Source organism: Bufo gargarizans, chromosome 10, assembly GCF_014858855.1.
Source record: "Bufo gargarizans isolate SCDJY-AF-19 chromosome 10, ASM1485885v1, whole genome shotgun sequence".
Lineage (NCBI taxonomy): Eukaryota > Metazoa > Chordata > Amphibia > Anura > Bufonidae > Bufo > Bufo gargarizans.
The window spans coordinates 76,629,287-76,917,644 of record NC_058089.1 but is presented as its reverse complement, the minus strand read 5'-3'; the positions used below and the strand labels follow the sequence as shown (position 1 = coordinate 76,917,644).

The window sequence follows — 288,358 nt, the reverse complement described above, 5'->3', positions numbered from 1 at the left end:
GGCAAAAGGGGGTTCATGTCACTCAGCAATAGAACAAAGGATTTTGAGAGATTTAGGCCCCTGTCACCCAGGCACAGCAGGGGTTCATTCACGGCAAAAGGGGTTATTGTCACCCAGCAATAGAACAGAGGATTTTGAGAGATTTAGGCCCCTGTCACCCAGGCACAGCAGGGGTTCATTCACGGCAAAAGTGGGTTCATGTCACCCAGCAATACAACAGAGGATTTTGAGAGATTTAGGCCCCAGTCACCCTGCACAGCAGGGGTTCATTCATGGCAAAAGGGGTTCATGTCACCCAGCAATAGAACAGAGGATTTTAAGAGATTTAGGCCCCAGTCACCCTGCACAGCAGGGGTTCATTCACGGCAAAAGGGGGTTAATACACCCAGCAATACAAAAATATTGGGACAAATAAAAATAAAAATAAAACAAAGAATCATTGTACTTGACTTGAGTACAAGAATGTATGTTTGATGGTGGTATAAATGTCTATTCTGCACAAGGTACAGACAAGTCTTGAGGGATCCAAGCCTGGTTCATTTTAATCAACGTGAGCTTGTCCACGTTGGCTGTGGACAGTCGGCTACGTCTGTCTGTAATGACGCCTCCTGCCGTGCTAAATACACGTTCAGAGAGTACACTGGCTGCAGTGCAGGCCAGCACCTCCAAGACATACAGGGCAAGCTCTGGCCATGTGGACAATTTGGAGACCCAGAAGTTGAATGGGGCATAACCATCAGTCAGTACGTGTAGGCGTGTGCACAGGTACTGTTCCACCATGTTGTTCAAATGCTGCCTCCTGCTAACAAGCTCCATATCAGCCGGTTGTTGCGGCGAGGTGACAAAGCTTTTCCACATGTCGGCCATGCTAACCCTGCCTTCTGAGGTGCTGGCGCTGACACAGCTGCGTTGGCAACCTCTTCCTCCTCCCCTGCCTTTGCCTTGTGCTTCCACTTGCCCCCCGGCGTCAGTCGGGAATGCTCTCCGGAGCGCGTCTACAGCGTGCGCCTTTAGTCGCACATCTTCCGATCGCGCTCCAGTGAGGGAATTAAGGACGGCACATTGTCTTTGTAATGGGGATCCAGCAGGGTGGCCACCCAGTAGTCAGCACACGTTAAAATGTGGGCAACTCTGCAGTCTTTGCGCAGGCACTGCAGCATGTAGTCGCTCATCTGTGCCAGGCTGCCCAGAGGTAAGGACAAGCTGTCCTCTGTGGGAGGCGTATCGTCTGCGTCCTCCGTATCCCCCCAGCCATGCACCAGTGATGAGCCCGAGCTGCGTTGGATACCACCCCACTGTGAACATGCTTCATCCCCATCCTCATCCTCCTCCTCCTTGTCCTCCAGTAGTGGGCCCTGGCTGGCCAAGTTTGTACCTGGCCTCTGCTGTTTGGTGGAGCAAACTCCACTCGAAGCAGCGCAACAGGCACAGAAGTCTCGCATAGAGGCCCAGTCATTGGTGGTGAAGTGGTGCTGTTCCGCAGTGCGACTCACCCGCTGCAGCTGAAGCTCTACTATGGCTTGCTGCTGCTCGCACAGTCTCTCCAGCATTTTCAAGGTGGAGTTCCACCTGGTGGGCACGTCGCATATGAGGCGGTGAGCGGGAAGGCCGAAGTTACGCTGTAGAGCAGACAGCCGAGCGGCGGCTGAATGTGAACGCCGGAAGCGTGCACAGACTGCCCGCACTTTATGCAGCAGCTCAGACATGTCGGGGTAGTTGTGAATGAATTTCTGCACCACCAAATTCAACACATGTGTAACATCTCAGAGTATGTCACTAAACTCTGTCTCCCTGCTACAACATGTCAGGTGTAAATGTATTGTCATCTTGTGTAATTTAACTGTGCATTTTCATCATGATATGTATTTTCCAGGCCTGTGTGATATATTATCCTGTCTGTTCCCTGTCCGCCAGCAGGTGGCAGCAATATGTTTAGCAGTCCATAGCCAGTTTAGTATACCTAGCCTGGAATATTCCATTCCAGTCTAGCCTCCCCTGTGTGAGCAGAAGTGGGATGTTCCCATGTCCTGTCTCATGAGGAGAAGAAGGAAGTTAGTTAGTGTACCAGCCACCCCTGCTGGGGGTAGGTTGTGTTGGTAGGAGCTTCCAGTTACAGGGTTCCCAACCTAGATCCTTGGCCTCAGCCGAGGCTGGATCCTATCTTCCCAGCCTGAGTCATCTACCTCAGCTGGTGAAAAGAAAGCAACAATCTCCAGAACTACAGATCTCCAGGACATCATTCCCTGCGAGCAGTCCTGTGAGTACACATCCAGAGTCCAGGAGAAGCCAAATTCCTCCTCAGCTAGTCAGGCCCAAACCAAGCAGAAGACAGACCGAGCAGAAGGTAAATACCTGCCAGATTCTCTAGGCACATGACAAGAAGCAAAATAGATATAAATTCCTGCCACATATTGCCAATACCTCCTGGGACCCCCAAGACTATTGCTGTAACTCATATGGATATCTGTTGCCATTAAAGGGAGTCTGTCACCTCCATATGGCCATATACAGTGCTTACATGGCTCTGTAGCACACCTATACAGGAATGTAACGGTACCTTTGTCTTTGTCTTTAGACTTGCACCAGCAGGAAAAAACAAAGTTTAATTAATATGCAAATGAGCACTCGCAAGTGCCCAGGGGCAGCGTTCATTGTATAGGTGCCCAGGCTGCTCTGCCTTCTTTTCACTTTACTCCTCCCCAGTCTCTGCCTTTGCCCGCCCTCCAAGTCTCTTGCCTCATCGATAGGTCCGGACTTGGAGGGCGGGAAAAGGAAGAGGCTGGGGAGGAGTAAAGTGAAAAGAAGGTAGAGCAGCCTAGGCACCTACACAATGAACGCCGCCCCTGGGCACTTGTGAGTGCTCATTTGCATATGAATTAAACTTTGTTTTTCCTGCTGGTGCACGTCTAAAGACACAGACAAAGGTACCATTACAATCCTGTATAGGTGTGCTACAGAGCCATTTAAGCACTATATATGGCCATATGGAGGTGACAGACTCCCTTTAATTAAAGACAAGTTGGATTATATCTCCTGTCTGGATCTCCATCATTTCTCAATCACTCCTACTGACCACACTGAATTTTATTGCAAGTGCGCCAGGATCCAGGAGTCCAGCCGTACCAAGGTAGGAGACACCGTTGACACTACCAAATTTGCTATACAGAGACATTATCCCCCTCTGGTATTCCTTACCTGGTAAGTGAGTTATAACATCTTAAAGGGCCCTGCTACAGTACCTGCGCAAGCTGCAATTGGCGTCACAAACTACTCAAAACTTTTAATATTGCGCCAGTAGCACTTAGTCACTTACTGCACATGCCAGGCAAGGGATGTGCGTCAAACTGGCTAGTCCCAGAGCTGCAACGAGATTTCGCCCATTATCGCACACCACCAGGCCGGGCTTGAGGCCCACTGGCAGCAACCACTCGTCGGTCTGTTGTTCTATACCCCGCCACAACTCCTGCGCGGTGTAGGGCCTGTCCCCCAAACACATCAGTTTTAGAATGGCCTTTTGACGTTTACCCCTGGCTGTGTTGAAGTTGGGGGTGAAGGTCTGTCGCTGACAGGATGAGGAGGTAGTAGAAGAGGAGGAGGAAGCCGAGTAGGAAGAGGAGGCAACAGGAGGCAAAGAATGATGCCCTGACAGCTCTTCGTCTGGGGCCCAGCCGGCACTACATTTACCCAATGTGCAGTTAGGGAGATATAGCATCCCTAGCCATGCTTACTGGTCCACGTATCTGTGGTTAGGTGAATCTTGCCACAGATGGCGTTGCGCAGTGCACACTTGATTTTATCCGATACTTGGTTGAGCAGGGAGGGCACAGCTCTCCTGGAGAAGTAGTGGCGGCTGGGAATGATGTACTGTGGGACAGCAAGCGACATGAGCTGTTTGAAGCTGTCCGTCTCCACCAGCCTGAATGACAGCATTTCAAAGGCCATCAGTTTAGAAATGCTGGCATTCAGGGCAAGGGATTGAGGGTGGCTAGGTGGGAATTTACCCTTTCTCTCAAAGGTTTGTGAGATGGAGAGCTGAACGCTTCCATGTGACATGGTGGAGATGCTTGGTGACGGAGGTGGTGTTGTTGGTGGCACATCCTCTGTTTGCTGGGCGGCAGGTGCCAACGCTCCTCCAGAGGCGGAGGAAGAGGCCGAGTCAGCAGCAGAAGAGGGAGCAGGAGGGGCCTGAGCCCTTTCTTGGTTTTGAAGGTGCTTACTCCACTGCAGCCCGTGTCTCGCATGTAGCTGCCTGGTCATGCAGGTTGTGCTAAGGTTTAGAACGTTAATGCCTCGCTTCAGGCTCTGATGGCACAGCGTGCAAACCAGTCAGCACATTGTGTGAAGAAGTGCCATGCGAGGGAACTCCTTGAAGCTGCCTTTGGTGTGCTCGGTCCCTGTTGACGGTGGCCAGTAGCAGGCGAACTGTTTTGGCGACTGCTGCTCTGCTTTTGCACCCTGCTCCCGCTTTTGCTACACTGTTGGCTCGGTCTCACCACTGCCTCTTCCTCCGAACTCTGAAAGTCAGTGGCATGACCTTCATTCCATGTGGGGTCTAGGACCTCATCATCCCCTGCATCATCTTCCACCCAGTCTTCCTCCCTGACCTCCTTTTCGGTCTGCACACTGCAGAAAGACGCAGCAGTTGGCACCTGTGTTTCGTCATCATCAGAGACATGCTGAGGTGGTATTCCCATGTCCTCATCAGGAAACATAAGTGGTTGTGCGTCAGTGCATTCTATGTCTTCCACCCCTGGGGAAGGGCTAGGTGGATGCCCTTGGGAAACCCTGCCAGCAGAGTCTTCAAACAGCATAAGAGACGGCTCAGACAGATTCTCCGATATGCACGGGGGTGATGTGACAGACTGATGGCATGGGTTTCAGACGCCACCTGTGCGATTTCGGCAGAAGACTGGGTGGGAGATAATGTGAACGTGCTGGATCCACTGTCGGCCACCCAATTGACAAGTGCCTGTACTTGCTCAGGCCTTACCATCCTTAGAACGGCATTAGGCCTGACCAAATATCGCTGTAGATTCTGGCAGCTACTGGGACCTGAGGTAGTAGGTTCAGTAGGACGTGTAGCTGTGGCAGAACGGCCACGTCCTCTCCCTGCACCAGAGGCTCCACCAACACCACCACCGTGACCATGACCGCGTCCCTTATTAGATGTTTGCGCCATAGTTAGCATTCACAAAGCAAAGTAAAAATTGGTTAAGTATGTTAAAAATAATTAACCGCCAATATAAACCCTGATGTAGGGTATTGCACTCAATTTATTTATTTTTTTACTCTATATGACAGCGGTATTTGTGGCCTAAATGTGACTGTGTTCAATGTACTTTAAATCCAAAATGAGCAGTATATGAACACACGGTTTATTTAAACCGCAGTAAACAAATGGCCGTATTTGTGGCCTAAATGTGACTGTCACCTATGCACGTGTAATCAAAGATGACCAGTATATGAACACACGGTTTATTTCAACCGCAGTTAACGAATGTCCGTATTTGTTGCCTAAATGTGACTGTATTCTATGTACGTTAAATTCAAAATGAGCAGTATATGAACACACGGTTTATTTCAACCGCAGTAAACGAATGGCCGTATTTGTGTCACCTATGCACGTGTAATCAAAGATGACCAGTATATGAACACACGGTTTATTTCAACCACAGTAAACTAATGGCCGTATTTGTGGCCAAAATGTGACTGTGTTCTATGTACGTTAAATTCAAAATGAGCAGTATATGAACACATGGTTTATTTCAACCGCAGTAAACGAATGGCCGTATTTGTGTCACCTATGCACGTGTAATCAAAGATGACCAGTATATGAAAAAAATATTATTTTTTTTAAACGCAGTAACCTAATGGCCATATTTGTGGCCTAAATGTGACAGTCACTTATGCACGTGTAATCAAAGATGACCAGTATATGAAAAAAAAATATTTTTTTAAGCACAGTCAGCAAAAAAGCTGTATTTCTGGACTAGCAGACATGCAGATAGATAGTGCTGCACCAGCATGTATGCATAAAATGCCTGCCGATTAGGTATTCATAGTGACAAACTGAAGTAAAAAAAAAAATGCATTTTCAACAGAAGTTGGCTCAGTGCAGGCTTAAAAAAACTGTGCACTACACCCACAAAACACATTGGATTGAGATCGCTGAGTTATAAGGCAGTTCTTCTTAGTATTTATCCCTGATCTGTCCCTGACAGCAGCAGCATCCTCTCCCTACACTAAAAATAGCAGAGTGACGTGCAGTGCTACGTGACTCAGCCTTATATAGAGGCTGGGTCACATGCTGCACTGGCCAATCACAGCCATGCCAATAGTAGGCATGGCTGTGATGGCTTCTAAGAGCACACAGTTAAACGCTTGTTGATTGGCTGCTTTGCAGCCTTTCAAAAAGCGCCATAAAAATCGCTGAACACCGAACACGAACCCGAACTTTTACGTAAATGTTCGGGTTCGGTTCCGGGTCAAAAAAAGCTAAAGTTCGGTACGAACCCGAACTTTACAGTTTGGGTTCGCTTAACTCTACTTGTGACAGTTTACCTTGGATAAATCACCCAATATCCAGCACTCAGCTGTAAACGGAAGTACTATCCTCAATTTTTGATTGATGAACTTATGAATTATACCCCAATAGGCTTTTTAGTCTGGACACAACCAAAACATATGAAAAAAATCTGTTATCTGCAAATCACACCATGGACAATTCACAGACTCTCGTAATCCACATTTATTAAGCCATATCGGCGTGATATACACTCTGTGTAGAATATTAAACGGTACTAATATATGATTTAAATTATATGATACTAATCTTAAGTCACCCAAAATATTTCCCCAATTCTCTACCGAGAACATTGGGCAGTCAGTTTCCCAAGCCCTTTGGCCCGGAGAAACAACCTCATTGAATAGTGCCTTTACTAATAATTTATAAAAGTGTGAAATATTCCAGTTCAAACCTAAATTCCTTATCAACTCATTCAAAAGTGAAGAAATATCTATCTCTAGCAATGGAGATTCTTTTACATTAGCAATTGCTGAACGTATCTGAAAATACCTAAACCAACTTAAATTATTCCCTATTTGTGCTAAACAAGAGAGTATCTCTCCATTTCTCACCACCTGTGAAACATACACAATATAACTTTTTTGCCAAAACTTATCCCCCGCTAATTTATCAAGATCCTGTAAATAAAAATTCTTCCAAAGAGGATACGGGGGTGTATGCCATCCGGTCCTGGCGATTTGTCTATTTTAATCATTCAAAATAGAACCCTTAATCCCCAACCATCTTCTAATGGTGGTCCAAGATCTAGAAAATAACTTTCCAATCTCTCTATACTCTTGTTCGACATTAATTAATCGCCCAACAGACTTAAAGGGACACTGACAGGCCCAATAAGCATATTTAGGTATATATATCACAGTACAGGTCTTATAAAGTGTATTAAAATCATCTAAGTATCCCCCTGTCCACCTTATAAATACAGAAAACTGAAGTTTTATAACCTGCTTGAAGCGTCTTCAATCTGCCCAAGGGGCGGCATTTCATCCCCACTTGCGCCCAGCCAGCCACCCCCAACTGCCGTTTTGAAGCGCCGCCCAGCTCATCAATATTCACTTCGCTGGGCGGCTACTACTGTCCCCGACGTCACAAGATCCGGCGCATGCCCAATACAATCCTATGGGCATCGGCCTCCGTCTCATCTTCAGCGCATGAGACGGAGGCCGATACCCATAGGATTGTATTGGGCATGCGCCGGATCTTGTCAAGTCGGGGACAGTAGTAGCCGCCCAGCGAAGTGAATATTGATGAGCTGGGCGGCGCTTCAAAACGGCAGTTGGGGGAAGCTGGCTGGGCGCAAGTGAAGATGAAACACCGCCCCTTGGGCAGATTGAAGACGCTTCAAGCAGGTTATAAAACTTCAGTTTTCTGTATTTATAAGGTGGACAGGGGGGATACTTAGATGATTTTAATACACTTTATAAGACCTGTATTGTGATATATATACCTAAATATGCTTATTGGGCCTGTCAGTGTCCCTTTAATATATTATCATATGGAGACCGTTTCACCAGCATCTTACACAGAGCACTTTTCTTCCATTGAGAGAATAACCATAGCTGTCTAGCTGTAAAATAGCCTTTGAAGTAGGGGAGATTAAACCCTCCCTGCTCCAACGGCTTATAAAAATAGATCAACTTTAACCTCACTCGCTTTCTTCCCCAAAGTAATTTGTTAAAGGAAACTTGTCATGTGGGTATTTGATTATAAAATAACTCGTTATACACAATCATTAAAGGGGTTATCCTATCTTAGACAATGGGAGCATATTGCTAGGATATGCCCCCATTGTCTGATAGGTGCGGGTCCCACCTCTGGGACCCGCACCTACAAGAAGAACGGAGCAGAGAAAGTTGAGGAGGGCGCACTGCTGGCTTGGCTATTTCCATTGGCCCCGTAGAAATGAATGGGAGCGGTGGCCACACATGCGCTCCCATTCACTTCAATGGGAGAGGCGGGGAGCTGCACCTGGTGGTGGACGGACCCCAGGAAACCCGCGGTCCTCCAGCCACAATTCTCCCTGGCTCCGTTCTCCTTGTAAGTGCGGATCCCAGAGGTGAGACCCACACCTATCAGATATCAGACAATGGGGGCATATCCTAGCAATATGCCCCCATTGTCTAAGATGGGATAACCCCTTTAACTATTAAAAAGTACCTTAGATTTATTTACTTACTGGTGTGATAGATGGTTAGCCTCATAATATACACACAAAGATGCCATGTGCCGCATGCTAATGAGCTGATTTGAGTCCAGCGTGACGTCTAACTTTGATATGAGTCCAGCGTTTTTTCTATTCAGTGCTGTAGCCACTCCCCTATTCACTTGTTCAGAAGCTCAACAAGCTGATCAGTGTAATGACGTACATTCATAGCTGTAAGTAAACTGGGCATTCGTCGGCTCATCCTCACTTCCAGTGGACCAGGACAAGCAGGAGTTATTTAGCGGATAGAGTGTACGTCTCGAATAAGTGTTCTCCTGCTTGACTTGTACTGTGCAGTGGGCGGGCAGCAGCCAGCCTCACTTTTCACACAGACTCTCCCCGCTGCCCCACACTTTATTTGGTTTTACATTTAGAACATTACACTGATCAGACAGAGTGCATGCTCAGGATTTGAGATGAGAATGTGTGGCCAGAAATAAAATAAAAAAAGAGCTATAGATTATAAAAGGGGCGTGGTTTATTACATCATTCATTTATTTTAATAATTGGAGGGAAAATTTAATAACAGGGAATGCAAAGGTACCATATTACTAAGGTAAAAAAAAAGTGGGCGGAATATACTATTGAAATTAGTAATTATAATAAGGGGCTAGTTTGTTCATGGGGTGATAAACACATGACAGGTTCCCTTTAATCATCCTCTCAATGAGTCTGAAAATCAATCCAAATCAATCCAAAATTGGGGAGTTTGAGGATATAAAGAAGTTGGGGTAAGATCACCATCTTAAACAAAGATATCAGCTCTAGAAAGGGGTAATAGTATCCATATTGTAATTTTTTATCTCAGTTTACTTATCAACAGAGTCAGGTTGAGATAAGTAAAGTCATCGATCCTGGGCGATATCATCATACCCAGATATTCAAATGAGTCAACAACTTTTAACATCCCCAGAATCCCTTGGCTAACATATTCAAATCTATCTAATAACATAAGGGTAGTTTTTGATCAATTAATATGTATTCCAGAGACTTTCCCAAAGGAGTTAACTTTACGAATAATTCTTGGGAGAGTTATATTGGTGTGGTTTATAAAAAAATAACAAATCATCCACATACAGAAAGATCTGATCCTCTAAACCCAATACTCCAAACCCCTCAATCGTTGTATCTTGCCTAACCATAAGAGCCAGGGGTTCCATATAAATGTCGAACAATAATGGAGAAAGAGGACAACCTTGGCGAGTACCTCTAGTCAAAATAAAACTGGAGGTCAGACTACCGTTGAGATTCAGTCTGGCAGTAGGGGAATTGTACAAAAGCCTAACCATAACCTCACCGTACTTGCGATAAAAGTAGGGGGGAAATAGCAGTGCGTCTTATGGGACGAATGCTGCATTCTGCCGAATTTTCAATGATAGGCCACACCGCGATGCGGTGGGTGTATCAGCTGAGAGGGAGGAGGGGCTGGGGGCCGGCATCTGCTTTTATAATGACAGCGGGGCCTGTGCAGTGACACGGGCCCTGCTCACTGTTTATAATCGTATCTGTAATTGTTAATTGTTATGAATATAACAGGTAATCAGCGCCTGTACACTTACAAGCGCTTGGTAGCAGAGAGGAGGGAGGAGGCAGGCCAGGAGGATGGGCGCTAGCAGCGTGAGTCACTACGTCACGCGCCTGCACCGCCCACTTTATGAATGAAGCAGCCGGCGTGGGCGCATGACGTAGTGACTCACGCTGCCAGCTCCCGTCCTCCAGACCTGCCTCCTCTCTGCTACTGAGCACTTTTACACTATACAGGAGCTGATTACCCGATTATATACATAACAATTAACAATTACAGAAACAATTATATACAGTGAGCGGGGCCCGTGTAGTAGAATACAGTCACTGCACGGGCCCCGCTGTCATTATAAAAGCAGATGCGACCCCCACCCCCTGTATTGGGGGTCATTCACACTACAGGGACACTGTTATGGAGGGAATCTGTGGATGACACATGGCATAAGATGCTATATATGTGTCATTCACAGATCCCCCCCATAACAGTGCCATCCAGAGATCCCCCATAACAGCGCCATCCAGAGATCCCCCATAACAGTGTCACCCACAGATCCCCCATAACAGTGCCATCCAGAGATCCCCCATAACAGCGCCATCCAGAGATCCCCCATAACAGTGTCACCCACAGATCCCCATAACAGTGTCACCCACAGATCCCCCATAACAGTGTCACCCACAGATCCCCCATAACAGTGTCACCCACAGATCCCCCATAACAGTGTCACCCACAGATCCCCCATAACAGTGTCACCCACAGATCCCCCATAACAGTGTCACCCACAGATCCCCCATAACAGTGTCACCCACAGATACCCCATAACAGTGCGCCATCCACAGATCCCCCATAATAGTGTCATCCATAGACCACCATTAGTTCAAAACCCACCAAAAGCACACCTTTTGGTTCAATTTTTTTTTTCATAGTTACCTCCTCAAAAACCTAGGTGCCTCTTATGGCCCGGCGCGTCTTATAGGGTGAAAAATACGGTATATAATTCTGAAAAGTGCTTTTGGAATGCCCCCCTATATTTTATTCGGCTCTTCAGTAATTATGCCCTCGGGTAAATGAATACTGAGTATTTATTTTTTCTGGTTCTTATTAGATATCACTTTAGCCAGCAATTTTCCTGGATGACTGAATTCACTAAATTGTTTTTGTCCCCTAAAAAAAAACGCCTCTGCTGGGCCTTTTCCAGGAGGAAATCAGAATACTCCTGGCTTGCATTCTGCATTATCCTTCTATTCTCTGTTTTATTCCTGGAGAACTGATTCATCCCACATAACGCAGCTGCCTTCAAGGCCCTCTCTTTCTTCCTATACTCCCTTCTTAAATTGGTGATATTACTAACAAGTAGACCCCTCACAAAAGCCTTAAAGGCATCCGACACCAGTTGGATTTTAACAGATTTATAATTAATATCCCAGAAGTATATCATCTCCTGTTTCATCCAGTCATGATTGTCTATTAGGGACAACCAGTAAGGATTTAATCTAAAAGGGGATGCTACCTCTTCTACAGAGCTTAATAGATACTGGCACATGATGCGAGAGTGACCTGGCTTCATATTTCATATATTTAATATGTTTAAAATATTTTTCATTAATTAAGGCCATTTCAATCCTGGACATGAAATTCCCAGATTTTGAAACACGGGAATAAGCTCTCCTCCCCATCCATAAAAACCCCAGACATCTACAAAACCCAACTCTTGACAGAATCATGCTAATGGGGATCCCTGATATGATACAGTAATATCTCCACACATAGAAGTCCGGTCTATCTTGGGATTAATAACAGAATTAAAGTCCCCATTCACTAAAGTAAGACAATCCAGGCGTTGCTCCATAAATGTTAATAAACAATTAACTAAATGAAAAGAAAAAGGAAGAGGAATATAAATAAAAGCCAGAATACATAGTCTTCCAGAAAGTTTCCCATAAAGAAAAACATATCTCCCATATTTATCAATTGATGATGCCTCGCAGACAAAATCAATTGTTTTGCGTATAAACACTGTCACTTCTCTAGAGCAGCTTGTAAAAGTGGAATCATATGCCAGCGATACCCATCCCCTACTGATTCGCACCGTTGTCTCTTCAGTAAAATGGGTTGCTAATAGACAGACAACCTCTGGGTCAAACACTGCCTGTCTTTTTAACTTGTCCCCAACTCCCAGTACATTCCAGGTCAAAATTCTTATAGTCATATAATCATTTAGACAGATTCTAAAATAAACCCACTTAAAATCCAATCCCTCCCATTATCCATCCTAAGAGACACATCGCTATCCCTCACAAAACCTAATCCTGCCCCCCAAACCCCATTATCCGCCACTATCAAGAAGCAGACCTTTCTGCTCAGACCATCCCTCCTCCTCCCCACGAGCTCTGTCACATAAAGACAAAAAAGCAAGAAAAATACAACACTACTCAAACATTGCTCAGATCTAGCCAATCAGAAACAAGAGCCGGAGTATCAAAAAAACGAGTTGCTCCATTAAATATTATCCGTAGTTTAGCTGGATACAAAAAGGAATACTTAATGTATTTGGCCTGAAAACTGCGTCTCTTTTCTTGAATCTCTTTCGAGAAGTCCGTAAAGAAGGACAGTTTACTGCCATTGTATATAATGAGAGGACACTACGTGGCCCTCTTTAAGATCATGTCTCTGTCCCGGGAAACAAGAATCTTTGCCAGAAATACCCGAGGCTGCATTCCAGGAGTTGGTTTGGATCCGATGGGCCCTCACTACTAAAAATAAAGATGAGAAATGTTCCTTTCCAAAATTTTCAAGGATCAGAGACTGTGTCATTCCAACAGGATTATGTGTTCCTCTGCGACCTCAGGAAGCCCCAGGATTCTCACGTTCGATCGTCTTGACCTGTCTTCCAGTTCCACAGCTTTTTTTTTTTGTAGATCATTATATTCCGTTCTTAACATGGCGATTTCAGATTTTAATATTTTCCCTTCATGCTCCAAAAAGCCAACGGTCTTTTCTATGGCGGTGACTCTGTCCCGTATCTTTGTTACATCGTCTCTAATTAAAGACACATCGGACTGGACTGCCCCCAGCTGCATTGCAATATCACTTTCCCGTATTTTTTTTACCATGGCTAGACTCCACTCTAATGGAGAGAGCTCCCCATTAGAAGTATCCATTTCCTTCACCCTCTCCCCATCTCCACTCTGAGCATGATCATCCACTGCCTCCTCCGATCTTAAATAGTAATGAGCGGCATAGGCAATATTCGTTTTCTCGATATTTTGTGAATTTTTTGGCACTATTGATGCGCATATTTTTTGCGCAATACATGCAACTTGACATTTTATCAGGTCTGAGTAGATATTACTGAATGGTGCACTAAGTATTGTTGTGACATCACAGCACTGTGTCTGTAGCGTGTATGTATGGACAGCAGAGAAACAGTAATTCCTATCACACTACCCAACACCCTGCACTGGAACCAGCTACATTATATCACTATCTAACCTACACTGACTACCTCCCACTGTCTGTAATATATAATATATATATATATATATATATATATATATATATATATATATATGAGCTAACTAACCATGTAATGTAATTGGATAAGGAATAGGATCCAGATGAAAGCACAGAGCACAGCAATGTCACTGCTGTCTCTCTCAGAACTGAAGGTTCTTATATAGTAAGGGGTAGGCAACTTTCCTGTTGGTTGCTAGGGATGTTGCTAAGCTCAGACAAAGACATTGCAGCCTTCTCATTGGCCCACAAGCAAGAAGGGAGGTTACTGAGGAAAAAAAAACTAGAATATTTGTGATTAAGAATATATAGCACTATATTCTACATCTTCTCGAATTTTCGAAGTGCCAATATTCGCAATATAAATTTGTTATTAGAATATTCGCGATCAACACTAATCTTAAACCAGAAGTATTTTTTTTTTGCATTAAATCCTGCTTCCAGTTCATGTATTTATATTTGGTGATTTTAAAAACGGGTAAATTTTTACAGCCTCTGCAGATCTCCTGTTTTTGACTCCTGTTTTGCGTAGGACCCATGTTTTTCTTTCTTTTTCTTTTTTTTTTTTGCCTTTCTTCTCTCCTTTTCCTTTCTGTTTTATTCCCCTTTTTTCTTTCTCTCTTTTTTCTCTCGTTCTTTTCCTTTTTTTCTTCCATTTTCTTCCTTTATTTTTTTCTTCTTTTTCTCTCTCCTTCCTCCTTTTCTTTTTTCCTTTTTTCTCTTCTTTTTCCTTCTTTTCTTCCCTTTTCCCCTCCTTCTCTCCTCTTTTTTCCCCTGCTTTTCTCTTTCTTCCTTTCCCTCCCATTATTTTTCTTTCTTTCTCCTCTTCTCTTTTTTCTTTCCTTTCCCCCTTTACATTATCACAAAATAATAAAAAAAAAAAAAAAAAAAGAGAAAGCACCAGGAGACAAAAGGCAACAAAGGAGGAAAAATCCACTATAAGTAGATCTCACCACAATTGCAAAAGTTCCAGGAAAACAAGGGAGGCTTGAGGTCCAAGCAAGGTTAATTTTAAACCTGAAGAGTCCAATCTCAGGGGAAGCAAAGGATCCTTGATGGCCAGCGAACACATGTGGGCTGCCATCTTGACTCACAAGTCCGGCGATTCACAGGTAAGCCCTTACATGTGCCTGTGCCGGGAGTCTGAAACAAATGCGGTCACCGGGAGCTGGCAGTTCCGAGAGCAGTCCGATGAAGGCCCCCGGCAGCTGTTCTCAGAACTGCCTGCTCCCGGTGACCGCATTTGATTTCAGACCGGCTCTCGGCACAGGCACAGGTATGGGCTTACCTGTGCATCGCCAGGCTTGTGAGTCAAGATGGTAGCCCGCATGTGTTCGCTGGCGAACACTGCGAACTGGCCATCACTGATGGATTCAAACACATAGAGTAGAGAAGCGCAGACGCTGAGAGCAGCAAGGCATAGAAACCAGGCATCCCACCAGGTCCCTCCAAGCCCCAAGCATCCACACACACAGCACGAGGCTGCCTCCCAACAGAGAGAAGCAAACCACAGGGTCCAGTACACAGGTCAGAGCGCAGTTCACTTCAAACACAGAGGCGGTAGGAGATAGAGTGAAGCACAAGCAGCAGGGGGGAGTGGAGCAAGGAGGCCAAAAGAAGCAGGCATCAGTAGGTAATACTTGCTCCTTCTCAGATTTTGAGCCCACTGGGAGAAATCTCAGGCTTCAGGCACATAGCAATGCGGATGGGAGCGCTTGTGTGAGCAGTATCAGGATCACAGAGGCAGAGATGAGGAGGAGGGCACGACGTAGCGCTCTCACGTCATCACATCAATCCGTAAATCTGATCAAGCTTCTATTCTAGTGTAAAGCACAGTGAGGGGAAAGGCTAGAAAGAAGAATAGTTGTGTAGAATAGGGAAAAGCAGGGAAAGCTTTCAGCCAGGGAGTGAGGAGCTGAGGATAGGTGTGCTAGGCAGTGCCTTTTAGATGCAGTTACTGCCTTATAACACAGCTGCAGCTTCTGCAGAACCTCTACTGGAGCCATCTGTAAAGGACATTTCTGTTTTTCCTCATTTGAACATAAAGACAGCAGTTTTTCTTTCAAACGTGAAGCACCTTTGTAGTTTACCTGTTGATGTTTGGCTGTTGCCACTTTTATATAGGTAAAACTATAAGGTGTTTATTTAAGAGGGCGAGAGAACATTTTAATTCCATAAAATCTGGGAAAGGCTGTCCAAGACTTATTGAGCATATAAGGAAGGCACATGGAGGTAGTTTAGAAACCCTGACTTTTGCAGGCTTAAGGCTAGGTCTACACGACGACTGTCAAGATGGATTTTTCTGCGACTGTCGCGTCGCAGTCGCAACATGTCGCATGTTGCAGTGCGACACCATAGACTGCCATTATAAAAATTGTTGCGCGACATTGGTGCAACAAAATGTCGCGCGACAACTGTTGCGCCCTGTCGCGCGACAAATGTCGTCGTTTAGACCTAGCCAAAAACTGGTGCCTAATCCACCTCAGGGCGGTGATAGACACCGCCTATTACAAAAAGAGGCTAGGTGGATAATGCGCATTGAAGCATTAGGTCAGCTTTGCCTGAATGACAGAAATGATCTTAGGCTGGGTTCACACCTGAGCGTATGCGATATGAGCTTTTTACAGGTGTTTTTATCAGGCGTTTTTGAGGCGTTTTTGAGGCGTATTTTGGGGAGTTTTTGTATTTTGGAAACGCGCGTAGTACGCGCAGTTGTGTGATTAACCACAGAGGCATCCAATGAAAAACTGCCACAATATGCCCCAAAGAAGCTCCTGTACTTCTTGGGGCGTAGGGCGTTTTACAGCGCGTTCGTACACGCTGTAAAACACTCAGGTGAGAACCATGCCCATAGGGAAACATTGGTTTTTGCCTGTTGAGCGTTTTACAGCGCGTAGGAACGCGCTGTAAAACGCTCAGGTGTGAACCTAGCCTTAAGGTATTCTTGTAAAATGTGACTGTCTTTGTTGTTTTGTAATGTTCGCAATGTTGTTTTTAACTCACCTGTACTTTTGTATGTTAGCGTCTGGCGTATCTATGGCAACTCATTGCGAAATGCTTAAAGTACAGCACGTAATGACGTGCTGACGTAGTGGCCTAAGGAAGCAGAGTTTGCGCAAAACGCCCGTCGCTACTGCTATATGCGTGATTTAGGCTGACCGCCCCTAGCCGTGTGTATTGTCTTACATGATTCTTCAATAAAGCATGAAGTAAGAAGTCCACAGTGGTGAGTGCCGCTTGTTTTACTTTCTTCAACGTAGAACTGCACACACAGGTATGTTTGGAATCCTTTTGCAATCTTTTGGGGGCAATGTTGTTATATTGGTGTTGGTGTGGGGTGCAAAAATAGCAATACAAGTGTACAACGCGTTTTTTACAATCCAGAGGGTACCGTTTTAAACCTCTGATTGAAAACACCTGAAATATTAGGCTGAAATCTTTTACAGGGCATCTCCAGACAGTTCAAGTGTTGGTGTGGGATGCAAAAATAGCAATACAACTGTACAATGCATGTTTTACAATCCAGAGGGTACCATTTTAAATCTGTGAGTGAAAACACCTGAAATAGTAACATAGTACATAAGGCCGAAAAAAGACATTTGTCCATCCAGTTCGGCCTGTCATCCTGCAAGTTGATCCAGAGGAAGGCAAAAAAAAAACCTGTGAGGAAGAAGCCAATTTTCCCCACTTTAGGGGAATAAAAAAATTCCTTCCTGACTCCAATCAGAATAACTCCCTGAATCAACGACCCCTCTCTAGTAGCTATAGCCTGATATTATTAAGCTCCAGAAATACATCCAGGCCCCTCTTGAATTCCTTTATTGTACTCACCATCACCACCCCCTCAGACAGAGAGTTCCATAGTCTCACTGCTCTTACCGTAAAGAATCCTCTTCTATGTTTGTGTACAAACCTTCTTTCCTCCAGACACAGAGGATGTCCCCTCGTCACAGTCACAGTCCTGGGGATAAATAGATGATGGGATAGATCTCTGTACTGACCCCTGATATGTTTATACATATTAATTAGATCTCCCCTCAGTGGTCTTTTTTATAAAGTGAATAACCCTAATTTTTATAATCTTTCAGGGTACTGTAGTTGCCCCATTCCAGTTATCACTTTACTTGCCCTCCTCTGGACCTTCTCCAGCTCTGCTATGTCTGCCTTGTTTACAGGAGCGAAGAACTGTACACAGTACTCCATGTGTGGTCTGACTAGCGATTTGTAAAGTGGTAGGACTATGTTCTTATCACGGGCATCTATGCCTCTTCTGATGCAACCCATTATCTTATTGGCCTTGGCAGCAGCTGCCCGACACTGGTTTTTGCAGCTTAGTTTGCTGTTTATTAAAATTCATAGATCCTTTTCAATGACAGTGTTACCAAGTGTTTTATCATTTAGTATGTACAGTTGACTTGCATTATTCCTTCCCATGTGCATAACTTTACATTTGTCAGTGTTAAACCTACAAGATCATTAATAAATATATTGAAGAGAATAGGGCCCAATACTGACCCCTGAGGTACCCCACTAGTGACAGTGACCCAATCTGAGTGTGTACTGTTAATAACCACCCTCTGTTTTCTATCATTGAGCCAGTTACTTACCCACATACAGACGTTTTCTCCCAGTCCGAGCATTCTCATTTTATATACTAACCTTTTATGTGGTACAGTGTCAAATGCTTTGGAGAAGTCCAGATATACGACATCCATTGATTCGCCGCTGTCAAGTCTAGAACTTACCTCCTCATAGAAACTGATTAAATTAGTTTGGCATGACCGATCCCTCACGAAGCCATGCTGATATGGCGTTATTTGCTTATTTCCGTTAAGATGCTCTAACATAGCATCTCTCAGAAAACCTTCAAACAGTTTACCCACAACAGATGTTAAACTTACCGGCCTATAGTTTCCAGGCTCTGTTTTTGGACCCTTTTTGAATATTGGCACCACATTTGCCATGCGCCAATCCTGTGGGACATTCTCTGTCAGTATAGAGTCTGCAAATATCAGAAATAAGGGTCTGGCTATTACCTTACTTAATTCCCTTAGGATACGGAGGTGTATGCCATCCAGTCCTGGCTATTTTAATCTTTTTAAGTCGCTAATGTACTTCTTCCTGGGTCAGACAGGACACTTTTAATGGAGAATTTATTTTTACATTCTGCATGACATTCCTCAGTGAATAGATGGGAGAAAAAAATATTTAACAGCTTTGCTTTCTCCTCGTCACTCTCTGAGACTCCCCCCTCATTACTCTTTAAAGGGCCGACACCTTCAGATTTGTACTTTTTAACATTTATATAACTGAAGAACATTTTAGGGTTAGTTTTACTCTCTTTGGCAATTAATCTCTCGGTCTCTAGTTTGGCCGCTTTTATTTGTTTTTTACATGTTCTATTTTTTTTCCTTATAGTTTTTCAGTGCTTCTGTGCTACTCTCCTGTTTTAGTGATTTATATTCTTTTTGTCATTTATTGCTTTCTTTACAGTTCTATTTATCCACATTGGTTTATTTTTGTTCCTTAACCTTTTATTCCCATACGGTATGTACCTCTCACAATGAGATTTTAGGATGTTTTTAAAGATATCCCATTTTGTGGCTGTATTTTTATTTTTGAGGACTTTGTCCCAGTTAGTTAGGCCTATGACCTCTCTTAGTTGGCTAAATTTAGCTTTTTTGAAGTTTGGTATTTTTGTTCCTCCCTGTAGAAACGCTCTTTTGAATGATAATTGGAAGGTTATTACTTTATGGTCACTATTTCCCAGGTGTCCACCAACCTGCACGTCTGTTGTTCTGACAGGCCTATTGGTTAATACTAAGTCCAGTATAGCCGTCCCTCTAGTTGGGTCCTGAACCAGTTGGGAGAGGTAATGGTCTTTGATTATTGCCAAGAACCTATTTCCCTTATGAGATATACAAGTTTCAGTTTCCCAGTCTATATCTGGGTAGTTGAAGTCCCCCATAATAACCACCTCATTATGATTTGCCGCCTTGTCTATCTCGTTTAGTAGCAGATTTTCTGTGGACTCTGGTATATTAGGTGGTTTATAGTAAACTCCTATTAGTAATTTATTGTTGTTTTTAGCTCCATGTATCTCTACCCACAGTGACTCCACATGTTCATGGCCCTCACTTATATCTTCACGGATTGTGGGCTTTAGACAAGACTTTACATAAAAGGCAAATTCCCCCCCCCCCCCCCCCCCCCCCCTCTGGTTTTGACAATCCTTTCTAAAAAGACTGTAACCTTGTACATTAACTGCCCAGTTATAGCTTAACTGCCCAGTCATAGCTATCATCCAGCCATGTCTCAGTTATTCCCACTATGTAATTGTCCTCCTCACACATCACTAATTCCAGCTCCCCAGTTTTATTAGTCAGGCTTCTGGCATTAGTATACATTTGAGAGGTTTATGTATATTTTTTACCCTACACCTTTCCTTCTGAACTGTTCTAGTACCTCCTTCCATTCCTCCCCCAGTCCCACTACCTTGCACTCTATCTCTATCTGCACTATCTTCCCCTCCTATAGTGTAATTCCACCCTCCCCCAGTCCCTAGTTTAAACACTCTTCCAACCTTCTAATCATCTTTGTCCCCAGCACAGCTGCCCCTTTCCCATTGAGGTGCAACCCGTCCCTACGATAGAGCCTGTAGCAGATAGAGAAGTCGGCCCAGTTCTCCAGGAACCCAAACCCTTCCTACACCAGTTCTTGAGCCACTTGTTAAACTCCCTAATCTCCCACTGCCTTTCTTGTGTGGCTCATGGTACAGGCAGTATTTTGGAAAATACTACCTTTGAGGTCCTTGCCCTAAGCTTTTGACCTAAATCCCTGAAATAATTTTTAAGGACTCTCTACCTACCTCTAACTTTGTCATTGGTTCCGATATGGACCATGACCTCTGGATCTACTCCAGCCCCTCCCAGTAATCTGTCAATCCGATCCACAATGTGTCAAACTCTAGCGCCAGGAAGACAGCACACTGTTCGGCGATCACAGTCTTTGTGACAGATTTCCCTATCTGTTCCCCTAATAATGGAGTCTCCCACTACCAGCACCTGTCTGGCCTGCCCTTCTCTCCTGGTTGCCCGCTTACTGGAGTTTACATTCCCCTGACTGGCAGAGGAAGTGTCCGGCTGCAGCAGTGCCGTCCCTGGACTGACATCCCCGTCATATGCCAAACATGCAAACTTGTTGGGGTGTGTCAGATCAGGGCTAGCCTCCCTGGCACTCTTCCCTCTACCCCGCTTTCTAACTGTTACCCAGCTAGCTACCTCACTTTCCTCACGCTCCTCTCTGTCACCCTCCCCCTCATCTACCTCAAAGAGTGGTTGCTCGGTGAGAAACCAAACTCTTTTGCAAATTGTCAATGCCTCTCAGTGTTGCAACTTGCCCGTTTAGAGACTCGATTTGCGATTCCAAACGGTTTAATTTGCTCACATCTTGAACAAAGATATACACCCTTGAACGGCTGTTTAAGGACTGCATACATCATGCAAGATGTGCACTGGACTGCGTTGTCAATTGTGCAACACATACTAAATGGGGATTACAACAGTAAAAAAGTAAAACAGTAAATATGATTTAGAATTAGACTCCTTTTTTTTAACTCTTTTTTTTTTACTCCACTTAATAAAAAGCCCACTTAGTAGAGCAAGCCTCAGGAAGAGCAATCTCTAGAGAGTCTAGTGGTTCAATGTATAGCACTTGGTTGCCCAGGTTCCTCCCCTTAATCAAGCAGAGAAAAAACTGGGTGTTGCCATTTAAACCCATTTATTTTTAAATGCAGAGAAAAAGCAGAGCAAGCAGAGAAAAAAGCTGAATGGCAGTACTATTCAAAACAATCAAGAGGAGAAAGCGCTGCCGGCACTGCTACACCTGACCAGTATGCAGGGTTGCAAGGAGGACACAAGTAATGCGATTCAGCAAATGGATACGGTGGTGCTCTGCTGAGATAGACACAATGGTGTATTCAGGAGAGATAGGAGAAGGAGACAGCGGCACTCACCAATTCCAAGATAAAAGGTCCAGTTTATTAGGCTTCTATAAAATAGGGTACAGGCAGGTCTGTGCACATAAGTCAAATGGAGGTACGGCTACAGCTGTTTCACGCTAAGAGCGCTTCATCAGCGCTTCAACAGTTCAAGTGTTGGTGTGGATTGCAAACATAGCAATATAAGTGTACAACATGATTTTTACAATCCAGTGGGCACCTGAAATAGTAGTCCAAAATACGGTACAGGGCATCTCCAGACAATTGAAGTGGTGTGAGGTGTAATAATAGCAATACAAGTGTACAATGCATGCTTTATAATCCAGAGGGTACTGTTTTATATCTCTGAGTGAAAACACCTGATTTAGTAGTCCGAAATCTGGGACAGGGCATCTCCAGACAATTGAAGTGTTGGTGTGGCTTTACAAAAATAGCAACACAAGTGTACAACACGTGTTTTCTATGAGTGAAAACACCTGAAACAGTAGTCTGAAATATTTTACAGCCCATTTACAGACAATTAAAGTGTTGGTGTGGGGTGTACAAATAGCAATATAAGTCTACAACGAATGTTTCATAATCCAAGTTGTGAAAAAACTAAAATACTAGCCTGATATCTGTGACAGAGCATATCCAGGCAGTTCAAGTATTGGTATGGGGTTACAAATTAGCTACAAGTACAACACATTTTAGTATTCAGAGGGTGCTGTTTTAAATTTCTAAGTGAAAACATCTAAAAGAGTAGGCCGAAATCTAGTACAAAAATAGCAAATGTAAAACATGTTTTCCAATCCAGAGGGTGCCATTTTAAATCTGTGAGTGAAAACACCAAAATAGCAGGCAAACATGTTTTACAGTGCATCTTTAGACAGTTTAAGTGTTCGATTTAAACAAAACAGGAAATATAAATGATTATGCAGCGGCCTATAGCCAGGTGTCTGGGGTATTCCTTGCTCCTTAGGGAGGTTACTACAAAATATGTCACTCTTATAGAGCAAGTAGTCGTGCCAGTTGTAGTTAAGCAATGAGGACATGGAGTCCCCTTTGTAGGTTGTAGTGTTGGTACCCAATTGTAGGATTGCCAGAATGGTGTAGAGTGACCTACAATCTCTCTGAAGGTGTTGTATGCACGTGTCACTGTGCACCTACCTGGATATCCTTGGATCCCAGACGTGGTGTAGTCCGAAGCAAGTGCAAAAGGGGGTTATTGAACTTGGGTGATAAATAGGTAGAATAAATGTCCAGACTTTGTATTAACATAAAACACAACTTTACTTGGCATTAAAAATAATCCAAACAGTTTCCAAACAGTTGTCACAGTGGGGAGTGGGGGAAACCCCCACCGTATAATTAGAGCTGTTACTAAGCCCGAAAACAGGGATAGGGAGCAGGTCACCTCCTACAGCCCTAATCCTGACCCTGATCCTGATCTCCTGACCGTATGAGAGCCCCCTAAAGGTGGTAGGGCTCATACACTCGAACCTGGATCCTACTGACCCTAACAGTCCCTTGCATAGGGGTCAGGGTTAGGAGACAACAGGTGTCTCCAGCGGTCTCCAGAGTCTCCAGCGACCTAGTAACAGAAGGGCAAAGATTGAATCAGCAGCAACTCAATCGCAGGTAAGCACCTGGAGAAACAACAGCACACCAGAACATCAAACACTTACCTGCCGCAGCAAAGATGGAAAAACACCAAAATAACCTGGACCCCCATGCAGACACCGATGCAAGGTGGCTCCAGGCAAGGCTGCAAATATATTTTAGGTTCACCCCTCTGGGAAACCAATGGGACCCCCTTTCGGAGGTAACAACAGACAGGGGAAAATATCAATCATTCATGCAGATCACAACACCAAACCGACCTGACATGGAACACCAGACATGACAATCAACTAAACCCCAACATAAACCACAACCACAGGCTTACAACACTTTATAAGAAGAACCAGAGGCCACACCCAGCTCCACCAAGCACACATCTTAACCCCGAACACACCAGGATGGGAAGGGACACACAACTTAAAAGGGAAGTGTCAAAACATGCAAAACAACATGTTGCCACCATCAAAAAGCATGCATGGCAAAAGTGTCATGGTCCACTACACCAGACCATGACACCGCCATGACACTGGTATCTTGGTCATCAGCAGGTATTGGCTCAACTTTGGCAGGCAAATATTTCTGTAGCAATCTCGGCTCTGCAATGCTGTAGCTTTTTCAGCCTGCTATGCTAGCTGGGTAAAACAGGAACTTTCCTCTTCTGCCTGAACTTATCTTTTGGTAGTCTGTCTCTTACTTTCGCTTACTGTCTCTTACTTTATCTTTAGTCCTAGGAACTTCTTGCTGGCTCCAAGCATACTTAGCTTGGCTTGTAGGCAATGCGAGCCAAGGATGGGACAAGCAACCATGTGGAACCTTACAGGCAGGGCCTTCAGGCCCAGCAGAGCAGGTAGTGCACTGCTGGCCGACACACAACCTTCCCCTGGAAGGGTAAGCTAGACTGACCTCTAACTAACTCCTCCCTATCTAGAGAGGGCTGGAAAGAAAAGAAAAAAAAAGGTTCCTCTCCAGGGAAACTAGCTCTGTACCAATTGCCTCCATCTGCCGGTGAACCAGGCACATTAGACTTAAACAGTTACAAAATAAGGAAGTACATACACACATTGCAGGAAATGACAGTTAATATATATGAGATGACACTTGATGCACCAACCAAGATAGTGGGGGTATAAAAGATGTGGTAATGCCACTCTGGGGTATTACAATTATTGCAGCAATACCCAGGCAGGTATCTACTTCTGAGTGCTAACATGAAATTGAGCATCAGCCTCAAATTGTCCATTTCCATGAATTTCATTTTCACACGGTTGCAATATATTTTTTTTAGATTGTTCAATTTAATTAACCAGCATATATATATATACACGTGATTGCTATAGCAATACCCAGGCTAGGGCAACAATCTACATGTGAGTGTTAAAGTGAAACTGAGTGTCAAGCCTCAATCGTCCATTTCCTTGAATTGCATTTCCACCCAGTTACAATTTAATTTGTTTTTGGGATTGTTCAATTTAATTAACCAGCATATATACATGATTACTGTAGCAAAACACAGGGTTGGGCAGCAATCTGCCTGTGAGTGTTAACATGAAATTGAGCATTAGGCTTTAATTGTCCGTTTCTGTGAATTCTATTTCCACATGGTTGGAATTTAATATTTTTGGGAGGGGTTCAATTTTAATTCAATTAAACCAACATATAGGTGATAAGTAGAGATGAGCAAATTTTTAAAAAATTTGATTCACCGGTTTGCTGAATTTGGGGGGGAAAAAATTTGGTTTAATCCAAATTCATTTGCTGTGAATTACGTTAAGAAATTGCTATTTCCTGGCTGTAGAGAGCCTTTATAGTGATGTAGAACACTGTGTCTTGCAGTAACAGGCATACAGAGTTTGCTTTGGTAGTGAAATAATACTGTGAGTCATTATAACATTTAGATGACAGGCGTCGCTCTTAGAATCACTGCACACTTCACTTATTTGGGCAGTCATGGTGCCAAAACTGACCAAATAACTCAAGTATGAACTCTCCTTTTACAATGTCGTCAGCTGATTCCACATTGGACCCTGGGCAAGAATTTACTTGGGCCCCCTGGATCCCACCTTCCCACACTCTAGCATGCAATCACGTCCTCCACTACAACACACACAAAAAAAAATCCACACACCTCGAGTAGTAAACTTTAATAATGATGATTAGAGGTGTTCCTTGGCAGTAATGTAAATACTGCTTTTTTTTCTGAAAAGCAAGTGTTTACATTAAAAAGCTTGCAGAGACATGCTATAGACACCAGAACTACTACATTTAGCTGTTGTGGTTCTGGTGACTATAGTGTCCCTTAATATAGAGAAGAAGAAAAAAAAATGCACAAAAGTATCAAATAAAATGGCTGCATAATTATTCAAAAAAATAACAAAAGCACAACTTCTGACACAAATATATAGTATTTTGCAGATTACTTTATATTTTTTTACAATGTGCAGATAGTACTGTACTACTAACCCCTCATCCACCTGTACATACAGGGTAATACAGCGCCACATACCTCTTACATACAGTGGCGTCTCTTTGATGTAGATGTTCTCTTTCCTCATCTTCTCCTTTCAGACCTTCAGACCAGAACACCATTTTTCAGCCATTTCTCATCTCTGCAGTTTGACAAACAAAATCTTAGTTTACTACTTTTCCATCATCCTCCCATCTTCTGGACAAATCATCCTTACACTCCCAATACTGTGCCGCTATGCTCCCCAATACTATACTGCAGAAACAGATAAACACCCTGATAATAGTAGTACCATGCAGATAGTGCCCTTCAATAATTATTGGTGCACAGTGCCTTAAAATAACTGCTCCCAGCAAACAGTGCCCCTTACAGTAATTGTGGTAAGCTGATACTCTGCCAAGATGCCCCCACAGTAATAATGCTCCCAAAAGTCCCACCAATAGGAATAATTATTTGCAAGAGCACACATGGGACATGTCCCCACTGTGCCCCAGAATAATAAATGCTCCCATAGTTCCCATGCTAGTAATCATGTTCCCCATAGACCCCCAGTAGTAATAAAGCCCATCATAATGCCCCCAGTAGTAATAATGTGGCAGTGCAAAAAATACCCCCTTTTAATGCCCCCAGTTTAGCTAAAGTGCCCCTATAATGTGCCAGTATAGAATACCACTATATAGTGCCCCCAGTAAATGCCCATATAGTGCTCCTCCCCCTTCTTCCTAGTGCCCCCTTAATGTACCAGTATAAAATGCCCCATATATAGTGCCCCAGTAGATGCCCTCAGTGTCCCCCATAAGTTGCAAGTAGAAAATACCCCTTCTTAGTGCCCACCATAGATGAGCCCATAGTACCCACCATATAGCTTGCAGCATTCTCAAGTGCAGGATTTATAAGTGCATCTGAGATATGTAAGATTTGTTTGTTCAAAATCTTACCCCTCTTTAAAATGGCACACCTGGTTCTGTGCAGGAATTGTTGTGCTTTTATTTCATGTTCCACTCTTCGGAGGTTTAGATGCTGTCTGATCTGTAGACAGCTCTCCATAATGCAGAAGGAAATTGCATTTTTGAAATCTGGGATTTGTAAATTAGCTATTAAACTAACTCAGGCTGGGAATGTTGCAATGCCACTGCCACAGAGGCCCCCTAGAAATGGAAGATGGTTTAATGCAGGTTCTGGTAAACTGAGAGTTGTTGATAGAAGACATATCCCACAGTCTGTGGCTCTCCATAATTCATTTGCAGCACTTTCAGACCGCAAGAGCAAATGGAGGATGGCTCAGGCAGAGTGGGTGAGGAACAATCATCTCCTATGCCTAAAGTATGCAAGACTGCAGCCAAAGACGAAAAGGATAAGGTAAAGACTGAGAGTAAGCAGCTGTTGGTGGGCGATTCTATCATAAGAGGTGGGAAGTTTGAGGAAAATGGTTTTGTGAGATGCCTCCCTGGTGCTACCACTAGTAGGGATAGATGATGTATCCTTAATATTGTTAGGCAAGCATGATCTGGCTTGCAATGAGGTTTCAAAGGTGAAGGAAGCTTTTCACACACTTAATAATGATATTAAGGTTGCATCAACTGTTTCATTCTCTGCAGTTTTGCCTGTGCATAACCTTCAGCATGACAGGAAGATGCGCATTAAGGAATTCAATGTATGGCTTGGTGAATGGCACCTGAACCAAGGGTTTGGCTTTGTGTCTCATGTTAGCTCTCGTTGGAATGGAAAAGAACTGTACAAGAAAGATGGTTTGCATCTTTCTCTCAAGGGAACGAATGTCCTCAGTGAACAGTTCACAGTATTTGCTAAGGAGCATTTAAACTAGGAAAGGGGGGCAAAAGAGTGATAATCCAGCAGTCTGACTGCCCCCCAGAACAATGCCAGAAGATGCCAGTAGCACGTAGGTTAATAAATGACAAGCTCAGAGTCTTGTCTACAAATGCTCGCAGTTTAGGGAATAAGATCAATGAACTTGAGTCTATAATGTCATCTGAGAATATAGATTTAGTGGCTGTTACTGAGACATGGTTCAATGAGAGTAAAGACTGGGATATAACAATACTAGGGTTCTCTCTCTATCGGAAAGACAGAGAAGACAAGAAAGGGGGAGGGGTGGCCCTGTATGTGAAAGATAGCATAAAATATAATTTAATACAAGTAAGCAAGACCAATTTAGAGTCAGTTTGGGTTACCTTGCATAAGGTATCTGGTGTAGGTGTGATATATAGACCACCTAGCCAAGTCAAAGAATTAGATGATCTACTAGCTGAGAAAATAGCTAAAATGACATTGAAAGGGGAAGTTATCTTTATTGGAGACTTTAATCTTCCTGATGTAAACTGGAAAACCAAAATGGCTAGTTCTGCCAGGAGTACAGATATTCTAAATTCCCTACTGAGATCATCTCTACAACAAGTAGTTGAGGAGCCAACCCGGAAGGAGGCCATTTTAGATTTAGTATTCACAAATGGGAATTTGGTATCTAATATTACTGTAGGGGAAAGCTTGGAATCTAGTGATCAGTCAGTCAGTCAGTGTGGTTTACTTTAAGAACAATGACTAAGTCATACCACACAAAAACAAAAGTTTAAGATTTTAGAAAAACTGACTTTTCTAAAATGAGATTAGTGGTATATGAGTCCCTATCAGATTGGAACAGTTTCAATGGCGTCCAAGAGAAATGGGACTACTTAAAAATGGCACTATTAAAGGCAACAGATAATTGCATTAGGCTTATCAGTAAAAGCAAAAAAAGGAAGAGACCACTGTGGTACTCAGCAGAAGTGGCCAGAATCATTAAAAACAAAAAGATAGCATTTAGTAATAAAAAAAAAAGAGGATGACAGGCAAATTTATAAGATTAGGCAGACAGAGGCCAAACAAGTTGTAAGAGCTTCTAAAGCATAGGCAGAAGAGAAATTAGCTCAGTCAGTGAAAAAAGGCGATAAGACATTCTTCAGATACATAAATGAAAAAAAGAAACTAAAACAAGGAATTAACAAATTAAAAACTAAAGAAGGAAGGTGTATAGAAGAAGATAAATAACTAGCTGACTGCCTCAATGAATACTTCTGTTCAGTTTTTACAAAGGAAAATGAAGGAAAAGGACCTCCGTTAGGAAGGAAGACTAATGAATCTTTTGATGCATGTGTCTTTACGAGGAAGAGGTTCTAAGTCAGCTGTCTAAAATTAATACATTTAAGTCACAGGGGCATGATGGGATACACCCAAAGCTATTAAAAGAGCTTAGCGGTAAACTAGCAAAACCATTAACAGATTTATTTAACCAATCACTGGTAACAGGAGTCGTCCCAGAAGATTGGAAATCAGAAAATGTTGTGCCCATTCACAAGAAAGGTAGTAGGGAGGAATCGGGCAACTATAGGCCAGTAAGCCTGACATCAATAGTGGGGAAATTAATGGAAACCATACTTAAGGAGAGGATTGTGGAACATCTAAAATCCCATGGATTGAAAGATGTAAAACAGCATGGGTTTACTTTAGGGAGATCATGTCAAACTAATCTTATTGATTTTTTTGATTGGGTGACTAAAATAATAGATGGCAGAGGTGCAGTAGACATCGCTTATCTAGAGTTTAGTAAGGCTTTTGATACTGTCCCACATAGAAGGCTTATCAATAAATTGCAGTCTTTGTGCTTGGACCCCCATATTGTTGAATGGATTAGGCAGTGGCTAAGGGACAGACAATAGAGGGTTATAGTCAATGGAGTATATTCAGACCATGGTCTTGTTACAAGTGGGGTACCTCAGGGATCTGTTCTGGGACCCATATTGTTTAATATCTTTATCAGCGAAATTGCAGAAGGCCTCGATGGTAAGGTGTCTTTTTGCTGATGACACAAAGATTTGTAACAGGGTTGATGTTCCTGGAGGGATACACCGAATAGAAAAAGATTTAGGAAAACTAGAGGAATAGTCAAAAACCTGGCAACTAAAATTTAATGTTGATAAGTGCAAGATAATGCACCTGGGGCGTAAAAACCCAAAAGCAGAATATAAAATCAGTGATACAGTCCTAACCTCAGTATCTGAGGAAAGGGATTTAGGAGTCATTATTTCAGAAGACTTAAAGGTAGGCAGACATTGTCATAGAGCAGCAGGAAATGCTAGCAGAATGTTTGGGTGTATAGGGAGAGGCATTACCAGTAGAAAGAGGGAGGTGCTTATGCCGCTTTACAGAGCACTAGTGAGACCTCATTTGGAGTATTGTGCGCAGTACTGGAGACAATATCTCCAGAAGTACAATACAGACCAAAAGTTTGAACACACCTTCTCACTCAAAGAGTTTTCTTTATTTTCATGACTATGAAAATTGTAGATTCACACTGAAGGCATCAAAACTATGAATTAACACATGTGAAATTATATACATAATAAAAAAGTGTGAAACTACTGAAAATATTTCATATTCTAGGTTCTTTAAAGTAGCCACCTTTTGCTTTGATTACTGCTTTGCACACTCTTGGCATTCTCTTGTTGAGCTTCAAGAGGTAGTCACCTGAAATGGTTTTCACTTCACAGGTGTGCCCTGTCAGGTTTAATAAGTGGGATTTCTTGCCTTATAGATGGAATTGGGACCATCAGTTGCGTTGTGGAGAAGTCAGGTGGATACACAGCTGATAGTCCTACTGAATAGACTGTTAGAATTTGTATTATGGCAAGAAAAACGAGTGGCCATCATTACTTTAAGAAATGAAGGTCAGTCAGTCCGAAAAATTGGGAAAACTTTGAAAGTGTCCCCAAGTGCAGTCACAAAAAACATCAAGCGCTACAAAGAAACTGGCTCACATGCGGACCGCCCCAGGAAAGGAAGACCAAGAGTCACCTCTGCTGAGGAGGATAAGTTCATCCGAGTCACCAGCCTCAGAAATCGCAGGTTAACAGCAGCTCAGATTAGAGACCAGGTCAATGCCACACAGAGTTCAGCAGCAGACACATCTCTAGAACAACTGTTAAGAGGAGACTGTGTGAATCTGTTAGGAAACCACTGCTAAAGACAGGCAACAAGCAGAAGAGACTTGTTTGGGCTAAAGAACACAAGGAATGTACATTAGACCAGTGGAAATCTGTGCTTTGGTCTGATGAGTCCAAATTTGAGATCTTTGGTTCCCACCACCGTGTCTTTGTGTGACGCAGAAAAGGTGAACGGATGGACTGTACATGCCTGGTTCCCACCGTGAAGCATGGAGGAGGAGGTGTGATGGTGTGGGGGTGCTTTGCTGGTGACACTGTTGGGGATTTATTCAAAATTGAAGGCATACTGAACCAGCATAGCTACCACAGCATCTTGCAGCTTCATGCTATTCCATCCGGTTTGCGTTTAGTTGGACCATCATTTATTTTTCAACAGAACAATGACCGCAAACACACCTCCAGGCTGTATAAGGGCTATTGGACCATGAAGGAGAGTGATGGGGTGCTTCACCAGATGACCTGGCCTCCACAGTCACCGGACCTGAACCCAATCGAGATGGTTTGGGGTGAGCTGGACCGCAGAGTGAAGGCAAAAGGGTCAACAAGTGCTAAGCATCTCTGGGAACTCCTTCAAGACTGTTGGATGACCATTTCAGGTGACTACCTCTTGAAGCTCATCAAGATAATGCCAAGAGTGTGCAAAGCAGTAATCAAAGCAAAAGGTGGCTACTCTGAAGAACCTAGAATATGACATATTTTCTGTTGTTTCAATACTTTTTTGTTATGTATATAATTCCACATGTGTTAATTCATAGTTTTGATGCCTTCAGTGTGAATCTACAATTTTCATAGTCCTGAAAATAAAGAAAACTCTTTGGATGAGAAGGTGTGTCCAAACTTTTGGTCTGTACTGTATATTGATACTTTGGAGAGAGTACAGAGAAGAGCTACTAAACTAGTACATGGATTGCAGGATAAAACTTACCAGGAAAGATTAAAGGACCTTAACATGTATAGCTTGGAAGAAAGACGAGACAGAGGGGATATAGTAACATAGTACATAAGGCCGAAAAAAGACATTTGTCCATCCAGTTCGGCCTGTCATCCTGCAAGTTTATCCAGAGGAAGGCAAAAAAAAAAAAAACAACTGTGAGGTAGAAGCCAATTTTTCTCACTTTAGGGGAATAAAAATTCCTTCCCGACTCCAATCAGGCAATCAGAATAAATCCCTGGATCAACGATCTCTCTCTAGTAGCTATAGCCTGTAATATGATAGAAACTTTTAAATACATAAAGGGAATCAACAAGGTAAAAGAGGAGAGAATATTTAAAAGAAAAACTGCTACAAGAGGACATTGTTTTAAATTAGAAGTGCAGCGGTTTAAAAGTAATATCAGGAAGTATGACTTTACTGAGAGAGTAGTGGATGCATGGAATAGCCTTCCTGCAGAAGTGGTAGCTGCAAATACAGTGAAGGAGTTTAAGCATGCATGGGATAGATATAAGGCCACCCTTCATATAAGATAGGGCCTGGGGCTATTCATAGTATTCAGTATATTGGGCAGATTAGATGGGCCAAATGGTTCTTATCTGCCAACACAGTCTATGTTTCTATGTTTCATAATGTGCACCAGTATAAAATGCCCCTATACAGATCCCCCCATATAAAATACCCATTCTTTGTAGCCTCAGTAGAAGCCCCCATAGTGTTCTTATCCCACTTCCCCCATATAAAATACCCCTTCTTTATGGCCTCAGTAGATGCCCCCATAGTGCCACCCAATAATGTGCCAGTAAGAAGTGTCCCCATAGATCCCCCCCACAGTGCCCCCAATAATGTGCCAGTAATATGTGCCCCCGTAGATGCCCCTCAATAATGTGCTAGTAACAAGTGCCCGCATAGATGCCCCAATCAAGTGCCAGTAACAAGTACCCCCATAGATGCTCCACAATCATGTGCCAGTAACAAGTGGCCCATAGATGCCCCACAATCATGTGCCAGTAACAAGTACCCCCATAGATGCCCCCCAAGCATGTGCCAGTAACAGGTACCCCCATAGATGCTCCACAATCATGTGCCAGTAACAAGTGGCCCATAGATGCCCCACAATCATGTGCCAGTAACAAATGCCCCCATAGATGCCCCCAATCATGTGCCAGTAACAAGTACCCCCATAGATGCCCCCAATCATGTGCCAGTAACAAGTACCCCCATAGATGCCCCCAATTATGCGCCAGTAACAAGTGCGCCCATAGATGCCTCATGTGCCAATAGCAAGTGCCCCCATAGCTGCCCCCCAACCATGTGCCAATTACAAGTGCCCCCATAGATTCCCCCCAATCATGTGTCAGTAACAAGTACACCCCTAGATGCCCCCCAATCATGTGCCAGTTACAGGTGACCCCATAGATGCCCCAAATCATGTGCTAGTAACAAGTGCCCCTATAGATGCCCCCAATCATGTGTCAGTAGCAATTGCTCCCATACACGCCCCCCAATCAAGTACCAGTAGTAAGGGGCCCCCATAGATGCCCCTCATCATGTGCCAGCAACAAGTGCCTCCATAAATGCCCCCAATCATGTGCCAGTAACAAGTGCCCCATAGATGCACCCCAATCATGTGCCAGTAAGTAGTACCATTTAAAAAAAGAAAGACTTCTACTTACCTCCATCAGGCTGACAGTGTGTCCTGTCCTGCGCTGTATGGCTCAGGCACGCCTAGTGCCTGCAGCCTATCATAGGAATGGGGAAGGAAGACGCCTCTCCCTCCCCTGCCCCGCCGCAGCACATCTATCTGTATCGCTGTCCTGAGGACTGCGATACAGATGACTATGGAGATGAGTGCTTCCACAATGAAAGCGATCATCTCCCTGTGCCCTGCCACCACCCCACTTGTCACCAGGGCTGCGCTGCCTGGGTCCATCGCCTCACTTTGCCTAATTGGCGTTGCGGCCCTGCTAGCACCCCCTAGAATTTTGTGCCTGTGTCAACGTCCCCCCACGCCATGCCACTGGCCAGCGGAGCTCAAGAGACAGCTGCCTTGGGCCCCTTAGGAGCAACTGGGCCTGGGCAGCTGTCCCTTTTGCCCCATGTTAAAGATGGCCCTGCATAGATGTCTACAGAACCTGTTCTATTAAACGCTTATACAAGTAGAGCCCCCCTGGCAGAGTGGAGAGGGTTTCAGCAGTAAGTTTGTTTTGACATCACTGATTAATTTGCCCTTCCTCTGATCCGTCAGAACAATAACCAGCGAAAAATTGATCCTTTCTGTGGTCAGCATTTGCTCAATAATCCAACAGTATTGCTAATGCCAAAAAAGACATGAGTGGATCTAAAACAGAGATGACACGTGAATGGAATATTTGCATGTCTTCTATGTTTTGTACCCACTCCTGCTTTTGGCTACCAAAGCATAAGCCAATTTGATGGGACCATACAGGCTACACAGACAGGACCTATTGTGTGTCTCATTTTTCCTTCCTTCTGACAGATCAGAAGAAAGGTCAAATAAATGATAATGTTAGCCAGGCCGAAAGCCAAAATAGTGGACCAGTCATGAAGGGAGGGTGGGAACAGCATAAGAAGTCCACAGATTTGACCTATAAGATAGTGGTGAGACGGAAGCAGCATGAGGAGACCACAGAGTGACCCAATGACAGAGTCTGCAGGTGGCAGCAGCATCAGGAGCCCACAGAGTGGCACAACAACAAGAGATTGTGGAGGTGGCAGCAGCATGAGGAGGCCACAGAGTGGCATGACAAGAGATTGTGGAGGTGGTAGCTGTATGGAGAGGCCACTTCGGCTCTGCATGATTTAATAATACATGTTCTCCGGCACAAAATGCTTGGCAAATTGATTGTCTGGGAATTTCCATTGAAGATTTGGATAATATATTGGTGAATTTAAGTTTAGTTTTTTATTAATTTTAATCAAGTTTTGGTTCCATTTAATAAATTTAATATAAAAAATTAGTGTTGCCTAAGACAGGAGAAATTCAGCCTCTCAACGATGAGAGATTGTTGAGGTGGCAGCAGTATGAGGAGCCCACAGAGTGGCACGATGACAAGAGATTGTAGAGGTGGCAGCAGCATAAGGAGGCCAGGGTAGCACAACAACGAGAGATTGTGGAGGTGGCAGCAGCATGAGGAAGCCATAGAGTAGCATGACGAGAGATTGTGGAGGTGGCAGCAGCATGAGGAGGCCACAGAGCGGCACGACAACGAAAGATTGTGGAGGTGGCAGCAGCATGAGGAGGCCACAGAGCAGCACGATGACGAGAGATTGTGGAGGTGGCAGCAGCATTAGGAGGCCACAGAGCAGCACGATGACGAGAGATTGTGGAGGTGGCAGCAGCATTAGGAGGCCACAGAATGGCACAACGACACAAGATTGTGGAGGTGGCAGCAGCATGAGGCCACAAAGTAGACGACGAGAGATTGTGGAGGTGGCAGCAGCATGCGGAGGCCACTTCGGCCCTGCACGATTTTATAATACACGATCTCCGGCACAAAAGACTTGACAAATTGATTGTCCGGAATTTTCATTGAAGATTGGGATAATATATAGGCAAATTTAAGTTTCGTTTCTTAGAATTTTAATCTTTTGGTTCCATTGAATAATAAATATTTAATAAATTTAATCAAAAAAATTAAGTGTTGCCTAAGACAGGAGAGAATCGGCCAGTCTTCTGGTTATTCGACGACGTGGTTGCGATGGAGAAAGCATTCCGAAAAACAATATCTCTCCATCTGAAGACAAATCCTGTCAAGATTGATGTAAGTGCGGTATCGGCTGCTCATCGAGCCAGATACTTCTGGGGGAACCTGCATGGCTTGAACAGGACTCTAGTAGCTACAGACAATGAGAAGACAAAGCTTCAAGATTGCTTGGAGCCCGGAAAAGTCGGGAAGTCAATCAAGATTCAAACGATAACTTCCAGCCCCTGGTCTCTTCGTCAGGGAAAACATCATGAGTTCCCAGTCATCATGGATGGGAAGGAGGGCATTCTTTGGTGCACAGAGATGGAGAGGGTCTTCGTATTTCCCCTGCACTATGCGGACGTCCCAGAAATAAACCGCTTCTCCTGACAGAAGCTCCTGGGAAGATCATGGAGCGTTTCAGTCATCTGACATCTATTCGCCCCACTGAAAGATTATTTTGAAAGTGTGTAGAAGCCACACTGGGCCCACACGCTGCATATTTATCAAGGAGACACCGGATTTTATAATATTACATTATTATATAAAGAAAAAATAAATAAAAAATGAAGCCCCTTCGTCACTCGGCTCCCAAGTGCGATCGGCTACATCATCATCATCATCATCATTGAGTACTGTCTGCACGTCACTGATGTCCTCCTCAACTATCTCTGGGTCAGGAGCCTCACCGCTTGCAAAACCAGCTACCACGCCACTCTCCTCATCACTACTTGCCCGCCTAGTGGAGGAAAGGACATAGGCAGGTTGAGGACAGTTGAGGGCACAGGGCCTGCTCCCGGGCCATGCCAACTAAGGGTTGTGTCTGAAAAACCCACTGACTCTTGGCTGGGTATGTCTGATTTCACTTGGGATGAAGTGGATGACTGAGTTAACCAATCAAGCATCACTGGGTTGCTTGTCAAGACACGACCGCTAGATGACACCGGGAGCTCAGGCCTCTAGCTGCGACTCCTGATGCCACGCCCTCTTACTCTGCTGCGACCTCTGCCTGCTCCAGAAACATGCCTCTGCCACTCCTCTGTGCATGGATTGGCACTTCTCTGTCTAACATACTTTTAGCTGAACTAAATAAATGAAAAGCAAATTAAAAACACGCCGAAAAGTGACAAATATATTTTTCTTTTTGTACTGAAACAGGCCGCTAAACGCTTTCACCACAAATAACTGCAACAGTGAAGTGTGAATATATTTATCTTTTTGTACTGAAATAGACCACTAAACGCTTTCAATGCATATAACTGCAGAAGTAAATTGAGGATATATTTATCTTTTTGTACTGAAATAGGCCACTAAACTCTTTCACCACAAATAACTGCAACAGTGAAGTGCATATATATATATATATATTGTTTTTTTTATAGATTTTTTTGTACTGAAATAGGCCATTAAATGCTTTCCACACATATAGTTGCAAGAAAAAGTATGTGAACCCTTTGGAATGATATGGATTTCTGCACATATTGGTCATAAAATGTGATCTGATCTTCATCTAAGTCACAACAATAGACAATCACAGTCTGCTTAAACTAATAAAACACAAATAATTAAATTTTACCATGTTTTTATTGAACACACCATGTAAACATTCACAGTGCAGGTGGGAAAAGTATGTGAACCCCTAGACTAATATCTCCAAGAGCTAATTGGAATGCGGTGTCAGCTAACTGGAGTCCAATAAATGAGATGAGATTGGAGGTGTTGGTTACAGCTGCCCTATAAAAAACACACACACACACTAGTTCTGGGTTTGCTTTTCACAAAAAGCATTGCCTGATGTGAATGATGCCTCGCACAAAAGAGCTCTCAGAAGACATACGATTAAGAATTGTTGACTTGCATAAAAGTATCTCCAAAAGCCTTGCTGTTCATCATTCCACGGTAAGACAAATTGTCTATAAATGGAGAAAGTTCAGCACTGCTGCTACTCTCCCTAGGAGTGTTCATCCTGTAAAGATGACTGCAAGAGCACAGCGCAGACTGCTCAATGACGGGAAGGAGAATCCTAGAGTGTCAGCTAAAGACTTACAAAAGTCTCTGGCATATGCTAACATCCCTGTTAGCGAATCTACGATACGTAAAACACTAAACAAGAATGGATTTCATGGGAGGATACCAGAGGAAGCTACTGCTGTCCAAAAAAACATTGCTGCATGTTTACAGTTTGCACAAGAGCACCTGGATGTTCCATAGTAGTACTGGCAAAATATTCTGTGGACAGATGAAACCAAAGTTGAGTTGTTTGGAAGAAACACACAACACTATGTGTGGAGAAAAAAAGAGGCACAGCACACCAACATCAACACCTCATCCCAACTGTTAAGTATGGTGGTGGGGGCATCATGGTTTGGGGCTGCTTTGCTGCATCAGGGCCTGGACGGATTGCTATCATCGAAGAAAAAATTTATTCCCAAGTTTATCAAGACATTTTGCAGGAGTACCTAAGGCCATCTGTCCACCAGCTGAAGCTCAACAGAAGATGGGTGTTGCAACAGGACAACGACCCAAAGCATAGAAGTAAATCAACAACAGAATAGCTTAAACAGAAGAAAATATGCCTTCTGGAGTGGCCCAGTCAGAGTCCTGACCTCCACTAGATTGAGATGCTGTGGCATGACCTCAAGAAAGCAGATCACACCAGACATCCCAAGAATATTGCTGAACTGAAACAGTTCTGTAAAGAGGAATGGTCAAGAATTTCTCCTGACCGTTGTGCACGTCTGATCTGCAACTACAGGAAATGTTTGGTTGAAGTTATTGCTGCCAAAGGAGGTTCAACCAGTTATTAAAGCCAAGGGTTCACATTTTTTCTACCTGCACTGTGAATGTTTACATGGTGTTTTCAATAAAAACATGGTAACATTAAATTATTTGTGTGTTATTAGTTTAAGCAGACTGTGATTGTCTATTGTTGCGACTTAGATGAAGATCAGATCACATTATGACCAATTTGTGCAAAAATCCATATCATTCCAAAGGGTTCACATACTTTTTGTTGAAACTGTACAACTGCAGAAGTGAACTGAGAATATATTTTTTTGTGTACTGAAATAGGCCACTAAACACTTTTACTGCAAATAACTGCAACAGTGAACTGCGTATATATTTTTCTTTTTGTATTGAAATACGTCACTAAACGCTTTCACCACAAATAACTGCAGAAGTGAACTGCGTACATATTTTTCTTTTTGCAATGAAATACGCCACTAAACTCTTACCACATATAGCTGCAGAATTTAACTGAGAATGTATTTTTCTTTTTGCAATGAAATATGCCACTAAACGCTTTCACCACATATAGCTGCAGAATTGAACTGCATACATATTTTTCTACTGAAATACACCACTAAACCCTTTAACCACATATAGCTGCAGAAGTGAACTGAGAATATATTTTTCTTTTTGTACTGTATATGTATATATTATATATATATATATATATATATATATATACACACACACACACACACACACCCCAGTAAATTAACCTCATAAACCACAAATTAAATGCAATATAAAAGTTAATATTGTAATAGGGGGAATGTAAGAGACATCATGATGTTAGTGGTGTAAAATGATGATTTTGCATGAAAGACTCCTTTTAACCCCTTAGTGACCACCCATATGCCTTTTTATGGCGGTCACTAAGGGGCCTTTGGCTGGGCCGCCGCGTTTTTACGGCAGCCGAGTCTAAGTGCTGCACGGCTCCCCCGTGCAGCGGGGAGCGCGGACCCGGCTCTCACATGAGAGCCGGGGCGCTGCTCTAACAGTCCTGACCAGCAGAAGTGCCGATCCGGGCTGTTTAACCCTTTACATGCTGGGCACAATGGCGCCCGCTGCATGTAAAGTGGTTACAGAGGGAGCAGACTCCCTCTGTCTCCCATCAGCACCTCGAAAATGCGATTGCGGGGTGCTGATGTGTTGGGAAGCTTACCTTGCTTCCGATACGGGCCCCGAGCCTGTCTGCAGTTATCTCCAGCAGGCTGTGCCTCTCTGGCACAGCCTGCTGGTCAATCTTTGAATAGCATTGCTATTGAAATGTAATGCATTATAGAGATAATGCATTACATTTTAAAAGCAATCAAAATACTGTATATTATAGTCCTCTTGTGGGACTTTTAAGTAGTAAAAATAAAATAGAAAAAAATACACATTTATTAAATAAAAAAAATCCATAAAATTTAAAAATATGCTTTTTTTCCATTGAAAATACGCTTTTCAATGAAAAAAATTGCAAAAAGAAAATATCCCCCATATGTTTGGTATTTCCGCATCCGTAAAGACCCGGACTACATAAATATTACATAAATTATCCCCTATCGAGAACACCGAAAAAAAAAAAGACAGAATTTCAAATTTATTCTTTCTTCACAGAAAAAAACGTAATAAGCGATCAAAAAGCGGCATTTACTCCAAAATGATACCAATGAAAAATACAAGTTGTCCCTCATAAATCAAGCCCTCACACAACTCCATATAAAAAAAAAAAAAAAAGTTATAGGTCTTGTGAAGTGGCAATGCAAAATCATTTTTTGGGTTAATAAAAGGGGTTTTATTGGAAAAAAAAGTTGTAAAACTTAAAAAAATTATAAGTATTTAGTATCACTGTAATCGTACTGACCCAGAGAATAAATATATTATGTTATTTGTACCGAAAAATGAACGCCGTAAAATTTATTATGTAAAAACGCAGTGGCAGTATTGATATTTTTACCCATCTCCCTCCAAGAAAGAGTTAATAAAAGTTAATCAGAAAGTTATATGTACCCCAAAATGGTGCCATTAAAAACTACAACTTGTCCCGTAAAAAACAAGCCCTCATAAAGCTATCTAGACGGAAAAATAAAAAAGTTATAGCTCTTGGAACGAGACCATGAAAAAAGGAAGAAAAACGCTTGGTCATAAAGGCCCAAACAGGCTTGGTCACTAAGGGGTTACCTACTGAATATACCAAGATAAACTCTGCCTAAGGCTTCATGCATACAACCGTTTTCCGTGATTTTCTGCGGACCCATTGACTTTCAATTGGTCCGTTGAAAACTCGTAGAATGCACCGTTGTTCATCCGCGGCCGTGATCCATGTTTCCTGTCCGTCAAAAAAATATGACCTGTAGGGATGAGCGAACTCGAACTGTATAGTTCGGGTTCGTACCGAATTTTGGGGTGTCCGTGACACGGACCCGAACCCGGACATTTTCGTAAAAGTCCGGGTTCGGGTTCGGTGTTCGTCGCTTTCTTCGCGCTTTTGTGACGCTTTCTTGGCGCTTTTTGAAAGGCTGCAAAGCAGCCAATCAACAAGCGTCATACTACTTGCCCCAAGAGGCCATCACAGCCATGCCTACTATTGGCATGGCTGTGATTGGCCAGAGCACCATGTGACCCAGCCTCTATTTAAGCTGGAGTCACATAGCGCCGCCCGTCACTCTGCTCTGATTAGCGTAGGGAGAGGTTGCGGCTGCGACAGTAGGGCGAGATTAGGCAGATTAACTCCTCCAAAGGACTTGATTAACTGATCGATCTGCAGCTGTGGATCATTGAGCTGCTGATCCTCAATTGCTCACTGTTTTTAGGCTGCACAGACCGTTTGTCAGTCTCATTTTTCTGGGGTGATCGGCGGCCATTTTGTGTCTTGTGGTGCGCCAGCACAAGCTGCGACCAAGTGCATTTAACCCTCAATGGTGTGGTTGTTTTTTGGCTAAAGCCTACATCAGGGTGAAGCTGTCACACCAAGTGCATTTAACCAGCAATAGTCTGTTCATTTTTTGGCCATATACAAAATCAGGGGCAAGCTGCGCCTGTCACCAAGTGCATTTAACCCTCAATGGTGTGGTTGTTTTTTGGCTAAAGCCTACATCAGGGTGAAGCTGTCACACCAAGTGCATTTAACCAGCAATAGTCTGTTCATTTTTTGGCCATATACAAAATCAGGGGCAAGCTGCGCCCGTCACCAAGTGCATTTAACCCTCAATGGTGTGGTTGTTTTTTGGCTAAAGCCTACATCAGGGTGAAGCTGTCACACCAAGTGCATTTAACCAGCAATAGTCTGTTCATTTTTTGGCCATATACAAAATCAGGGGCAAGCTGCGCCTGTCACCAAGTGCATTTAACCCTCAATGGTGTGGTTGTTTTTTGGCTAAAGCCTACATCAGGGTGAAGCTGTCACACCAAGTGCATTTAACCAGCAATAGTCTGTTCATTTTTTGGCCATATCCCAGTCTAATTCTGTCACTAAATCCATACCGGTCACCCAGCGCCTAAATACTAGGCCTCAAATTTATATCCAGCTAAATCTGTCCCTAGTGCTGTAGCTGGGCGAGTTATTTAGTGTCCGTTCAAGCACATTTCTTGTTCTGGGTTGAAATACAATTCCCAATTTAGCAATTTCATAATTTAGTGGTTCCTGCTATATCAGAGCTATTTGAAATCTATCCCAAAAAGGGTATATAATATTGAAGGTGCACATTGGGTCATTCAGAATAACTTCACACACACCCGCTACTGTGTATTTCCAAGTCTAATTCTGTCACTAAACCCATACCTGTCACCCAGCGCCTAAATACTAGGCCTCAAATTTAAATCCCTCTAAATCTCTCGTTACCCACCGCTGTACTGTTGTTGCTGGGCAAGATATTTAGTGTCCGTCAAAGCACATTTTTTGTTCTGGGTTGAAGTACAATTCCCAATTTAGCAATTTCATAATTTAGTGGTTTCTGCTATATCAGAGCTATTTGAAATCTATCCCTAAAAGGGTATATAATATTGAAGGTGCACATAGGGTCATTCAGAATAACTTCACACACACGCTTCTGTGCATTTCCAAGTCTAATTCTGTCACTAAATCCATACCGGTGACCCAGCGCCTAAATACTAGGCCTCAAATTTAAATCCCTCTAAATCTCTCGTTACCCACCACTGTACTGTTGTTGCTGGGCAAGATATTTAGTGTCCGTCAAAGCACATTTTTTGTTCTGGGTTGAAGTACAATTCCCAATTTAGCAATTTCATAATTTAGTGGTTTCTGCTATATCAGAGCTATTTGAAATCTATCCCTAAAAGGGTATATAATATTGAAGGTGCACATAGGGTCATTCAGAATAACTTCACACACACGCTTCTGTGCATTTCCAAGTCTAATTCTGTCACTAAATCCATACCGGTGACCCAGCGCCTAAATACTAGGCCTCAAATTTAAATCCCTCTAAATCTCTCGTTACCCACCGCTGTACTGTTGTTGCTGGGCAAGATATTTAGTGTCCGTCAAAGCACATTTTTTGTTCTGGGTTGAAGTACAATTCCCAATTTAGCAATTTCATAATTTAGTGGTTTCTGCTATATCAGAGCTATTTGAAATCTATCCCTAAAAGGGTATATAATATTGAAGGTGCACATAGGGTCATTCAGAATAACTTCACACACACGCTTCTGTGCATTTCCAAGTCTAATTCTGTCACTAAATCCATACCGGTGACCCAGCGCCTAAATACTAGGCCTCAAATTTAAATCCCTCTAAATCTCTCGTTACCCACCGCTGTACTGTTGTTGCTGGGCAAGATATTTAGTGTCCGTCAAAGCACATTTTTTGTTCTGGGTTGAAGTACAATTCCCAATTTAGCAATTTCATAATTTAGTGGTTCCTGCTATATCAGAGCTATTTGAAATCTATCCCAAAAAGGGTATATAATATTGAAGGTGCACATTGGGTCATTCAGAATAACTTCACACACACCCGCTACTGTGTATTTCCAAGTCTAATTCTGTCACTAAACCCATACCTGTCACCCAGCGCCTAAATACTAGGCCTCAAATTTAAATCCCTCTAAATCTCTCGTTACCCACCGCTGTACTGTTGTTGCTGGGCAAGATATTTAGTGTCCGTCAAAGCACATTTTTTGTTCTGGGTTGAAGTACAATTCCCAATTTAGCAATTTCATAATTTAGTGGTTTCTGCTATATCAGAGCTATTTGAAATCTATCCCTAAAAGGGTATATAATATTGAAGGTGCACATAGGGTCATTCAGAATAACTTCACACACACGCTTCTGTGCATTTCCAAGTCTAATTCTGTCACTAAATCCATACCGGTGACCCAGCGCCTAAATACTAGGCCTCAAATTTAAATCCCTCTAAATCTCTCGTTACCCACCGCTGTACTGTTGTTGCTGGGCAAGATATTTAGTGTCCGTCAAAGCACATTTTTTGTTCTGGGTTGAAGTACAATTCCCAATTTAGCAATTTCATAATTTAGTGGTTTCTGCTATATCAGAGCTATTTGAAATCTATCCCTAAAAGGGTATATAATATTGAAGGTGCACATAGGGTCATTCAGAATAACTTCACACACACGCTTCTGTGCATTTCCAAGTCTAATTCTGTCACTAAATCCATACCGGTGACCCAGCGCCTAAATACTAGGCCTCAAATTTAAATCCCTCTAAATCTCTCGTTACCCACCACTGTACTGTTGTTGCTGGGCAAGATATTTAGTGTCCGTCAAAGCACATTTTTTGTTCTGGGTTGAAGTACAATTCCCAATTTAGCAATTTCATAATTTAGTGGTTCCTGCTATATCAGAGCTATTTGAAATCTATCCCAAAAAGGGTATATAATATTGAAGGTGCACATTGGGTCATTCAGAATAACTTCACACACACCCGCTACTGTGTATTTCCAAGTCTAATTCTGTCACTAAACCCATACCTGTCACCCAGCGCCTAAATACTAGGCCTCAAATTTAAATCCCTCTAAATCTCTCGTTACCGCTGTACTGTTGTAGCTGGGAAAGTTATTTAGTGCCCGTCAAAGCACATTTTTTGTTCTGGGTTGAAGTACAATTCCCAATTTAGCAATTTCATAATTTAGTGGTTTCTGCTATATCAGAGCTATTTGAAATCTATCCCTAAAAGGGTATATAATATTGAAGGTGCACATAGGGTCATTCAGAATAACTTCACACACACGCTTCTGTGCATTTCCAAGTCTAATTCTGTCACTAAATCCATACCGGTGACCCAGCGCCTAAATACTAGGCCTCAAATTTAAATCCCTCTAAATCTCTCGTTACCCACCGCTGTACTGTTGTTGCTGGGCAAGATATTTAGTGTCCGTCAAAGCACATTTTTTGTTCTGGGTTGAAGTACAATTCCCAATTTAGCAATTTCATAATTTAGTGGTTCCTGCTATATCAGAGCTATTTGAAATCTATCCCAAAAAGGGTATATAATATTGAAGGTGCACATTGGGTCATTCAGAATAACTTCACACCCGCTACTGTGTATTTCCAAGTCTAATTCTGTCACTAAACCCATACCTGTCACCCAGCGCCTAAATACTAGGCCTCAAATTTAAATCCCTCTAAATCTCTCGTTACCGCTGTACTGTTGTAGCTGGGAAAGTTATTTAGTGCCCGTCAAAGCACATTTTTTGTTCTGGGTTGAAGTACAATTCCCAATTTAGCAATTTCATAATTTAGTGGTTCCTGCTATATCAGAGCTATTTGAAATCTATCCCTAAAAGGGTATATAATATTGAAGGTGCACATAGGGTCATTCAGAATAACTTCACACACACGCTTCTGTGCATTTCCAAGTCTAATTCTGTCACTAAATCCATACCGGTCACCCAGCGCCTAAATACTAGGCCTCAAATTTATATCCCGCTGAATTTGAATACAATACATTGGGCCAAATAATATATTTGTTGTTGTGGTGAACCATAACAATGAGAAAAACATCTAGTAAGGGACGCGGACGTGGACATGGTCGTGGTGGTGTTAGTGGACCCTCTGGTGCTGGGAGAGGACGTGGCCGTTCTGCCACATCCACACGTCCTAGTGTACCAACTACCTCAGGTCCCAGTAGCCGCCAGAATTTACAGCGATATATGGTGGGGCCCAATGCCGTTCTAAGGATGGTAAGGCCTGAGCAGGTACAGGCATTAGTCAATTGGGTGGCCGACAGTGGATCCAGCACGTTCACATTATCTCCCACCCAGTCTTCTGCAGAAAGCGCACAGATGGCGCCTGAAAACCAACCCCATCAGTCTGTCACATCACCCCCATGCATACCAGGGAAACTGTCTCAGCCTCAAGTTATGCAGCAGTCTCTTATGCTGTTTGAAGACTCCGCTGGCAGGGTTTCCCAAGGGCATCCACCTAGCCCTTCCCCAGCGGTGAAAGACATAGAATGCACTGACGCACAACCACTTATGTTTCCTGATGATGAGGACATGGGAATACCACCTCAGCATGTCTCTGATGATGACGAAACACAGGTGCCAACTGCTGCGTCTTTCTGCAGTGTGCAGACTGAACAGGAGGTCAGGGATCAAGACTGGGTGGAAGACGATGCAGGGGACGATGAGGTCCTAGACCCCACATGGAATGAAGGTCGTGCCACTGACTTTCACAGTTCGGAGGAAGAGGCAGTGGTGAGACCGAGCCAACAGCGTAGCAAAAGAGGGAGCAGTGGGCAAAAGCAGAACACCCGCCGCCAAGAGACTCCGCCTGCTACTGACCGCCGCCATCTGGGACCGAGCACCCCAAAGGCAGCTTCAAGGAGTTCCCTGGCATGGCACTTCTTCAAACAATGTGCTGACGACAAGACCCGAGTGGTTTGCACGCTGTGCCATCAGAGCCTGAAGCGAGGCATTAACGTTCTGAACCTGAGCACAACCTGCATGACCAGGCACCTGCATGCAAAGCATGAACTGCAGTGGAGTAAACACCTTAAAACCAAGGAAGTCACTCAGGCTCCCCCTGCTACCTCTTCTGCTGCTGCCGCCTCGGCCTATTCTGCTGCTGCCGCCTCGGCCTCTTCCTCCGCCTCTGGAGGAACGTTGGCACCTGCCGCCCAGCAAACAGGGGATGTACCACCAACACCACCACCACCACCTCCGTCACCAAGCGTCTCAACCATGTCACACGCCAGCGTTCAGCTCTCCATCTCACAAACATTTGATAGAAAGCGTAAATTCCCACCTAGCCACCCTCGATCCCTGGCCCTGAATGCCAGCATTTCTAAACTACTGGCCTATGAAATGCTGTCATTTAGGCTGGTGGACACAGACAGCTTCAAACAGCTCATGTCGCTTGCTGTCCCACAGTATGTTGTTCCCAGCCGGCACTACTTCTCCAAGAGAGCCGTGCCTTCCCTGCACAACCAAGTATCCGATAAAATCAAGTGTGCACTGCGCAACGCCATCTGTAGCAAGGTCCACCTAACCACAGATACGTGGACCAGTAAGCACGGCCAGGGACGCTATATCTCCCTAACTGCACACTGGGTAAATGTAGTGGCAGCTGGGCCCCAGGCGGAGAGCTGTTTGGCGCACGTCCTGCCGCCGCCAAGGATCGCAGGGCAACATTCTTTGCCTCCTGTTGCCACCTCCTCCTTCTCGGCTTCCTCCTCCTCTTCTTCCACCTGCTCATCCAGTCAGCCACACACCTTCACCACCAACTTCAGCACAGCCCGGGGTAAACGTCAGCAGGCCATTCTGAAACTCATATGTTTGGGGGACAGGCCCCACACCGCACAGGAGTTGTGGCGGGGTATTGAACAACAGACCGACGAGTGGTTGCTGCCGGTGAGCCTCAAGCCCGGCCTGGTGGTGTGTGATAATGGGCGAAATCTCGTTGCAGCTCTGGGACTAGCCAATTTGACGCACATCCCTTGCTTGGCGCATGTGCTGAATTTGGTGGTGCAGAAGTTCATTCACAACTACCCCGACATGTCAGAGCTGCTGCATAAAGTGCGGGCCGTCTGTTCGCGCTTCCGGCGTTCACATCCTGCCGCTGCTCGCCTGTCTGCGCTACAGCGTAACTTCGGCCTTCCCGCTCACCGCCTCATATGCGACGTGCCCACCAGGTGGAACTCCACCTTGCACATGCTGGACAGACTGTGCGAGCAGCAGCAGGCCATAGTGGAGTTTCAGCTGCAGCACGCACGGGTCAGTCGCACTACAGAACAGCACCACTTCACCACCAATGACTGGGCCTCCATGCGAGACCTGTGTGCCCTGTTGCGCTGTTTCGAGTACTCCACCAACATGGCCAGTGGCGATGACACCGTTATCAGCGTTACAATACCACTTCTATGTCTCCTTGAGAAAACACTTAGGGCGATGATGGAACAGGAGGTGGCCCAGGAGGAGGAGGATGAGGAAGAGGGGTCATTTTTAGCACTTTCAGGCCAGTCTCTTCGAAGTGACTCAGAGGGAGGTTTTTTGCAACAGCAGAGGCCAGGTACAAATGTGGCCAGCCAGGGCCCACTACTGGAGGACGAGGAGGACGAGGATGAGGAGGAGGTGGAGGAGGATGAGGATGAAGCATGGTCACAGCGGGGTGGCACCCAACGCAGCTCGGGTCCATCACTGGTGCGTGGCTGGGGGGAAAGGCAGGACGATGACGATACGCCTCCCACAGAGGACAGCTTGTCCTTACCCCTGGGCAGCCTGGCACACATGAGCGACTACATGCTGCAGTGCCTGCGCAACGACAGCAGAGTTGCCCACATTTTAACCTGTGCGGACTACTGGGTTGCCACCCTGCTGGATCCACGCTACAAAGACAATGTGCCCACCTTACTTCCTGCACTGGAGCGTGATAGGAAGATGCGCGAGTACAAGCGCACGTTGGTAGACGCGCTACTGAGAGCATTCCCAAATGTCACAGGGGAACAAGTGGAAGCCCAAGGCCAAGGCAGAGGAGGAGCAAGAGGTCGCCAAGGCAGCTGTGTCACGGCCAGCTCCTCTGAGGGCAGGGTTAGCATGGCAGAGATGTGGAAAACTTTTGTCAACACGCCACAGCTAACTGCACCACCACCTGATACGCAACGTGTTAGCAGGAGGCAACATTTCACTAACATGGTGGAACAGTACGTGTGCACACCCCTCCACGTACTGACTGATGGTTCGGCCCCATTCAACTTCTGGGTCTCTAAATTGTCCACGTGGCCAGAGCTAGCCTTTTATGCCTTGGAGGTGCTGGCCTGCCCGGCAGCCAGCGTTTTGTCTGAACGTGTATTCAGCACGGCAGGGGGCGTCATTACAGACAAACGCAGCCGCCTGTCTACAGCCAATGTGGACAAGCTGACGTTCATAAAAATGAACCAGGCATGGATCCCACAGGACCTGTCCGTCCCTTGTCCAGATTAGACATTAACTACCTCCCCATAACCATATATTATTGGACTCCAGGGCACTTCCTCATTCAATCCTATTTTTATTTTCATTTTACCATTATATTGCGATGCTACCCAAAGTTGAATGAACCTCTCCTCTGCCTGTGTGCTAGGCCTAAATATATGCCAATGGACTGTTGCAGTGGTGGCTGACATGAAGCCTGATTCTCTGCTATGACATGCAGACTAATTCTCTGCTGACATGAAGCCAGATTGTCTGTTACGGGACCTCTCTCCTCTGCCTGGGTGCTGGGCCTAAATTTATGACAATGGACTGTTGCAGTGGTGGCTGACGTGAAGCCTGATTCTCTGCTATGACATGCAGACTGATTCTCTGCTGACATGAAGCCAGATCGTCTGTTACGGGACCTCTCTGCTCTGCCTGTGTGCTAGGCCTAAATATATGCCAATGGACTGTTGCAGTGGTGGGTGACGTGAAGCCTCATTCTCTGCTATGACATGCAGACTGATTCTCTGCTGACATGAAGCCAGATTGTCTGTTACGGGACCTCTCTGCTCTGCCTGTGTGCTAGGCCTAAATATATGCCAATGGACTGTTGCAGTGGTGGGTGACGTGAAGCCTCATTCTCTGCTATGACATGCAGACTGATTCTCTGCTGTCATGAAGCCAGATTGTCTGTTACGGGACCTCTCTGCTCTGCCTGTGTGCTAGGCCTAAATATATGCCAATGGACTGTTGCAGTGGTGGGTGACGTGAAGCCTCATTCTCTGCTATGACATGCAGACTGATTCTCTGCTGACATGAAGCCAGATTGTCTGTTACGGGACCTCTCTGCTCTGCCTGTGTGCTAGGCCTAAATATATGCCAATGGACTGTTGCAGTGGTGGGTGACGTGAAGCCTCATTCTCTGCTATGACATGCAGACTGATTCTCTGCTGTCATGAAGCCAGATTGTCTGTTACGGGACCTCTCTGCTCTGCCTGTGTGCTAGGCCTAAATATATGCCAATGGACTGTTGCAGTGGTGGGTGACGTGAAGCCTCATTCTCTGCTATGACATGCAGACTAATTCTCTGCTGACATGAAGACAGATTCTCTGTTACGGGACCTCTCTCCTCTGCCTGTGTGTGTGCTGGGCCTAAATATATGCCAATGGACTGTTGCAGTGGTGGCTGACGTGAAGCCTCATTCTCTGCTATGACATGCAGACTGATTCTCTGCTGACATGAAGCCAGATTCTCTGTTACGGGACCTCTCTCCTCTGCCTGTGTGTGTGCTGGGCCTAAATATATGCCAATGGACTGTTGCAGTGGTGGCTGACGTGAAGCCTCATTCTCTGCTATGACATGCAGACTGATTCTCTGCTGACATGAAGCCAGATTCTCTGTTACGGGACCTCTCTCCTCTGCCTGTGTGTGTGCTGGGCCTAAATATATGCCAATGGACTGTTGCAGTGGTGGCTGACGTGAAGCCTCATTCTCTGCTATGACATGCAGACTGATTCTCTGCTGACATGAAGCCAGATTCTCTGTTACGGGACCTCTCTCCTCTGCCTGTGTGTGTGCTGGGCCTAAATATATGCCAATGGACTGTTGCAGTGGTGGCTGACGTGAAGCCTCATTCTCTGCTATGACATGCAGACTAATTCTCTGCTGACATGAAGACAGATTCTCTGTTACGGGACCTCCCTCCTCTGCCTGGGTGCTGGGCCTAAATATATGCCAATGGACTGTTGCAGTGGTGGCTGACGTGAAGCCTCATTCTCTGCTATGACATGCAGACTGATTCTCTGCTGACATGAAGACAGATTCTCTGTTACGGGACCTCTCTCCTCTGCCTGTGTGCTAGGCCTAAATATATGCCAATGGACTGTTGCAGTGGTGGGTGACGTGAAGCCTCATTCTCTGCTATGACATGCAGACTGATTCTCTGCTGTCATGAAGCCAGATTGTCTGTTACGGGACCTCTCTGCTCTGCCTGTGTGCTAGGCCTAAATATATGCCAATGGACTGTTGCAGTGGTGGGTGACGTGAAGCCTCATTCTCTGCTATGACATGCAGACTAATTCTCTGCTGACATGAAGACAGATTCTCTGTTACGGGACCTCTCTCCTCTGCCTGTGTGTGTGCTGGGCCTAAATATATGCCAATGGACTGTTGCAGTGGTGGCTGACGTGAAGCCTCATTCTCTGCTATGACATGCAGACTGATTCTCTGCTGACATGAAGCCAGATTCTCTGTTACGGGACCTCTCTCCTCTGCCTGTGTGCTAGGCCTAAATATATGCCAATGGACTGTTGCAGTGGTGGCTGACGTGAAGCCTCATTCTCTGCTATGACATGCAGACTAATTCTCTGCTGACATGAAGACAGATTCTCTGTTACGGGACCTCTCTCCTCTGCCTGGGTGCCGGGGCCTAAATATCTGAGAATGGACTGTTCCAGTGGTGGGTGACGGGAAGCCAGATTCTCTGCTATGGAACCTCTCTCCAATTGATTTTGGTTAATTTTTATTTATTTAATTTTTATTTTAATTAATTTCCCTATCCACATTTGTTTGCAGGGGATTTACCTACATGTTGCTGCCTTTTGCAGCCCTCTAGCCCTTTCCTGGGCTGTTTTACAGCCGTTTTAGTGCCGAAAAGTTCGGGTCCCCATTGACTTCAATGGGGTTCGGGTTCGGGACGAAGTTCGGATCGGGTTCGGATCCCGAACCCGAACATTTCCGGGATGTTCGGCCGAACTTCTCGAACCCGAACATCCAGGTGTTCGCTCAACTCTAATGACCTGTCCTATTTTTTTGACGGACAACGGTTCACGGACCCATTCAAGTCAATGGGTCCGTGAAAGAACACGGATGCACACAAGATTGGCATCCGCGTCCCTGATCCGTGGCCGTAGGTTGCTTTCATACAGACGGATCCGAAGATCCGTCTGCATAAAAGCTTTCAGTGCTGAGTTTTCCCTTAGTGAAAACTCAGATCCGACAGTATATTCTAACACAGAGGCGTTCCCATAGTGATGGGGACGCTTCTAGTTAGAATATACTATGAACTGTGTACATGACTGCCCCCTGCTGCCTGGCAGCACCTGATCTCTTACAGGGGGCTGTGATCCGCACAATTAACCCCCCAGGTGACGCACCTCAGGGGTTTATTGTGCGTATCATAGCCCCCTGTAAGAGATCAGGGGCTGCCAGGCAGCAGGGGGCAGACCCCCCTCCCTCCCCAGTTTTAATTTCATTGGTGGCCAGTGTGGCCCCCTCCCTCTATTGTATTAACTCATTGGTGGCCAGTGTGCGGCCTCCCCCCGCCGCCCCCTCCCTCCCTCTATTGTATTAACTCATTGGTTTCCCCCCGGCCCCCCCTCCCTCTATTGTATTAACTCATTGGTGGCCAGTGTGCAGCCTCCCCCCGGCCCCCCTCTATTGTATTAACTCATTGGTGGCCAGTGTGCAGCCTCCCCCCGCCCCCCCCCTCCCTCCCTCTATTGTATTAACTCATTGGTGGCCAGTGTGCGGCCTCCCCTCGGCCCCCCTTCCCTCCCTCTATTGTATTAACTCATTGGTGGCCAGTGTGCGGCCTCCCCCTGCCCCCCCGATCATTGGTGGCAGCGGAGAGTTACGATTGGAGTCCCAGTTTAATCGCTGGGGTTCCGATCGGTAACCATGGCAACCAGGATGCTACTGCAGTCCTGGTTGCCATGGTTACTTAGCAATATTAGAAGCAATATTATTAAGCAATGCGCCGCACAGACCTGTCACTTACCAGTAGAAGGAGCTCCCGGCCGGTCACAGACAGCGCAGCAGGTAAGTATGATGCTTCTAATATTGCTAAGTAACCATGGCAACCAGGACTGCAGTAGCGTTCTGGTTGCTATTGTTACCAATCGGAGCCCCAGCAATTAAACTGGAAACTCTCAAAAGGGAAACTCTCAAAGATGTGCCCTGCTGGAGCCTAAAAAAAGTTATTTCCTATCGTTTTGATGTATACAAATGTGTAGCACTCCACGTTTTTGTATCCTGCAGAGTCTATTTAAAAAAATGCATGCATTAAGAGAATAACTGGGCACAGTACAGGGAATGACTAGGGGCACTGCATAGGGTGTGGTAAGAGGGCACAATGCAAGCTATAAGGGGGCACAGTACGGGGTGAGGAGCCCAGTACAGGATGGGGGGGAACAGTCACATGACCCTGTAACATTAGGTCCTTATAGTGATTGCGGTTCATACGCCACCATAATGAGAGGCAGAGGAGTGAGACAAGGGTGTGATTATGTGGCTAGAGATAAAATATATAACTGTCGGCCAGTACAGGCCCAAAAAAATTTGACAATTTGCATTCACCTGACAGCAAAGAACTTGGATTCTGTGGCAGGAGGTACATTAGGCGGTCACAGGATAAACATGTAACTGTCGGCTAGTACAGGCCCCAAAAATTAGGCATTCCACAGACATAAAAGGCATTTTATGCCGCTGTATTTACCTAAGACAGGGACCATGATTTGTTCTGGGTGGTGTCGGATACTTGTGATCTGTTATGAGGAAATTCAATCAAACGTGGTCGACTCGTCACATGTGTTGAATTCCTCAGAGATCCATGCCTCGTTAATTTTTTTAAATGTGAGCTAGGCGAGTGTGATTATCGGTCACGATCCCCCCTGCTGCGTTGAACGTCCTTTCGGACAGGACACTGGATGAGGGGCAAGCCAACAGTTCCATGGCAAAATGTGCCAGCTCTGGCCACAGGTCAAGCCTGCACACCCAGTAGTTCAGGGGTTTATCGCTTCCCAGAGTGTCCACATCGGACGTTAACTCGATGTAGTCGGACACCTGTCGGTCTAGGCGTTCCCTGAGGCTGGATCCGGAGGACGCTGTCGATGGGTTGGTTGCAAGAATGATCTCATATCCAAAGTCACCAACACATCTTCAAACCACCCTCTTCTTGCATGTGCGGAAGGATTGGTACCTGAAACTGTTTGTCTGTGAGTAGAAATTCCTCTGCCAGGGCCCGCAAAAGCAGAATGTAGCATTTCTCAAAGCAAGGCCTGGAAGTGCTGCATTCTGACAGCCCTCTGTGATGGTGGTAACTAGAGTTGAGCGGACACCTGGATGTTCGGGTTCGACTGAACTTTACAAAAACGATTGAGTTCGGGACCCGAACTTGACCCTGAACCCCATTGAAGTCAATGGGGACCCAAACTTTGGAGCACTAAAATGGCTAAAAAAAAAAAAAAGTCATGGAAAGGGCTAGAGGGCTGCAAAAGACAGAAAAATGTGGTTAAGAGCATGGCAAATCTTCTGCAAACAAATGTGGATAGGAAAATGACTTCAAATAACATAAAATCCGTAAAAATAAAAAATAATAATCTTGATCTAAGAGGAGGAGGTCCATATGGAGTAGAGGGTTGAGGAGGTGGTGGATGTGGCTGTGTAGGTGGAACCGGCAGTGGAGGAGGTAGCAAACAGTTTTTTTTTGTTTAAATTTGGGTAGACCCCAAAACATTGGGAAATATAACAAATAAAACAAAGAGAAAGTGCGCTGGAATACAACAATGACTGGGTGAGGCCGGTATACATGTCTATTCTGCACAAGGTAAGGACAGTGGGATCCCTGCTTGGTTCATTTTAATGGACGTGAGCTGCGGCTGCGCTTGTCTATGACAACCCCCTCTTGCCATGCTAAACACACGTTCAGATAATACACTGGCTGCAGGGCAGGCCAGTACCTCCAAGGCATAAAGGGCAAGCTCAGGCCATGTTCCCAATTTGGAGGCCCAGTAGTTGAAGGGGGCAGACCCATCAGTCAGTACGTGTAGGCGTGTGCACAGATACTGCTCCACCATGTTGCTGAAATGCTGCCTCCTGCTAAGACGTTCCATATCAGTTGGTGGCGCTGGTTGTTGTGGAGTGCTGACAAAGCTTTTCCACATTTCGGCCATGCTAACCCTGCCTTCTGAGGTACTGGCGGTGCCCCAGCTGCGTTGGCGACCTCTTCCTCCACCTCTGCCTTAGTCTTGTGCTTCTACTGTGCCCCCGCTGTCAGGTGGGAATGCCATCAGCAGCGCGTCTACCAGAGTGCGCTTGTACTCGTGCATCTTCCGATCATGCTCCAGTGATGGAAGTAAGGACGGTACATTGTCCTTGTAATGGGGATCCAGCAGCGTGGCCACCCAGTAATCAGCATAAGTTAGAATGTGGCCAACTCGGCGGTCGTTGCGCAGACACTGCAGCATGTAATCACTCATTTGTGCCAGGCTGCTTAGAGGCAACAACAAGCTGTCCTCTGTCGGACATGTATCACCTGTGTCCTTTGTATCTCCCCAGCCACGCTCCAGTGATGCCCATGAGCTGGTTTGGGTGCCCTGCTGTGAACACGGTTCCTCCTCCTCATCCTTCACCTAGTCATCCTCCAGAACTGTGCCCTAGCTGGACAATTGTGTACCTGGCGTATGTTGGTGCAGGAACCCACCCTCGGAGCCACTTGTGAATGACTGGCCTGAAACCCTTGTAAATGATCCCTCTTCCTCCTCCTCCTGTGCCACATCCTCTTCCATCATCGCACGAAGCGTTTTTTCAAGGAGGCATAGAAGTGGGAAAGTAAAGCTTAGAACGGTGTCATTGGCACTGGCCATGTTGGTGGATTACTCGAAACAGCCCAACAAGGCACACAGGTCTCGCATGGAGGCCCACTCATTGGTGGTGAAGTGGTGCTGTTCCGCAGAGCGACACACCTGTGCGTGCTGCAGATGAAACTCCACTATCGCCTGCTGCTGCTCGCACAGTCTGGCCAGCATGTGCAAGGTGGAGTTCCACCTTGTGGGCACGTCGCATATGAGGCGGTGAGCGGGAAGGCCGAAGTTACGCTGCAGCACTGACAGGCAAACAGCAGCATGGTGAGAACGCCGAAAGCGAGCACAGACGGCCCGCACTTTCTGCAGCAGCTCTGACATATTGGGGTAATTTTTCAGGGATTTCTGCACCACCAAGTTCAGCACATGCACCAGGCAAGGGATGTGCTTCAAACCGGCTAAGCCCAGAGCTGGTACAAGATTTCGCCCATTATCGCATAGCACCAGGCCGGGCTTGAGGCTCACTGGCACCAACCACTCATCGGTCTGTTGTTCCATGCCCGTCCACAGCTCCTCCAGATAAGTTTTAAAACTGCCTGCTGTCGTTTACCCCTGGCTGTGCTGAAGTTGGTTGTGAAGGTGTTACGCTGACCGGATGAAAAGGCGGTAGAGGATGAGGAAGCAGAGTAGGAGGAGGAAGCAATAGGAGGCAAAGAGAAATGCCCTGCAATTCTTGATGGTGGAAGGACATGCGCCAAACTGCTATCCACCTCAGGCCCAGCCGCCACTGCATTTACCCAGTGTGATGTTAGGGAGATATAGCGTCCCTGATTGTGCTTACTGGTCCACGTATCCGTAGTTAGGTGGACCTTGCCACAGATGGCGTTGCGCAGTGCACACCTGATTTTGTCCCCCACTTGGTTGTGCAGTGAAGGAATGGCTCGCCTGGAAAAGTAGTGGTGGCTGGGCACAATGTACTGTGGGACAGCCACCGCCATCAGATTTCTAAAACTGTCTGTGTCCACCAGACGGAATGACAACATTTAAAAGGCCAGGAATTTGGAAATGCTGGCATTCAGGGCCAGGGATCACGGGTGGGTAGGGGGTACTTCCTCTTTCGCTCCAGTGTTTGGGAGATAGACAGCTGAACGCTTCCATGGGACATTGTGGAGATGCTTGGTGACCGAGGTGGTGGCAATGCTGGCAGATCCTCTGTTTGCGGGGTGGCAGGTGCCACTGTCACTCCAGAGATGAAGAGGCCGAGACTGCAGCAGAAGAGGAAGCAGGAGGAGCCAGAGACCTTTCTTGGTTTTTGAGGTGTCTACTCGTGCTTTGCACTTAGATGCCTGGTCATGCAGGTTGTGCTCAGGTTTAGAACGTTTATGCCTCACTTCAGGTTTTGATTGCACAGAGTGCAAACCACTCATGTCTTGTCGTCAGCACATTGTCTGAAGAACTGCTACGCCAAGGAACTCCTTGGAGCTGGCTTTGGTTTGCTCGATCCCTTGGTGCAGTGGGCAGTAGCAGGCATAATGTCTGGGGGACAGCCAATCCGCTTTTGCACCCTGCTCCCTCTTTTGCTGTGCTGGTGGCTCTGTGCGACCACCGTCTCTTCCTCCGAACTACACAGGTCACTTGCATGACCTTGATTCCATGTGGGGTTGAGGACCTCATCGTCCTCCACATCATCTCCCATCCAGTATTCACCCCTGCCCTCCTTGTCGGTCTGCACACTGCAGAAATCCACAGCAGTTGGCACCTGTGTTTCATCATCATCCGAGACGTGCTGCGGTGGTCCTCCCATGTACTCATCCTGAAACATAAGTGGTTGGGGATCTCTTCCACTTCTGGGGCAGGGCTATGTGGATGTCCCTGGGAAACCCTGCTAGCAGAGTCATCAAAAAGCAGAAACTGCTGCATGACTTGGGGCTCAGACTTCTTGGCTGATTTGCAAGGGGGTGAGGTGAAAGACTGATGGCCATTGGTTGCAGGTGCCAACTCTGATCTTTCAGCAAGTGACTGGGTGGAGACAATGTGAAGGAACTGGAGGCACTGACAACCACCCATTCTACTATTGCCTGCACTTGTTCTGCCCTCACCATTCATAGAGTGGCATTCGGGCCTACAAAATAAAGCTGAAGGTTCTGTCGCCTACTCGCACCTGAGGAAAGTGTTTCACTTGTGCATGTAGCTGGCACAAATCAACCACGTCTTCTCCCTGCAACAGGAGCTCCACCAACACCAGCAGCACCACGACCAGGGCCACGTCCCTTATTTGACGCTCTCCTCATTCTTTGCGTTCACCCACCAAGCTAACAGATTGTTTATGTCAGAAGATAATGTAACTACCAATAGTCAACAAATAAGTTCACTGACAGTAAGACAGTGTCGGTGTTATAAAGAAGAAACATTTCTTGAGGTCACACAACAGTGTGACAGACAAATTTTATACAATTACTTCACGGTCACCAAAAATGTGAATTTTTCAACCAACAATGTAACAGCAGTATTGACTGGTTGTATTAGACTGTCAGAAATGCAGCGCAGGCTGAAAATGTACTCTCTAGCACAAAATAGGTGTTTTTATAAAACCACAATATAACAGCAGTATTCAACGGTTGTATTGGACTTTCAGAAATGCAGCAATGGCAGCAAATGTAGTATCAAGTACAAAAAGGGTGTTTTTTTCAAACTACAATATAACAGCGGTATTTAACGGTTGTATTGGACTGTCAGAAATGCAGCAAAGGCCGCAAATGTAGCATGTAGCACAAAAAGGGGGTTTGTTTCAAACCACTATATAAAACAGTAGTATTTAACGGTTGTATTGGACCGTCAGAAATGCAGCAAACGCTGCAAATGTACTATCTAGCACAAAAAGGGTGTTTTTTTCAAACCACAATATAACAGTAGTATTTAACGGTTGTATTTCACTATCATATTTGCAGTGCAGGCCGCAAAGGTACTTTTTAGCAAATCTTTTTAGCAGAATCTAACAGATGGATTTACTGAATTGATTACACTCACATATGCAGCACTGGGGTACTTTTCAGAAAAGAATTTGAATATGTCACCCCCTGGGTCCTTGAACTCAGACGGATTACCTATATTATTTTCCCTTCCCCTGGCACATATGCAGTGCAGGTGCACTTAAAAAATGGGTATATGTTGCTCACTGAACTAATAGAACATAATAAGGTTATTGGGGAAGTTCCCTCGGGTCCTCCCCACCCTATTTCACACGTAACTACCAACCTCCCCCCACCCCATCATCCCTCCAATAAAGACACTGAGGCAGATATTGGAATAAAAAGGCCACAGCAGCCTTTTATTAATACAAACATAACATCAAAAACATGTACATCATGAACCCGACGAAGGAGGTCCTGAAAGCCCTAGCTTCACTTTAAAACAAGTGCACCAAAACACCCGGGTAAATACAACTTGCCTCCAGCCGCACCACACCAGCTCGGAGACCCCCGAGTGCTGTATCCCCCTTAAACCGACCGATTACCAAAACCTGGGAGTCCAGCCCCACCAATTGAGGCCCTCCCATCCACAAAACACCAAGTCCTAGCCCAGCTTCCAGGACCTCCTACCGCCACAACTACTTCAAGCTTGCGCGCCCCTCCACACCACCAAAGCCCGTTCAATCCCTCCTTGAAGACCCAGGGCCCATAAATCAATGCCCACCGCATTAAGGTAAACCCCGTCTGCTCTCCAAAAAGCCCCCTCGCCAGACTCCAAGTCAAAATGCTGAACCACCACCGAACCATTACGGGCAACAAATTTCCCGACCGACCAATTCACCTTTATACAAGCCTTGTTGATCCGCTCCACAGACCGCGCTTCCCGCCAACTCCTCCTCGGGACAATATCCGACCACACCACCCCCAGCCCCGGAAACAAGGCCCACAATCTCAGCAAATCAAATTTTATGTCTCTTATCAGTTCTCTCACCGGCTTCACTCCCAAATCGTTACCACCCGCATGAACCACTAGGACATCCGGGGGGCGATCCAGCTGAACAAAGCGATGCACCTCCCTCAAAACCCCTCCCTACAACATACCTCGATAGCCCATCCACCGGATGGCCGCAACATCCCTGCTAACCCCCAGCTGCCGCCCGTTAGGCCTGACGTCTGTATGCAACGCCCCCCAGAAAACAAAGGAATGGCCGATAATCCACACCAGCGCCGGTGAACAACCTAAAATACAAAAGAAACAAGCAACATAAGAAAACAAGACCAACTCCACAACCCGTTAAACCTCCCCAAGACGCACGTATAAGCGGAACCTACTAGACTCCCAGCCCAATCCTCTGAATGACCGTATCACTCATACCCCTCCGTGCCCCTATCCTGAACGAGTGACCCGTGTAGCGCCTCGGATCCACCCCAAGACTCTGCAAACACCTCTTCAACACGGCCAGAAACTGATACCGAGACAAAAATGATCCATCCTCGTGCCGAAGCAACGGGGCGCCCACCTCCCGCAAGCCCGCACAATACTCCCACAAGCAGACCACTGGGCACATAGCACAGCCCGGGACCGGAAACAAACAAACACAATGGCCCCGCCCCTCTTGATCCGTTTTCGACGCCCTCAACCGAATCAACACCCGATCCGGAAACACATCCACATCTTCATCCCGCAACCCCCCAGCACAGCGAACACTCCCACTCACCAGTTCCCCCAACCGAAAAGCCCCGAAAAAGGCCAGCGAATACGCTGCCTTAAACAAACAAATCTTACTCCCCGAGCTACAGACCAACTCAACCTGCACCCCCAGTTTCAGCAACAAATAAAATGTCACCGGCCGATGCCGATCCTCTAACCGCCAACCCCTCCGCCAGCCCCTCAAAACCTGTCGAACCACAAAAGCCTTGGTAACGTCCTCTAACCCCCGCACCCGGAAATCAAACGCCAGACCCGCCATGCACCTGTTAACCCTGACAAACGACCAACCCTCCTCCTTCTTCCACCCCAAGAACAGCACCAGAGGCATCTCCCCAGCATCCACCCCCACCATGCCACTCCATCTCACCCAAGCAACCCAAGAGGCCTCATACGCCGCCCACGTCCCAGCCGACAGGGACGCCCTGAACAGCCTGCTCACCGTACCTCCAAGATCTCCCACAACAACCTTGGGCACTCCATCCCGTCGACCTCTGCGTCCGGCGCCAACTGCCGAAAACGATCCCACTGCGAACGCCAACCGCCTGCAAAATATATGCCCCATGGGCATAATACAACACGCAAAATTCAACTTCCCCAACAATGACTGAAAATCCCTCAAATGAATCTTAACTAACCGGCTCGCCCCGGCCACATCCGCACGCAAATCCACCAACTTATCCTCAGGAAGCCTACACTCCATGGCCACCATATCCAACACAATACCCAAAAAACTGAGTTCCGTCGTGGGCCCCACCGTCTTACCTTCCGCTAACGGAACCCCAAAAGTCGCAAACACCGATTGCAACATAGCAAGCAATACTGAACAAACCCGGGAATCAGCCGGACCTAAACACAAAAAAAATCATCCAAGTAATGGATGACCGACGTACTACCCGCAACCTCCTTTACCACCCACTCCAAAAAACAACTAAACGTCTCAAAATACGCGCAGGACAGGGAACAACCCATAGGCAAACACCTGTCCACATAAAAACCCCCGTCCCAAAAACACCCCAACAAATGCAGGCTATCTGGATGCACCGGATGCAGCCGAAACGCCGCCTCGATATCCGCTTTAGCCAACAGGGTTCCCGGACCCAAACGCCGAACCCACACTGCATCAAACGAGGTATAAACCACCGAACATAATTCGGGGTCAATGCCCTCATTGACCGACGCACCCTTCGGGTATGATAGATGATGGATCAACCGAAACTTGTTCGGCTCCTTCTTAGGAACCACCCCCAAAGGTGAGACCCGAAAATTATGCAAAGGCGGACCCGAAAATGGGCCAGCCATCCTCCCCAACCCCACCTCCTTAGCCAATTTTTCCGCCACCACCCCCGGATGTTCCCCCGCCGAGCGCAAATTCTTCCCCACAAAGGGGGCCGGCCCCGGATCCGACGGAATCCTAAACCCAGAACTAAAACAGTCAAACAATAACTGCTCCGCAACCCGATTCGGGTACCTATCTAGAAACGGCAACATCTTTTCCACCCGTACCGGCGTCCGGCCCTTTTCCACCAATTCCCCCCCCTGCTGCCTTCCGCCCCTGAAACACCGAGACGCTCCATGCCCCCCACTGCAGTTAGTGCACTCGTGCTTGAACTTGCACTTATCAAACTTACAGGTTCCCTTATTAAAGAGGAAACACAATCCCTTTGCCACCGCTGTTGACAAACCCGACGTGCCAGCCCCAGAACCCCCGTCCCCTCGAAAGGACTGCCCCTGCCACCCCAGCGCCGTCACCCGCATGCACAACCCGATATCCTTATGGTCCCACCGCATAGTCAGCGGACCGCTCTCCTCTGCCTATATTGTTCGTCATACCGAAGCCAGCCCACACCCCCATAGACCCGATACGCCTCCCCAATCGCATCCATGTAGCAAAACAGCGCGGAGCCACACTCCGGCGCCTTCTCCCCAATCACGCTAGCCAGTATCGCGAACGCCTGCAACCAATTAGAGAATGTGCGCAGAATCAGACGATACCGCCGCTTCTCATCCTCTTCTTTTCCCGTCCTCGCGACGCTCCCTATCCAGGTTAAACCTCTCCAGCGGCAACAATGAAAAAATGTCAATATACTCCCCTTTCCAAATCCTCTCTCTCACATCCTGCTTCAAATGGGCCCCCAAGGGGCCCTCAAAACAGACGTATACCTCCCCTTGCGCCGCATCATCAACCTTGCGCCTCTTCTCCTCTCCCCCCGCCTGCGTCTGCACCGAAACCGCCTCACTCTCCCGACCCGTCACACCAGGAACCCCAGCACCAACCCCGGCCGGCCCCGAAGAAGCCTCAGGCCCCCCCCCCCATGCCAGCAACGGAGATACCCCCGCCCCCCCCAAACCAGCCACCCATCCCGCCACACTACCCAGAAACTGCCTAAGGCCCCCAATCAATTCCCCCAACCCCTACACCCCCTTGCACACTAGCTAATGCCTGCAATGAAGTCCCCACGATCCTACCTGGCTGCCCGGGCGCTGTGGATCCCGCAGCCGTTGATCCAGAATCCTCCTGATCCATCCTCTGCAACGAGACGTCATCAACGGGCACCACCATGGAACCGGAACCCCGCACCCCAGCCTCCATGCTGCTAGGTGCGCCAGAAGATGGCGATGATGATGCAGACGGCTCCTCCTCACGCCTGCGCTCCGCTGGGCCCGCTTCATCCAACTCTGTGTCCCAAGGCCTGGGCCTCCTGCGACCTGCCACCACGCACCCAGCCTTGTTTCCAGCACATGGACCGCTCCCCCGTCACGCAGTCCTCCCAGGGGAGGGGGGGGGGATCCTGCAGGCCCTGGTCCGGATCCCACGTCGCTAGCAGGAGAAGGCAGGGTGGTGGAAACCCTGCCCTGCACAGGGCTCCGCCGTACAGCGGGATTTCTCCCGCACCGGGAGGATGCTGCTAGGGGTCTGCCGAGTCCCTCCTGGCGCGGAGGGTCCCTTGAGGGACTCCCAATCCGGCACCGAGCCAGTGGGTTATCGCTCGGGCTAAGGCGCGCCGGCGGCCATACCCGCCGCGGCCGTCCGCCCTCTGGCTGTGCCCGCCGCCTCCCCACTCAGCAGGCTGGATACCTGCGCTTTGAGCCACTCCCGGCCCCGCTCCTCTGCCACCGCCCGCAACCGCTGCAAAATCGCCTCCATCGCCTGGTAAGAGCGCTCTCAGCCCCGGCTTTCTCCAGCCTGTTCATACTAAAGATGGCGCCAGATAGCCCTTGGCGCCACCCTTATAAACCTCCAGCTCCTCCCCTTCCCCTAACCGCTACCTCCCTCCAGTTAACCCCTTCCTCACTTCACTATCCCTCACCTACTTACCCTGCGCCCCCTCGCTCCCCAAAAACCTTTCATGGCAGCCTCCCTTAAAGGCTGTCGCCCCCCAGTACAGCTGCACTGGATTAAATTATTGTCCCTGGCACAGATGCAGTGCTAGTGCACTGAACTTGCACAAAATGGCCCCCAATGCCCACCTAACTAACAGATGGATAAAACTTATTTTTCTGTGTCACTGGTCACAGGGCAGGGTACAAAAATGTTGCATTGCACCCACAAAAAAAAAAAAAAGCTGTAGATCGCAGAGTTAACAATTTCTGATATCAGATTATTTCCTATCTCTCCCTCACAGCAGCAGCATCCTATCCCTACACTAGTAAGAGCAGAGTGACGTGCGGCGCTAGGTGAATCCAGCTTAAATAGAGGCTGGGTCACATGCTGCACTGACCAATCACAGCCATGCCATTAGTAGGCATGGCTGTGATGGCTTCTAAAGGCACACAAGTTAAACGCTTGTTAATTGGCTGCCCTGCAGCCTTTAAAAAAGTGCCATTAAATCACCGAACACCGAACTCCAACCGGAACTTGTTCAGGTTCGGGGTCAAAAAATCGTAAAGTTCGGTACGAACCCGAACCGCTCAACCTTAGTGGTCACATTTCCACCATTTTGTGTTTGTACCGGGGGTCTAAGTACGTTGCCACACAGTACTGGTCCTTTCTCTTTATGTTTTTTATACGGGCCCCTATTTGCACTAAACTGGAAGTGGTGGAGTGGCCTGGCTCCTGCTCATCATCCAGGATAATGTAGTCCTCGTTCTCCTCCCCCCAGCCATGGACAACACCAGGGATCCCAGAAACGTTTAAAGCATGCTCTTCTTGCTCCTCCTCCGCCCCAGCACCATCCTCCTCTGACTCCTCTTCAGACTCCTGTTGTTGACTTGTCTCAGATGGAGTAGCCCCCCCTGGGAATTCATCCAGCATTGCGACTTCCTCATCCCCCAGGGTATTTGGCAATGAATCGCTGCACGACTAAGTTCAGGACATGTGCCATGCACGGCACGGTGTGTCATTTTGCCCTGTTTCAGTGCGCTGAGCAGATTGGTACCGTTCTCGCACACCACTTTACCAACTGTCAAATTGAGCGGGGTTAGCCACTGATCGGCCTGTGACCGCAAAGTTGAAAGGAGTGCAGGGACGGTGTGGCTCTTGGCTTCCAGGCACAACAGACGCATTCTTCAAATAGTGTTTTTCACTCTGTGTAGATGCGGTAAAGCAGCAAAACCGCAAATAAATGCTGCACTACCTAAATGCACTATATAGAAAGTATATTATTGGTATATAGCACCCCTGCTTCAATCAATTTTTTTAGGGGGCAACTGGTAAATCACACCAGTAGAAATAATTTCTTCAAATAGTGTTTTTCACACCTATCGATAGCACACCTATACCAGTCCTTAAAAATACTTTTGTGGCCCTATTAGCTAGCGATTTGTGTCCCAACAGTCCCTGCTCCACACAGCAACCTCTCCCTACACAGGCAAAAGTCTGAATGTAAAATGGCGGCCAGAACTTATTTATAAGGTAGGGGGTATGTCTATGTGCTGAAACAAGTTCTCCACAATGTAATAGAATATGGCAGGTGCGAATATTGCCATATGTTTGCCCATTCGGCGAACAACGTACGAGCAAAGTTCGCCGCGAAACGACCGCAAGGCAATCTCTATTGACCGTAACAACTAAATTAACAGTGAGGGAGGGCGGTCTGGCAGCATATCTTCAAAATGCGGCTTGGCAGACAGAATAACACTTCGAAGCCACAAAAATGATATACCCAACATAACACTATCCAATAACCCCTTATCTAATTTCCGAACTGTTGCGTGGTTTCCCTAAACGTCAATAACCCAGCCACAATACCCTATAGGACACCTTCCTAACAAATCCTCTGTTGCCTCATCCTACCTTGTAACTTAGGCTAGTTTTACCCATCTGTAACAATGGTTTTGGCATTTTATATAACTCCAAAATTAGGTAAATACACCATGTGGATAATCATAATCGCACGCAGATCCCTCCATATAGGAATTTCTGGATCTTTACCTTTGTTATGAATTATGAGTTGTTTGTCAAAATTCTTAATATTCTGTGATTGCAGGGGTTCCTGTTGCATCGGTCAGACACCAAAGAGCCAAAAAGGATCTTCTGAATGTGGTGGATGTCTCCACAGATTAGGAAGATTTAGCGGAGCAGTCAGATGGAGAGCAGGCCGGAACCAGCAAGAATGTAGCGGCCCCTCCACCACCTGATGTGGGCGAAATGTTGGAGGAACAGTCAGAACAGCTCAGGCCCTCCCAGCCACGGGATTCCCTTCCACCACCTCCAGAAGAGGAGGTCGACACCCCCCCCCCCCCCCCCACCAGGAGGGTAAATATGTGCACACATCAATATAATTTGGTATGCATAACATATTCACAAACATCCCACGATCCCCCCACAACCCTGCATCTACGGACTCAACTGCAATGCACTATACCAAAAACGGCCACTAGATGGGAGCATATGACCAAAATATAGAATATAATATGAATTAAACTATATAGATTTTAACAGCACAGTTATGTTCTCCTTCATACTCTACCAAGGTTCCTCTTTTGCTCTTCACAGACTTCCCAATTGCCACCGCCTGAATTAGCTCCCCAGTACTCCTGTGTACTCTCATATATTACTGTATATCCTATATTTTTGTGTACATGTTATTATTTGCGTTTTGTGCAATTTGATGTACCGTATTTTTCGCCCTATAAAAACGCACTTGTGGGAGGGGCCAGTGTCATGCAAATGTGGTGGGGCCGGTACGGTCACTGAATTCCGGCCCCGCCGCTCACTCACTGCTTTATTGACTAAACCTTTTATATTAACCAGCTACCGACCTCCTAACGCAGGATTGTGTCCTGCGGGCGGTCGGTATGTTCCTCCTTGACGCGCCGGCGCGCCATCTCGCGAGACGCGAGATTTCCTGAGAACACGCGTACACAGGAGAGCGCGTTCACAGGATCGGAAGGTAAACCAGTTCATCTACAGCCTGCCAGCGGCGATCATTCCCTGGCAGGCTGTAGATGCGATTTGTTTAACCCTTGAAAGGTATATCAGACGCTGTTTTGTTAACAGCGTCTGATATACCTGCTACCTCGTCCTCTGGTGGTCCCTTTTGCTTGGATCGACCACCAGAGGACACAGGCAGCTATGTAATAAGTAGCACCAAGCACCACACTACACTACACTCCCCCCTGTCACTTATTAACCCCTGATCACCCCCCTGTCATTGATCACCCCCCTGTAAGGCTCCATTCAGACATCCGTAAAAGGAATTTGGGCCCCTTTGCGTACCTAGGCTGCAAAAAAAGCGTCACACGTGTAGTATCGCCGTACTCAGGAGAAGTAGGGCAATGTGTTTTGGGGTGTATTTTTACATATACCCATGCTGGGTGAGATAAATATCTCTGTAAAAGACAACTTTTCCCATTTTTTTTTATACAAAGTTGTCATTTTACAGAGATATTTCTCTCACCCAGCATGGGTATATGTAAAAATACACCACAATTGCCCTACTTCTCCTGAGTACAGCGATACCACATGTGTGACACTTTTTTGCAGCCTAGGTGCGTAAAGGGGCCGAAAGTCCAACGAGTACCTTTAGGCTTTACAGGGTTGCCCACAATTTAGCCCCACCCAAAATGCCAGAACAGTAAACACACCCCACAAATGACCCCATTTCGGAAAGTAGACACCCCAAGGTAATTGCTGAGGGGCATATTGAGTCCATGAAAGATTGAACTTTTTGTCACAAGTTAGCAGAAAGGGAGATTTTGTGAGAAAAAAACAAACAAAAAAATATCAATTTCCACTAACTTGTGCCAAAAAGAAAAAAACTTCTATGAACTCGCCATGCCCCTCACGGAATACCTTGGGGTGTCTTTTTTCCAAAATGGGGTCACATGTGGGGTATTTTAGGGGCCCTAAAGCGTGAGAAGAAGTCTGGAATCCAAATGCCTAAAAATGCCCTCCTAAAAGGTACTCATTGGAATTTGGGCCCCACCTAGGCTGCAAAAAACTGTCACGAATGTGGTATCGCCGTACTCAGGAGAAGTAGGGCAATGTGTTTTGGGGTTTATTTTTACATATACCCATGCTGGGTGAGAGAAATATCTCTGTAAAATGACAACTTTGTATAAAAAAAATTGAAAAAGTTGTTTTTTAAAGAGATATTTATCTCACACAGTATGGGTATATGTAAAAAGAGACCCCAAAACACATTTCCCTACTTCTCCTGAGTACGGCGATACCACATGTGTGACTCTTTTTTGCAGCGTAGGTATGCAAAGGGACCCAAATTCCAATGAGTATCTTTATGATTTCACAGGGCATTTTTTACGCATTTGGATTCCAAACTACTTCTCACGCTTTAGGTCCCCTAAAATGCCAGGGCAGTATAAATACCGCACAAGTGACCCCAATTTGGAAAGAAGACACCCCAAGGTATTCCGTGAGGGGTATGGTGAGTTCATGTAAAATTTTATTTTTTGTCACAAGTTAGTGGAATATGAGACTTTGTAAGAAAAAGAAATAAATAAATAATTTTCCGCTAACTTGTGACAAAAAATTAAAACTTCCATGAACTCACTATGCCCATCAGCGAATACCTTAGGGTGTCTTCTTTCCGAAATGGGGTCATTTGTTGTTTCTACTGTCTGGGCATTGTAGAACCTCAGGAAACATGACAGGTGCTCAGAAAGTCAAAGTGCGTAAATTCGCATTTTTGCACCATAGTTTGTAAACGCTATAACTTTTACCCAAACTAATAAATATACACTTATTGCATTTTTTTTATCAAAGACATGTAGAACAATAAATTTTGAGAAAAATTGATATAAAAATGTAGTTTTAATTGAAAAATTTTACAACTGAAAAATTTCATTTTTTTGCAAAAACTTTGGTCAGTTTTGATTAATATCAAAAAATGTCAGCAGCAATGAAATACCACCAAATGAAAGCTCTATTAGTGAGAAGAAAAGGAGGTAAAATGACATCAGTGAGTTCCGGCCGGCCGCCCACCCTGCTCTGCCTGCTACAGGACATTTAGTAAGTAGTACAGACGCGGCCGGGGATCGGAACTTAAATTAAGGTTATTAATATAAAAGTTTTAGTCAATAAAGCAGTGAGTGAGCGGCGGGGCCGGAGTACAGTGACCGCACCGGCCCCGCCGCATTTGCATGAAACCGGTCCCTCCTCCCTCCCCCCTCTAGCTGATACATCGCAGTCTGCGATGTAAAATGGCAGCATTCGCCCCATAAGACGCGGGGGCATTTTTCCCCCACTTTTGGGGGGGGGAAGTGTGTCTTATGGGGTGAAAAATTCGGTACTCCTTTTTATTCCTGCCGTCATGTCATTATGTCTCATGTCAACTCTAATTATGCATTCTAGTGTACTCTAATATTTTCTACAATCATGTAACCAGCCTTTTTGTAATGTTGCACTAGGCCGTGAACAAGGTCAATGTTGGGACCGAAATGTTGACCAGTAACTAACTTTGCGGATATGCAGATGGATTAAAATAATGAAATAATAATAACGAAATGAAATAATAACAAAATAAAAAAGAAATTACTACATAAGCACCGCCTATCTCCAAAGAGGAGTTCAGTTCAACCCTTTTGTTAAAGTGCCTGTTTAGCTGAGCAGCCTTTGCACCCCGGTTCCCAAGCGATTATGCCTGGGGGCCGGTTGTTTGTTGGTCCATAATAGTACGTCCCTGTGCGTCAAGTCACGTCCCGCTGTGGCGTACTATTATGGGCCAGTCGTGAATAGTTTAAAAGTGCCAACAATGAGGGGTCAACAGAAACTACATTACTAGAAAACAACAAAACTGCACCCTTAGGCCGCATGCACACGACTGTTGTGTGTTTTGCGGTCTGCAAATTGCGGATCCGCAAAACATGGATAGCGTCCGTGTGCGTTCCGCAACTTGCAGAATGGCACAGACAGGCATTAATATAACTGCCTATTCTTGTCTGCAACACGGACAAGAATAGGACAGGTTATATTATTTTGCTGGGCCACGGAACGGAGAAACTTTTGCGGCCCCATTGAAGTGAATGGGTCCGCATCCAAGCTGCAAAAACCGTGGCTCGGATGCGGACCAAAACAACGGTCATGTGCATGAGGCCTATCTCTGTAAAATACCTAAAAACTATTAACTAACCAAATAAATAACATTATACTCTATCCGAACTATCACTAAGCAAACAACACTATAATTAACATAAAGAGCTATAACTACTGAATTTAGATGTAAATCGGCAGTGTTTAAACACATACTCCACATAATTCACTAATTGTCTTGTAACATGAATTGCAATAATAGTTTTTTGTTTTGATTTTACAAACAGTAATAAAGAAATGCATGAAACGGCTGTCCCAGATGCATGAAATAGACAAGATGCTAATGAGGGTCAACCGGAAGGTTAACCACCAGAATAAACAGCACCTTCAAGGGATGAAGGAAATGGGGGAGCTACGTGCCGAACTTAAAAAGTTGCCCTAGAGGCTTTTTTTTTCTTGATTATTATAATAAATAGTATAATGTGTGCTTTCATTTTTTATACTGTTATGTTATGGTGTAATTTTAACTGATAACTTAGTTGTAACTTTAGTCCAGGGTCAAACTCATCTGGATGAGGACAGACAGCAGTAGTAGGTACATGGTAATACTGTCGTACAAGGCCCACACATAACTCAGCAATGTAAGGACATACAGCGGCAGTTTTTTGTAACGGAAGTATAAAGCCCACACATAATTCATTAGGGTCAGGACAGTCAGCAGCAGCAGGTAGATTGTAACGGTCGAGTATAAGGCCTACACATAGTGCGGCATAAGGCCTCATGCACACAACCGTCTTTTTGTTAAGGTCCACAAAAACGGGGTCCGTAGGTCCGTGATCCGTGACCATTTTTTCGTCCGTGGGTCTTCCTTGATTTTTGGAGGATCCACGGACATGAAGAAAAAGTCGTTTTGGTGTCCGCCTGGCCATGCGGAGCCAAACGGATCAATCCTGAATTACAATGCAAGTCAATGGGGACGGATCCGTTTGACGATCACACAATTTGGTGCAATTGCAAACGGATCCGTCCCCCATTGATTTTCAATGTAAAATCAGGAGTCCCTTTTATACCATCAGATCGGAGTTTTCTCCAATCCGATGGTATATTTTAACATGAAGCATCCCCATCACCATAGGAACGCCTCTATGTTAGAATATACCATCGGATTTGAGTTAGATCGTGAAACTCAGATCCGACAGTATATTCTAACACAGAGGAGTTCCCATGGTGATGGGGACGCTTCAGGATAGAATATACTAAAAGAATTGTGTACATGACTACCCCCCGCTGCCTGGCAGGTGCTGCCAGGCAGCAGGGTGCAGACCCCCCCTCCCCCCCTGTAGTTAACACATTGGTGGCCAGTGCGGCCGGCCCCCCCTCCCTCCCCTGTAGTACTGTAGATTCATTGGTGGCCAGTGGGCCCCCCCCCCCTCCTATTTAAAATCTCCCCCCTATCATTGGTGGCAGCGGAGAGTACCGATCGGAGTCCCAGTTTAATCGCTGGGGCTCCGATCGGTAACAATAGCAACCAGGACGCTACTGCAGTCCCGGTTGCCATGGTTACATGCAATTTGTAGAAGCATTATACATATGAAAGTGAACATGCTTCTTGCTTGTGGGCCAATGAGTCATTGGCCCAAAAGCAATTTAAGCAGGGAGGAATCATGACTTCAGAAGGAAAAAATGACGAATATAAAAAAAAAAAAAAAAAAAAAGAATATATAGCATTATATTAAATATGGTGCTATATATTAGTTTTTCAGAATATTCGTCATTTTTTTTCCATATGAAGTCATGATTCCTCCCTGCTTAAGTTCCTTGAGGGCCAATGACTCATTGGCCCACAAGCAAGAAGCAGGGAGGAATCATGTGTTCAGATGGATAAAATGACGAATATTAAAAAAACGAATATTTGTGTTCGGATCGGCTATCAGAAAGGTGTCCCTAACCTATCTAACCCTATCTTGCAACAAGCAGTAGAATTGTGCCATAACTGCTGCGGTAGGGCAGCCGAAAGGGGGCCACCCCTATATGAAGTGACTGTAAGATGGCGTGGGTGGGTGGGTGAAATCAGCTGAATCGTCGTCAGCCTAGGCCTACAGGAGCCTATAAATAGCCTAGTACCCAACCAGCCTGGCCTCACACACAGCTGTAGATGACTTTCGGAAATGGGCACACACGCAGCGCACCTTCACCATTAGCTCAGGCAAATTGAAAGATGAACACGGGGGATAGGCATTGTATGTGTGTGAGCTTGCCGAGCTCCAAAGCCACCACCAAACTACCTCCATTATCAGACAGGTTGAGTGGTGAGAGCCACAGCTCAGTCTGGTCCCTTATACCCTGCCACAGCTCTGAGGCGATGTGCTGTTTGTCACCTAAACATATTAGGTTAAGCACGGACTGTTGCTGCTTCTCCACTGCAGTGCTACACTGCTTCCAGCTACTGACTGATGGCTGACTGGTGCTGCAAGATGAGAATTCAGAGGTGGAAGTGGAGGAGGAGTTGGAGGAGAAGGATGGGTTGCAGCCACTAATGTAGGTGGTGGGAGAAATCCTGATGGAAGTAGAGCCCGCAATCCTTGGCGTCTGTGGCACCTGTGCCATCCCAGGATACGACTCGCTCTCAGCCTCCGCAACGTTCACCCAGTGTGCCGTCAGGGAAAACTAGCGTCCCTGGCCACAAGTTGATCTTACCAATAACTGCATTGGTCAGGACACGGGTGATCTTACAGGACACATGCTGGTGTAAGGCAGGGACGGCACACCAGGAAAAATAGTGGCGGCTGGGGACTGAGTATTGAGGTATCCACAAGCCAAAATGGCAACATTTCCAGTGCCAGAAATTTGGAAAGTTGCGCATTTAGTGCTATGGCCTGTGGGTGGGTGGCTGTGTATTTGCGCTTTCATTCAAAGGCCTAGGGTATGGACATCTGTAACGCTGCGCTGGGCCACAGAAGTGGATGTGCTAGCTGATGGTGCTTGCAGAGGTCCAGGTGCAGGGCGGGAGGCATCCGGGCCTGCGTCTTAAACAGGGGATTGGCCAGCACGTAACACAGGGGAAGAGGAGGCAGTGGTGTGACCTGCAGACACTGATTGTGGACCCAGACATTTGGCCCACCTATTAGGATGCTTTGATGCCATGCGGTGGATCATGCTGGTGGTGGTAAGGTTGCTAGTGTTCACGCCCCTGCTCATTTTGGTACGCCACAGGTTGCAAATGACAATACTTTTATCATCCGCACTTTTCTCAAAAAAGCGGCAGACTGCGGAACACCTAGCCCTTTTTGGTGTGGTCCGCCTTCTCCCTTTTGCCACCCCACTGCCACTTCCAGCTTGTTGCAGTGCTGCGGATCCCTCCCCCTCTATACTGCTGTCCTCGCTCGGCTTGCCACCTTCCCAGGTTGGGTCAGTGATTTCATCGTCCACTACCTCCTCTTCCGCTTCCTCACTCTGGTCATCCTCCTGACTTGTTGACCTAACATCAACCTCACTTATTGACAACTTTGTCTCATCCTCATCATGAACCTCTTGAGACACTAATTGCGGTTGACTTATTGGCAACTGTGTCTCATCATCCAACTCGTGAAACACTAATTGCTGTTCCCCACGATTATCTTTTTTTTTACTGTGGATGCTCAAGAATTTGGGAATCAGTGCACAAGATTTCCTCATGTCCCGCTTCAAGCGGGCTTGGCGAGGGGGGCCAAATCAAGGAATGGCGATGAAAAGAGCTCCTCAGAATATCCGAGTGTGGGATCACTTGTTTGCCAAGACTCTCCATGTTGGCTACTGAGACTGGACTTTTTGGGAAGACAGGGTGGTGCTTAACCGACTGGAAGCATTATATGCTGCAATCCAACCAACCACATGATCGCACTGGTGTGACTTCAAAAGCGGTGTCCTGTGCTGCCCTGCAAACTGGGACATGAAGCTAGGTATTATGTGTTTCTTGTGCTCTGGCAGCAGGCACACCCCGTCCAGGGCCACGCTCTTTGTGTGCACCATCAGCAGCAAGGCCACTTCCTCGTCCCTTACTGCTCGCCTTCTGCATATTAAATGGTATATATGCTTGCAAGTATGTCACACGTACAGTAGCGCAGGTTTTGTAAGTGTATGCGCAAATACATTAAACTGAATGTCTCTGATATTTATGATGCGCAAACGTTATACAGGAGATGTAGCGCAGGTAATGTCACTGTTACCAGCGGCTAATAAAAAATTACAGGGAATATCACTGATATTTATGATGCACAAATGTTAAACAGGAGATGTAGCGCAGGTAATGTCGCTTTCACCAGCTGCGAAAAAATTTAACTGAATGTCACTGATATTTATGATGCGAAAATGTTAAACGGGAGATGTAGCGCAGGTAATGTTGCTGTCACCAGCAGCGAAAAAATTAGACTGAATGTCAGTGACATTCAGTCTAATTTTCTTTTCCCGATGGTGGCAGCGACATTACCTGCGCTACATCTCCTGCATAATGTTTGCGCATCATAAATATCTGTGACATTATGTCACTGATATTTATGATGCACAAACGTTATACAGGAGATGTAGCGCAGGTAATGTCCCTGTCCGCAGCAGACACCGTCTACGGAAAAAGTACACTGTATGTCACTGATATTTTTAGGATGTGCACTTGTTATACAGGAGATGTAGCGCAGGTAGTGTTACTGTCCGCAGCATCTACGGAAAAAGTACACTGGATGTCACAGATATTTTTAGGATGCGCAAACGTTATACAGGAGATGTAGCGCAGGTAATGTAACTGTCCGCAGAGAACAATGTCTACGGAAAAAGTACACTGGATATCACAGATATTTTTAGGCTGCGCACACGTTATAGAGGAGATGTAGTGCAGACAATGTCACTGTCACTAGGGGCGAAAAAATTAAACTGAATGTCACTGATATTTAGGATGCGCAAATGTTATACAGGAAATGTAGCACAGGTAATGTCGCTGTCACCAGCGGCAAAAAAATGTAACTGAATGTCACAGATATTTATGATGCGCACAAGTAAAACTGGAGATGTAGCGCAAATAATGTCACTGTCCGCAGCGTCTACGGAAAAAATACACTGGATGTCACAGATATTTTTAGTATGCGCAAACGTTATACAGGAGATGTAGCGAAGGTAATGTAACTGTCCGCAGAGAACAACGTCTACGGAAAAAGTACACTGGATGTCACAGATATTTTTAGGCTGCGCAAGTTACACTAGAGATGTAGCGCAGAAAATGTCGCTGTCTTCAGCGGCCAAAAATTGCAAGCTATTTAGCGCAAGTTGCACTAAAAATATATATTTTCGCCAGATACAATAATAGTCCTTAAAAGGACTTTGGGGTCTCTAACAATTGCACGCAATTTAACGCCAGCCAATCACTTTAATGCCAGTAACCAACATGGCTACGGAATTACAGTGAGTGGCAGTATATACCTGCACGTTTATTGGCTGCGTAGCAGCCAACAATTGTGCGGGGAGGAGACTTGAGCATGGCGCTCGAGCACACGCGGTATTCGGCTGAACACCGCGATGTGCCAAGCATCGCAATGCTCGAACTGAACTGGTGTTCGGCCGAGCATGCTCGATCATCACTAATAGTGGCCCCTAGCATTCTCCATAAGTCAAATTTTAAAGAATGAAATACCTCGCTTCTACTGTCTGGTTGCTTCATTCTTCCACCCTGCTGCTACCAGTAGTACTGCAAAGGCGCTCTTTGTTGGGTCTCTGATGGCGTCATGACGTTGTCAGGTCACATGTGACCCGGCGCAGGAGGTCGTGATGATGTAATTGCGACCTCCTGCACATTAGCATCGTCTCATAGGCCTCAGGCCTAGAGGCTAAATGGTAGGGCATAGGAACCAATAGTTCCTGTCCCCACCGCTCAACAAGGGCGCTCCGCGTGGAGCAGTACCAGATGGTTATGGTCCTGGTATTGGTCCGCGGCCCAGTGGCTGGGGACCACGCATTAAACCATTAAATATACAAATCATTCCACAGAAAACAAGCGCTCATAGGGCTATATATTAATGAACTAGCATTCGGGTAGCCAGAGGTCCAGCTTTAGGCTGAACTGTTCGGTTTCCTGGCTCCCTGTCCTCCGTCTGGTGCAAGGCCTGGACGGACGCTGGGGTGCACTTTTTTTCTGTGGCTCCACGCTTAGGCAGCATCATTGGGTTATCTGAATCTGAATCTCTCAACCCCAGTTAGTTACTAAACCCAGCCAACATGTCACTCTGTGACTGACTGAGGGTGAGAGAAGTACTCCAGGTTCCACACAGCTCGCCTTAAGGTCTTCCAGTTTTTATTTTTTTATTTTGCCAGCACAGTTACTGGGAGAATGGCGTGACTTAGCGGAGTTAGGGGACTGGCCTAGAGCAGAGATTGGCAACCTGCGGCTCTCCAGCTGTTGCAAAACTACAAGTTCCAGCATGCCCAGACAGCCTACAGCTATTAGCCTACAGCAGGGCATGGTGGGAGTTGTAGTTTTACAAGAGCTGCAGGTTGGCCATGCCTGGCCTAGAGTGTCCAGATTTTTTGGGTGTGTAGCAAGTGGCCAACCTAACTAGCACACATACGCCATATTATTTACAGCATGGTAGACAGGGGGTTATTGTATTCATGCAGTAATATGAAATCAAAAACTGTTATGTTTGATAATATGAGAGTAAAAATATTTTCAAAGCAATGTATGTTGTGTTTCTGCATGTGTACAGTGTAACCAGAATAATAAGTAAGGATTGTATTGAATGTAAAAGATTTGAAGAATATCTTTTCTATCCTGCCAGATATACTAGACTTAAATTCTCACGTAGGAGACACAAGTTTGGAGTAATTTTCCTTCTCTGTCTCTGTGATGTCTCATAAATGTACTGTCTCTTCATCTGCCTCTCTGCACTTATTGCGGTGTCTCATACTCACAGTTTGTCACACTTGCTGTATGATTATGTCACTGGGTTCACACTCAGTATATTTTCTTTGTGTCTATGCACTTTTACGTTAAGCTTTTTGCTGTATGTAACTTTTTTTTGTTCTCCCTCTTTTCCAGACTACTCCCACCTTCAGTGCCTGTCCCTCCTCCCTTGCCTGCCTCTCTAACTCCCTTTTTCCCCCTCCTCCGTCTTCCTGTTTTCTCACTCTCTGTTTCTTCCCTGGCTGCTCTCAAGACATTGCTCCCATCCGGAAAAACTTTTTTACCAGAGCCTCCGGCTTCAGTGACTGTCACTGTCTATGTGCATGCCTACATCTGTCTGCGAAAGCTTTCTCTTTGTTTCTTTTCTCCCTCTAGCTGACTGCTTTTTTTGGATCTCCTCATCCGTTCGTTCATCATCATTTCTCGCATTCCAGTCTGCCTTTCTTTTATTTTTTTTTCTTTCTATAGCCAGTTTAATTTTTCTGGTAGGTAATAGCATTCTAAGCATAGAAATCTACCCTTGATCTTAGAAGCAGGTATAATCTAGCATTTTTCATTCTATGGGACAATATATAGCATATTGTAGCGGATATGTAGGAGATAAGATTTGGAGCATCTGTCCAGAAAGTATACTTAGGCGACTCACTTACACTATGCACAAGTACACATAGGATTGTCCTGTAGTACAGCTTTCCTACTACCAAGTGGATGGTAAATTCTTTGTCGTGGACGCTGTCCTATTCCGGATGAGGTCATCATGAGAGGTAACAGGCAATAATAAGCAGTGACAGTGAAGTGTCAAACAAACAAGGCTAAATACACATAGACAACACACAGGGGACACTTTCTGTAATTTCAGCATGGCTCCAGCACGTTTCTATCCTATATTTTCTATCCTGATCCTCTGGTTGGGAACATTTGTTTGTTACTTTTCTCCGGCTGCATCACGCGAGCGCTTCAAGGTGGTCTTTGCCCCTGTAGTATGTAAAAGGACATGTCACAAAGGCTATTGTCATGACGTCTGCAAACCAGGGAGCAACATGACGCTGATAGCTGAGAATGGAGGTTCCACAGACACCCTGACAGGATCTGGATTTAGAGTGGGTGAGTATTTGTTCCAGAAACTGGCCAGTTGGGGCTTGACGTAGACACACAGATAGCATATCCTACAGGCCATAGTCATTCCACTGCAATACATCAACAAAGAGACAAATGAGATAACTTTCTTTTACTGTGACACATTGTACTTTAATTCCTATACATTAACCGTATACTGTACACAGAGTCTTCACACTGAGCAATAGTGATACTAGAAAAATAATGCTACAGTTAATAAACATAATAAAGAACTAATGTTTTTTTTTTTACTGCTGCTCATTGATTAAAATTGGCTGTTTTCCAGCAGGGTGGCACCATGACACAAGCAAATAGGAATTTGTATGTTAGTGATTATCAGGATAGAGATTTGTGCAAAGCACAAAAATATACCTGTGCTCCAAAGAGAGATGTGTTTCTGGAAAATATCAAATGTGTCTCTGTTGTGTGAAATGTGTTGATTAGAAGCCCATCCACTGCTCTCTTTCCTTTAAAGAGGACCTTTCACTACAATAAAAAATCTAAAGTAAGCATACAGACATGGAGAGCGGCGCCCAGGGATCTCCCTGCACTTACTATTATCCCTGGGCACCGTTCCGTTCAGGGGCTGACTGGCAACTTTTGGCCCAGGGGGCAAGTAACACCCAGAGGCCCACTGAGCCCCCCCCCCCCCCCACTTCCGTCAGCCATGTAAATTAGAACACAGTAAAACAAAATAAACTAGGCATGCTCCGATATATCGGCCGCCGAAACACATCAGCCGAAAATTGCATTTTTGGTATAATGCCGAAAGTGTCATTTTCTGGCTGATACAGTGTTGCATCCGTGTATTCTCTCCTCCCCGCTGGGCGCTGCTCTGTGTCCCCCCCATGACACTTAAAGACTTTTGCAGGAGAAACTGTATATTGTGTGGCACAGTGTAGGCTATATGTGTATAACATAAACATATTTCATTTGAAAACTTACAGTTACTTGACCCTTGGGGATCTCGGACGCCACTTCTACGCTTTGGCCGGGGGCTCGGCGGAGCTGATGTTGTGTTTTATCCTAATGAGAAAGATTTCATAATAAGGATTTGGAGAAGGGGCAGAGGGGTCACAGAGCAGGGAGAGGCTGGGGCTGCTACTAGGGGGTCATACCATGGGGGAGTAATAAAGCCCACCATAATGCCCCACCCCCCCCCAGTAGAAATAATTCTCCTTATAATAGACAGTGCACAAAATACCCCATTGTAATATCCCCAGTTGAGCTAATGTCCCCATAGTGCCCCCTATAATGTGCCAGTAGCCAGATAGGGCCCCCCTATAATGTGCCAGTAGCCACATAGGGCCCCCCTATAATGTGCCTGTAGCCATATGCCCCCCCATAATGTGCCAGTAGCCATAGCCCCCCCTATAATCTGCCAGTAGCCATAGCCCCCCCTATAATCTGCCAGTAGCCATAGCCCCCCCTATAATCTGCCAGTAGCCATAGCCCCCCTATAATCTGCCAGTAGCCATAGCCCCCCCTATAATCTGCCAGTAGCCATAGCCCCCCTATAATCTGCCAGTAGCCATAGCCCCCCCTATAATCTGCCAGTAGCCATAGCCCCCCCTATAATCTGCCAGTAGCCATAGCCCCCCCTATAATCTGCCAGTAGCCATAGCCCCCCCTGTAATCTGCCAGTAGCCATAGGTCCCCCATAATGTGCCAGTAGCCAGATAGGGGCCCCTCTATAATGTGCCAGGAGTAGCCAGATTGTGCCCCCCTGCCCCCCACCCCCCTCATAAAGTGCCAGCCCAGTAGTAGCCAGATTAGGGGGGGGCCCCCCTATAATGTGCCAGGAGTAGCCACCACTAGCCAGATTGTGCCCCCTGCCCCCCACCCCCCTCATAAAGTGCCAGCCCAGTAGTCTACTGGGCTGGCACTTTATGAGGGGGGTGGGGGGCAGGGGGGCACGGGGGCACAATCTGGCTAGTGGTGGCTACTCCTGGCACATTATAGCCCCCCCCCCTAATCTGGCTACTACTGGGCTGGCACTTTATGAGGGGGGTGGGGGGCAGGGGGCACAATCTGGCTAGTGGTGGCTACTCCTGGCACATTATAGGGGGGCCCCCCCCCTAATCTGGCTACTACTGCCAGTAGTAGCCAGATTAGGGGGGGGCCCCCTATAATGTGCCAGGAGTAGCCACCACTAGCCAGATTGTGCCCCCTGCCCCCCACCCCCCTCATAAAGTGCCAGCCCAGTAGTAGCCAGATTAGGGGGGGGGGCCCTATAATGTGCCAGGAGTAGCCACCACTAGCCAGATTGTGCCCCCGTGCCCCCCACCCCCCTCATAAAGTGCCAGCCCAGTAGACTACTGGGCTGGCACTTTATGAGGGGGGTGGGGGGCAGGGGGCACAATCTGGCTAGTGGTGGCTACTCCTGGCACATTATAGGGGGGCCCCCCCTAATCTGGCTACTACTGGCAGTAATGTGCCAGGAGTAGCCACCACTAGCCAGATTGTGCCCCCTGCCCCCCACCCCCCTCATAAAGTGCCAGCCCAGTAGTAGCCAGATAGGGACAGAAATAAAGAAAAAAAAAAAAAAAAGTCAGTCAGACATACTTACCTCCCTGCTTCTCTGGACTCCCGCCTCCAGCCAGCACAGAGATGCAATCACTTTACGGCCGCAGGACCGGCGCAGGTGGCGCGATGACGTCATTGCGCCGATGACGTCATCGCGCCGCCTGCGCCGCTCCGGCGCACTGCTCCCCTGCTCCCCGTCTCGTCCCTGGCATAAAGCGTCCCTGGCATAAAGCGGCTGTGTATTCCGGCCCGGCCGGCCGGCCGGGACAGCAAGCCAGGGAGGCCCGGGGGGCAATTGCCCCCCTGCCCCCCGGCCCAGTCCGCCCCTGGTTCCGTTTACCCGGTATAGGCTCCGGTATCTTCAGATTTTTGGCTCAACTAGGTGAAGCCTGCTGGCGTCTCCTTCTTCCAGGCTGTAGCGCTGGCCAATCGCAGCGCTCAGCTCATAGAGAAAAAACCTCTCAGGCTATGAGCTGAGCACTGCAATTGGCCAGCGCTACAGCATGGGAGAAGGAGACGCCGGCAGGCTCCACCTAGTTGAGCCGAAAATCTGAAGAAACCAGAGCCTATACCGGGAGAACGGAGCGGCGCCCAGGGATAATTGTAAGTGCAGGGAGATCCCTGGGCGCCGCTCTCCATGTCTGTATGCTTAGTTTAGCTTTTTTTATTGTAGTGAAAGGTCCTCTTTAATTGTTTAATTCATGTTTATTTTGCAGATTTGTAAAGGGGTTGGGATACACATTGTTGGCATATCGCTAGGAAATTCTCATCAATGTCACCTATGAGACCCGCACCCATCTCTAGAAGGGGTCCCAAAAGCAATAGCGAGCACACAGTGCATGCACAGCATGTTCTCCATTGACTTCCACAGGAGTGCCAAAAATAGCTAATCACTGGCTTAGCTATTTCCAGAACACTCATAGAGGTGAATAGAGAAGTGGCCTCGCTTGCGCTGTGCATTCTCCATTCACTTTCAAAAGAGTTCCAGAAATAGCTGGGTGCACTCACTCTGTCCTTTTTGAAACTCCCATAGAAGTAAAGGGAGAACAAGTTGTGCATTCGCGGTGAGTTCTCCTTCGCTTTGGGAGACCCTTCTAGAGAGAGGTGCGGGTCCTAGAGTTAGGACCCACATCTATCTAACATTGATGATATATCCTGGCGATATGTACTATAATGAATGAGATGGGCCAACCCTTTTAAGGGCTAAGGCCCCTTTATATGGGCCAACTGTGCAGACAATTATCAGGAACAAACCATTCATTCCTGATAATTGCCTAATCATGAGCAGAGTTGAGAACTGCATTTACATACAGCGATCACCAATGGCATACATAGAGAAGTAAGGGCCCCATAGCAAGGATCAAACCAGGCCCCCCACACAGGACAGAAAGGTTTCTGCCTAAACCCTTTTAAATGACCCTTGGGCCATTTTTCCACTACATCATTTGCTAAAAGTTGTTCCTTTAGAGCAGGCATGCTCAACCTGCAGCCCTCCAGCTGCTGCAAAACTACAACTCCCATAATTCCCGGACAGCCTACCTCTATCAGCCTACAGCAGGGCATGGTGGGAGTTGTAGTTTTACAACAGCTGGAGGGCCGCAGGTTGAGCATCCCTGCTTTAGAGGGTAGAGTCCTGACCAAGTTTTTACCTCCAGTAGAAGAGGAGATAATCCCAACTGTATGGGGACCAGTGTTCACAACTGAGGTCACTTGTCCCCATACAGATTCATTGTTTCCAAGCAGCAAGTCCCTGTTTACAATAAATAATCTACTGCCAAGAAACAATGATTTTGGTGTCTACATCAGCGATGCTATTACCCCAATCAACAAATCTTTGCTTATTTTTAAGGCTACTTTCACACTTGCGGCAGAGTGATTCAGCAAGAAGTTCTGTCCTGGATCCAGCAAAACGTATGCCAACTGATAGCATTTGTAAGACTGATCAGGATCCTGATCAGTCTTAAAATGCCTGATCAGTCAGAACAATGCATTGAAATGCTGTATCCGTCTTTCCGGCATTGCAGTATTTTGAATGCCGGATCCGGCACTAATTCCTATGGAAAAAAAATGCCGGATGCGGTATTCAGGCAAGTCTTCAGTTTTTTGGGCCGGAGATAAAATCGTAGCATGTTGCAGTTTTATCTCTGTCCTGATCAATCAAAAAGACTGAACTGAAGACATCCTGAATGGATTACTCTCCATTTAGAATGCATGGGGATATACCCGATCAGTTATTTTCCGGCATTGAGCCCTTTTGGCGGAACTCAGCGACAGAAAAGAAAAACGTTATTGTGAAAGTACCCTAAGGCGATCAGCAGCACATTTACACAGAACAATTATTGTGAATTAGTGTTTCTAGGAATGCTCCTTCCCGATAGTTGCCCTGGTTGTTGACTCACGTGAAGGGGCCTTTAAATCTCAATGACCATCACAGTCCCTGATCCTGACACCTTTAATTATTCACACCATTTACACTCTCTCTAAAGTGACCTATAGTATTGAATAGTATTGTCTGATGCACTGTGTAATTCAGTCTATCTATCTAGCATAGAACACCAATGACAAATATAGAGGAACCAACAGCGGCCACTTGAACTTAAGTTCAAAATAGTAATAATTCAGTTTAATGTTCTAAAAGTTTCGAAATAATACTTGAAACTTGACATTTGTTTTTGCCTAAACTATATTTTAATTAATAACCTACCATACATTTATCATATTTACTCAGCTGGTTTGCATTGCAATTGTGCATAAATATTAATTTATTTTTTAGTTACATATTTAGTCAGTTTTGCATTTGACTCTGATAGTAGGATGTGTATTGACTGGTCATTTATTCATTTTAATTATTAAACATTGTATAATTATGTGTGATGAAATGTATGTTCAATCTTTTCTGTCTCTATGTCATTCTGTATGATGTATATTTGTTGCATCATTTTATTATGAGACATTAACTTATTTCTGCATGACTTAATAATGCTTTTATCTTGTCCAAGAAACAAATGAAAGTTAAAGGGTATGCTCTTCTGTTAAATCAACCATACTTCTTCCTAATCCACCATTTCTATTGGCAAGAAATAAGGGACAATGGAAGAAATCATGACCGCAGGATCAGACTACACAAGGTTTATTTAAAGCCTGTGACCACAGCTTTGAATAGGAACTGTAGACACATCAAGAGGATATTTATATTCTAGACAATTTGCTTCAAGACGAGATGCTTTTTTTTTTTTTTTAGATGCACAGCCCTCCCCTGTGTCATAAATATACATTGTTGGTTGGTGGGCCTTAACATGAAGAAACATACATTTACAGTGCATGCATGGTGTAGTCTCAGGAGCTGAGCCTGCACCATCAGCAGTGAGTTCCAGCTGTAACATACAGCTATCTTTGATATCAGTTGTCTCACCTCTTTAGAAAGAGTTGGTAGACATTGGGAGGACATTGCTTGGACATCCCATTGGTGCCCCCGCAATGTGATCACATGGTGCCTACGGGTTTGTATAGCAACAGGCATAAACAGAGGCTCCCAGGTCTGCCATCATTGAACAGGTATAAAACACTGCGCATGTGAATCTAAATTATTCTCAACCAATGGCTAGTTGTCCCTGGGTACTTAAGGCATTCTCCCCAGTGGTAGGTTGCCTGAGCTTTAAAGAGGACCTTTCATGGGTTTGTAGCAAGAGAGATAAATATCTGTGCCTGCCGGGTACCCCCCACTGTGCTGCCACCCTGTCTGTTGTTTTAAAATAGCGCTCCTGCGCCCCGTTTGGGCCCCCTGGAAATTTCATGCTCAGTAATACTGAGCATCGGAGCAATAGGGAGGAGACGCAGTGTTTCTCTATGATCGTCTCCTTCTCCCCTGGCTGTAGCGCTGTCCAATCGCAGCGGAGAAAAAACCTGGTCAGGACCTGCTGCATTTATGGATGAGAAACTGTAAAACTGTATAATTGCATTTATCCACCGCCTTCTTTGAAGAAATACAGATTGAGAGACATTTCTCTGGAATCCCACCTACTTCCTGGTGTTACCGGACACTGGTTGTACCATACACCTTAAAAGTCCCCCAACATCTGAACTTACTAATTACCACAAACGTGGTCAACTGAGGATCATATGAACGGGCCCGTTCACAAAGACTATTTACAGCAATAGAAGCCATCCGGAAAGGTAAAAGGCGTTTTTGGCAGCAAGCAAGATCCACAAGCTCAGGTGTTTTCACTGGGCCAGGGATCATTTAAAATGGAGTGTGGCAAAATGGAAGACTGTTCTGTGGTCAGACGAGTCACGATTCGAAGTTCTTTTTGGAAATCTGGGACGCCATGTCATCCGGACCAAAGAGGACAAGGACAACCCAAGTTGTTATCAACGCTCAGTTCAGAAGCCTGCATCTCTGATGGTATGGGGTTGCATGAGTGCGTGTGGCATGGGCAGCTTGCATGTCTGGAAAGGCACCATCAATGCAGAAAAATATATTCAGGTTCTAGAACAACATATGCTCCCATCCAGACGTCATCTCTTTCAGGGAAGACCCTGCATTTTTCAACAAGATAATGCCAGACCACATTCTGCATCAATCACAACATCATGGCTGCATAGGAGAAGGATCCGGGTACTGAAATGGCCAGTCTGCAGTCCAGATCTTTCACCTATAGAGAACATTTGGCGCATCATAAAGAGGAAGGTGCAACAAAGAAGGCCCAAGACGATTGAACAGTTAGAGGCCTGTATTTGACAAAAATGGGAGAGCATTCCTATTTCTAAACTTGAGAAACTGGTCTCCTCGGTCCCCAGACGTCTGTTGAGTGTTGTATGAAGAAGGGGAGATGCCACACAGTGGTCAAAATGGCCTTGTCCCAACTTTTTGGGGATTTTTTGACACCATGAAATTCTGATTCAACATATTTTTCCCTTAAAATGGTACATTTTCTCAGTTTAAACTTTTGTTCCGTGATTTATGTTCTATTCTAAATAAAATATTAGAAGTTGGCACCTCCACATCATTGCATTCAGTTTTTATTCACGATTTGTATAGTGTCCCAACCTTTTGGGAATCCGGTTTGTAGTATTCCAGTTTTTGAGTGCTCAGCCCAGCTTTTACCATTTTATCTTTATATATTTGTGTTGGTTGGGTGGACCAACAGGGCTTTGCAGCACAATTCTTTTGTTAAAGGTACAGTGAGACGCTATTACCTTTGTCTTTTCTGTACAGATATTTATCTCACTTACTACAAACCCATGAAAGCTTTAAGTTTCTAGTGTCTAGTATTCCAGCAAAGGTGTTATATTCTGCTGACTTCCAGTGTACTGAACTTTTGCCTGACAACCGAATCTGAATTATAGTCACCAGCCTTGACTTTAGCCAATTTCTCGGATTGCCCTTCTGCTACCTGCCCATACCTCAGACTTGTCTCAAGGATACGCTTGTATGCTTCCTAATTTTAATCTGTATCTAGACTATGCATATTGCCTGAACCCCAGTGAGTCAGCCGCCAACCACACCAGGACTATATCAAGAGGTAGAGGCCTGGTGACTTCCCTGCAGCAAATATCAGATCCCTGTAAAGAGGTTAGTCTTATGACAAGACTATGAATCCAATAGATGGCGCTGTTCATGAGTAGTGTAGATTGCGAATATTCTAATCGCAAATTTTCCATGCAAAAGGCTACACTAATAGTCTTGTCATAAGACTTATAGTATAATAGTCTTGTCATAAGACTATGAGATCAATAGATGGCGCTGTTCATGAGTAGTGTAGATCTCAAATTTTCCATGCAGCTGAAAAACAAGGCAAATTATGCTCATTTGCATGTCTTTCCCATATGCCCATGTTTATGCAAATAAGTTTTTACATGACAAAACTGTATAGAAAGGTTATTAAATAATATGTTAGGACGATCAGAAAACTTTTTGTCACCCTAATGATATTGATCTAGGTGCGCAGGTCCACCCAATCCATCCAACAGATCTGAATTAACTTTGAGGCTTACTAGTTCTCAGTGAAGAGCTGGTTTGGAATGTCTCATAATGCACAAGTCTGCTATATGGCATATAGCCTTTGTGTGGTTGTCTATTGTATGTCGTAGATAATAGGAGTCCAAGACTTATCCAGCTATTCTCTTAATGCTGATTCTTTTACCTGTTTTTGTGAACCAGACATCCTCTCTTCTTCAGAGCAGGGGGTGCCTGGTTTGATGCTCGGGTCTCCCATTGACTTTCATTGTATTAAATTGTATTCGAGACCCCACAGTATTCGTCCAAGCACTCGGATGTGCCGAGCATAGCGATGCTCAAGCCGAACAGCGGTTCGGTCGAGCATGCTCGCTCAACACTACTAAGGATCTTGTTCCACATAGCAGCCACCACAAAGACGCAGTTAAAACCGTGGTGTGGCCATAAACCAGGTGGATGGCCAAGTCAATTAGTTGTTCAAATTGACTGTCTAAAGATTTACTGTTAATTGATTGCTGATTGATAATGGCTGCAAGATTAGCTGCTACATGGGTCGTCTGTTTTAATTGTACCATGTGAATAGAGATATAGGGATTAGATGTTATCTGTTTTCTTTTTCACAGTGGTTTGCCCCATACCATGTATGAACGGTGGCCAGTGCTCCTCCAACAATCACTGTCTATGCCCTCCGGAATTCACAGGGAGATTTTGTCAGTTCCCTGCTGTTCTGGCAGGGGGTGTGGGCCGAAGTCCAAGTGAGGTGAATGAAGGAGAAGGAATGGAGGCATCCTCAGGGAAACATGCAGTCTACGCTGTGCAAGTTATTACAGGAGATGATGATCCTGAAGGCAAAGGGGTGAAAATCAGCCAGTCTGCTCTTACAGTACCACTGGGGCCTGGACACAGTTCTGCGGAAGGTATTTTGTTTAGAAATCCTAGGAATTGTCCTACAAAATTACCTATATTGCATTAAATATAGATACTGTAAATAAATCCACTAACCTTCCTGTTATAATGAACGATCATAGAATGACCATTGAAAGTTATAGTAAACATACGCTTGGGTCCTCCAGGATTGGAGAGACTTTTGTAGCTGCCCAAAGTTTTAGTTAATCAGTGAGAGTCTAGCTCCTGGGATTCCTCCTGTTAAAACAGGAGATTAAGTGGAGCATCACTAAGGCTACTTTCACACTAGCGTTGTTTAAATCCGGCGTTCAATTCCGACACCGGAACTGCCCGCCAGATCTGGAAAAACGTGTGAAAATGTATTACATTTGAATCCTGATCAGGATTTTGATCACAATGTAAAAATGCATTGGAAAAAACGGATCCGCCATTTATGGACTTTAACTTTTTTTTCACATTTTTCTGGTTTAACATGCAAAAGCCGGATCCGGTTTGACTGAACACACGGCGCCGGCGTTAATGCAAGTCAATGGGAAAAAGGCCTGATCCGGCGTTCAGTCAAAGTGTTCAGGATTTTTGGCCGGAGGTAAAAATACTGCATGCTACGGTTTTCTGAAAAGCCTGATCAGTCAAAAAGACTGAAATGAAGACATCCTGATGCATCCTGAACGGATTACTCTCCATTCAGAATGCATTAGGATAAAACTGTTCAGTTCTTTTCTGGATTTGAGCCCCTAGGACGGAACTCAGCGCCGGAAAAGAAAAACGCTAGTGTGAAAGTACCCTTACTTAGTCTTCATTTGACTGATCGAAAGGAGTCAGTTGAGACACTGGCGGTATATCCAGGTGATATGTCACCTATGTCAGTAGTAAGGCAACACCTTTGAGTCTGATTATTTTATGCACACTTTCCATTATGTATTTGGTAGATGAACAAACATCTAAAGCCCCACTCATCATTATTGCTGTACATTATTTTGCTGACTTATCACCATTCTTTCTTGTGTTTTATCTTTTCCATCTCTACCTCCATATCCATTCTGATACACATTGTTATCTCTCCTCATAGTTCAGGTCTTTCCACCTCTTTTAAATGTCCGAGTTCATCACCCACCTAATGCATCCATACAAGTTCATCGTATTGAGGGACTTGGAGCTGAAGGAACAGCAGGAGGTGGTAGCCAACACTTACTACCTCATCCCGAAGGAAATAAGGCGGCACCATCCCGACCTGTCACCCACAAACCTCTAGGACGATGTTTTCAAGACACCCTACCTAAACAAGCTGTAAGTAATTCTGTGAGAAAGTAGTTGGTGGTACATGTGATCACAATCTAACAAGTGTTATTGTATTGTTTGCTGTCATGATGCTCATCATGGAAGGGTTATGCTCCACATGTATATTTTGGTGATACTAAATGCTATGGTTATAGATTTTTCATATAGAAACTGAGGAAATGGTGAAATACTGTACTAACAAATCTGCTCTGTTGGAACTCATCAGTTTGGCAACATACAATATAAGGAGAGTCATTAAATCAACCGATTCCCATTAGATATCATATTCTCTTCACACATAAAAAATATTTTCTATTCCTGTATAAAATTTAGTCATGTATAAACTTAGTCTTAGTGTACCACATTTATGAAAATGGCTCATGCTGACTGATAAATCTGTTGCATCTTTAGACACCTTTGTCTAACATTACACCATGTATTGGTCAGCTTGTTTTGTGTTAAAATGGTAGGTATCTTAAAAGGGTTTTCCAAGAATTTAATACTGGTGATCTACCCTCTGGATAAGTCATCAGTATCTGATTGCAGAAGGCACCAGTGCTCCTGTGAGTGCCACGGCCTTCTCTGTGCTTACCAAGCACAGTGCCGTACATTGCATAGTGGCTGTGCTTGGTATCACAGGTCATCCCCTTTCACTTCTATGGGCTGAGCTGCACCTAGGCCAAGTGACTGATGAACGTGTCATCACTGGCCTAGGAACAGCTGATCGGTGGGGTTCCCGGGCGTCGGATTCCCACTGATCACATACTGATGACCTATCCTGAGGATAGTTAAACAGTATTAAAGTGTGCTTTTGGTAGGTTTTGAACTAATGGTGGTCTGTGGATGACGCACTGTTATGGGGGATCTGTGGATGACGCACTGTTATGGGGGGATCTGTGGATGACGCACTGTTATGGGGGATCTGTGGATGACGCACTGTTATGGGGGGATCTGTGGATGACGCACTGTTATGGGGGTATCTGTGGTTGATGCACTTTTATGGGGGTATCTGTGGATGAAGCACTACTATGGGGGATCTGTGGATGAAGCACTGTTATGGGGGATCTGTGGATGACACTGATGGGGGATCTGTGGATGACACTGATGGGGGATCTGTGGATGACACTGATGGGGGATCTGTGGATGACACTGATGGAGGATCTGTGGATGACACTGATGGGGGATCTGTGGATGACACTGATGGGGGATCTGTGGATGACACTGATGGGGGATCTGTGGATGACACTGATGGGGGATCTGTGGATGACACTGATGGGGGATCTGTGGATGACACTGATGGGGGATCTGTGGATGACACTGATGGGGGAATCTGTGGATGACACTGATGGGGGATCTGTGGATGACACTGATGGGGGATCTGTGGATGACACTGATGGGGGATCTGTGGATGACACTGATGGGGGATCTGTGGATGACACTGATGGGGGATCTGTGGATGACACTGATGGGGGATCTGTGGATGACACTGATGGGGGATCTGTGGATGACACTTATGTCATCCACAGATCCCCATAAGTGTCATCCACAGATCCCCCATCAGATGCATCAGTGTGGAGGGAGGAGGTGGAGACACTCATGGCAGGGCCCGGTGCAGTGACTCTGCTCTAATACACCTGGCCCTGCAACTGTTAAATACATTCAATCTTATCTATATCTAAATGTATACGCTCTGTTCGGTACCTACTGTAGTACCGTAAGTATAGCATTAAGATGGCGCAGACCGGCAGCTCCCTCGGTCATGCTCCGCCTGCCCCAGCTCCCTCGGTCATGCGCCATCTGCCTGCTTATCTCACTTTATGAATGAACAGGCAGGCGGCGCATGACAGAGGGAGCTGCGGCAGGCGGCGCATGACCGAGGAGATGCCGGTCTGCGCCGTCTTAATGCTATGTTTACGGTACTACAGTAAGTACTGAACAAAGCGTATACATTTAGATATAGATCAGATTGAATGTATTTAACAGTTGCGGGGCCAGGTGTATTAGAGTAGAGTCACTGCATCGGGCCTGCCATGAGTGTCCCCGCCTCCTTCCTCCACACTGATACTTCGCTGGCCGCGCTCTGCAGCATAGCGGACAGCGAAGTATCCGCTTTATAAGATGCACGGCCATTTTCCCCCAACTTTGGGGGGGGGGGGAGTGCGTCTTATAAAGCGAAAAATATGGTAGCTTAGTAAATCTCTCCCAATGTTTGCCATTTATATGCTGTCCAGTGAAGAGTTACATCATTTAGTTACATGGTATGGCACGGCTTTCTACTACACCTGCTGTAGTTTTGCGTTTTCTTTTCATGCCCGCAAAAAAAGCAACTCCCATTTTTCCGGGGACTCATTGCTTGAGAATCACCCTGTGAAAGGCTGTCCCAGATTGACACTGCCAGAAGCTGATGGCAGTGTGGCTGAAAATACTCCTGTGTGAAGTCAGCTGCCAGTGGGGAAAGGAGACTGACTCGGTCCAGAGATTACAGCAGCAATAAAGCAAAAAATGGATGAAAAGAGTATTTGTTATGGAGGAAACTCTGTAAATTACTTTAAAACAGCTATTGACAGCATTTCAGGTATGAAAATTATTCAATGGACGCTATTTTATCTCAGACTAAGGCCTCATGCACACGACCGTTGTTGTGGTCCGCATCCGAGCCGTATTTTTTGGGGCTCGGTTGCGGACCCGTTTACTTCAATGGGGCCACAAAAGATGTGGACAGCTCTCTGTGTGCTGTCCGCATCCATTGCACTATTCCGTGGCCCAGCAAAGAAAATATAGCATGTCCTATTCTTGTCCGTTTTGTGGACAAGAATAGGCATTTCTACAATAGGCCGCAAAAAACAGCACGGTTGTGTGCATGAGGTCTAACTATTTTTGATATTTGATGTTAAATGCATAACCCTGTTGAACCTGCATTTGTTGATTACAATCGGTGAGATGGTTTGCATGCATATGTCTGGCTGGGCATACATTCGATGTATGCCTTTACATGTACTGGAGGTACACAAAAATTTCAGAAAAGAGGGAATGCATTGCATCCAAATAGGATTAGCTTTATCTGCATTTCTACTCTTCATACACCAGTCTTTGAGTCATAGTTTGCCACTATGCCACTTTGCTTTTTCCAGAATTTGTAAATCACTGTGTATAAAAAGTTTATTAAGTATTCTGAGCAAGTATTCTGACAGGTGGCTCAATTTAAATGAAACCATAGCAAGTAATGAAATGAGAAAGAATCAGTATTAACAGAGAGGTGTGTATAGTGCTGTGTGATATCATTTTCCCAGATAGTTTGTCTTACTGGGATAGGCAACCTCCGGCACTCCAGCTGTTGTGAAACTACAACTCCCACCATGAATACTTCCTCTACTCTTCCCTGAAATCTCATGGAAATGAATGGAGCATGCTTGGAATTTCACAACTGGAGTGCCGAGATTTGCTGACTCTGGTATATGGTATGCCATAGCAGAAACTGTTTCTCCAACTTTGCTGGATTTTTTGCAACCTAGCCTGTGATCCCATTCATTTCTATGGGATCACTGCTACTCTGTAATCCTGGCTACAACCAGGGGCAGATTGGCCATAGACCTTACAGGGAAATTTCCCGGTGGGCCAATGCCCAGGGGGCCACTTGGGCTCTCCTCATGGCCTGCCAGTGAAAATTTTTGGAGATGTATTTTGTGCTGTTGGTAGTATTTTGTGATGGGCTGTGGTGTTTGGCTCTGTTGGGGTGGTAAAATGTGCCACAATATGGTATTACTGGCCAGGTTCCCAGTCCGCCCCTGGCTACAACCAGTGTAGCCGTACCCAAAAAATGATGAAATTATAGCAAGCTACAGAATGGAGTCTTTGTCCTACACAATATTGTCAGTTTCTTCCAATTTAGCCTAAGGCCTCTTTCCCACGAGCTGTATCGGTTCGCTTCTTTCAGGGGGTCACAATCACAGACTTCCTTCACGGACACCAGGATTCAGGTCCAAACTTGTACTCTGTTGTGGTACATCACAAACAAAACAAAATAAACTCCTGCATGTCTGAACCCTAACTAACACAACTTTGTTTACCCTGACTCACCTCTAAATACAGGGTCTCAGGTTCCAAGCCTTTAGCAGGTAAGCCCACCAAACACAGTCCAGATGGGGAAGAGATTCGGCTTCTCTAAGCCACAAGGTCTCAGTCCACCTGACTCTGATCACACAAGCCTCCAGGCTTCCCTCTCTGTAAAGTCACTTCCTCTTCCGTAGACTGACAATATGGGATGGGCTTGGTTACACCTGGAGATCCCTCAGGTTAGGGAAAAAACCTGCCCTGGAATAGGGTGGACTGGGGAGGTCCCACTACCAATAGGTTCCCCAGTCCAATAAAATCCAGCCCATGAACTACTAAAGAAAAATAGCTTCAGCAACTATGTCTGCTGAAGCCAGCACCATCCTGGATCTTACTTACCTCAGCCAGTTGAGGAACCTGGGTGAGATATACACCCCCTCCAGGGCTTTACCGTAGACATCACTGTTCACATTGCCATAATGCGTATTGAAATCCATCAGTATACTGGCTCTGGATTATGCATGGATTTTTGATGCTATACCATCAGTAATGTCATCAGTATTGCTTCAGGATTTCATGATAATTTACTTGTATATTCTTTCCTCCTTGCATTTTTGATGCACTCTCATAGACTGTAATGTGCATTTGAAAACAAATATGCACAAAACTCGGACATGCTGCAGACTTCAAATACTGATGGAAATTATACGCTTATGTGAATAGCTCTATTCGTTAACATTAGCAGCAGATTCTGGTACATAAAATCCGAGCCATATACGGATTGCAAATGCACTCATTTGAAAGTGGCCTAAAGCTTGTTTCACAGTAAAATAACACAGGTCCCACCTCCTTCTAATATATGTACCAAACAAATGAGAACAGGTCCCACAATAAGATAACATGTCTAAACCTTTACTTTCTGCTTGCATTGATATCTGTTACTTAGTTGTAAACATGGAAGGGAAGTGGACCCCTAAAATCCTAGAGTGAACTAAGCCAACATTAGCTGGCAGAAAGTGAATGTAAGTTTTAGTAGCAGAGTACATGTTTGGGGTATACTGCTCTATGACCATGTATTTATAGCACACTGCAGTGCCCTCCAGAATGTCTTTCCTTTATGGTGGCATAACACTTGGAGATCAATGCATACTTTTTGCAGGACAGAAGACTCTTGTTCTTTACGTAATTGTATCATTTAAACAAAAGATATAATAGCTGTTATATGCACAAGACTTGTTGCAGATAGGCCATCGGTCTAGGGATAAATGTAAGATATTTAGAATCAGAAATAAATGTTTACCCCTGATATACGGCAATTGGCATCTTCCTTATAAGGATTTTTGCCTTCCTTCTGATCAATACTGTAGAGATATCGGTTGCACTTGATGGACTTTTGTCTTTTTCAGCCTATTTCAATACTGCTATTGCTTATAAGCAAATGTACAGGGACAAAACAATATATCCAGCTGCCAAAGGCAGGAATCATAGTGTACCAAAACAACCTTGGTGCCTGAAGTTCAGAATGGTAGCTGTCAAAAGGACATTCAATTTATTGCACTAAAGGGAATACGTTCTTTAAAATCTATGAATTACAGCATAACTAGCAGTTTTGGCGACAACTCCCAAACTGTCAGACTCAAGCCTTCCATTTATTACATGGAAGAATATTTATCTGAATGGCCACTGTTTTAAAGTGAATTCAAGGATTTGAGAATAAATAGGCTTGAACAGGCTAAGTTATAAAAATGTTTACTAAGTGTGGTTAAATACATTACATACAGAACAGAAAAACAACTCACATACATAGTAAAAAGCAATAACTCTGACCTGTGATCACTGGGTGTAGTATGTTGTCGACCTTCCTACCTGTATCATATGTTGTCGACCTTCCTACCTGTATCAGTGCACAGACCCATAGCCAACAACCAGTCATGGTAGATTCCAAGAGAGGGAGTTTTCTGGCATGCCACAACTTATACAGAGAATGAGAATGGGGGCTTAAAAGTGAGTTGAGAACTCCAAATGATAGTCAGGATGGCTAATAAGCCCAAAAAACTTTTTAAAGGGTTTGTGCAGTGCCATGATACTGATGTCCTTTCCACAGAATAGGTCATCAATATCAGCAGGAGTCAGACTCCCAGCACCCGGGCTTATCTGCTGTTTGAAGAGGCCACGGTGCTTGTGTGAGCCCTGTGTTTACTTCAGTGATTTTTTGCACACTGTCTAGATTGAAGTGGTGGTGCAGTGTAATTACAGCAGGGATGTCAAACTCGTGGACCTCCAGCTGTTGCAAAACTACAACTCCCATCATGCCTGGGCATACTACAGCTATCAGGGAACGATGGGAGTTGTAGTTTTGCAACATCTGGAGGGCCATGAGTTTGACATCCATGAATTACAGTATCCTCTACCATTCAAGTGAACAGGAGAGGGAGCTATAATTACACTGCACCTCCACTACGGTCTAGACCAGTGATGGCAAACCTTTTGCAGACCGAGCGCCGAAACCCAAAACCAACATATTTATCACAAAGTGCCAACACGGCAATTTAACCTGAATACTACAGTCTAATGTAGTATATATTCCATGTACTTTATCCTTTTGCTATAATAACCTGCCTACATTCAATGCACTGCCTATACTGTTCATAGTGCGACCTGTGCTGATAAATGGCAGGAAAAGTCTATGGTGTATTGGTACACTATAGACTTTTTCCATGGTGCTGTGCCCAAAGACAGCTGAGTGCCACCACTGGACTAGACAGTGGGCAGGTATACAATGAGTTGGATGCTGTTTGAAGAGGCCGCATGCCGCTATAGCACTTGCTATGGGGCCTAGAGGTTGAGGGGGCCCGATCAAGTGCATGAACATTATACCTTTTTGTGAGGAACAACAATATGGTGGCTTTTGCTATAATGTGAGCTTTCTGATATATTATACATATTTTTAATTGCTACTTGTGCCTTGAATTTTCTTACAAAGCTAAATAGTTTTTTTTTTTTTCAATTTCACCCCATTACAATTTGTCCTGAAAAAACAAGCCCTCATATGGCTATTTGAACAGAAAAATAAAAACATATATGGCTCTGGGAAGGCAGGAAACACAAGATGAAAATGAGAAAAATCTCAGGTTAAAGGAGTTTTCCAGCTCCTAAACCAATTTTAATATACCGCACAAAGCTTACCACAAGAATAAAAACTTCCACTCACCTGTTCGCCATCACTCTTGGTCCCCATATGTACTGCTGCAGCCATGCACTGGCTTCAGTGGTGACATATCTCCAACCAGTATATGATCCCTCAGTGAAACTGATGCCAGTGAACGACTGTAGTACATGGATGACTCTGTCCGGAATGGAGGTTCAGTGGTAAAACGGAATAGCAGGGAATATTATTTTTGTGGTACACTTTGTGGGGCATATGAAAAATGGGTTTAAATGGTGAAAACACAATTTAAAGAGGATATGTCACATCTCCTGATGTTGCTTGTATTAATCATGTAATAGCAATTCATCATATAATAAAAATTCTTGAGCATCTACACATTTGACTCTATTACTCCTCTTAGAAGTTTATTATTAATGAATTACCAGCAGTCTGCAATATAGGTCCAATTGGGTGTTACCATTTGGGGATTTATCCCTGCACAATCTTACATTATCCAATCAGTGCTGCCAGTGGCAGACTGTACAGGGGCATACCAACTGGCAATATCCAGATGGGCCTTTATTCCATAAACCTCTAGTGGGAATAATAGAGGAAAGGCACAACATAGAAACATAAGACTAGATGCTCCAGATCTACAAGGAGAATGCAAGTAGATAGATATGTCAAGAGAGGTGCAAAATGGTGCTCAAAGTGGATAAGGATATGAAGCGTCTACTCCAGCGGTATTCTGATGCTTATTTTTTATATCTAGTTCTAGGTTTACTCACACTACCCATTTCTTCACACTATTAGACTTAAAATATGCTTTGTATTATTTCTCTTAAAAGTAAACTTAGGCCCAAAAATATGGACTAAGCTTTAAGGGAAATAATGAAATGAACGTTTTAAATCTAATAATGTGAACAAATGGGCTATATAACCCTAGAGAAACTGTTGTATCAGTAAATGACATCCCTAGTCACACTGAAGGGTCGCAGTACTAGTTCTATGTCTTATATGCAGCTCCGCTTCTCTAATGTTATTTCTACTCTTATTTTTTTTTTAATGGAGCTATTTATCTAGTGACGTCTATTTGTCTTCATCCCATATATTTATTTTTAGTTTATAGATATTCCTTAATTTGGGCTGATGGCTCTCTGAGTATTTGTGGCACATGGAATCATCGTAGAAAAATGCTAAAAAATAACACCATGGAGAAACCATGGTCTGCTCTGCTTTTCCTTCATGCGATCATGCTGATGGAAAGAAAAAAAATTAGGGGGTCTTTTACTCCCATTCTTGTTACAAATTCACACGTCTTAAATAAAGTAAAATCAAAGAAGCAAAGTGGACACAGGCCATTGTTAGCCAAACTGGTAACTGCTGGTGTGAAATCTAAAACAAAGCTTTAGAGAGTTATATGCAGTGGGCCAGAGCCCAAAAAGAAAGGGATAGAGATAACCTCTGGCATCTGTGGTCCACTGAGGAGGGCAGACTGCCCAATGTGGACTAATGGAGTCATTCTGTAGTTCAGTGTAATGGTGCAGAGCCCCAAGCAACCAGAGGTTAAACAATAGTGGATTTATTAAATAAATGGCAGTACAGTCCAAACCAGTAAGCATATACAGGTAGCCAACCTGAATAATAACCTGTGCAGGGAAACACCAAGGGGACAGCCAGTGACCAGGCCAAAGTTCCTATTAGTCCGTGTAACGTGGTACCTAGGGATGAGACGTCAGGAATTCTAGGGTCCGATCCAAGGTCATACACAAGACAAACTGTTCAGCAAAGGTGAGGAATTCAGAGGCAGTCTCTAGAGATAAATCGAGGAAGGCAGAAGTCATGCACAGGTAAGTCTGGGAGAATATGAACTGCAACATACACCTGGGTTGTCACAATAACAGTGGGCACTGACCAGCCAGGGAGATCACCTCTTAAACACCTGCTAGCCAACCACAGAGTGTAAGGGACATTTATCAAGACTGGCATTCAGGGACTGGCATATATATTTCTGCCATAAGTTATAGTAAATCTATGGGTGTTCTACCACTGGGACTCCCACTGATCATGAAAATCGGAGCCCCCCTAAAATTAACAGAGCAGCCAGTCGGGCATGCATGTGGCTTCTCCATTCATTTCTATAGGACTCTATAGGAGTTCTGGAGTTTCAACATCTTGCTGGCTGCACTGTAGCTGTTGAGGACCCAAATGGACAAAGTCCCATGGAGGAGAAAGTGTAGAAGGATGATAAGCTACCACTGGAGGAGGAGGAGGAGTTGCTAGTGTAGGAAGCCAAAACTGATGATGATGAGGATGAGAACACTGGCAATGATGGGACGGACCCAGAAAGAACTAGGCGTATCATTAGCATGAAGCAAACTGATGCCTACTGGATAGCCATGCTTTTATAAAGCTGCTATCAAAGAAAAAGGGGAAAATGTTTTCCTGATGTTGAAAAGGAGGCAAAATTGCTGTATTACCAGGATACACTGTGTACAAAGCTTACTGCAGCTTTTGGCGAGATACATGTGATACCCTCTTGTCTGACTAGAAGGCCCCTCTCTTCACCTTGCTGAAAACTGATCTCTGGCTGTATCTGCTGCCTCAAGTAGCAGAAGTCGCAGCAGCACCAGCAGCAGCCAATTCAGTTTGATGAACATGATGGAGCAGTTTTTTCATGTGCCGCACCAATATGACATCCATCAGCAAATTAATATGTACCACCTAAAATAGGTTCAGTCCTACCTGGACTGTGGCCTTTCACAGACCCATACCCTGTTCCTCTGACCTCACAAATTTCTAGGCAAGCATATTGGAACAGTGGCCAGAACTGGCCCAGTTTGCTATTGATGTACTGTCTTCTCCAGCATCCAATGTCACCTCATAGAAGATTTTCGGCACAGGAGAGGGTGTCACATCCAAACAGACAATCTTGTCCTCCGCAAGTGTACAAAAAAGTGATTTTTTTTTTTGAAATGAGTGAGGCATGGAACCATCCACATACCTCCAGCTGAAGCCAATAAATAGATCTGCCATTGCTGATGGTGGCTATTTATCATGCCATTGCCACTATCTGCCTGCCATCATGTTATGTGCTGTATGGCTGAAGGTACTGCCGCCTCTACCACTATCATTACCCCTAAACAGCCACACATTTACTGCCTTGCCACTACTACCTCTACCCCTACACAGCTGCATATCTACTGCCTTGTCTGTTAGGTTCCATGCTGTTCTGCTACTGCTGCTGTTGCTATTGCTGCCACTATTACCCCTACACAGCTTAGCCTTTCCAAATCCACACTGTGCTGCTGCCCAAATAATTTTTGGGACACTTGTTCAAAACAAGCAAATGTTTATTTCCAACGTGTGTGTGTGTATTAACACAGGCATTCATTTGCCCATGTTAAGGCATACTTTTTGGGAGCTTGTTCAGAAGAAGCCAAAGCATCTTTGGAAACTACCATTTGTGTGTATAAACATGGGCAGGCATCTGCCCCTGTTAATGCATACTTTTTGGACCACTTGTTCAGACAAGCCACTGCCTACTCCGATACCACCATTTGTGTGTAAAAACACAGGCAGGCGTATTCCTACAATAAGGGACAAGGTTTAAATGTTTTTAATGTAAAAAGAAATGACAAATCCGAGGATGCAGTGTGTTTTTAAATACTTTTTAACACCGTCAAGCTTTATATGTCAGAAGAGAGCTTGAAGGGAGCTTGAAACAGGTGGAGGAGAGAGAGAAACTTTTGATTTGGGTAGAATTTATTCGGGGGATCGGTTATCATAAAAAAATCTCAGAAAATCCTTTTAACCTTCCTGATTATTTTGATCCATTAAAGTTTACCAGCCCTATAACAAAAGCCACATAAGGTACTTGGATTTGGTTTGTAGGCAAATATGACACTATAGCCTAACTTCATGCAGGTCAGACATATTGTAGAATGCACCCATCTTGCACTGCGATATAGTGCTCCACGTCAATCGTGGTTATTTACGATACAGTACCTATACATACCGGTAATCGTTTTGATGAACATGACTACCTAGTTACCATATTAGTCACTGGGCCTGCACTTAATGTCCCCTTGCACACACCATCAATCTTTCTTGTTCCTAAACTTTTGCTGAAAATATTTAAATCTTCTTCTTTCTCCCATCCTCTTGCTTGGTTTGAATAGTTAATGTTTCAAAGCTTCTACCCATACAAGGTAACCTCTCAAATGTATAAGCAACTTTCATTGCCTCATCCCTCCACATTACTACCCTTTGACAATCTCTGGCAGAGAGACTTAATAAGAGGCAAACCTTCCTCAAAAAATGGCAACCCTGGAGGATATTCAGAAATAGTGATGGACGAACATCGGCTGGGACGGTTCACGAACGTGATAAAATATTTGTGAATCGCAAGTTCACGGCGGGCCCCATTCACTTTAATGGCAGGCAAACCTGGAAAACCTTCAGCTTATATTTAGAGCCACCAAATACTTAGTAGAACTGTACAAATAGTCCCACAACATGGAAAGTGACATATTAGAGGGGGATTAATGACAAATTTCAAACAAAAAATATGTATCTTAATCAGGGGCCATTTTTATGCATCTTAAAGGGAAATTCTCTAAAATGTGCCCTATTGGAGCCTAGAAATTTTTTATTTTAGGCCACAGGAGTACGGGCCTTAAAAATAAGGCATTCACCTGACATAAAATAAATTCTGATTATGTGACTCGAGGTACATTATGCGGTCAATGGATAAAAACTTTATTGTAGGCCACAGGACTACAGGCCCCTAACATTAGGCATTCACCGGACAGAAAAGATCAAGTGATTATGTGGCCAGAGGTATATTACACGGTCAATGGATATTAATTTTACTGCAGGCCAGTACAAATACAGGTCAAATACATATGTTTAAAAGAACTAAAAATATAAAATTGGATTAAAAACATGGCTAACTAATTCCCCCCTCTTGAAAGAAAACCTAATGATAATAGTTGAAATACAATAACACGTGGTCGTTAGTGATGAGCGAGCATGCTCGGCCAAACTGCTGTTCGGCTCGAGCATCGCTATGCTCGGCAGATCCGAGTGCTCGGCCGAATAATTTGGGTGCTCAAATACAATTTATTACAATGGAAGTCAATGGGAAAACCCCGGGCACCCCCGGCTCGGAAGAGAAGAGGGTGTCTGGTTCATAAAAAAGGTTAGTAATTTATGGAAATCCCATCAAAAAGGTTTGGCAACTGTATTAAGAGGATAGCTGGATGCGTCTTAGACTCCTATTATGCATGACATACAACATTGGGCAAATGAGCAGAATCTGCTTTGTTTTTCAGCTGTCATAAGACTATGAAAATCAATAGATGGCACTATTGAGTTATGATTATGAACAGCGCCCTCTATTGGTTTCACAGTCTTATGACAAGACAAATATTCTTGTCAAAAGACTATGAAACCAATAGAGAGCGCTGTTCATAACTCAATAGCGCCCTCTATTTGTCTTATGACAAGCTTATTATTGTAGCCTTTTGCATGGAAAATTCACAATTAGAATATTCGCGATCTATACTAGGATGATCGCTGACACTGGGAAAGCTAGGTAATAACTCAGTGATACAACCTGACACTGGGAGAGCTGGGTAATAACTCGTGATCTACACTGAGTTATTACCCAGCTTTTTCCAATGTCAGATATTATCACTGACTTACTACATAATTATTACATAATATTAGCTATATTGCTATATATTCGTTTTTTAGAATATTACGCAAACAACTGCTGCACAATACAAATGCACTATAGTATACTTTCTATGTTGGAAAGTATATTATAAGTATATCACACCCCTTAATAAGCACACCTATTGATAGCACACCTATACCAGTCCTTAAAAGGACTTTTGTGGCCCTATTAGCTAGCGTTTGGTGTCCCTAAAAGTCTGTCCCTGCTCCACACAGCAACCTCTCCCTACACTGGCAAAAGACTGAATATAAAATGGCGGCCAGATCGGGTTTATTTATAAGGTAGGGGGTATGTCCATGTGCTGAAACGTCTCAATTGGCTCTCCTGTCCCACCTGATAGATGTGCCATAGGTCAAAGTTCCTCACAATGTAAAAGAATATGGCACTGGCGGACATCGCCATATGTTTGTCTGTTCAACGAACCACAAACGAGCAAAGTTTGCCGCGAAACAACCGCTGGGCGAACCGCAAGGCCATCTCTAATCAGGAAGTTTACTTTTTGAGCTCTACATGGGATGATCCAGAGGCAAGACCCCCACACAATGAATAACCTTTATTTTCTGAAACCCTGAAATCTCTTTAAGTTATGGTATGTGTCTTTTTTAATCCGTGTAGACAAAACATTGAGGTAATGGGAAGGTCTCCTTCACATTCCTTCAGCATTCCTATCACCTAGGAGATAAATGTAATCATGCTTCACCTTTTATTCAGTACATCCTGAAATAACAAGGGACCTTAAGTATAAGGCTGTATGCACACGACCGTTGTGTGTTTTGTGGTCCGCCAATTGAGGATTCGCAAAACATGGATGGCGTCCGTGTGCGTTACGCAATTTGCGGAATGGCGCAGAAAGCCATTAATATAACTGCCTCTTGTCCACAAAATGGACAAAAATAGGACAGGTTATTAATTTTTTTGCGGACCACGGAACAGAGTAACAGATGCGGACAGCACACAAAGTGTCCGCGGCTCGGATTGAAGTGGGGCCACGGCTCGGATGCGGACCAAAACAACAGTCGTGTGCATGAGGCCTAAACTGAATTTCTTTAAAATGCCAATTATAAATGTGGCGAATAGCTACCCTGTCCCTTCCATTGACTGAAACTTAATTGAAGCTCTCATTCTGCTGATCACCACCTGGCAGTGATATGGACAATTCATTAAAATATTAGGTGCTCCTCCTCAGGCTTGTATGACTACTGTCTCCGTCTACCTCACAAACTATGCCCAATCCTTGATATCCTGTTACCCTTTTTCCATTACCTCAAGTAGTTATATAAATGATAATCTCCATAATTTAAAGGGTTTCTGCCAGCAGGAAAATGGTTATTAACCTGGCTGACATTAGTGATGTACTAATAATGTCAGTTGAACATAACTATATTAGTGCCACCTCACTGCATGCCGCCGCAATTGAGAAAAAAAATCTTGTATAATATGCAAATGGCCACGCCCTATAATATGCAAATGGCCATGCCATCTTTGGCCACGCCCTGCTACACTTGATTGACAGGGCCAGGCACCATTGGTCTCCACTTGCAGGCCCTGTCGTCTGTGGAAATCTCGCGCCTGCGCCGTTCGTTCAGTATTCGGCGCAGGCGCAGTGAGTGAAGCCGGCAGCTTGCGAGCGTCCTTCACTTACTGCGCCTGCACCGAATACTGAATGGGACGGCGCAGGCACGAGATTTCCACAGGAGACAGGGCCAGCAAGTGGAGACCAACGCTGCCTGGCCCTGACAATCTAGTACAGCAGGGCGCGGCCAGAGGTGGGAGAACCGAGCCTCCAGGCGCAGGATCAACGCCCCCCCCTGCACCTAGAGGCTCATTTGCATATTATAAAAGTTATCTTTTCTTAATAACGGCGGCACACAGTGAGGTGGCACTAATATAGTTATGATTGATAAAAAAAATGGCTGCACAACATTTCACATGCAAACAATAGAATTGAGAAATGGGTATCATTCTAGATTAAAGTGGTATTATGCCTACTATAAATGAAAAACTAGAAGCAAATTTTTGATCAAATGTGTGTGAGGGCCATCTACCAGGCGTCAAGGGGGCTTCCGCAGATGGGTACCGAACACTAATATATCGCCTCTCTTGGACTTACCTAAGGCTACAAATTTCAGGGCAGTGCAGGAACCAACTACATTTATACTCTGCTCAGAAGCCCCAGGCACTACCCTCAATATATACTGCAAGAAAATTTAGACTAGCACATTCATAATCATAATCACAGGTGCATATCCATCAAGCAAACATGGTTGGCAAAAAAAGCCACCTTGACACCTGGTAGATGGGCCCGACACACGTTGGATCACAAATGTGTGCAAAGAGCTTCTATTTTTTCATTTATTATGTAGGTATAATACTACTTTAATCTAGAATTATCCCCATTTCTCAGTTCAATTGTTTGCATGTGAAATATTGTGCAGCCATTTTTTATCAACCATGTTTGCTTGATGGATACGCACCTATGATTATGATTATGAATGTGCTAGTCTAAATTTTCTTGTACTAATATAGTTATGTTCAGCTGACATTAGTACATCACTAATGTCAGCCAGGTTAATAACCATTTTCCTGCTGACAGAAACACTTTAAGCCTCTCAATTTAACCACTTATAAGCCTTATATAACGCAGATAAATATGTTTCTTCACATCCCAATTGACTATGATGATACCATCCTGTTATAAAAAAATTATCCCACGATGACCTAAACTTGACAAGTTCAGAAATAATCCAGTAAGTGAGGCAATCTGTGAATGACACACTGTTATGGGGGGATCTGTAGATAAACACACTGTTATGGGAGATCTGTGGATGACGCACTGTTATGGGGGATCTGTGGATGACGCACTGTTATGGGGGTTCTGTAGATAACACACTGTTATGGGGGATCTGTGGATGACACACTGTTATGGGGGATCTGTAAATGACGCACTGTTATGGGGGATCTGTAGATGAAGCACTGTTATGGGGGATCTGTAGATAACACACTGTTATGGGGGATCTGTGGATGACACACTGTTATGGGGGATCTGTAAATGACGCACTGTTATGGGGGATCTGTAGATGAAGCACTGTTATGGGGGATCTGTAGATAACACACTGTTATGGGGGATCTGTGGATGACGCACTGTTATGGGGGATCTGTGGATGACGCACTGTTATGAGGGATCTGTAGATGATGCACTGTTATGAGGGATCTGTAGATGATGCACTGTTATGGGGGATCTGTGGATGATGCACTGTTATGGGGGATCTGTGGATGATGCACTGTTATGAGGCATCTGTAGATGATGCACTGTTTTGGGGGATCTGTAAATGACGCACTGTTATGGGGGATCTTTAGATGACGCACTGTTATAAGGGATCTGTAGATGACACACTGTTATGGGAGATCTGTGGATAACGCACTGTTAGGCCTCATGCACACAACAGTATTTTTTCACAGTCCGCAAAACGGGGTTCCGTTGGTCCGTGATCCTTGACCGTTTTTTCGTCCGTGGGTCTTCCTTGTTTATTTTTGGAGGATCCACGGACATGAAAAAAAAGTCGTTTGGTGTCCGCCTGGCCGTGCAGAGTCAAACGCATCCGTCCTGAATTACAATGCAAATCAATGGGGACGGATCCGTTTGACGTTGACACAATATGGTGCAATTGCAAACGGATCCGTCCCCATTGACTTTCAATGTAAAGTCAGGAGTCCCTTTTATACCATCGGATCTGAGTTTTCTCCAATCCGATGGTATATTTTAAATTAAAGTGTCCCCATCACCATGGGAACGCCTCTATGTTAGAATATACTGTCGGATATGAGTTAGATTGTGAAAACTCATATCCGACAGTATATTCTAACACAGAGGCGTTCCCATGGTGATGGGGATGCTTCTAGTTAGAATATACTGCAAACTGTGTACATGACTACCCCTTGCTGCACCTGAAGGGGTTAATTGTGTGTATCATATCCCCCTGTAAGAGATCAGGGGCTGCCAGGCAGCAGGGGGAAGACCCCCCTCCCTCCCCAGTTTGAATATCATTGGTGGCCAGTGTGCGGCCCCCCTCCCTCCCTCTATTGTATTTATAACATTGGTGGCCAGTGTGCGGCCCCCCCCGGCCCCCCCTCCCTCCCTCTATTTTATTTATAACATTGGTGGCCAGTGTGCGGCCCCCCCGGACCCCCCTCCCTCTATTGTATTTATAACATTGGTGGCCAGTGTGCGGCCTCCCCTCTCCCCCCCCATCATTGGTGGCAGCGGAGTTCCGATCGGAGTCCCAGTTTAATCGCTGGGGCTCCGATCGGTAACCATGGCAACCAGGACGCTAATGCAGTCCTGGTTGCCATGGTTACTTAGCAATATTAGAAGCATCATACTTACCTGCTGGCTGCTGCGCTGTCTGTGACCGGCCGGGAGCTCCTCCTACTGGTAAGTGACAGATCATTAAGCAATGCGCCACACAGACCTGTCACTTACCAGTAGGAGGAGCTCCCGGCCGTAGCGTCCTGGTTGTCATGGTTACTAATCGGACCTCCTCTGCCACCAATGATCGGGGGGGGAGAGGGGAGGCCGCACACTGGCCACCAATGTTATAAATACAATAGAGGGAGGGAGGGGGGGCGGGGGCAGCTGCACAGTGGCCACCAATGTTATAAATACAATAGAGGGGGGAGGGGGGCCGGGGGGGCCGCACACTGGCCAGCAATGTTATAAATACAATAGAGGGAGGGAGGGGGGGCGGGGGCAGCTGCACACTGGCCACCAATGTTATAAATACAATAGAGGGAGGGAGTGGGGGGGCGGGGGGGCCGCACACTGGCCAGCAATGTTATAAATACAATAGAGGGAGGGAGGGGGGGCCGGGGGGGGGCGCACACTGGCCACCAATGAAATTGAAACTGGGGAGGGAGTGGGGTTTGCCCTCTGCTGCCTGGCAGCCCCGGATCTCTTAGAGGGGGCTATGATACGCACAATTAACCCCTTCAGGTGCGGCACCTGAGGGGTTAATTGTACGGATCACAGCCCCCTGTAAGAGATCGGGTGCTGCCAGGCAGCAGGGGGCAGTCATGTACACAGTTCGTAGTATATTCTAACTAGAAGCGTCCCCATCACTATGGGAACGCCTCTGTGTTAGAATATACTGTCGGATCTGAGTTTTCATGAAGTGAAAACTCAACTCTGAAAAAGCTTTTATGCAGACGGATCTTCGGATCCGTCTGTATGAAAGTAACCTACGGCCACGGATCACGGACACGGATGCCAATCTTGTGTGCATCCGTGTTTTTTCACGGACCCATTGACTTGAATGGGTCCGTGAACCGTTGTCCGTCAAAAAAATAGGACAGGTCTTATTTTTGGGACGGACAGGATACACGGATCACGGAGGCGGATGACAAATGGTGCATTTTCCGAGTTTTCAACGGACCTATTGAAAGTCAATGGATCCGCAGAAAATCACGGAAAACGGAACAACGGCCACGGGTGCACACAACGGTCGTGTGCATGAGGCCTTATGGGGGATCTGTAGATGAAGCACTGTTATGGGAAATCTACGGCTGACACACTGTTAAGAGGGATCTGTAGATAACACACTGTTATGGGGGATCTGTGGATGACACACTGTTATGGGGGATCTGTGGATAACACACTGTTATGCAAGATCTGTAGATGACACACTGTTATGGGTGATCTGTAGATGATTCACTGTTATGGGGATCTGTAGATGATGCACTGTTATGGGGGATCTGTGGATGACACACTGTTATGGTGGATCTGTGGATGATGCACTGTTATGGGGGATCTGTGGGTGACACACTGTTATGGGGATCTGTAAATGACGCACTGTTATGAGGGATCTTTAGATGACGCACTGTTATGGGGATCTGTAGATGACACACTGTTATGGGGATCTGTAAATGACGCACTGTTATGGGGGATCTGTAGATGACGCACTGTTATGGGAGATCTGTGGATAACGCACTGTTTTGGGGGATCTGTAAATGATGCACTGTTATGGGAGATCTGTAGATGACGCACTGTTATAGGGGATCTGTGGATGACGCACTGTTATGGGGGATCTGTAGATGACGCACTGTTATGGCAGATCTGTAGATGATGCACTGTTATGGGAGATCTGTGGATAATGCACTGTTATGGGGGATCTGTAGATGAAGCACTGTTATGGGGATCTGTAGATGACGCACTGTTATGGCAGATCTGTAGATGATGCACTGTTATGGGAGATCTGTGGATGACGCACTGTTATGGGGGATCTGTAGATGAAGCACTGTTATGGGGATCTGTAGATGACGCACTGTTATGGGGGATCTGTAGATGACGCACTGTTATGAGAGATCTGTGGATAACGCACTGTTAAGAGGGATCTGTAGATGACACACTGTTATGAGGGATCTGTGGATGACACACTGTTATGGGGGATCTGTGGATAACACACTATAATGCGAGATCTGTAGATGACACACTGTTATGGGTGATCTGTAGATGATTCACTGTTATGGGGATCTGTAGATGATGCACTGTTATGGGGGATCTGTGGATGATGCACTGTTATGGGGGATCTGTGAATGACACACTGTTATGGGGATCTGTAAATTATGCACTGTTATGGGGGATCTTTAGATGACGCACTGTTATGGGGATCTGTAGATGATGCACTGTTATGGGGATCTGTAAATTATGCACTGTTATGGGAGATCTGTGGATAACACACCGTTATAGGTGATTTGTAGATGACGCACTGTTATGGGGGATCTGTAGATGACGCACTGTATGGGGATCTGTAGATGTGCACTGTTATGGGAGCTCTGTGGATGACGCTCTGTTATGGGGGATATGTAGATGATGCACTGTTTTGGGAGCTCTGTGGATGACTCTCTGTTATGGGGGATCTGTAGATGACACACTGTTATGGGGGATCTGTAGATGATGCACTGTTATGGGAGATCTGTGGATAACACACTATTATGGGGGATATGTGGATGATGCATTGTTATTAGGGATCTGTGGCTGACACTGTTATGAGGGATCTGTAGATGACGCACTGTTATAGGAGCTCTGTGGATGACGCTCTGTTATGGGGGACATGTAGATGATGCACTGTTATGGGGGATATGTAGATGATGCACTGTTATGGGAGATCTGTGGATGACGCACTGTAATGGGGGATCTGTGGATGATGCATTGTTATTAGGGATCTGTGGGTGACACACTGTTATGGGGATCTGTAAATGACGCACTGTTATGAGGGATCTTTAGATGACGCACTGTTATGGGGATCTGTAGAGGACACACTGTTATGGGGATCTGTAAATGACGCACTGTTATGGGGGATCTGTAGATGACGCACTGTTATGGGAGATCTGTGGATAACGCACTGTTTTGGGGGATCTGTAACTGATGCACTGTTATGGGAGATCTGTAGATGACGCACTGTTATAGGGGATCTGTGGATGACGCACTGTTATGGGGGATCTGTAGATGACGCACTGTTATGGCAGATCTGTAGATGATGCACTGTTATGGGAGATCTGTGGATAATGCACTGTTATGGGGGATCTGTAGATGAAGCACTGTTATGGGGATCTGTAGATGATGCACTGTTATGGGGGATCTGTAGATGACGCACTGTTATGAGAGATCTGTGGATAACGCACTGTTAAGAGGGATCTGTAGATGACACACTGTTATGAGGGATCTGTGGATGACACACTGTTATGGGGGATCTGTGGATAACACACTATAATGCGAGATCTGTAGATGACACACTGTTATGGGTGATCTGTAGATGATTCACTGTTATGGGGATCTGTAGATGATGCACTATTATGGGGGATCTGTGGATGATGCACTGTTATGGGGGATCTGTGAATGACACACTGTTATGGGGATCTGTAAATTATGCACTGTTATGGGGGATCTTTAGATGACGCACTGTTATGGGGATCTGTAGATGATGCACTGTTATGGGGATCTGTAAATTATGCACTGTTATGGGAGATCTGTGGATAACACACCGTTATAGGTGATTTGTAGATGACGCACTGTTATGGGGGATCTGTAGATGACGCACTGTATGGGGATCTGTAGATGTGCTGTGTTATGGGAGCTCTGTGGATGACGCTCTGTTATGGGGGATATGTAGATGATGCACTGTTTTGGGAGCTCTGTGGATGACTCTCTGTTATGGGGGATCTGTAGATGACACACTGTTATGGGGGATCTGTAGATGATGCACTGTTATGGGAGATCCGTGGATAACACACTATTATGGGGGATATGTGGATGATGCATTGTTATTAGGGATCTGTGGCTGACACTGTTATGAGGGATCTGTAGATGATGCACTGTTATAGGAGCTCTGTGGATGACGCTCTGTTATGGGGGACATGTAGATGATGCACTGTTATGGGGGATATGTAGATGATGCACTGTTATGGGAGATCTGTGGATGACGCACTGTAATGGGGGATCTGTGGATGATGCATTGTTATTAGGGATCTGTGGCTGACTCTGTTATGGGGGATCTGTAGATGACGGAGTGTTATGGGAGCTCTGTGGATGGTGCTCTGTTATGGGGGATATGTAGATGACGCACTGTTATGGGGTATATGTAGATGACACACTGTTATGGGGGATCTGTAGATGACACTGCCACAATGTGTAACATAGCTTTACAGATGCCTTTATTAGCAGCCCTGGTCTGCTCCCCCCAAGTACTGAAAAAAAAGGCTGCTCTTTTGGACTCAGATTTTTATTCTATACTCCAAAGCCCCCCCCCCCCCCCTTTCCCTTCCATTAACAATGCAGACCACCTAAACAATTCTGTCTTCATCAGTTTAACTAGACCCCTCTATGGCCCAGACCGCCAAGCGGTAATTGAACGCAGCATGCCACGTCACAAGCACCATACGAGCATGCCGCTTGGTTGTGCCCTGGAGTCACACCGAGACCACAGGACACAAGGAGCTGACACAGGGGCCCAGGGACCTTACATACGAAACACAGAGAGCACACACATGGGGCATATTTTTCAAGGAATCACTCACTGTCTTAAAAGCAGAGAAATTAAAATTTTGAAAAATGCTAATTTTTCCAACTTTTGTGTAAATTTTGGATTTTTATATATATATATATATATATATATATAAAGGTACAGTAAAACTAGTCGACTCCAATTTGCTACTAACATGAAGAACGAAGTGTCATGAGAAGACTAGTCTTCTAGTGTTAAAAGTATTCCAAAGATATTACCAGATAAAGATTTGAAAAATTGGGCTTCGGCATTTGGTCCAAACTGGCTTTTGCTGGAAGGGGTTAAGGGAGCACTGCTTGCAAATAAAGCTAAATGCTGAAAAGCAATTCCGCTGCAGTGTTAAGCACGAGCCCTGAACACAGCAAACTGTATGACATGCAGTATGTAACGCCTCCTCGCCAATTCACAGAAGGCAGCAAACGTGCATATACAATGAATGCATACAGATTGCTCTGCATATCCTGTGCACAGAGGCAAAAAGGAACTATTTATTTTGGAGAAATTCTGGTGTAGGTTGGAGAAGCTATTTCTTCTGACTCCATAAAAAAACAAGCACATTTGACTTTGGGACACATTTATTAAAACTGGCATTATAGATGCTGGTCTTAATAAATGCCCATAGCTGGTGGTGCATCCACTGCAGTTATGAAGAGGCGCCGTCAGCTTCATTGCTGTCTTATATTTAGACCATTTTCTATGCCTAAAACTGATGTAGAAAATGATGAATGAGACGGGCCCACTGGCCTGTGCCCTTCTCAGCCTACGCCATGACCACAATTTTAGACCTGGCAAGAGCAGGGAGTAGACCGTTGCACCGCCATCTGCGCCTGAAATACACCTAATCTAGGCATATTTCAGATTAGTAAATTAACCCCTTTGTCCCTGGCATAGGCTTTTCTACCCTGGGTGATGCAGCCCTTTTATTCTACTGACTGTGACGGTCCCTGGGGTCTGTCACTTACTGGTCACACATTGATGGCCTAATACCTACTGGATTTGTCATGATAATACGGTGCCTTATTTAAAGATAGCATATCATGACAGGTCTGCTAGGCTTCTATGGAAACAAGACAGCATAAAGAATATTGTGGTACTTGCTAAATAGCTAAGAAGAAAGAATACAGGAGGCACATGCCCCGACAACCAACGAATGATGGCTGCTGATGTATATGCTTGTTCATTTGATGAGGGAAGTGGGTGTCCACTATGTTCTTTTTTCTTAGCTATTAACCTACCGACACTAGAACTGCCTAGAACCTGCTGTGTACGGATGGTTGGCTTGGCTGGAATGATCTAATTCCTGCATGGAGTATTGTTTGAAAAATAAATCTCCATACACTGCAGTGTCTCTTTAATGAGAAACAGTACCTGATTGAACATACTACAGAAAAATTGAATGTTCGCATTCATTTAATATTATGTACAAAATTGATATTGCCCACTTCTCTAAGATGGACTGACCATGCTCCAGATCCGTTCTCACATGCCACAGTAACTTTCACTACCTGCAGACAGATAGGCTTGTTCGATACTTATTGTCCTCTAACCCGTGGTTGCACTATAGTCCCTGGTAATCTATTGTATAGGACCCAGTAACTGGTCTGCGGTGTTAACATAGATGTTGGTAGAAGAATAATGAGTAATAAATCCTTCCCTGGTCTCTAAAACTAGAAAGAAGAGGCCTAGTTTTTTTTTATGCAAACCTGTCAAAGTGATTTCTGCTGTGCAATCTAATAGCAGCATATGATAGGTGGCGAGACACTAAACTCTATGATATTTAGGTTTATGATTTGATGCAATATATATCTTCAAATATTATGTGCTCACACATGGTTGATTATGGGGGTCCCTGCAGCGATTCTGAGAATACAGGTCGATGATGAAAGATGATACTCTCTGGCTTGCCTGTATACCTTGAAGTAATCTCAGCCACCCAATGCACCTATAATAATAAATTTAGTAGATTGTTTAATAATCTACCCAGGTTTTTATATGAGTATATGTTGATTGAGATGTATGCTGTCTATCTATATGTAGTGCAATCAGTGTACTGTGCTATGTGCCACTTGTGTAAGTGTAGAGGTCTAGGGGCCTACCTTGCTCAGGGGCACACTTGTGGATTCACCTGTTCCCCTGTGGGCCAATCCAAGCCTGGGGTATACACTGAGAGCCGGGTGAAGAGGGGGCATCGTCACCATCAAGGGGTGAGGGTGGCAGCGTGCCCGTGAGACAGCAGGGTGGAAGCATGCCCGTGAGACAGCAGGATGGGAGCAGTGAGGAGATCTGCAGCCAGACACGGGAGAGATACACCATCTGCTCCTTGGAAGACTACCTGTGAGGAACACACTAGCCGTGCGGGGGTTCATAAAAGCAGCGGCAGGAGGGAAAATGTTGTTGGGGAACGTTAGCGTGGCGGTATGCAGGATGGATGGGCAGAAGGTGAGGTGCAGCCAGGGTGCTAATGTTGGCAGACAGCCCTGCATCAAAACATGGAGTGTCACCATAAAGTGACATGGGAAAACTCATTTAGTGTTATAGCCTGATATAGCAACTGCTGTATCTACCATCGGCCTGTACCCCTTATCCAGCAGTCAGGACTCGACAACATCAGCAGAAGGAAGCCGTTGTTCTTTCCTATCACCTTCAACGTCGTCTATAGCCCCTGATGCTCCTCCTACTCCTCGTCACTTGTTTCGACAGCAATCGATCACCGAGGCGATTGCAAAAAGACAACAGTATGTGTGCACTCATCGAACGGTTCTGTCTTCATACACGTTCACACAGTGTGCAGTCTGACATTCAGTATAAACCTTTCCTGTCTTCCAAATAAGAGGACTATTTTCTATAGTCTAACTTGTTTATTGGTCAACAGAATTGTGAATTAGTAAAACTCCAAGAATAAATTTGGCTTGTATAGGTAAAACATATAGAATAGCATGCACAGTAATACATTGACAGAGAAAGCAGATGTCCAAAATGGCTCTCACCAGATATACTTGCACAAAGATGGTGGAGTTTAAGAAGGAGAACTGCATGGAACAGCTCTGCTGATGTTATGTAGACTGAAGACTGGAGCTTCTCTTTCCTAGAATGCCTTGCACTACCCACAATGCCTAATATTACCTAACTAATAACTACAGGAATATAGAAATTGCAGCAGAATGAATTAGAAATGAAATAGACGTGAACTGAAATGAATCTCCCTCCCTCTGCTGGAGGCAGAACAAACGGCACATAAGCTGAATGTGCACCTAGCCAGGTTGCTGGTACTACATTCCCTCCCTTTTCATGAAGTTGACTCTGCACACCCAAGGAGGAGACGTATGGAGTTGTAACTATTGTCAAGGACAATTTATGTCATTTTCAGCCCACTGGGTAAATGTGGTTTCTGACCAGACACACCAGCAACTTGGCCAGATGATGGCAATGCTGCCTCTGCATTGTAATGCTGGGATTTCTACACATGTCCTCTGCCTCCTTATCCTCCACCTTGTCCTTACCCTCCCCTCTACGCACAGTTCACAGTGGTCCTCCAGCATATCACTTATGCAAAGCTACTCCACCTCGTCAGCCTGGCCGAACAGAGCCACACCGGGGAGGAACTGCTGGTGTCATCAATAAAGAAATCGAACACTGGCTGTCCCCTTGCCAACTGGAGATAGGAACCAAGGGTACTGATAACGGAAAGAACATTTATTCTGTGCTGCATCAGAGAGCACTGACCCATGAACCCTGCATGGCGCACATCTTCAATCTTGTCACCCGGTTCCTCAAGTCTTCCACTGAACTGCAAGAGCTGTTAAAAACGTCCAGGAAACTGCATGCACTTCAGCCGCTTTTATCATGCAAAACACAACCTCCTTGAGCTGCAAAGGCAAAATGCTTTTCCCAAACATCGCCTTATATGCAACGTTTAAACCTGTTGGAACTCTATTTTGCCTATGCTAGACCGTCTGTACGAGCAGAGTAAGGCAGTCAATGATTTCTTAATACAGCAGACGGACTGGTCTACTCTAGAGATGAGTGAAGCAAACTTCGGATGTTATATCCAAAATTGCTTTGTTCATAACTTTAGATTAATACTTTAAAACTTGAAACCAAACTCTGCTTTGGTTCTGAGGTACCAGTCGGAACTGAAGCTGAGTTTGGTTTCAAGTTTTAAAGTGGTTCTCCACTTCAAAAATCAATTACTCAAGTTATTCTACAAATTCACACACAACTTCGCTAATAACTAACTTTGACTCATCGGAACCCATACATTTTAATACTGTATGGAGACGGATCTCCATACAGTATTGATCTAAAGTTATGAACGAAGCGACTTCAGAAGTAACATCTAAAGCTTGCTTTGCTCATCACTAGTCTACTCCGCAGTGGAACTTCCACTTTAGCCAGTGGCAACACATGCTTGGCACATGCCGTTTACTCACGCCATTTGAAGAGGTCACTTTATGTGTCAGTCAGCAAAACTGCAGGATGAATTATGTCATACCATTCATTCACGTCCTGGAGCGGAAATCTGATTGGCTAGGGGACAGAATACGTGGCACCTACATCTCACAGCCACATGAGCCCTGAGGAGGATGAACCAGCAGAGGAGGACAAGGATAAGAACAAGGAGGAAGACAAGCCCAGGAACTTTATACACAACTAGCTGGTTTATCTGCTCAAGCGAAGCAAGAGGAGCAGGAAGAGCATGAGGAGCTGGAGGGCAGCAACGAAGATGACCTTGACAGACCGTGACACTGTGCAGTGGAGATAGAGGCAGGGACGCCCTCCAAGTCCCTTGCGCAAATGGCCAGGTGCACCAGCTCCATATGCATCAACTTTAGTCTGGAGTCTCTGATGAGCAGTTTTCTTCAGCCACCTACTGAAGAAACCACTAAGCAGCAGCTGGACTTCCCTGTTATGGGGCGACTGTCGTCCCTGTTTGCCCATGTTGACATCACCATTTATTTTTCCCTTCTTCTTATCTGTCAGAAGAACTGAAAAAAAAAAAAAAAAGGATCCTGTATTTTGAGCATCCGTAAGGCCTCTTTCACACAGTCAGTATTTGGTCAGTATTTGTAAGCTAAAAGCAGGAGTGGGTCCAAAACACAGAAGAGATGCAAATATCTCCATTACATTTTATCTCTGTTTTGGACCCACTTCTGTTTTTGGCTTACAAATATTGATCAAATACTGATGCAAAATACTAACCAAATACTGACCGTGTTAAAGAGGCCATTAAAGTCCTGCATGCAAGACTTTTTTTCCTTGATTTCAGACGTAAATGGCCAAAACGGATGAAAATTGCGCATAAAGCCTCTTTCACACGGTAAGTATTTTGCATCAGTATATGATCAGCATGTGTAAGCCAAAAGCAGGATTGGGTCAAAAACATATACGAGATGCAAATATTTCTATTTTATCTCTGTTTAGGCCTCACTTCTAGTTTTGGTTTGCAATTAAGATAAATCATTTCAGAACTTTTTCCACCATTAATGTGACCTATAAACTGTACAATTGAATTGAAAAACAAACTGAAATATTTTAGGTAGAGGGAAACAAATATATAAAAATAAAACAATATGGTTGCATAAGGGTGCACACGCTTAAACTAATACTTTGTTAAAGCACCTTTTGATTTTATTACAGCACTCAGTCTTTTTGGGTATGAGTCTATCAGCATGGCATATTTTGACTTGGCAAGATTTGCCCACTTTTCTTGGCAAAAACACTCCAAATCTGTAAGATTGCGAGGGCATCTCATGTGCACAGCCCTCTTCAGATCACCCCACAGATTTTTTAATCTGATTCAGATCTTTAATCTTCTTCTGGTGAAGCCATCTCGTGAAAAGACGAGAAGAAAACTGGTCTGGGAGGCTACCAAGAGGCCTACGGCAACATTAAAGGAGCTGCAGGAATAGCTGGCAAGTACGGGCTGTGTGGTACAGAATACGTGGCACCTACATCTCACAGCCACATGAGCCCTGAGGAGGATGAACCAGCAGAGGAGGACGAGGATAAGAACAAGGAGGAAGACAAGCCCAGGAACTTTATACACAACTAGCTGGTTTATCTGCCCAAGCGAAGCAAGAGGAGCAGGAAGAGCATTAGGAGCTGGAGGGCAACAACGAAGATGACCTTGACAGACCGTGACACTATGCAGTGGAGATAGAGGCAGGGATGCCCTCCAAGTCCCTTGCGTAAATGACCAGGTACATGCTGTCATGTTTGTGTAGTGACAGCTGCATTGTCAGGATTCAGCAGAGGGATGAGTACTGGCTATCCACATTTTTAGACCCTCGCTACTGGTCAAATATGGGTGCATTTTGTGACATGTTGTGTAGTCAGTTAGTCTCTGCCTACAAGCGATATCGCCCGTCCTCAAGAAGGTCTGACTGGGGGGACCCTCTGCGCTCATGCTCCACTGCCACAACCGGTGGGTGGAAGGGGGCAGCACCAGCTCCATATTCTTCAACTTTAGTCTGGAGTCTCTGATGAGCAGTTTTTTTCAGCCACCTACTGAAGAAACCACTAAGCAGCAGCTGGACTTCCCTGTTATGGGGCCACTGTCGTCCCTGTTTGCCCATGTTGACATCACCATTTATTTTTCCCTTCTTCTTATCTGTCAGAAGAACTGAAAAAAAAAAAAAAAAGGATCCTGCATTTTGAGCATCCGTAAGGCCTCTTTCACAGTCAGTATTTGGTCAGTATTTGTAAGCTAAAAGCAGGAGTGGGTCCAAAACACAGAAGAGATGCAAATATCTCCATTACATTTTATCTCTGTTTTGGACCCACTTTTGTTTTTGGCTTACAAATATTGATCAAATACTGATGGCACTGTGTGCCATATTTTCTCCACTTGATGATGACTGTCTTCACTGTGTTCCATAGTATATATAAGCTAAAATATATTAGTTTGTTTTTCAATTGAGTGGTACAGTTTATAGGTCACATTAAAGGTGGAAAAAGTTCTAAAATAATTTATCTTTGTCTCATTTTTTTTTACAGCACAGAAACCTGACATTTTAACAGGGGTGTGTAGACTTTTTATATCCACTGTAGTTGCACATGTGCTGGGAACAGTACATGCATGCAGCTAGTAATAAGCACCGATACCCGATAATTTAATATGAATAATTTATGTTTACATGCAGGTCCACACACTGAAAATGGCCACTGATGGAAGGTTTGATCCATCAGTGGCCTCCATTCATTTACACTGGGGATGGACTGCACATGCACTAGTTCCCCTCTCCAGCCTCAGTGAATATAAATGCATTTTCAGACCACAGTGCCAGCAAGTGGATCTGCATGCAAAAAAAAAATTATTCATTTGAAACTATCTGACATCATTGTCTATAGTTTAAAGGGGTTGTCCGGGTTCAGAGCTGAACCCAGACATACCCTTATTTTCACCCAGACAGCCCACCTGATGTTGGCATTGGAGCATCTCATGCTCCAATGCGCTCCCTTGCCCTGCACTAGATTATGCAGGGCAAAGGTTTTTTTGTTTATCATAACACACTGCCGAGGCGGAAGCTTCCGCCCAGCAGTGTGTTCAGTGATGTCACGGGCTCTGATGGGCGGGCTTTAGCGCTTCCCTAGCCGTTTTACAGTCTAGGGCAGTGCTAAAGCCCGCCCATCAGTGCCGGTGACATCACCGTGCTTCCTGGCAGCCCCATGGAAAGCTCGGTTCGTCACCGGAACCCCTAAAAATGCCTTTGCCCTGCGCGATTTAGCGCAGGGCAAAAAAGAGCATCGGAGCATCAACTGCTCCAATGCTCAAGTCAGGGGGGCTGCCTGGGTGAAAATGGGGATATGTCCGGGTTCAGCTCTGAACCCGGACAACCCCTTTAATAGTGTTCCCAGCACATGTGCAGCAAGTAATATTTAGTTGAGCTAAAATATTTTTTTTATTGATATTAATTAAAGATTTTGAGCCATTTTCTCTGTACAGCCTTGAGATTCTATAGTTTCATGCTTTCTGTTTTTACTGTTCTATCAGGCAGCTCAGCTGATGCCTCCTTATCTCTCATCTCTGACCTCTTAAATATTCATTATAGCTAAATTTTTATCTTAATGATAAAAATGTTGCTCAAATAAGTTTTTATGACTGTTTAGTAATTTACATATAAGGTTTATTTAGATGACTAGCACAAAGTGAAAGTATGATTCGCACAGTTAGACAAACAATTACCCCTTTGTGACAAAAAGGCTGAATATTTTTTAATAAAGACCAATTGAAAAAATTATGTTTAGCCCAGTAAATATATGCCATCATAAATAAAATTGCCACGGAAGGGGTAAATAGCCTTTAAAGTTGTGGTTATCTATAACAGGTGTTAATGTCTAACGCCCAGGCCACACTTGCATTTAGTTAAAAATGTACCATACTTTTTTTTATAAAAATGCAAAGCTATCAGAGTTTATATCATAGGGAGTCTGTCATGAGGAAATTCACTTTCATACCAGGCACAATGTCTTGTAGGGCTAACTCTTACTGAATGTAATGGTACCTTTCATTGCTTCTTCTGGAGAAAAAGTACTTTAAATCCATATGCAAATGAGGGCAGACACAAGTCACTCTGTGCACCTTTGCTCCCCTGGCTTTTTCTGCCAGCCCCTCCCTCTCCTTTTTGATTGGAAGGGCCAGGTTTCTACCTCCTGCTGTAATGACCAACGTCACACACAGGGAGGAAAACAGGGAAAGCCCTGCCCAAGGGAGAGGGAAAGGTGGTGACCCCTAACTCACCTTGCGGCTGGCACCTGACTGCCCTGACGTCCCTAGACGGGTTCCTCACCCGTGCGGCGATCACGTGCCTAAACCCTGGCTTTCCCTGAAATGAGCCCTAGATAGTGAACGGGCCGGTGGGATCGCTAGTCCGACCACTGACGCTAAGAGGGAAACACCAGGGAGAGGACAGACAAATACAGACAAACACATACACCCTGGTGGGCGACCACAGCAGTCCACAAAGGTCCAACAGGGATCCGGAGGGTAGCGTTCTGAATCAACAATCCGAGAACGCAGCAACACAGCTCCAGTGGGTCAGAATAGATGTCCAGGCAGGAAGCTCTATCTCTGGCAACCAGAGAAGTGTGAGAGAGGAATATAAGGAGGTTTGGTAGTGCTGGACAAGGAACAGCTGAGCAGAAGGAGCTACGGATCCCTGAGTGAGCCAAAAGGGTTTGCAAAGCAAACCCAGAAAGCTACCATAAGGAAAACAGCCCTATCTTAAATAGAGCGTGCAGCCAACCGCTGCGACTTCCTGACCCCGGGTATAACGGAGTCAGGCGTGGTTCTCGATACCCTCGTGACAATACCCCCCTCTCTACGAGGGGCCTCCGGACACTCAGGACCAGGTCTCTCAGGATGAGAGGCATGAAAAGCCCGAACTAACCTGTCGGCGTTTACCTCAGACGCAGGAACCCACATTCTTTCCTCGGGACCGTAACCTCTCCAATGCACCAGATATTGAAGAGAGCGGCGGACCCGACGAGAATTAACAATTTTGGTTATCTGAAATTCTAGATTACCATCCACGACAACAGGAGGGGGTGGCAGTGGTGATGGTTCTAGAGGTGGAACATATTTTTTGAGTAACGACTTATGAAAAACATTATGAATTTTAAAAGTCTATTTTGTAAGGGCCAATAAACCTAAGACCCAGTTTCCAAGAGGGAACCTTCAATTTAATATTCCTAGTAGACAACCACACATAGTCATTCACTCCTAGGTCCGGACCTGGCGACCGTCTCTTATCAGCCATGCATTTGTATTTACCTCCCATATTTTTCAAGTTAGCTTGCACCTTCTGCCATACCGATGAAAGAGATGATGAAAAACGTTCCTCTTCGGGAACCCCAGAAGACCCCCCCTCTTTGAAAGTACAGAATTGGGGATGAAAACCATATGCACCAAGAAATGGTGACTTGCCAGTGGATTCCTGACGACGATTATTTATGGCAAAATCAGCTAATGGTAAATATGATGACCACAACTCTTGGTTTTCAGACACAAAACATCTTAGATATGTCTCAAGGTTTTGGTTGGTACGCTCAGTCTGTCCATTCGACTGAGGATGGAAAGCTGATGAAAACGACAAGTGTACCCCCAAACGGGAACAAAAAGCTTTCCAAAATTTAGAAATAAACTGGGTACCCCGATCCGAAACAACATCGGAAGGGACCCCGTGAAGCTTCACGATTTCACTGATGAATACCTGAGCAAGAGTCTTAGCATTAGGTAGTGCGGGTAACGCAATGAAGTGTACCATTTTGCTAAACCTGTCCACTACTACCAAAATAACTGTTTTACCCGCAGACAAAGGTAAGTCAGTGATAAAATCCATTGACAGATGTGTCCACGGTCTATTGGGAATGACGAGTGGTAATAGAGACCCTGCAGGACGTGTATGTGAAACTTTTGCACGCGCACAGGTAGAACAAGAAGACACAAAATCCAATACATCCTGACGCAACCTTGGCCACCAAAAACGACGAGACAATAGCTCCAAGGTTGCTTTACTACCCGGGTGCCCAGCAAGTGCCGAATTATGATGTTCCTTTAATAATTCGAAACGTAGGTTCAACGGTACAAACAATTTCTCTGAGGGGCAAGAGACCGGGGCGTCCCCCTGGGCCTCTAACACCTTCCCCTCCAAAACAGAGTGTACCGCAGAGACAACCACTCCTCTTTGTAGAATGGGCACCGGATCACTCACATTACCCCCTCCAGGGAAACAACGAGATAGTGCATCAGCCTTGGTGTTCTTTGCCCCAGGACGATCGGTAATCACAAAGGTAAAAAATAGCGACCACCTAGCCTGTCTAGGGGTGAGACGCTTAGCTGATTCAAGGTACAGGATATTTTTGTGGTCCGTAATCACAGTGACGGGGTGGACTGCCCCCTCTAAGAAGTGACGCTACTCCTCAAACGCAAGTTTAATAGCTAATAGTTCCCTATTGCCAATATCGTAGTTCTTTTCTGCTGCTGATAGTTTTTTAGAAAAGAAAGCACAAGGACGCCATTTGCCAGGAGACGGACCCTGAGACAGCACCGCCCCCACTCCCACCTCTGACGCATCGACTTCAACAATAAAAGGCTGAGAGACATCAGGTTGGACTAGTACAGGTGCTGAGGTAAACCTCTCTTTTAGAGAGGAAAAAGCAACTTTAGCGGCGTCAGACCATTTAGAAAAATCAGTCCCCTTCCTAGTCATGTCAGTAAGCGGTTTTACAATAAGTGAATAATTTTTAATGAATTTCCTATAGAAATTCGCGAAGCCCAGAACCGTTGTAGTGCTTTGAGGTTCTCAGGAAGATCCCAATCTAAAATTGCCTGGACCTTCCTAGGATCCATACGGAAACCTGAAGCAGATAAAAAATAACCCAGGAATTGTATCTCCTGAACGGCGAAAACACATTTTTCAATCTTAGCATATAATTCATTCGTCCGTAGGACCTGCAGTACTTGTCTGACATGCACCTCATGTGTTTTCAGATCAGACGAATAAATTAAAATATCATCTAGGTATATTACTACAAACCTGCCGATTAGATGACTAAAAATGTCATTAACGAAATGTTGAAAGACAGCAGGGGCATTGGTCAGACCGAAAGGCATAACTAGATTTTCATAATGCCCCTCAGGGGTGTTAAACGCTGTCCTCCACTCATCCCCCTCCTTAATACGAATCAGATTGTAGGCCCCCCTAAGATCAAGTTTGGAGAACCACCTAGCACCCGCAATCTGGTTAAACAGGTCAGGAATGAGAGGAAGAGGGTATGGGTCTCGGATGGTTATCCGATTTAATTCGCGAAAATCTAGGCAAGGACGCAGGCCCCCATCTTTCTTTTTAACGAAGAAAAACCCTGCAGCCACGGGTGAAGAAGAGGGTCTGATGTGTCCCTTAGCCAAGCTCTCGGAGATATAATCTTTCATGGCTTGTCTCTCTGGACCCGAAAGATTATATAACCTGGTCTTGGGTAATTTTTCGCCGGGAATAAGGTTAACTGGGCAATCATAAGGACGATGAGGTGGTAACTTCTGACAACCCTTTTCAGAAAAAACATCCTCAAAATCCGAAATAAATGTAGGTAGGGTAGTTATGGAGGCGACTAAGCAATTGCTATTTAAGCAATTTTCTCTGCACTGCTCACTCCACTCCAATATCTCCCTGGCCTGTCAATCCACTACTGGATTGTGTGCTACCAACCAGGGAAGGCCCAGCACTACCGGAGTGGGAAGCCCCTCCAGAACATAACCTGAAAGCATCTCGTTATGGTGGTCCCCTACCCGAAGGTGTAAATTATGAACAATGTGGGTGAGGTTTCTCTGAGACAGGGGAGCAGAATCAATAGCGAATATGGGAATGGGTCTCTGTAACGTACAGAGAGACAAACCCAAAGTGCGGGCAAAATGGGCATCTATCAAATTTACCCCTGCTCCACTGTCTAGAAAGAAAGAAATAGTCTCCGTCTTATCACCAAAAATAATAACCGCTGGCAACACAAATTGCGATGTACGTATGGAGGAGACGTATACCCCCCGGCTGACATCCTCCACACAGCCTGGGGTTAGTAGTTTTTCCGACGGTCTTTTGTTTCTGAGGAAAGAAGGACAGACATTAATGAAATGACCCCTCTCCCCACAAAAAAAACAAACCCCACGCCTACGGCGAGCCACAGGAGGACGGACCTGACGAGTAGTTCCTCCTAGCTGCCTAGGCTCGTCTAAGTCCGTACAGACTAACTGCTGCTTGGGAGGGGTTACCAATTTCTCCGGTTCTTTCAACCTGTCCCAAGGCGTCTCTCTATGCGGATAGAGAGGGACATAACCGCATCAAGGGAAAAGGGGGTCTCATATAATGCAAGCGCATCCTTAACCCTTTCGGATAACCCAGAGCAGAACTGACTTCTGAGAGCCGGGTCGTTCCATTGGGTATCCGAAGCCCACCTACGGAATTCAGAGCAATACTCCTCTACCGGCCGCTCTCCTTGTCTCCGTAATCTTGATTCAGCCAGTGCTACACGGTCAGGGTCGTCATATATGAGACCCAAGGCCCCGAAAAACTCATCCACTGACCGAAGAGCCTGGGAATCAGTAGGTAAAGAGAACGCCCAGGACTGCGGGTCCCCCTGCAGCAGGGAAATAACAACCCCCACCCGCTGTTCTTCATTACCAGAGGAGTAAGGGCGCAGCTTAAAATATAATTTACAGGCCTCACGGAATGTCAAAAACTTGTCCCTTCCCCCAGAAAATCTGTCAGGGAGAGGAACCTTGGGTTCCGCAACAACCTGGTTACCAGTAGCAACCGCTGGGCTTGCAGTCAGTTGTAATTGCTGCTGTTGCTGGAGGACCGACGCCTTCAATCCTACCACCTCCAAAGACAGGCCATGAAATTGTTTGGACAGAGCAGCAATTTGATCCATACTGGATTCTAAGTAGGTAAAAAAAAAAAATATTATTCTTTTTTTTTTTTTCTTTTTTTTTTTACCTACACAAAATAAGGGCCAGAGATAATGTAATGACCGACGTCACACACAGGGAGGAAAACAGGGAAAGCCCTGCCCAAGGGAGAGGGAAAGGTAGTGACCCCTAACTCACCTTGCGGCTGGCACCTGACTGCCCTGACGTCCCTAGACGGGTTCCTCACCCGTGCGGTGATCACGTGCCTAAACCCTGGCTTTCCCTGAAATGAGCCCTAGATAGTGAACGGGCCGGTGGGATCGCTAGTCCGCACCACTGACGCTAAGAGGGAAACACCAGGGAGAGGACAGACAAATACAGACAAACACATACACCCAGGTGGGCGACCACAGCAGTCCACAAAGGTCCAACAGGGATCCGGAGGGTAGCGTTCTGAATCAACAATCCAAGAATGCAGCAACACAGCTCCAGTGGGTCAGAATAGATGTCCAGGCAGGAAGCTCTATCTCTGGCAACCAGAGAAGTGTGAGAGAGGAATATAAGGAGGTTTGGGAGTGCTGGACAAGGAACAGCTGAGGAGAAGGAGCTACGGATCCCTGAGTGAGCCAAAAGGGTTTGCAAAGCAAACCCAGAAAGCTACCATAAGGAAAACAGCCCTATCTTAAATAGAGCGTGCAGCCGACCGCTGCGACTTCCTGACCCCGGGTATAACGGAGTCAGGCGTGGTTCTCGATACCCTCGTGACACCTGCACAGTCATTTTGTTGGTCTTGTCAATCAAGAAGAAGAGGGGTGGCCAAGAAAGCAGGAGAAGCAAGCATGCACAGAGTTGATTGGGCATACCCTTGGTGCACGTATCATATGGATTAAGAGTACTTTTTCTCCAGAATGAAGTAACCGATCAATAAGTGAAAGGCATCCATACATTCAGCTTAACTAGATCTACAAGACATTGTAACTGGTTTAACTGTGAATTTCTCTTTAATAATATACTTGTCTTGCTAGCTTTACCTTAAAGGGCTTATACAAGAATGAGGAGGGTTTTAGCAACCCCTCCCACTCCACTCTGGTAAAGTGTGGGGGTTTCCAAAATTTCTCATTCTTGCACAATGCCTTAAAGCTAACATCTCTTCTTGTCTTACAGGTGCATTTCAATAACATTGAAAAGAATATCATCAAAATGTTAAATTATTTCAGTATTTCAATTAAAAAAGTGAAACTCTTATATTATATAGATTCATTATACATAGAGTGATCTATTTAAAGCGTTTATTTCCTTTAATGTTCATGATTATAGCTTAAGGCTAACGAAAACCCAAAAGTCAGAATCTCAGAAAATGTGATTATATTAGACCAATTACAAAAAATGATTTTTAATACAGAAATGTTGGTCTAATGAAAAGTATGTATCGTATATGCACTCAGTACTTGGCTGGGGCTACTTTTAAATGAATTATTGCATCAATGCAGTGTGGCATGGAGGTAATCAGCCTGTGACACTGATGAGGTCTTCTGGAAGCCAAGGTTGCTTTGATAGCAGTCTTCAGCTCATCTGCATTGTTGGGTCTGGTGTCTCTCATATTCTTCTTGATTCTTTATGGGGTTTGGGCCAGGGGAGTATTGATACTTTTGGCAGTGTGGGCAGGTGCAAAGTACTGCTGGAAAGTAAAATCAGCATCTCCATAAAGCTTGCAGGCATAGGGAAGCATGAAGTGCTCTAAAATTTCCTATTAGACGGCTGCACTGACTTAAGGCTTGATATAACACAGTGGACCAATGCCAGCAGATGAGTAGGCTCCTCAAACCATCACTGACTGTGGAAACTTCACGCTGGGCCTCAAGCAACTTGGATTGTGTGCCTCTCCACCCTTTTGCCAGACGCTTGGACCTTGATTTCTAAATAAAATGCAAAATTTACTTTAATCTGAAAACAGGACTTTGGACCACTGAACATCAGTCCAGTCCTTTTTCTCCTTAGCCTACGTAGGTGAAACGCTTCTGACATTGTCTCTGGGTCATAAGTGGCTGGACACGAGGGACACGACAGTTGTAGCCCATGCCCTGGGTATATCTGTGTGTGGTGTCTTTTGAAGCTCTGACTCTAGTCACAGTCCACCCCTTGTAAATCTCCCCCAAATTAATACATAGCCTTTTCCTGACAATCCTTTCAAGGCTGTGATTCTCCCTATTGCTTGTGCACCTTTTTCTACTACACTTTTTCCTTCCAGTCACCTTTCCATTAACATGCTTACATACAGCACTCTGTGAACAGCCAGCTTCAGTAATAACGTTTTGTGGTTTACCCTCCTTTTGGACGGTGTCAATGACCGTCTTTTGGACAACTGTCAAGTCAGCTGTCTTCGCCAGGATAGTGTAGCATACTAAACCAGGCTGAGGGACCATTCAAAGGCTTAGGAAAGCTTTTCAGGTGTTTTGCATTGATTAGCTGATTAGAGTGTGACACCATGAGTCTACAATAGTGAACTTTTTCACAATATTCTAATTTTCTGATATACTGACTTTTGGGTTTTCATTAGCTATAAGCCATAATCATTAACATAAAAAGAAATTAACGCTTGAAATAGATCACTCTGTCTGTGATGAATCTATATAATATATGAGTTTCACTTTTCAAACTGAATTACTGAGATAAATTAACTTTTCAAAAATATTATAATTTATGGATATGCACCTGTACGATAAGAATTTATCTAAATCCCACTTGTTAATTTACTACAATGAATAATATTTGACATGAATGCATTTACAGGGGTTATATCAATGGGAGAAAAACTAAACTGGATTGCACATCCACAATGCTATGCTTAGTAGAGATGCCCTTGCGGTACGCCTGGTGCTCGTTTCGCGGCGAACTTTGCCCGTTCGCGATTCACCGAATATGCGAACATATGGCGATATTCGCACGTGCCATATTTTTTTGCATAGCAAAGAACTTTGACCCATGACACATCCTTCAGGTGGGACAGGACAGCCAATTGAGACGTTTCAGCACATGGACACACCCCCAACCCTATAACAAAACCCGATCTGGCAGCCATTTTACATTATGTGTTTTGCCAGTGAAGGTAGAGGTTTTGGAGCAGGGACGGTTAGGGACACCATAAATTTCTAATAGGGCCACAAAAGTCCTTTTAAGGACTGGTATAGGTGTGCTATTGATGGGTGTGATATAGAGGGGTGTGATATACTTATAATATACTTTCTAACATAGAAATTATATTATAGTGTATTTGTATTGCGCAGCACTTGTGTGCGGTTCTGCAGCAATACCACAGCTAGATAGAGGGACAAACGCTATTGGAGAAACTAATTGCAACGGGTGTGAAAAAACTGCTTGAGGGCTGTGATATACCTTGTTACACAAAATCCTGATTGAGGGGTGCTATATACATGTTTCCGCCCAAAATTGATTTAGTGGTGCTATATACAAGTTTACACCAAAATACTGATTGAGAGGTGCTATATACCTGTCACGGATCAGGGTGGGGGTAACTCTGATCTGTGGAATGTCAATATGAAAGATTGCTGCTAGGCCAGGACAGGAATCAGGGAGCAGGTCACCTCCTATCACATCCCTAATTCTAACCCTATCTCCTAGCCGTATGAGCCAACCCTGATGGTAGGAGGGCTCATACTCAGAAACCTAAGATCCCTACTAGCCCTCAGGGTGGCCCTGGACTAGGAGCAGAGTAAGACGACCTGTTCCTCCACATCACGGAGGAACCGGAGTCTCACTGGCCAAGCTGAAAGGAAAAGGGAACATGTACAGCATATGGAAATGGCATGTAAATAGACAACTATCACACGTACCTGCCACAGACACACAGCCTGGAACCCATGCACGAGGACCATAAGCTGCAATGAAGATGAAGACACCACTAGACATATAATAAAACAAGAACAATAATGTCTAACATAACTTATGACCACAAGGGTGGCCCTCAGTGGACAGTTGGAATAATACCAGGAGGATGACTCCAGCAAACCGCATGGCTGAAGTACCCCTCAGCTTCTGGCATCCAGCAGGAGCTAAATAGCCCCAAGTAGCCACACCCACACAGAGACACACCCAGGTGTGAACCCAGGGTATATGTAGTGGATGATTTGAGCTTAAAGAGGTTTCTGCCCAATTTGGATAGGGAACGTGCGGTTCCATAAAAACGCATTGACTGAACTGTGAATTGTGCCCACTTCACCTTTGGGACCTGCAGCGGCGAAATCCTGGTTACAACTTACTGGAATTTTTAAAAGTTGTTTTTAAAGAATGGTCCTTGCCTTATGTATATACAGTGGCATAAAAGGCCTTTTATGTCAGGTGAATCCCTAATTTTTGGGGCCTGTACTGGCCGACAGTTACAGTCAGGTCCATAAATATTGGGACATTGGCACAATTTTAAAATTTTTGGCTCTATACACCACCAAAATGGATTTGAAATGAAACGAACAAGATGTGCTTTAACTGCAGACTGTCAGTTTTAATTTGAGGGTATTTACATCCAAATCAGGTGAACGGTGTAGGAATTACAACAGTTTGCATATGTGCCTCCCACTTGTTAAGGAACCAAAAGTAATGGGACAGAATAATAATCATAAATCAAACTTTCACTTTTTAATACTTGGTTGCAAATCCTTTGCAGTCAATTACAGCCTGAAGTCTGGAACGCATAGACAGGGCCGGCTCCAGGTTCATGTGTGCCCTTGCGCGATAAAGTCTCAGTGGGCCCCCTTACACAGTGATAACTCTCTGAGTACAGATAATATTGTAGATATCACCTGCAGTCCTATCTAACAGCACAGATAACACAGTCATGGCTATCTGAGTACAGAAAAGGTAGTAGTGTTACCTGCAGTCCTATTTAAAACCCACAGATAACACTAGTGTAGATCATGTGGTAGTGTTACCTACGTCCTTTGTGTGCCTCCCTATGTCTCTGCCACGCTGCCTCCTCCTTTTCTTCTTGCCCCGCACAGAACGTCCTGATGCAGCTGCGTCAAGAGAAAGGAACACTGTGGGCCTGGTGATGGTGACACACGCACACACAGGGAGAGACACGCGCACACACAGGGAGAGACACGCATACACACACAGAGGGAGAGACACACACACTGAGGGAGAGACACACGCGGAGAGACACACACACACACAGAGGGAGAGAGACATACACAGAGGGAAAGACACATATACACAAGGACACACACTGGGACAGTCAAATACACACAGGAACAGATATACACACACAGGGACGAACACACACACACACAGGGACGGACACACACACACAAGGACAGACACATGCACACACACAGGGACGGATGGACACACACACACACACAAACACACAGAGACATACATATGGACAGACACCTGTGTAATTGTCAACCAACTTCTATCTAATGTGTGGCCACCTTTAGGGGACATTAAAAGAGAATTCCACCTTTAGTTATGCTCCAACCTTTTGTTGCCTTCTAATATGACTCCCACTGATTCCCAGTACTGAGGAGACATGGACTGGGGTTTAAAAGGGAATTATCAACATGTACCAGAAGGTGGTCTAAACTGTAACCCATTAGGCACTGGCTAGACTGTGGGATGGAGTCTAAGCAATGCCTTACGCCTCATGCACACTGCCGTTATGCATCCGTTCCGTGCATTGGAGACCGCAATTTGTGGTCCCCAATGCACAGGCAATATCCGTGCGGCGGCCGGGACGGATTGGGACCCATTCAACTTCAATGGGTACATGATCCGTCCCACTCACAAAAAATAGAACATATTCAATTTTTTTTGCGGTGCAAAGGTACGGCCAGAAACACCAAGGAAGCACTCCATAGTTCTTCCGTGGGGTTCCGATCCATGCTTTCATTCCGCATATCTGTGATTGCGGACCCATTCAAGTGAATGGGTCCGCATCTGTGATGTGGAGTGCACATGGGCCGTGTGGCCATGGACACACAACGGCCGTAATGCATGAGGCCTAAAACATAAACTCCTATAAGAAAATAATAATCAATAATACACTTTATTGGCAAAAATTCATAAGAAGAAGAATTTCTTCTTATACATTTTTGCCAATAAACTGTATAATTGATTTCATGTGTTCTGGTATTTTCTTATAGGAGTTTATTGTGTTTTACAGGCATGTGTGCTTATTGAGCTGCGCAAGTTGCAATACATTGTAATTGTCCTCTATTGGCTTGGCTTGCTCCTTTATTTTTGGGTTTTACACATACAGCCCCACATTACTGTGTAGACTGTAGTTCACCTGACCTGAATTCTAATAGAACAACTCCAGCTGCTGCTCCAGCCTCCAGGTTTCCTCTTGGGCTCCGCTCGGCTATCGGCTATGATGTCCTGAATCTTCTTCTGCAGGCTCCAGTTGCGCCTGCTGATCAGCTCGGCCCCCTGTGTCCTCCGAGACAAGTCCTGGCTGTAAGGCTGAGAGTCTGTGCGCTGCCTGTTGTGCGGCGTGCCCAGCAGTACTTATGTGCCTCACGGCGCGTAAACGCACAGAAGCTCAGCCTGGAGAGACCGCGAGAGGGCAGCAAGCAGCAGCGCTGCACAAGTCAGTATGTAAAAATTTTAAAGGAGCCGCGCCGCGGAAACGAGTGGGCCCACTAACTTACAGTGGGCCCAGGCACTTGCCCGGGTATGCCGGGTTCTGACGCCGGCCCTGCGCATAGACATCACCAGATGCTGGGTTTCATCCCTGGTGATGCTCTGCCAGGCCTCTACTGCAACTGTCTTAAGTTCCTGCTTGTTCTTGGGGCATTTTCCCTTTAGTTTTGTCTTCAGCAAGTGAAATGCATGCTCAATGGGATTCAGGTCACGTGATTGAATTGGCCATTGCATAACATTCCACTTCTTTCCCTTAAAAAACTCTTTGGTTGCTTTTGCTGTATGCTTTGGGTCATTGTCTATCTGCACTGTGAAGTGCCGTTCAATGAGTTCTGAAGCATTTGGCTGAATATGAGCAGATAATATTGCCCGAAACACTTCAGAATTCATCCTGCTGCTTTTGTCAGCAGTCACATCATCAATAAATAGAAGAGAACCAGTTCCATTGGCAGCCATACATGCCCACACCATTACCACCACCACCACCATGCTTCACTGATGAGGTGGTATGCTTAGGATCATGAGCAGTTCCTTTTCTTCTCCATACTCTGGTACAAGTTGATCTTGGTCTCATCTGTCCATAGGATGTTGTTCCAGAACTGTGAAGGCTTTTTTAGATTTCATTTGGCAAACTCTAATCCGGCCTTCCTGTTTTTGAGGCTCACCAATGGTTTACATCTTGTAGTGAACCCTCTGTATTCACTCTGGTGAAGTCTTCTCTTGATTGTTGACTTTGACACACATACACCTACCTCCTGGAGAGTGTTCTTGATCCGGCCAAGTGTTGTGAAGGGTGTTTTCTTCACCAGGGAAAGAATTCTTCGGTCATCCACCACAGTTGTTTTCCGTGGTCTTCCAGGTCTTTTGGTGTTGCTGAGCTCACCGGTGCGTTCCTTCTATTTAAGAATGTTCCAAACAGTTGTTTTGGCCACGCCTATTTTTTTGCTATCTCTCTGATGGGTTTGTTTTCTTTTTTCAGCCTAATGATGGCTTGTTTCACTGATAGTGACAGCTCTTTGGATCTCATCTTGAGAGTTGACAGCAACAGATTCCAAATGCAAATAGCACACTTGAAATGAACTCTGGACCTTTTATCTGCTCATTGTAATTGGGATAATGATGAAATAACACATACCTGACCATGGAACAGCTGAGAAGCCAATTGTCCCATTACTTTTGGTTCCTTAACAAGTGGGAGGCACATATGCAAACTGTTGTTATTCCTACACCGTTCACCTGATTAGGATGTAAATACCCTCAAATTAAGGCCTCATGCACACGGACGTTGTTTGGGTCCCCATCCGAGCTGCCGTTTTGGCGGCTCTGATGCGGACCCATTCACTTCAATAGGGCCGCAAAAGATGCAGACAGCACTCCATGTGCTGTCCGCATCCGTTGCTCCGTTCCGCGGCCCCGCAAAAAAAATATAACATATCCTATTCTTGTCCGCGCTTTGCGGACAAGAATAGGCATTTATATTGACGGCCGCCCGTTCCATTCCGCAAATTGCGGAAGGCACACGGATGGCTTCCGTTCTTTGCGGATCCACGGTTTGCGGACCGCAAAAAACGGCACGGTCGCGTGCATGAGGCCTAAAGCTGCAGTTACAGCACATATTTTTCGTTTAATTTCAAATACATTGTGGTGGTGTATAGAGCCAAAAATGTTACAATTGTGTCTGCCTAATGTACCTTCAGCCACAGAATCCAAAGTTTTTTGCTGTCATGTGAATGCCTATTGGCTAATTTTTGGGGCCTGTACTGGCCGACAGTTACATTTTTTATCTCTAGCCACATAATCACACCCCAATCTCTCTCACTCCTCTGCCTCTCATTATGGTGGTGTATGAACCGCATTCACCATAAAAACCTTCTAATGTCACAGGGTCATGTGACTGTGCGCCCCACCCCGTACTGTGCCCCTAAACCCGTACTGTGCCCCCTTATACCCCGCATTGTGCCCTCTTACCACACCCTGTGCAGTGCCCCTAGTCATTCCCTGTACTGTGCCATCTTATACCCTTTTATCTGGTCACGGTATGGCGGTGTTATCCGGTCACTGTACAGAGGTGTTATCCGGTCATTGTATGGCAGTGGTATCCAATAACTGGATGGCCATAACTGTATCCCTTTCTCTGCCCATTGCATCCTTTTTAAGACCTGGCATGAGCGGTAAAAATATGTAGTCTGTGTCAGAAATACACCTAACATAGACGTATTTCTATATAATAAATGACCACCTAATTGTATTATTATTCGGGGGTAGGGATAATATCTTTGTATTATATAGGTTCTAGTGTATTATACTGTGCCCTGTATTTCCCAGTAGAAAATGATCCTTGGGAAACACAGTCCTCATCCCTGATCACCAGGACCAGTTAGCGCTCTGTCAGGGTTCAAATCCTATTTTTGCCATCCATTTAATGCGTACCAAAAATGTATACATTAACAGATGCCTCAGACTGATGCCGTACAGCGGCGTCCGTTCACCATATAATTCCATGGTAGAAAAGAAATTTACGTTAACGTATGCAATTTTTTTATGGACTCTGCAGGATACAAAATCGTGGAGTGCTGCACATTTGTATACATCAAACTGAAAATTTACTATGCTCCAGCATGGCACATTTTTGAGAGTTTCCCTTTAAGACGCATAAAAATGGCCCCTGATTAAAATACATATTTTTTTGTGGGAATTTTTGCCAATGAGCACCCTCTGGTATATCACTGTCCATGTTGTGGGACTATTTGTGTACTTCTAGTAAGTATTTGGTGGCTGCAAATATGACCTGAAGGTTTTTCAGGTTTGCCTGCCATTAAAGTGAATGTGGCCCGCTGCGACCGCGCGGTTCACGAACATTTTATAGCGAATGCGCGTTCGTGAATCGTCCCAGCCGATGTTCGGCCAGCACTAATGCTTAGATCTAATTAAACTTGCTTCTCAGCTCAATATTAAGTGTACTACCCCCTATACTGCATGCTGTACAAGAGGTATTAGTGTATATTTTTATCAAAAGGCATAAGCCCATTCACCACGTAAAGTTTGCCTCTTAGAGTGGGACTTACTCTGACAAATAGGCGCAGAGTAAGGCCTCATGCACACGACCGTTGTGTGCATCCGTGGCCGTTGTGCCGTTTTCCGTTTTTTTTCACGGACCCATTGACTTTCAATGGGTCCGTGGAAAAATCGGAAAATGCACCGTTTGGCAGCCGCATCCGTGAGCCGTGTTTCCTGGCCGTGAAAAAAATATGACCTGTCCTATTTTTTTCACGGCCAACGGTTCACGGACCCATTCAAGTCAATGGGTCCGTGAAAGAACACGGATGCACACAAGATTGGCATCCGTGTCCGTGATCCGTGGCCGTAGGTTAGTTTCATACAGACGGATCCGAAGATCCGTCTGCATAAAAGCTTTTTCAGAGCTGAGTTTTCACTTCGTGAAATCTCAGATCCGACAGTATATTCTAACACAGAGGCGTTCCCATGGTGATGGGACGCTTCTAGTTAGAATACACTACAAACTGTGTACAAGACTGCCCCCTGCTGCCTGGCAGCACCCGATCTCTTACAGGGGGATATGATAGTACAATTAACCCCATCATATCCCCCTGTAAGAGATCAGGGCTGCCAGGCAGCAGGGGGCAGACCCCCCCCCCCTCCCCAGTTTGAATATCATTGTGCGGCCCCCCCCCCTCCCCTGTTGTTAACTGTTGGTGGCACAGTGTGCGCACCCCCCTCCCTCCCTCCCTCTATTGTTTTAATACATTGGGGCCAGTGTGCGCGCGCCCCCCAACCCCCCCTCCCTCCCTCTATTGTTTTAATACATTGGGGCCAGTGTGCGCGCGCCCCCCCAACCCCCCCTCCCTCCCTCTATTGTTTTAATACATTGGGGCCAGTGTGCGCACCCCCCCCAACCCCCCCCCCCCCCCCTCCCTCCCTCTATTGTAATCATCATCGGTGGCAGCGGAGTAGAAGATTTTCATACTTACCTGGCTGCTGGCTGCTGCGATGTCTGCGTCCGGCCGGGAGCTCCTCCTACTGGTAAGTGACAGGTCTGTGCGGCGCATTGCTGTCACTTACCAGTAGGAGGAGCTCCCGGCCGGACGCAGACATCGCAGCAGCCAGCAGCCAGGTAAGTATGAAAATCTTCTACTCCGCTGCCACCGATGATGATTACAATGGGGGGAGGGAGGGGGGTGGGGGGGTGCGCACACTGGCCCCAATGTATTAAAACAATAGAGGGAGGGAGGGGGGGTTGGGGGGCGCGCGCACACTGGCCCCAATGTATTAAAACAATAGAGGGAGGGAGGGGGGTTGGGGGGGCGCGCGCACACTGGCCCCAATGTATTAAAACAAGAGAGGGAGGGAGGGGGGGTTGGGGGGCGCGCGCACACTGGCCCCAATGTATTAAAACAATAGAGGGAGGGGGGTGCGCACACTGGCCACCAACGAGTTAACAACAGGGGAGGGGGGGCCCACTGGCCACCAATGAGTTAAAAACAGGGGGGGGGGGTCTGCCCCCTGCTGCCTGGCAGCACCTGCCAGGCAGCAGGGGGCAGTCATGTACACAGTTTTTTTGTATATTCTAACCTGAAGCGTCTCCATCACCATGGGAACGCCTCTGTGTTAGAATATACTGTCGGAAATGAGTTTCACGATGTAGCTCATATCCGACAGTATATTCTAACATAGAGGCGTTCCCATGGTGATGGGGACGCTACAAGTTAAAATATACCATCGGATTGGAGAAAACTCCAATCCGATGGTATAACAGAACTCCAGACTTTACATTGAAAGTCAATGGGGACGGATCCGTTTGAAATGGCACCATATTGTGTCAACATCAAACGGATCCGTCCCCATTGACTTGCATTGTAATTCAGGACGGATCCGTTTGGCTCCGCAAGGCCAGGCGGACACCAAAATGACTTTTTTTTCATGTCCGTGGATCCTCCAAAAATCAAGGAAGACCCACGGACGGAAAAACGGTCACGGATCACGGACCAACGGAACCCCGTTTTGCGGACCGTGAAAAAAAACGTCCGTGTGCATGAGGCCTAAGACCACGTGGCACTGTCCTAGTGGGTGGCAGGACCCAGGAGTCAAACAGCAACCCTGCTATCTCACAATGCCACCCACAGCACTGGGTCCCACCGACCCACCAGCACAGTGCCACAAAAACAAAGGCCACCACGCAGTACTGCACCATCTAAACAGTTGTCTAACACATAATGTCCTTTGCTATCAGGAACTGCAGGTCAATTACCACTTGTGCCGAATGGTAGTAGTGCTGATACCAGTAATAAAGAAGGTGCTGTGCTGGGGGGTCGGTGGGACCCAGTGCTGTGGGTGGCATTGTCAGATAGCAGGGTTGCTGTTTGACTCCTGATCCTGCCGCCTACTAAGGCAGTGCCACGTTGTCACCGCACTGTGCTGCGCCTATTTGTCAGAGTAGGTCCCACTCTAAGAGGCAAACTTTACGTGGTGAGTGGGCTTATGCCTTTTGATAAAAATGTACACTAATGCCTCTTGTACAGCATGCAGTATAGGGGGTTGTACACTTAATATTGCGCTGAGAAGTGAGTTTAATTAGATCTAACCATAGCATTGTGGATGTGAGATCCAGTTCTGTTTTTCTCCTCTGGATACATTTGCAGGGGCTGTCTCACTTCAGAAAGTTGCATTTAGAGGAAGTTAATACAAGGCACTTACTAATGTACTGTGGTTCTCCATATTGCTTCCTTTGCTGGCTGGATACATTTTTCCATCACATTATACAAGGCGGGCGTCAGCACCCGGCATACTCGGGCAAGTTCTGGGGCCCACAGCTCCTGCGGGGCCCACAGCACAGCTGCCAGATGCCAGAAGAAATGAGCGCTTCTATCAATACAGATGAAAGAGCTCATTGCTGGAGCACAGGGAGCTGGGTCCTGTTCCTCACCGCTCAGCTCCCCACGCTCCCCTTCTTCCGGCCAGCTGCGCTCTGAATGGTGAAGCAGGAACTCCTCCTCACACCACCATTCAGCCTGCAGGCACGGATCGTGCTGCCAGCATGTGTGGGCGGAGCCTGCAGTCCGCTAATCTGCATAATCTCCACCCACACTGTGCTGCAGAGCGATCTGTGCCTGCAGGGAAGAGAGGACTGTGAGCTTCAGGAACGGGACAAGGTGAGTAGTTACTGTGTTTTTTTGTTTTTAATACAGAGGGGCCAAGAGGGGCCACAAAGGACTTTATTACTATGGAGGGGGCATAGTGGTCTTTATTACTATGGAGGGGGCACAGAGGACTTTTTTTTTACTATGGAGGGGGCACAGAGGACTTTATTACTATGGAGGGGGCACATAGGTCTTTATTACTATGGAGGGGGCATAGAGGTCTTTATTACTATAGAGGGGGCACAAAGGACTTTATTACTATGGAGGGGGCACAGAGGACTTTATTACTATGGAGGGGGCACAGAAGTCTTTATTATTATGAAGGGGGCGCAGAGGGCATTATTACTCTGGAGGGGGCACAAAGGACATTACTAATGTGAAGGGGGCACAATGGGCATTTCTACTATGGAGGGGGCACAGAGCCAGAGGGCATTACTACAATAAAGGGGGCACAGTGGGCATTATTACTGTGAAGGGGGCACAATGGGGATTTCTACTATGAAGGGGGCACAATGGGGATTATTACTATGAAGGGGGCACAATGGGGATTATTACTGTGAATGGGGCACAATGGAGATTAGTACTGCGAAGGGGGCAGAAATAGGGATTTACAACTGTGAAAGGGGCACAGAGAGGGCATAACTACTGTGAGGGGGCACAATGTGGGTATAACGACTGTGAGGGGCACACATCTGTACAAAACTACTGTAAAGGTTGTACAATGAGGGCAATACTACTGTGAGGGGGTAAAGAAAAAATTTAAGTATGGGGGGGGGTCAGAAAAAGGACCCGCCCCGGGTGCCAAACACCCTAGGTACACCACTGAAGCAGGGAACTATTTGCTCCCTGCTCCACCATTGAGCTGTCAGTGCTCAACAGCAGTGTTTAATGTGATAGAAAAATGAATCCAGCCAGCAAAGGAAGCACTATGGATAATACCAGAACATTAGTAAGTGCCTTGTATTAACTTTCTCTACATGATAAATGCCACTTACTAAAGTAAGACAACCCCTTTAAATATTATGGTCTTTAGGTTGCATTGCCTTATGTTCTTGTACATGATTTGATGTTTCCTTTTATTATAGTGTGGCTCTAACCCTCTACCTGGACTGACCAAGGAAGAAGATTGTTGTGGCAGTGTGGGAACATCTTGGGGACACCACAAATGTAATAAATGCCCCCAGTTACCATGTGAGTATGAAAACAAGTTTTACCTTACATTTAACCCCTTCAGGGTCAAGCCAATTTTGGAAACAATGATTTTGTTTTTTCCTCTCTGCTTTCCAAGAACAGTAACATGTATTTCCATCATTATAGCCATATGAGGCTTTGTTTTTTGCTTTACAAGTTTTTTTAATTTTTATTTCATCATTTAATGTTCCATATAATCTGTAAAAATGATGGGTAGAACAGAAAAAAAGCTATTCCAGTATTGTTTTTTAGGTTTAGTTTTTATGGGGTTTAACCACTTCAGCCCCCGTAGCTTAAACACCCTTAATGACCAGACCACTTTTTACAATTCTGCACTACACTACTTCACTTTCTGTTGTAATTTTTTTTAAATGAAACTACATTTCTATATACATTTTTCTCTAAATGTATTGTTCTACATGTCTTTGATTTAAAAAAATGCAATAAGTGTATATTTATTGGTTTGGGTAAAAGTTATAACGTTTACAAACTATGGTGCAAAAAAATTAATTTACACACTTTGACTTTCTGAGCACCTGTCATGTTTCCTGAGGTTCTACAATGCCCAGACAGTAGAAACACCCCACAAATGACCCCATTTCGGAAAGTATACACCCTAAGGTATTCGCTGATGGGCATAGTGAGTTCATGTTTTTATTTTTTGTCACAAGTTAGCAGAAATGCTATTTTTTTTTCTTACAAAGTCATATTCCACTCACTTGTGACAAAAAAAAAAATTTTACATGAACTCGCCATGCCCCTCACGGAATACCTTTGGGTGTCTTCTTTCCAAAATGGGGTCACATGTGGGGTATTTATACTGCCCTGGCATTTTAGGGGCCCTAAAGCGTGAGAAGAAGTCTGGAATCCAAATGTCTAAAAATTTTCTGTGAAATACTAAAAGGTACTCATTGGAATTTGGGCCCATTTGTGCACCTAGGCTGCAAAAAAGTGTCCCACATGTGGTATCGCCGTACTCAGGAGAAGTAGGGCAATGTGTTTTGGAGTGTATTTTTACATATGCCCATGCTGTGTGTGAGAAATATCTCTGTAAATGACAACTTTTTACATTTTTTTTATACAAAGTTGTCACTTTACTGAGATATTTCTCTCACCAAGCATGGGTATATGTAAAAATAAACCCCAAAACACATTGCCCTACTTCTCCTGAGCACGGCAATACCACATGTGTGACACTTTTTTGCAGCCAAGATGCACAAAGGGGCCCAAATTCCAATAAGTACCTTTAGGATTTCACAGGGCATTTTTACGCATTTGGATTCCGTGGGTATGGTGAGTTTATGTAAGATTTTATTTTTTGTCACAAGTTAGTGGAATATGAGACTTTGTAAGAAAAAACTAAAAATAAATAAATAAATAAATTTATGCTAACTTGTGCCCAAAAAAAAATCTTCTATGAATTTGCCATGCCCCTCAAAAGTGATTTTTATAGCACCGATTTTACAGTGTTTTTGCAGTGATCAGAAAAAAAATAATTCTGTCACTGCGGTGGGGCGGACTGAACGCAAGTGTGCGCACAAGATCAGGCTTGATCAAGCAAACACTGTTTTTTGTAGAGCCTATAGAACATGTCCTATTCTTGTCCGGACAAGAAAAGGCATTTTCTATATAGTTCTGGCAATGTGCGGAACCGCAAAATGCTGAAAGCACATTGCCGGTGTCCGTGTTTTGCGGATCCGTGGCTCTGCGGATCCGCAAAACACATACGGACGTCTGAATGGAGCCTTACAGGGGGGGTGATCAGGGAGTCTATATGGGGTGATCAGGGGTTAATAAGGGGTTAATAAGTGACAGGGGGGGTGTAGTGTAGTGTGGTTCTTGGTGCTACTTACAGAGCTGCCTGTGTCCAGGTAGCATGTATATTAGACGCTGTTAACAAAACAGCGTCTAATATAACTTTCTGATGCGATTATTTTAACATCTACAGCCTGCCAGCGAATGATCATCGCTGGCAGGCTGTAGATTAATTTGGAAGCCGCGCATCTCTGAGAACGGCTCTCGCGGGATGACGCGCCGGCATGTCAATGAGGAACAACCCGACCACCCACAAGACGCATCCCTGCGTTAGGCGGTCGGGAGAAGGTTAAAGGGGTTCTCTGGGGCTTTACCTACATTCTCTGTTTCAGCTAACCTATGGAAGGAAGAGAGTTTCAGAGGTACATACCCTTCCATCACTCTGGTGATTCCTCAGCAGTGATCTCGATGAACTAGCATCAGACTCCTCTAATTAACCGCCTCCGGACCGCCTAACGCAGGATCGCGGTCCGGAGGCGGCTCTCCCGGGCACAGCGACGCATATACGCGTCATCTCGCGAGACGCGAGATTTCCTGTGAACGCGTGCACACAGAATTTTTTTAACCCCTAACAGGTATATTAGACGCTGTTTTGATAACAGCATCTAATATACCTGCTACCTGGTCCTCTGGTGGTCCCTTTTGCTTGGATCGACCACCAGAGGACACAGGCAGCTCAGTAAAGTAGCACCAAGCACCACACTACACTATACCCCCCCTCCTGTCACTTGATAACCCCTTATTAACCCCTGATCACCCCATATAGACTGTCATTAATCACCCCCCTGTCATTGATCACCCCCCTGTAAGGCTCCATTCAGACGTCCGTATGTGTTTTACGGATGCACGCATCCATGGATCGGATCCGCAAAACACATACGGATGTCGGAATGGAGCCTTACAGGGGGGTGATCAGGGAGTCTATATGGGATGATCACCCCCCTGTAAGGCTCCATTCAGACGTCCGTATGTGTTTTACAGATCCACGCATCCATGGATCGGATCCGCAAAACACATACGGACGTCAGAATGGAGCCTTACAGGGGGGTGATCATTGACGGGGGGGTGATCACCCCATATAGACTCCCTGATCACCCCCCTGTCATTGATCACCCCCCTGTCATTGATCACCCCCTGTCATTGATCACCCCCCTGTCATTGATCACCGCCCTGTAAGGCTCCATTTAGACATTTTTTGGGCACTAGTTAGCGGAAATTGATTTTTTTAGTTTTTTCTTACAAAGTCTCATATTCCACTAACTTGTGTAAAAAAATAAAATCTCACATGAACTCACCATACCCCTCACAGAATCCAAATGCGTAAAAATTTTTAGACATTTATATTCCAGACTTCTTCTCACGCTTTAGGGCACCTAAAATGCCAGGGCAGTAGAAATACCCCACATGTGACCCCATTTCGGAAAGAAGACACCCCTAGGTATTCCGTGAGGGGCATATTTAGTCCATGAAAGATTAAAATTTTTGCCCCAAGTTAGCGGAAAGAGAGACTTTGTGAGAAAAAAAAAATCAATTTCCGCTAACTTGTGCCAAAAAAAAAAAAATTCGAAGAACTCGCCATGCCCCTCATTGAATACCTTGGGGTGTCTTCTTTCCAAAATGGGGTCACATGTGGGGTATTTATACTGCCCTGGCATTTTAGGGGCCCGAAAGCGTGAGAAGAAGTCTGGGATCCAAATGTCTAAAAATGCCCTCCTAAAAGGAATTTGGGCCCCTTTGCGCATCTAGGCTGCAAAAAAGTGTCACACATGTGGTATCGCCGTACTCAGGAGAAGTTGGGCAATGTGTTTTGGGGTGTCATTTTACATATACCCATGCTGGGTGAGATAAATATCTTGGTCAAATGCCAACTTTGTATAAAAAAATGGGAAAAGTTGTCTTTTGCCGAGATATTTTGGCGATACCACATGTGTGACACTTTTTTGCAGCCTAGGTGGGCAAATGGGCCCACATTCCAAAGAGCACCTTTCGGATTTCACAGGCCATTTTTTACAGATTTTGATTTCACACTACTTTGCACGCATTTAGGCCCCTAAAATGCCAGGGCAGTATAAATACCCCACAAGTGACCCCATTTTGGAAAGAAGACACCCCAAGGTATTTCATGATGGGCATAGTGAGTTCATAGAAGTTTGAATTTTTTGTCACAAGTTAGTGGAATATGAGACTTTGTAAGAAAAAAAGAAAAAAAAATCAGCATTTTCCGCTAACTTGTGACAAAAAATAAAAAGTTCTATGAACTCACTATGCCCATCAGCGAATACCTTAGGGTGTCTACTTTCCGAAATGGGTTTATTTGTGGGGGGTTTCTACTGTTTGGGTATTGTAGAACCTCAGGAAACATGACAGGTGCTCAGAAAGTCAGAGCTGCTTCAAAAAGCGGAAATTCTCATTTTTGTACCATAGTTTGTAAATGCTATAACTTTTACCCAAACCATTTTTTTTTTTTTACCCAAACATTTTTTTTTAATCAAAGACATGTAGAACAATACATTTAGAGAAAATTTTATATATAGATGTCGTTTTAAAAAAAAAAAATTACAACTGAAAGTGAAAAATGTCATTTTTTAAAATAAATTTGTTACATTTGTTAAATTTCGATTAATAACAAAAAAAGTAAAAATGTCAGTAGCAATGAAATACCACCAAATGAAAGCTCTATTAGTGATAAGAAAAGGAGGTCAAATTCATTTGGGTGGTAAGTTGCATGACCGAGCAATAAACAGTGAAAGTAGTGTAGTGCAGAATTGTAAAGAGTGGTCTGGTCATTAAGGGGGTTTAAGCAAGGAGGGCTGAGGTGGTTAAAGGGGTTTTCCCATCTCATATTGCTTGGATATGCCCCCATTGTCTGATCTGAAGTGCCCCGGGTAAACGCACCCGGCAAAGTGAAGGAGGGCGCACCGCACATGCGCAGCTGCCCTCCATTTATTTATATGGAGATTCTGAAAATAGCCGGGAACGCCGCAAAATAGCCGGCACTGTCGGCCACCACTTTGCCAGCTTCATTGTCGGCTGTGTTTACGAGCTCTGGAACCTGCACCTAGCAGACAATAAGGGCATATCCTAGTGATATGTCCCCATTGTCTCAGATGGGAATACTCCTTTAAATGGGTTGTCCAGGTTCAGAGCTGAATCTGGACAAATTCCCATTTTCATCCAGGCAGCCCCTCTGACATGAGCTTCGGAGCATTTCATGAGGGCTTTATTAGGAGATCCGGTGACGTCCTGGGCTTCCGCATAGCAGTGTAAAAAAAAAAAAAAGGGAGAGCATAGGAACATGAAATGCTCTAATGATCATATCAGGGGGAATGGAAGGTTGAAAGTGGGGGTATATCAGGGTTCAACTCTGAATTGCGCAGGGCAAAGGCTTTTTCTGGATATCCGGTGACGTACCAGGCTCTCCGTGGGTAAAGCTAGGTAGCTAGGGCAGCTCTAAAGCTTGCCCATCAGAAGCCTCTGCCTAGCAATGTAAAAAATATAAACAAACAGCATCAGAGCACTACATTTTCAGATGCTCATATCAGAGGGACTGCCTGGGTGAAAAAGGGGAGATATCTGGGTTCGGCTCTGAACCCGGACAACCCCTTTAAGGCTTAACTAGATATGCTCCTGTGTCTTCCTGTTCGGCTGCATAAAGTACATGCAGCTGAACAGTGAGGCTGGGTTCACACCTGAGCGTTTTACAGCGCGTTCCTACGCGCTGTAAAACGCGCAACAGGCAAGAACCAATGATTCCCTATGGGAATGGTTCTCACCTGAGCGTTTTACAGCGCATACGATCGCGCTGTAAAACGCCCCAAGAAGTACATGAGCTTCTTTGGGGCGTCTTGTCGCGCATTCCCGTACATAGACTTCCGGGAACGCGCGACAATGGGCGTACGCTTGTCTATATATGCGCGATTGCAAATGCCGGTACAATCGCGCATACAGAGCGCGACATCCCGAACGCTCAGGTGTGAACCCAGCATAAGAAACAGCAGAAGAGTCTGTCAGGCAGTCAAGTGATTACACAGATAATGATAGAGCCAAACCACCCCTAATTGCAATGATAATACAATGCAATAATATGCTATAAGCTAGGGGATTCCAAGTACAGATCCAACCGACATAAGATGGCACTATGCCCCAAGTAAATATTATTGAGAGCTGTTCACACAATGTAGGATGTTAAGGTAAAACAAGAAGATCACTCCTGTGAGGATTGGGGTTGTGGGTCATATTAGTCACCTAGGCAGAATAACAAAGCAACTGTCTTTATTCTTTCATCCACAATTACACAGCAAATGCAGATAGATGGCCCAGACGAGCTGTACCCCTGGACACTCAGGCAGACACCCTCAAAAACCCAGTCCACAATATCCCAAGCTGGGACCTGTAGTTTCACAGCCCGTACCAGGCTCTACCCACGGTCTCCCAACGTTTTAGATTGGCCCACAGCTTTAGTATCACCCACCAGAATATTTTGCAGTCAAAACCAATGCTTATCTAGACCATGGACAACACAACTTAAGTGCATGGATCAAACTTCAACCAGCAACAACCCCATCTTCCCCAGTCAGTGTCCTTAGTACCCCAATGCCGCCCCTGGGTTTGAGCTCATCCCCCTGAGAACACCTCCCCCAATGCTAACTGTGCATTGGTGGATTTATTTCAATGAGGCCAAGCCCATCAACCTGAGACTATATGTGCGACCCACTGTGGGTACAGCACCACTGGGTCTACCCACCACCATCCACATAATGGGAGTAGTGGTTGGGAGAACAATAGCTTAATTGAGGCCTCCGAGAGACCAACTAATGGAGTGATGGCTTTACTCCAATTAGAAATGCTTATACATTACACAAATAAAACTCAATGTAACTGGCGCTTCATGCTGGAAAAGGTTTGCATCACTTACAGCTGTGGATTCCGCTCCAAGTCCATTGGTCCAGTAATCTTTAGTCCACATACAGCTCTTCACAGCTCCCAACTAGAAAATTGTGGTAAAATCTACGTATATTATTATTATAGACATGGCCCACAGGAGGCCCATAATTGTCATAATAATTGCTATGCCCCAATAGGGAATAAAGTGTAATGAAATACTTGAAATGTGGTGTGCAGATAAGGGAGCAATAAACAAAAGAGAAATAAATAAATCATTTAAACCTGAGGAGGGGAAGGGGGAAAGTTACTATACAGCCAGGTGAAAAAGGGAACTCCACATATGCCAAATAGGCATCCCTGATCACAGCATACATCTATTAATTGGCTTTCTCTGGGTGCTTGCCTAGATTCGTTCCCAGCTGCACTTCAGCAACACTTGCATCAATATAGGTATACAATTAGACAGCACTCCAAAACTGAAGGTGAGATAATCAGTGATTTTTGTTCAGCCAGATATAATGGTGTGTAATAAATTCAGACAATGTTTCGGGCTAAATGTAGCCCTTCATCAGGCTAGGGAACAAAGATATAACAAGAAATTGCAATCAACTAAATGCATAATTTTGATACAATTCATAGTTGTGTCAAATTCAGGTATACATGAATATATATGATCCATATTCTTGCTGAAAATTTAAATACATGATTAAAGGTTCATAGTTTTGCAATACACGATCCAGAAATTCCATATGGCAAATACAATTCATGCAACTGTACAATATATGCAATATATTAGGTAATGTGAGGTATATAAGGGTTAAAGTACTCCATGTGATAGAACATATAGCAGGAAAAGCTATATCAACCTCAGGGCATCATCAGGGCGAATTAGGGTCCAAAATTCTGGGTATGAGCCCTCCCACCATCAGGGTTGGCTCATACAGTCAGGGGGTCAGGGATTGTATTTAGGGATGCATAGGAGGTGACCTGCTCCCTTATCCTGGCTTCTAGGCCTAGTGGCATGGGCTTTATAGACCTTGTGTGGTGGTGGGTTTACCCCCACTCCCCACTGTCAGATTTTGGAGTTGGTTGTTTAATGAGTGCATTAATTGCCATACAGTAGATAGGTCAAGACCTGTCAAGACAGCCACTCAGCATCCTGCCAATCAGAGGCTAAAGAGCCTTCATCTGTAACTGCTCAGATACCATGATCACTATTACAATGCAACTAAAATATGTTGCTTGGTTTAAGCTATTAACTGCTGCACGGATTGCTACCATAGTTAGTACTGCCTTGTACTGTGGCTCCCTGCTCCCTGTGCCACTCCTGGTCCCCGCACTGCCGCAGCTGCTTCTCCCCGTACACGGATGAAAACATCCCGTGTTGGGTGGGTGGGTTCAGCCAATGGCAGACGGGGACGAGCCTCCCTAGCATCACCCGTGATGCTAGGGAGGTTCTTCCCCGTCACCGTTTCCATTGGCTGCTTACTCCCGATCCCGAATGTTTTCATCCGTGTAAAGGGAGAAGCAGCCACGGCAGTGCGGGGAACAGGAGCGCCACAGGGAGCTGGGTGCCACGCAAGTACAGTCGTGGCCAAAAGTTTTGAGAATTACATAAATATTGGAAATTGGAAAAGTTGCTGCTTAAGTTTTTATAATAGCAATTTGCATATACTCCAGAATGTTATGAAGAGTGATCAGATGAATTGCATAGTCCTTCTTTGCCATGAAAATTAACTTAATCCCCAAAAAAACTTTCCACTGCATTTCATTGCTGTCATTAAAGGACCTGCTGAGATCATTTAAGTAATCATCTTGTTAACTCAGGTGAGAATGTTGACGAGCACAAGGCTGGAGATCATTATGTCAGGCTGATTGGGTTAAAATGGCAGACTTGACCTGTTAAAAGGAGGGTGATGCTTGAAATCATTGTTCTTCCATTGTTAACCATGGTGACCTGCAAAGAAACACATGCAGCCATCATTGCATTGCATAAAAATGGATTCACAGGCAAGGATATTGTGGCTACTAAGATTGCACCTCAATTTATAGGATCATCAAGAACTTCAAGAAAAGAGGTTCAACTCTTGTTAAGAAGGCTTCAGGGTATCCAAGAAAGTCCAGCAAGCGCCAGGATCGTCTCCTAAAGAGGATTCAGCTGCCACCAGTGCAGAGCTTGCTCAGGAATGGCAGCAGGTGTGAGCGCATCTGCACGCACAGTGAGGTGAAGACTTTTGGAAGATGGCCTGGTGTCAAAAAGGGCAGCAAATAAGCCACTTCTCTCCAAAAAAACATCAGGGACAGATTGATCTTCTGCAGAAAATATGGTGAATGGACTGCTGAGGACTGGGGCAAAGTCATATTCTCTGATAAAGCCTCTTTGAAGCCTCTTTCCGATTGTTTGGGGCATCGGAAAAAGGCTTGTCCGGAGAAGAAAAGGTGAGTGCTGCCATCAGTCCTGTGTTATGCCAACAGTAAAGCATCCTGAGACCATTCATGTGTGGGGTTGCTTCTCATCTAAGGGAGTGGGCTCACTCACAATTTTGCCCAAAAACACAGCCATGAATAAAGAATGGTACCAAAACACCCTCCAACATCAACTTCTTCCAACAATCCAACAACAGTTTGGTGAAGAACAATGCATTTTCCAGCACGATGGAGCACCGTGCCATAAGGCAAAAGTGATAACTAAGTGGCTCGGGGACCAAAACGTTGACATTTTGGGTCCATGGCCTGGAAACTCCCCAGATCTTAATCCCATTGAGAACTTGTGGTCAATCCTCAAGAGGCGGGTGGACAAACAAAAAGCCACTAATTCTGACAAACTCCAAGAAGTGATTATGAAAGAATGGGTTGCTATCAGTCAGGAATTGGCCCAGAAGTTGATTGAGAGCCTGCCCAGTCGAATTGCAGAGGTCCTGAAAAAGAAGGGCCAACACTGCAAATACTGACTCTTTGCATAAATGTCATGTAATTGTCGATAAAAGCCTTTGAAACGTATGAAGTGCGTGTAATTATATTTCACTACATCACAGAAACAACTGAAACAAAGATCTAAAAGCAGTTTAGCATCAAACTTTGTGAAAACTAATATTTGTGTTATTCTCAAAACTTTTGGCCATGACTATAGATTCAGTGTGAGGGGCCTGGGCATATGGGAGGCATTTGTTGGTCTTGTTTAGCCCCTTCAAATCTAAACTAGCAATATATTAATTGTAAACTGCCAGTTCAGTATAGAGAGAGGTGTTCTTCAATTACATAAAGTCCAGAATTGTTTTCAAGATTGGTACCTTATGGCCCCATTCACACTACCGTATTTTTGGGCTGTATCTGATTGGCATTTTTGTATGGGACCCATACATTGCAATGGTGTTATGTTCTGTGGGTGCAAACCCACTGTCCCACGTGACTGACTCCCTCAGTTCTTCACAATACCTCTGATGGTGAGGATAGACTTTCTACTTCTGAGGGGGGTTCGGACACGAGGAAACAGGGATCTGGGTGTGGACCCATTGGACTGAACTCCAGATGGTACAGTACACCCAGAGGGCGCTGGGAGGCCAGAGACAGATCATTCGGTGGCGAGAAACATCTGCATGAGCCCATGATGTCTGCTAAAAGTATTAATATTAAAATGTTCACTTAAAAGAGTATTTCAACCCCAGATTGCTAAAGCATGCCATTAGTACTAATCTGTGGGGATTCAATGTGACTCGTAATGATCATAGAAAATAAGGGGTAAAGACCTCTTTGGAATGTCTTTGCACAGCATCATTCAAGTGAATACCAGACAGCAAGGTGGGCAGAGTGCCAAGGTATCTGTTAAAAATGTGAAGGGCTTCCTCATCACTCATCAGTGTAGATGTCAGCAGTCGAGCTGATCAGCAAGTGATGGCATATCCTAGACCAGGCATCCTCAAACTGCGGCCTTCCGCCTGTTGCAAAACTACAACTCCCAGCATGCCCAAACAGCCTAAAGGTATCAGCCTACAGCAGGGCATTGTGGGAGTTGTAGTTCTACAACAGCTGCAGGGCCGCAGTTTGAGGATGTCTGTTCTAGACACTAGAAGTTTTCCTTATGTAAGGAGAAGTTTGAATAGTCTATACATAAATTATGTTGATCCACTGGATTCACACATCAACGTGTCCTATCAATTCAAGATGTTTAATATCATTTAATTATTTAATAGATATTTACCTGACCATATGTACTGGATCTGTCTCTATGACCACTACTCACTGGTCTGAATATAGAAACAGATAAATATTGCATGACCTTTTGTGTTCTTTCTAGTAGTTCGCTGGCTATGTAATCCTTGATCCGGATAAGCATTAATAGTTGTGTAAATTCATTATCAAACAGATCCAGCAACAGCAGATTATGACCGATTTTAGGTAACTAAAAGAGAGCAAAAACAGAAAACAAGTAAAAATAGTGATTAAGGTCCTATAAATACAGCACATCATAAAGTGCAGGACATTTGCTGGCCAATAATTCCAAGTTAATAAAAGTTAGAATCCCACTTTAACCGTTGACCTCATGGTTTTAATATTACAGAGACCTACTTTATGAATTATTAGTCCCCAGGTCCAGAGTGTAAAATGATAAATATGGAATGCTGCATACCACAAAAACACAGTCAAATGACATTTTCCTTTTTGTGGTGGGGCCAACCTAAGGGAAGCAGTCCTTACAATTATAATTGAAAGCAGATGCAGTATAAAGAAATGCAGCCAATGTATAATTACTTGATTAACCTAAAACAGCAGATTATGTAACATAATGGAGCTAAAATTGCTGCAGTAATCTAAGTATAGAACATGATTTGTATTTATATGTAACAGTTGTACAGTATGTTAGCATTAGACACACTTTACACATCCAGCATTTACAGTAAAACAATTACATCAAATAAAATGGAACAATCTAAACATAAAATATTTAAAATCTTAATAGAAACATAGAAGATTGACGGCTGAAGAAGACCACCTGGTCCACCTAGTTTGTCCTTATATTGTTTCTTTTTCTATCTTTAGATAGAAGTGTGTTTATTTCCCTTTAACATAGTCACATTAAAGTGGAGTAAATATCTGCTCTTTTGTCAGACACAGGAAAGATTGCTTAAAGGGAATCTGTCAGCATGATTTTACATATTAAACCAAGATACTGCCTGTAAAAGCTGGCAGAGAGTAATAAAGTGGCACCTTTATTTTTGAAACCCGCTGCTCATATCCAGCCCCTGGGTGCACCTTGTACTGATGCAGCCCCTCCTTCTATTGATTGATGAGGCCAAGTCTCTGAATGCTCTGCTATTGTACAACTTTGGCACATCCACAGTACAGGACCCAGTTCCTGCCCTGGAGAAGGAAACTGTACTGCGCATGTGCCAAAGTTTTACAAAGCATGAGATTACAGATTGCGTGAGATTGCACTGTGTAAGATTATAGAGTCAAGGGAAAGGAAAATGAAAACTCGTAGGTCTGTCAATCAGCAAATGGAAGGAGAGGAGTCTTCAGTACCGGAGTGGCACTAGGGTGCTCCAATAGACTAGGGCCTGCCCCTGATGCACTTTACAGCTCATGCACATATTCCCTGTGGAATGCAGCAACACATTTTAATAGTAAAGACACTGTTTTATTACTCTCTGCAAGTCTTACCAGACATTACTCTAGGTTTAATATTTGAACTTGTGCTGAGACTCCCTTTAATACAGATGAGCTGCCAGGGAAGGGCTGATACTACATAATGTCCCTGGGATCAGTTCAGGATGTTTTCATGCAGGGAGTTTGGTTACTACTGTGTCCCTCTCACACTTTTTACTGCCATCTGACATACTCGTACTTTAGCTTCTTTTTTTAATTTATTTTTTTACCTCTGTCCTTTTTTATTTTCTGTATCGTTACGAGCAACCGTTGAACTGTTAAAATGTTCCTGGAAATCAACACGCACAAAGAAGAAGGTTCAACAGGTTTTGGCTGAGTAGAAGGCAGATCACTTTCTCTGGACATATATATCCCTTCCTCCATCCCCTCCCTTTCTTTTTTTCTCACTTCTCTCAGAATTTGGATTCAGATTTTCCAGAGCTGTTGGACGTGAAATACATTAGACAATAGCAGGGGGAGGGGATGGCCAATGAGGTTTATTAACTATTCACGCATAGTGTACATAACTTTTTTGTGTTGCTTTCCAGATTCTGGCACACAGAAAACGGCTCCATTCCGAGGAGAACTTGGTTCAGATTGTCCACAGGGCTATAAAAGACTCAACAGCACTCATTGCCAGGGTAAATATCTAATAAACTGTGCCCGCATGGTAAAAGTAGCAGTGTCTAATCTACCTGCCATGTGACTGAATACAATAGTACAGTATATATCGATTCCGAAAACTTACACTATAATTATCAGCATTGCTCCCCCATCAATATATCTGAAAGTTATGTTTCTTTGTCTATAACTATCAAATATTCATTCAAAGAAAAGCTTGTATGCATACAAAAGGCTGATGCTGCCACATAAACCTTGTTTATTGCCATAATTGTAGTAGCATAATTGACGTATGACCATTGTTTGTACTTTGTAGTCACACATGTAAACCCTCTACTAGTTATAAGATTCATCTATGACTGGATGACCCAAAAATGTTGTAACCAAAATTGTGCCTAGTAAAAAAAAATTGGACATTGTTGGAGTCACAGTCTAAAGCGAAATCACACTTTTTAACAATATTTCTTTAATGAAATGTAAATGAAAAGTTAAGTAAGTTTGTAAGTTCTGTACTATTTTTGTAGTTAATAGTAGCTGTAAAAATCCAATTGCACGGAGCTCCCTCTAGTGGTGACTGCAGGCACCCAATAGTTTATCATGTACTGTGTGTCAGATAACACATTTATGAGCTACCTGCACCTTTTTAACCAATACATGCAAATATGTCTATGAAAGAGGAGACGTAGATCATCGTAAAACAATGCCAGGTCCAACCTAAGCCTTATGGATGAATCATTTGAATGGTGTAAAAAGGAGAGATGGAGGTGCATCACTTGCACAGTGCTTCAGTGGTCACAGAGTTCTCCTATATCTAAATTCAAGAGCTCCTGGTATTAAATTACAGAGAGTTTTGGGGGAGGGGGGATTTATTAAAACTGGTGTAAAGTACAACTAGCTTAGTTGCCCATAGCAACCAATCAGATTTCAGCTTCTGTTTTTCAGAGTTTCTTTGGAAAATGAAAGGTGGAATATGATTGGTTGCTATACAGTTCTTCTTTAAACCAGTTTTAATAGATCTCCCCCATTAAAGGGGTTATCCCATGATATAGAACCAGCCCTGTACCTCACATGGATCCAGAGATCTCCCCATTCACATTCATTGTTCTGCTAGATTTATCTCAAGCTGGCAGCTCAGGGGCGTGTTCTTTCTGCTGCAGCTTAGGGGGCATGTCCATGGTCTCCCTATCACAGCTCAGGAGGCAGTTGAAGGATGAAACCAAGCATGTGCGACCATCCCAGTGAGCAGGACAAAGAAATAAGAAAAAAATTAAAAGCAGATACATTGTATTGTATAACTCAGTGGCTATGCAACATTTTTAATTACATACTATTAGAAAATAATTCAGATCCAGGTACTGGTTTGAAAACTGTACAATATTTTTGGGTGGGACAACCCCTTTAACTTTAATTGACACACAGTACATTTGGCATGGGCGTCTGTCAGAGGCATTGCTAGTCCCAACCATCTGGGGCTCAAACCCAGTATTTTTGGCTGGTGCCTATAGTATGGTTGAATACTGTGGTGTACAGTGGCGACTATTGGAACAATACATAGGGGGGAACATAAGATACCACAGTCAAAAATAGGGGGGCACTAATAATTTTCACTACTTAATCATACTACTGAAAAAACGAAATAAGTATATACAGTCCTGATCAAAAGTTTAAGACCACTTGAAAAATGTCAAAAAATCATATTTTACATTGTTGGATCTTAACAAGGTTCCAAGTAGAGCTTCAACATGCAACAAGAAGAAATGGGAGTGAGACAAGGCATTTTTTGAGCATTCAATTTACTGAAAACAATGAATAAACTGAAACGGGCTGTTTTTCAGCTGATCAAAAGTTTAGGACCACATGCCTTTAACCCCTTAAGGACATAGGACGTACCGGTACGCCCTATTTCCCGAGTCCTTAAGTACCAAGGACGTACCGGTACGTCCTGACTTTAAAATCGGCATTCCGGCGCCGCAGGGGTTAATTTGAACAGGATGCCGGCTGAAATCATTCAGCCGGCATCCTGTTAAAACGCCAGGGGGGGTCATGTGACCCCCCCGTGTCGGCGATCGCAGCAAACCGCAGGTCAATTCAGACCTGCGGTTTGCTGCGCTATTTGCAGTTTCTGATCCCCGCGGTCCCTGACCGCGGGGATCAGAAACTCTAGAGTGTCTAAAATCAATATAGTACACCTCCCCCCTGCACCCCTGCATGATTTGATGGCAGCGGGTGGTGCAGGGGGGGTGTCGCAGGCGGTGGGGGCGTTGCGGGAGGCGGGCGGTGCGGCAGGCGGGATCGCGATCCCCGGCCCGCCTCCCATTGAATAATCGTTGGTGTACAGTGGGTATACCAGGGTGCCAGCACATTGCTGGCACCCTGGTATAAACGGCTGACATCGTTGATGCGATGTCAGCCGTTTAACCCTTTCCATACAGCGGTCCGTACGGACCGCTGTATGGAAAAGGTTAACAGTAAAAGGGAGCTCCCTCCCTCTCCGATCGGGGGGCTGCTGTGCCTTTGCAGCCCCCCGATGGAGAGGGAGAGAGCCCCCAGACAGCCCCCCCAGAGCCCCGTCCTTACCCTTCCCCGTCTGCGCAGTTCTGACCATAACTGAGCAGACGGGGAAGGTTCCCATGACAACAGGACGCCTGCTCAGGCGTCCTGCTGTCCATGGTGCTGAACAGATCTATGCTGAAAGCATAGATCTGTTCAGTGTAAGTAAAATACAGTACAGATACCTATATAGGTTCTGTACTGTATTTTACAGACATCAGACCCACTGGATCTTCAAGAACCAAGTGGGTCTGGGTCAAAAAAAAAAAAAAAAAAGTGAAAAAAGTTAAGATAAAAAAAAAAACATTTATCACTGAATAAAAATTAAAAAAATAAAAATAAACTACACATATTAGGTATCGCCGCGTCCGTAACGACCTGATCTATAAAACGGTCATGTTACTTTCCCCGCACAGTGAACGCCATAAAAATAAAAAAATAAAAACTATGAGAAAATTGAAATTTTGCCCACCTTACTTCCTAAAAAAGGTAATAAAAGTGATCAAAAAAGTCGCATGTACGCCAAAATAGTACCAATCAAACCGTCATCTCATCCCGCAAAAAATTAGACCCTACTCAAGATAATCGCCCAAAAACTGAAAAAACTATGGCTCTTAGACTATGGAAACACTAAAACATCATTTTTTTTGTTTCAAAAATAAAATCATTGTGTAAAACCTACATAAATAAAAATAAAGTATACATATTAGGTATTGCCGCGTCCGTATCGACCGGCTCTATATAAATATCACATGACCTAACCCCTCAGGTGACCACCATAAAAAATAAAAATAATAAATTGTGCAAAAAAAGCAATTTTTTGCCATCTTACGTCACAAAAAGTGTAATAGCAAGCGATCAAAAAGTCATATGCACCCCAAAATAGTGCCAATCAAACTGTCATCTCATCCCGCAAAAAATTAGACCCTACTCAAGATAATCGCCCAAAAACTGAAAAAACTATGGCTCTCAGACTATGGAGACACTAAACAATTTTTTGGTTTTAAAAATGAAGTTATTGTATAAAACTTACATAAATAAAAAAAATTGTATACATATTAGGTATCGCTGCGTCCGTGACAACCTGCTCTATAAAATTACCATGTGATCTAACCTGTCAGATGAATGTTGTAAATAACAAAAAAAAAACGTGCCAAAAAAGCTATTTCTTGTTACCTTGCCGCACAAAAAGTGTAATATAGAGCAACCAAAAATCATATCTACCCTGAACTAGTACCAACAATACTGCCACCCTATTCCGTACTTTCTAAAATGGGGTCACTTTTTTGGAGTTTCTACTCTAGGGGTGCATCAGGGGGGCTTCAAATAGGACATGGTGTCAAAAAAACCAGTCCAGCAAAATCTGCCTTCCAAAAACCGTATGGCATTCCTTTCCTTCTGCTCCCTGCCGTGTGCCCGTACAGCAGTCTACAGCCACATATGAGGTGTTTCTGTAAACTACAGAATCAGGGCCATAAATAATGAGTTTTGTTTGGCTGTTAACCCTTGCTTTGTAACTGGAAAAAAAATATTAAAATAGAAAATCTGCCAAAAAAGTGAAATTTTGAAATTGTATCTCTATTTTCCATTAAATCTTGTGCAACACCTAAAGGGTTAACAAAGTTTGTAAAATCAGTTTTGAATACCTTGAGGGGTGTAGTTTCTTAGATGGGGTAACTTTTATGGAGTTTCTACTCTAGGGGTGCATCAGGGGGCTTCAAATGGGACATGGTGTCAAAAAAACTGTCCAGCAAAATCTGGCTTCCAAAAACCATACAGCGTACCTTTCACTCTACGCCCCGCTGTGTGGCCGTACAGTAGTTTACGGCCACATATGGGGTGTTTCTGTAAACGGCAGAGTCAGGGCAATAAAGATACAGTCTTGTTTGGCTGTTAACCCTTGCTTTGTTAGTGGAAAAAATGGGTAAAAATTAGGCAAAAAAATGAAATTCTCAAATTTCATCCCCATTTGCCAATAACTCTTGTGCAACACCTAAAGGGTTAACGAAGTTTGTAAAATCAGTTTTGAATACCTTGAGGGGTGTAGTTTCTTAGATGGGGTCACTTTTATGGAGTTTCTACTCTAGGGGTGCATCAGGGGGCTTCAAATGGGACATGGTGTCAAAAAAACTGTCCAGCAAAATCTGGCTTCCAAAAACCATCCGGCGCACCTTTCACTCTACACCCCGCTGTGTGGCCGTACAGTAGTTTACGGCCACATATGGGGTGTTTCTGTAAACGGCAGAGTCAGGGCAATAAAGATACAGTCTTGTTTGGCTGTTAACCCTTGCTTTGTTAGTGGAAAAAATGGGTTAAAATGGAAAATTAGGCAAAAAAATGAAATTCTCAAATTTCATCCCCATTTGCCAATAACTCTTGTGCAACACCTAAAGGGTTAACAGAGTTTGTAAAATCAGTTTTGAATACCTTGAGGGGTGTAGTTTATAGAATGGGGTCATTTTTGGGCGGTTTCTATTATGTAAGCCTTGCAAAGTGACTTCAGAGCTGTAGTGGTCCCTAAAAATTGGGTTTTTGTAAATTTCTGAAAAATTTCAAGATTTGCTTCTAAACTTCTAAGCCTTGTAACATCCCCAAAAAATAAAATATCATTCCCAAAATAATTCAAACATGAAGTAGACATATGGGGAATGTTAAGTCATCACAATTTTTGGGGGTATTACTATGTATTACAGAAGTAGAGAAACTGAAACTTTGAAATTTGCTAATTTTTCCAAATTTTGGGTAAATTAGGTATTTTATTATGCAAAAAAATTAATTTTTTTGACTTTATTTTACCAGTGTCATGAAGTACAATATGTGACGAAAAAACAATCTCAGAATGGCCTGTATAAGTAAAAGCGTTTTAAAGTTATCAGCACTTAAAGTGACACTGGTCAGATTTGCAAAAAATGGCCTGGTCCTTAAGGTGAAAATGAGCCTGGTCCTTAAGGGGTTAAAAGGCCAAATCTGTGCAAAGATGTGGATTCATTGTCATTTTCTGTCAGGTAGTCACACGTTGTGATGGCAAAGGCAAAAAACTCTCCCTTTTTGAACGTGGTCGGGTTGTTGAACTGCATAAACAGGGTCTCTCGTCTGTGTGGTAACGACTGGGTTTTTTAACAGGACAACACTACAGTACACAATGCCCGCAGGACAAGTGACTTCTTCCAGGAGAATAACATCACTCTTTTGGCCCATCCTGCGTGTTCCCCTGATCTAAATCCAATTGAGAACCTTTGGGGATGGATGGCAAGGAAAGTTTACAAAAATGGACAACAGTTCCAGACAGTAGATGGCCTTTGTGCGGCCGTCTTCACCACTTGGAGAAATGTTCCCACTGACCTCATGGAAACTTTTGCATCAAGCATGCCGAAACTAATTTTGGAAGTATTAAACAATAACGGCGGAGCTAATTATTACTGAGTTCATATTTGGAAGTTGGATTTCTGTTTTGGAGGGTTTAGTTTTTTTTGGGAGGTGTGGTCCTAAACTTTTTATCAGCTGAAAAACAGTCTGTTTCAGTTTATTCGTTGTTTTCATTACATTGAATGCTCAAAAAATGTTTTGTCTCACTCCTATTACTTCTTGTTGCATGTTGAAGCTCTACTTGGACCCTTGTTAAGATCCAGCCATGCTAAATATGATTTTTTTTGCCATTTATCAAGTGGTCCTAAACTTTTGATCAGGACTGTATAAATAAGATAACAAAATACGAAAGTATTGCAGTATGCAGGGATACCTTTTTATTGTAATACCCTAATACTTAAAAGACAAGCTTTCAAGAGTTTTCCTTTCTTCCTCAATACGCTTGAGTATTCAGAAATGATCTATTCCTAAGGGTGGGTTCACATCTGGGTTATGCCATTCCGTTATAGGTTCAGTTTCAAACGGAATATAATGGAATGGCCAGATGGAATGCAAAACGGAAACCTTTAAGAGGCATTCCGTTTTGCTCTGTCCTAATAGAAGTTTATGAGAAAGCATAACGGATCCGTCTGGGTCAACAGGACTTTGTTTTCCGTATTGCATATAGGGAACCAGACGGATCCGTTTTGATTCCCACACAGTGGCTGTGAAGGGAAAAGTTCCAGAGCACACAATGACCGCCCCAGAGCCTTTCTGCTGCCTGACCAACCGTATGCTGCCAGAGCGCCAGCCCAGCCTGCAGGACATCAGAGGCCTGGGGTCCACATTATAGCACCACTACATTTACATTTATTTATTATCAAAAAACATCATACATAACAAAAAACAAACAAACATTTTTACTGTTTTACAAAAGCCAGATCTGTGGATGACACACTGTTATGGGCATCTATGGATGACACCGCTATGGGGGATCTGTGGATGACACCGCTATGGGGGATCTGTGGATGTCACACTGTTATGGGCATCTGTGGATGACACCGCCATGGGCATCTGTGGATGACATCGTTATGGGGCATCTGTGGATGTCACACTGTTATGGGCATCTGTGGATGACACACTGTTATGAACATCTGTGGATGACACTGTTATCGGCATCTGTGGATGACACACTGTTATGAGCATCTGTGGATGATGACATCGTTATGGGGCATCTGTGGATGTCACACTGTTATGGGCATCTGTGGATGACACACTGTTATGAACATCTGTGGATGACACTGTTATCGGCATCTGTGGATGACACACTGTTATGAGCATCTGTGGATGACACTGTTATCGGCATCTGTGAATGACACACTGTTATGGGCATCTGTAGTTGATACACTGTTATGTTGGATCTAAGGATGACACACTGTTATGGGGATCTGTGAATGACATAATGTTATGGCCATCTGTGGATGACACCGTTATGGGCACCTGTGGATAACAGCGTTATGGGGCACCTGTGGATGACACACTGTTATGGGCATCTGTGGATGACACTGTTATGGGCATCTGTGGATGACACTGTTATGGTCATCTGTGGATGACACTGTTATGGTCATCTGTGGATGACACCGTTATGTGGGATCTGTGGATGACACCAATATGTGGGATCTGTGGATGACACCGTTATGTGGGATCTGTGGATGACACCGTTATGTGGGATCTGTGGATGACCCCGGTTTTATGGGATCTGTGGATGATGCCCTGTTATGGGCATCTGTGAATGACATAATGTTATGGCCATCTGTGGATGACACCGTTATGGGCACCTGTGGATAACAGCGTTATGGGCATCTGTGGATGACACACTGTTATGGGCATCTGTGGAGGACACTGTTATGGGCATCTGTGGATGACACCGTTATGTGGGATCTGTGGATGACACCAATATGTGGGATCTGTGAATGACACCGTTATGTGGGATCTGTGGATGACACCGTTATGTGGGATCTGTGGATGACACCATTATATGGGATCTGTGGATGATGCACTGTTATGGGCATCTGTGGATGACACTGTTATGGGCACCTGTGGATGGCACACTGTTATGGGAGATCTGTGGATGACATTCAACCACAACCACGCTTAAACCCAACTGCTCTACTGGTCAAACTTGTTAAATGGCTCCCAAACACAATATGCTCCAACACTTAATTAACCCCTTCATAAACTAAAAAAAAGTTCAAAGCAGAACACACAGCAAATTGAGGCTGGGTGGGCTGGAAAGAGGGGGTTAATAAGTGATGGAGGTGGATGGCCCTGTGTTTACTAGGCAAGCGCCTGTTGTGACAGGGCCAAAGCAATCTAACTGTATCCTCCCCCCCAGTCCTGCCAGACAAGACACAAAGCAATTAAAAGTACCCCCCTTCACAATGTTAAATGCACTCTACTCAGTCAGCACACGCCACGCCATTTATATAAATTATATGATTATATATGATATATGAATATGATATAATCTCCTCAACTTTGACTACCTCAGCAGCGCAGCTGCTGCACTGCGCTCCTGTCTGTGTATTCTGGTTCCTCCTAGTCCTGGCTTGCACTTCCCGCCGCCACACCTGCAAAACAGAATTGACTGGCGGCGCGCGAATCTGCAGGTGGCTTGCGTGTGATGTCACGTCAGTGAGCTCTGCGCAGTGACTGACTGTCACTGTTGTGATGATTTGGATCGGCGGAGGCGGCCAGAGCCTTACATTTTAAAGGGAAAGCGGTACGGGAATCAGCGGGGTGGTATGAGGGGCGGGGGGCAAGGAATGCCCCCCTGTAGCGACGCCTATGGTGGTGTAGCAGGGAACTGTCAGCTCCCTGTGCCACCTTTGAATCTCATAGACTACAGGAAATTTGAGGCCTGTGAGACGAAGACTCCTGCATAGACTGGCATGATGATATCCCTGCATTGTGTTATCCCAAGCAGGGATCTGGCATGATGGGTATGCCAAAGGTTTTTGGGGGAAGGGCAATGCTGTTATGTTGATGCTAACTTGTTTAGAGCTTTTGATGATGTGTTGTTGTACCTGCATGTTGCGGGTGTCTCTAAGCACACTGGCAGGCTATCTGGACAATAGAGTTTTAAGTCAGAAAGTCAGAAAGTTAGAAAGTTAGAAAGTTTTCTGTTTTCTATTATGAGTGACATGAAAAGCAGTAACCTTTAGCTGCGTGCATTTTAGCGAGTTGCCCTCTAGATTTTGGTGTTTTTCCTTCTTTTGTCTATGTTTATATCAGTGGTGGCATAAAAAGTTTTTTTTTACTCATCCACGACATTTTGTGCATACTGGGTTGCAAGGGAGAAACAAGCATCTTTGCTTAAAAGGGTGCCATCAATTGCATGTCACATGTGTCAACCATGGCTCCTAATACAAATTGTGAAGCAGTATTCATTAGAATTTGTAGCACTGCTATTAGATTACATTATTAATGGAGTTAATTGCTCATTGTATATTGGTATTCTTTGAACACTGTATGGTAGCTTTGTGAACCATTAGTGCTACCTTAGATTATTGGTGGTGTCTGGTGTTGTAATTTACATAGTATAGACTTCCTGAGTTTAGGATTTCCAAGTTCCCCAACATAGGCTCTAAGGATTTCTCTCTTGGAAAAATGATGAGAATAATAAAGGGAGATGGGTCATGCCTGGGAGATGTCATCAAGACCGAGAGAACAAGAGAAAGCAGATAACTCCAATCAGAGAAAATATCACTGTTAGTTAAAAAAAAGGGAGGGCAGAATAGCCTCATCTCACCACTACCTTGCTGCTGCTTTCCCAATGCTGTCTCAGTCCCCACTGCCTTCTTGTCCCAGGCCTGACACACTTAAAACGGCTTGGACTGCCTGCTCAGGTAATCACTGGCTCAGGTGGGTCACCACTGTGACCAGTGTTTGACTGAGCAGAATGTTGAAGACATTTTATGTATGTCAAGTTGGGCTTCTCCATGAATCAGTTAAAATTGATGCCAACAACCTGTCCTAGAATGTGAACAGGACTGGTTTCAAGCACTTGCAGAGCTGTCTAGGGAGGTGGGGGTGTAGCTTCACTACACGGCTGTACAGTAAATGATAATTATGTGATCCTGCCTATGACATGTCATCATGGCTGAGCAGCCTGACAGGAAAACTCACCAATATGTAGTATATGCAAGTTTCAGAGCGTAGCGGGGTCCAACCTCCTCACCAGCTCTTCAAGCAGTGGCAACCAGTCCTACTCACATTCCATTAAAGGTTACTGGTAGCTATTTTAAATAATTCTTTTAAGTAGTGAGCAGTGGAGACTGGAGCAGCAATGGAACAGCAGTAGTTGATCCATGAGGTATGTTCTTAATTTAAAATCATTTTTCCTCCCTCCCCCTTTTTTTTTATTAAAACATGTCCCCAGGAAAACCACTTTAATTGTACAATTGTAACCACTTCAGCTGTAAAACTTTCATATGACCTGTTAAACTGATATACAGTCCTGATCAAAAATTTAAGACCACTTGAAAAATGGCAAAAAATCATATTTAGAATCGCTGGATCTTAACAAGTTTCCAAATAGAGCTTCAACATGCAACAAGAAGAAATGGGAGTGAGACAAAACATTTTTTTGAGCATTCAATTTAATGAAAACAACGAATAAACTGAAACACGCTGTTTTTCAGCTGATCAAAAGTTTAGGACCACACCTTCAAAAAAAAACTAATCCCGCTGTTATTGTGCTGGAAGAAGTCCCTTGTCCTGCGGGCATTGTGTACTGTAGCATTGTCCTGTTGAAAAACCCAGTCGTTACCACACAGACGAGGGCCCTCAGTCATGAGGAATGCTCTCTGCAACATCTGGACATAGCCAGCGGCCGTTTGACGCCCCTGCACTTCCTGAAGCTCCATTGTTCCACTGAAGGAAAAAGCACCCCAGACCATTATGGCGCCCCCTCCACTGTGGCGCGTAGAAAACATCTCAGGTGGGATCTGCTTGTCATGCCAGTAATGTTGGAAACCATCAGGACCATCAAGGTTACATTTTTCTTTTTCATCAGAGAATAAAACTTTCTTCCACCTTTGAATGTCCCATGTTTGGTGCTCTCTTGTAAAGCCCAAACAAGCAGTTCTGTGGCGTTTAAGGAGACGAGGTCTTTGAAGACTTTTTAGTTTTTGAAGCCCTTCGGTCTCAGATGCCATCTGATGGTTATGGGGCTGCAGTCAGCACCAGTAAGGGCCTTAATTTGGGTCGAGGATCGTCCAGTGTCTTGACGGACAGCCAATTGGATCCTCTGGCTCAGGGCTGATGACATTTTTTGGGGTTTTCCACTTGACTTTTTTGTTCCATAACCCTCAGGATCATTTAAGAATTTAAGAAATTCCAAATGACTGTCTTACTGCGTCCCACCTCAGCAACTATGGTGTGCTGTAAGAGACCCTGCTTATGCAGTTCAACAACCTGACCACGTTCAAAGAGGGAGAGTTTTTTTGCCTTTGCCATCACAACGTGTGACTACCTGACAGAAAATGACAATGAATCCACATCTTTGCACAGATTTGGCCTTTAAAAGGCAGGTGGTCCTAAACTTTTGATCAGCTGAAAAACAGCCTGTTTCAGTTTAATCGTTGTTTTCATTAAATTGAATGCTCAAACTCTCATTTCTTCTTGTTGCATGTTGAAGCTCTACTTGGAACCTTGTTAAGATCCAGCCATGCTAAATATGATTTTTTGCCATTTTTCAAGTGGTCTTAAACTTTTGATCAGGACTGTATATATATATATATATATATATATATCTTCTTTATATTGGTCTCTGATCTGAGGTCTGATTGAGGGTCTTATTAACATTGGGGGTCTGATTGGGGCCGTGAGCTGAGGTCTGATTAATATTGGGGTTCTGACTGCTGATCTGAGGTGTAATGGAAAATATTTTTTTTGTATTGTCCTCCTCTAAAACCTAGCTGCGTCTTATGGGCAAGTGCGTCTTATAGGGCGAAAAATACGGTATATAGAGAAGGGTTGTTGATCCAGGGAGTTAGTCTGATTGCCTGCTCAGAGTCGGGAAGGATTTTTTTTTCTCTTAAAATGAGAAAAATTGGATTCTACCTCTTGTTTTTTTTCCCTTCCTCTGGATCAACTTGCAGGATAACAGGCTGAACTGGATGGACAGATGTCATTTTTCAGTCCTACAAACTATGTTACTATGTACATTTTTTAAGTGTAACTGCCGTTTCATTTTTTATTCCCTAATGGTATAGTACACCCTGCTGTATAAGTGCTTTTGTGATTTTAAAATTTGATCATTTTCAGTTTTGCCTGCTAATAACTCCCACAAATGCATGCCACTTTCCTATTCAGCAGCTATTATCTCACAGCGTTGCCATGTGCAGTCCGTCTTCTCAGTTTTATAACAAGAGACGGATGAGCTCAGTAACAAGAGATTGATGAGCTCTGGGAGAAGGAGCTCAGCCCTGACAGCCTGGAGCTATGCTGAAGCAGAAAGTGGAGGGGGGGTGGATGCTTTAGATGGTGATATCTTCTCAATGGTAGCAGCTAGAAATATGCAACTGGCTTTCATACAAGACCAGAATGACAGCTCTAGTCCAAGCAACAGAGGAGAAATCACTAATAATTAGTATGGATAATAAATAGCAGTAATGCAGTAATGCTGCGAATCAGCAGCTCACCAAAGGTACACAAGATGACTGTACCCCCACAAACACCGGTCCTTATGGCTTAGCAACAACATTCATGAGGAGATACAAAAACCTACTCAGCAAGCCAAAGGGGAAAGTGTGTTATAATAATATAGGTAAACAATTGCAGGCAAAAAGCACAAGAGTTGCAGCAGCCACAAGGGGTAGAAAAAATGTTAGCATGGGAAACCAACTCGCATTTTTTTCCATAGGAATGTATTAGATCCGGCATTCAAAATACCGGAATGCCGGATCCGACCTTCGAAGTGAATCAGTTTGTCCGTATGACAAACAGACAGACGGATCCGTTTTTGCAATGCATTTGTAAGACGGATCAGGAGTTAATGCAAGATTTTAGTTCTTCCTTTTCAATAAATTAGCAAATATTTTGGACATTCTGTTTTGACTTTGTCATTATGGGGTATTGAATGCAGATTAATGGAGAGATGGGTACTTTCACACTAGCGTTAAAGTTTTCCGGTATTGAGTTCCGTCCTAGGGGCTCAATACCGGGAAAAAAGGCTTCAATTTGGTCCCTATTCATTGTCAATGGGGACAAAACTGAACTGAACAGAACGCAATGCACCAAAATGCATTCCGTTCTGTTTGGTTTCTAGACCGGAGAGAAAATCGCAGCATGCTGCTTTTTTATTTCCATCCCTGGAATGCGGAGAAAAACGGATCCGTCATAACCCCCAATGCAAATCAATGGGGACGGATCCGTTTTCTCTGATACAATAGAAAACAAATCCGTCCTCCATTGACTTTCAATGGAGTTCAAAACAGATCCGTTTTGGCAATGTTGAAAAAAAAATTAAAGATAATACAACCGGGATCCGTTCAAACTGATGCAGATAGTTGTATTATCAGTAACGGAAGCGTTTTTGCTGGACCCTGCCGTATCCAGTAATAACGCTAGTGTGAAAGTGCCCTAATTCAGACACCAAATGACATAGCTAATACAGCCCTCAGGTCAGATTCTCTAAACCAGGGAGGGGTCTGGAACCTTCGGCACTCCAGCTGCTGTGAAACCACAACTCACAGCATGCACACGTGCTCGGCAGTTCTTGTTACTCCCGTAGAAGTGAATGAAATGTTCTGGGAAATGTAATTTCACAACAGCTGGAGTGCCAGAGGTTGCTGATCCCTGCTCTTCACTAATGCAGACCCTAGGATGAACTGCCGATACCAGATAAGTCGAGATACCAGACCTCCAAAATACAAATTCAGTGAGGTGTTATTAGTGGGGTACGTACAGTTCTGTTCAGAATAATAGCAGTGTGTTTAAAAAAGTTAATGAAGCTCAAAATCCTTTTAATAGCTTTTATTTCCATACACACAAATGCATTGGGAACACTACACATTCTATTCCAAATCAAAACATGAAGAAAGATATATCAAATTTGTGTTCCTCTAAAAAAAAAAAAAAAAATTGAAGAAAAGTGAATATTAAACTGTTAAAAAAATGGCAGTGTTTGTATTCTTCTTTACAAACGCAAACATTCACTATATAAACTGAAAAACGTTTGAAGATCTCACTGTTTCTGAGAACTGCTGTACATCGGTGTTGCATGGAGTCAACCAACTTCAGGTATTCCAGCCCAGGATGATTGGACTACATTCCACAGTTCTTCTCTATTTCTTGGTTTTGCCTCAGAAACTGCATTTTTTATGTCACCCCACAAGTTTTCCATTGGATTATGATCCGGGATTGGGCTGGCCACTCCATAACGTCAATCTTGTTGGTCTGGAACCAAGATGTTGCACAGTTACTGGTGTGTTTGGGGTTGATGTCTTGTTGGAACACCCATTTCAAGGGCATTTCCTCTTCAACATAAGGCAGCATGACCTCTTCAAGTATTCTGATGTATTCAAACTGATCCATGATCCCTGGTATGTGATAAATAGGCCTAACACCTTAGTATGAGAAACATCCCCATCTCATGATGCTTGCGCCACCATGCTTCTTTGTCTTCACAGTGTACTGTGGCTTGAATTCAGTGTTTGGGGGTCGTCTGACAAACTCTCTCCGGCCACTAGACCCAAAAAGAATAATCTTACTTTCATCAGTCCACAATATGTCTCTTTAGGCCAGTCAATGTGCTCTTTGGCAAATTGTAATCTCTTCAGCACATGTCATTTTTTTTTCAACAGTGGGACTTTGTGGGGGCTTCTTGCAGATAGCTTGGCTTCACATAGGCGTCTTCTAATTGTAACAGTACTCACAGGTAACTTTAGACCTTCTTTGCTCTTCCTGGAGCTGAGTCCTTGCCATTTTGGCTATTCTTCTATCCATTCGAATGGTAGTTTTTCGCTTTCTTCCACATCTTTCAGGTTTTGGTTGCCATTTTAAAGCATTTCCGATCATTTTAGCTGAGCAGCCTATCATTTTCTGCACTTCTTTATATGTTTTCCCCTCTCCAATCAACTTTTAAATAAAGGTATGCTGTTCTTCTAAACAATGTCTGGAGCGACCCATATTCCTCAGAATTTCCAAGAGAAATGCACTGTAACCAGCATTTACAACATTTGCTGCCTTCCTTCCTTAAATAAGGGCAATAATTGCCACCAGTTTTTCAACAAATGAATGACCTCACTAATTGAACTCTACACTGCTATTATTTTGAACATGCCCCTTTCAATAAGTGATTGAATTACAGAGAATCAGCAGCATGCATGTCATGACTGTTGGATTTCTATTACTCTACTACACCTGCTAGTAAATTATTTGCCATGTAGAAATATCATTTTTTACCAAAAATAGTGATTCATCAGGTTAGTGATGTCTGACTACTATTATTTTGAACACATCTGTATGTAAAACATTTGCTGTATCATGTGCCTTTATGCACCCAGGATTGAGGATCTCAAAAGGCAGTCAGGAATCTCTATTGTATAATAACTATAGACTCATAAAATCTGAGATAATGCATATAGGAAATGTTTGTGTATATTCAACTATGAACAAATCACATTACTATATCTTGTCTTCCAACAGATATAAATGAGTGCAGCATGCAAGGAGTATGCCAAAATGGAGATTGTCTGAATACACAAGGAAGCTTCAGATGTGTGTGTAAACATGGCTATGTCTTCATCTCTTCACAGATGCGCTGTACACGTGAGTCTCCTACAGTCTATGCTGGATGGTTATAACATGCTGTCACGAACCAGCGGGTGTGAACCCCCTGTGCCACGTGTCCTACCTCCGCTAAGGGTGTTGTCTAAGTGAACCCCTTGATCTTCACAGTACCTCTGATGGTGGGGATAGAATTTCCTGAGGGGAACACCAGGTCGCTACCTCTTGAGAAGGATAGGCACACGAGGCAGCTGGTCCAGGAGGTACCTGAGAAAGGTACTAGAGGTACAGGCGTTGTCAGCAGGCTAAGTGTTAACCAGGAGCAACAGTGCAGGACCGAAGGATGAGGCAGAGGCGAACTCAGACAGGCAATAGGTCAGGGCAGGCAGCACTGTTACAGGTTAAACAATCTGGGTCGGCAACAGGAGAGTCAAGGCAAACAGGCAGGGATCAAACAGGTAGCAGAGTCCAGGAATACAAGTACGAGTCAGGAACACAAGCGGATATCAGGAACCTTAGCAGAACACAAGGACCTTCACACAAAGGCATATGGGAAGGGGGCTAAGCCACTTATATAGGTGCAGGAGGGCTAGGATTGGTTAGCAAGGTCATATGACCTAACCCATAAAGCACAGGGAGTGACGCGCGCCGGCCCTTAAGGAAGTGCTGCAGGAAACAAGAAACAAGCATGCTGTGGCCAGGGCTGAGAGGAAACTGTGGAGCAGAACAACAGTATCTACACAGACAGAGCCTAGGACTGTAGCGGTGAATGGGAAGCACTGGCAGCAGATCACTGCTGAACACGGCACCCAGGACCAGGGCGGTAAGCAGGGGAACAGCGGCGCACAGCAGCCGCTGTTACACATGTATCATGGGAATATATTTAGAGAAAATCTTGTGTAATATTTATACTTTTTATTTATACTTTTTTAAGGTATACTTTTGCATGAAGGACATTTGAAAAATGATATATACTAAGCGTGCAAGAATTGAGAAATATATTTATTTTATAGGGGTTCATCCCTTTGGTAAATCTCTGCTTGATAGAAGAGTCTCTTGATAAAAAAAAGCTGATCACGGAGTGTTCCACTGCTGGGGCCTCCAGCAATCAGCTATAATCTATAGAGGAACCTGGCAGTAAATCTGGCCACACAAATGAGATGTTTTTCAACCAACAGCTATCTTTACCAAACAAGGAGAAGGGAGAAAGCTCCTGCACATGCTACCCCAAGTATAAAAGGACCAGACATTTTAAATTCCTTATCTCCCACCACATCTGCCATCAGAGCCACTTCAATGATGGGTGTTGTGATCAGTTGTCTAAGCAGTCAGTTCTAGTCAGGAATATCCTAGTTATAAACTGCAAAGAAAAAGGAGAAGGTGGGGGAGCAGCTGCAGAGCTAACAGGCTGAAGGAGGAAAGGAAAATAGTAAAAAATATATATATATGCCTGGCAGTTACCCAAATAATAAAGTTGTTATTTTTACCACACAGTCAACGCCGTAAATAAATTCCACAAATTAATATAAAAATTGCAGTTTTATTTCTTTCCCCCTAAAACTAAAATAATAAAAGTTATTTAATACACTTTATATACCCCAAAATGGTTAAAAAAATATATACAACTAAGGCCTCATGAACACGACAGTATTTTTTCACGGTCCGCAAAATGGGGTTCCGTTGTTCCGTGATCCGTGCTGTTTTTTCTTCCATGTGTCTTCCTTGAAAAAAAAAATCTAAGTCAAGTTTGCCTTGAAAATGATAGGAAAAAAAACAGACACGGATCACAGACGCAGATGACAATCTTGTGTGCCTCCGTGTTTTTTCACGGACCCATTTACTTGAATGCGTTCGCGAACCGTTGTCCGTCAAAAAAATAGGACAGGTCTTATTTTTTTGACGGACAGGAAACACGGATCACGGACGCGGATGACAAATGGTGCATTTTCCGAGTTTTCAACAGACTGATTGAAAGTCAATGGGTCCGCAGAAAATCACGGAAAACGGAACAATGGACACGGATGCACACAACGGTCGTGTGCATGAGACCTAACCCCGCAAAATAAAAAAAATAAAAAAAGTTATGACTGCTAGAACACTAAGGCCTCTTTCAGACGGGCGTTGCGGGTAAATGTGCGGGTGCGTTGCGGGAACACCAGCGGTTTGTCCACGCGAGTGCAAAACATTGTAATGCGTTTTGCACTCGCGTGAGAAAAATTGCGCGTGTTTGGTATCCAAACCCGAACTTCTTCACAGAAGTTCGGACTTGGGATCGGTGTTCTGTAGATTGTATTATTTTCCCTGATAACATGGTTATCAGGGAAAATAATAGCATTCTGAATACAGAATGCATAGTAAAATAGCGCTGTAGGGGTAAAAAAATAAAAAATTTAACTCACCTTAATCCACTTGCTCGCGCAGCCGGCATCTCCTTCTGTCTTTATCATGGCTTTGTGTAGCAACAGGACCTGTGGTGACGTCACTCCGGTCATCACATGATCCATTACCATAGTAAAAGATCATGTGATGGATCATGTGATGACTATGACGTCACCAAAGGTCCTTGTTGCTGCACAGACCTAAGATCAAGACAGAAGGAGATGCCGGGCTGCGCGAGCAAGTGGATTAAGGTGAGTTACATTTTTTTACCCCTACAGCGCTATTTTACTATGCATTCTGTATTCAGAATGCTATTATTTTCCATTATAACCATGTTATAAGGGAAAATAATAATGATCAGGTCTCTATACCGATCATCTCCTAGCAACCGTGCGTGAAAATCGCACCGCATCCGCACTTGCTTGCGGATGCTTGCGATTTTAACGCAGCCCCGTTAACTTCTATGGGGCCTGTGTTGGGTGAAAAACGCACAATATAGACCATTCAGCGATTTTCATGCAACGCACAAGTGATGCGTGAAAATCACCGCTCATGTGCACAGCCGCATAGAAATGAATGGGTCCGGATTCAGTACGGGTGCAATGTGTTCACCTCAGAACCCTGTGAGGGCGAATAGGCCGCCTAACGCCTGCCTGTGGACTTGACAAGGCAGAACTTCCAACAGGGTGTGAAGTAACACCCAGGAGAAAAGGTGAACTTGTACTTTGCCTCTTTGCTGCATCCGCTAATCCTAACTACAAGAGCAAATCCCTACATTTGGTGGAGGATGCGTGCAAGTGCAGTGAGGCTGGCATGAATGCCGATATATTTTTTGGTTAGCATTTTTGGGCACGGTTTTATGTCGTAATCAAATCAGCCGTATTAAAACCCGTACCCCACGACAAAATGGAGGCTGTTGTGAAGGCCCTCGTGGAAGCTAATCTACAGCAGCGAGAGACCAATCTGCACCAACCGGAGGCTAATAGGCAGCAGCAAGAGACCAACCAGTTTCTGCTACAACACGTGATGGCTTTGCAAACAGCAGGAGCAACCCCAAGCGTCCACGATGCCCAGAGATCGTGCAGCGATCCCTAAGATGACACCCGCAGACAAAATTGAAAACCTACCTGGCGATGTACGAGAAAGTGGCCACCAGGGAAAACCTGCCCCGAGACCAGTGGGCTGAGGTCGTTGCTCCTTTCCTGGCATCAGAGTCTGAGCACGTATATTTTGACTTGCCTGACGATCAAGCAGCCGACAACCCGAAGGTAAAGGGTGAGATTTTGGCAAGACATGGGTAAATGTATTGGTCCGGGTCCAGCGGGTACATCAGTGGGGGTTTAAGCCGGCTGAGCCTGTGAGACCCCAGTATTATGACTTACTCCACCTTTTGCAAAAGTGGCTACAGCCTGATGTCCTGAGTCCCACGGCTATGCTGGATAGACTATTGGCTGACATATTCTGAAGGGCGTTGCCACCCCCTATCTAGCTCTGGATCAGCCAAGTGTCTCCTGAAAATGCCCTGGAAATGGTGGACCTGGTGGAACGCTATGAGGCCACTAAGAATCAAGGGGTGTTCTTTCAGGAGGGGGGCAGGTAAACCCCAGAACTCCCCACCCAAGGCTCAATAGTATGATCCGGTGAAACCCACCTGGGAGGTTCCCACTATGGGCTGGACCCAGGTAATCTGCTGGAGGTGTCAGGAACCTGGCCATATAAGGGCTGAGTGTCCCCATCGGGTTGAGCCCATGGACACTAATTGTGTTTGCCGTCAGTCACTGTATGCTATAAAACTGTGTGCCACAGGTACCCCGGAGGCTCTAGACCACTTATACCAGGTGGAAGTGGGAGACACTCAAGCTGAGGCGCTGCTGGACTAGTAAGGGCTACCCTAGTGTGGTCCGCTGAGTATACTGACTGGAAAGTTGGGGTGATGTGCATTCACAGAGACTTAAAAGACTACCCTACAGCGCTGGTGACTCTAACCATGGTAGCCATCAGGTGGACCCATGAAGTGGCAGTCGCCGCAAACTTGCACTACGTACTCATAATAGGGAGAGACTTTTCGGGTTGCGAGAGTGACTGGTGCCCCTGAGTCAGGGGTGAGCCCAGGAGATTGGCCTTGTTCAGAAAGACGGCCAGAACCCTGGGCCAGCAGTAGGGGTGACATAGGGTAACGGTGGGAGACGTGAGGAAATTGCCACCGGGACCTGAGTTGGCAGACCTCAAAGTATCCGGGCAGAATTTCGGTACAGCCCAAAGCCGAGATCCAACCCTATCCCGGGCTTGGGAGAATGTGGTAATAGTTGATGGGGTACCCCAACAACCTGGGGCCGAGCCGATATTTCCCTGTTTTGTGGTCATCCAGAATATGCTATATTGGGTAAACCAGCTGCGGGGTGAACCTATTGAACAGTTAGTGGTGCCTTGGACCTATCGAAAACTCGTGTTAGAGTTAGCCCACCAACATGTTCTCGGGGGTCATCCGGGACTGCAGAAGACACAGGATCGGATACTAAAACTGTTTTACTGGCCCAGTGTGGATGACTTTTGTAAGTTTTGCCCAAGCTGCCAAACAAACTAGCCCCCCGCACCTGTTCCGCAGTCCCTTAGTTCCTTTCCCAATTATCGAGACTCCATTTGAAAGAATCGCTATGGATATCTGAGGCTCAGTACCGAAGTCCCGAACATATCCCGGAGGCGGTGCCACTGCAACATATATTGGCCAAACTCATAGCAAAGGAGTTAATAGAGATGTTCTCCAGGGTGGGGCTACCTAAAGAGGTTCTGACTGACCAGAGGACCCCCTTTATGTCCAAGGTCATGCAGAACTCTGTAAGTTGCTGAACATCAAGCAGCCTTGTAGAAAGGTTTAATAAAATGTTAAAAACCATGTTAAAATGAGTAGTGTCTAAGGATGGGAAGGACTGGGACCTTCTTCTGCCCTATCTTATGTTTGCAGTGCGAGAAGTGCCCCAGGCCTCTACTGGGTTCTCGCCCTTCAAACCTCTATAAGGCAGACATCCACGTGGTCTATTGGATATAGCCAAAGAGGCATGGGAGCAACAATCCACACCATATAAAAGCGTTATTGAATATGTTGCCCAGATGCAGGAACGTATGGAAACCGTGTTGCCGCTGGTAAAGGCAGCTCAGCGAGCTCAAAGTCGGGTGTATAATCGGCAGACTCGGGTCCGGATCTTTAACCCGGGAGATCGTGTTTTGGTTCTGGTACCGACAGTGGACAGTAAGTTACTGGCTAGGTGGAAGGGACCCTACGAGGTACTCGAAAAGGTTGGAGAAGTAAACTACAAGGTACACCAGCCAGGGCAGTGGAAGATGGAGCAGGTGTACCATGTGAATTTGCTCAAACCTTGGAACGATAGGGACACCAGTACTGATGATAGCCTGCGACCAAGTTTTCTAGGAGGAGAGGTTCCGGTCCCTCAGTCTGATGTAAGGGAAGCTGTTGCCACAGTGAAGTTTGCTGTCAGCCTCTCCTCTAAACACAGTCAGGAGGCCAGGGAGTTCGTCAGCAGGAACACGGAAGTGTTCTTAGACCTCCTTGGATGCACTTCCATAATACAGCATGACATTATCACTGAGCCTCAGGCCAAAATCTGGGTGAAAGCATACCAGGTAGCTGAGGCTCGGCGACAAGGCATCTCTGAGAAAGTGCAGCTAATGCTGCAACTAGATGTCATTGAGGAGTCCAAAAGTGAGTGGGCCAGTCCTATAGTCTTAATACCAAAGCCGGACGGGTCGTTACGATTCTGTACCGATTTCGGGAAACTAAACTATGCGAATCTCATGCCCCGGGTAGATGAGCTAATTGAGAGGTTAGGACAAGCCCAGTATTTTTCTGTTTTGGACCTCACCAAAGGGTTCGGCAGGTACCCCTAACGGAGGCTGCCAAAGAAAAAACGGTCTTCATCACAATGGAGGGGTTATACCAGTATAAGGTGTTACCCTTTGGTCTGCATGGTGCCCCTGCCACTTTCGAAAGGCTAATGGACATTGTGCTGCGACCATATCGTAGGTACGCTTCGGCTCACCTGGACGACATTGTTATCCACAGTACCGACTGGGAAAGTCATGTGCCCAAAGTGCAGGCTGTAGTAGACTCCCTTGGAAAAGCTGGACTAACCGCTAACCCCAAAAAATGCGCAATAGGGTTAGAGGAGACAAAATACCTGGGGTATGTCATTGGGTGCGACCTGTTGGGAGTGATCAAACCCCAAGTAAACAAAATAGAGGCGATAAGAAATTGGCTCCGACCTGTCACCACTAAACAAGTAAAGTCATTCCTAGGAATGATAGGCTATTACATGAGATTTATTCCCCACTTTGCTACTTTAGCTGCGCCATTGACGGGGTTATTGAAGGGACGCAAGTCAGTGATGGTTTACTGAAATGACCGGGCGGAAGAGGCTTTCTCCACTTTGAAGTCGGCCCTGTGTGGGACCCCGGTTTTGGTGACGCTCGACTCAAGCGAGAATTCATAGTACAGATGGACGCTTCCGAAGTAGGCCTCGGTGCTGTACTGTCTCAGGAAGTCAACTGGGAGGAGCATCCCATTATCTTCCTAAGCCGCAAGCTCACCCCAGCCGAGACCAGGTGCAGTATAGTGGAGAGAAAGTGCCTGGCTATCAAGTGGGCACTCAAGTCTCTCCGCTATTATTTGTTGGGGAGAACATTCCGCCTGGTGACTGACTAATCCCCTCTCAAGTGGATGAGCCAGAGAAATGCCCGATTCACCAGGTGGTCCCTGTGCTTACAACACTTTAAGTTCTCCTTAGAACACAGGGCAGGCCAGTTGCAGCGAAACGCGGATGCGCTGTCCCGAATATACTATATGGCATGTGTACACCCCCTCATGGTTGAACAAATGGAGCAGGTATGTAAGAAGGTACAAGGAATCATCGTGGATGATAGGTACGTGTCACTGAGGTTCCTGGCCTCGGTGGAGTAAGAGACGGTTTTTATGTGTCAGCAGCTGCTGTTTGACACCTTGATACTTAGTATGGCTATAATAGCTGATCCGGGACGGCTCTTACTGGGAGTAGTCAAAGTGCTGGGTGGGTGACTACTCCCAGTAAGGTTTTGCCAGGCATAAAAACCAGCCAGCACTGCCAGGTGGAGAGGATTACCTCAGGAGGTCTGTGTGTTGTGATCTGAGAGCTGTGTAGGGATCTGCGGCTTGAGCCGGGCTGGAGGGCTCGGAACCCTGTGAGGACGAACAGGCCGCCTAACGCCTGCCTGTGGACTTGACAAGGCAGAACTTCCAACAGGGTGTGAAGTAACACCCAGGAGAAAAGGTGACTGTTTTGTATATGAACTTTTCATGTGTGTGAACGATCACCAAGCAACTTGTGTTTTTGTTTTGCTTTCACGTGTGAATAAATATTGATGTTTTGAACCAAGAACTTGTACTTTGCCTCTGTGCTGCACCCGCTTATCCTAACTACCAGAGCGAATTCCCACACCACCCTTTGCCTTCAGCATCAGTTCTTCTAGGTATACTTACACACAATTTTTTAAGGAACTCAGCAGGAAGGTTGATCCAAAAATCTTGGAAAACTCTTCTGTGGATGTAGGCTTTCTCAAATCCTGTTTTCTCTTTGCGTAGTCCCAGGCAGACTCAATGATGTTGAGATCAAAGCTCTGTGTGGTCCATATCATCACTTCCAGGCCTCTTTCTTCTTCTTCTTTACGATGAAGATAGTTCTTAATGACTACAGTATATCTTTAAGGCTTGATATAAATATATGGATAAATCTTCTAATTCCTTTCTATTACAAAGCTGGCTGCCTGGAGCCACCACTGGGTGGGGTAGGGAGGCAGTGCATAGGAATTTATGCTGTTACAATTGAATTATATGGAAGCCCCCTCCCCCAGGCCCCATATCAGCCACATGGTTTGCCGCCATTGAAGGTATTCCACTGCATGAAAGTGATTTTCCTGGTCATGAGCATGTGTGTAAAACATTATAGAAAAGGTAATTTCATGGTATTACATTAACAATTATTCTTGCAGAAGAGAAGTCTGATGTAAAAAGTCTGTGCTACAGACTTATAGGCCAAGAAGGCCAGTGTCAGCACCCAATTTCGATTTGGATGACTCAGCAACTATGCTGCTGTAGTGTCGGAAAGGCTTGGGGTCCTCAATGTGAAGCATGTCCTGCTGAAGGAACAGGTAGGAATGGACAAAAATCTCTCTGAATGTTTTCAAAGATTTAAGTGAGCAATATGTGCCCATTCAACAGTTCTAATGCCTCCTAATTCCTTTCTTTCCAGCATCTTTTGCTGAGATATGCCCAGCTGGGAAAGGCTATCACATCTTTAGTACTCATCATACTTTTATGATTCAGGGTCAAAGTGAAATCACTCTCCATTTGCAACCAGATTTAGGGGATCAGCAGGCTATTCCACCTCCAAACATCCCAGAATTTCCTCCACCTCAAAAGATACCAGAACTCGATTCTAATGAAGGGCAACGTGAGTCATTTGCAATTTTTTTTTAAATTACATACATATCCAGAATAATTTAAACAATTTAATGACATAGACCTTGTGGAAGTAGATACATTCTGGATCTAGTAGTAGTAGGGAGTAATGGTGTCTTTGGCATATTTAGTCTGTTGATGTTTTACTTTGTAACATGAACCTCAATTTGATACAACTGAGATAAAAGGGATGAATTTTTGAAATATTAATGACTGTCAATAAATATAGTCAACACAAGTCACTTGGCATAATCTGACCCTCACAGAGGCTTTCTGTACAACCAGTCGTAACAAGATAGAACATTAAACAAGAACACATGAGAATGGGGGAAGTCCTTCGAGCTACAGAAATCTGGTATCATTCTGCCTAAATCAACATATCTCCAGCCATAAACCTGGCTCAGATGTTCTAAAAGCCACCTGCAGATTTCACATGTTAACACAATGAGCGACTCAAAAGCAAGACCAGCCAAAGAGCTCTAAAATCTAGCCAGACGATAGAAGCCTCACCTTAAATCTTAGGAGGATACATAGGCATGATTCCCCGTCAATTTTAATTACCCACACCAAAGACTCCCTTATGACTACAATGGCTCTACTATGACAAAACAACAAGATAACACTCCCAAGCAAAACCACAATAGGGTTGTAATCTGTCTCTGTCAATCATGAAGGAGAGGGAAGGGCTGGCAGAGAAATCAGGAGGAGCAAGGGTGCACAGATTGGCCTGGACCCGGCCTTGGTGCAGTAAACTGCTAATATCCATATGCATCAGAATTACCTTTTTTACTGAATGATGCAACAGTTTGCTTAGTGAAAGATATCATTACTTTCAGCTGAGCAAGCCCTGCAATGGATTGTTCCTGGTTTAACTGTACAATTCACTGCTACTCATTTTAAGGGGTCCCATTTTAGGATCAGTAGTGAAAAGCTAAGTCACCTACTGGAGAACAGATCCAAAGAGATGTGTCTGTTTCAGATAAATCAGCCTCCCCTAAAATATGCATTTTCACATACATTTGATCAGAAATACACCTATATTAGACGCATTTCTGGCGCAGATTGCAGCACAAAGGTTATTTGTGCCGCAATCTGCAACTTTTCCTTGCTCATGCCAGGTCTAAAAAAAAGGGCGCAACATGGGTGGGGAAGGGGGCGGGGCGGCAGGCCCGAGTCATTAATCATTTTTTATTTCGGTTTTAGGTGTAGAAAATGGTCTAGATTTAAGATTTAAACAAGGAAGCGGGCTTACATTTAGACTGGTGGAGGATACAACCAAGCCAACTGGAGCCCGGTGCCTCCACAAAACTTTGGCAGATCCGCCACCAGCTAAAGGGCTTATTCAGAACAGCAACTAAAACTCCAGTCTTAATAAATTACCCCCTTAATTACTATTTTTTGATTGTTGCATGTTCAGATGCAGAGACTATACATTTTAAGCTGCAGAATTTGGCAGAACGGATTAATACAAAAAACATATGTCTAAACAAATATATCTTTTGTGTTCTAGGTGAAGTAACTGAATCTATGGTAAGTTTTTTTTTTTTTTTTTTATTTTGTTTTCCGTGATAGTAATGATGAACATTAAATGGCACCATTAGTAAATCTCTGTGATATGAGGGCTTCTGCTCCCATGGTACTGTACATACTAGCTAAACTAGTAGTATAACACATTAATCCATCTAGTTTAACCTTTTGTTCAACAGTAATGATCCAGAGCAAGGTAAACCGACCTTACAAGGTAGTTGTCCATGTTGGGTTTCCTTAGGCCTTATTCACATGTCAGTGTCAGTGATGACATCAGTTACAAGATGGTCAGTGGTTCATCTGTGAAGTAATTTGCGAAGGATCTGTGTTTGGTCCATGTATCCGTTTTTTGCCCTGTGTGTTTAATCTGTATGCCAAGGACACTGCTCGCTGAAAATGTATTTCTTCTAGCAACTTTCTAATCTTCTAGCAACGATCTGTGAAGAACAGACAAAACACGAATGCTACCTGTGTTGTGTCTGTGTTTTTTTACGAAACCATACACTATAATTGGCATGATGGATCCGTAAACACAGAAAAAGTAGGGCATGCTTCCATAGCGTAAGCCCAAACTGTGGTAAATCCCAGACGTGTGACTATACACATTAAAATGGGTTTGTGCACTGTCCGTGAGTCACTGGTGTTTGAATAAGGCCTCTCTCTAAATATGGAAATGAATCCGAGTAAATTCACATCTGAAGCCATCTAATACACATATCCCAAAATACTATGTTTTAAAAAATTTAAATACATTTACAGTACAGACCAAAAGTTTGGACACACCTTCTCATTCAGTTTTCTTTATTTTCATGACTATGAAAATTGTAGATTCACACTGGAGGCATCCAAACTATGATTTAATACATGTGGAATTATATACATAACAAAAAAGTGTGAAACAACTGAAAATATGTCATATTCTAGATTCTTCAAAGTAGCCACCTTTTGTTTTGATTACTGCTTTGCACACTCTTGGCATTCTCTTGATGAGCTTCAAGAGGTAGTCACCTGAAATGGTCTTCCAACAGTCTTGAAGGAGTTTCCAGAGATGCTTAGCACTTGTTGGCCCTTTTGCCTTCACTTTGCGGTCCAGCTCACCCCAAACCATCTCGATTGGGTTCAGGTCCGGTGACTGTGGAGGCCAGGTCATCTGGCGCAGCACCCCATCACTCTCCTTCATGGTCAAATAGCCCTTACACAGCCTGGAGGTGTGTTTGGGGTCATTGTCCTGTTGAAAAATAAATGATGGTCCAACTAAATACAAACCGGATGGAATAGCATGCCGCTGCAAGATGCTGTGGTAGCCATGCTGGTTCAGTATGCCTTCAATTTTGAATAAATCCCCAACAGTGTCACCGGCAAAGCACCCCCACACCATCACACCTCCTCCTCCATGTTTCACGGTGGGAACCAAGCACGTAGAGTCCATCCGTTCACCTTTTCTGCGTCGCACAAAGACACGGTGGTTGGAACCAAAGATCTCAAATTTGGACTCATCAGACCAAAGCACAGATTTCCACTGGTCTAATGTCAATTTCTTGTGTTCTTTAGCCCAAACAAGTCTCTTCTGCTTGTTGCCTGTCCTTAGCAGTGGTTTCCTAGCAGATATTCTACCATGAAGGCCTGATTCACACAGTCTCCTCTTAACAGTTGTTCTAGAGATGTGTCTGCTGCTAGAACTCTGTGTGGCATTGACCTGGTATCTAATCTGAGCTGCTGTTAACCTGCGATTTCTGAGGCTGGTGACTCGGATGAACTTATCCTCCACAGCAGAGGTGACTCTTGGTCTTCCTTTCCTGGGGCGGTCCGCATGTGAGCCAGTTTCTTTGTGGCGCTTAATGGTTTTTGTGACTGCACTTGGGGACACTTTCAAAGTTTTCCCAATTTTTGGAACTGACTGACCTTCATTTCTTAAAGTAATGATGGCCACTAGTTTTTCTTTACTTAGCTGCTTTTCTCTTGCCATAATACAAATTCTAACAGTCTATTCAGTAGGACTATCAGCTGTGTATCCACCTGACTTCTCCACAACGCAACTGATGGTCCCAACCCCATTTATAAGGCAAGAAATCTCACTTATTAAACCTGACAGGGCAGACCTGTGAAGTGAAAACCATTTCAGGTGACTACCTCTTGAAGCTCATCAAGAGAATGCCAAGAGTGTGCAAAGCAGTAATCAAAGCAAAAGGTGGCTACTTTGAAGAACCTAGAATATGACATATTTTCAGTTGTTTCACACTTTTTTGTTATGTATATAACTCCACATGTGTTAATTCATAGTTTTGATGCCTTCAGTGTAAATCTACAATTTTCATAGTCATGAAAATAAAGAAAACTCTTTGAATGAGAAGGTGTGTCCAAACTTTTGGTCTGTACTGTATATAATTACTCAGGAGGGAGATCTATAGTCTCTCTGCTGTTACAGTAAAATAATAAAACAAAGACTTTCCTCTGATGTAGGAATGTTGCATCTTGCATGTCTAGGCCCCTCTTCATGTAGCCATGATTTGATTTACCCTGGTATCAGCTGCCTGGCACTCATTGCTAAAGGTAATCTTGCCATCTCCAAGTGCACCCAAATTCATCTATCCATAGGTGCTTCATAGATTTTCGCTGGCTATGTTGTCTCTTTATGTCTGTGTGCAAGCAACTTAGGCACTGAAGGCCTATCAGGATAGGCGATCACTAGTTGTTAGTCAGGGGTCTTACACCCTGCACCCCTCTAATCAGCTGTTCGGGTGTAGCTCCATCGCCAAAAGTCAGCTCTGGAGCTACGAAGCACTGTGAACTGTATAGTGGAGGGAGCTCATTGCTACAGTGCTATTCCCATTGAAGTTAATGGGAGCCGTGCTGCAGTGAGGAGCTATGTCCACTACACAGTTGACTTTGTAGTTCAGGCTCCGATGTTACAGCTGCACAGCAAATTGGTGGGGGCGTGTTGTACCTCCACTGATCAGCTAGTGATGGCATATCCTCAGTGAAAGCTGGATAACCCCTTTAAATGCCTGAGAAACACAAGATCTTTCAGTGACACTGATTACTTCAAATATCGCACGCGGTGATAGCAATACCACTCTTTAATACACAGTATTGAATATGTGTCTGATTCCAGCCACACTCAAATACCCAAAACCAATACTAAACCTAAACCTCTATGGTAATAACCAGGTATGGCATAAAAATTCATGTGGAATAACTAATATTTATTGGTAGTATGCACTTGTAACCTGGTCAGTACATGAAGTGAGGTATAAATCATCGTACTGCTTGTTCTCTGTTGATTGATTTATAGGAAATGTGCAATAAGAAAATTGTTTAAATCACATTTTTATGTTTAACATATTTTGGTGGTTATTTTTAATTTTCAATGCAATTTTCTGCAATTCTCGTACTGGCTGCTAAGCCTTATAATAGGCGCCACTTCTAGCTCTGTACAGATCGCTTTACTGCAGTTATCTGCTTATCTATACACAGAGGTGATATCATTACAGGCAGGATTAGAATGACAGATAACACAGGATCCACCATTCACAATAGGTGATTGTCAAAGCATATTTGTTCTTTCTTTGTACAATGACCTCTGCACAGGACACAGATCATGCCTAGAAAACTCTCCCATAGAAGTCAATGAGGTCCCCTCCTGACCGTTGTGTCTATGGCCCATGGGGCTACCATAAAGCAATTTTCTTAATGCTTTCTAAATGCTGTTAAGAACAGCTCAGGCAAGATGGCAGCCCCCATAATCATGTACAGGAAATAGAATTAAAAAAAAAATCTGCAATCAGAAAATAAAAAGAGACTAGAAGAAAAGGAGATGTGTTACTAAAAAACTTTTTTAGTTTTACAACCACTCATGCATTTTTCCTGTAGAATTTTCATACCAAACTATTGGTTTTCCGTATTTAACCCTATGAATATGTCTGGAACCATTAGCAAAAGTACAGTATACTTGTACAAGTTTATTGAAAAGTTTGAATACCCGGTGATTCCATAAATTTCCTCTCTCCAGAAAAAAATATTCCTAGTACACACTACAGGATGAGATCATTATACATTCTCATTTACTAGTTATTTACTGTTATTTGTTCAAATTCCAGCTTCCTGTATTCATCACAAAAGCAGAAGAAACGATGTCTTTGCCATCTCTTTTTCCACCAGAGCCTGGTAATAAAACACTCTATTTAAGAAATATTTGAAATGATTAGTTTTTGATTATAGATGATTATATTGATTATAGACAGAACAAATTTATTAAAGTAATTGCAACAGTTTCAGTTACTAATACTAAACTATTTTTCAACAATTGCAAAGTTTCTGAAAAAGGAAGTATGGCTTTTAAATATGTCTAATGTTCCCAATTAGGGATGAGCGAATCAACTTCGAATGAAACATCCGAAGTGGATTCGCATAAAACTTTGTTTTAATACTGGACTTTGCGTAATAACTTTATAAATTGATTTCTACTGTAAAAAGGTACCACTTGAAACTGGTTCTGTTCCAAGTGGTACCCTTTTACAGTAGAAATCAATTTATGAAGTTATTACACGAAGACCCACGAGACTTGGCAAAGTAATAACTTCAGCTCATCAGAGCCAAGACATTCTAATACTGTTCAGAGCTCTGTACAGTATTGAAACAAAGTTTTATGCAAATCGTCTTCGGATGTTTCTTTCGAAGTTGATTCGCTCATCCCTATTCCCAATATTTGTCATGTCATATTATATCGATATATCTGTTTTCTGAAGCATTTCTCATGAAGTCTCCACCAACTGAAATATAATGTAATATAACTCGTAGGAAGAGGCTAAAGGGGGTTGTCCATTTTTATTTTTTTATATCTAACCCCCAGACATCCAGATCTGTTGAGAAATCCATACTCACCTGCTCCCCACCACTCGGATCCAGCTCCCTGGCTGTTCTTCATTGGGCTGCTGGTCTCCGTCTGTCAAATTCCTGCACTGACTATATCACGTGTGCCTTTGCAAGTCAATACTAAAATTGCTTTTTTAATGGCTTTTTCCCCTACTGAGGTGAGGGAAAATACCAGAAAAAAAAGGCAATAGCGAAACATTGTGTGTTTTAAAAAAAATGCCACCAATTAGAAAAAAAACCCCTACTGGGCAGAAACAATTGTATCAGCTGATAGCTGAAGCTAGCATATTTACCACAAAAACTGCCCCAAAAAACACCTACGCGAAAACATTACTAAGGCTACTTTCACACTAGCGTTTTTGCTGGATCTGGCAGGGTTCAGCAAAAACGCTTCCTTTACTGATAATCAGTGATGGTCAGTTCGCAGTGTTCGCCAGCAAACACATGCGGGCTGCCACCTTTAGTAAGATAGACTCACCCGTCCGGCGATGCACAGGTAAGCCCTTACCTGTGCCTGTGCCGGGAGCCAGTCTGAAATCAAATGCAGTCCCCGGGAGCAGGCAGTTCCGAGAACAACCCGATGAAGGCCCCCAGTGGCTGTTCTCGGAACTGCCTGATCCCGGTGACTGCATTTGATTTCAGACTGGCTGACCTGTGCATCGCCGGACGCGTGAGTATACCTTACTAAAAATGGCAGCCCGCATGTGTTCGCTGAATATCATATAGCAGGACAATGTTGAGAAGCTTTCTTTCTACAGCTTTCTTAAAGTCATCTGTGTGCTTACCCCTTGCCTCGACTCTTACAGTGCCACCTCTGCCCTGGCGCTTCACTTCTATTACTATATAAACCTATTGGAACTACTACCTACATTTTTTTTTTTATCACACATTATTACAATTATGGACATTATCAATGGCTATGTGATGTTGGAAAATGGTGCTTACTATCAATATGATAATTTCAGCACTTGTTTTGAAACCGACAACTGTGGCTGTCCGAAAAATACCTGCCGAATATGACACACGAAGTGCTGCTGAAATTGCTCCTACACAACTAACAGGTAAGCCACTGACTAAAACAATGATAGCCATTTTATAGACCATGTTTGACTGATGAAGCCCTGACCCAAAGACCCTGACTAATCAGCAAAATGAAGAGGCAGCAGTACTCCAGGGAATAAATAGTCCTGGTACTAAAGTTCAGTCCCATTCACAACTCCTTCATTCTCTTCATTCTCCTGATTGGCAGGAGTCCAGTCAAATTCTTATGGATTTTAATGATAGGAAAATCTGTTTCATAAATTATGTAGTAATTCTCATTAACAACCTGATTATTTCCTACCTAGAAACTGATGAGTGTAAAATGATAAGAAACCTATGTGGACATGGAGAATGCGTCTCAACTCCTGCAGGGTTCTACTGCATTTGTAATCCTGGATATTATCCAGATCCTGAGAAGAGGGTTTGTGTAGGTGGGTAAGACATCCACAGCAGCTCTGTTTATAATCCTCTTTCATGTATATGCGTGGTTATCATCCATTCTTAACGTGCTAGAAAAGATTCATATATGTGCATGATCATTTGTAGAATTTGTTCCATTGATGACAAGAGACAGTTCATCATGTGTAAGATTTTGTTATACAGATTCTAGACAATTACATTTTGTTTCTTTCAAAATCATCAGAAACAGCACAAAAACAGGGATCAGCAACCTTCGGCACTCCAGCTGTTGTGAAACTACAATTCCCAGCATGCTCCATTCATGTCTATGTGAGTTCTTAGAAGAGCAGAGCCAGTATGCATGCTGGGAGTTGTAGTTTCACAACAGCTGGAGTGCCGGAGGTTGCCTACCCCTGTTCTAAAACATTAGGGGTGAGGGCCTGCTGCTGATCTGACCATCTAAAACATTAGGGGTGAGAGCCTGCTGCTGATCTGACCATGGAAAAAATTATGGGTGAGGGCCTTCTGCTGAGCTGACCATCAAAAGAATTATAGTTGAGGGCCTACTGCTGATCTAACCATGAAAAAATTATGGTTGAGGGCCTGCTGCTGAGCTGACCATCGAAAAAATTATGGTTGAGGGCCTGCTGCTGAGCTGACCCTCTAAAAATAGGAGCGAGGGCAACCTAATAAGCATGTTGATATGATGGAGGAGGAGGACGAGAAAGGAAAGATTGAACCATATACCCTTTTTGTAGTGGAAGGGGTGCATGGGAATACAGTGCCTTTATGTTCAGCCACTTTCCTCTGGTGGAGTAGAGAAGTCAGAGGCAATCCAGGCGTTGTTCATTTTGATAAGAGTCAACCTGTCAGCATTTTCAGTTGACAGTCGGAGGCAACTTTTTCAGTTATTATGCCCCCAGCAGCACTAAATACCCGCTCTAACAAAACGCTGGCGGTAGGGCAGGCCAGAACCTCCAAGGCGTAGAGAGCCAGTTCGTGCCATGTGTACAGCTTGGACACCCAATAGTTGTAAGGCACAGAGGGATCATTGAGGACGCTGACACGGTCTGCTATGTACTCCTTCACCATCTTCCAAAACTTTTCTCTCCTTGTGACACTAGGCCATGCATTAGGGTGAGGTTGCTGGCGGGGTGTCATGAAACTGTCGAAGGCCTTGGAAAGTGCTGCCTTGCCTCTGTCGGAACTGCTGTGTGTTCCCCTTGTCTCCCCTCCTCGGTTGCCCAAGGAACTACGTACTCTGCTGCCAGCGTTGTCAGCTCGAAATTTTTGGATCAATTTTTCTGCAAGGACCTTCTGGTATTGCGCCATTTTGCTTGTCCTCTTCACCGCAGGAATGAGAGATGAGAAGTTCTCTTTGTAGCGGGTGTTGAGAAGTGTGAACAACCAGTAATCGGTGTTGGCCAAAATGCGTATAACGTGAGGGTCACGGTAAATGCAGCATAACATAAAGTCAGCCATGTGTGCCAGAGTCCCAACAGACAAGACATCGCTGTCCTCATCAGGAGGATGACTGTCAATATCCTCATCCTCTTCCTCCTATCCTTAGGTACTACCCTCTGTACCTGAGGCAACCATCTCCTGCTCCTCCTCATCATCATCATCCAATTTGCGCTGAGAAGACAAACTGAGGGTGGTCTGGCTATTACCCTGTGTACTGTCTTCCCCCATTTCCACCTCTTCCACATGCAAAGCGTCCACCTTATTGTGAGCAGTGAGCGTTTCAGTAGACACAGAAGTGGGATGGTTATGCTGATAATAGCGGCATCGCCGCTCACCTTCTGTTGTTGATTCCTCAAAGTTGCGTAAAACCTCACAGAGGTCAGACATCCATGCCCCCTCGTCGCTTGTGAAAAGCAGAAGCTGACTGGAAAGGTGACAACCATGTTGCAGCTGGTATTCCACTACTGCCCTCTGCTGCTCACAAAGGCTGGCCAACATGTGGAACGTGGAGTTCCAGCTTGTGCTCATGTCGCACAACAGTCGGTGAGCTGGCAATTGCAAGCTCTGCTACAGCATTGCCAGACCAGCGGCAGCTGTAGATGACTTTCGAAAATGGGCATACACGCGACGCACCTTCACCAGTAGCTCAGGCAAATTGAGGTAGATTTTGAGAAACCGCTGAACCACTAAGTTGAACACGTGGGCTAGGCATGGTATGTGTGTGAGCTTGCCGAGTTCCAAAGCCGCCGCCAAGTTACGGCCATTATCAGACACAACCATGCCTGGTCCCTTATACCCTGCCACAGCTCTGCGGCGGTGTGCTGTTTGTCACCTAAACATATTAGCTTCAGCATGGACTGTTACTGCTTCCCCACTGCAGTGCTACACTGCTTCCAGCTACTGACTGTTGGCTGACTAGTGCTGCAAGATAAGAAATCAGAGGTGGAAGTGGAGGAGGAGAGTGAGGAGGAGAAGGGGAGGTTGCAGCCACTAATGTAGGTGGTGTTGGAAATCCTGATGGAAGTAGGGCCCGCAATCCTTGGTGTCGGTAGCACCTGTGCTATCCCAGGGTATGACTCTGTCCCGACCTTCACAACGTTCACTTAGTGTGCCGTCAGGGAAATGTAGCATCCCTGGCCACAAGCACTTGTCCATGTGGCAGTCAAAAAGTGGACCTTCCCAATAACTGCATTGGTCAGGGCGCGGGTGATGTTATGGGACACATGCTGGTGTAAGACGGGGACGGCACCACGGGAAAAATAGTGGCTGCTGGGGACTGAGTAACAAGGGACCGCTGCCGCCATCAGGCTGTGAAAAGCCTCAGTGTCCACAAGCCTAAATGGCAAAATTTCCAGGGCCAGCAATTTGGAAAGGTGAGCATTTAGTGCTATGGCTTGTGGGTGGGTGGCTGGGTATTTGCACTTTTGTTCTAAGGCCTGGTGTATGGACATCTGTACGCTGCTCTGGGACATAGAAGTGGATGTGCTAGCTGATGGTGCTTGCGAAGGTCCAGGTGCAGGGCAGGAGGTATCCGGGCCTGCGTCTTAGACAGGGGATTGGCCAGCACGTAACACAGGGGAAGAGGAGGCAGTAGTGTGACCCACAGACACTGATTGTGGACCCAGGCGTTCGGCACACCTATTAAGGTGCTTTGATGCCATGTGGCGGATAATGCTGGTGGTGGTGAGGTTGCTAGTGTTCACACCCCCTGCTCATTTTGGTACGACACAGGTTGCAAATGACAATTCTTTTAGCCTCCACACTTTACTCAAAAAAGCGCCAGACTGCGGAACACCTACCCCTTGGCAAGTGAGATTGCCGCAAGGGGGTGCTCCGGGGAACAGTTGCGAGTCTGTTTGGTGTGGCCCGCCTTCTCCCTTTTGCCACCCCACTGCCTCTTCCAGCCTGTTGCGGTGCTGCGGATCCCTCCCCCTCTGTACTGCTGTCCTCGCTTGGCTTGCCACCTTCCCAGGTCGGGTCAGTGATTTCATCATCCACCACCTCCTCTTCTACTTCCTCACTCTGGTCATCCTCCTGACTTGCACACAATCTCCTCATGTCCCTGTTTAAGCGGGCTTGGCGAGAGGCCCAAATCAAGAAATGGCGATGAAAAGAGCTCCTCGGAATATCCAAGTGTGGGATCACTTGCTTGGCTCTTCATGGTGGGAGGAAGGAAGATCAGGGTGAGGATTCTGTGGACCAGACTCTTGGCTACTGAGACTGGACTTTGTGGAAGACAGAGTGGTGCTTAACCGACTGGAAGCATTATCTGCTGCAATCCAACTGACCACCTGGTCTGACTTCGAGGGTGGTGTCCAGCCCTGCCCTGCAAACTGGGACATGAAGCTAGGTATCATGGATGAGTGTGTTTCTTGTGCTCTGGCAGCAGGCAGTTTCACTGCACCCAGGGCCGCGGCCTCTGCGTGCACCATCAGCAGCACGGCCACTTCCCCGTCCCTTACTGCTCGCCTTCTGCATATTAAATGGTATATATGCTTGCAAGTATGTCACACGTACACTAGTGCAGGTTTTGTAAGTGTATGCGCAAATAAATTAGACTGAATGTCACTGATATTTAGGATGTGCAAACGTTATACAGGAGATGTAGTGCAGGTAATGTCGCTGCTGTCACCAGCGGCTAATGAACAATTACAGGGAATGTAAATTTTATTGTGCACACACATTAAACAGGAGATGTAGCGCAGATAATGTCACTGTCCGCAGCATCTACGGAAAAAGTACACTGGATGTCACAGATATTTTTAGGATGCGCAAACGTTATACATGAGATGTAGTGCAGGTAATGTCGCTGCTGTCACCAGCGGCTTATAAAAATTAAAGTGAATGTCACAGCTTTTTGGATTGCGCAAACGTTATACATGAGATGTAGCTCAGGTAATGTAACTGTCCGCAGCGTACACCGTCTACGTAAAAAGTACACTGGATTTCAGATATTTTTAGTATGCACACACTTTAAACAGGAGATGTAGCACAGATAATGTCGCTGTCCGCAGCATCTACGGAAATGTACGCTGGATGTCACAGATATTTTTAGTATGCGCACACGTTAAACAGGAGATGTAGCGCAGATAATGCCGCTGTCCGCAGCGTCTACGGAAAAAGTACACTTGGTGTCACAGATATTCTTAGGCTGTGCACACGTTACACATGAGATGTAGCGCAGATAATGTCTGCAGCAGCCAAACAATTGCAAGCTATTTAGCGCAGGTTCGCTAAAAATATACATTGCTGCCAGACACAATAATATTCCTTAAAAGGACTTTTGGGTCTCTAACACCAACCCTGCCTAACAAAAAAATAAAATTCAATTCCCTACACTATCTGTCCCTTCTACAGTACAGCTCTCCCTTACTAAGACTGGCCGAACCACGTGTCATCGGGTGCTTTATAGCATTTCTCCCCCTCCATGTTACATTTCTCCCCTTCAATGTTACATTTCACCCCCATGTCACATTTCTTCCCCTCCATGGCACATTTCCCCCCTCCCATGTCACCCCCCTCTATTAATGTTGTGTAGAAAACATTATGCTCACCTGGCCCTGGTCCCGTCTGCAGCAGCTCCTCTTCTCCTCTGTGTGGTCCTGGTATCTTCTCTCTGGGCTCCCAACAAGTTTGAGGACCTTTCCTACTCAGCCAATCAGTGGCCGCAGCTGTGTCACGTGTCACACCAGTGATTGGCTCAGCGGGAAATAAATGGCCTGACACGGGACACAGCTGCGGCCACTGATTGGCTGAGTGGGAAAGGTCCTCAAACTTGTCGGGAGCCCAGAGAGAAGATACCAGGACCACACAGAGGTGTGGTGGCACGCAAGTGATTTATTTTTTTAAAAAGTTAAATTTTTTCCGCCCCCCCCCCCCCCCCCCCTTCCTTGGCTCGGCGTCTCTGCGCTCTAAGGCAGCCGCTTGGTCTGCCTTATAGCGTAGGAGCCAACAAACGTGCGGGGAAGAGACTTGAGCATCCTGCTCGAGCACACGCGATGCTCGGCACATCGCAGTGTTCGGCCAAGCATGCTCGATAAACACTAATATTGTTCTCTTGTGTTGTGCATTTTGTGAATTCTGATTTGGTTAATATATACTATACAGGGGAGTGCAATCGAACATGACTTCTGCTCTGAAAACATGGGGACAGGAAAGTGGTTATTTTTCAAAATTACGGTATATTTAAAAAATAATCCTATGCTGCAGTATATACAATAAGCTGATCAGCTACATTACAAAGTTTAAAAAAATAGACACCTATTACATGAAAAATATATTTACATATGTTAGTGGTTACCTTGAGTAAAAAAATAAAAAAATAGTTGCACTTCATTTCAGGCCACAATCTTAATTACTTCATTGTTTTCAGACCTCTGATATTCCATTTGCAGCACTCTTCTAGTTTCAAACTTTCTTATGTGAGCATGTTCTCCCAGTAATACATGTTGGATCTGTGTGCCCAGAATGCTGCTGCTTTCCCCCTGCAATCTGCATTTGTATGTCCTTTTCGCCTTATCTACATTCTGTGTGATCTGCTTCTTTGGATCCTCTACCGCTACCGCCTCTACACACAAATCTGACATATACAACCACCTGATGCTACATCTAAGGGCTCATGCACACGGCAGTAGCCGTTTTTGTAGTCCGCAAATTACAGATCTGCAAAACACAGATACCAGCCATATGCATTTCGCATTTTGCAGAACGGAACAGCTGGCCCTTAATAAAACAGTCCTATCCTTGTCCGTAATACGGCCAATAATAGGAATGTGTTATTTTTTTGTGGAACGGCTGTACGGACATGCGGACACGGAGTGCACACTGAGTCATTTTCTTTTTTTTTGCAGCCTGGTTGTGCATACGGGATGCAAAAAAATGGAGTAGATACGGACAAAAAATATGTTTGTGTACATGAGCCCTAACAGAGAGGGGGAGAGCAGAGAGAGACATCAGAAACAGGAGCAGTTCTCTATGGCAGATTCAGTAGCACCAGCAGCAAGATGAAAGGCACACAATCGGCAGAAGCAAATATTTACATATGATATTTTATGTATCACTGTAAGTACATTTTATACCACCATTGCCTAATGCTGCTTCTTATGGTCAATGATATTTATCTCAATGTAGGTACACGTAGGTGAATTTTTACATCAGAGCACACATACATCAAAAGGCATTGCCAGACAGTTCTGTTAATAGAATATTTGCTCATTTTGGTTCCTTTTGACAGTCCTCAAAAAGAAAGGCAATGAAATCTTAGAAATATTAGTGTTTGATTAGGATTTAAGAACATTTACTTCATTTTGTAGGATTATGACTTAACACTGAGTCTGTACTTTTCAGATATTGATGAATGTAAGAATGAACCTTGTGGTCATGGAAAGGGATTGTGTCTGAATACGGCTGGATCATTCAACTGTCATTGTCATCATGGATACAGGCTAAATGTATCGCATGGACAAAGATCTTGTGTGGGTAAGAAATCGTTTTGCCATTTTTCCTCATATGGTTTGCCTTTTTTAATATTTCTCTTGAATAATAGGTTTGTGGGGAGGAGGGAGGAAGAGAAATTGAAGGAAGAAATGAAGGAACCCACCTGTTTTGCTTCTTTTTGGACAATTATGCAAGAAAAAAAACTCAATTTTTTGGGACAAACTGAAAAACCAAAAATTCTAAATGAATCAAAGATTATATAATATATCTTTATAAATTAAGTAACTAATATGATCACATTAGTCGTTTTTAAATAGCTCAATTAGATTGGGAGAAATTAGGGAGTTTTTATATTTTACTTTTTATTTATTTATTGCTCCTTAAAGGGGTATTCCCATCTCAGACAATGAGGGCATATCACTTGGATTTGCCCCATTGCCTGATAAGTGCAGGTCTCACCTCTGGGACCTGCTCCTACCTCTAAAACAAGGCCGGCAAAGTGGTCGCAGGCAGTGCCAGGTCCGCTCACCACCAATCATTCCTATTGGCCTGCCAAAAATAGCCGAGCGGTACCCATAGAAATAAATGGGAGCACAACGAGCTTGCACGGCCACATTCCATTAACTTCTATGCGGCTGACGGAAATGGCCAAAACAGCGCTTGGATATTTTCGGCGGCCTCATAGAAATTAATGGAGGGCAGCTGCGCATGCACGGTTTGCCCTCCTTCACTTTGCTGATTGGGTTTATGAGATAGGTGTGGGTCACAGGGGTGGGACACGCACCTATCAGACAATAGGGACATATCCTAGTGATATGCCCCCATTGTCTGAGATGGGAAAACCCCTTTAAATGCTTATATATATTTGATTTATTTTTTATTGAGTAACTATAGCTGGGACATCCTAAAACATTTCATGTGAAAATGGCTTACTGTAGCTTAATGTACCATAATGTGCCTAAACCTCAATCAATTGCCTTGAAACTTTGCATAACCTAAGATCTCAGCTTCCCAAACCTATCCTGGAAGTTTCATGAATTTTGGCTACCCACAAGGCACATGAGTGACATTAAGTTTGTTTTTTGGGGAGCTTAATGTGGCTTAACGTACAAAAAACAGGGGCTTAATGTGGCTTAAGGCAATTAATTGAGGTTTAGGCACGTTATGGTAGATTAAGCTCTTTTTACAAGCTAAATGTTTTCAAAAAGGAATAAAATAGTTTAATGTGAATAACTTTTGGTATGTTTTATCAAATGACCCCAAATCTTCAGAATATTTTGGCATAGAGAGAGTCTAGTAGGATGGGAAGTTTGGGGGAAATTGGTTAAAGGGGTATTCCCATCTTAGACAATGGGGCATATCGGTAGGATATGCTCCCATTGTCTGATAGGTGCGGGTCCCACCGCTGGGACCCGCACCTTTATCGAGAACAGAGCGGGAAGCGCTGTAGCCAAAATCCATGAAACTTCCAGGATAGGTTTGGGAAGCTGGGAACTTAGGTTGTGCAAAGTTTCAAGGCAATTGATTGAGGTTTAGGCACATTCTGGTACATTAAGCTACATTAAGCCATTTTCACATTAAATGTTTTAGGATGTCCCCTATAGCTGCCATACGTATAGCACACACATACATATTATGCACACATAAACAACTTATGCTTGCACTTTGGTGCTCCCTGCCGATGGTTTTAGACATTGCCACAAAAACAATGGGGGAGATTTATCAAACTGGTGTAAAGGAGCTGTAAAAAATGAAAAATGGAATCTGATTGTTTGCTATGGGAAACAAAGCCAGTTCTACTTTACACCAGTTTGATAAATCTCCCCCAGTGTTTCTATTTAGTACATGTGGCTACTGCAGGCAATCACTGGTCTCAAGGCCTCCGATTTATCAGATAGGTGTAGATTATTTTGTCATTTTATACCATGTCCTCCAGTTAACCAATTTTCTTTCAATCTTGGAAACCACTCTAAGCACACATAACATACACATTGCACATATATACGCATATATAAAATATGCACATAAACATTATGCACATACAAAAAAACATGAATATGCATATACACATTATGTTCGGTACATATGTATTCATTAAGCTCATACATACACATTACACATACACATGTATACAGTACACACATGCACTTATTCAGTGCAGTGAGCTGGTCCATAGGTGGAAATAACAGAAATTTTGTTTGGCACTGAAGATAGGGGGCTCACTAGGTTAGGCAGAAAGGTGGAGAAGGGAATGGAGGAGACAGTAAGTGGCTGACAATCAAAAACCCTTCAGGGCCATCATACCCACCAGCAGTGACATCTGCAATCAGGCTCGAACTGGCCCATAGGGGAACAGCTGAATACCCATTTGTTCCTTGAGCAATGGTGGCCCCCCAGTTCTCCACCCCTTGTACAAATGGCACATGGCACAGTAGATTAACTATACTACATATGAATTGGCCAAAACCTGGGATGGCAGCCAGGTGGAAGTTGGAGTATCGATCGGCATACCCTCGGCTTTGGCTGAGGGTTAGCCACTTGCTTTGGTCCCTTGCCGGAGCCTTCGGACCCAGAGGCACCAAGAATGGTTACGGGGGCCCTAGAGGAGGCTGTAATAGACCGTGACCTACTGCACGTTTTTTTGTGTGGCACACTGCACACTTTTAATCCATGGTTGTAGAAAGTCACGTTTCTTGGGCTTATGAAAAAAGTAAGAGAACTAGATTGCATGTTTTATTAAGAGAGGTGTAAGCTTTGTAGAATATAATTATTTTGTTTCACTTTCAGTTGAAGGTTATGTTGGAGGTGTCTTTGTCTGAATTTGATCCAAAATAGTGAAATAATCATGCTTCCTTGCTACTACACAGCAAGTAGGTAAACTGTAAGGAGAACACAGCAGCAATGAGTGCTGTATTATTTTCACACACTTAATGAGGAAATATCTAGCAAAGCTAGAGGGAAAAAAAAAAAGCTAAGCCAGCCTCACATCTGCAACTAGTTCTTTCAGGAAGAAAATCCCATTATCAGAGAAAAGCAGATAAGAACAACATTTCCAGTTGCAAGGCCTTAGGGGGAACCTGTGGTTGGGTACTATTTCTATTATGGAGACCAGTTGATATGTGTGACGACTATTGTAGGCTAGACAACGCTCTTCTGGATTTATGGGTAAAATATATGCAAATTATCATGTCTAACATCTATTGGCGTCGGATAAGATTAAGAAAGCTAATTGAAATATCTTTCCCAGAAACCCAGAGGGGCATTGCCTGGCCTACAATACTATATACACAGCGTACCATGGTCTCTTTATAATGAGAAAGAGTACCACTTAGACATATAAATTGTTGAGAAACACACATCTCTGTACTAGGTATCTCTCTCTCACCCATACATAATGTTCTCATTTTCAAATTGATTAGGACAGATTTATTTATTTTTTAAGATTGGAGAGAGTTCTGAAAAGGCTTTTCAGGTTTTCATAGTAGTACCAATCATTGTCTTTTAGTATATATTCTCTGATTAGTTCAGGGGGAAAAAAATTATAGACATGTGGTGGTCCCATCAGAGAACTATGTGTCAGGAACTGAACCTACTTGGATTTGAATTATGGACTTTCCAGTCATACTTTGCAGCCTTTATCACTATGCTATTCAGAGTCTTGATTTTTATAGCTTTGCTCAGCTATGTGTTTCCTGCATCCTGTGATTAGTTAATGGATAACACTTGCTCTGTGGACAATCACAGTAGTTGCAGCCCTACATAAATCCATAGCATTGAACTTCCTGTGCTTGATGCTTAGGATTTATGTGGGCGGTCCTATCAGTGATTGAGAGCGAATTCTGCAATCTGCATGCCTCCTAAGCATAGAAAGAGCAGAGGTTTAAATGAATTACACATTTTACTGAATGTTTTCCCATAAAACCATATATCAATTTGCTCAGTTCCTCCAGCTCTATAACATAGTAACATAGTTTATAAGGCCTAAAAAAGACATCTGTCCATCCAGTTCGGCCTGTTATCCTGCAAGTTGATCCAGAGGAAGGTAAAAACTCCCCTGTGAGGTAGAAGCCAATTTCCCCCCACTTAAGTGGGAAAAATTCATTCCTGACTCCAATCAATCAATCAGAATAACTCCCTGGATCAACAACCCCTCTCTACTAGCTATAGCCTGTAATATTATTACACTCCAGAAATACATCCAGGCCCCTCTTAAACTCTTTTAGTGAACTCACCATCACCACCTCCTCAGGCAGAGAGTTCCATAGTCTCACTGCTCTTACCGTAAAGAATCCTCTTCAATGTTTGTGTACAAACCTCCTTTCCTCCAGACGCAGAGGATGTCCCCTCGTCACAGTCAGTCCTGAGGGATGAATAGATGATGGGAGAGATCTCTGTACTGACCCCTGATATATTTATACATAGTTATTAGATCTCCCCTCAGTCGTCTTTTTTCTAAAGTGAATAACCCTAATTTTGATAATCTTTCAGGGTACTGTAGTCCCCCCATTGCAGTTATTACTTTAGTTGCCCTCGTCTGAACCCTCTCCAGCTCTGCTATGTCTGCCTCGTTTACAGGAGCCCAGAACTGTACACAGTACTCCATGTGTGGTCTGACTAGTGATTTGTAAAGTCGTAGGACTATGTTCTCATCACTGGCATCTATGCCCCTTTTGATCTTATTGGCCTTGGCAGGAGCTGCCTGACACAGGTTTTTGCAGCTTAGTTTGCTGCTCACTAAAATTCCTAGGCCCTTTTCCATGTCAGTGTTTTACCATTTAGTATGTACGGGTGACTTGCATTATTCCTTCCCATGTGCATAACCTTACATTTGTCAGTGTTAAACCTCATCTGCCACTTATGTGCCCAAGCCTCCAATCTATCCAGATCCCTCTGTAGCAGTATACTGTCCTCTTCTGTGTTAATTACTTTACACAGTTTAGTGTCATCTGCAAAAATTTATATTTTACTGTGCAAGCCTTCTACAAGATCATTAATAAATATATTGAAGAGAATAGGGCACAATACTGACCCCTGAAGTACTCCACTAGTGACAGTGACCCAATCTGAGTGTGTACCATTAATAAACACCCTCTGTTTTCTATCACTGAGCCAGTTACTTACCCACATACAGACATTTTCTCCCTGTCCAAGCATTCTCATTTTATATACTAACCTCTCATGCAGTACAGTGTCAAATGCTTTGGAGAAGTCCAGATATACGACTTCCATTGATTCACCACTGTCAAGTCTAGAACTTACCTCCTCATAGAAACTGATTAAATTAGTTTGACATGACTGATCCCTCATAAAGCCATGCTGATATGCCATTATTTGCTTATTTTCATTGAGGTACTCCAAGATAGCATCTCTTAGAAAACCTTCAAACAGTTTACCCATGCCAGATGTTAAACTTACCGGCCTATAGTTTCCAAGCTCTGTTTTTGGACCCTTTTTGAATATTGGCACCACATTTGCTATGTGCCAATCTTTTGGAACACTCCCTATCAGTATAGAGTCCTTAAATATCAGAAATAAGGGACTGGCTATGACATCACTTAATTCTCTTAGGATATGGGGATGTATGCCATCTGGTCCTGGCGATTTGTCTATTTTAATCTTTTTAAGACGCCGCTGTACTTCTTCCTGGGTCTGACATGCTGTAACATGCTGTGTGCAAATTGCATTGTGTTTTCATGGTGATAGGTTCCCTTTAAATATGTTCTGCTGTATTTTTACCTTTTATGAATATTTTCTCTCACAGATGTTGATGAGTGTTCACGATCTGGAACATGTGGTGACCCACGTAGTTGTGTTAATTTTCCGGGACACTACAAATGCGAATGTCAAACCGGATACAAAATAAAAAGCAGAAGACCATTTTTATGTGAAGGTACTATTATGAATAAACCAGCTAACCAAAATTGTAATTTTTTTCTTCCTGACATTAATTTTATTTACGAAAAATAAAGAAGTTTTAGAAAATTAAATATTATAGAGTAGTGATTGTTGCAGGCAATACATATTAGTTTAGCACACGAGAAGAGATTTTCGAATAAGCGAAAAGACATAATGAAGGGAAGTAAAGACAATAATTAAAGTGGTTGTCTCACCACAAACTATCCTTTTAATATGAGATACACCTGGTATGGCTCCTAAGACTACCAGAAAAAGCTGTTTTATATTTGGTTTTAGTCTGCCAAAGTGAAAGCTGCTCCTTGTGGTTGCTTCTCCTTTGTGGTTTACAGAATGGGACATCATGGTGGCTCAGTGGTTAACACTTTTGCCTTGAAGTGTTACGGTCTGGGGTTCAAATCCAATCAATGTCTGCATGGAGTTTATATGTTCTCCCAGTATTTGTGTGGATTTCCTATGGATACTCTGGTTTCCTTCAACATTACAAAAAATATACTAGGAGGTAAACTGAATTCTTTTGAAGTTGACCCTAGTGGGTACCTTGTGGGAGAAAAGTATGTTCACAATGTTTGTAATTACAGAAGAGACTCATAATCCCTATGCAATATCCATAATATTCATATACCCTAATAGTTCATATAGACATCACTCACTATCTAAACATAGTATTTCCACAACCCTCATTGGACACTTATTAACAAGATTGCACAATCAGAAATTGTACTTCACTGTAACTATATATTCCTCAAATATCCTGTAGTCTCAGTATAGCTGGATGGAGTCTGTCAGCATCTTTGACCATGCTAAACTGCTGTACACATAACTTTTGTGTATCTTTTATTACCAGGAATAGTGTGAATATGCAGTTTTATTCTGCTAGATTCTGCTATTGCAATTGGCCAGGGTGGGATTTAACTATAAAGAGCTCTTTACTTTCTGTGGAACCACTGTGCCAATTAACCGGTTTGGCATTGGGCTAGACCTGAGGGCATTATCCTGACTGTCCCCTGGTATTCACTATTTAACCCCTATACAAGGATCTGGACTTTGTTGCAGGGAAGCCATAAGGCCACTCTCTCTTGGAATAGTCCCAGTGTAGTTGGCCATTGACCCACAGAGGTTAGAGACACTAGTGCAAATCACCAGAGGCACAGACAAGGCACTCTTCTTCCAATTATTGCAATTGCCCAGGGTGGGATTTCACAATGAAGTCCTCTTTACTTTCTGCCTTGAGCTGCTTCACTGCTCCTCCCTTCTGATTTGAGTGACCGCTGTAGCTGTCTCCTGGTGCAGAGAGCACTTCACAGTGAAGCTCTGCCTGGGCACTTGCAAAAGCAGAACACTGAATTATACAAAATGTTGAATAATACTCTATTTCAGACATCAACGAGTGTATAACACAACAGCAATGTCTTGGAGGACAATGTGTAAACACTCCAGGCTCCTTCCGATGTCTCTGTCCTGAAGGCTACAGATTATATAACAAAGGAAACCAACAGCTATGTCAAGGTACTTCATAAATCTATTGCCATTATATGTGTATTATTGTTGAATGTGGCTCTCTAATTACTTATTTGTATAATTTTAGATATAGATGAGTGTTCACTATTCCCACAAATCTGCGCCCCTCATGGCAAGTGTGAGAATTTGGATAGATCATATAAGTGCATCTGTGACCCTGGCTATGCACCTAGTGAAGACCAGAAGAGATGTGAAGGTAAGCACATAAAATATACAAATAACTTTCTTTACATGGTATAACACATTTTATCATTTTCAGAACAGCAACACGGATCCGCAAGAAATATTCATGTGTGCATGGTCCCATAGAGATGAATGGGTCAGTGTGCTATCCAGAAAAAAATATGCATGAGGCCTACCTTAGTTGAATGGCCAACCATGTAATATATGTGTGGCTCAAATCTGCCAAAGCAAGAGCCCTGCCTTGTCAGTGTCTCTCAGCTCTTACTCATAGTGAAGGGTGGCATCCAGGGGACCTACCTACCTCAATGCCATCTATTTGACCTACTAGGGCATATGGACAGAATTGTGTAGATCAGCTTTAATTCAATATTTATAGGAATTACAATGAAAATTGTACAGAGATCTATTTATACTTCTATTTCTGATTTTAAACTCACATTGTATCTTTGTTTTTATACTTCCAGAGGTTTCTCGTGGGTCAGTTCTCAAAGACTGCTTCTTAAGTCTGGATGACACCCTGTTCTGTGACAGTGTTCTTGCTGTGAATGTAACACGAGAGCAGTGTTGCTGTTCCTTGGGTGCAGGATGGGGAGACCACTGTGAGATCTATCCCTGTCCCGTGCACAGCTCAGGTATGTTCTACTACTATCCTGTTTGCATTCTGCAGCATTACTTTACTTTTATGACATGTCAACATGCAACAAAAGGGATTGTCCAAGTAATAGAAACTCAGCCGGTCCCAGTAAATGCTGTTAAATAACAAAAGAATCAATATTAACCCCTATTCTCCCCTGCTTTTTCCAGTGCTTCCTGCTGCTGACATCATCTTCCTGGCTGCAGCAGTGAAGTTCCATACAAACAGGTCACTGTGCAGCCAATCACTGGCCTCAGCGGTATACACGACATGCCTGATGAAGTCAGTTATTGGCTGCAGAGGTAACATGAGCAAAGAACATCACCGCTGCAGCCAGGAGGATCTGAGCTTGGAAGTGGTGGAGAGAAAGAGGTGAATATTGATTCTTTTGACATTTTAGGCCATTTACCAGGGCTGCCCGAGTTTTTATTTAACTCAGACAACATCTTTCACTGGCATAAAAATACAGCATGAATCTAATTTGTGTAATTCTGAATTTGCTTTATACATATGTAGATGCAGTAGGACCAATGCTATCCTACACGTTGCAATTTCCACTCATATGTCCAAAGAGCATTAAGCTAATATTTAAAATTAATCCAAAATAAATCCAGGGCATGTTAAATAGGTTTTCCTGGAGGTAAAGGGGTCCAACCCCTAAGTTAAAATTAATTCCTGGAAAACACTTAAAATAGGGAAAATAATGAACCCACCTATTTTCTGACCCTCAGTCAGTGCTGAAGGTCCTCTCCACGCCGCTTCCAGTTCCTTATGGACCAAAGGATGACGACCTGTCCATGGTCATATGCACCACTGCAGCCACTCACCCACTAATGCTAACTAATGCTACGTTATAAATGTGAGATTATTGGCAAATACATTAAAATCATTTGTGCCTGTCCGCCAACGACAACGAGACCTCTTTATGACAGGAAACCTACACTATATTATAGCTCAGCTGGTGCCATACTGGCCTTCATTAAATTCAGGGAATGCAGGTTCCACATGCATGCTGGGCCCACACTATATTATACCTCAGGTGGTGCCAACATGGCCTCCAATAAATGTGGACAGAGCAGGCTACTGCTTTATACTTGCACTAATTAAAATTAGCTTATGGGGCAGACAGGTTAGTTAGGGGTGCCCGACCAATGGAGTCAACCACACCTCCAATGCAGACTGCAAAGAAAAAAATGGGGTTTAGTCAGCACATTCTAATATGCAGGTGCACCTCGCCGTGGCTGAAAGCACAAAATATTGAGATATAATAACATATCATATTTGCTTAATTAGACTTAGATTATCTAAATTCAGCTTGCTCACATATGCAACACCACATTTTCCCTTTTTGTGATATTGGGCTTTAATTGTATATGCAGTATATCATTGTACATGTACATTTTGATTTTAAATAAAGCTCAGAGAATATGAATAATCACCAATTTTATTTTTATTGGCTATAGTGTCAGGTAGAAAACTAAAATAAGTGCTTTTGAAAGGTTTTCTTACACTGATTTGCACTTTTTTTAAACTGGGACTCTTATGTTTCTTCAGCTGAGTTTCTATCACTTTGCCCAGATGGTATTGGCTTCATTGTTGACCTTGGCATTATGAGTTATGGTATTCCCACATATCGCGGTAAGTAGAGATACTAATGAATATGAATTTTGTGTAATCTAATAAACTATCATTTTTTACATGTGATAAAAAATTGTACTTCACAATTTTTCATGATGACAGTAGGAACATGGTGCATTTGAACTTGAGTCCAGAAGTTCACCGAGTTATTGTACGCCACTTATGTCCATAGTCAGGAATGGTGTGTCACCCTTATATTGCTGGCGGCAGTTGAAAGTTTAAACTGAGCACATGTAACCGCCTCGGTTAGGTGGATGAAGTAATATGGAAAAGAACAAACAGCCGGTGGCGCTATACAGATCCATTTTATTCAATAGCTCAGTGGCTATGCTAATTTTTAATTTACATGCCAATACATTAGTATTCAGCTCCAGGTGCTTTTTTCGTGGCACAACTCTTTTAATGTGGGTAGTTGTATTTGTTATGGCTATGTAGGGTTAACTTAGTGGGATTTTTTTCTTCTTGATATAGTGTGTCTCAGCAGGTTTACAGGGGAAATACTAGCTTGATCCACATGACTAGAATACTGGAGAACATGTGTACACTAACACCTATACAGCACCTATTCACTGTTGTGCACACAAACAAGTTAAGAAATGACATTTCTTTCTTCTGAAAAGATTGCTTGCCTTTTATAACAGCCAGCTACAACCTACTATTTCATGTTTTAGAAAAGGGAAATTCTTTAGAACAGGGCTTCTCAGATTATTTCTTCCTGGATTTCACTAGTGTCATGTCCCAATAAAGTTGGACGGTGCTACTAAATCTGTAGACACCTCCCTAAGAATTGCGTGGTGCCTCACTGATGAAGGTCATCTCACAGTTTGAGAAATACTTGTCTTGTTATAAAAGTCACACATTAGGGAACATATGGGGTCATTTATGAAACTGGTGTAAAGTAGAACTGGCTTAGTTTCCCATAACAACCAATCAGATTCCACCTTTCATTTTTGACAGCCCCTTTGTAAAATAAAAGGTGGAATCTGATTGGTTGCTATGGGAAACTAAGCCAGTTCTACTTTACACCAGTTTGATAAATGACCCCAATAGTTCCATAGTTAGCAAGTTGAAAAAGGACCTAAATTGGGTTTGACACTGCCCAAAGTACAGGCAGTACGAGTGCCAATGAATGATCAAACATCCACATGCCGATGCAAACAGAATGCAGGAGGAACAATTCGTTCCTCCCTTATTCTGGTCTATTCATTATCAGCAGCACATCTCCGATTACACAGGGAGCCTCCGATAACCGGGCATCTTTCATCCTGATGAGCGTCTGCTCGTCCAACAGCTAATCAGCTCCTCAACTATATGAGCCAATTATCAGGAACGAGAGTGCCTATAAATGCTTGTTCCCAATTATTTGCTGATAATCATGATGACGTCTAATAGTCCCTGAAATTCATCAAGTTTAACCTTTTATACTAATAATGTTGTCAGATCCCACCGATTTGAGAAGGATCAATTCACTAATTAATGCGTATGGACTCAGGATCTCCCTGATGGTCGCTGGCAGATATCATGGGGAGAAGCATTGGGTGTGTTGGATTTACACTGGCCGACTGAGCAGCCGATTGTCGGGAAGTGCTCGCTCCATCCCGACAGTCAGCTGCTCGGTCAGTGAAGGAGACCGCTGCATTTACATGATCGGTGGTGCCTGCATGAACGACAGGATCACCTGATAACCGAGTGAGTGTTTCACTCGTTCATCGGGTGATCGGCGGCGCATTTACATGGCCATATTGTCGAGAATGACCGTTCACGGGAACAGTTATAATCTGCCCGAATCTCAGGCAGTGTAAATGCGCCTTTAGTCATGCCAAGATGTAATCTTCTACCAGAGGTGTAAAAAGCATGTATATACAGCACACCCAAGCAAGTGTGCCTATTAATGGTGGACACAGGGAAGATAGCCATCAGCTAATTGAGTGCTCAGATAGCAGCTTCTCTATGTGTATGGCCAGCTTGATGACTGCATGTAACCTATCTGGGGCAGAGTTTTTTAATTATGAATTTTATTGCTTTTCCATAGACATCGATGAATGTGAGTTATTTGGACAAGAAATTTGCAAGGAAGGAAAGTGTGTGAATACACAACCCAGCTATGAATGTTACTGCAAACATGGGTATTATTATGATACCCGATTACTACAATGCATGGGTAAGGACAGACTGAGAAGCTGGTAGAGGAAACAGTTAATGATTTAAAGGGGTTTTGCCATCACAGACAATGGGGGCATATAGCTAGGATATGCCTCCATTGTCTGATAGGTGCGGGTTCCACCTCTGGGACCTGCACCTACACGGAGAACGGAGCAGGGAAAGTAGTGGAGCACGCACTGCGCAAGCGCAGCCGCCCTCTGTTCATTTGTATGGGGCCTCCGAAAATAGCCAAGCCCTGGCTCGGTTATTTCCGTCAGCCCCATAGAAATGAATGGGAGCGGGAGCCGTGCATGCGCATTCACTTGTATGGGAGCAACGGGGAGCAGCGTGTGGTGGTGGCCGGGGTCCTCTAGCCACAACTCTCCCCACTCTATTCTCTTTGTTGGTGCGGGTCCCAGAGTTGGGACACACCTATCAGACAGTGGGGGCATATCCTAGCGATATGCCCTCATTGTCTGTGATGGGAATACTCCTTTTAAGAAGCAAGTAAAGTTTTGTTCACACTGAAATTGTGACAGATTCCACTGACAGGTCTGAACAGAGCCATGATATACTTTTTATTTCCTGTATCTGTCTCTATGGAATAGTATGGTCTACTCTTTTTTGACAAACGCCAGCTGAATACGCCCCTATGGATACACTGGATGTATGTGCTGGGAGTTTTTCCCTGTTTATATGCAGAATGTAAATGGAAACAGAGGCTAATGTATACACCACGGTGTCCTAGGACAGGAATTATTTTTCCCCAACACTTCATCTTCGCTCTAGATGTCCACCTGTACAGGTCCTCTACAAATGTAAACCTAAGCTTTTCTTGATTTAGGGAAGTCAACACTTGTGTTCCAACCAAAAGTCAATAAAAAAGCCACAATTTCAGTCTTTGCCCTCCACATTTAACATCTCATTAATCGTAATGTGTCATTTTCAAGGTTTTAGTGCCAAAATACATAAACTGGGCCAGCCAAATGTAATGGCTCAGTGTTAACTCTGGAACGGCAGATACTTATACAGATACTTCAGATTTCTAGTTTTGTGTTACCTTTTTTTCTGTAATAATTCTTGAAATGGGTATAATTACTGGCTGTAAACTGATGCATAAAATCTTTTCATATATTGCCCTACAGATGTAGATGAGTGCGTAGACGAGTCAAACTGCATAAATGGCCAGTGCATTAACACTCGAGGCTCTTTTTATTGCCGCTGCCCTCTTCATATGCAATACCATGCTGAACACAAGCGATGTATGCCTAATCCTGAACCAGGTAAGAATATTCTGAATATTTCCAAAATTCTGCCTTTACCAGATCTGCCAGTATTTTTGTGTTTTCTGAGGTGCAGTTATGGTGCCCCCGAATTGGAAGTGCTAAAAAGAAAGCAGAGGGAAAAAAATAAAAAATTGGAATGAAAGGCATATGGCATTCCATCATACTGTTCTGAATGAAGCATATATATGCACAATACTCTACTCATCTACACAATAGACTTATTCATCTATTGTCAGTTCTCATGTGCAGCCTTATCTGAGAGCAGCATATAATAACGGGTTTGGGGGGTATGTGGATTTATGCTTTTTTTTTTTTTTTTAATTGTCGGTATTTCATTCTGCCCACGGTTCGGACAGCATGACTCTCCAGACACTAGGTGCAGATGTTTCTCTTCGGGAAGTAAACAGTGAGGGTATGTCTGAACGTGGCAAATTTCTCTGCAGAAAATATGTCATAAATATATAAGTTTCAAGAGTATTTTGCCACAGAATTTGCAGATTTGCTGCAGATTTTACCCTATGCATTACACAGGATTAGGGATGAGCGAACTTCAAGTTTTGAAGTTCGGGTACATGCTGAATTGCGTTATGGATTCCGTTACCACGGACCATAACCCAATTCCATTACGGAATGCCCTTAGAGGCATTCTGTCATAATAGCAGTCCGGTTTCTGTTATGCAGGAGAGGACTGCCTTCAAAAATCCACAGCGTATACGCGTCATAGTGATGTAGCCTGGATGTATTCCCATTCAATAGCTACAGGCAGAGAAGTCATATACAATATATAAGAAAATTGGATAACTTTTCGTTATATAATGAATTTACTTTATGTGCTGAAACTGGCAAATCTCTTTAACTGCTTACCGACCGCCTAACGCAGGGATGCGTCCTGGCGGCGGTCGATTCATTCCTCCTGGACGCGAGATTTCCTGTGAACGCGCGCACACAGGCGCGCGCGTTCACAGGATCGGCCGATAAGCGAGTGGCTCTACAGCCTGTCAGCGGCATTTGTTCGCTGGCAGGCTGTAGATGCGATTTTTTTTTTTTTTAACCCTTAACAGGTATATTAGACGGTGAAAGTAGTGTAGTGCAGAATTGTAAAAAGTGGTCTGGTCATTAAGGGTGTTTAAGCTAGGAAGGCTGAGGTGGTTAAAAAGGACCTATCACCAGTTTTAATTATGAAAGCAATACTTCATACTGCAGTCCAGGTTCAGGAGATGCCATCCTGCTATTTCTTTCATGATCTGTTCCTCTGTTGTGCTGCTATGCCCCCTATTCAGTTTTGGCGCCTAAAATGCTAATTACCAGCATGGTTACAGGGAGAAGACCTCTGCTCTTCTCAGTGGGCGCCTCCTTCTCTCTATCCATTTGCTGTGGACTGTTTCTCAGCCACGGAGAAGTCAAGCTACTACTGGCATCAAACTCACAAAATTACAACTTTTTGGGATTTATACCTTTTTTCCAAAAAGTGGGCCGAGCAGGCAGTGGGTGGGGCAACACAGGGCATAGCCCTCCCGGAACATTTATAATACTCTTATCACTCTACAATAGAAAACTGCCTGATATTATACCTGACAAAAAATGCCATGTGAATAGGTCCTAACACACTGCCTAAGATTTATGGATGGCGGTCAAGCCAAACAAATATGTTACAAGCAAAAGTGTTCTCTAAAGGCTTATTCACACAATCTTTTCCAATTTTCCCAATCTGAAAATAATGTATAGTATCTATGTGCCTTCCATTTTTTTTCTCATTCCAATGAATAAAAATGGCTATTCTGATCCACAAAAAAAATGACAAGAATAGAAAATGCTGTGAGTTCTTTGGAACGGGCAAAAGGATCCATTTATAAAACAAATGGGAGGATGTCCTTATTGACTTGTATGGGTCAGTGGGCTGTCCTTTTAAAAAGAAAGATAGTACACAGAAGAAAAATATGGTGTGTGAATAAGATCTTATTGAATACCTGAAAACATTTATTCACTGAATTTTTAGCAACCACTTGAATAGGAGAGGAAGCTGTAATTACACTGCACCTCCGCTACATTCTAGACAGGGATGAGTGAATCAACTTACAAAAAACTCAGTTGTAATACTGTCTGGAGTTCCCACTCCGCACAGTATTAGAATGTATTGGCTTTGATGAGCCGAAGTTATTACTTTGCGAAGTTGTGCGAAACTTTGTGTAATAACTCCGGGAATTAATTAATACTGTAAAAACCTTTGTACCGAACTCTGGTTCGGTTCCTTGTGGTACCTTGGAACCGAACCCGAGTTCGGTACCAAGGTTTGTTACAGTAATAATTAATTCCCGATGTTATTACATGAAGTCTCGCTGGACTTCCCAAAGTAATAACTTCGGCTCATCAGAGCCAATACATTCTAATACTGTACAGAGCGGAAACTCTGTACAGTATTACAACAAAGTTTTTTGCGAATCGACTTACCATGGATTTACCATCCGAAGTCGATTCGCTCATTCCTACTGGTAAGGTTGATGATGACACGTCGCATGCACAAGCTCGATGGCCTCTTGAAACAGATGATTAGCAGAGATGATGGGAGTTAGACCCCCCAATCTGATACTAATGACCTATCCGAAGGATAACTTATCAGTATCATGACACTGCACAACCCCTTTAGCACCAGAAAGGATTTCTACACAACCTTGAAAAAGATATATTTTTTTTACATTAAATATCATCATGCATAATGTTTTTTTTAGTTTTAAAAACAATGACTAAAAAGTAACTTGACCTCATGATGTATCAAGTACTGTGGTTACTACATTAACTTACCTTGCCTATAGATGGAATAAATAGAATTTATTCTATTGAGCAATATTCAAGAATGAGAGGAATTTCAGTCCTAAACTAGATTTCTTTTCTACTGTAGATCGCACTGAAGCCCTGGACATCTGCTGGCAGATACGAGGTACAGATGGAATTTGTTCTCATCAAATGAATGTCCCTCAGTTATCACTGAATGAATGCTGCTGTCGACAAGGTCAAGGTTGGGGTCCTAGATGTCTCTCCTGCCCACCCAGGCATGGTAAGAATATCAATACACAATAGAACGGTTTTAGAAAGTTTTTTTTTTTTACTCATAATTAGAGTTGAGCGGACACCTGGATGTTCGGGTTCAGTCGAACTTCACAAAAAAGTTCGAGTTCGGGACCCGAACTTGACTCTGGCTGTAAAAATGTAATGGAAAGGGATAGAGGGCTGCAAATGGCATCAACATGTGGTTAAGAGCATGGCTAGTGCTCTGCAAACAAATGTGGATAGGGAAATGACTTTAAATAACATAAAATTTGTAAAAATAAAAAATAATAATCTTGATCTAGGAGGACAAGGTCCATATGGAGTAGGAGGTTGAGGAGATGGTGGACGTAGTGGTGTAGGTGGAAGCAGCGTTGGAGGAGGACAAGGTAGCCAACACTGGTTTTTGGTTTAAATTTATTTTGTTTTTATTAGAGTACACTCCAAAAGAATGTAAAATATCCAAAATACAAGAATTAGCAATTCCGCTGTAGTATAACAATGGCTGGTTAAGGCCGGTGTACATGTCTATTCTGCACAAGGTACGAACAAGTCCTGTGAGATCCATGCCTGGGTGATTTTAATGAACGTGAGCTTGTCCACATTGGCTGTGGACAGGCGGCTGCGCTTGTCTGTGATAACGCCCCCTGCCATGCTAAACACACGTTCAGATAATACACTGGCCGCAGGGCAGGCCAGCACCTCCAAGGCGCAAAGGGCAAGCTCAGGCCATGTGCCCAATTTGGAGACCCAGTTGAAGGGGGCAGACCCGTCATTCAATACGTGTTGTGGCGTGCTGACAAAGCTTTTCCACATTTCAGCCATGCTAACCCTGCCTTCAGAGGTTCTGGCGGTGCCCCAGCTGCATTGGCAACCTCTTCCTCCTCATCTGCCTTCGCCTTGTGCTTCCACTGTGCCCCTGCTGTCAGGTGAGAATGCCACCAGCAGTGCGTCTAACAGAGTTCGCTTGTACTTGCGCAACTTACAATCACTCTCCAGTGACGGAATTAAGGACGGTACATTGTCCTTGTAATGGGGATCCAGCAGGGTGGCCACCCAGTAATCAGCACAAGTTACAATGTGGGCAATTCGGCAGTCGTTGCGGAGACACTGCAGCATGTAATCACTCGTGTGTGCCAAGCTGTCCTCTGTGGAAGGTGTATCGTCTGTGTCCTCTGTATCCCCCCAGCCACGCACCAGTGATGGCCATGAGCTGGTCTTGGTGCCACCCTGCTCTGAACATGGTTTCTCATCCTCCAGAACTGTGCCCTAGCTGGACAATTGTGTACCTGCCGTTTGTGGGTGCAGGAACCCACCCTCGGAGCCACTTGTGAATGACTGGCCGGAAACCCTATGAAATTATCCCTCTTCCTTCTCCTCCTCCTCCTCCTGTGCCACATCCTCTTCCATCATCGCCAGCAGCGTTTTTTCAAGGAGGCATAGAAGTGGGATAGTAACTCTGAGAATGGCGTTATCGGCACTGGCCATGTTGGTGGAGTACTCGAAACAGCGCAACAAGGAACACGGGTCTCGCATGGAGGCCCAGTCATTGGTGGTGAAGTGGTGCTGTTCTGCAGAGCAACTCACCCGTGCGTGCTGCAGCTGAAACGCCACTATCGCCTGCTGCTGCTCGCACAGTCTGGCCAGCATGTGCAAGGTGGAGTTCCACCTTGTGGGCATGTCGCATATGAGGGGGTGAGCGGGAAGGCCGAAGTTACGCTGCATCGCTGACAGGCGAGCAGCAGCAGGGTGAGAACACCGAAAGCATGCACAGACGGCCCATACTTTATGCAGCAGCTCTGACATATCGGGGTAATTTTTAAGGAATCTCTGCACCACCAAATTCAGCACATGCACCAGGCAAGGGATGTGCGTCAAATCGGCTAGTCCCAGAGCTGCTAAGAGATTTCGCCCATTATCGCACACCACCAGGCCGGGCTTGAGGCTCACTGGCACAAACCACTCATTGGTCTGTTGTTCAAGGCCCGCCCACAGCTCCTGCGCGGTGTGGGGTTTGTCCCCCAAACAGATACTGCAGCAGAAGAGGAAGTAGGAGGAGCCAGAGACCTTTCTTGGTTTTTGAGGTGTCTACTCCACTGCAGCTCGTGCTTTGCACTTAGATGCCTGGTCATGTAGGTTGTGCTCAGGTTGAGAACGTTTATGCCTAGCTTCAGGCTTTGATTGCACAGCGTGCAAACCACTCATGTCTTGTCGTCAGCACATTGTCTGAAGAACTGCGATGCCAGGCAACTCCTTGGAGCTGGCTTTGGTGTGCTCGGTCCCTTGCTGCGTTGGGCAGTAGCAGGCATACTGTCAAGGGGACGGCCGCTTCGCTTTTGCACCCTGCTCCCTCTTCTGCTGTGCTGGTGGCTCTGTGCAACAACCGCCTCTTCCTCCGAACTACCAAGGTCACTCGCATGACCTTGATTTCATGTGGGGTCGAGGACCACATCGTCCTCCACATCATCTTCCACCCAGTCTTCACCCTTGCCCTCCTTGTCCGTCTGCAGAAAGCCACAGTTGGCATCTGTGTTTCGTCATCATCCGAGACGTGGTGCGGTGGTCCTCCCGTGTACTCATCTTGAAACATAAGTGGTTGGGCATTGGTGCACTCAATCTTTCCACTTCTGGGGCGGAGCTAGGTGGATGGCCCTGAGAAACCCTACTAACAGAGTCATCAAAAAGCAGATGAGACTGCTGCCTGACTTGGGGCTCAGACTGCTTGGCTGATTTTCAAGAGGGTGAGGTGAAATACTGATGGACATCGGCTGAAGGTGCTAACTCTGATCTTTCAGCAGGAGACTGGGTGGGAGACAATGTGAAGGAACTGGAGGCACTGTCAGCAACCCAATCTACTATCGCCTGTACTTGTGCTGGCCTTACCATTCGTAGAGCCGCTTTAGGCCCGACCAAATAACGCTGAAGGTTCTGTCGCCTACTCGCACCTGAGGAAGGTGTTTCACTTGTGCGTGTATCTGGCACAGATTGACCACGTCCTCTCCCTGCAACAGGAGCTCCACCAGCATCACCACAATCGGGGCCATGTCCCTTATTTGATGCTCTCCTCATTCTCCTCAGTTTTTTTAAACCCAGAATATTATTGCAGTATTTCAAGCTTGTATTTCACACTGACAAATGCAGCAAAGGCCCCTGATGTAGGGTATTGCAAAAAATGGGTGTTTTTTTTTAAACCCAGAATATTATTGCAGTATTTCAAGCTTTTATTTCACACTGTCCAAAATTTCCGCTCGATCAAATTTAATTTTATACATGGACCTCCCTTGGATGTGGTCTCCCTTTCTCACGCTCCCTCTCCGGCGTGGAACCCTGATTTGCCGCTACCCGTGATCAACATGGTAGGCGCAGATATGAACATTGAAAGTTGATAGAGCAGATTTCCAATTGGATCGTGGACGAGCAACCCTTCAACTTCTGGGTCTCCAAATTGGGCACATGGCCTGAGCTTGCCCTTTACGCCTTGGAGGTGCTGGCCTGTCCTGCAGCCAGTGTATTGTCTGAACGTTTGTTTAGCACCAGTAGAGGGGGTTATCACAGGTTATATTTCCCAATGTTTTGGGGTGTACAACTAATTTAAACAAAAAAAAAAAAAAAAGCTGTGTAGGCTACCTTCTCCTCCTCCACCGCCTCTTCCACCAACGCTACATCCACTGCCTCCTCAACCTCCTACTCCATATGGACCTCGTCCTCCAAGATCAAGATTATTATTTTTTATTTGTATGTATTTTATGTTATTTTAAGTCATTTCCCTATCCACATTTATTTGCAGAGCACTTGCCATGCTCTCAACCATATGCAGCCCTCTAGCCCTTTCCATGAGTTTTTTAGGGCCATTTTTGTGCTCCAAAGTTCGGGTCCCCATTGATTTCAATGGTGTTCGTGGTCAAGTTCCTGTCCCGAACTGTGAAGTTCGGCCGAACCCGTCAAACCCGAACATGCAGGTGTCCGCTCAATTCTAATCGTAATCTTTTATAATAAATATCCAATGTGGCTTAAATCTAAATGGTCTGGTGCAGCTCTTTTGATCCCACTCCTTAATAAATATCTAAATCAGGGAATGGTCCGATATTCCATGGGCCTCATATTTAATTTTAATAATGAGATCTATCATATCGCTATTGGCCAGTGCTAAGTAAATCCTTGACATAGCTTTGTATGTATTACTATAACATGAATAAACCTTCCTATCCCTGTACATATCTCGCCAAGTGTCAAAACCTATAAAGTAATGAATGTTTCCCGTGAATTCCTTTATGTTTAATGACATTAGAGAGTCTATCCATTTCGGGGTCCATTACACAATTGAAGTCCCCCGAGACTAATACTGGGAACTGCTCTCTGTTATGTATAAATGAGGCCAGTTGATTAAGAGCAGTCATGGCAAATGGAGGAGGAATGTATAGAAAGGCCAATATACAAATCTGTTATATGTGAAGTGGACGTGCCTAGGGCTCAAGAAAATAGCGCATAATAGGGTAGTATGTCCTAGATAGTATTATAGGACCGAGGTATTTTGAGATTAAACGCTCACCTTTTTGGGTTGTGCTATAATAGGCACAACCCTATTGTAGGCATATCAAATGAAGCAATGATTGCCTTCGGGTGCGCAGCCACAGGTTTAGGTTCCAATGCTGAAGGATGTGCAGTCCCTCCTCACTGGCCGTTACATGAAGTAGAGAAGAGTCTGCTTTTAGCGCTCCAAAACCCAGACATGACAATCTTTGATTTCAGACTTCATTTTTTTTTTTATTCCAATTTAAAATAATTTAGATAAAAACAATTGTTTAACCTGATGAAGGGGATCCTAATTCCCCGAAACGCGTTGTTTTTGTCTAAATCATTTTAAATTGGAATAAAAATATTGCTGTGTCTGGGTTTTGGAGCGCCAAAAGCAGACTCTTCTCTCTTCTTCAATATACAAATCTAACCATTCCACCGACAATGTAAAAAAAAAAAATCTCCCCTTTCTTTCAATCTGATGGTCCAGCGGTTTATAGTCTACCCCTTTGTGCACATATACACTAACCCCACGCGAGTATGAGGATAAACAGGAGTGATATTGATATTCTGCCTATTTTTTCTTGAGACCTAGCGGAATCTCTGAAGAAACATGTGTTTCAAGCAAACCCACAATCGCGGGGAGTCAGTAGGTGATAAAGACTTCCCAGAAAAAGGTGTCAAGACAGCATTGTATGTGGCAGACAATAGATGTCTAACCCCCCGTGAATAGAGGTGGGGGGTTAGACATCTTTTGTCTGCCACATACAATGCTGTCTTGACACCTTTTTCTGGGAAGTCTTTATCACCTACTGACTCCAATTAGGATAATGGATTCAACACCTTTGACCCAATGCTGGGTATAATTACCAGATGTGGATTCAGTTACATATTTATTCCCAGAATTTTTGTACAGTCACTCAGAATTGAGAAAGCTCATTGGAAGAACGAGTGAAATGTTTTCAAGAAATCTACAGTACGTCCAGTTGCCTTGATTTATTCTTTACAGATATTCTTGAGGGAATGGGTGGATTGCAGTACCAAAACAGGTTATCAAACTTGGGGTTATTCAGTTTGGAGAAAAGACAGCTTAGAGGAGGTCTAATTACAAAGTAGAAATATATGAATGGACAGTACGGACATATATATTTTTTTTATATTATATAATTTTTATTATTCAATAATGTAATACAAAATATAAAAGTTCACACAAAACATAATATATTTTCATCCTCTATTTATAAACCATGCCCAACCCAGCCAACCCGAGAAAGGGAGAGAGAGAAAAAAAAGGGAACCGAATATTATGTATTACAATTCAGCCAGCGATTCCGCAATTTGAAAAACAAGACATTTTTACCCTATTATCGTATATAATTTTCTCCATCCTAATAATATGGTCAACCGCCCTCCTCCACTCTCTTAAAGATGGCCCTGGGTCTGTCATTTAAAAGTAAGTGGTTGCCGAGAACCAACATAACAATAATTGCAGACTGGGCCTGGAAAAGAGTCACAGCCACCAGAGAAAAGTCCTGGTTATTCATGAATTCCTACTCTCCTGCCCACCTACTGATGACTAACAGGCTTCTACCGAGTTTTCTCCCTTTCTCTCTAGCAGAGAACTGCTAATCATCAGTAGATGGTCGGGAGAGCAGGAGATTAGGAGTAACCATGACTCTTCTCAGGTAGATTTGACTCTTTTCAAGGCCTGGGCTGCAATGATTATGATGCTGGTTCTCAGTAGCCACTTACTTTTAGCTCATGAGCGACGCACCACTGAAATCAGCATTTCTGTCACTAATTTATTCTGCCCTCAGTGAGGTCAGCATAAAGTACATGACAGGTTCCCTTTAAAGCGGCATTGGAAAGATAAGAGCTGAAATTAGTTCAGGTCATGAGACTGCAGGACTTGCAAATAAATAGTTGTCACTATTAAAGTCCCAAGAGCTGTAACATTTCATAATTGGTCAATGTAGCCATATAAGTTTTATTTTTTTTACTGGTACAATTTTGATTTATTTTGGGGGAGAGAGGTGGCAGGGCTGGGGCTTAGAAAAATATTGTACATGGCAGACATGGAATATGCAGACAGAGCCCCCTACTTTTGAAAACCACTCGGGTTACAGCCAAATAGCTAGATTCGGAGTAATCTCATTTCCTAGCCGTTGCAGTAGAATGTCAGCTATACACTACAGCCTGTACCCGTAGTTAATGGCATGAAGAAAGCTGCTGCAAATGTAAGGTTTTTTGCAGGAAGTACTCGTACCCCATACCACACTATCAGTGGCTTAACTAGAAATTACTGGTCCCCACAGCAAATTTTTGAATGAGGCATCCACCAGAAACATCTTCGCAAAACCCTCCTCCTGTGCAACCTCCACTCCTCTGGATAGTCAAGATCTCTCTCTCAGATAAGCCACTCTGTCTGTTTCCTACAGTGCCACTGTATATAATGTCATTGAATAATGACGGGTGGGCCCTTCTGAGTTCGGGCCCCAAAGCAGCTTTGCCTATAGCTATGCCCCTGCACACTATTAAAGAGTGGTGTAGGGAGGGGATGAAAGAAAATGTCTGACTATACAAAGGAACATTTGGCCTGGTCTATTTATTTAGTGTTGCCACAAAATTTGCAGATGATTGTATAACTTTTCTAAAGAAAGTCTCAAGCCCAGAACAAGTTTTATAGATATGCTGCATTTTCTCCACTTTTTGAATGTGCACATTTTATCAAATACAGTTATACAGTCAGTCACCAAGATCTGATAGGATTGTGACTACGATTATATACTATTAAACAGAATTTCATCCAGAGCGGAGAAAGCTACATCAATCTTAGTGTATATCACTTAAAAATATCTTAGGTCTCTCATCTATCATAAAAGCAGGCTTCATGCTCTACTGAATTTTGACTGATTGTGGCATCCAAAAATCATCTTTTGTTCTTTATTGTTTCTTTTCAGCTCTGGCCTGCTCAGTCTCGCACAGTGGGGCTAACTCATTCTGGGAGTTCAGTGCCCATCAAGTAAAAAGAAAGTCACGCAGAGGTAATGCAGAATTATTTTGTTGCTCATCATAGTAGATGTTATTTATATTTAAAATTTGTAAACAAAGTTAATAAAACATGTATGACAACAGGGTTACCCTGGTAACAAATGGCGTCACTCAAGCCTTCACATACCACAATTAATAGCCACTGTAGTTTCATCACAGGAGTGGACTCTATTTCATTACTTAAAGCAAATGTGTCACCAGAAAATGACCTATTGCTTAAATTACATTTTTAGACATAGTTTGAAAGAATTTTTGGTGAGTTTTTTTTTTTTAATTTTCCATGTCATGATCTATATTTATTTTTAAAATGTATATAATCCTGCAATTTTTGCTCTAACCACTAGAACTAGGACATGACTTCCTGTTCTGTAGAGGGAACTTTTCAGTAGCTGTTGTCATCTTCACCATCGGCAGAATGTCAAATAACACCTCTGTATAGTTACACAGGTTCCACCATTCACAGTTGGAAATTGACTTCTATGGGAGAGTATTCTAGGCATGCTTTATCACCCAAAAAAAAATATAAAAAATCACCAACAAATAAAAAAATTAAATAAAATTGCTTATTATAAAAAACATGATTTAAACAATAGGTCATTTTCTGGTGACCTATTCCCTTCCAAATGTCAACCCCAGCAAAATCATAATACGAACAGTCTGGGTCCTAAGGAAAGAGCTTTTGCTATGCACAGGAAGAATAAACTAGCATTAAAAAATTCCTGTGCTTATTCTATGACTGCACCTAAGTACCAGTGACCAGAAGCGGCGTTCTACCATGTCTACTGTCCTCCGAGTTGTAATAAGTATATATATGTGACACCATCACGCCTACCTGAACTTCATAAGGAGGAGAACAGGCAAGAGGACTCTATCCCTGAGGAAGAAAGACGATCCTTTTGAAATGTGTTGGATTTTTGGTCTACAACAGCTCCTGTAGCTGTAAGCCCGAGTGACATCACTGGCGCTCTGATTAGGAGCACAAGCTTTTCTGAATAGGAAACGTGCTTCCGGCCGGGGCCCGTTTTCCAACCACACAGCCTGATTGCTTCTACCGGACTGGAGGATCGGGACAACTATCAAGTATTCACCACTACACATCAACATCACAGACTCTCCGCTACAAGTTCAGGTAGGCGTGACAGTATCACATATACATACTTATTACAACAGGACAGTAGACGTGGTAGAACCCCGCTTCTAGTCACTTGCACTTAGGTGCAGTCAGAGAGTAAGCACAGGAATTCTTCTTTTACTTCTTCTAATTGTCATTGCGGCACTGACCTTCCTTGCAGCATACTTACAACATTTTTAAGTAAGAGTAAACTTGTTTTATTTTTAAACTAGCATTTAGATATTCTATAAAACTGTAGTTAAAAAATCAAAATAAAAAACTAAAAATAAATAAATCACACTCGTGAAAACAAACAAACTGTAAATATATGTTTGTGTATCCATAACTATAACAACTGCATAATATCACTTTAATATATTAATATGTGATTAATATATTTATGATCAGAGAAGAGAAAAAACCTGAACAAAAAAATAGAATATTTTTAGAGGGATGTTGCCCCAAAATAGCTTGAGTTTTGTTTTACTGATACAGAGCAACAAGTCAATTAAGGGTTCATTCACACACCCACAACTTTTGTCTGCGGACAAGAATAGAACATACATTTTTTTGCGGGACCGTGGAACGGAAGTGCGGATGCGGACAGCACACTGTGTACTGTCAGCATCTTTTGCAGCCTTATTGAAAATGATTGGGTCCGCAAAATTGCAGAACGGATGCGGACCCATTTTGCGGACGTGTGAATGGACCCTAATAATACATTTAAAAAATATTCGTGCTTCCTGCAGCCTCAACTTAACAGCTGACTGCATAGTGTTATATGTTTAACTCAATATCTGGAACACAACTAGGTTGGATGTGGTTAGCAGTGCTGGGGTCCTAGGTTATCGTCTGACCAAGGACACCATCTCTATGGAGTTTGTATGTTCTCTCCGTGTTTTTGTGGGTTTCCTCCAGGTACTCTGGTTTCATCCCACACTCCAAAGACATACTGATAAGGAATCTAGATTATGATGCTTTAACAGGATTGTTATTTTCAAGTTGACCACTGAGTGGCAGTACTGCCTCAAGAAACAAGAGAGGTGTCTCTCCTGCTTTAACAGACGTGAGATTTCCCCCCAAAAAAGAGAATGATAAAATGTTTCTAATATTGATATGAGCAAATTGATTTGTACAAATCAAAATCATTCATAAATCAGCCTGCTTGAGCATTTGCAATAGAGCACAGGCAGGACCATGGTACAGTTACACTGACGCCAAATTATGCAGGGGGTCAGGATATGGGTATAATAGTCTATATTTAGTCTATAGTTTTGTTAATGATGCCAATTGCAGCGTGCGCAGGGTATTGTCACAGGGCCCTTTAAAGGTGTTATAACTCACGCCCCAGGTTAGGAATGCCAGAGTGGTGTAATGTCTCTGTATGGCAGTATTAATTGTGTCAACGGTGTACCTGTGTACGGCTGGACTCCTGTATCCTGGCTCACTTGCAATAAATTGAGTGTGGTGCTAATAGGAGTAATAGAGGGATTTTGCAGCAGAAATTGAGATACAGACCTTTGGTAAAGTTCAAACTTGTCTTTACTGATTGTAACTTTTATCCAGGCAAAATACAGCTTTTGTCTTAGGTCCCAGCAGGTATTGGCAATGGTTGGCAGGAATTTATCTTCTACTCTATAAACCTGGAGCTTGCAGGAAAGGACGTCTGCTTTGTAGCTCTATACTGTGGCTTCTACACTTTCTATCTTCTGCTGTATGGGGACTGACTAGCTGAGGAGGAATATAGCTTCTCTTGGGTCTCTGGACTTTACTAACAGTTATCTTCGCAGGGATACTTTCTTCCTGGAACTGGAGTTTGTCTGCTTGCTTCATCCAGCTGAGGCTGCAGGGCTCAGGCTGGGGATTAGACCAAGATCCTGGTTTGGTTCCCTATAGCTGGGAGCTCCTAACATGCACACCCTACCCCTAGCAGAGGGTGGGCTACACTCCTAACTAACTTCATTCTCTCCTCATGCTGCAGGATGTGGGCACAGCCCACTCTGCTGACAGAGGGGGAGCTAAACTGGAATGAACCATTCCAGCTTAGAAATACTAAACTGAACTTAAGTCCTTACCAGAACATTGCAACAATATACATTTAACATGGTTTATAATGCACAGTTGTGAGGATAAAATGTAAAATTACATACATTACACTGGTAATCTTGGCTCAGCGCACACTCAGAGGCTCTGCTGTCTGTATACTCGGAAGTGTAACTAAGCATGCACAGTCAGCATCAGCACTGCTCAGATAGCAGCAGCAGAGTCTCTGAGCTTTCTCCGCTATTTGAAGCAACGGCACAGGCCTGAGATTGACAGGGCCAGGCGAAATGTCTGGCCTTAAGGTTTGTCTGTTTGCTGATGACACAAGGTAGGTAAGGTTTGTCTGTTTGCTCATGACACAAGCGTGTAATAGGGGTGACAGTGCTCTGTTATGAATGGATCTGGTTGTATTATATTTAACATATCCGCATCCCAGGACGGAAAACAAACCTGAGCATGCTGTGGTTTGCTCTCCAGTATGAGAATGGAACAGAAATCATTTTGGAGCACTCCGTTCTGTTCAGTTACGTTTTGTTCCCATGGACAATGAATGGGGACAAAACGGAAGCATTTTTTTTCCGGTATTGAGACCCTCTGATGTATCTCAATACCAAAAAATAATAATGCTAGTATGAAAGTAGACTTAGTCAGTAGGGATGAGCGAACTCGAACTGTATAGTTCGGGTTCGTACCGAATTTTGGGGTGTCCGTGACACGGACCCGAACCCGGACATTTTCGTAAAAGTCCGGGTTCGGGTTCGGTGTTCGTCGCTTTCTTGGCGCTTTTGTGACGCTTTCTTGGCGCTTTTTGAAAGGCTGCAAAGCAGCCAATCAACAAGCGTCATACTACTTGCCCCAAGAGGCCATCACAGCCATGCCTACTATTGGCATGGCTGTGATTGGCCAGAGCACCATGTGACCCAGCCTCTATTTAAGCTGGAGTCACATAGCGCCGCCCGTCACTCTGCTCTGATTAGCGTAGGGAGAGGTTGCGGCTGCGACAGTAGGGCGAGATTAGGCAGATTAACTCCTCCAAAGGACTTGATTAACTGATCGATCTGCAGCTGTGGATCATTGAGCTGCTGATCCTCAATTGCTCACTGTTTTTAGGCTGCCCAGACCGTTTGTCAGTCACATTTTTCTGGGGTGATCGGCGGCCATTTTGTGTCTTGTGGTGCGCCAGCACAAGCTGCGACCAAGTGCATTTAACCCTCAATGGTGTGGTTGTTTTTTGGCTAAAGCCTACATCAGGGTGAAGCTGTCACACCAAGTGCATTTAACCAGCAATAGTCTGTTCATTTTTTGGCCATATACAAAATCAGGGGCAAGCTGCGCCTGTCACCAAGTGCATTTAACCCTCAATGGTGTGGTTGTTTTTTGGCTAAAGCCTACATCAGGGTGAAGCTGTCACACCAAGTGCATTTAACCAGCAATAGTCTGTTCATTTTTTGGCCATATACAAAATCAGGGGCAAGCTGCGCCTGTCACCAAGTGCATTTAACCCTCAATGGTGTGGTTGTTTTTTGGCTAAAGCCTACATCAGGGTGAAGCTGTCACACCAAGTGCATTTAACCAGCAATAGTCTGTTCATTTTTTGGCCATATACAAAATCAGGGGCAAGCTGCGCCTGTCACCAAGTGCATTTAACCCTCAATGGTGTGGTTGTTTTTTGGCTAAAGCCTACATCAGGGTGAAGCTGTCACACCAAGTGCATTTAACCAGCAATAGTCTGTTCATTTTTTGGCCATATACAAAATCAGGGGCAAGCTGCGCCTGTCACCAAGTGCATTTAACCCTCAATGGTGTGGTTGTTTTCTGGCTAAAGCCTACATCAGGGTGAAGCTGTCACACCAAGTGCATTTAACCAGCAATAGTCTGTTTATTTTTTGGCCATATACTACATCAGGGGCAAGCTGCGCCCGTCACCAAGTGCATTTAACCCTCAGTAGTGTGGTTGGTCAAGCTGTGACACCAAGTGCATTTAACCAGCAATAGTCTGTTCATTTTTTGGCCATATACTACATCAGGGGCAAGCTGCGCCCGTCACCAAGTGCATTTAACCAGCAATAGTGTGGTTATTTTTTGGCCATATCCCAGTCTAATTCTGTCACTAAATCCATACCGGTCACCCAGCGCCTAAATACTAGGCCTCAAATTTATATCCCGCTAAATCTCTCGTTACCGCTGTCCTGTTGTAGCTGGGAAAGTTATTTAGTGTCCGTCAAAGCACATTTTTTGTTCTGGGTTGAAGTACAATTCCCAATTTAGCAATTTCATAATTTAGTGGTTTCTGCTATATCAGAGCTATTTGAAATCTATCCCTAAAAGGGTATATAATATTCAAGGTGCACATTGGGTCATTCAGAATAACTTCACACACACCCGCTACTGTGTATTTCCAAGTCTAATTCTGTCACTAAACCCATACCTGTCACCCAGCGCCTAAATACTAGGCCTCAAATTTATATCCTGCTAAATCTCTCGTTACCGCTGTACTGTTGTTGCTTGGAAAGATATTTAGTGTCCGTCAAAGCACATTTTTTGTTCTGGGTTGAAGTACAATTCCCAATTTAGCAATTTCATAATTTAGTGGTTTCTGCTATATCAGAGCTATTTGAAATCTATCCCTAAAAGGGTATATAATATTCAAGGTGCACATTGGGTCATTCAGAATAACTTCACACACACCCGCTACTGTGTATTTTCAAGTCTAATTCTGTCACTAAACCCATACCTGTCACCCAGCGCCTAAATACTAGGCCTCAAATTTATATCCTGCTAAATCTCTCGTTACCGCTGTACTGTTGTTGCTGGGCAAGATATTTAGTGTCCGTCAAAGCACATTTTTTGTTCTGGGTTGAAATACAATTCCCAATTTAGCAATTTCATAATTTAGTGGTTTCTGCTATATCAGAGCTATTTGAAATCTATCCCTAAAAGGGTATATAATATTCAAGGTGCACATTGGGTCATTCAGAATAACTTCACACACACCCGCTACTGTGTATTTCCAAGTCTAATTCTGTCACTAAACCCATACCTGTCAGCCAGCGCCTAAATACTAGGCCTCAAATTTATATCCTGCTAAATCTCTCGTTACCGCTGTACTGTTGTTGCTTGGAAAGATATTTAGTGTCCGTCAAAGCACATTTTTTGTTCTGGGTTGAAGTACAATTCCCAATTTAGCAATTTCATAATTTAGTGGTTTCTGCTATATCAGAGCTATTTGAAATCTATCCCTAAAAGGGTATATAATATTCAAGGTGCACATTGGGTCATTCAGAATAACTTCACACACACCCGCTACTGTGTATTTCCAAGTCTAATTCTGTCACTAAACCCATACCTGTCACCCAGCGCCTAAATACTAGGCCTCAAATTTATATCCTGCTAAATCTCTCGTTACCGCTGTACTGTTGTTGCTGGGCAAGATATTTAGTGTCCGTCAAAGCACATTTTTTGTTCTGGGTTGAAATACAATTCCCAATTTAGCAATTTCATAATTTAGTGGTTTCTGCTATATCAGAGCTATTTGAAATCTATCCCTAAAAGGGTATATAATATTCAAGGTGCACATTGGGTCATTCAGAATAACTTCACACACACCCGCTACTGTGTATTTTCAAGTCTAATTCTGTCACTAAACCCATACCTGTCACCCAGCGCCTAAATACTAGGCCTCAAATTTATATCCTGCTAAATCTCTCGTTACCGCTGTCCTGTTGTAGCTGGGAAAGTTATTTAGTGTCCGTCAAAGCACATTTTTTGTTCTGGGTTGAAGTACAATTCCCAATTTAGCAATTTCATAATTTAGTGGTTTCTGCTATATCAGAGCTATTTGAAATCTATCCCTAAAAGGGTATATAATATTCAAGGTGCACATTGGGTCATTCAGAATAACTTCACACACACCCGCTACTGTGTATTTTCAAGTCTAATTCTGTCACTAAACCCATACCTGTCACCCAGCGCCTAAATACTAGGCCTCAAATTTATATCCTGCTAAATCTCTCGTTACCGCTGTCCTGTTGTAGCTGGGAAAGTTATTTAGTGTCCGTCAAAGCACATTTTTTCTTCTGGGTTGAAATACAATTCCCAATTTAGCAATTTCATAATTTAGTGGTTTCTGCTATATCAGAGCTATTTGAAATCTATCCCTAAAAGGGTAGATCATATTGAAGGTGCACATAGGGTCATTCAGAATAACTTCACACACACCCGCTACTGTGTATTTCCAAGTCTAATTCTGTCACTAAACCCATACCTGTCACCCAGCGCCTAAATACTAGGCCTCAAATTTATATCCCGCTAAATCTCTCGTTACCGCTGTCCTGTTGTAGCTGGGAAAGTTATTTAGTGTCCGTCAAAGCACATTTTTTGTTCTGGGTTGAAGTACAATTCCCAATTTAGCAATTTCATAATTTAGTGGTTTCTGCTATATCAGAGCTATTTGAAATCTATCCCTAAAAGGGTATATAATATTCAAGGTGCACATTGGGTCATTCAGAATAACTTCACACACACCCGCTACTGTGTATTTCCAAGTCTAATTCTGTCACTAAACCCATACCTGTCACCCAGCGCCTAAATACTAGGCCTCAAATTTATATCCTGCTAAATCTCTCGTTACCGCTGTACTGTTGTTGCTGGGCAAGATATTTAGTGTCCGTCAAAGCACATTTTTTGTTCTGGGTTGAAATACAATTCCCAATTTAGCAATTTCATAATTTAGTGGTTCCTGCTATATCAGAGCTATTTGAAATCTATCCCAAAAAGGGTATATAATATTCAAGGTGCACATAGGGTCATTCAGAATAACTTCACACACACGCTTCTGTGCATTTCCAAGTCTAATTCTGTCACTAAATCCATACCGGTCACCCAGCGCCTAAATACTAGGCCTCAAATTTATATCCCGCTGAATTTGAATACAATACATTGGGCCAAATAATATATTTGTTGTTGTGGTGAACCATAACAATGAGAAAAACATCTAGTAAGGGACGCGGACGTGGACATGGTCGTGGTGGTGTTAGTGGACCCTCTGGTGCTGGGAGAGGACGTGGCCGTTCTGCCACATCCACACGTCCTAGTGTACCAACTACCTCAGGTCCCAGTAGCCGCCAGAATTTACAGCGATATATGGTGGGGCCCAATGCCGTTCTAAGGATGGTAAGGCCTGAGCAGGTACAGGCATTAGTCAATTGGGTGGCCGACAGTGGATCCAGCACGTTCACATTATCTCCCACCCAGTCTTCTGCAGAAAGCGCACAGATGGCGCCTGAAAACCAACCCCATCAGTCTGTCACATCACCCCCATGCATACCAGGGAAACTGTCTCAGCCTCAAGTTATGCAGCAGTCTCTTATGCTGTTTGAAGACTCCGCTGGCAGGGTTTCCCAAGGGCATCCACCTAGCCCTTCCCCAGCGGTGAAAGACATAGAATGCACTGACGCACAACCACTTATGTTTCCTGATGATGAGGACATGGGAATACCACCTCAGCATGTCTCTGATGATGACGAAACACAGGTGCCAACTGCTGCGTCTTTCTGCAGTGTGCAGACTGAACAGGAGGTCAGGGATCAAGACTGGGTGGAAGACGATGCAGGGGACGATGAGGTCCTAGACCCCACATGGAATGAAGGTCGTGCCACTGACTTTCACAGTTCGGAGGAAGAGGCAGTGGTGAGACCGAGCCAACAGCGTAGCAAAAGAGGGAGCAGTGGGCAAAAGCAGAACACCCGCCGCCAAGAGACTCCGCCTGCTACTGACCGCCGCCATCTGGGACCGAGCACCCCAAAGGCAGCTTCAAGGAGTTCCCTGGCATGGCACTTCTTCAAACAATGTGCTGACGACAAGACCCGAGTGGTTTGCACGCTGTGCCATCAGAGCCTGAAGCGAGGCATTAACGTTCTGAACCTGAGCACAACCTGCATGACCAGGCACCTGCATGCAAAGCATGAACTGCAGTGGAGTAAACACCTTAAAACCAAGGAAGTCACTCAGGCTCCCCCTGCTACCTCTTCTGCTGCTGCCGCCTCGGCCTATTCTGCTGCTGCCGCCTCGGCCTCTTCCTCCGCCTCTGGAGGAACGTTGGCACCTGCCGCCCAGCAAACAGGGGATGTACCACCAACACCACCACCACCACCTCCGTCACCAAGCGTCTCAACCATGTCACACGCCAGCGTTCAGCTCTCCATCTCACAAACATTTGATAGAAAGCGTAAATTCCCACCTAGCCACCCTCGATCCCTGGCCCTGAATGCCAGCATTTCTAAACTACTGGCCTATGAAATGCTGTCATTTAGGCTGGTGGACACAGACAGCTTCAAACAGCTCATGTCGCTTGCTGTCCCACAGTATGTTGTTCCCAGCCGGCACTACTTCTCCAAGAGAGCCGTGCCTTCCCTGCACAACCAAGTATCCGATAAAATCAAGTGTGCACTGCGCAACGCCATCTGTAGCAAGGTCCACCTAACCACAGATACGTGGACCAGTAAGCACGGCCAGGGACGCTATATCTCCCTAACTGCACACTGGGTAAATGTAGTGGCAGCTGGGCCCCAGGCGGAGAGCTGTTTGGCGCACGTCCTTCCGCCGCCAAGGATCGCAGGGCAACATTCTTTGCCTCCTGTTGCCACCTCCTCCTTCTCGGCTTCCTCCTCCTCTTCTTCCACCTGCTCATCCAGTCAGCCACACACCTTCACCACCAACTTCAGCACAGCCCGGGGTAAACGTCAGCAGGCCATTCTGAAACTCATATGTTTGGGGGACAGGCCCCACACCGCACAGGAGTTGTGGCGGGGTATTGAACAACAGACCGACGAGTGGTTGCTGCCGGTGAGCCTCAAGCCCGGCCTGGTGGTGTGTGATAATGGGCGAAATCTCGTTGCAGCTCTGGGACTAGCCAATTTGACGCACATCCCTTGCTTGGCGCATGTGCTGAATTTGGTGGTGCAGAAGTTCATTCACAACTACCCCGACATGTCAGAGCTGCTGCATAAAGTGCGGGCCGTCTGTTCGCGCTTCCGGCGTTCACATCCTGCCGCTGCTCGCCTGTCTGCGCTACAGCGTAACTTCGGCCTTCCCGCTCACCGCCTCATATGCGACGTGCCCACCAGGTGGAACTCCACCTTGCACATGCTGGACAGACTGTGCGAGCAGCAGCAGGCCATAGTGGAGTTTCAGCTGCAGCACGCACGGGTCAGTCGCACTACAGAACAGCACCACTTCACCACCAATGACTGGGCCTCCATGCGAGACCTGTGTGCCCTGTTGCGCTGTTTCGAGTACTCCACCAACATGGCCAGTGGCGATGACACCGTTATCAGCGTTACAATACCACTTCTATGTCTCCTTGAGAAAACACTTAGGGCGATGATGGAAGAGGAGGTGGCCCAGGAGGAGGAGGAGGAGGAGGAGGAAGAGGGGTCATTTTTAGCACTTTCAGGCCAGTCTCTTCGAAGTGACTCAGAGGGAGGTTTTTGGCAACAGCAGAGGCCAGGTACAAATGTGGCCAGCCAGGGCCCACTACTGGAGGACGAGGAGGACGAGGATGAGGAGGAGGTGGAGGAGGATGAGGATGAAGCATGGTCACAGCGGGGTGGCACCCAACGCAGCTCGGGTCCATCACTGGTGCGTGGCTGGGGGGAAAGGCAGGACGATGACGATACGCCTCCCACAGAGGACAGCTTGTCCTTACCCCTGGGCAGCCTGGCACACATGAGCGACTACATGCTGCAGTGCCTGCGCAACGACAGCAGAGTTGCCCACATTTTAACCTGTGCGGACTACTGGGTTGCCACCCTGCTGGATCCACGCTACAAAGACAATGTGCCCACCTTACTTCCTGCACTGGAGCGTGATAGGAAGATGCGCGAGTACAAGCGCACGTTGGTAGACGCGCTACTGAGAGCATTCCCAAATGTCACAGGGGAACAAGTGGAAGCCCAAGGCCAAGGCAGAGGAGGAGCAAGAGGTCGCCAAGGCAGCTGTGTCACGGCCAGCTCCTCTGAGGGCAGGGTTAGCATGGCAGAGATGTGGAAAACTTTTGTCAACACGCCACAGCTAACTGCACCACCACCTGATACGCAACGTGTTAGCAGGAGGCAACATTTCACTAACATGGTGGAACAGTACGTGTGTACACCCCTCCACGTACTGACTGATGGTTCGGCCCCATTCAACTTCTGGGTCTCTAAATTGTCCACGTGGCCAGAGCTAGCCTTTTATGCCTTGGAGGTGCTGGCCTGCCCGGCAGCCAGCGTTTTGTCTGAACGTGTATTCAGCACGGCAGGGGGCGTCATTACAGACAAACGCAGCCGCCTGTCTACAGCCAATGTGGACAAGCTGACGTTCATAAAAATGAACCAGGCATGGATCCCACAGGACCTGTCCGTCCCTTGTCCAGATTAGACATTAACTACCTCCCCATAACCATATATTATTGGACTCCAGGGCACTTCCTCATTCAATCCTATTTTTATTTTCATTTTACCATTATATTGCAAGGCTACCCAAAGTTGAATGAACCTCTCCTCTGCCTGTGTGCTAGGCCTAAATATATGCCAATGGATTGTTGCAGTGGTGGCTGACGTGAAGCCTCATTCTCTGCTATGACATGCAGACTGATTCTCTGGTGACATGAAGCCAGATTGTCTGTTACGGGACCTCTCTCCTCTGCCTGGGTGCTGGGCCTGAATTTATGACAATGGACTGTTGCAGTGGTGGCTGACGTGAAGCCTGATTCTCTGCTATGACATGCAGACTGATTCTCTGCTGACATGAAGCCAGATCCTCTGTTGCGGGACCTCTCTCCTCTGCCTGGGTGCTGGGCCTAAATTTATGAAAATGGACTGTTGCAGTGGTGGGTGACGTGAAGCCTCATTCTCTGCTATGACATGCAGACTGATTCTCTGCTGACATGAAGCCAGATTGTCTGTTACGGGACCTCTCTCCTCTGCCTGGGTGCTGGGCCTAAATATCTGACAATGGACTGTTGCATTGGTGGCTGACGTGAAGCCTGATTCTCTGCTATGATATGAAGACTGATTCTCTGCTGACATGAAGCCAGATTGTCTGTTACGGGACCTCTCTCCTCTGCCTGTGTGCTAGGCCTAAATATATGCCAATGGATTGTTGCAGTGGTGGCTGACGTGAAGCCTGATTCTCTGCTATGACATGCAGACTAATTCTCTGCTGACATGAAGCCAGATTGTCTGTTACGGGACCTCTCTCCTCTGCCTGGGTGCTGGGCCTAAATTTATGACAATGGACTGTTGCAGTGGTGGCTGACGTGAAGCCTGATTCTCTGCTATGACATGCAGACTGATTCTCTGCTGACATGAAGCCAGATCCTCTGTTACGGGACCTCTCTCCTCTGCCTGGGTGCTGGGCCTAAATTTATGAAAATGGACTGTTGCAGTGGTGGGTGACGTGAAGCCTCATTCTCTGCTATGACATGCAGACTGATTCTCTGCTGACATGAAGCCAGATTGTCTGTTACGGGACCTCTCTCCTCTGCCTGGGTGCTGGGCCTGAATTTATGACAATGGACTGTTGCAGTGGTGGCTGACGTGAAGCCTGATTCTCTGCTATGACATGCAGACTAATTCTCTGCTGACATGAAGCCAGATTGTCTGTTACGGGACCTCTCTCCTCTGCCTGGGTGCTGGGCCTAAATTTATGAAAATGGACTCTTACAGTGGTGGGTGACGTGAAGCCTGATTCTCTGCTATGACATGAAGACTGATTCTCTGCTGACATGAAGCCAGATCCTCTGTTACGGGACCTCTCTCCTCTGCCTGGGTGCTGGGCCTAAATATCTGACAATGGACTGTTGCATTGGTGGCTGACGTGAAGCCTGATTCTCTGCTATGATATGAAGACTGATTCTCTGCTGACATGAAGCCAGATTGTCTGTTACGGGACCTCTCTCCTCTGCCTGTGTGCTAGGCCTAAATATATGCCAATGGATTGTTGCAGTGGTGGCTGACGTGAAGCCTGATTCTCTGCTATGACATGCAGACTGATTCTCTGGTGACATGAAGCCAGATTGTCTGTTACGGGACCTCTCTCCTCTGCCTGGGTGCTGGGCCTAAATTTATGAAAATGGACTGTTGCAGTGGTGGGTGACGTGAAGCCTGATTCTCTGCTATGACATGCAGACTGATTCTCTGGTGACATGAAGCCAGATCCTCTGTTACGGGACCTCTCTCCTCTGCCTGGGTGCTGGGCCTAAATTTATGAAAATGGACTGTTGCAGTGGTGGGTGACGTGAAGCCTCATTCTCTGCTATGACATGCAGACTGATTCTCTGCTGACATGAAGCCAGATCGTCTGTTACGGGACCTCTCTCCTCTGCCTGGGTGCTGGGCCTAAATTTATGAAAATGGACTCTTACAGTGGTGGGTGACGTGAAGCCTGATTCTCTGCTATGACATGAAGACTGATTCTCTGCTGACATGAAGCCAGATCCTCTGTTACGGGACCTCTCTCCTCTGCCTGGGTGCTGGGCCTAAATATCTGACAATGGACTGTTGCATTGGTGGCTGACGTGAAGCCTGATTCTCTGCTATGATATGAAGACTGATTCTCTGCTGACATGAAGCCAGATTGTCTGTTACGGGACCTCTCTCCTCTGCCTGTGTGCTAGGCCTAAATATATGCCAATGGATTGTTGCAGTGGTGGCTGACGTGAAGCCTGATTCTCTGCTATGACATGCAGACTGATTCTCTGGTGACATGAAGCCAGATCCTCTGTTACGGGACCTCTCTCCTCTGCCTGGGTGCTGGGCCTAAATTTATGAAAATGGACTGTTGCAGTGGTGGGTGACGTGAAGCCTGATTCTCTGCTATGACATGCAGACTGATTCTCTGGTGACATGAAGCCAGATCCTCTGTTACGGGACCTCTCTCCTCTGCCTGGGTGCTGGGCCTAAATTTATGAAAATGGACTGTTGCAGTGGTGGGTGACGTGAAGCCTCATTCTCTGCTATGACATGCAGACTGATTCTCTGCTGACATGAAGCCAGATTGTCTGTTACGGGACCTCTCTCCTCTGCCTGGGTGCTGGGCCTGAATTTATGACAATGGACTGTTGCAGTGGTGGCTGACGTGAAGCCTGATTCTCTGCTATGATATGAAGACTGATTCTCTGCTGACATGAAGCCAGATTGTCTGTTACGGGACCTCTCTCCTCTGCCTGGGTGCCGGGGCCTAAATATCTGAGAATGGACTGTTCCAGTGGTGGGTAACGGGAAGCCAGATTCTCTGCTATGATATGAAGACTGATTCTCTGCTGACATGAAGCCAGATTGTCTGTTACGGGACCTCTCTCCTCTGCCTGGGTGCTGGGCCTAAATTTATGAAAATGGACTCTTACAGTGGTGGGTGACGTGAAGCCTGATTCTCTGCTATGACATGAAGACTGATTCTCTGCTGACATGAAGCCAGATTGTCTGTTACGGGACCTCTCTCCTCTGCCTGGGTGCCGGGGCCTAAATATCTGAGAATGGACTGTTCCAGTGGTGGGTGACGGGAAGCCAGATTCTCTGCTATGGAACCTCTCTCCAATTGATTTTGGTTAATTTTTATTTATTTAATTTTTATTTTAATTAATTTCCCTATCCACATTTGTTTGCAGGGGATTTACCTACATGTTGCTGCCTTTTGCAGCCCTCTAGCCCTTTCCTGGGCTGTTTTACAGCCGTTTTAGTGCCGAAAAGTTCGGGTCCCCATTGACTTCAATGGGGTTCGGGTTCGGGACGAAGTTCGGATCGGGTTCGGATCCCGAACCCGAACATTTCCGGGATGTTCGGCCGAACTTCTCGAACCCGAACATCCAGGTGTTCGCTCAACTCTATTAGTCAGGCGTCTTTTAACCACTTCCTGTCACACTAACGCCGAAAGGCGTCAGGACCGCGGCGCTCTCAGGTGTCAGTGACGCCTATTGGCGTCATCTCGTGAGACCCGAGATTTCCTGTGACCAGTTCACAGGATTGCGCACTATACAAGTTTAACTACAGCCTGCCAGCGCTGATCATTGGCTGGCAGGCTGTAGATTTTTTAAATAACCAATCAAAGAGGTATATCAGATGCTATTTTGTAAATAGCGTCTGATATACCTGCTACCTGCTCCTCTGGTGGTCCCTTTTGCTTGGATCGACCACCAGAGGACACAGGCAGCTCTGTAAGTAGCACCGAACACCACACACACATAACCCCCCACCCCTGTCATTTATTAACCCCTTATTAACCCCTGATCACCCCATATAGACTCCCTGATCACCCCCCTGTCATTGATCACCCCCCTGTAAGGGTCCCTTATCACCGCCAGTTACTTAGCTACTTGTTAGGTAGTTAGTGCCCAGCCCACCACACCGCAGTCACTGATTAGTCGCTGATTAGCGTCATCACAGTCAGCACTAGTACTATATAGTATCTGTAAGTGATCAAGACTGATCGCAATCAGATCTATATCAGTACATTAGAGTCATCTTAGGCTCTACAAAAAATGCAGTGTTCACCCGATCAGGCCTGATCTTGTGCCCACACTTGCGTTTAGTCCGCCCCGCCACAGTGACAGAATTAAATTTTTTCTGGTCACTGCAAAAACACCGTAAAATCGCTGTGGCGCTATAAAGATCACTTTTGAACTTTTTGGATCTTTATTAGCGATCGCAGCTTTACTTCGCAAGCACTCCATTTTACTAGGCAGGTGTGCTATTTTTCTTGGGTAGTCTTAGAGGAATACCCCCTAAATTTAGTTATCCCAAAATGTCAAAGGGGTATTCCGCTGAAGAGGCCTATACAGGATTCTGGCCCTGATGGATGAAAGCGATGGGGACACCTCACCCGCTGAATCCAGTGGTTCAGAATATGAACCTGTAGACAGCAGTGGCACTCTAACCGCTAGTGAAGATGACGAGGTTGAGGTCCCTGCTACGGTCAGGCGTACCTAACCCCATGTCAGTGTTCTGCATACCCAGCGTGATGAGCCTCATTTGTAGCAGAGTGGTGCTAGCGCTGATCTTTTTTATGATGCGGCATACACCAGCAGTGCAGCACATCCTGGACCGTCTACCAGCACTGCCGTATTCCCTGGTGAAGTGGCGAGCAGTTCAAGCTGGATGCGGCATACACCAGCAGTGCAGCACATCCTGGACCGTCTACCAGCACTGCCGTATTCCCTGGTGAAGTGGCGAGCAGTTCAAGCTGGTACGGTGGCACATGCAGTAACTCCCCCATCGCAGCCACCACGTTCACAGGCCCGTAGAGCCCTTAGTCTCCCAGAGGTGCTGGCAAACTCAAATTGGCAATCCCCTGCTTCCACCGCACCCGTATTGCCCCCTTTCACCGCCCAGTCTGAAGTTCGCGTGGAGACAGCTCATTAAGGATCAGCCCTTGAGTTTTTTGAGCTGTTCTTCACCGCGGATCTCTATGACTTAGTTGTGGCAGAAACCAACCGCTACGCCACACAGTATATTACCGCCAATCTGGAAAGCTTCTATGCCCAGCCTTTCCGGTGGAAACTAGTCACAGTTTCCGAATTTGGAAACTAGTCACTTTATCCTCAGCATGGGTCTAACTAAAAAAAATGTGTTGCGGTCCTATTGGTCTAAAGACCCAATACATTACATGCCTATGTTCTCTGCTGCTATGTCCAGGGCACGTTTTGAGGTCATCATGCGCTTTATGCATTTCACTGACAATAAAACCTGTCATCCAAGAGGCCACCCTGCTTATGACCGGCTCCACAAAATTCGGCCCCTTATAGACCATTTGTCATCCAGGTTTGCAGATGTGTATACCCCAATCAGAACATCTGCATAGACGAGTCCCTTATACATTTTACCGGGCGCCTTGGCATCAAACAGTACAACCCCAGGAAGCGCGTCCGGTATAGGGTCAAACCGTATAAGCTCTGTGAAAAGGCCACAGGCTATACATATAGTTTTAGGGTCTATGAGGGGAAAGACTCAAAACTGGAGCTGGTCGGATGCCCTGACTACCTGGGGAGCAGTGGCAAGATTGTCTGGGACTTGGTGTCACCGTTACTCCACAAGGGGTACCACTTATACGTGGACAATTTCTACACAAGCGTGGCCCTCTTTCGGCACTTACATCTAGTCGGAATTCAATGCTGTGGCACCGTGCGACCTAGTCGCTGGGGCTTCCCCCAACGGCTCGTTAATACCCGACTTGCACAGAGGGAGAGGGCTGCCTTGTGTGACCAAGAACTGCTCGCGGTGAAGTGGAGGGACAAGAGGGACGTTTACCTTCTGTCCACCATTCACGCAGACAAGACTGTACAAATTGAAAGGGCAACTGAAGTCATTGAGAAACCCCTCTCTGTCCACGACTATAACCTTCACATGGGAGGGGTGGACTTCAATGACCAGATGTTGGCTCCCTATTTAGTGTCCCGCCGCACCAGACGCTGGTATAAAAAGGTGTTTGTTTATTTAATTCAATTAGCTGTCTATAATAGTTTTGTTCTCTACAGTAAGGATGGGAGAACGGGATCTTTCCAGGAAGAGATCATTTCGGAACTTCTGTATCCAGGAGGGTCCGTGCCCCAAGTCCCTGATGTAGTTAGACGGCTACATGACAGACACTTCCCGAGTGTCTATCCTGGTACCCCAACTCAGCGCTCCCCAAGAAAATATGTCGTGTCTGTAGCAGGGCTGGAATAAGGCGTGACACCAGGGGCGTAGCTAGAAATGACTGGGCCCCATAGCAAAAAAAATTATGGGCCCCCCTCCCGGATCTCCCACCCCCACATACCTCTTGGACCTTCCACCCCTTCGAGAGCTCCCACCCAAACACCCCTCCTAGACCTCCCTCCCCCACACCTATCCTAAATCTCCCACCGCCATGAGCATAGAAAAGTCAGAGGAATAAACAAATAAGTATATGAACATTTTTAGTCAAAATTGAAAACCATTCAGTAACTGATAAAGTGGCAAATCTGATAAACATGAAGAATTGAAAAAAAAACTATGAATTAGTAATTGTATTTTAAAGTAAAGTGTGTGTGGTGGGGGGCAGGGGAAATTAGACTTACTTGTAAGACCTGTACGTTCATTAGTTGGGAAGTGTCCTCTTCGCAGACTTGCTTTTTTTTTTTTACTTCCTGACGTGTAATCATTAAACTTTGCCTTTTAAAGGAGAGGGGAAAGGGGAAAGCTTTAAGATTTAATCTAAACACACAATACAACCCATTTGTTTATACTTACTTAAAACTGTATCCAAATATCCGTGTATAATACCATGACATATAATAGGATCATATACTATATAACCCCCGATGTCACAGATATCGACTCTTCATCAAGTGCCCCCTCCTGCCAATATAATGGTCCAGACCTCCAGGTTCCTGCTTCCTCCTACTCCCCATATATAATGGTCCAGACCTCCAGGATCCTGCTTCCCCTTACTCCCCATATATAATGGTCCAGACCTCCAGGGTCCTGCTCCCCCCTCCTCCCTAAATATAATGGTCCAGACCTCCAGTGTCCTACTCCCCCCTCCTCCCTATATAATGGTCCAGACATCCAGGGTCCTGCTTCCCCCTCCTCCCTAAATATAATGGTCCAGACCTCCAGGGTCCTGCTCCCCCTAAATGTCATGGTCTTACCTTCTTGCTGTCCTCCTTCGTTTGACATGTGCTGGCGGCCATCTTGGTTTCTGGGTTTCTTGTAGCCTCCCACCCTGCGGCTTCTCCTTCCCACTGGGAGGAGCTGGATGCCCAGCTCATATATATAGGAGGTCTGTGGCTTCAGTTCCCTGCTTGGTCCTCCTGTGTTCACATGCTTCTAAGACTGCTGCTGCTTCTGGTTCCTGATCCTGGCTTCGTCTGACTACCCTTCTGGTTCCTGATCCTGGCTTCGTCTGACTACCCTGCTGGTTCCTGATCCAGGCCTCGTCTGACTACCCTGCTGGTTCCTGATCCAGGCTTCGTCTGACTACCCTTCTGGTTCCCGACTTCTGGCTTCGCAAGACCCTGCTTCGGTTTAGCCATCCGCTTGGACTTTTGCCTTACGGCTTGACTTTCAATAAAGCCTTCTTATTTTCACTATCTCTTGTTGTACGTCTGGTTCATGGTTCCTTGACATTAGGACCAAGCCATGAATTCTGACGGTACAGGGCCATCCTCGCTACCTACGCTGGTTGCCAGACTTGATCAGCAGGATCACCTGTTGGGTCGGTTCGCTGTGGCGTTGCAAACCCTGCTTGAACGCACGGCTCATTTAGCTTCCGTTGCCGATGGGTCGGTTGTCGCTCCTGGGCCCGCTCCTACTGCCGCTCCGGTTGTTGCGCCAGGGTCTACCCCGACACCTGTTGCTGCGCCTGCGGTGTTTCGGGGTATGACCGGTTCTGCCCCCCTTCCACAGCGCTTTGGGGGAGAGCCAACTCAGTGCCGAGGTTTCCTTAACCAGGTGGGCATTTATTTCGAGTTGCTGCCACATGCCTTTCCTACTGAGAGATCAAAGGTGGGCTTCTTGATCTCGCTGCTCTCGGACAAGGCCTTGGCCTGGGCCAGCCCTTTATGGGAGAACAACAATCCGGTGGTTGCCGAGTTTTCCGGTTTTGTTGCTTCTCTTCGGAAGGTATTCGATGTGCCGGCTCGTGCTGCCTCTGCTGCGAAGCTCCTTATGTCCATCAGACAGGGTTCACGATCCGTAGCTGAATACGCCATTGAGTTTCGTACCCTGGCAGCAGAGGTGGGCTGGAATAATGAGGCTCTGGTCGCTGCTTTCTCTCATGGTCTCTCGGATGCCTTGAAGGATGAGGTTGCAGCTAAGGACCTACCAGTGGAGCTCGAGTCCCTTATTTCTTTCCTGATTTTGATTGACACCAGACTCAGGGAGAGACCTTCCTTTAAGGAGAGCCTGCGGAGGTCTTCTAACAGATTGGCGCCTACGTTTGCTGTCCCACCCGTGCCTCCCTCTCCTCCCACGCCTCCTGGGGATGACTTGTCTGGGGGTGAACCCATGCAGCTGGGGTTTGCTCGCCTGTCCGAGGGGGAGAGGGTACTCCGGAGACGCGAGGGCCGATGCATGTACTGTGGTCTCGGTGGGCATTTTCGGTTGGCATGCCCGAACCGTCCGGGAAACGCTCGCACCTGAGATCCTGTCGGGGGCAGATCTTGGGTGGAGTCTCCTCGTCCCCGGTTTCCCGTGTTGACAAACCACTGATTACTGTTGTCCTCTCCTGGGTCGGGGGCTCGGTGACGACCCAGGCGTTGGTGGACTCTGGTGCTGGTGGTTTGTTCATTGATAGTGTGTTCGCTGCCGCCAATTCCATTCCTCTGCAGCCTCGAGGTTCCCCACTGGCTCTTGAGGCGATAGACGGCAGACCCCTTCTGCCGCCACACGTGACTCAGGAGACCCTTCCAGTGGGGATGGCCATTGGTGCCGTTCACAGAGAGTCGGTCTGTCTCCAGGTTATTTCGTCTCCACACTACTCGGTGGTCTTGGGGTACCCCTGGCTCCAGAAGCATAATCCGACTTTCGATTGGAGATCGGCCGAGATCCTCTCGTGGTCACCGCAGTGTGGGGCTAGTTGCATCCATGGGCCTGTCAAGTTGCTGTGTACTTCCTCGGACTCTCTGTTGCCTCCTGAATACGAGGAGTACCGGGATGTATTCGATAAGGTGCGTGCGGTTGCCCTACCTCCGCACCGCCCATACGATTGTGCCATAGAGTTACAATCTGGTGCCGTTCCTCCTCGTGGCAAAGTCTATCCACTGTCGGTAGCGGAGAATGAGGCCATGGAGGAGTACGTGAGGGAGGCGCTTTCACGCGGACACATTCGCAAATCCTCGTCCCCGGCAGGGGCTGGATTTTTCTTTGTGAAAAAGAAGGGTGGTGAGTTGAGGCCTTGCATCGACTACAGGGGTCTCAATCGCATCACGATCAAGAACGCTTACCCGATACCCTTGATTTCCGAGCTGTTCGATCGCCTCAAAGGGGCCACGGTCTTTACCAAACTCGACCTGAGGGCGGCATATAACCTGGTAAGGATCAAGGCGGGCGATGAGTGGAAGACCGCGTTTAACACCAGGACCGGTCATTATGAATCCTTGGTTATGCCCTTTGGGTTGTGCAATGCGCCCGCAGTCTTCCAGGAATTCATCAACGATGTTTTCCGTGACCTGTTGCAGCAGTGTGTGGTGGTCTATTTGGATGACATCTTGGTATATTCTGAATCCATGGAGGCCCACATTCTGGATGTCAGACGAGTGTTGCAACGCTTACGAGAGAACAAGCTGTTCGGTAAGCTTGAGAAATGCGAATTTCACCGATCCCAGGTAACCTTCTTAGGTTACATCATTTCCGCTGAGGGGTTCTCCATGGATCCTGAGAAGGTTTCGGCTGTCTTACAGTGGCCCCAGCCCAGTGGGCTTCGTGCCCTGCAGCGGATGACATCTTGGTATATTCTGAATCCATGGAGGCCCACATTCTGGATGTCAGACGAGTGTTGCAACGCTTACGAGAGAACAAGCTGTTCGGTAAGCTTGAGAAATGCAAATTTCACCGATCCCAGGTAATCTTCTTAGGTTACATCATTTCCGCTGAGGGGTTCTCCATGGATCCTGAGAAGGTTTCGGCTGTCTTACAGTGGCCCCAGCCCAGTGGGCTTCGTGCCCTGCAGCGCTTTTTGGGCTTCGCCAATTATTATCGGAAGTTCATCAGGGACTTTTCCATGCTAGCCAAGCCTCTCACGGATCTGACCAGGAAGGGCAGTAATCCCCAGGTCTGGCCGCTCGAGGCCATCCGAGCTTTTGAGGCTCTAAAGTCCGCCTTTGTGTCGGCTCCGATTCTGTCGCATCCCAACCCTGGGTTGCCTTTTGTTCTCGAGGTGGACGCATCTGAGACGGGAGTAGGCGCCCTCCTGTCTCAGCGTAGAACACCAGAGGGTCCTCTGCTTCCTTGTGGGTTTTACTCCCGGAAACTGTCTTCCGCGGAGTGCAACTATCAGATTGGTGACAGGGAGTTATTGGCCATCGTGCAGGCCCTTAAAGAATGGAGGCACTTGCTCGAGGGCTCGGTGGTTCCGGTTCTCATCCTGACGGACCACAAGAATCTGACCTACCTCTCTGAGGCCAAGAGATTGACACCACGTCAGGCCAGATGGGCTCTGTTCTTGTCACGTTTTAATTACGTGGTCTCCTACCTACCCGGTTCCAAGAACATCAGAGCGGATGCCTTATCACGGCAGTACTCCGAGCTGTCCGGGGAGGAGTCGATTCCGACTTCGGTCATACCTCCGAATCAGATCCTGGCCGCTATTCGCACCAGCCTGACCTCTCCCCTGGGTGAGCAGATTTTGGCGGCTCAATCTGGTGCTCCCTCTGGGAGACCCAACGGCAGATGTTTTGTGCCTGAGGAGTTGCGCACTCGGTTGTTGCGAACCTACCATAACTCCAAGGCCGCGGGGCATCCTGGAAAGAATCAGCTGTCCTGGGCTGTTTCACTACTTTTCTGGTGGCCTTCTTTACGTTCCGACATCGCCGCATATGTAGCGGCATGCTCCGTTTGTGCCCAGAGTAAGTCCCCTCGGCACCTTCCGTTGGGCCTTTTGCAACCCATAGCCACCGGGGAGCGTCCATGGTCACACCTGGGGATGGATTTCATTGTGGACCTCCCTGCATCCCGAGGCCATACGGTCATTCTCATGATTGTGGATCGGTTTTCCAAAATGTGCCACTGTGTTCCTCTCAAGAAGTTACCCTCTGCACAAGAGTTGGCCTCGATTTTTGCCAGGGAGGTCTTCCGGTTGCACGGTTTGCCCAAGGAGATTGTGTCGGATCGGGGGAGTCAGTTTGTGTCCAGGTTCTGGCGCGCCTTTTGCTCCCAGTTGGGGATTCATCTCTCTTTCTCCTCGGCCTACCACCCTCAGTCCAATGGGGCCGCAGAACGATCCAATCAGGCCTTGGAGCAATTCCTTCGTTGCTATGTCTCCGATCACCAAGACAATTGGGTTGACCTCCTGCCTTGGGCTGAGTTTGCCAGGAACACGGCGGTGAACTCTTCCTCTGGGACGTCTCCCTTCATGGCCAATTATGGGTTCCAACCTGCCGTGTTACCGGAGGTATTCTCTCCCCAGGATATTCCGGCTGTGGAGGATCACCTTTCCGTCCTACGTGCTTCTTGGGTACAGATCCAGAGGTCCCTTGAGGTCTCTGCGCAGCGCCAGAGACTCCAGGCTGATCGCAGACGAGCGCCCGCTCCTTCCTACCAGGTCGGAGACCGCGTATGGTTGTCCACCCGCAACCTCAACCTTCGAGTGCCCACTCCCAAGTTGGCGCCTCGCTTTGTTGGTCCCTTCCGAGTGCTTCACAGGGTAAACCCGGTAGCCTATGCCCTCGCGCTTCCTCCTGGCATGCGGATCTCCAACGTGTTTCATGTCTCCCTGTTGAAGCCACTGGTGTGTAATCGTTTCACTTCCTCGGTTCCTCGGCCTCGTCCGGTCCAAGTGGCCAATCGTGAGGAGTATGAGGTGAGCAATATCCTGGACTCACGCCTGGTCCGCGGTCGGGTGCAGTTTTTGGTCCATTGGCGTGGTTATGGTCCAGAGGAGCGTTCCTGGGTTCCCTCCGCAGATGTCCATGCTCCTGCCTTGCTCCGAGCCTATCACGCACGCTTCCCTCAGAAACCGTTCTTTACTCCGCGGAGGAGGGGCCCTTGAGGGGGAGGTACTGTCATGGTCTTACCTTCTTGCTGTCCTCCTTCGTTTGACATGTGCTGGCGGCCATCTTGGTTTCTGGGTTTCTTGTAGCCTCCCACCCTGCGGCTTCTCCTTCCCACTGGGAGGAGCTGGATGCCCAGCTCATATATATAGGAGGTCTGTGGCTTCAGTTCCCTGCTTGGTCCTCCTGTGTTCACATGCTTCTAAGACTGCTGCTGCTTCTGGTTCCTGATCCTGGCTTCGTCTGACTACCCTTCTGGTTCCTGATCCTGGCTTCGTCTGACTACCCTGCTGGTTCCTGATCCAGGCCTCGTCTGACTACCCTGCTGGTTCCTGATCCAGGCTTCGTCTGACTACCCTTCTGGTTCCCGACTTCTGGCTTCGCAAGACCCTGCTTCGGTTTAGCCATCCGCTTGGACTTTTGCCTTACGGCTTGACTTTCAATAAAGCCTTCTCATTTTCACTATCTCTTGTTGTACGTCTGGTTCATGGTTCCTTGACACTAAATAGAATGGTCCAGACCTCCAGTGTCCTGTTCCCTCCTATATAATGTTCCAGACCTCCAGGGTCCTGCTCCCCCCTCCTCCTGAGAAATAATGGTCCAGACCTCCAGAGTCCTGCTCCCCCCTCAATATAATGGTCCAGACCTCCAGGGTCCTGCTCCCTCCTAAATATAATGGTCCAGACCTCCAGGGTCCTGCTCCCCCTCCTCCCCAGATATAATGGTCCAGACCTCCAGTGTCCTGTTCCCCCCTATATAATGGTCCAGACCAGACCTCCAGGGTCCTGCTCCCTCCTTCTCCCTAAATGTACTGGTCCAGACCTTCTGGGTCCTGCTCCCCCTTCTCCTTTAATGTACTGGTCCAGACCTCCAGGGTGCTGCTCCACCCTCCTCCCCAGATATAATGGTCCAAGACTCCAGAGCTAGCCAGCCCTCACCAGACAGCCACTTGAACGTCTGCACGCCCACACTCCAGCAGTGCTGCCAGGCCCAGCAGCACGCAGCTTTGCTGTACGCTCCATGTCCTCCACTTCTAGCCAGTAGGACTGCCGCCCAGACTGGGAGCGGGACCATTCCCTCTCCTCACTGCAGGTACGCCTCTCTGCCTCCAGCCAACCCCTTTCGCACCGCCCACAGCCTGCAGGACCTGCAGATAGCGCTTTCTCTGTCTGTCCTGGAGGGGCCTGCAACCCCTGTAGCTACGCCACATGAATTTAAAAAAATAAAAAATCCTCAGCCAGCAGCCCGGGCCCCCAGTGGCGTAGGGCCCCATAGCCATTGCTATGGCTGCTATGGTGATCCCTACGCCCATGCGTGACACCACTGTTTTTTGTCCTGACTGTCCTGACCAGCCTGCCCTATGCATAGGGGAGTGTTTCTGCAAGTACCACACACAGGTACACTATTATTGTAGGGATCGCGTGACACAGGACAGGCACACAGGGGTCTTAGGGCCCTTTCACAAAGAGCTGCTACAAACCTCTCCTTTCACCTGGGACAAAGTGCATAATGTACTTCGCCACATCTCTGGGCGATTTGAACTTTGCACATTGTCACATGGGGAAGGAGAGGTTTGTCCTCTAAAGGTAAATAAAAACAAAAAACAGGTAAGCAAAAAAGTTAATGTTCTGTTTCAAATGTTCTATAAAGTTAATAAATTTATTGCGTTGCTGCCACTTTGTATAAAAAAAAATTCTGGCAATGATTTATTCATCCACATCGATTGATGTGAATGGAGAAATCGGGTTTGCCAGGGCATACGAGCTGAAGTGGGTTTTGATGTTGGGCGGAGCTTCTATGTCCTGGCAGACACCTTTCCCCTCTTTTTTTTTTTTTGCACATTTTTGGGCAGAGATTTTTACATCCACATTGATCGACGTGAATGAAAAACTCTGTGCCATTCATTTTTTCTTTCAGCCCAGAGGGTGAACGAAAAAAAAAATCTCATTACCCGTATGCTCAATATAAAGAGAATAGCAGAAACTCCTAATGCTGGCCATACATGCAATGATTTTGGAGACCCTCAAATGCCAGGGCAGTACAAACACCCCACAAATGACCCAATTTTCCGCTAACTTGTGCCAAAAAAATAAATCTTCTATGAACTTGCCATGCCCCTCACGGAATACCTTGGGGTGTCTTCTTTCCAAAATGGGGTCACATGTGGGGTATTTATACTGCCCTGGCATTTTAGGCGCCCTAAAGCGTGAGAAGAAGTCTGGAATCCAAATGTCTAAAAATGCCCTCCTAAAAGGTACTCATTGGAATTTGGGTCCTTTTGTGCACCTAGGCTGCAAAAAAGTGTCACACATTTGGTATCGCCGTACTCAGGAGAAGTAGGGCAATATGTTTTGGGGTATCTTTTCACACATACACATCCTGTGTGGAGAAATATCTCTGTAAATGACAAGGGGCCCAAATTCCAATGAGTACCTTTTAGGAGGGCATTTTTAGGCATTTGGATTCCAGACTTCTTCTCGCGCTTTAGGGTGTCATTATTTGTACCGCCAAGTAGGAGTTATGGTTTATACGTAATGCCAAGTAAGCAGGGACGCAATAACATATGAGAAAAATGTATTGGCTTTACAGGCTCATTCAGTTTAATTGCAATACCTTCAACAGTTCAGAAACCTGGAGTAACATAGTCCTCTTTCTATCTAAGAGGTTTACAGAGGGAGCGATCTCCCCCTCTCACATCGGACCCTGGCGATGCAGTTGCAGGGTCCCGATGGATGCCAGGCCCTACCAGATCTAATCAGGCCAATTGTCAATGTAAAACTGACAGTACAGCACACTGCAAAAGATGAGTGTATTTTACCAGCGATCAATATTTAATTGGAACTTAAAAACAACAACAAAAAAGTAAAAAATAAAGTAAAAATTCAAAAAAAAGGGTTCTTTATAATTGGTTAAAAATGAAAAAATAAACTAAACATAATTGGTATCACCGGATCCGTAATGACGTGATCTATAAAAAGATCATGTTATTTATCCCACATGATGAAAGCTGTAAAAAAAATAAAAAAAATAACAGAATGCTGTTTTTGTCCCCTCAATTCCCTAAAAAATTGTATAAGAAGAAATCAAAAAGTCAAATGTACCCCAAAATGGTACCAATACCAACTAAACCATGTCCCGCAAAAAAACAAGCCCTCACACAGCTACATTGAAGGAAAAATAAAAGTTATGAGTCTTAGATGTGACGATGCAAAGAAAAATATATTTTTAATAAAAAGTGATTTTACGATGAAAAAGTAATAAAACTTGAAAAATGACATAAGTTTTGTGCCACTATAATCGTATTGACCCACAAAATAAAGTTATATCATAAGTTCCGAATAATGTGGGAATAGGCGCTAAAACAAAATAATAATAATTTTATTATATGTTCGGTTAAAATAAGGGGCGTCACCTGTCAGTATAGTGGTCAGCGACTGACTAATACTACGTATGTGAAAATGAAATAATGTCTCCAAACAGTACAACCATCTGGAGCACTACATCCGTCTCACAGACTAAACCCACCAACACATAAGGGGGCTCAATACTCCACAGGGTCCAGGGTGTGTGACCCAGAGTGGAGACTACTATCCAGGGGATGTCTGGTGCCGGGAAAAACACCAAACAACACTCCTAACAGTGAGAGTCAGCGCGCAGACTCTCACTGAACTAAGATAGTCACGGTGCAGGACTATGGCAGAGTATAAGCCGTCACTCCGAGGATAGTATACGGAGCAAGGATTACCCTGACATATCCCTAATGGCAGCAGCTCAACGCGTTTCTATGCATTAGGAATGCATTTCGTCAGGAGCTATGTGCACCATATGTGAATGGAGCCCAAAGCCTCTGCTGTGATATTAGACCGAGGCAGTGGACGGACAAGTACCAGTAGAATAACCTGCCTATCACCGGATTCCTCTAGTGTGAGGTACGGTGTTATAACTAACAGATTACTGTCCTGCCTGAGCTAACAACCTCTAGGTTGAGGCGTAGCGTGCTAGTGTGCATACAGATCGGCACTGTAATGGCCGCACAGCGGCCCGCAGAACGCCGGAATTTACAGGGTGAAACCCCGCCCTGCTAGACACGCCTCCGCCTCACAGCCAATCCGGCCAGGAGGCTCGGTCCAAGGTAAACCAATGGCTGAACAGGAGGAGGAACTCAATGGGTCTCAGGGGAAGCGCAGAAGCGCCGCATTTAGATATAAGGGAATTCAAAAGGCGGCTTCATATACTGTCACCGCAGCATGGAAACCTATTCATTGGTATACAGTGGGGTAAGATCACAATAGAGGGATATAAATGAACGAGCAGGCGCATATATTCACATGCATTAGTAGATGAATACGACACAATGCAAAGGATGAACCAGTCTAGTCATCATATAAAGGGAACAAATGAGATCGCATCATTGAGGCCGGATGGTTTGATGGTATTAATACCATCAAACCATCCGGCCTCAATGATGCGATCTCATTTGTTCCCTTTATATGATGACTAGACTGTACCCCACTGTATACCAATGAATAGGTTTCCATGCTGCGGTGACAGTATATGAAGCCGCCTTTTGAATTCCCTTATATCTAAATGCGGCGCTTCTGCGCTTCCCCTGAGACCCATTGAGTTCCTCCTCCTGTTAAGCCATTGGTTTACCTTGGACCGAGCCTCCTGGCCGGATTGGCTGTGAGGCGGAGGCGTGTCTAGCAGGGCGGGGTTTCACCCTGTAAATTTTGGCGTTCTGCGGGCCGCTGTGCGGCCATTACAGTGCCGATCTGTATGCACACTAGCACGCTACGCCTCAACCTAGAGGTTGTTAGCTCAGGCAGGACAGTAGTCTGTTAGTTATAACACCGTACCTCACACTAGAGGAATCCGGTGATAGGCAGGTTATTCTACTGGTACTTGTCCGTCCACTGCCTTGGTCTAATATCACAGCAGAGGCTTTGGGCTCCATTCACATATGGTGCACATAGCTCCTGACAAAATGCATTCCTAATGCATAGAAACACGTTGAGCTGCTGCCATTAGGGATATGTCAGGGTAATCCTTGCTCCGTATACTATCCTCGGAGTGACGGCTTATACTCTGCCATAGTCCTGCACCGTGACTATCTTAGTTCAGTGAGAGTCTGCGCGCTGACTCTCACTGTTAGGAGTGTTGTTTGGTGTTTTTCCCGGCACCAGACATCCCCTGGATAGTAGTCTCCACTCTGGGTCACACACCCTGGACCCTGTGGAGTATTGAGCCCCCTTATGTGTTGGTGGGTTTAGTCTGTGAGACAGATGTAGTGCTCCAGATGGTTGTACTGTTTGGAGACATTATTTCATTTTCACATACGTAGTATTAGTCAGTTGCTGACCACTATACTGACAGGTGACACCCCTTATTTTAACCGAACATATAATAAAATTATTATTATTTTGTTTTAGCGCCTATTCCCACATTATTTAATTTTGATTGTGTATATAGGCGTATATTCAGTACACCACTTCAGTTTTTTTATTTTATATCATAAGTTCCCCATAAAAAATCAAAAATAGACAGAATTGCAATTTTTGCAGAAAAATGAAGTAAAAAAGATCAAAAAGCCAAATGTCACTAAAAATTGTACCAATAAAAACGACAACTTGCCTGACCCTGCCCTCACACAGCTCAGTCAACAAAAAATAAAAATGTTATGGCTCTTAAAAACCATTTCAGCAAATTCCATGTTACAAAATCCAGATGCTGCTTCTTCCCTTCTGAGCGTTGCTGTTTCCCCAAACTGCAGTTTATGACCACATATGGGGTATTGCCATACTTGGGAGAAATGACCTAACAATTTTTTGGTTGCTTTTTCTCCTGTTAAGTTACTTGCAAAACTGAAACATTTTGAGTTAACACTACAAATTATTGTTAACATGCTAATTCTAGGCCCAAGTAATAAATTCTGTGGAACACATGTGGGGTCAAAATGCTCACTACACCAAAATAATTATTTGTGAGGTGTACTTTGCAAAATGGGGCCCTTTGGTTGTGTTTATAATGTTCTGGCACCTCAAAACCTCTGCAAACCTAAAATGGTATAAATCACAGAAAAAATGCACCAAACGGATATGCCACTGACTATACTGGCTAGTCATAAATGCAGATATTAAAAGCTGAGACTTTTGCCAATATATTCCTGTCAGGAAAATATCGGAGCCCATCATGCACCACATCACGGTCACTCAGCATGGCAAGGGGTCCTACCACTAAGCTACCTATGGTGTGAACAAGGTCTGAAGGTGATGTAATCCAGCTCACAGCCAAGCTTGCACACAACCGCATAGCAGGACAACTAATGCAATGTGAACAAAGCAAGACTGTAAGCCACACCCATATCAGACCATGTGATGGAGGTTACCAGGTGCAAAAGAGTGTTTGAATGCCAGGTAAAGGCACATACACTACATATAAAATAAGACAAAAACACAGAAATAGTGGCAAATCTGGGGGAGCTGCTAGACCCCTAAGGCCTCTTTCACACTTGCGTTGTCCGGATCCGGCGTGTACTCCACTTGCCGGAATTACACGCCGGATCCGGAAAAACGCAGGTGTACTGAAAGCATTTGAAGGCGGATCCGTCTTCAAAATGCGTTCAGTGTTACTATGGCAGCAGGACGCTATTAAAGTCCTGGTTGCCATAGTAGTAGTGGGGAGCGGGGGAGCAGTATACTTACCGTCCGTGCGGCTCCCGGGGCGCTCCAGAGTGACGTCAGAGCGCCCCATGCGCATGGATGACGTGCGATGCGATCACGTGATCCATGCGCTTGGGGCGCCCTGACGTCACTCTGGAGCGCCCCGGGAGCCGCATGGACGGTAAGTATACTGCTCCCCCGCTACACTTTACCATGACTGCCAGGACTTTAGCGTCCTGGCAGCCATGGTAACCATTGAGAAAAAGCTAAACGTCGCATCCGGCAATGCGCCGAAACGACGTTTAGCTTAAGGCCGGATCCGGATCAATGCCTTTCAATGGGCATTAATTCCGGATCCGGCCTTGCGGCAAGTCTTCAGGATTTTTGGCCGGAGCAAAAAGCGCAGCATGCTGCGGTATTTTCTCCAGCCAAAAAACGGTCCGTTCCGGAACTGAAGACATCCTGATGCATCCTGAACGGATTTCACTCCATTCAGAATGCATTAGGATAAAACTGATCAGGATTCTTCCGGCATAGAGCCCCGACGACGGAACTCTATGCCGGAAGAAAAGAACGCAAGTGTGAAAGAGCCCTAACACTGTAGCGTGTTTTTCATTGGGGGAGCAGCCCCACCGCATGTGGACCGCAGCAAACGACTATCCCCAGCAAAAAAATGCATACGGTGGAGGATGTCGGCGCGGTCCACATGCACCACAAAGGCATCCTACACAAAACGGAGCATTGTGCGGATAAAAATATAATCATATAAATCACAGAAAAAATGCACCAAACGGATATGTCACTGACTATACTGGCTAGTCATAAATGCAGATATTAAAAGCTGAGACTTTTGCCAATATATTCCTGTCAGGAAAATATATGTGTCTCTTAAAATAACATATTTTTAGGGTTTTTAATTATTTATTAAGCATTTTAGTATGATGGTGAATGAGCAAGGGAGTGCACTTGATTGTCGAGTGGGATGGCATCCAATGTGAAGAGGATGAAGAGCAGAGGGAGACATGTAGGGAGAGGAGATCAGAGTGTCGGTAACACGGCCAGACTCCGATGTCCCATCCCCAACAGGTCTCCCCCCGCTTCACAGGAAACCAAATAGCTCCAACTCGGCATTCAAACCCCCCCCCCCCCCGGTATCATGGTCTCAAACTCAAAAATGCGTCTTGACTCCTGTCTGGACATGTGTGCAACATGTTGCCCCCCCTCCACGGTCTCTTTACTTTCTCAATAGCTGTGAACATTAATCCTGAGGGGTCACACCCATGTACCAGTTTGAAATGTTTCGAGAGTGAGTGTGCCTCATAGCCCTTTTTAATGTTAGCTATATGTTCCGATACTCTTTTTTTGAGAGTTCTCTTGGTTCTTCCTATATATTGCTTGTTACACCCCCATTGGAGCAGGTATATCACATCCATTGTGTCACAGGTGAGGCAATCCCTGATACTAAGAGTGAACGAATTGGTAGTGGACTGTACCTTTTCCCTCTTCTTGGGGAACTTAGTGATTTTACAATTGGCACACCTCCCACATCTAAAAAATCCTTTTGTAGATAGCCAATTTCCTCCTGCTTTCGTTATGGTGTTCTTCGCTGTTGGTGCCACTTTCCCTTCTAAATTTGTTGCTTTGGTGTACACAATGTTTGGGGTATCGCGGAGGTAAGTCCCTTTGATCTTATCCTTTAATAGGTGATTCCAATGTCTTATGATTTTCTCTACTGTACGGTACTGGGAATTAAAAGGTAGAATAAGTTTGGGGGGGCTCTTCATCTATAGGGGCCTTTTTCTTCAGGAAGAAATCTTTCCTCTACATCTTCCTCACTTTTTCAATGGACCTATAACTTTCTGTGGATATTCCCTCTCTACCAGTCGGTTCTTTAAGAGCTCAGCTTCCTGCTCAAATTTCAGTTCTACTGTACAATTTCGCTTTAATCTTCTGAACTGACTTGTAGGTACATTAATAAGCCACCGTGGTAGGTGGCAACTTGAGAATCTAATAAAGCAGTTTTTGGAGACTGGTTTAAAATGAGTACTGCAAGTTAATTTGTTTCCATCTATTTTCATATCCAGATCTAAGAATTCTACTTCCTTTAGGCTTACAATGGGGGAAAATACCAAATTCTTATCATTTTCATTAATCTGCTTTAGGAAGCTGTCCAGCTCCTCTCTTGTATCCTGCCAGATGAACAAAACGTCGTCGATAAATCGACGCCATAGCACCAGACCCGCCTCCAGCCTGGGTTGGATGGCTTCCACTTCCCACTGTGCCAGAAACAGATTTGCATATCTGGGGGCGAATCTGGTGCCCATAGCAGTACCCGTTCGCTGCAGATAAAATTCCCGCTTAAACGCAAAGTAATTATGTGAGAGAATATAGTGAACTCCCTTCAATAGATATAACAATTGATCACCATGTATATTGCTATTCATGGACAGTTGTTTATCTAGAGCATCATGGTTAATAACCATATATAATGATCCCACGTCCAGTGTCCCCAAGATCCATCCATCTTTCCACTCCATCTCCTCAAGTATCTTTACAACATCGGTAGTGTCCCGGATGTATGAAGAAGTCATTTTCACATACGGTTGCAACCATTAGTCGATGTATTGCGACAAATTACATGAAATAGAATTGATTCCGGGCACTATTGGTCGCCCCGGTGGGGACTCCAAATTTTTGTGGATCTTGGGGACACAATAGAACATGGGTATCCTTTTTTCGGTTTCAATTATAAACCTAGCTTCCTGTTCTAGTAAATATCCCGCATCCACCCCCTAACTACAGTAGTCCTTTAATTGGTCAAAGAACTTCTCTGTTGGATCTCCTTTTAATCTTTCATATGTTGCTCCATCATTGAGTTGTCTCCTACATTCTTGTAGATACATCTCTGTATTTAATATCACCACCGCACCGCCTTTATCAGCTGGTCTGATGGTGATTTCTTCATTTGTCTGCAATTGTTGAATTGCCTTGATTTCTTCTCTTGTAACATTATTGTTGATTCTTCGACTTTTAACATGTCTTAAGTCCCTTTCAACATTTTTCCTAAATGTTGCTATATCCTCACTTATTTCTTGTATTGGGTATTTTTTTTATTTTCCCTTCAAACTTGTATGTGCATATCTGTCTGAGCCCTCTGCTTGATTATTATTTTTCACTATAGGGTTTCTTAAAAATATTTCTTTAAACACAGGTGTCTCACAAACTTTTCCACCCCTATATATGTTGAAAACTTGTCAAGTACATTGGTGGGAGCAAATTTGAGGCCCTTATTCAGGAGTCTCGTTTGAGTGTCAGTTAATATTTTGCCACTAATGTTCACTATGTTCGTCGCTGTATGTATTGGGTTGTCTTGTTTTCCCTTATTTGAGTGTCGACCCCTTCGTGTCTTTCGTCATTGCAATGTGTCCACTGAGGTGAGTGATAACGACCCGTGTATCTCCTTGTTGGGATTCGTGTCCCTGTGTAGGATACCTCGTCTTGTTGTGTGTGTGTCCTAATGGACGTTCCCTCAGATTGTAGTCGTGTTGATACGTTGGTTTCCTGTATATGTGATCCCTTGCTGTTTCTGGTGATAGATTTGGAGTGTGTGCTCGTTTCGTCCTTGTTTTGTGATGAGGCGTAGTGTAATCTAAAAAATGTGGTGATTCTAGTGCCTTATATCTATTTGAAGTGATAGTATTGTGTTGTCCTATATGTGTTCTATTTCCCTGTGTCTTCCCTGTGCTTGCAACATTTCCATTGTGTGCGCTACTAACTCACATGCTTTTTTTATTTAAATTATATAGTTTTTTTGATTTTTTTTGTGCATTATTTCTTTTTCTGTTGTGTCTAGATTTTTGCATATTCTTGCACGCCACCTACATTTTCTGTGTTTGGGAAAGAATCTACTTCCTTCTTGAGATTCTCAATCTTTAGCGTTAATTCTTCAGCAATCTGGGTTCTCCTTTTTATAATCATTTTTATCAATACCTCAGACTGGGTTCCCAAGAAGGAATTCCATTCTCTATCAAAGTTCTCCTCAGAAAGATCTATCTAATTGCTTTTTCCAGGAACTGGGTTAAGGATTTGATCTCCCATTTATTGCGTAATAGGCGCTAGACTAATTTGTCCAGCTCCCTGAAGACTTCCTCTATTTTAACTTCAGGTTCTATTTTTGATTTGCTTTCTACATTAAAGACAAATGTATCGATTTTGTTATATTTATCTTTTATGTGTTCCCAAATGTCCATGGCCGATTTGTAGGGAGCTAACAGCTGAAACGGGTGTAGTAGGAAAAATGTGAAAAATGGAAAACAGCGGCTACACCCACCAATCGGCTATAGATAGGAGGTGCTCACCTTTGGGATTGTGATATTCTTAATTGTTTCTGTAAGGGTGTGGGGACGAGTCCCAAAGAATGTCTCTAATTTGCATTAAAGGACAGAAGGGGTAGATAATAATAAAGGGCCCAGGCTGGACTTCCACAGCTTAATCGTGTTTCGTGTGTGCGGATTGCAGATGTCCACCCAGACATTTTTACCTTCTAAGAGCAATAAAGTTCTTAGGGGAATTTGTGATAAGGAAGATTCCGCTAGTATATATAAGCGATCAGTATTTGGCCTAAGCCATTCCATGCATCTCATACCCTGTATGGATTTGTATTACAAGAAGAAGTCCGGCAGTCCCATGCCTCATCGTCATTTCCCTAAATGGTATAGGAATGTTTAAGCCTAGGTTTCTTTTTACTCCATAGAAACCCTGATAGTATGGACCTTAATTGTGTAAAGAAAGATTGTGGAAGAGGGATAGGGAGAGCTTGTAGATAGTAAAGTACTTTAGGTAGAATTATTGTTTTAATCAAGGACTGCCTACCGAACCATGAGGTGAAAGAGATTTCCCATGAGACCAACAGAGTTTTGATGTTTTGTTAATTTTCGTTATATAGATTTGAAAGATCCAGAGTGATGTTAACTCCCAGAAATTTCATGGAGGTTCTTGACCACTTGTAGGGGATAAGAAGCTCTAATTGTTTTTGCTTTTGCAAGTCTAACGTCACGTTTAACACCTGTGATTTAGAGGGATTAATTAGAAAGTTGGCCATCTGTCCGAAATGGTCAAATATTGCTTTAATCGCTGGGAAGACATTGTCAGAGTTCGTAATGATCACCAACAGTTCATCTGCAAAGGCGGCTAGTTGATGTTGGACCCCTTGGAGATGTATCCCCTGAATTCTGTCATCTTGTCTGAGGGCTTGAAATAGGCACTCCACCGTCAAAACAAAAAGCAAGGGGGAGAGGGGACATCCCTGTCGAGTTCCAGTGGTGATTTTAAAGCAGGCATGCTCAACCTGCGGCCCTCCAGCTGTTGCAAAACTACAACTCCCAGCATGCCCGAACAGCCTACAGCTATCAGAGGCTTCATCAGGGGCCTCGGTTGCAGATTCTGCCAATAATACAGGACAAATAGGGCAGCACCAAACGGATCCGTCTAACACCATTTGGCTCAATTATGTGCTGGTTCAGCACTTCCGTTCGTTTTGTTGTTCTGCTCCTATAATGCAGCATAACAACACTGGTTGATTCCATCCTTAGTTGTTTTCTAACACGTAATTTCCTTCTCCCCTTCTAGATGGTGAGAGCTCAGAAGAGCACTCTGAGGAGTGTCATTGTGTCAATGGCCGTTGTGTTAGAGGTCCTCATGGTGTCTCATGTGAGTGTCAGAGTGGCTTCCAATTGGACATAACTAGAACACGCTGCAATGGTGAGTCAAAACTTTAAGTAAATGTATTTGTTGTTAGTCACATTTCTGTTTCATTGTCCTTATTCCTACTTAAAGTAGCACTGTACGTTTAGATCAGTTGGCATCTGGGTGCTGGGAACCCCATCAATCAAACAAGGGTAGGGAAGAGCTCGCTTAGCACCAGGGGCAGACTAGGAACTTAAAGGGGTTATACCATGAATAATGTACAAGATGAAAATCAGACATTATATAGGCATCACAATCTCTTTCTACGAAAGCTAGAACCAGCCCTGTATCTCACCTAGGTCCACAGATCTCCACATCCATTGCTCTGCTAGATTTATATTGGGCTGACAGCTCAAGGGGCGTGTCTTTTCTGTGGCAGCTAAGGGGCATGTCTCAGCTCTTCCTATCACAGCTCAGGAGGCAGTTGAAAGAAGAAACTGAGCATGGGCGGCCTTCTTAATGAGCAGGTCAAATAAATTAGAAATTAAATTGCACTATACAGATAGATTTTGTTGAATAACTTAGTAGCTATGCTAAATTTTTTATTACCTGCAATTACAAAAGTATTCAGATCCAGGTGCTGGTTTGAAAACTGTAAAATATTTTTCGTGGGACAACCCCTTTAAAGTGGCCCTGGAAAAAATACAAAAAAAGGCCCCGTTTTCTAGTCTCCAAATTGATGGAAGGCAGAGCCAGCACAAAATTTTGCTGCCAGCAGCACAAAATACTTATCCAAAAACTTCCACTGGCCGGCCGTGAGGAGGGCTCAGCAGCACCCTGGGCATCAGCCCACCGGGAAATTTCCCTGTAAGGTCTATGGCCAATCCACCTCTGCTTAGCACGTTCTCTCTCCTCATTGCAGGACAGAAAGAAAGATGAACTCAATAGAAAATCTATGGGCCTGTCACACTCCCATCTAATGCAATGAGGAGAGAGAGAGAGCACTAAGAGAGCACTCCTCTCCCTCCTTCTAGAGATCGATTGAGGTCCCAGTGCTCAGATCCCCAACCACTTCAAGTCCACAGTACTGTGTGGATTAACTCTATAGTACTCTATATCTTTATGGGTGTTGGAGCTCCCTCTAGTGTTAAAGAATAACATTTTGTTTGCCTCCTGAAACTGAGGGAAGCTTATATGCATATGGATTTTTACAGCCCCCTTTGGGCTTACACCCTGTGCTAAAATGGTATGAATGGCTGCATTTAGTAAAACAACACTAATGGATAAGGCCAGAATGTGGAAAGTGATAATTATGAAAAGCGCTATACTGTAGTAATTCAGCCTTCCCACAGTTTTATGTCATTTTTTGAATTTGCTTCATTTGATAGATCTGGATGAATGCAGACAAAAGAATCCAAGAGGAGCTCTCTGCAAAAACAGCCGTTGTATTAACACAAGAGGGTCATTCCGATGTGAATGTAAAGCAGGTTACACGCGCTATCGTCATCCTCACATATGTGTGCCACAACAGAGGAAAAGATAGACTGATCTCTCAGTCGCTAGATCATTACCGGTATGCAACCAGTACGGATGAGCCATCACAAAAGCTCCATGATGGAAAACGAGATGTGATGTGAATTAAAGTATTGAGAAACATGTTCTTTGTGGTAAATCTTTGTCTAGCAATTAAGTAGTTTATTAAATTCATACTCATATTGTCTGGATATTTATGAAAAGGGGACCTATAAGCGCCCCTCTTGTACAGGCACCTGTGTAGGGACCATTACAAGAGTGTCTATATATATATATATATGTATATAGCTGTATACAGGGGCAGAAGAAATGCTATCTGGATGCTTGGGGTGATTTGGGATTAGGGTTTTTCTGTCATTTACATCCTAATGTATATATACATTTACATTATTTAAAGGCTTTTTCAGATAAACCCATTTCAATGGCAAATGCACTTTGAAGGTATGTGTACCAAATGTGGATGTCCACTTACAATAAATAGCTGGGGGAGAATGGATAAATACTATGCAGCAATGGCATATCTGTTTCCCCAATTCAGCTTTTCAAGACTTGTCAAATAACAAGGAACCCCTTGTCAAATGATATGTTCAGTTAAAGGGGTTGTCTGCTTTTTTTTTTTATATGATGACCTATCCTCAGGATAGGTCATCAATATCATATTGGTGGAGGTCCGGCTGTTTGAAGAGAAAACAGTGCTGGTACAAGCATTGCCTTCTCTTCACTCGCAACCGCAGCGGTGAGCAGGTGTAATCACAACTGCTCCATCCCCATTCACTTCAATGGGACGGCTCCTTCCTATTTAAGTGAACAGGTAGGAACCATCCCACTGAGGTGAATGGGGTGGCTTTGTTGTAATTACACCTGCTCACCGATGCGGTTGTGACGACGAGCAGGTAAACAATGAACAGAAGGCAGTGCTCCTATGAGCGCTGCATTCTCTTCAAACTGCTGACCAGCAGGAGTGTCTTGAATTGCCCCCTTCCCCAATGTGATATTGATGAGGATAGGTTATCGATATAACAAAAGGACAACCCTTTTATTTAAAATAAAAAAATGTTAACCTTTGCATGGCACAAAATACAATGCCCCCATTACTTGTTATCATTGCAGAAACACTTATTATCTGCAAGATCTGGTTATTGTGGCTGTCTGTACTTCGTAACACCTGAAATCACAGCTCAGGAAATCATTTTTTGTATCTGATTAAAATCTGTATTTTTTCTTTTAGCATTTTTTTTATATATATGTTGATTATAATCTATTCTGTACTCTATCCGCACAATATTTCTAGTGCCCCTGGCTACAACAAAACCCCAAAGCATAATGTGTGTTTCATTCTTTCAGTAATGTTTTCTCTGTACATAGTAACTCAAGACTTTTTCACGTGGTATATTTTGGTCAGTATTTTGGATCAGTATTTGTAAGACAAATCCAGGAGCAGATTAAAAGCACAGAAAAGGTGCAAATCTTACTATTTTCGGGGGCCATCTACTGTTCTATTTACGCCACTTTTGTGACATAATAATGTTGCAGATTTTGTCACAAAATCTGTGACTTTTCACGCTTCACACCATTTTTTCAAAATGGCGAGAAAAGGGGGCGTGGTGCTGGTCTCAAGTGTTCTGGTGTGAATAAAGACAGAAACCTATGGCAGCTAGGAGGCTGCTGGAGATTTTAGACTGTCGCATGGCCAGCAGAAGTATATGCCAAATCTATAAGAGATGTGCGCCTCTACATAGATTTGGCACATCCTCTGGTGGTGCAGGGTGAATCAAGACCAGCGTGGAAAACGCCAATCTTGATAAATGTCCCCCATCCTGTTTATGTTCCACTCCTGGTCAAACTTACAAATACCAATGCAAAACACACAAGTGTGAAAGTGGCCTAGGTATTCACCCTTCTTTCAGCAGACCGCAGATTAGGATACTAAAGCCTCATGCAGATGTCCGTGGAACATGGTCCGTGAGATACCAGACTGGTATCTCACGGACCATGTTCCACGGGCGTCCGCATGCGCCTTAATACTGTATGCCAATCAAGTTTGCATAAACACTAAAAACCAACCAAGTGGAATATTGTATCAAAAAATATCATTTATTATAAAATATAAAAGATGGAGAACAACGGGATGTTGTGATACAGTACACGGAAAAAGCACAGGGTAAGCACATTCAAAAGAAGCACCATGGACCTGCACAAATTGGTGTGCAGTAAGGTACGGTCAAAAAGATAGGGTAAAGACTGGGGCTCTGGGAACCCCAGAGGATATCTGATATGGTGGTCACCCCAATAAGGGTATGGTACACGCGGCACCACAGATACTGGGTGAACCCTGGAGTCTCAGCTAATATACCCTAGTAATGTGGGCATCACTGTCAGTCCCATATTATGGTAAGAAAATGACAAAAGATACAATTGATGGACGCCTGAATGTATGGAACCTGGTGAGAACACATACAGGGGACCCCACATAATCTAGCACATACTAATGCGGATCGTACCTGAGGACATGGCGGCAGTTGAAGTGACAGACCCTGGGCGCGGGACCTCGACGCGCGTTTCACCTCACGGCTTCGTCAGAGCTTCCCAGAGCCTCAGTCTTTACCCTATCTTTTTGACCGTACCTTACTGCACACCAATTTGTGCAGGTCCATGGTGCTTCTTTTGAATGTGCTTACCCTGTGCTTTTTCCGTGTACTGTATCACAACATCCCATTGTTCTCCATCTTTTATATTTTATAATAAATGATATTTTTTGATACAATATTCCACTTGGTTGGTTTTTAGTTTACTTTGAATTGGTGCAAGTGGTCATTATAGCTGTCTTAATTGACAGAGCTGCCTTGTTGTAGGTTAATTGCATAAACACTAAACAGCAGGGCCACTATGCCGATACTCACCCAGAACCTAAACCTTCCTTCATGTCCTTGACACTGATGGAGCTTTTGTTAGCATTTTTAGACGCTGTTTTTCTAAAGTTTGTCTTTCCTTTTCTAGAGGAGCAGTCAGCTCTGCTACTGATATGTCTATTTTATTACATACTTGCATTCCCCATAAAATACCAATTCTGGGGCACATTGTCTAACTCCAGGATTCTCATGGAGAATGCATGGAGCGGCAGTGTATTGTCATGATTGGGGAGGGGGGTCCCAGCAGCTAGAACCTAACTGATCAAATACTAATCACCTCTCACCGGTCCTTCAGTAAGCTGACAATCTGTCTCATCTCTCAGAATAGATTTAGAAAATGGTGGTTTAGGAGATGGAGAAGTAAGAGGCCTTTCTCTCTATCTCTCAGTACTGTATATATCAGGTTTTTTATATTCACCTTCACTATGATTTAAACAAAATTTGCTGAAAGGTTAATGACCATTTAAGTTCATTCCCCTAAGGTGTTAAATTCTATTTACTTAGAAAATGGATTACAATATGCCGTACAAGGGGAGCCAAGATTTATTACATGACTGCACTGTATATAGCTCAGTTGCAAACTAACCTTGGAGACACAAAGTAGGTTAGATTAAAGGGAACCTGTCACCTCCAAAAACCATCCCAAGCCGCCAGCAGTACCTGACAGTAGTCAGCAGCGTGTTTCCGATGATAATTTTCTTCCTAAAGGCTGATGCGGCTAAAGCTCAGAAAACGTTCTTTTATCCCCTGCCCGACGAGCTTCTCCACACATGCTTGAAGTCAAGGAGTCAACCACACCCCCTTCGCTGTGACTGACAGCCGGCAGTTTGGCTGGCTTTGCCGAACTCTCTGCATAAGCGCTGTCAGTCACAGCAAAGGGGCAGGGAAGGGGGCGTGGTTATCTGAACTCGAAGCAAGGAGGCCATTGCCCCCTTGACTTCAAGCATGACTAGAGAAGCGCGCCGGCAGGGGATAAAATAATGTTTTCTGAGCTTTAGCCGCATCGGCCTTCAGGAAGAATATTATCGACAGAAACACGCTGCTGGCTACTGTCAAGTACTGCTGGCGGCTTGGGATGGTTTTTGGAGTTGACAGGTTCCCTTTAACTCTGTTGGCAGAAGTGATCCAAAAGGGAATGTTTGGTCAAAAATATCCTATTGCTTAGATCAAGTGGCGCTTTTTTTTAAATCACTATCTATATTAATTTAATTGGCAACTGACCACCATAGTTGGTTCACACTTCTTGTTTTGTAGGCATAACTTCTCAGTAGTCATTCTATTATCAGAGGCAATGATTACAGTGAAATATATCTCCTAGATCTGGAAGCAAATAAAAAGTATTGTACCACTGACAAATAATAGACAGAGCTGAGATCTTCCCCTTCCCTGCACCGTGTAGAAGGAAAGAACATCCTCGGCGGAAAGAACCAACCAGGTGCAAATGAAGATTTTTCAGAAGGTTTATTGCAGAATAACTACGCGTTTCAGGGACTACTTCGCCTTCTTCAGGTGAATAGTGTTGCAACCTGAAGAAGGGGAAGTGGTCCCCGAAACGCGTAGTGATTCTGCAATAAACATTTCTGAAGATTCTTCATTTGCACCTGGTTGGTTCTTTGCGCCGAGGTATGTTCTTTCCTTCTTCTCTGCATTAATCCTCCGTGAGGGCCCAGGCACGCTCATCTGAGGAGACCTGCATCCGTGGCTGCATATCTACCTTTCTATAGGGGATTGATCTTATTCCCTACACGCCATGATTAGTGTTGTGCCTATCATTTGCACAACCACCTAAGATGAGCCTCCAATTTGGAGTTTATTTTACCTTTCTTCATAGGTTTTTACCCTATGGTGCGCCCTGTTTTTTTTGTTTATTTAGTAAACAAATGCCTGAATATTTGATTCCTTCCCTGCACAGTCACCTCTTCACAGGTCCCATAAAGTATAAAAAATGCCAGTCTTTAGCAAATTTGCCCCATTGTCTATATATTATGAATCATATCTACTGGATTTTATAACTTTTTATCTACATATTATTTTGTAAACCCTAAAGGTGGCCAAAGCATAAGATAGCTGTAAGCTAATGAGCTTTTCTATCAATCTCCACCAAAAACATGGCCAAGTTGCCAAATTGTGCTATTTCTCATATATATATATATATATATATAATATACAGTACAGACCAAAAGTTTGAAAACGCCTTCTGATTCAAAGAGTTTTCTTTATTTTCATGACTATGAAGGCATCAAAACTATGATTTAACACATGTGGAATTATATACATAACAAACAAGTGTGAAACAACTGAAAATATGTCATATTCTAGGTTCTTCAAAGTAGCCACCTTTTGCTTTGATTACTGCTTTGCACACTCTTGGCATTCTCTTGATGAGCTTCAAGTGGTAGTCACCTGAAATGGTCTTCCAACAGTCTTGAAGGAGTTCCCAGAGATGCTTAGCACTTGTTGGCCCTTTTGCCTTAACTCTGCGGTCCGGCTCACCCCGAACCATCTCGATTGGGTTCAGGTCCAGTGACTGTGGAGGCCAGGTCATCTGGCGCAGCACCCCATCACTCTCCTTCATGGTCAAATAGCCCTTACTTTCAAAGTTTTCCCAATTTTTCGGCTGACTGACTGACCTTCATTTCTTAAAGTAATGATGGCCACTCGTTTTTCTTTACTTAGCTGCTTTTTTCTTGCCATAATACAAATTCTAACAGTCTATTCAGTAGGACTATCAGCTGTGTATCCACCTGACTTCTCCTCAACACAACTGATGGTCCCAACCCCATTTATAAGGCAAGAAATCCCGCTTATTAAACCTGACAGGGCACACCTGTGCAGTGAAAACCATTTCAGGTGACTACCTCTTGAAGCTCATCAAGAGAATGCCAAGAGTGTGTAAAGCAGTAATCAAAGCAAAAGGTGGCTACTTTGGAGAACCTAGAATATGACATATTTTCAGTTGTTTCACACTTTTTTGTTATGTATATAATTCCACGCGTGTTAATTCATAGTTTTGATGCCTTCAGTGTGAATCTACAATTTTCATAGTCATGCAAATAAAGAAAACTCTTTGAATGAGAAGGTGTGTCCAAACTTTTGGTCTGTACTGTATATATATATGAGTTTCTGTCTGTCTGTCTGTTCTTTATGCGCGACCAAACGACTAGACCAATCTTCACCAATTTTGGCACACATGTACATCAGGTGTCCGGGAAGGTTTCTCAGCTGTCTAGGACCTACCATTTCTGAGAGATTCCTAAAAAATGACATTCATTATATCCCAACTGCCATAGACATGGTCACATGTCCCTTATCAGTCAATAGAAGCTCGCATGCCCTTAGTCTCCACATACACACAGTAAAACTCGAGGTTTCCATAACAACCCAGCCATTTTTCTTCACTGCTGTAGGTCAGCTTTAGGCTAGCGCTACAGGACGACAATAAGTGCACTACACATAGGGCACAACTACACTGCTACACACATCCATCTCGGATGGATTTTTTGCGACTGTCGCGTCGCAGTCGCAGCATGTTGCAGTGTGACACCATAGCCTATCATTATAAAAATTGTTGCGCGACATTGGTAAGACAAAATGTCACGCGACACCTGTCGTCATGTAACCCTAGCCTTAAAGGGAAGGGAGCTGTGGAGGTCACTGTTAAGGGAGCAGGGGCCACTATTAAAGGGGAAGCTACTGTGCAGGTCACTGTTAAGGGGGCAGGGGCCACTATTAAAGGGGCAGCTGCTGCGGAGGTCACTGTTAAAGGGGCAGGCACTATGGAGGTCACTGTTAAGGGGGCAGGGGCCACTATTAAAGGGGCAGCTGCTGTGGAGGTCACTGTTAAAGGGGCAGGCACTATGGAAGTCACTGTTAAGGCGGCAGGGGCCACTATTCAAGGGGCAGCTGCTGTGGCGGTCACTGTTAAGTCAGCAGGGGGGTCAGTGTTAAGGAGTAAGGGGCTGTGGAGTTCACTGTAAAGGGGGCGGGGTGCTGTAGAGGTCACTGTTATAGAGTATACTGTCAATATATTTTAATGACCCAAACAAACATTAAATCCAGCAAAGCGAGGTCCTTCTGCTAGTTTTATATAAATACCAATCACTCGCATCACCCAGTTTTTATTGTCTGGTTATAAAGCAGCAGTCTCTTTCACCATATTCTTGGCCATCACTATGTCCACAGCAAATAAATAAAAAAATAAAAAAATTCCACATTTTCTTGGAGGGGTGATGTCTGGCCAATAGAATGCAATAGTACCTGCATCTGTGACTGCTTTTCTTAGTTTGGTATTGGTCATCTGAAGCAAAAGAAACGAACACGGTTTGAAAGAAGAAACGACTATAGAAAAGTATCCATAGTTTTTATCCCAGACAAGGACAAAATATATGAACAATAATGATATGAAAAACTTAATAAGATTATTTTGGTAGAAGCTTAAAATAGCACTGTTCTGTTAAAAGCAAAATAATTTGAATAACAGTGACATTGTACTAAGCTTCTGCGGTGCATACAGTATATATACATTTATACATTTATACACATAAGGTCAAGGAGATAAACTATTGATGGAACTGGATTTCTCGTATAAGTGAGGTCATATTTTTTACACAGGCCAAACATATGCAGACATCTGACTAATATAGTCTAAAAGCACCATAAAGTGCCCCACATATATGCCGAATGTTTACCCTAGACGTGATGTGAATCCAGCTGAACCGTGGTTTCACACATAACTTTATTTTTATTTTTTAAGTCAATGGCAGTTTTTGATGCAGTTTTTGAGCCAGAAGTGGATATAAGAGGAAGAAGTATAAATTCTTCCTCTATATTTCCCATTCCCTTCTGAATCCACTTCTGGTTTTGGCTCAAAAGACTACATGATAATTTGCTTCAAAAACTGCACCTTCAAAAAAAAAAAAAAAAAGTGTGAAATCAATGTAAGGCTTTTTAAAGTTTCTGGACCTCTCACCACATTGACAACGGTGCTGTGCTCATCACAGAAATGTTAGATTCACATTACAAATCTAGCTTCACCGATATTATATGCATACATTCTCTTGTGTGACATTAATGTGCTCAACTTACGCCATATAATACGTATGTATTTCTTATATTTGCAATGTAGTAATGTCATATTTATGAGTTATTCAATACTATGCATTGTGAGACCGGCTGACACACTTTTTGTACTGATAGCAGAGTGTAATAATATTAAATTCCATTAAACATGCTGCTTTTTATTAACAGTGAACCATCATTTGCCATTTTTAATGAAAATATTCTATGCTATTTTATTGATTATCATGATATCCTTTTTGTATGGAATTAACGTGATACAATTAACAGTGTGAAAACATTTGATATAGATGACTATGAGAAAACATACTGTCAATGGTTTTAAAATATCAGCTATAAGCAGCTGCACTATGTGGAAACGTCACACTTGTGGATACTTACTGGTTAAAGGAGACGTGGGCGGCAAGTGTCCCTTGTAAAGTTGTGGGCATTAAAATAAAGACATTTTACGTTGTCATGTTTCAGATTCCTTCTGAATAGTTTTTCACAAATATTCTAAAATGATAAGCAAAGGTATGTGTGTCTTGGGCCCCATGCACACGGCTGTATTAGATTTTTAGTTCATGAAAAATGGATTGCAAAAAAAAATGGAGAGCTTCCACGGATCCATGAAAAAAACGGATGTGAACATGATTTAAATCTACTGCATTGTTCTGTGGTTCCGTTTTCAAAACAGATAGCACAATAAAAAAAGACAATACAGCGCATGAGCGGTTACATTTTTTTAACCCATTCACTGCCGGGGGTGTTTGGACACTTTGCACCTCTGGAAGCCAGGATAATTTTTGCAGTTTTTATTGAATAAAAAACTCATACTAAGGCCTCATGCACACGACAGTTTTTTTTCACGGTCCGCAAAAACGGGGTCCATAGGTCCATGATCCGTGACCGTTTTTTCGTCCGTGGGTCTTCCTTGATTTTTGGAGGATCCACGGACATGAAAAAAAAGTCGTTTTGGTGTCCGCCTGGCAGTGCGGAGCCAAACGGATCCGTCCTGAATTACAATGCAAGTCAATGGGGACGGATCCGTTTGCTGTTGACACAATATGGTGCCATTTCAAACGGATTCGTCCCCATTGACTTTCAATGTAAACCAATGTTGATACTGCTATAGAGGGAGGGGGGTCGATGGGGGGCGCACACTGTGCCACCAACGATTTATAACAATAGAGGGAGGAAGGGGGGGCCCGATGGGGGGCGCACACTGTGCCACCAACGATATTCAAACTGGGGAGGGGGGGGTCTGCCCCCTGCTGCCTGGCAGCCCTGATCTCTTACAGGGGGATATGATAGTACAATTAACCCCTTCAGGTGCCGCACCTGAAAGGGTTAATTGTAGGATCACGGTCCCCTGTAAGAGATCGGGTGCTGCCAGGCAGCAGGGGGCAGACCCCCCCCTCCCCAGTTTGAATATCGTTGGTAGTGTATCGTTGGTAGTGTATCGTTGGTAACAAGTTTGTAGTGTATTCTAACTAGAAGCGTCCCCATCACCATGGGAACGCCTCTGTGTTAGAATATACTGTCGGATATGAGTTTTCACGAAGTGAAAACTTAGCTCTTGAAAAGCTTTTATGCAGACGGATCTTCGGATCCGTCTGTATGAAAGCAACCTACGGCCACGGATCACGGACACAGATGCCAATCTTGTGTGCATCCGTGTTCTTTCACGGACCCATTGACTTAAATGGGTCCATGAACCGTTGTCCGTCAAAAAAATAGGACAGGTCATATTTTTTTGACGGACAGGATACACGGATCACGGCCTCGGCTGCAAAACGGTGCATTTTCCGATTTTTCCACGGACCCATTGAAAGTCAAAAAAAAAAAACGGAAAACGGCACAACGGCCACGGATGCACACAACGGTCGTGTGCATGAGGCCTAACCCCCCGTACCCACACATTTTCTGAAAGTAGACACCTGGCACATTGTCATGCCACTCAGCAGTTTATACACACAGGCACCTTCATGCAACCCTGCGCCAAAGTGTCATTTTTCATAAAAACGACAAAAAATGATATTAGTAAGTAAAAGTGTAAACCAAGCAGAGTTAATACATAGAGGCACCACTTATATTTACATGCACATATCTTCATAAAATCACCAGAGCTTAAAATCTGGTTTTAAGCTGGAAATAAAATAAAAAAATGCAGCAATCTATAAAATACAGGGATAAAAGTCCTTGAAAAGTAAGTGCACCCCCCAAAACCTATATACTTCCTGAACGCAGACAACCTGATGACTGCAGTTGTCTTGACAGACTGTTGAAAACCATGTCCACCTTGAGGTAAGTTTGTGTCAAAGATGAATTATTTAAAAGGGTTTTCCGAGATGTTTTACTGATGTCGGTGGGGGGGCAATGTTTGGTGCTGCCCTGTAGGTGCTGCTATTAGCTGGTATAGCAGTGTTCAGAGAGGTACTGTGCCCCTCTGTGCTTTGTGTTGGCCTGCTGGGACTTGTGGTTCACCACTGCTATCCACTGTGAAAAACTGTCCCTGGAACTGCTGCAGTGATTATAATCAATTGTTCATTTGCAGCAGTTTTGGGATCCCAGATCCATAAGTCCCAATCTTTGTCCCTATCCCTCACCCCCCTTCCCCCCAGCGTCTTTTTGGCAAAAGCCGAGCCATCCAGGGATGCTTTTTTTCACTATTTTTTTTTCCAGCCCAGCACCAATTTTTCTGTGTGTGAGCAGTGACTGTCAAGTATTAGGCCCCTTTCACACAGGCTTCGTGGAAGAGGTCCGAATGCAATGCGGGTGCATTGCGGGAAACCCGTGCTAGTGCGCAGCAATTTCAGTCAGTTTTGTCTGCGGTTGCGTTGCGTTGTTCATTTTTTTCAGCATGAGTGCAAAGTGTTTTAATGCGTTTTGCACGCGCGTGATAAAAAACTGAATGTTGGTACCCAGACCCGAACCCGGACTTCTTCACTGAAGTTTGGGTTTGGTGTTCTGTAGATTTAATTATTTTCCATTATAACATGGTTATTATGGAAAATAATAGTATTAAGGTTAAATAAAAAAATAATAAAATTACTCACCTCATCCACTTGATCACGCAAAAGGACCTGCGCTGATGTCAGCGCAGGTCCTGCTGAATGAAGATAGACGAACCAAAAGTAAATGGACTTTAATGGGGTCCTGGGGCTCATCCCTATTTATTCACATGATCTCCTTAGCAACCATCCGTAAAAATCGCATTGCATCCGCACTTGCTTGCGGATACAATGCGATTTTCACGCAGCCCCATTTACTTCTATGGGGCCTGCGTTACGTGAAAAATGCAGAATATAGAACATGCTGCGATTTTCACCCAACGCAGAAGTGATGCGTGAAAAACATCGCTCATGTACACAGCCCCATTGAAATGAATGGGTCAGCATTCAGTGCGGGTGCAATGGGTTCACGTCACACATTGTACCCGCGCGGAAAACTCGCCCGTATGAAAGGGGCCTTAATCAGTGCATGCGTCATTGAAACCATCTGTGAACCAATTATACCATACATTACTGCAGAGTGCTGATCAATACTATCCATTACTGATGGTATTTGTGCTCAGTTTTCAGTGCATCCTTGGTGTAAAAATTGTAGTTAGGGATAAATCTGCAAAAAAAAGTGATTCAATTTCACATTCTTTTTGCTTTAATCTCGAAAGGGTTAACATTTCTGAAATCAGTTTTAAATAAATTGAGGGGTGTAGTTTCTGAAACGGGGTCCTTTATAAGTGGTTTCTGTGCCGGGGCCTCCCATCCAACTTGTTTCTCCTCATGTTGGTTGCTTTGTCTCTATACTAGATTCCCCATCGTCCGTCCCCCCCTTCCTATCTTCATTGTGACTCTGCATTGCTGTAGTCCACTGCAAACATCCAGGGGGAGGGTGATATGATGTGATGTGTTGGTGTGTTGCCGGGGGGGGGGGGGGGCTTTACTAAATAAACATTTTATAGATTCTCCGGAGACAGATCCTCTGAGAATGTGGTAGAGGAGGGATGATGGACTTCATTACCTTCTGATCATAGACCCTACAGGAGATGCTGGACTAAAGTAGAATGATGGTTGGGGGCTGATAGTTGTTCATGCCCCTACCTGCATATGGGCTGAGGGAATGATTAGAATACAAAGTGAAGACATTGGGTGTGGGAGTTGTAGTTGCTGTGTGTATGGAAGGGTCAGGAGCTAAGGACATATCCCAGGACCATGTGTGTTGATTGCCAGATCGGGCAGATGTGCTGAGTCCATCCCCTAAAATATCCCTGTATTATTGGACTATAAATTAAAGAGTGGAGCTCCATCTGGATCGTCTGGCTGCTGTATGAAGGGTCCTCAAACCGACACCCTATGACAAAGTGGTCATTTCTAAGAATCAGTCAAACAGAATCAGCAGGCTGTTCTGGCAGAGAACAGCCTTCTGTATTCTCTAGTTCACCGCCAAATTATTGTCTATAATGAGGTCAGGCTTTGATCAGGTCACTTTCTGGCATAAATACCGGGTTTTAGACTGATAAAAACTGTTGATGACCTGAGGATAGGTCCTCAATTTAAAAAAGGACAACCCCTTTAATTATTATCCAAGTAATTTCTCAAGGTCGTTTAAAAAGGTTGAGCATTGACTTATAGGATAGCTGCCTTCCATCAGACACCAGGCTTGTAAAGAGCTCATCTGCATAACCTCTTCCTAGTTATCCATAGACTTATGGACTCAAGTTACAATGGTTTCAGCAATGGTCGTCCTGGAACCAATTAATATTGTAACTTGAAGGACCACTGTGTGTGTGTATATATATATATATATATATATATATATATAAAAATAAGAAATTCCGCAGCACATCCAGGTTGTAAGAAAGTAAAAAAAGACTTTATTCACCAAGCATGCGACGTTTCAATCCTCTCAATGGGATTTTCCTCAGGCAGTGACATAGTAAGCAGTGCAATGTGCGTATTTAAACGCTTTCACATCATTAAACAATCAAATAATCAAAGTACATCCATTTAAAGAAAATACATTTAAAAATAGTGATACAAACAGTATTATCAACATCCTGATACATTCACATTGTATCCCCGAATTCAATTCAATGATGCAGTGTTAATCATTCCCATAACCAATTCGGCATATCATGTACAGCATAAAATATTTTAATTATGACAATTATCAATCCAGGTGCATATCTTCTATGAAAATTAAATGTGCAGGTGTACCTTCAGCAGAGTGATGAGTCCGCTCATAGGAGTGTGCGATGGGGCCGATACACATGGGTCCCGGCGTCCCGGGTATACTACTGCGCATGTCGCAGGACCTTCCTAGGGGTTCCGATCACATGACCATCACAATGTGCTGATGGTTGAAGTGCGCATGTCCAAGGACCTTCCGACATGTGACCGCAGTCCGCACTAAACCCTCCGGTCACGTGATTAGATATATCACATGCTCTGGGCTAGATGATGTTGCTTGAGTGTTTCACGTGATTGGAACTCCATGGTAAGGCAATAGAAAAGTATGATAATGTTCAGGGCACGCAATGTAAATGTAAATATGTCTTGAAACATCTAAATCTCGAGAATATGGCTATATCTACATCATCATTTAAGTCCTAAAAGGCAATAACTCATCGAACAATAAAAAATAGACATACAGATATAGACCTAAGCATGCGGCTGATCCACTACACGTACTGTCACTGGTCCTAGTGGAGTCTTACTGTATATCGCATGATCACCTTCCACACATGTCAGTATCGATGGGTCAGAGGTCAATCAGAGGGGATGAAGGTGATTGTATATCGATGGGAGTATCATCATTATACAAAGAGAAATAATGAGTGTTATGCGTAAATACCGCCATTTCTCTTTTAAAGTACTGAAATCAGTATATTTCGTTACAAGATCGTCCCCTAGTCTACTCGAGGAGTTCAGTACAAGTGGCCCATGTTGTCACCATAGAGCCCCAAGCTGAGATGTCCCGCCTGTCAGATGGATACCATCCCTGGAAATCCAGCATGTCAGGTTCGGGATCATCCTCTAGATTCCGGGGATAAACCTGTACAATTCCATTGTAATGTCACCAGTCCCCAATGAGATCGATGGCTCCAAAGATTCCTCCATATGTTGGATCCGAGCATGCAGATAAGACAATCAAGACATCCCAAGTGTCCAATAGCTTTATCGTGTGTGGTCATATTCATGCATAACAAAAAGTATTTAATGAGTATAGTTATTCATGTGTCCATGAAAAAATCGTGAAAAAAAGTTTTTTTGCGTTCCGTCATAATTTGGTGGACCGACCTCCCATCGCTCACTCCTAATGTGAACAGTGTTCACCACAATCCTGAGGATAATAAAAACAAGACAAGATATAAGATCACCTTGTTATATAAACAAGGGGCACTACTACTTAAAACTCAACTAAAGAACAGGCGAGCAGAATCCCAGGCGCAATCAGGACAATAACCAGGGTCTGTAATCCACATTTAGTCCCAGTGGTTTCAATGTATTTAATTTAGCAATCCATTGCATCTCACATTTTTTCAGTAAAGTGTGTCTGTTACCACCCCTGCGTGGAGTGGGAATATGATCAACCAGCATACATTTAAGGTCCCTCTCCTTGTGGCCCATGTCAGTAAAATGTTTTGGGACTGGGAGGTCCATGCGTTTTTTGCGAATCGTATATCGATGTTGATTAATTCGACTTTTAAAATCACATGTAGTCTCACCAATATATAATAACTGACATGGGCACCAAAGGATATATATGACGTATGACGATTCACACGTCAAAAAATGCTTGATGTAATATTTTTTCTGTGTCAAGGGATGTAAGAAAAAACTACCCTTTTGCATATATCGGCAATTAATGCAGTTTAAGCATGGAAAACTTCCTAATTTAGGAGTATGCAAAAAAGTCTGGCCAGACTCCTTTTGTGTACCTATGTCCGTGTGGACTAATTTATCTTTGAGGTTTCTGGCTCTCTTGTATGACATGAGGGGAGGAAGAGAAAACTCTTCAATCCCCCCATGTCCACTTTTCAAGACTGACCAGTGTTTCAAAACAATTTGTCGAATGTATGAGCTATCCTCTGTATACACAGTGACTAAAGGAATTCTCTTCATTTCTTTATTGGTATTCTCCTTCTTCTTAGTAAGGAGGTCTCTTCGTGATTTTTCTTGAATAGATAGTAGTAAGATGTTGATCCAATAGGGCTATGGGGTAATCCCTGTCTATAAAGGACTGTGTCATACGCTTTAGAGTCCCCTCCAATTCATTGTTATTGCTAACTATGCGTTTAGCACGGTAAAATTGGCTCAGGGGAAGGGATTTCACCATAGCCCTAGGATGTGCACTGTGATAACTTAACAATGTGTTGCGATCGGTGGGCTTAGAGTATAGGCCCGTCGATAGCTTATGATTGTGCAAAGTCACCACAGTGTCCAGAAAATGTATTTGATTACGTGAGTGTTCCAACGTGAATTTAATATCAGAGTCAATGGTGTTCAAGAATTGGAAGAACTCCATGAGCGTGTCCTCTGAGTCCACCCAAATCAAAAAAATATCATCTATGTATCGCCACCACCTCAGAACATGTCGGAAGTGGGGCGATACATAGATGTAGGTCTCCTCGAGGAAGGAGACCGCCATGTTGGCATAAGTGGGGGCCACATTGGACCCCATGGCGGTCCCCTTCCTCTGGAGATAAAAATGATCTCCAAACAAAAAATAATTGCATGTCAATACCAGATGTAACAGCTGTAATATGAAGTCCTGACATTCAGCTGTATAAGTGGATTGAGACAAGGCCTTAGTTACCACCTCTATCCCAAAATCATGTCTGATTGAGGTGTATAGGCTAGCAATATCTAGCGATGCTAGGATTACATCACCTGATAAAGTAACTTCTTCTAGTTTATTTAAAAAATCTGAAGTATCCTGAATGTAGGACTGAGCTGACAATGCATACTGTCGTAATACTCTATCAAGGAAAATAGAAATATTAGACAGAAGGGATCCACGACCGGACACTATCGGTCTGCCAGGAGGGTTATTAAGGCTCTTGTGGATTTTAGGCAACAAGTATAAAAAGGGTGTCATAGGATGTGAAATAGAAAGGAAAATCTTAAGCTTGTCATCAATGATGCCAGCATTGCTGGCCTCTTGTAGCAAGCTCTGTATCCTCCGTTCAATGTCCCATCTAGGATCCGTATTTAGTTTCTGATAGACCTCACAGTCCTCCAACTGTCTGTTGGCCTCTGCAATGTATTGATGAGTGTCCATGACCACAATCGCACCACCCTTGTCTGCAGACTTGATGGTGAGACTGTGGTCATGGACCAACTCATCAATTGCGTGCCACTCAATCTGTGTTATATTAGGATGTGTGAATTTTTTCTTTTCATTCAATTTCAACGTATTCACATCCTTCATTACCGCATCAATGAACAAATCAATTGCAGGGGATGACACCGGTGGACTAAATTCACTTTTGTTAAACAAATTATAATCACTCAGTTTCAATTCAGTATTAGTACAAATTTTGTCTGCAGTTGGATGTGTTGAAAACCAGGTCCTAAGCTTCAGTCTACGGAAGAATTGATGTAAATCGGCTTCAAGTTGAAGCCAATCCGTCTTGTTGGTAGGACAGAAGCCTAGGCCCTTGGCCAACACATCCAACTGTACTTGTGATAGAACATGTGAAGAGATATTTACCACAATGTTGGTATCATTTAATTGCGTTTTTTGGCTAGTGGTTTCTTGCTCCTCGTTTTTGTGTCGGTGGCGGTGACGTTTTCGTCCTCCACGCCGCGTTCGTTTCTTCCTATTGAGTTCATTGTGTACTCTAAAAAAGGTTCCGTGGTGATGTTATTTTGTTGAACTTGCGTCAGATCCCTAGTGGGATTTTTCTTTCCAATTTTCTGAGCACGTTGTTGTGGTTGGTGATTAATTGTCCAGTTATATATATTCCCAGTGTTGTAATCCAACGCGTCGCGTTGCCACTTGCTACGTTTTGTGTCCTGGATTTCAGATTTCAATTTATCCAAATGAGGTTGTAATTTGGACAAATAATCCTGGTGTTCCTCTGTAGATAATAAGGAATGTAATGTAGCTTTTAAAGATTCATATTTTTCTGTGGTCTCAGCCAAATCTTTTTGCAGAAATTCCATGTTTAATAGTATGAGATCCAGAGAGAATTTGTTTGCAATGGATTCATACTTAATACGGAATTCATTTTCATGCATGTACATTGTTGGTTGTGAATGTGTCCGTAAGCCACGGGGTACCCTGCTGGTTTTAAAGTATTCACCCAATGTAGTAAGATGTAGATCAAGACTCACCAACTTTTTAGCAATGCGTTCAAAGTCCCGTTTCGTATCTGCAATGTTGGGAATGGACAAAAACTCTGCATCTCCTTTATGTGCGCCAAGGATTCTGCTCGCCTGTTCCTGGGAGTAAGAAAAAACGCCTGGTGTAGACAGGTCCTCAGTGGGAAGATTCGTATCTGAAGTCATCTGGTGAATCGTTGGTGTGCACAGCTCCACTGATGCAATTTAGATAGAGAGAAAGTGTGGGCAGCACCACTATCTGTAAAGTATATGCGGATTTCCAGCGGCTGGGTAGGCGATCCACCTCCAAACGTATAAAAATAAGAAATTCCGCAGCACATCCAGGTTGTAAGAAAGTAAAAAAATACTTTATTCACCAAGCATGCAACGTTTCAATCCTCTCAATGGGATTTTCCTCAGGCAGTGACATAGTAAGCAGTGCAATGTGCGTATTTAAACGCTTTCACATCATTAAACAATCAAATAATCAAAGTACATCCATTTAAAGAAAATACATTTAAAAATAGTGATACAAACAGTATTATCAACATCCTGATACATTCACATAGTATCCCCGAATTCAATTCAATGATGCAGTGTTAATCATTCCCATAACCAATTCGGCATATCATGTACAGCATAAAATATTTTAATTATGACAATTATCAATCCAGGTGCATATCTTCTATGAAAATTAAATGTGCAGGTGTACCTTCAGCAGAGTGATGAGTCCGCTCATAGGAGTGTGCGATGGGGCCGATACACATGGGTCCCGGCGTCCCGGGTATACTACTGCGCATGTCGCAGGACCTTCCTAGGGGTTCCGATCACATGACCATCACAATGTGCTGATGGTTGAAGTGCGCATGTCCAAGGACCTTCCGACATGTGACCGCAGTCCGCACTAAACCCTCCGGTCACGTGATTAGATATATCACATGCTCTGGGCTAGATGATGTTGCTTGAGTGTATCACGTGATCGGAACTCCATGGTAAGGCAATAGAAAAGTATGATAATGTTCAGGACACGCAATGTAAATGTAAATATGTCTTGAAACATCTAAATCTCGAGAATATGGCTATATCTACATCATCATTTAAGTCCTAAAAGGCAATAACTCATCGAACAATAAAAAATAGACATACAGATATAGACCTAAGCATGCGGCTGATCCACTACACGTACTGTCACTGGTCCTAGTGGAGTCTTACTGTATATCGCATGATCACCTTCCACACATGTCAGTATCGATGGGTCAGAGGTCAATCAGAGGGGATGAAGGTGATTGTATATCGATGGGAGTATCATCATTATACAAAGAGAAATAATGAGTGTTATGCGTAAATACCGCCATTTCTCTTTTAAAGTACTGAAATCAGTATATTTCGTTACAAGATCGTCCCCTAGTCTACTCGAGGAGTTCAGTACAAGTGGCCCATGTTGTCACCATAGAGCCCCAAGCTGAGATGTCCCGCCTGTCAGATGGATACCATCCCTGGAAATCCAGCATGTCAGGTTCGGGATCATCCTCTAGATTCCGGGGATAAACCTGTACAATTCCATTGTAATGTCACCAGTCCCCAATGAGATCGATGGCTCCAAAGATTCCTCCATATGTTGGATCCGAGCATGCAGATAAGACAATCAAGACATCCCAAGTGTCCAATAGCTTTATCGTGTGTGGTCATATTCATGCATAACAAAAGGTATTTAATGAGTATAGTTATTCATGTGTCCATGAAAAAATCGTGAAAAAAAGTTTTTTTGCGTTCCGTCATAATTTGGTGGACCGACCTCCCATCGCTCACTCCTAATGTGAACAGTGTTCACCACAATCCTGAGGATAATAAAAACAAGACAAGATATAAGATCACCTTGTTATATAAACAAGGGGCACTACCAGTGTTCCCTCTAAGCCTTGGCAGCTGCTGAGCGGGGTCAGCTCAGAGCTGGGCACAGCGCCATCGAAGGTGGGCGATAGGAAAACCTAGGATAATTGTCACATCTAAGAGCATACAGTGTAACCCCTGTGCCATCCCGTACAATACGGTGTAACCCCTGCACCATGCTATGTAATATACAGTATAATTCCTGCACCATGCCGTACAATATATAGTATAGTTAATACACCATGCTGTGTAATATATATTATAATCCATACACCATAGTGTACAGTATACAGTATAATCCCTGCCCCATGCCGTATGATATACAGTATAGTTCATATACCAGTGGGCTTATGCCTTTTGATCAAAACGTACCCTAATGCCTCTTGTACAGCATGAAGTATGGGGGGGCTGTACACTTTAATATTGCACTGAGAAGCGAGTTTAATTAGCTCTAAGCATAGCATTGTGGATGTGCGATCCAGTTCTGTTTCTCCCCTTGGTATGCACCATGCTGTACAATATACAGTATAATCCATACACTATGCCGTACAATATACACAATAACCCCACAGTGTAGGTGTTATACCGTATATTATACAGCATGGTGTATGGATTATAATGCATATTGTACAGCATGGTGCATACCAAGGGGAGAAACAGAACTGGATCGCACATCCACAATGCTATGCTTAGAGCTAATTAAACTCGCTTCTCAGTGCAATATTAAAGTGTACAGCCCCCCCATACTTCATGCTGTACAAGAGGCATTAGGGTACGTTTTGATCAAAAGGCATAAACCCACTGGTATATGAACTATACTGTATATCATACGGCATGGGGCAGGGATTATACTGTACACTATGGTGTATGGATTATACTGTATATTGTACAGCATGGTACAGGGCTTATAATGTATACTGTAGTCATCTATAGTGCTATTCATTTTAGCACGGTAATGTATAGCTCCATCACGCTGTTGTTCTTGGCAAGATTAAATTACATGGTAGATGGGAATGCTACAGGTGATGGCACTGTATATGGGGTGCTATAGGCGATGGCACTGTAGATGAGGGTCCTTTAGGTGAGGGCATCATAGCGGAGGGCAGCACCAGGAACCAAAAGGATGAAACAAGTGTAACCTGCTGTAAATGTAACGCAGCCACAGCTGTGGACATGTTCGAGTGTATCAGCTAAACCAAATAACAAGAGTCTGTAAGAAGAAAAGCTAAGAAGTGTGAGGGGTTAATGTCTGACAACCCTGTGTGATCTGGGGTATCCCATGGTATTATATTGCTGCAGTATGTGGGGTCCCAGACTCCCAGGGGGCCCCTGGACCCCGAGCCTCAGATGGATACATTCCTGCGCAGTCTATTATGCCCTTGTGAAAACCCATGAGTTCAAATAATGTCTTTGCTGAGCTTTTACCAATGCATGTGTGCTCCGGACAGCATATTACCACCCCCTGACAGTAAAACCACTCTAGCCTCTAAGATGACACCGCTGACGTTACCTCGCCTGGCTGCTGCGTGCTCAGTCCAGTCCTCCTCTCCTCTTCCGGTCAGAAAAAGGAGGAGCCGCAGCAGTAGAGCGGTAATATGTGTAGGCGGCGCCACGCTGAGCCTCAGTCACAGGTCGTATTGAAAACGTCATCTTGAGTGTGGGCATTAGTGTAGGCATTTTGCCGGCGGCAGGGTGAGCGGGTGCTGAGCGGACATGAGCGGGGGCACAATAGTTGCTGCGCGGTCGCGCACCCGCACAGCTTAGAGGGAACACTGGGCACTACTACTTAAAACTCAACTAAAGAACAGGCGAGCAGAATCCCAGGCGCAATCAGGACAATAACCAGGGTCTGTAATCCACATTTAGTCCCAGTGGTTTCAATGTATTTAATTTAGCAATCCATTGCATCTCACATTTTTTCAGTAAAGTGTGTCTGTTACCACCCCTGCGTGGAGTGGGAATATGATCAACCAGCATACATTTAAGGTCCCTCTCCTTGTGGCCCATGTCAGTAAAATGTTTTGGGACTGGGAGGTCCATGCGTTTTTTGCGAATCGTATATCGATGTTGATTAATTCGACTTTTAAAATCACATGTAGTCTCACCAATATATAATAACTGACATGGGCACCAAAGGATATATATGACGTATGACGATTCACACGTCAAAAAATGCTTGATGTAATATTTATTCTGTGTCAAGGGATGTAAGAAAAAACTACCCTTTTGCATATATCGGCAATTAATGCATTTTAAGCATGGAAAACTTCCTAATTTAGGAGTATGAAAAAAAGTCTGGCCAGACTCCTTTTGTGTACCTATGTCCGTGTGGACTAATTTATCTTTGAGGTTTCTGGCTCTCTTGTATGACATGAGGGGAGGAAGAGAAAACTCTTCAATCCCCCCATGTCCACTTTTCAAGACTGACCAGTGTTTCAAAACAATTTGTCGAATGTATGAGCTATCCTCTGTATACACAGTGACTAAAGGAATTCTCTTCATTTCTTTATTGGTATTCTCCTTCTTCTTAGTAAGGAGGTCTCTTCGTGATTTTTCTTGAATAGTAGTAAGATGTTGATCCAATAGGGCTATGGGGTAATCCCTGTCTATAAAGGACTGTGTCATACGCTTTAGAGTCCCCTCCAATTCATCGTTATTGCTAACTATGCGTTTAGCACGGTAAAATTGGCTCAGGGGAAGGGATTTCACCATAGCCCTAGGATGTGCACTGTGATAACTTAACAACGTGTTGCGATCGGTGGGCTTAGAGTATAGGCCCGTCGATAGCTTATGATTGTGCAAAGTCACCACAGTGTCCAGAAAATGTATTTGATTACGTGAGTGTTCCAACGTGAATTTAATATCAGAGTCAATGGTGTTCAAGAATTGGAAGAACTCCATGAGCGTGTCCTCTGAGTCCACCCAAATCAAAAAAATATCATCTATGTATCGCCACCACCTCAGAACATGTCGGAAGTGGGGCGATACATAGATGTAGGTCTCCTCGAGGAAGGAGACCGCCATGTTGGCATAAGTGGGGGCCACATTGGACCCCATGGCGGTCCCCTTCCTCTGGAGATAAAAATAATGTCCAAACAAAAAATAATTGCATGTCAATACCAGATGTAACAGCTGTAATATGAAGTCCTGACATTCAGCTGTATAAGTGGATTGAGACAAGGCCTTAGTTACCACCTCTATCCCAAAATCATGTCTGATTGAGGTGTATAGGCTAGCAATATCTAGCGATGCTAGGATTACATCACCTGATAAAGTAACTTCTTCTAGTTTATTTAAAAAATCTGAAGTATCCTGAATGTAGGACTGAGCTGACAATGCATACTGTCGTAATACTCTATCAAGGAAAATAGAAATATTAGACAGAAGGGATCCACGACCGGACACTATCGGTCTGCCAGGAGGGTTATTAAGGCTCTTGTGGATTTTAGGCAACAAGTATAAAAAGGGTGTCATAGGATGTGAAATAGAAAGGAAAATCTTAAGCTTGTCATCAATGATGCCAGCATTGCTGGCCTCTTGTAGCAAGCTCTGTATCCTCCGTTCAATGTCCCATCTAGGATCCATATTTAGTTTCTGATAGACCTCACAGTCCTCCAACTGTCTGTTGGCCTCTGCAATGTATTGATGAGTGTCCATGACCACAATCGCACCACCCTTGTCTGCAGACTTGATGGTGAGACTGTGGTCATGGACCAACTCATCAATTGCGTGCCACTCAATCTGTGTTATATTAGGATGTGTGAATTTTTTCTTTTCATTCAATTTCAACGTATTCACATCCTTCATTACCGCATCAATGAACAAATCAATTGCAGGGGATGACACAGGTGGACTAAATTCACTTTTGTTAAACAAATTATAATCACTCAGTTTCAATTCAGTATTAGTACAAATTTTGTCTGCAGTTGGATGTGTTGAAAACCAGGTCCCAAGCTTCAGTCTACGGAAGAATTGATGTAAATCGGCTTCAAGTTGAAGCCAATCCGTCTTGTTGGTAGGACAGAAGCCTAGGCCCTTGGCCAACACATCCAACTGTACTTGTGATAGAACATGTGAAGAGATATTTACCACAATGTTGGTATCATTTAATTGCGTTTTTTGGCTAGTGGTTTCTTGCTCCTCGTTTTTGTGTCGGTGGCGGTGACGTTTTCGTCCTCCACGCCGCGTTCGTTTCTTCCTATTGAGTTCATTGTGTACTCTAAAAAAGGTTCCGTGGTGATGTTATTTTGTTGAACTTGCGTCAGATCCCTAGTGGGATTTTTCTTTCCAATTTTCTGAGCACGTTGTTGTGGTTGGTGATTAATTGTCCAGTTATATATATTCCCAGTGTTGTAATCCAACGCGTCGCGTTGCCACTTGCTACGTTTTGTGTCCTGGATTTCAGATTTCAATTTATCCAAATGAGGTTGTAATTTGGACAAATAATCCTGGTGTTCCTCTGTAGATAATAAGGAATGTAATGTAGCTTTTAAAGATTCATATTTTTCTGTGGTCTCAGCCAAATCTTTTTGCAGAAATTCCATGTTTAATAGTATGAGATCCAGAGAGAATTTGTTTGCAATGGATTCATACTTAATACGGAATTCATTTTCATGCATGTACATTGTTGGTTGTGAATGTGTCCGTAAGCCACGGGGTACCCTGCTGGTTTTAAAGTATTCACCCAATGTAGTAAGATGTAGATCAAGACTCACCAACTTTTTAGCAATGCGTTCAAAGTCCCGTTTCGTATCTGCAATGTTGGGAATGGACAAAAACTCTGCATCTCCTACATCAAGCATTTTTTGACGTGTGAATCGTCATACGTCATATATATCCTTTGGTGCCCATGTCAGTTATTATATATTGGTGAGACTACATGTGATTTTAAAAGTCGAATTAATCAACATCGATATACGATTCGCAAAAAACGCATGGACCTCCCAGTCCCAAAACATTTTACTGACATGGGCCACAAGGAGAGGGACCTTAAATGTATGCTGGTTGATCATATTCCCACTCCACGCAGGGGTGGTAACAGACACACTTTACTGAAAAAATGTGAGATGCAATGGATTGCTAAATTAAATACATTGAAACCACTGGGACTAAATGTGGATTACAGACCCTGGTTATTGTCCTGATTGCGCCTGGGATTCTGCTCGCCTGTTCTTTAGTTGAGTTTTAAGTAGTAGTGCCCCTTGTTTATATAACAAGGTGATCTTATATCTTGTCTTGTTTTTATTATCCTCAGGATTGTGGTGAACACTGTTCACATTAGGAGTGAGCGATGGGAGGTCGGTCCACCAAATTATGACGGAACGCAAAAAAACTTTTTTTCACGATTTTTTCATGGACACATGAATAACTATACTCATTAAATACTTTTTGTTATGCATGAATATGACCACACACGATAAAGCTATTGGACACTTGGGATGTCTTGATTGTCTTATCTGCATGCTCGGATCCAACATATGGAGGAATCTTTGGAGCCATCGATCTCATTGGGGACTGGTGACATTACAATGGAATTGTACAGGTTTATCCCCGGAATCTAGAGGATGATCCCGAACCTGACATGCTGGATTTCCAGGGATGGTATCCATCTGACAGGCGGGACATCTCAGCTTGGGGCTCTATGGTGACAACATGGGCCACTTGTACTGAACTCCTCGAGTAGACTAGGGGACGATCTTGTAACGAAATATACTGATTTCAGTACTTTAAAAGAGAAATGGCGGTATTTACGCATAACACTCATTATTTCTCTTTGTATAATGATGATACTCCCATCGATATACAATCACCTTCATCCCCTCTGATTGACCTCTGACCCATCGATACTGACATGTGTGGAAGGTGATCATGCGATATACAGTAAGACTCCACTAGGACCAGTGACAGTACGTGTAGTGGATAAGCCGCATGCTTAGGTCTATATCTGTATGTCTATTTTTTATTGTTCGATGAGTTATTGCCTTTTAGGACTTAAATGATGATGTAGATATAGCCATATTCTCGAGATTTAGATGTTTCAAGACATATTTACATTTACATTGCGTGTCCTGAACATTATCATACTTTTCTATTGCCTTACCATGGAGTTCCGATCACGTGATACACTCAAGCAACATCATCTAGCCCAGAGCATGTGATATATCTAATCACGTGACCGGAGGGTTTAGTGCGGACTGCGGTCACATGTCGGAAGGTCCTTGGACATGCGCACTTCAACCATCAGCACATTGTGATGGTCATGTGATCGGAACCCCTAGGAAGGTCCTGCGACATGCGCAGTAGTATACCCGGGACGCCGGGACCCATGTGTATCGGCCCCATCGCACACTCCTATGAGCGGACTCATCACTCTGCTGAAGGTACACCTGCACATTTAATTTTCATAGAAGATATGCACCTGGATTGATAATTGTCATAATTAAAATATTTTATGCTGTACATGATATGCCGAATTGGTTATGGGAATGATTAACACTGCATCATTGAATTGAATTCGGGGATACAATGTGAATGTATCAGGATGTTGATAATACTGTTTGTATCACTATTTTTAAATGTATTTTCTTTAAATGGATGTACTTTGATTATTTGATTGTTTAATGATGTGAAAGCGTTTAAATACGCACATTGCACTGCTTACTATGTCACTGCCTGAGGAAAATCCCATTGAGAGGATTGAAACGTCGCATGCTTGGTGAATAAAGTCTTTTTTTACTTTCTTACAACCTGGATGTGCTGCGGAATTTCTTATTTTTATACGTTTGGAGGTGGATCGCCTACCCAGCCGCTGGCACTCTACATATACCTTACAGATAGTGGTGCTGCCCACACTTTCTTTCTATATATATATATATATATATATATATATAAGAAAGGCAGCACTCCAAAAAATAAAAATATAAAAAAAACTCTTTATTCACCTCAGTGGCAATGGCGACGTTTTGGCTCTGCTCTAGAACGTTTCTCGTGCAAAATAACATAACAGGACATAGTGAACACTATATACACACCCACAAATGATTACATTATATCATGTGACTAATACATAATTAGTGAGTTAACTCTTTAGTATCAAAATACAAAGTTTCAAAAACATAAAAAACATATCTTAAGCATAAAATTGCATGATGGTAGTGATAAAATGTTATTACAACTGTTGAAACATGATTAGTGACATATACATGTGACAAATACTAATACATTTCATTCACTTATATAACCTATGAGCATCATATCTCTATATAGCCCAAGTGCGGAAATAGTTAATGATATAAAGTGACATGTGCAATTAATCAGTGATGCTGAGGAGAAATGACATGACCGCTGGGAGAGCACTGACCCGATGAACCGCGTTCCTGTACAAGCTGCAATGTCGACATTGGCGTCTATCAGATCCTACTGCGCATGCCCCGGTTTGCGTGTAAAGCCTATACGTCATTACGACGAAGGAGGATCTCCTAGAGTATGCGCAGATCAGTCTCTCACTTCAGGCGGCCATCTTGAAAGAGGTCAATGACCACACGAATTACAGCAAACATACCGGATTATCGCGTAGGTCCAGATCTCATCAAAAGGGGCCACTCTCATTCATATCTCCATTCATGTAGGTTATATAATCATGGATCAGAGCGAAAAAAAATGTTCACCGTCAGGTGGTCATTGTCATCACATAACACTGCGAAAGTCGAATGGATGCCTGCATACTAATGCCGCATCCATTACTATTATCCCTATGGATCCTTACAACACCCAGGAGGGATCTCCTGCAAACCATGCATCATTCCATAGAGAGACCTATCAAGGAAATCCATACATATCATATTTACGCAATCCGGGGACATACAGTATATTACAAAATGTATGAACCATATATATTCAGAGGTCACAGGGACATCAGACCAGTGTATCGCCCAGATCTCTTCATGTCAATCATCCATCAGTATATCTACACACAAAAAGAAAGGAGAAGGGAAAAAAAATGTTTAGTATATGGGTGATAATAGACTAACCCAACACAGGATAGCATCAATAATCGGACCGGAGCAGAAAAGAACCAAGGGAAAAACACAATCCTATCTAACCATCCCTACATTATATTCTACAGTGAGACCCCTAGGTTTAAAGAGGACCTTTCACCGATTATGACATTGTGAACTAAGAATACAGACCTGGAGAGCGGCGCCCGGGGATCTCACTGCACTTACTATTATCCCTGGGCGCCGCTCTGTTCTCCTGCTATGCCCTCCGGTATCTCCGGTCACAAAGTTATGGTAGGCGGAGTCTGCCCTTGTTCTTCTGTAGCGCTGGCCAATCGCATTGCAGAGCTGACAAACTGGGAGAAAATAACCTCCCAGGCTGTGAGCTCTGCGCTGCGATTGGCCAGCGCTAGAGCAGAACAAGGGCAGACTCCGCCTACCATAACTTAGTGACTGAAATCTCTGCCTACTATAACTTAGTGGCCGGAGATACCGAAGGGCATAGCCGGAGAACGGAGCGGCACCCAGGGATAATAGTAAGTGCAGTGGGATCCCCGGGCGCTGCTCTCCATGTCTGTATTCTTAGTTCACAGTGTCATAATCGGTGAAAGGTCCTCTTTAACCACCTCAGCCCCCCTAGCTTAAACACCCTTAATGACCAGACCACTTTTTACAATTCTGCACTACACTACTTTCACCCTTTATTGCTCGATCATACAACTTACCACCCAAATGAATTTTACCTCCTTTTCTTCTCACTAATAGAGCTTTCATTTGGTGGTATTTCTGTCACAACCAGAGAGCTGAGAAGCTCTGACAGAGGCCTTTCAGAACCTCCTCCTTGAGTTTCTGTGTTGTGGTATTCAGTTCCTCCTCTCGTTAGCCTCTCTCAGCTGTCATGTGTTGGACTAATTGCTTCCCTTTAAAATCCTCCCCAGAAGGCTTTTCTGGGCGGCTTATACTTCTTCCTGGAGTGTGTGTGCATGCTGACCTTGTTCTCCTGTCTGCTACAAAGCTAAATGTTGTACCTTTATAGTTTATTTTCTGTTTGCTGGATTCCAGGTGACCCTGACTCCCTCCGTATCTTGTGTAGGGAGCCGGTGGTCGTGTCCCCTCACTATTGTAGGGTGCTCAGGGCTTTATAGTCAAGGTTCGTGGATATGCAAACCTCCACCATTAGGATCTTTGCATAGGCTGAGCAGCCAGGGAAAGTGCCAGGTCTCCTGCAGGGGTCTCCCTTGGTTCCTTAGCTTTTGGATCCAGCGAGTCATTTATACATGTTGCTTTGCCTTGTTTCCTGTACACCGTCCGTGACAATTTCATTGCTGCTGACATTTTTACTTTTTTTGTTATTAATAATTTTTGCAAAAAAATGACATTTTTCACTCTCTGTGGGCACGCGCACTGTGAAAAAAGTCCATGGTGTACCAATATGCCTTAGACTTTTCCTGCCATTCATCAGCGCAGGGCGCACTATGAACAGCACAGGCAGGGCACTGAATGTAGGCAGGCTTTAATTGCTAAATGATAAAGCACATGGAATATATAATATAGTATTCAGGTTAAATTGCTTTGTTGGCACTTTACGACAAACAAGTGGGTTTTGGGTTGCAGTTTGGGCACTCGGCCTCTAAAAGGTTCGACATCACTGCTCTAGGAGATCTGCAGCATGCCAGACCTGCAGGGTATTAGCGACAGTGAGGACATGGTATGGGCAATCGAGGGTTACTCACTTTTCTGAGGAGAACCCTGGGCAGGCATGCAACAGTGAAGGAGAGGTAGACACTAGTTCCTTTTGGGGCACACTCTGTTTGTAGGGACCAGGCCTGATGGTGTGTGAGGTGCCCTGGATGTTGCAGGTATTTTGAGTGCCTTAGGTAAGGTCCCTTTAAGAATCGTGACGCCAGTGCCTGTAACGGTGGCACACCGGTTTGCAGGAGGATTAATAGAGTACACAGATGGTAAACCAAACGTTGCTTTACTTGGTGAAACAGTCCAACTTTTTACAATAAGTTACAGTGATGTATAATGCAGTCTTTTACAGTACAAATGCTATGCTAGCCGGCTGGATCCCAAGGCCCGGATGCCTAATTGCTGGCTTAAATCCTTGGTATATAAATTCCTTCCTCCAGTATTGGCACTTGACTAGATTACAATACCTTCTTTTCCTCGCTGTCTTCACTGCTGGATTGGAAAGGTGACTGCAGGTTTCTCCCAGGAGGTGCTCTCCTATTACTGGGGTATCTCAACTGAGCTATCCTTAGCCTCAGGAGCTTCAGGCTGACTAGGTGACTCCTCTAGTCCCCTGGAATACACTCGGTCTCCAAGCAGGCTGTACTCCTTCTAGCCTCCTGGTGCAGCTAGGAACCAGGACTATCTTGCTGCATGTCAGGAGGAGGCCCTCAGCATATCTTGGGCTGGTGCCTTCTCACTTCTGTCTCCACAGATTCCTGACTATGACTTAACCCCTCCCTGTCTGGGCCTGGACATTTATACTAGGGGCTCCCTATCTCCCTCTAGTGTCTGGAATGTCTAATTACACCCAACTAGGCCTGATAAGCATATAACAGGGAAACCATACATGTAAGAACACACAGAAAAATACATTAAGTGCATAGATTGATATAATATCACTGTCCCTTGTGAGCAGAAGTAACACGTTACCCAATCGACGCTTGTGTAGTGCCCACTCCTACCTAGTGGGACACTACAGATCCTCCTTCGTCGTAATGACGTATAGGCTTTACACGCAAATTGTGGCATGCGCAGAAGGATCTGATAGAAGCCAATGTCGACATTGCAGCATGTACGGGATCACGGTTCATCGGGTCAGTGCTCTCCCAGCGGTCATGTCATTTCTCCTCAGCATCACTGATTAATTGCACATGTCACTTTAAATCATTAACTATTTCCGCACTTGGGCTATATAGAGATATAATGTTCATCGGTTATATAAGTGAATGAAATGTATTAGTATTTGTCACATGTATATGTCACTAATCATGTTTCAACAGTTGTAATAACATTTTATCACTACCATCATGCAATTTTATGATTAAGATATGTTTTTTAAACTTTGTATTTTGATACTAAAGAGTTTACTCACTAATTATGTATTGGTCACATGATATGATGTAATCATTTGTGGGTGTAAATATAGTGTTCACTATGTCCTGTTATTTTGCTTGAGAAACGTTCTAGAGCAGAGCTGAAACGTCGCCATTGCCACTGAGGTGAATAAAGTTTTTTAGTTTTTTTTTGGAGTGCTGCCTTTCTTCTATCTATAATTGTGGGATTGGCTTTTCCCAGTAGGCTGTGCACTTTGCTGCCTTTTTTTCATTCATATATAAATATAAATATATATATATATGTATATGTCTGTGTATATATATATATATATATATATATATAGACAGTACAGACCAAAAGTTTGGACACACCTTCTCATTCAAAGAGTTTTCTTTATTTTCATGACTATGAAAATTGTAGATTCACACTGAAGTCATCAAAACTATGAATTAACACATGTGGAATTATATACATAACAAAAAAGTGTGAAGCAACTGAAAATATGTCATATTCTAGGTTTGATTACTGCTTTCCACACTCTTGGCATTCTCTTGTTGAGCTTCAAGAGGTAGTCACCTGAAATGGTTTTCACTTCACAGGTGTGCCCTGTCAGGTTTAAGTGGGATTTCTTGCCTTATAAATGGGGTTGGGACCATCAGTTGCATTGTGGAGAAGTCAGGTGGATACACAGCTGATAGTCCTACTGAATAGACTGTTAGAATTTGTATTATGGCAAGAAAAAAGCAGCTTAGTAAAGAAAAACGAATGGCCATCATTATTTTAAGAAATGAAGGTCAGTCAGTCCGGAAAATTGGGAAAACTTTCAAAGTGTCCCCAAGTGCAGTCACAAAAACCATCAAGCGCTACAAAGAAACTGGCTCACATGCGGACCGCCCCAGGTAAAGGAAGACCAAGAGTCACCTCTGCTGCGGAGGATAAGTTCATCCGAGTCACCAGCCTCAGAAATCGCAGGTTAACAGCAGCTCAGATTAGAGACCAGGTCAATGCCACACAGAGTTCTAGCAGCAGACACATCTCTAGAACAACTGTTAAGAGGAGACTGTGTGAATCAGGCCTTCATGGTAGAATATCTGCTAGGAAACCACTGCTAAGGACAGGCAACAAGCAGAAGAGACTTGTTTGGGCTAAAGAACACAAGGAATGGAAATTAGACCAGTGGAAATCTGTGCTTTGGTCTGATGAGTCCAAATTTGAGATCTTTGGTTCCAACCACTGTGTCTTTGTGCAACGGAGAAAAGGTGAACGGATGGACTCTACATGCCTGGTTCCCACCGTGAAGCATGGAGAAGGAGGTGTGATGGTGTGGGGGTGCTTTGCTGGTGACACTGTTGGGGATTTATTCAAAATTGAAGGCATACTGAACCAGCATGGCTACCACAGCATCTTGCAGCGACATGCTATTCCATCCGGTTTGCGTTTAGTTGGACCATCATTTATTTTTCAACAGAACAATGACCCCAAACACACCTCCAGGCTGTGTAAGGGCTATTTGACCATGAAGGAGAGTGATGGGGTGCTGCGCCAGATGACCTGGCCTCCACAGTCACCGGACCTGAACCCAATCGAGCAGAGTGAAGGCAAAAGGGCCAACAAGTGCTAAGCATCTCTGGGAACTCCTTCAAGACTGTCGGAAGACCATTTCAGGTATATATATGCTTGAGAAAGAATGCAATGAGCAGTTGAAACGTTGCACAGGGGAAATAAAGCGGGTCGTTTCATCTTATCCTGGAGTGCTGCCTCTTCTTTGCAATACCTACAACCATATTGACCGAACAGCCTAAGGTCTGAGGTTTTGCACCCGGCTTCATTTGTAAGTAGTGCTGCTGCTCTCTCTTTGCACTTTATATATATATATATATATAAAAAAATAAAAATACAGGCGGCACCACCAGGCTTGAGAAAGGCTCAGTTGGAGCCGAAACGTTGCTTTGCCACAAGATGGGTGAATAAACTCAGATTTTCTTCACGAATTGCTGGAAGTGCAGTCCAATTTTTTGTATCTATATATATATATATATATATATATATATATATATGTGTGTGTGTGCGTAAATATATATATATGTGTGTGTGTGTATACATACAGTACAGACCAAAAGTTTGGACACACCTTCTCATTCAAAGAGTTTTCTTTATTTTCATGACTATGAAAATTGTAGATTCACACTGAAGGCATCAAAACTATGAATTAACACATGTGGAATTATATACATAACAAAAAAGTGTGAAACAACTGAAAATATGTCATATTCTAGGTTCTTCAAAGTAGCCACCTTTTGCTTTGATTACTGCGTTGCACACTCTTGGCATTCTCTTGATGAGCTTCAAGAGGTAGTCACCTGAAATGGTCTTCCAACAGTCTTGAAGGAGTTCCCAGAGATGCTTAGCACTTGTTGGCCCTTTTGCCTTCACTCTGCGGTCCAGCTCACCCCAAACCATCTCGATTGGGTTCAGGTCCGGTGACTGTGGAGGCCAGGTCATCTGGCGCAGTACCCCATCACTCTCCTTCATGGTCAAATAGCCCTTACACAGCCTGGAGGTGTGTTTGGGGTCATTGTCCTGTTGAAAAAGAAATGATGGTCCAACTAAACGCAAACCGGATGGAATAGCATGCCGCTGCAAGATGCTGTGGCAGCCATGCTGGTTCAGTATGCCTTCAATTTTGAATAAATTCCCAACAGTGTCACCAGCAAAGCACCATCACACCTCCTCCTCCATGCTTCACGGTGGGAACCAGGCATGTAGAGTCCATCCGTTCACCTTTTCTGCGTTGCACAAAGACACGGTGGTTGGAACAAAAGATCTCAAATTTGGACACATCAGACTAAAGCACAGATTTCCATTCCTTGTGTTTTTTAGCCCAAACAAGTCTCTTCTGCTTGTTGCCTGTCCTTAGCAGTGGTTTCCTAGCAGATATTCTACCATGAAGGCCTGATTCACACAGTCTCCTCTTAACAGTTGTTCTAGAGATGTGTCTGCTGCTAAAACTCTCTGTGACATTGACCTGGTATCTAATCTGAGCTGCTGTTAACCTGCGATTTCTGAGGCTGGTGACTCGGATAAACTTATCCTCCGCAGCAGAGGTGACTCTTGGTCTTCCTTTCCTGGGGCGGTCCGCATGTGAGCCAGTTTCATCCAGTAATGATGGCCACTCCTTTTTCTTTACTTAGCTGCTTTTTTCTTGCCATAATACAAATTCTAACAGTCTATTCAGTAGGACTATCAGCTGTGTATCTACCTGACTTCTCCACAACGCAACTGATGGTCCCAACCCCATTTATAAGGCAAGAAATCCTGCTTATTAAACCTGACAGGGCACACCTATGAAGTGAAAACCATTTCAGATGACTACCTCTTGAAGCTCATCAAGAGAATGCCAAGAGTGTGCAAAGCAGTAATCAAAGCAAAAGGTGGCTACTTTGAAGAACCTAGAATATGACATATTTTCAGTTGTTTCACACTTTTTTGTTATGTATATAATTCCACATGTGTTAATTCATAGTTTTGATGCCTTTAGCATGAATCTACAATTTTCATAGTCATGAAAATAAAGAAAACTCTTTGAACTTTTGGTCTGTACTGTATATATATATATATATATATATTTGTGTGTATACAGTGGATATAAAAAGTCTACACACCCCTGTTAAAATGTCAGGTTTCTGTGCTGTAAAAAAAAAGAGACAAAGATAAATCATTTCAGAACTTTTTCCACCTTTAATGTGACCTATAAACTGTACCACTCAATTGAAAAACAAACTGAAATCTTTTAGGTGAAGTGAATAAAAATAATAATAAAAAAAAAATAATGTGGTTGCATAAGTGTGCACACCCTCTTATAACTGGGGATGTAGCTGTGTTCAGAATTAAGCAATCACATTCAAAATCCTGTTAAATAGGAGTCAGCATACACCTGCCATCATTTAAAGGGACTCTGTCACCAGTTTCTAACCCCCCCTTTTAAAACTATTGTTCTCTCCATGGTGCCCTTGTCATTACAAAGCTGTTGTTATAAGATAAATCCGCCGTGTAGTTTTGATAAAAAATCGCTTTTATCTAACCTGTCAATCTTCTGGATAAGGTGCCCAGGGCGTTTCTGAAGGTCTGAATCTGCCGCTCTCCGCCGCCGCCGTTGGTGCCCAGCTCCTCCCATGATCCTTTCAGCGCCACCTCGATGTAATGAAATCCGCCTCCGGCTCTCCTCAGTGCCCCCTCCTCCTTTTCAAAGATCCCGCGCGTGCGCACAGGCCTGTGCCTGATGCGCCCGTGCGGACTTTTAGATTCTGCCTCGTTGAGCGAAGTGCGCATGCGCGCGCACGCGCGCGAATGCGCGAATGCTCAACGAGGCAGAATCTAAAAGTCCGCACGGGCGCATCAGGCACAGGCCTGTGCGCACGCGCGGGATCTTTGAAAAGGAGGAGGGGGCACTGAGGAGAGCCGGAGGCGGATTTCATTACATCGAGGTGGCGCTGAAAGGATCATGGGAGGAGCTGGGCACCAACGGCGGCGGCGGAGAGCAGCAGATTCAGACCTTCAGAAACGACCTGGGCACCTTATCCAGAAGATTGACAGGTTAGATAAAAGCAATTTTTATCAAAACTACAGGGCGGATTTATCTTATAACAACAGCTTTGTAATGACAAGGACACCATGGAGAGAACAATAGTTTTAAAAGGGGGGGTTAGAAACTGGTGACAGAGTCCTTTTAAAGTGCCTCTGATTAACCCCAAATACAGTTCAGCTGCTCTAGTTGGTCTTTCCTGAAATTTTCTTAGTCGCATCCCACAGCAAAAGCCATGGTCCACAGAGAGCTTCCAAAGCATCAGAGGGATCTCATTGTTAAAGGTATCAGTCAGGAGAAGGGTACAAAAGGATTTCCGAGGCATTAGATATACCATGGAACACAGGGAAGACAGTCATCATCAAGTGGAGAAAATATGGCACAACAGTGACATTACCAAGAACTGGACGTCCCTCCAAAACTGATAAAAAGACGAGAAGAAAACTGGTCTGGGAGGCTACCAAGAGGCCTACAGCAACATTAAAGGAGCAGCAGGAATATCTGGCAAGTACTCGCTGTGTGGTACATGTGACAACAATCTCCCGTATTCTTCATATGTCTGGGCTATGGGGTAGAGTGGCAAGACGAAAGCCTTTTCTTACGATGAAAAACATCCAAGCCAGGCTACATTTTGCAAAAACACATCTGAAGTTTCCCAAAAGCACGTGGGAAAAGGTGTTATGGTCTGATGGCGCAAAAACAACACTGCACATCACCAAAAGAACATCATACCCACAGTGAAGCATGGTGGTGGCAGCATCATGCTTTGGGGCTGTTTTTCTTCAGCTGGAACTGGGGCCTTAGTTAAGCTACAGGGAATTGTGAACAGTTCCAAATACCAGTCAATATTGGCACAAAACCTTCAGGCTTCTGCTAGAAAGCTGAACATGAAGAGGAACTTCATCTTTCAGCATGACAATGACCCAAAGCATACATCCAAATCAACAAAGGAATGGCTTCACCAGAAGAACGTTTTAAAATGGCCCAGCCAGAGCCCAGACCTGAATCCGATTGAAAATCCGTGGGGTGATCTGAAGAGGGCTGTGCACAGGAGATGCCCTCGCAATCTGACAGATTTGGAGTGTTTTTGCAAAGATGAATGGGCAAATCTTGCTAAGTCAAAATGTGCCATGCTGATAGACTCATACCCAAAAAGACTGAGTGCTGTAATAAAATCAAAAGGTGCTTCAACAAAGTATTCGTTTAAGGGTGTGCACACTTATGCAACCATATTATTTTATTTTTATATTTTTTTTTCCCTCTACCTAAAAGATTTCGGTTTGTTTTTCAATTGAGTTGTACAGTTTATAGGTCACATTAAAGGTGGAAAAAGTTCTGAAATTATTTATCTTTTTCTCATGTCTGTGAAGGTTCTCATTTTTCCAGGTCATGGTATATCTGTAAAGAATAAATCAAGGCAACTGGACGTACTGTAGATTTCTTCAAAATGTTTCACTCGTTCTTCCAACGTGGCTTTCTCAATTCTCCACTCATTATTGAGAAAGCTCGTTGGAAAAACGTTTTTAAGAAATCTACAGTACGTCCAGTTGACTTGATTTATTATTTACAGATGTTTATCTTTGTCTCATTTTTTTTACATCACAGAAACCTGACATTTTAACAGGGGTGTGTAGACTTTTTATATCCACTGTGTGTGTGTATATATATATGTATATATATATGTATATATATATGTGTGTGTGTGTATCAAGGGTGCACCACCAATGAGGCCAGGTGAGGCGATGGCCTCAGACAGCACCAGGTAGGAGGGCAAAGAGAGGACAGTGGAGGGGCCACGAGTGCTTTTATTGTAGCAAAGGGGTTAGGTTAAGAAATTGGCATTGGAGGGGGCACAATTTCAGTTTTTCACCTCAGACAGCAGAAAGACTAGGTGCACACCTGGTATATATATATTTGTATACCCCAGAATGAACGGGACCCAATTCTACTCTAATGGTAGCCGCCTGCATGACTCCTGTATTACACCACCGCACGTATAAATGGTATATGGAACACATTGTGTATATTGCTGTGAGAAGACGGAGACCTATTAGTTTGTGTTCTCTCTGTTGCTATATCCTGGTGTCCATTCTTCCTCCTTCCTATAAAAAGAAACTTTCAATTTTCTGAATTT

The 288,358-nt window shown here is 44.5% G+C and overlaps 1 protein-coding gene across 1 annotated transcript; it reads left to right on the top strand.

The window, feature by feature from the left end:
• The first annotated feature begins 76,493 nt into the window (after positions 1 to 76,493).
• Positions 76,494 to 253,435, top strand: LTBP3 (latent transforming growth factor beta binding protein 3). The gene is made up of 24 exons (XM_044269983.1): positions 76,494 to 77,380; positions 86,498 to 86,791; positions 87,850 to 88,067; positions 137,352 to 137,457; positions 150,348 to 150,440; positions 166,030 to 166,152; positions 174,526 to 174,684; positions 174,786 to 174,986; positions 176,505 to 176,524; positions 180,619 to 180,685; positions 182,359 to 182,454; positions 182,740 to 182,865; positions 189,644 to 189,775; positions 195,495 to 195,623; positions 197,027 to 197,155; positions 197,235 to 197,363; positions 197,815 to 197,982; positions 199,539 to 199,622; positions 201,655 to 201,783; positions 202,910 to 203,047; positions 205,947 to 206,102; positions 213,568 to 213,651; positions 249,801 to 249,932; positions 251,246 to 253,435. Exons 1-24 carry the CDS (start codon positions 77,137 to 77,139, stop codon positions 251,398 to 251,400), a joined length of 3,312 nt encoding a protein of 1,103 aa, XP_044125918.1. The 5' UTR covers positions 76,494 to 77,136; the 3' UTR covers positions 251,401 to 253,435.
• Positions 253,436 to 288,358: the final 34,923 nt, after the last annotated feature.

Excerpts from the sequence above, each read along its gene's own strand:
- LTBP3 (XM_044269983.1), top strand. The coding sequence starts at position 77,137 with ATGGCTCCAGCACGTTTCTATCCTATATTTTCTATCCTGATCCTCTGG. Across the intron at positions 182,866-189,643 it reads TGAGAAGAGGGTTTGTGTAG|ATATTGATGAATGTAAGAAT; the intron begins GTGGGTAAGACA and ends TGTACTTTTCAG. Across the intron at positions 201,784-202,909 it reads CCGATTACTACAATGCATGG|ATGTAGATGAGTGCGTAGAC; the intron begins GTAAGGACAGAC and ends ATTGCCCTACAG.